The sequence below is a fragment of the Balaenoptera ricei genome, chromosome 19, assembly GCF_028023285.1.
Source record: "Balaenoptera ricei isolate mBalRic1 chromosome 19, mBalRic1.hap2, whole genome shotgun sequence".
Taxonomy (NCBI): domain Eukaryota; kingdom Metazoa; phylum Chordata; class Mammalia; order Artiodactyla; family Balaenopteridae; genus Balaenoptera; species Balaenoptera ricei.
Window position 1 is genome coordinate 17,589,723 of NC_082657.1, and position 288,358 is coordinate 17,878,080.

The window sequence follows — 288,358 nt, forward strand, 5'->3', positions numbered from 1 at the left end:
ATTCTTATGCCTCAGTTTATCTTTTAACAGTGCGTATAAAGTATAAAATGCCTGCCCACCTTAACAAATTCAAATAGGATGCAAGTGCAGGAAGTAAACACTGAAAAGCACCACTCACAAAACTGCACACCTAATCCTACTCCTCAGGGCCTTGCTGGTGTTTATATTTCCAGATCTAGATCTTTTACACAGCACTATGAAGAGTTTTACATTTAAGTGGGTTCACACTAGACTTGTTTTCTCATTATTTTGCTTCCTTAACAATATGTCACAAACATTATTTCTATGGGATCATGGGAACGCCCCTGCTAATCTGTACTCTATTTAGGTAAGACCTGATACGAACATGTATAACTAGATTGAAGAACATGTTTGGTTGGAAGCACAAGTTGTCTCCACCTAAAAGTCAGCCACATTACACCTAGCTCAGATATCTGCAAATGTCTGTATCAACAGTTTAAAGCAACAATTCTACCCCATCCTCTCATCAAAGGAGGGTACTCTCTGGCCATTTAAATAAATCCAAAGTGATATACCTGCAAATATAAGCAGTATGTTTTGTGCTCCAGTTGGAGTGAGTGGTCTGACAGTCTGAGGGACTCTCTGCCCACAACAGAAGTGCCACAGGGGAACCGGCGGTCACTTCTCCAGCACGACAGAGAGGAGGAATCAAAACCTCTCTCTGCAGGTCCACACTCAGCCTCAAAACCTCTCTTTGCAGGTCCACACTCAGCCTGGGCCCTGCAAACCCAGTGATCCTGAAATATCACTGACCAACACCTTCGCTTTCTTCTACACAGCCAGCCACTTTCTGCCAGGTGCCTCCCACCCTCCCAGGAAAGGGGGAGAGGGCAGGGCAGCATCAGGTAGGGTTCTCACCAGTCACACACTGCCCAGGAGAACCACACCTCATGATAATATGGGCCTAATGTGTTATTTACCAAAGTTTATGTTTATTAACATAAATCAATCAACTTGTTTATGTTAATACCCAGTTTCCTCATCCATGCAGGCAAACAGCAGGTCTGTACACAGCTGGTGGAGGTGTTTTCATGCTGCTGTCAAGGGGTAGCAGAATGGAAGCAGCTGATAACATAAAAACTAAATGGAGAAAGGGGAGATTGGACAGGTAGACAGCTGGATGGAAGGACAATGTCCAGAAGAGAGAAAGGGCCCCCTTCCTGTGATGCTTTAGGGGCAGGAGGTGAGGGCGGAGAGCCTGGGGTGGGGGAACACCAGGCAGGTCTAAACAGCTCATGTCACAGGGCAGGAGCCTCAAGCAGCTGGAGCAGCTCCAGTAGTTTGCTCTGTCAGCATCCAGGGACGGCAAAAGTGCCGAGGCTGCAGGGGTAGTACGTGGCTGGCTGCGCTCATGGCTCTCCAGCTGCTCTCCCTCCTAGAACCCACCGGTCTGCTAACATAGGATCACCTGCCCTCTGGGCTACAGAGGAGCCACATTCTGAGCTGCCACTGTGGACACAAGCCACTGACCCTAGAAGGGTTAACCAGCCCAAAGCTGGGAGGTTCTAGTCCTGGCTCCAGACCCATCAGGGGTGCCAAAAAGCAAAAAAGAAACAAGAAACAAGAGCTAATAAATTGTGAGTCAAAATGAGGCAAAAACACAATTTAAACATTAAAATTTGCTTTAATTTATATAAACAAAAGGAAAGGGCTTCCCAGGTGGCATAGTGGGTAAGAATCCGCCCTGGTCCAGGAAGATCCCACATGCCGCAGAGCAACTAAGCCCATGGGCCACAACTACTGAGCCTGTGCTCTAGAGCCCATGCTCCACAACAAGAGAAGCCACCGCAATGAGAAGCCCGCGCACTGCAATGAATAGTAGCCCCCACTCTCCGCAACTAGAGAAAGCCCACGTGCAGCAACAAAAACCTAACGTAGCCAAAAATAAATAAAAACAGACAAACAAAAAAACACAAAAGGAAGTGCACTACTTAAATAATAATTCATCTGGGTCCTCTTGGATAATACAAAATTCTTCCACGGGAGTCTGATGATTTTGAGGCCAGCAACTCTTCTCACATGTGTAAATTAGAATGGTTCCGAATTCCACAGAAAGACCTGAAAAATACAACATATTCAGGATTCCAGCAAAGAGAAAACTCATGAGATACACTCAATATTCAAAGTTTGCCCTGTTTAGGGAAAGCATCTTAGGAACTTGTGTAGAAATCAGCGATTTTTAGAACATGGCTGCTTTCAGCTGCCGATGCTGGCCTTCAGCTGCAACATCTCCAGCCTCCAGCCAACCCTGCTCACTTCAGACTGGTCCCCACAATCTGAATTGGCTCTGGCCAGTCCATCCTGTTACTAAAGGCAGTGGTTTTTGTATACCGACAGACTCCCTCAGTTTGTCTCACGTCTGAAGTCAAGGGGAGATTCTGTCAGCAACCAAAGACCTCTGTTCAGTCCTGAATGGCAGGTTTTTCTTCCAATTCCAGGGCTTGTTCCTGTACTTGGTGCTCCTAAGTGTATAGTCATACCACCCCTTAGATTGTCTAGTTGGTGAATATATTGTGCAGTGTTAAGTACATCACACCCTCAAAGCTGTTTGCCCATTTTGTCTTTATTTCAAAAATCTGAACAAATGGCTAGCATATACTTGAACTCTTGGTGAAATTTAAATGTTAATAAAATAGTATACCCATCAAAAAAAAAAAAAAAATTCAAAGTTTGCTTAGTGGATGGAGCCCAGACTCTGGAACAAGATTGCCTGAGTTTAAACCACAGCTCTACCACCCTGAGCAAGCAATTTCACCTCTATGTTATAATGACTATATTTATCATGATGATAAGATTGCTGTAAGGAGGAGTAAATAAGCCAATACATGTAAGGTACTTAGAACAGAGCCTGGCACATCTTAAGTGTTAACTGTTAAACAAAAAGGTTAAGCAATTAGAAGATAATACAAAGGAAGGAAAAAGATGGCTCAATATCAGGATAATTGGCGTTGCCACAGGGAGTGATTCTACCTTACACACTGAAAAAATAATTACTTAAAGCAAAAACAGTGCTCACTAGTTTTCAGTCACAATACAGTTGCAGTATTCCTATAAAAAGTGACTGCTGATTGCAAAAATAACACAGATTTATCAGTAAAATATACTATTTTTTAAAAAAATGTTTATTTATTTATGTGGCTGCATTGGGTCTTAGTTGCGGCATGTGAGATCTTTAGTTGTGGCATGCAAACTCTTAGATGCGGCATGTGGGATCTACTTCCCTGACCAGGGACCGAACTCAGGCCCCCTGCATTGGGAGCACAGAGTCCCAGCCACTGGACCACCAGGGAAGTCCCAGTAAAATATACTTTGAAAATAAACAAAAAATCTCAATTAGACTTCAATACAAATGTCTAGACTATCTGACATTGAAGACCATTTTAAAATACGTCACACTGACAGAACACTACCTCCAAGAAAGGATACAGGCAAAAAGTAGAAAATAAATCCTAAGAATTTATAGAAGTTTATTGATGGATGGAGCCACGAAGAATGTCATCAAGAGAACATGAGCAACAAGAACTCCTGCTGAAATCAGAACAGGAGAACAGGAGTCAAAAGGAGGAGCTGGGCAACTGGTTTGCAGCAGCAAAAGAAAAATACTTTTTAAAAATGCAGACAGCAATAATGGAAAGAAAATCAAAGACAGTACAAAGAAAGGCCAAAATAGAGCTGATTTTGAAAAAATAATGTGGTGAATTTGAGATAATTCCCAACTAGAATGGGCAACAGGCAGTTTTCAGAGGGCATTAGAAAGCTGAAACTCAGTACTAGTAACCACCAGGAGGGGCAAGAAGGAGGTGTAAGAAATTAGATAGAATAAAACACCAAGTAGCTGAGTATTATACATGAGTCCAGAGACCTGCCACATTTGGGGGATGAGGGAAGGGGAGGAGAAAGACACAGAATATGGAGATCAAAACAGTCCCATTACACATCCAATGAAAAACATCAGAAACCACAAGAAACAGAAAAGACAGGTGAAACTTAATTACAGGTAGAAAAGAAAGGCTTGAGAGAATCTCAATGAATGTAGAGGGAAAGGGAAAAGCATGCATTTGAGAGGAGAAAGGTGACCAAAGCAACTGGTGTTGCTTCCGTAGAAAAGCTACAAATTCAATAGAAAAGATACCCAGAAATAAAAAGGAAGAAAAACTAAATATATAGGTCGGAAGACCTATCCTGTCCCACAATAAAAGGATTACAGAACAATTGGACGGCAAGACATATGTTAGTTCAGTGCCCGGACTTCATAAATAAAGAAAATTCTACAGGCATCCTAGCATAAATGTTAGTTACAAAGGTGGCGGGTGGGGGAAATTAGTCCACCCTCAGACTTCTACAAAGCAACATTCAATGCCAAAACGTACTTCCTGGTGAGACGCAGCCATGGGAGATGACAGGAGGTACCAGATAAAAGGACTGGCGGGGCTCTCACTGTTGACAGCATGGGCGATTACAAAGTTTTGAAGAAAGAAAGTGGGGCTTTAGAACTTTATACATAAGTTGTCCTTCAAATATAAAGGCAAACCAGCACACACATTCTAAAGTAAGAACAACACCTACGAGCCCTCTTTGAGGCTATTACTTGATAGATTCCAGCTAGGAGAGAACAGTCAAAATAAAGAATTCATAGGCTAAACAGCTGTGAGAATTATGGCTATAGAATACAGACTTATAAACCTTGATAAAGCAAAAATGATACTAAAATATTTGGAGATGGAGTAGGGTATACATTTCCTTATCTATTATAGTAAAGGAGCCAAATGCATACTATTCAAAATTATAATACGGAATGAATATAATTCTCTTAATTTCAAAGGATCTTTTAGAAACTAGGGCCTCTTGAATAAAGAACCCGTTACCTAGAAACTTCCCTGGTGGCACAGTGGTTAAGAATCTGCCTGCCAATGCAGGGGACACGGGTTCGAGCCCTGCTCTGGGAAGATCCCACAGGCCACGGAGCAACTAAGCCCGTGCACCACAACTACTGAGCCCACGTGCCACAACTAGAGACCCTGTGTGCTACAACTACAGAGCCCATGCATTCTGGAGCCCACGCGCAGCAACTACTGAGCCCACGTGCCACAAGAGAGAAGCCCATGCACCGCAACAAAGATCCCGAGTGCCGCAACTAAGACCCGATGCAGCCAAAAAATAAATATTAAAAAAAAATTTTTTTTCCTCCATTAAACCTAATTGTTATAATTATCACTTTGCTGTCATAATTGTTGTTCCTGTCATCCTTATAAGGATCACCAAAGGCATTATGAGTTTGTGCAGCTGCTTACACGGTGTTTTTCTTAATTAAAATATGATTCCCATGCCATAAAATTTACCATTTTAAAGCTACAGTTCATTGGTTTTAGCATATTCACATAGTTATACAAACATCTCCACTATCAGATTCCAGAACATTTTCATCACCCCAAAAAGACACCCCAGGCCCATACCCGTTAGCAGTCACTCCCCATTCTCTCCTGCCTCCAGGTACAAGCAACCACTAATCTTCTGTTTCAATGGATTTGCCTATTATGGACATTTCATATAAATGGAATCATATAATTTTTAGCCTTTTGTGTCTGGCTTCTTTCACTTAGCATAATGTTTTCAAGGCACAACTATTTGTAGCACATTTATCATGTAGTACTTCCTTTCTTTTCATGGCAGAATAATACTCATTGGAGACACCACATTTTGTTTGTACACTGATTTGTTGATGAACATTTCAGCTACTTCCACTTTTTGGTTATTTTGAATAATGCTGATACGAGCATTTGTATACAGGTTTTGGTGTACATATGTTTTCAATTCTTTTGGGTGGAATTGCTAGGTTACAAAATGACGTTTTTAACAATAATATTTGCAAAAGTTTTCCAAAATTTTGTACCAGATTTTGCAAAAGATGCCGGGACATCAACAACCTCCTATGTGGCTGATGGCAACAGAAACTGGTAGATACCTACCATGCAACAATTTGCTAACATGACTTAAATAATACTTGTATACACAGCTATTAAAAAGAACTCAAGGGCTTCCCTGGTGGCGCAATGGTTGAGAATCTGCCTGCCAATGCAGGGGACACGGGTTCGAGCCCTGGTCTGGGAAGATCCCACATGCCGCGGAGCAACTAGGCCTGTGAGCCACAATTACTGAGCCTGCGCGTCTGGAGCCTGTGCTCCGCAACAACAGAGGCCGCGATGGTGAGAGGCCCGCGTACCGCGATGAAGAGTGGCTCCCACTTGCCGCAACTAGAGAAAGCCCTCGCATAGAAACGAAGACCCAACACAGCCATAAATAAATAAATAAATAAATAAATAAAATTAAAAAAAAAAAACAAACAAACATGGAGCTGGATCTTAAAAAAAAAAAAAAAAAAAAAAAAGAACTCAAAGGGACTTCCCTGATGGCACAGTGGTTAAGAATCTGCCTGCCAATGCAGGGTTCACGGGTTCAAGCCCTACTCTGGGAAGATCCCACATGCCACGGAGCAACTAAGCCCATGTGCCACAACTACTGAGCCTGCGCTCTACAGCCCGTAAGCCATAACTTCTGAGCCCACGTGCCACAGTTACCGAGGCCTGTGCACCTAGAGCCCATGCTCCACAACAAAAGAAGCCACCGCAATGAGAAGCCCGCACACCATAACGAAGAGTAGCCCCCGCTCGCCACAACTAGAGAAAGTCCACACACAGCAACGAAGACCCAACGTGGTCAAAATAAATAATTAAATAAATTTGTTAAAAAAAAAAAAAAAAGAACGCAAAAAAATAGGATTAGACAGGCACTTTTTCAACCTGATGAGAGCATTTACAAAAAACTTACAGTTAACAAGTTAACAAGTTACCTAACGATTAAAGACTGACTGCTTTACTCCTATGATCAGAAATATGACAAGGATGTCTGCTCTCATATTTACATTCAACATTGTACTGAGGTTCTAGTCAGTGCAGTAGGCAAAAAGAAAAAGAAGAAGAAAAGAAAAGAAAAAGAAAAGACAGCCAGCTAAGGAAAGGAAGAAGTAACCGTCTTCATCCCCAAACAATATGATTGTCTATGTTCAAAACCTGATGTAGTCAACAAAATAATCAATAGAACAGTTGCAGGGCACAAGATCAGTATACAAAAATCAACTGTGGAAATAATGTCAAGGAACATGGCAGAGTAGGAACCTCTAGGAATCTGACCTTCCACTAAAGCAGCTACTGAGCTGGAAGAACTATCTGAAACTATCTATGTTGGAACTCTGGAGTCTAGTGAAACACTTCATCATCTAGTAAGAGCTCGATTAAGACACTGGTAAGTTTTAGAGATTTCCCTTCTTTCATTTAGCAACTAGCTCCAAGACCATATCCAAGAAGCTCAACAAACTTCAAGCAGCAAAAACTCAAGAGATCCACACCAGACACACGGTAGTCAAATGTTAAATTGACAAACTGTTAAAACTCAAAGACAAAAGGGTAACTTTGAAAGCAGCAAGACAGAAGTAACTAGTTACATATAAGATAGCCTCAATAAGATTTAACAGTTGATTTCTCAGAAACCATGAAAGCCAGGAGGCAACAGGATGACACATTTCGTCCTAAAAGACTGTAAATAAAGAATTATGTATCTGTCAAAACTATCTTTCAAAATTGAAGGAGAATTAAGATATTACCAGATTTTTTTTTTTTTTTTTTTTTTTTTAAAGCTGAGGGAGTTCATAACAGTAGATTTGCCCTGTGAGAAATGCTAGGGGCTTCTCTGCTGGCACAGTGGTTAAGAATCCACCTGCCAATGCAAGGTACATGGGTTCGATCCCTGGCCTGGGAAGATCTCACATGCCGCGGAGCAACTAAGCCCATGTGCCACAACTACTGAGCCTGCGCTCTAGAGCCCGTGAACCACAACTACTGAGCCCGCGTGCCACAACTACTGAAGCCTGCACACGTAGAGTGCATGCTCTGCAATAAGAGAAGACACTGCAATGAGAAGCCCGTGCACCACAATGAAGGGTAGCCCCCACTCACTGCAACTAGAGAAGGCCCATGCGCAGCAACAAAGACCCAACACATAGCCAAAAATAAAAACAAATAAATAAATAAATAAATTTATATATATAAAAAAAATAAATGCTAAAAGGAGTTCTCCAGGTTGAAATTAAAGGATACTAGACAGTAACTCAAAAACAGGAAAAATAAAAAACTTCATAAAGGACAGCTTTATTATACTTCTGGTTTAGTTTGTAACTTCTTTCTCCTATACAATTTAACAAGCAAATGCATAAAATAGTAATTATGAATCTATGTTAAGAGACATACAAGGTATAAAGATATAATCTGTGATGTTAACAATATAAAAGGAAAAGAATAGAGGTGTATATAGAAGTAGAAGTGTTTGTATAATATTGAAAGAAAGTTGGTATTATTCAAACTAGGTTGCTAAAATTTTAAGACGTTAATTGCAAAGTAATCACTAAGTAAAATACCAAAAAATACAGTAAGTTCCCTACATATGAACCTTCAAGTTGTGAACTTTCAAAGATGCGAATATGTGTTCCATCAACATCAGGCGTGAGTGAAATTGCAGATTGCCCTCCATTTCCTATTGCTGACGATCCTTCAGCTCTACTATCTCCCACCTCCTCTCCCTCCTCCAGTCAGTATCTCCTCTTGCCTGGTCACTAAATGCCAGCCTCTATATGCCAGCTGTTGTACTGTACTACTGTACTTTTCAAGGTACTGTAAGATTTTAAATGTTTTCTTTATTTTTTGTGTTTGTTTGTTTTTTATGTATTATTTTTGTGAAAAGTATTACAAACCTATTACAGTATAGTACTATATAGCAGATTGTGTTAGTTGGGTATCTAGGCTAACTTTGTTGGACTTACGAACAAGTTGGACTTACAAACATGCTCTCAGAAAGGAGCTCATTCGTATGTAGGAGACTTACTGTATACACACAATGTAAGAAGGGAATCTAAATGGTATACTACAAAAAAATCACCTAAATACCAAAAAAAAGGCAATAATGGAAGAACTGAGGAACAAAAATATTATAAGACATACAGAAAATAGCTAAATGGCTGAAGTAAATCCTTTATCAGTAATGACATTAAATGTACATGGATTAAACTTTCCTATTTAAAAAAAAGCATTGACAGATAGGATATAACAAAATAATAAAATAAGACTAATCTATACACTATTAGAAATACTCTCTTTAGATAATAGGGACATAAAGAGGATGAAAGCAAAAGGATAGAAAAAGATATGCTAGGCAAACAGTAACTAAAAGAGAGCTAGGTTGGCTATCTTATTGTTAGACAAAACTTCAAATAAAAAAATGGTTACAAGAGACAAACAGGGACATTATGTGTTGATAAAAGGTTCAATAGGGCAAGAAAATATAATAATTATAAACATATAAGCTTCTATGTGCAGAGACCCTAAATATGTGAAGCAAAAATTGACAGATTTAAAGAGAGAAATAGACAGTGCTACAATAATACTTGACATCAATAACTCACTTATAATAATAAATAAAACAACCAGACAGAAGATCAATAAGGAAACAGAAGGTTTGACAATGCAATAGTTTGACAACTGGAACTAACAGACACATACAGAACACCCCACTTAACACCACATTCTTTTCAAGTGTACATAGAACATCTCTGGGATATACCATAAGTCTCAATTAATTGAAGAAGACTTACCTCATACTAAGTATCTTTACTGATGACAATGAAATGAAACTAGAAATCAATAACAGGACAAAAACTGGAAAATTCACAAATACGTGAAAAGTAAACAGAACACTTTTAAACAACCAATGGGTCAAAAAAGAAATCACAAAGGAAATTAGACAATACTTTGAGACAAATGAAAATGAAAGCACAACATACCAAACCTTATGAGATGCAGTGAAAGCAGTACTAAGAGGAAATTTTCAGATATAAACACACACAATAAAAACAAAGAAAGACCTCAAATCAATGACCTTAATGGTCTATACCCTAAGGAACTAGAAAAAGACCAAACTATCAAAGCCAGCAGAAGAATGGAAAAAATAAAGGCTAGAGCAGAATTTTTTTTTTAATGGAGAATATAAAAACAATAGAGAAAAACCTACAGAACCAAAAGTTTGTTCTTTGTAAAGATCAACAAAATTGACAAATCTTTAGCTAGAATGACTAAGAAAAAGAGAAGACTCAAATTACTAAAACCAGAAATGAAAGTAGAAACATTGGGACTTCCCTGATGGCCCAGTGGTTAAGAAACTGCCTGCCAATGCAAGGGACACAGGTTCGAGCCCTGGTCCGGGAAGATCCCACATGCCGTGGAGCAACTAAGCCCATGCGCCACAACTACTGAGTCTGCGCTCTAGAGCCCTCGAGCCACAACTACTGAGCCCACGTGCTACAACTACTGAAGCCCGTGCTCCACAACAAGAGAAGCCACTGCAATGAGAAGCCCGCACACCACAACGAAGAGTAGCCCCCACTCGCTGCAACTAGAGAAAGCCCGTGTGCAGCAACGAAGACCCAACACAGCCAAAAATTAAAAAAAAAAAAAGTATAAACATTAAGACAAATTTTATAGAAATAAAAGATTATAATAATCTTTTATGCCTATATATAATAAAAGATTATATATGAACAGTTGTATACCAACAAATTGAATAACCTAAAAGAAATGGATAAACTCCTAGAAACATGCAATCTACCAAAACTGACCCAAGAAGAAACAGAAAATTTGAATAGACCTATAGCAAGGAAATTGGATGAGTAATCAAAACCCTCCCAGTAAAGAAAAGCCTAGGAGCTTCCCCGGTGGCGCAGTGGTTAAGAATCCGCCTGCCAATGCAGGGGACACGGGTTCAAGCCCTGGTCCGGGAAGATCCCACGCCCGCACACCACAATGAAGAGTAGCCCCCACTCACCGCAACTAGAGAAAGCCTGTGCACAGCAACGAAAACCCAACACAGCCAAAGATAAATAAATAAAATAAATAAATTTATAAAGAAAAGCCAAGGACTAGAGGATATAACTAGTACATGTTACAAAACATTTAAAGAAGAATACACACCAATCCTTCTTTAAGTCTCCCAAAAAATTGAATAGAAGGGACTACTTACTCATTCTCTGAGGCTAGTATTATCCTAATACCAAAGCCAGACAGAGATATTAAAAGAAAACTACAAACCAATATCCCTTATACGGATGCAAAAATCCTCAACAAAATACTAGCAAACCAAATCCAGGAGCTTATAAAAAGGTTTATATGCTATGATCCAATGGGATTTATCCCAAAAATGGAAAGATGTTTAAACATACCAAAATCAATATAATATACCACATTAACAGAATCCATAGAATTACCATGATCATCTCAATTGATGCAGAAAAAAAGCATTTGACAAAATTCAATACTCTGTAGTGATAAAAATCACTCAATAAACTAGGAATAGAAGGTAAATTCCTCAGTCTGAAAAAGGCCATACATATGAAAAACTCACAGCTAACTTAATACTCAATGGTGAAAAACTAAAAGCTATTCCCCTAAGACCAGGAACAAGTAAAGGATGCCTACTTTTGCAACTTCTGTTCGATACAGAAGTTCTATATAGAGCGACTGGACAAGAAAAATAAAAGGCATACAAATCAGAAAGAAGGAAGTAAAATTATCTCTACTGGGGACTTCCCAGGCGGCCAGTGGGTAAGACTCCGTGCTCCCAATGCAGGAGGCCTGGGTTTGATCCCTGGTCAGGGAACTAGATCCCACATGCATTCCACAACTAAGAGTTCACATGCCGCAACTAAGAAGCCCACATGCTGCAACTAAGAAGCCTGCATGCCGCAACTAAAGATCCTGCATGTCGCAACAAAGATACTGTGTGCTGCAACTAAGACCCAGCCCAGCCAAAATAAACATTTTAAAAATAAAAAAATAAAAATTATCTCTCTTGCAGATGATCTGATCTTTTTTTTCCAAGAATGCTTGTTTTTTTAAATTTATTTCTTTTTAATTTACTTACTTACTTATTTATTTTTGGCTGCATTGGGTCTTTGTTGCTGTGCGTGGGCTTTCTCTATTTGCAGCGAGTAGGAGCTACTCTTTTTTTTCTTTCTTTTTTTTTAATTTTATTGTTTATTTTTTTGGCTGCATTGGGTCTTCATCGCTGCACGTGGGCTTTCTCTAGTTGCGGCAAGCGGGGGCTACTCTTCATTGCAGTGCACAGGCTTCTCATTGCGGTGGCTTCTCTTGTTGCAGAGCATGGGCTCTAGGCACACGGGCTTCAGTAGTTGAAGCGCGCGGGCTTCAGTAGTTACGGCACATGGGCTCTAGAGTGCAGGCTCAGTAGTTGTGGTGCACGGGCTTAGTTACTCCGCAGCATGTGGGATCTTCCCAGACCACGGATTGAACCCGTGTCCTCTGTGTTGACAGGCGGATTCTTAACCACTGCACCACCAGGGAAATCTGACAGGGGGCTACTCTTCGTTGCGGTGCATGGGCTTCTCATTGAGGTGGCTTTTCTTGTTGAGGAGCACGGGCTCTGGGCGCGCAGGCCTCAGTAGCTGCAGCATGTGGGCCCTACAGTGCACGGGCTTCAGTAGTTGTGGCACGCAGGCTCTAGAGTGCAGGCTCAGAAGTTGTGGCGCACGGGCTTAGTTGCTCCACAGCATGTGGGATCTTCCCGGACCAGGGCTCGAACCCGTGTCCCCTGCATTGGCAGGTGGATTCTTAACCACTGCGCCACCAGGGAAATCCCAAGAATGCTTGTTTTTATTTTGTCTTTGTCTCCATGCTTACATTTCCACACTAACAGATCAAAGTCAAATTATCTGCAACTCAAATATTCATATTAGAATAATGATAACAGAATTTCTGACCACAAAGATTCAGTGTTTCATCTTGATGTTTTCTAATCAGAATTGTTTAAAAAATACCTAGAACTCACCAGTTCCTAGGATAGTTACCAGAAAGTGACAAATTTTTTTTTTTTTTTTGGCTGCACCCCACAGCATGCAGAACTTCCCCAAGGAGGGATCAAACCCGTGCCCTTAAGCACGGAGTCTTAACCACTGGACCACCAGGGAAGCCCCCGAAACTGACAAATTTAAAGAAACAAAAATAGTAGACAATCCTGCAAGTGATTTTAGTTGTTGCTATATTTTGTCCCAGGAACAAGTTACCTCTTAGAAAAACTACTCCAAGATCAAAGCCTGAAATGATTTTCAGTATAGTAAAAATTACGTTATTATAATGTCCATACACCTAATGATGTAGGTAAAGAGAAAAAGTGATCTCTTCTTATGTGTTTAAAGCGATTCAAAAGAAATATATAAAGGACCTAAGAAATCAGGTTAGATCTGAAATACAGTAGGGAATACAAAAAGCAAACAATTTTCCTTGTTTCTGATTGTAGAAGAGAAGTAGGCCATGGTAAACAAATATGTCACATGACAAGGTATGTTCATGTTAAGAACACTTCCATAACCACAGAAGAAAGGTTTACTGATTGTTGAAATAAAAGAGGAAATGGATATGATGTACCTTAGGTAATTACTGGTAAACTGGAAAAAGATAATGCTGACATAAAAATGCCCTCATTGCAGATATTATACGAGTGACTATGGCAGTTGTGCAAAGAGACAGAAGCCATTACTTCTCAACTGTATATGATTATGCCAAACATGTGCTTTGGTCAACTCATAATCTTAAGAGACAGAATTTCTGCTTCTAAAATTAAACCATGCTAACCTTTTAGAAAATATTGTACAATGAATAAACATGTTTTGTGAATTCGATGAGTAGAGGGAATATTTTCATGTCTGTTCTAAAAGTACTTTAGATACACATAAGAATACTCAATGGTCATAAAGATCAAATGTAATCAGCCACCATCCCATGTAAAATCATTACATTTAGCAAATACTAATATGTGTGTGTGTATATATATAAAATATATATTAGTAAATACAGATAATCTGATCTTATATGTAGAAAATCCTAAAGAATCCACACCAAAAAATTTGGTTTTGAACACTTGTCTCTGTTGTTTTTATATTATCCTTTAAGATCTCTGCTCTAGCCTTTATTCTTCCCTTTCTTCTGTGAGTTTTGGTTGGTTGGTCTTCTTTTTCTAGTTCCTTAAAAGGTAAACAGGTCATTGATTTGAGATTTTTCTTTGTTTTCAATGTATGTGTTTACAGCTCTAAAAATGACCCAGCAATGCCATTCCCAGGATATACCCAAAAGAACTAAAAACAGGGAGTCAAACAGACATTTGTATACCAATGTTCACAGCAGCATTACTCATAATAGCTAAAGGATGGAAACCCCATCAAGTTAAAGAATTAAAAAAATTTGTATATACATACAATGAACTATAAAAAGGAAGGAAATTTTGATACATGCTACAACATGGACAAACCCTGAAAACACTATGCTAAGTGAAATAAGCCAGACACAAAAGGACAAATGTTGTATGATTCCACTTATATGAGGTATCTGGAATAGGTAAATTCACAGAGACAGAAAGAGATAGAATAGAGGTTACCAGCAACTAGGGGAAGAGAAAATGGGGGGTTAATTCCTTTTTGGGAGTGGGGGAGTAGTTAATTCTTAATGGGTACAGATTTTCTGTTTGGGATAACAAAGAAGTTTTGGAAATAGATAGTGGTGATGGTTACATAACATTGTGAATATACTTAATGCCACTAAACTATACACTTAAGGAAATGGCTAAAATGGTAAATTTTTTTTTTTAACATCTTTGAGTATAATTGCTTTACAATGGTGTGTTAGTTTCTGCTTTATAACAAAGTAAATCAGCTATACATATACATATATCCCCATATCTCTCCCCTCTTGTGTCTCCCTCCCTCCCACCCTCCCTATCCCACCCCTCTAGGTGGTCAGTCACAAAGCACCGAGCTGATCTCCCTGTGCTATGCGGCTGCTTCCCACTAGCTATCCATTTTACATTTGGTAGTGTATATATGTCCATGTCACTCTCTCACTTTGTCCCAGCTTACCCTTCCCCCTCCCCGTGTCCTCAAGTCCATTCTCCAGTAGGTTTGCGTCTTTATTGCTGTCTTGCCCCTAGGTTCTTCATGACCACAAAATGGTAAATTTTAAGTATGTATATTTTACAACACATCTTTTAAAAAATCAATTATATTTAAATATACTAGCAGCAAACATCAGAAATTGAAATTTTTTAAATGCCATTTACAATAGCATAAAAAAGCATTTAATACTTAGAGACAAAACTGAAAAAAGATGTGCAAGACTATACATTGAAAAGTATAAGACCCTGCTGCAAGAAATTAAAGAGAACCTAAATAAATGGAAAGACATATTATGTACATGAGTTGGAAGACTCAACATTAAGATATCAATTCTCCCCACACTGATCCAGAGAATCAATGCAATCCCAATCAAAACCCCAGAATGCCTTTTACTTTTTAAAGAAATTGACAAGCTGATTCTTAAAAACACAGAAATGCAAAGGACTTCGAAGAGTCAAAATACCTTTGAAAAGGAAGAATAAAGCTGCAAGATTGACACTACAAAATTACAAATCCTACAAAGTTACAGTAGTCAAGACAGTGTGGCAGTGGTGTCAAAACAGAAAAACAGATTAATGGAACAGAATGCAGAATAGAGTACACAAATAAATTAACACATATATGGACAACCAATTTTCAACAAAGGTAAAAGATAATCCAGAGAAAGAATAACCTTATCAATAAACGGTGCTGAAACAACTGGATATTCACATGGAAAAGAATGAACTTGATCCATACCTCACACCATATATAAAAGTTAACTCAAAATGGACATAAATCTAAATGTAAAACATAAAACTAGGAAAAAACTAGTGTCCTTGGGCTAGGCAATTATTTCTTAGACAAGACATTAAAAACACGATCCATACAAGAAAAAATTAATCAATTGTCCTTCAAAATTAAAAACTGTTTTTTGAAAGGACACTGTTTAGAGAATAAAAAGACAAGTCATTTTATTCTGACTGGGGGCAGAAAAAGGAATTGTTTTCAAGTGGAGAAACCTGAAACACCAGGTGATCAAGGCTAACATCAACAGTCAATGTATAAAGATGCACCCTTGATATCATGTGTGACATGAAGAAAAAGGCACTTTACCCCTGTGATTTTCCTCTCAATAACCCATAATCTCATTCTGATTATAAGAAAAAAAAATCAGACAAATTCCAATATAGGGGCATCTTACAAAGTAAGTGACCAGTACTCCCCAAAATTGTCAAGGTCTTCAAAAATGAGGAAGTCTGAAAATCCATCACAGGCAAGAGACACAACAACTAAATGCACTGTGGTATCCAGGACAGGCTCTTGGATATCAGGTAAAAATTAAGGAAATCTAAATAAACTATGGATTTTAGTTAATAATGTATTAATACTGGTTCATTAATTGTAACAAAAGTACCATATTAATGTAAAATGTTAATAAAGGGGAAACTGGGTATGAGGTATATGGGACCTCTATGTACTATTTCTTAATTTTTCTGTAAATTGAAAGCTTCTAAAGAATAAAGTCCATACCAAAAAAACAGAAATAAAAAAAGGCAAGCCACAGACTTGGAGAAAATATTTATAAATTATATACTAAAGGACTTGTATCCAGAATAGATACAGAACTCTCAAAATTCAACAAGAAGACAAACTATCCAATTTTTAAAGAGAGAAAATGATTAGAACAGATACTTCACCAAAGAAAACATACAGTGATAAATAAACACATGAAAAGATGCTCAAAATCATTAGTTGTTAGAGAAATGTAAATTAAAACGATGTGACATCACTACACACCTGTGAGACTGGCTAAAATGAAAAAGACAGACCATATCAAGTGTTGCCAAGGATGTGCAACTCTCATGTATTGCTGGTTGGGATATAAGTGGCACAACCTCTTTGGAAGACAGTTTGGCAATGTGTTAAAAAGTGAAACACACACCTACCATACAATTCAACCATTTTTCTCCTAGGTACTTACCGAAAAGCCTATGTCCATATAAAGACTTGTACACAAATGTTCATAGTAACTTTATTTATAATAGCCCCAAATGGAAGCAACACAAGTTTCCTTAAAATAATTCTAATTTCGTTGTGGGGCAACTAAGCCCACACACCACAACTACTGAGCTCACACGCCTCAACAAGAGAGCCCACATGCCGCAAACTACAGAGCCCACATGCTCTGGACCCCACGTTCCACAACTAGAGAGAGAAAACCCACATGCCAAACTAGAGAGAAGCCCGCACGCCTCAACGAAGATCCCACATGCCGCAACTAAGACCTGACGCAGCCAAAAAAAATAAATTTAAAAATAAAATAAATATTTAAAAAATAATAATAATTCTAATTTCCCAAGTTTTCTGTAATATGCTTATATTTTATAAGGAAACAAAAATGAAACAATAGTCTTTCATTTTTAAAATAATTTCAAATTAGTGCTAGAAACCCACAAACTCAAATAAATAAACGGTTTATTACCTAAATTAGCACTTCTGAGCATGCTGACCAGCGCTGGCATAAGCTGAAACTCAAATATCCTTCGGATTCCACAGTGACTGCAGGCTGGGAGCTCAGTGACTTCTGATGTAGGGCAGGTCAAGAAAAGTGGTTCTCCACTCCAGGAATACCTAGAGCAAGGAAATAAAGAACCGTGAATCAGGGTCACGTACAAGTCACATTCCAACATCTAAGAGCACGCTTTGCAAATTTTGTTTCTTTCTTGGAGAGTATCCGGAGCAAAACCAGAGAGCAAAGAAAATCCAAAGGCCCAGAAAACTAGCTGCAAGGTTGTATATCATAGCAAGATATCTGAATTCTTATCAATGGTTACCAAGTCTAGATGAAGGCACTAAAGTTAACGTTGAACTGAATCTAACTAAAACTGCAACAACGCCCAGACTCAGCTCAACTGCAGATTAAAAAGACTCAGCCCCCCACGGTACTGGCCTTACAGAAGAAGGGGCATACACCCCTAAGGAATAAATATTAACTTCAGTATCTACTGTTCTTCAACATACAATTTCCAGTAAACAATTTTTTTAAGTTACTAGATATTCAAAGAAGCAGAAAAAATTGACCCATAAAGAAAGTGAATACCAGGAGATCCGCAGCCAAAATGATGGAATTATCAGACAGATTTTTTTTTTTTAATTTTATCGAAGTATAGTTGATTTACAAAGTTGTGTTTAACTGCTGCTGTACAGCATAGTGACTCAGTTATACATATATATGTATATATTCTTTTTCATATTCTTTTCCATTATGGTTTATCACAGGATACAGAATATAGTTCCCTGTGCTATACAGTAAGACCTTAATCGAAAATACTTTTAAAACCACCACCAGGTTAGGTCTCTCACTTCAATCACTCTTGTACTTTAATATGTGCAGATTCAGTTCTTATTTCATTTTGGGGAAAATTTCCTATTTCATCTTTGAATGTTGTTTTTCATCCATTTGTTGAGTTCTCTATTTTGGACACCAATTATCCTTATAGTAGTTATATTTATCAACCTTCCATAGGTATCACCTTCTCTCTAATTGCTTTGTCTTTTTCTTCTGCATTCACTAGACTTTTACAACTCTTTTCACCACGTCAGTACTTCGATTTTCACCCAAGTCTATTATTTCTAAATTTATTCAATATGTACTGTGTGGCTTGGTTTCTTTAGCAATTCAATTTCCCTTGGCATCTCATAGTTACTTCATTTTCTCAACCTTGAGCTCTTGGGTTTTACTGAATGTATTTTCTTACAAAGTTCTTCTATATCTTGAAAACTCTGCTGGGAATTATGTGTTCTCAGATTATGTTTTCTTCCAGATATGGTTCTTGGCTCATTTTTGTTTGTACTATTCATTTCTTTAATTTTACTGTCGATAATATGATTACAGGAGTGGCATGCCACTTTTCATCTAGCTCATGCTTAAAGGGGGCAACTCTGTTTAGACCACCTGTTTTCTCCAAAACGGTGTGTAGGCTTTCTTACTGATTTCCTGTCTATCTCATATCAGAGGTCTGCTCTTTTCCCCTTCTCCAAGCATATTTTTCATTTCTTCTACTTTTCTGTAGGTGAAGTGGGGTGGGGATATAGTTCTGTAAGACTAGATGCAATCTACTAGAACACCTAGGTTTCACTTTTACTTCTCAGATGGTGTAAAATGTCTTACATGTTGGGAGATCCCATTTTAATGGGGAAGAAATTGCCCTTGACCTCTTTATCATTACTGTAACTAGTCAACAACTTTTGCTTCTGAGAGGCAATTCCTAATTCCCTGCATCATCACCCCACCACACCCAGTTCTCTGGCCAACAGCCCTACAGCAGAAGATACAGATTCTTTTCCTATTTGCTTCTTTCCAGATTCAAGATTATTACTGCAATTCTCAGGATTTTGTGGGCTAATCAGTATATTTTGAAGAGGTGAAAGAAGAAGGCTGTATGGTTAGAACTCACACTAAACCATTCCAGAAATTTCTCTACCTTCCTCTGTGAAAAGTAAATTAATTACAAAAATAAATATTTAAATACATGTGAGGTACCCAGAACTGTATTAGACATTTAGTGATATTATATCCTAAGCTGTCACTCTGAGTTTTATGGTATTAAGTTCCTTTCCTTATTTCAATGCTGATGGAAGGGATTTTCTTTTTTTTTTGGGATTTTCTTTTTAATACTTGTTTTTTTTCCATTTTATTTTTGGCTGACTTTTACCTTTTATATTCATCGTATCAGGTATTAGGGGAGAAAGACCATTTGATTTTACTCTGTCCACTTTATCTGGACCCATTTTTCCAAGTTTTCCCCATGTCATTATTTTTATATACTATAACCTGCTGGGTATGTCATTTCCTCTGAGGCCTCTCTGACATCCTACTTATAATAGCTGTGTTTTATTTTCCTCATTTATCACTTGTGGAAATCATACAACACGTCTATTTATTTTTAACCTCCCTCACTAGAAAGCTAAAGCTATAAAAACATGGACTTTGTGTCATTTCCTGCTGTACCTGCAGCATCTAAAATAGACTCAATAAATATTTGCTGGATGAATGAATATGTTCACTGAATCCTTCCAAACATGCTGTAAAGTAGGTATTAGGCCCATTTTACAGAAGAGAAAATAAAGGTAAAGTCATCTGCCCAAGGCCAAGTCTTCTAAGACCTAAACCAAGGTTCTTTTCAACCGTACCACATTTGAAAAGGTGTTGGCTCCACCAAATACCTACTATACATGGGCACTATGTTTTGCATGAGAGTTATATACTGTCCTTACCGCCAAAGAATTTACAGAAATTAGGTGATTCAGTAGACCCTTGTCCTAAGATGATGAAGAATACATAAATATGCCAGTGCTATTAAGAGATCCTAGGGAATTCCCTGGCGGTCCAGTGGTTAGGACTCTGCACTTTCACTGCCGAGGGCCTGGGTTCGATTCCTGGTTGGGGAATTAAGATCCCACAAGCCACGCAGCACGGCCAATTAAAAAAAAAAACAAAACAAAAAGATCCTAACAGATCTCTGCTTCCCCAAAACATAGCATAGTGGATTTCAAACAACAGCCAGTATTTACGTATATTTTACAGAGTATTTGCCTCATCACCTCATTTAATTCTCATAGGAATCCTATGAAATAGGTAGTTGTATCATCATCCTCACGTTAGAGATGAGGCACTGAGGATAAGAAAGGTTAAGTGACTTGCCCACGGACCCACAGGTAGAAATGGAAGACCTGGGCAATGAACTTCCAAGACCTATGATTTAATATCGTATGAGCACTTGTTACTTACTACAAAGTATTATGTCTTCAATATATGAAACTTATAAAGGAGAATGCACAGGGGAAATAAAATTAAAACTATTATAACTAACAAAGATTTAATTACAAAGATGGAAGTCAAACTGATAAGGACACACTCTGTAGTTCAAGAAAAATCAAGACCCCACACCCCAGATAACAGCCTCCTAAACCCCCATCTCAAGAAGAGCATCAACACTCACCCAATTTCACAAGCCAGAAGCTCAAAACCACTTCTGTTGCCTTCTTTTACTCTCATATCCAAGGGTGACCAAGAACTGCCATTATAAAAATATCCCACAGGAACTTCCCTGGTGGTCCAGTGGGTAAGACTCCGCACTCCCATTGCAGGGGGCCCGGGTTCCATCCCTAGTCAGGGAACTAAGATCCCACATGCATGCTGCAACTAAGAGTCTGCATGCCACAACTAAGAAGCCTGAAAGCTGCAACTAAGAGTCCACATGCTGCAACTAAGAAGCCCGCATGCTGCAACTAAGAAGCCCGCATGCTGCAACTAAGAAGCCCGCATACTGCAACTAAGAGCCCACATGCTGCAACTTAACATGCTGCAACAATGATCCCGTGGGCCGCAACTAAGACCCAGCACAGCCTAAATAAATAAATAAATAAATTTTTTTTTAAAGAAAGAAAAGAGAAAAATTATAAATATTCTATGACCCCAATTATTTTTTTAAAAAAATACACAAAACCTACTTACATGTGTGCATCCAAATGCATAAAAAATAAGTGAACTTAATAAACTAAAATCTTAGCTTCATGGTTTGAGGAATACTGTAGATTTTGGTTTTCTTGTTATACTTTCCTGTGTTTCCCAAACTAATATACATTACTTTTACAATCAAGAAAAACAATTTAAAAAAATGTGCCTTTACCTCAAAATCTGCTCCTGACAAGCAGCAATTCTCTTCATGAATTTGTAAAACATCTTATCTCCACTTTTAATTATGGTCTTCTCATATTTTTCATCACCATCACTAGAAAGACTAAAAAGAGAAGCAAAGAACACTTTTGCCTGTATATATCCAGAGAATTACAGTATTTAGAAAAGTAAACAATTTTTAAAAACTTTACCAAAGTAATATATGCACATAATGTAAATATCATATATTTACTACTTTATAATGAATATCAGTAACCCCCTGCCACCCTTCTCTCAAGCCCTGCTTCCTAGCCATTTTCAACTCTGGATAATTATTTGCAATTTAAAAAGTCATTATGTCCACTGACTCTCTCCATTTCTTTCTCCATTATGGATTATTTTCAAACACCAACACTTCTTCACACACTCCAACAGTATTCTGAAAAAGCTTACAAATGATACAGCTCTGGTAAAGAACCAGGTCAACTCTCCAAATATCCTATTGTAATTCTATTATAATAGCAAAATGATTATTCTTACTTCTTTAGAGGGTTTTCGTTTATAAAGCCTTTCAAGACCTATTCTCTCATTTAACTCCAAAAACCATATGAAGAGATACACCACCCAGATATCAGTATCACTCCCATTTTACAGGGGAGAATTGAGGCTCTGGGAGGGTCTCTGAGGTCCTAGGCCAGTTCTTGAGCCACAGCCAAGAGTCAATAAACAAATGGCATTTTTCTAACTTATCTGTCTCCGTTATACATTTAAAAACAGAAAAGTTAAAGAGATAGTAAACACATCTTGTGTAAATACTTGGTATCCCTAACTTCTGTTTGTTCATTTTCCTGAGGGTCCCTATAAACAGAACAAAGTGTTTTCAAGCTAACTCAAGGGTGGCTGGTAAGATCCCCTTGTCTGTCTCCCTTTCTCATCTGAGAGGCGTGAAGCAGAAAGGTCCTACACACACATGTGCTGCCTGAAAAAGTTTCCCCGGATACGAGGGTAAAACCAAAGGGTACCTACTGTGGCAGCTTCCTGACCAAATCACCTCTCACGCTCAGCAGTACACACTCTCACCTGTGGGAAAGCAACTGTTCCATATCAGTTCCCTCTCTCTGCTGATACTCCCTCAGAAGGCTCTGAGCATGATCTAGACTGACAAAGTCCCTGTAGTCATCCTCGTCAACCACACAGATGTAGTAGGGCAGGAACTGCGGCACCACGGAAGGCAAGGCCACCCCTTCCCCAGGAGGCACAGCAGGAGCAGCACCCGGCACAGCATCCTGCAGGCGGAGGTCTTGGAGCTGGGCAGTCCAGTCTCTGTCTTTGGCACTGCTGGAATCATTTCCAAAATCTGAGATAACCTGTGGTGGAGGCGCCTCCTCACTGTCACTTCCCCAGTCATCTGCACCTTCACACCAATCCTCAGCTGTGAGGCCATTTTCCTGTTTCTGGAAAAATATCCAGTGAATGTGGTTCAAGCACACTTGGGTGATCTCCCCTACTCCCTTGACTTCCTGAGCCACCCATCCCTTCAGCTTCCTGAGGGAGCCTTAACACCAGCACCCCCCGTCCTCCACTCTGGCACACTCTGATTCAACTTCCTGGACCCCGTTTACTCAAAAGCATGTTGGAGGTGACAAATATTGTGTTTTCTTTTCAGGGGCACCATGGCAAATGCAATACGGTGGTTTCTTCAACATCTCTTTCAGCTGTGCTTCATGTATTGCACATGGTAAGAAAGAACTACATTTCCCAGACTCCTAAGCACCTGGGGTCCTAGGTGTGATCAGGGGGTCTGTCTGCGTCTAGAGAGAGACACAAACTTGAGACAGAGTGAAGTGGAAAGAGGGGCCATGAAGCAAAAGGTAGCTGATCTGTAGATGGAGAAAGAGCAAGGCTCTGGAGTCAACAGTTCTGACAAGGGCAGCTTCCATTCACCGGAACACATCTCAGTTTCCTGACTGCAAGAGAGGTTAGCAGCTCCTTGACAGGCCAGTTCTGAGGTGTGGTTCCGGAGGTCATTCCTGGAGTCATCTCCTCCAGGCTATCCAAATAAGTTAGTAAAAACCAAATTTTAAGTCTGTCTCAGCTTTAAAAAGTCAAAGTGCTTTTCTATTATCTGCAATTGAACCCTGACAAATATAGGCAGACACCATCTTTTTATTCCCAGTATTGCTAGTACTGTGCTTGGCACACATTAAGAATTCAGTGTATATATAAAGCAACATTCACAGGCAAAGGGAAGCTGAATTTTGTTCTGCAGCTACCAACTTGCCTGATTTTTTTAATTTAATAAATTCGAGTTTTGTCGTATTAAATGTTTGTTATATACACATATACTTATCACAGTAAGTATATTTACTATAAACACACACATATATAATGATGTGTATGTACACACCCATACTTTTTCCCAAACAGAAAAATCAGTAAGCTGTGTGCTTCCATACCTTCAGTGCATAATTAAAACAACTAACAAGACGTTAAGGAAGTACCATTTTATGGTTCAAATAAAAAGCAAATTGTGGTGTGATGAACTGGGAGATCAGGATTGACATGTATACACTGATGTGTATAAAATGGATGACTAATAAGAAAAAGTAAATAAATAAAAAATAAACATAAAAAAAAGCAAAAACCATTCCCAACTATTTCAAAGAACATGGCTTAAAGTTTGTCTTAAACGAAATTCTGGAAAATACCCTCAAATTACAGCAGATCAGAATATGATAGTCAACAAGCGCTTTACCTGAGCGTCCTGCGTCTCTTTCTCTCGTATTTGCAGGCACTGGGAGCGGAACACCTTCCAACTTCATAGTAAAGAAAAACTGCGGTGAGGAGTCCATCGCCGACTGCCTGCGGACTGACCAGTCCCCTCCGGGTGCGCCGGGTGCTGGCCCCCCACCCCCGCTCCCGCCCACTCGGTATAAAGTCCCGTTGGCAGATCCGGGACTTCCCCGCCTACCTGCGCGCCCTGCCGCTAGCGCACCCCGGGCGGGGGCAAGCGAACACGTGCAGGAGCCGATGAAACGGGGAGCCTTCCAGCGGGCAGTACACCTGCACGACCAGGGCAAGCGGCTGCCTGCAAAGTTCACACACTGGCCTCGGCGCTGCCACGGCGGGCAGGGCGTCCTGAAGGCAAGGGAGGCACTCAGACCCTGACTCTTACCCGAGACCTCGCCCACTCCCTCACCCCGTAGCCCTCACCAGCACCCGCCGACCCCGGCTCCGGCGCCCCACCTCACCGGAACGCCGCCCAGCTTGCTCGCGGTCCAGGCGCCCAGCCCCGTGGGGCAGCCGTGCACTGCAGTATCTCGAAGCCCGAGCAGCACCGGCTTCCGAACGGCCGCCATGACAACGAGGCACCCACGTGAAGAGGCGAACTACGGCAGCCGAGATGGTGCGCCTCTCTGTGCACGCGCACCGCCTACGCCTGCGAGACGGCCCCGCCCCCTTCAGACCGTTTCCGGGGAAACAGTTTGGAGCCCTGAGGTGAAAATCCAGGAGCGGTAAGGCTTCTTGGCTCGTAGTGCGCGCTGCTAAAGGAAGTTGGCATCCTCTACTGTGAACTAGTCTTGCCAAAAAGTTTTATCTAAAGTAAGTGGGATATGGGACTTCTCTGGCGGTCCAACGGTTAAGGCTACGCGCTTCCACTGCAGGGGGCGCGGATTGGATCCCAGATGGGGGGAACTAAGATCCCGCATGCCATTCGGTGCGTGAAAAATAAATAAATAAATAAAATAAAATAAGTTGGATAATAGTACTGTCGTTAACAAGCCCCTCCCCCCAAAAAGGAAAAAACAAAGTCCTAAATTTTTATTTATTTATTTATTTATATTATTATTTTTTAAATTTTTATTGGAGTATAGTTGATTTACAATGTGGTTAGTTTCAGGTGTACAGCAAAGTGAATCAGTTATACATATACATATACATATATCCACTCTTTTTTTTTTTTTTAAGATGCTTTTCTCATATAGGCCATTACAGAGTATTGAGTAGGGTTCCCTGTGCTGTACAGTAGGTTCTTATTAGTTATCTATTTTATAAATAGCAGTGTGTATATGTCAATCCCAATCTCCCAATTTATCCGTCCCCCCCAAGAAAGCCCTAAATTTTTAGAGAAGACACATCGAAATGCCTATAGATGAAATGATATATCTGGGATTTGCTACATGATGGGCAGGACTGTAGATGAAATAAAATGGGCCCCTGGGTTGATAATTGTTCAAATTTGGTGTCAGGCACAGGGTGGTCTCTTATACTATTTGACTTTTATATGTTCGAAATTTTCGGTAATAAAGTTTTTTAAATGCCTGTGGCACACATAGGTGAATTTCAAAAACATCGTGCTAAGTGAAAGAAGCCAGACACAAAAGGCCACATTCTGGAAAAGGTGAACTTTTTGTAATCAAATGGATGGTTGCCAGGGTTTGGGTTTAGGGGTTTAGGGGGCAGAGATTGACCACAAAAGGTGCCAGGAACTTGTTGGGGTGATGAAAATGCTGTATATCTCACTTGTGCTTGTTACATGACTGTATACATTTGTCAAAACTCAGAACTGTACACCAAAGGAAGATGAATTTTACTATATGTAAATTATACCTCAATAAACCGGACTTAAAAAAGCATGTTGCAGAAACACTATTTCAGGCTTCATACCATGGTATGTAAAAAAAAAAAAAAAAAAAAGAAAAAGAAAGTGACTTCCCTTGTGGTCCAGTGGGTAAGATCCTGTGCTTCCAATGCAGGAGGCCCAGGTTCAATCCCTGGTCAGGGAACTAGATCCCACATGCATGCTGCAACTAAAGAGTTCGCATGCCACAACTAAGAAGTCCAAATGCCGCAACTAAGAAGCCCACATGCCACAATGAAGATCCCGCATGCAGCAACTAAGACCTGGCACAGCCAAAATAAATAAATAAATAAATATTTTAAAAAAAAAAAAAAAGGTGCCTCCTGATGTTTGGCTCCAGCCCCAGCGAGGACCTGGAGGTGAAACCAGTTTACTTCTGGTTTATCACTGCCAATCTGATGGCTTTAAAGGTGCTGTGAAGTCCAGTCTTGCTGTTCACTTCAGGTCTAGCCAAAGAGGCTGGATGACTTGGTAGACACTTGTTATTTTAGCTAATGTTTCCCAGGATACATTTCTAAATTATTGCAAGAAGAAACAAACTTCAAAATTCTTCTTGAGGACTTCCCTGGCAGTCCAGTGGTTAAGATGCCACGCTTCCACTGCAGGGGGCGCCAGTGTGATCCCCGGGTAGGGAACTAATAAGATCCCATATGCCCCGTGGTGCAGCCAAAAATTAAAAAAACCAAATCTTATTCTTGCTAACACAGCAAGATTTCCTCCAACAGTTACTGAGCTTTCTCCAACGTGTCATCTGTTTACATCCTAACGTAACCTATTACAGCCTCTTGATCAAAGTGTGATTGCAGCATGAAGCCTTATTACTTAAGAGGAATGTTCAAGATGTTAACTGCTGCCCCATTCTGGAATTTCAGAAGCAATTTAACAACAAATTTGACACTGACATTATCGTGGAGTCCTTGGAACAATGTAAGGAGTGCTTGCATGTGTGAGACTTGAAGTGTCTGACTTAATTCATGATTTTGTAGGCTTTGGACCTCCTGACAAACTCACACAAATCATCAAATTGTGATACAGTTTGTATTTGAGGAAGTACAGAATGAAGATGTTGAAAGCTGCTTCAGTCTCACCTGAAGGGCTGCTTGTGATGGTTAGTTTTACGTGTCGACTTAACCGGGCTAAGGGATGCCCAGATAGCTGGTAAAACATTTTTTCTAGGATTATCTGTGAGGGCGCTTCAGAAGAGAATAGCATTTGAATCAGTAGACTGAGTGAAGATCTGCCCTCAACAATGTGGGTGGGCATCATCCAATCTGATGAGAGCTTGAAGAGAACAAAAAGGTGGAGAAAGGGTGAATTCTCTCTTCTTGAGCTGGGACATCCATCTTCTCCTGTCCTTGTACATCAGAGCTCCTGGCTCCCAAGCCTTTAGACTCTGGGCCTCCCACCAGTGGCCTCTTAGTTTTCAGGCCTTCAGACTCAAACTGAATTATAGCCCTGGCTTTCCTGAGTCTCCAGCTTGCAGACAGCGTATCGTGGGATTTCTCAGCCTCCATAATCATGTGAGCCAGCTCCCATAATAAATCTCATAAATCTGTATAGAGATACATAGACATATCCTATTGGTTCTGTTCCTCTGGAGAACTCTAATATACCGCTCAAGACTTGCAACAACTGGCAGCCACAGGATAAGTGGAAGCTGTAAGTGATGACAGTGGCAGTGATGACCAGAACAAGGCAGGGCCAAGGGACACATGGCCAACTGACGTATGACAGGTGCTCCCGCCTAAGGGAAGACATGAGACTTGGCAGCTGGCCTAGAGGAACTCAGTGGGCCCACTGCTAAAAGATCATTCATGTGAAGACAAGCTAGCCTGAGAGGGTCTGCCACCTAGAATTTTCCTCTCTACAGACTTGCGTGCTTGCTCTTTTGTAATAGAGGAAGTGCCTCTGATGGGAATATAGCTCACTTTTCATCAGCTATATTAAGAAAGGAGGTGGGGGAATTCCCTGGCAGTCCAGTGGTTAGGACTCCACGCTTCCACTGCAGGGGGCACAGGTTTGATTCCTGGCCGGGGAACTGAGATCCCATATGCCGTGAGGCGCACCCCCCCCAAAAAAAATAAGAAAGGAGGTGGGTCAGCAGGGGCTTCAACAGAGCTTGACTGTTGAAAAGCATCTTTCTATCACCTCTGCAAAAGTGGGAGAGAAGTGGGCATTCACTTTTGGAATTAAAAAAAAAACAATTTCCACTTCACCAATAGGAAGATGAGAAGTGCTGACAATTTCTATTATTTATTTTAAGTGGACATTTACACCTGTACGGTCACTTTCTACAGTCAGGGTATTCCTTTCTTTGAGCATTCATGGGCGCGGTTTGTCTTCTCTTTATAGGAAGAAAAAATACAAGTCCTGACTTTTCCCTGTTTTGAGGAAGGCATGTGGCCAAGCTAGAGGACAACTCCAATGCAGGCAGCCCAGGAGAAGACGGGGTGAAGGCCGCCCTGATGACAGGGTTGGGGGCAGCAGGGCTTTGTGAAAGGGGCAGCAGTTTCCCAGTCCAGATCATTCTGTGTCATGGTCTAGGGTGTAGGTCTGGAAAGCTCAGCCTCTAGTCTGCCCATCGATTCTGCCCATCAACTTTAAATAAAATTCATTTTCTGCTAAATTGGCCAGAAATATTATTTAGTATCTTGAATAGAAGTACATTAAATAGAAGATAAAAGGATAGTTTCTTCAAAAATCATTTTTTTCAATTGTCTATCTTATAAAAGGAAAGAATTACCCGAGCATCTGGCCAGGAGTTAGTAGTCACCCTTGACCTGGGCCAGGAATTCACCCCAAACAGACAAAATCTCAATGTAGTTTTAAAAACTATCCAGTGAACAGAAGTATACAATCCCTCCAAAGCCACAGGGGTGAGAAGTGTAAGAAGATGTAGAAAAGATTCGATTACAGAGGCCAAGTTGCCCTCGTGACTTGGATTATGCCCCACTCCACCCATTCTCTTCTCAAGGGACCGTCCTCCATTCTGGATTTGCTCACCAATTACAGTCAAGCCTCAGTCAAGGCAAATACTCCTCCTGCTGGGCACCCTAACTCCTGCAGAGAGCCCCATCTCAGGACAAAGAAGAGGCTAAGCCCACAAGCTCCTTTGTGGCATCTTTATTTTCTACCTGGTATATGAACAATGAACATAGGTCGGAAAAATCAGCTGCACTGCAACAGTTCAGCCAACTGTAAGACAGAGGGGGCCTGGACATGGAGAGGGTGAGGCTGGCTGGCAATTCCAGACCAGCTTCCCCCAAAGGGCTTGTGGTCCAAGCCCGAAACCAGAGGGTGCTCTGGGCAGGACCATGCAGTGCAGACTCTGGGCAGGAGGGAAAAGACGGACCGGTCACAACAGGGACTGCTGCCGGTCACGAGTTTATTGGCTTCTGGCCTCACGCTCCTGCTTGATGAAGTTGATCAGCCCATTGGTGGAAGAATCGTGAGAAGTCACTGGGCTGCTGCCATCAAGCTCAGGTTCAATTTTCTTAGCCAGCTGCTTTCCCAGCTCCACTCTGCCAGGGCGAGGAGAAAGAATGGTATGAGGAAGCTTCCAACATTGCTAGTGAAATCCACCAGCCAACTCACAGGCATTCCCCACCCTCCCCTTTAGCCAGCAACTCACCCCCACTGGTCAAAGCTGTTGATGTCCCAGATGATGCCCTGAACGAAGATCTTGTGCTCGTACATGGCTGTGGAGGGAGCACGTTAGGGCTCTACCAGCCCAGTCCGACCTACCCGAAGCCGGGACCTTCCCCGCTCACTTACCAATCAAGGCTCCAAGAATGAATGGTGTGAGTTTAGTGAACACAATAGAGTTGGTTGGGCGATTTCCTTCAAAGACCTTCAGAAAACACCCAGAAATGTCCCCCAGTTAGTCGTGATCCCTAACTCCTCATAAGGGAAGCACATGCCGCCCCAGAGGCTGGGATGGGCAGCTCTGTGAGGACAGCCCCTCCTACTGTGCAAGACAGGCAAGGCACTCCACGAGCCCCTGCTCTGGCCACACAACTTTATCCTTCCAATTCCAGGATGCCACCCAAAGCCCACTTCAGGAGAAGTGCTGACCTTGTGGGGCAACAGCTTCTCAACGTTCTCTGGACTCTTCCCTGCAGCCTGTAGCTCCTTCCGGGCCTCCTCTGTCGACTTCCCCCGCATCAGGGCCTCAGTCTGGGCCAAGAAGTTGGCCAGGAGGATCTGACGAGAGAGACATCGAGTACCATTTTGAAGCGCTGTCTGAGCTTCAGGCAGATGGACGAGACTGCCTGGCACTGCCCAGTCGGGGTTCGTCTCAGCAGTCGGGGTCAGGCTGCTCGCCCCGGCTCTGGAGCTTACTTGGAGCAAGGGGGGCAACAGAGCACATCTGTTGACGCTGGAAAGTAGGTAACGATGATAACTACCCTTCAAGGACTACGTACTACTTGCCGAGGGCCCTGTTAAGAACTTTACCAACATCTATTTTTTAAGATCCTGAGGGGGAGAGGCGTCATCTCTTTTCTAGTTGAGCCTCAGTTTCCTCAAGTCAACAGCACTGAATCCCAGAAGGACAGAGGGGAAGAATTAGAATTCAAACCCAGGACTCCTGAGTCCAAAGCTTGTGCCCACAGTAACCCATGCTACTCTGCACACCCAAGATAAGGCAGGATCGGTCCTCTTCAAGGACTTTGTCAGGTCAGGAGTTGGGTGGGTTTCCCCTTTGTTGCTGTGGCAGGCAAGATCCTGGCTCCCTGATCTTTGCCCCCTGCTGTTAACGCCTGTGTATATTATATCGCATGGCAAAAAGGGATTTTGCAGACGGAGCTAAGGTTACAGACCTTAAGATAGGGAGATTATCCAGGTGGGCCCAATGTAATCACATAGCCCTTAAAAATAACAGAAGAGGACGGCAAGTGAGTCAGCCAGAGAGATGCAACAGAAGAAGAGGCAGGAGAGAATCGAAGCTTCAGATGGACTCAACCCAGGCTGGCTGGTTCTGAGACCAAGAGTCAAGGGGGTTTCTAGAAGCTGAGAACGACCCCCAACTGCCAGCAAAGAAACCAGGTCTTGGTGCTACAACCATATAGAAATGGATTCTGCCAACAATCTGAATGAATGAGGAAAAGGATTTCCCCCCAGAGTCTCCAGAAGGGAACACGGTCCTACCGACACCTTGACTTCAGCCTGTGAGAACCTGAGCAGAGACCCAGGAGAGCGTGATGGGCTTGGGACCCACAGAAACCACGATAATAAATGGGTGTTGTCTTTAAGCCACTAAGTTTGTGGTGGCAGGAACAGAAAACTAGTACTGCTGACTAATGCATCAGTCTTAAGAGGTCTGGGTGTAATGTGAGCCTAAGACAGCATGAAGAGGGTCGGGATGAGGGCTTTTACCTTGTGATGCAAACCCTTCCTTATCGGGTGCTGCGTCTGAGCAGGGATGAGGAAGTCACAGGGTATCATCTTGGTACCTGCGAAGGGCACTGTGGTCACCCAGGTGCCTATCCCCACCCATGGAAACCATCCATGTGGGCTACAGGAGAACGCTGACCTCATGGAGGAGTCTTTGCTGGCGTGCCCTCCCCGTCCCCAGCAGCACTCCTGCCCAGGCCAGATGGGCCCTACCTTGGTGGATGAGCTGGTAGAAGGCATGCTGGCCATTGGTCCCTGGCTCCCCCCACACAATGGGGCCCGTCTGGTGGTCCACACGGGTGCCGGACTTGGTGATGTACTTCCCGTTGGACTCCATGTCACCCTGGAATGGGGCCAGAAACCCAGTCATCGATCTGCAAGTCTTGCTCCTTCATGCACATGCCCAAAACCAGCCTGGGATGCACCAGGCACACCTGCCCTGCCCTGCCCTGCCCTGGCCCTGTGAGATATGGGCAGGCATGATTCTTTTATGTCCCCTCACCTGGGAGGGCACAGCTCACAAGCTTTATGGCTTCGACCGCGCTGAAGCACCCATGACCAGCAGAAGGTGTATATGGAGGTCCAGGGAGGACCTCCCTAAGAGCAGAAACGGGTCACAAAATCTTCAACTGATTTCTTAATGGAGAGGCAGGCTGGAATCCAGACTGTATAGCCTTTGAGGGCCGTCACCCCAACTAGACTCTGGGCCTTGGGGAGCCTCAGCCCCTCCTCCAGTCACAGGATCCACTGGGAGAGGGGCTGCTCTAGGGGGGCTGTGGAGATTCCAGGGGCAGAGGGCTGTGAGTAGCTCAAAGAGGCACCACAGACTGGGTGTAAACCTGCTTGTCTGGAGGGACAAAGGCAGTGCAAACCATGGGGGTCCCAGGCTATGGCCCCACCCTGTCGGGTGATGTCCAAGAAAGAAGTGACCTGGCTGAGGCACATGCCCTGAGCCAAGCCAGAGCCTGACTGGCCAGGGCACCATGAGAGCCAGTCAGGCCCCTCCCACGGTCGCCAAACTCAACTGACACCCATCCTGGTTACAAAGATTCTCCACGAGGTGGGGAGCACAGGTGGGCCTTGGACATGCCCAAGGGTAATGGAGGAAAAGGCCCCTGGAGGAGCAGGAACCTGGGCCCCCAGCCCAAGGCCTGGCCTGGCAGCTGGTACCTGCTGGAAGTAGGCAGCAAAGCGGTGCAGGTACTGGTCATAGGGCAGCATGGCATGCGTCTCACACCCAAAGCAGTTGATGTACCAGACGCCCAGCAGAGCCAGCAGGACGGGGGCATTCTTCTCCAGGGGCGTCGTGCGGAAGTGCTGGTCCTGAAATGAGAACAGGGTGGGTGGGGGCTGAGCAGCTTCCCAGGAGGCAAGGAGTGAGGGCGAGGGGGAGGGAGCTGGGCCAACCACAAGCTTCCAGCCAGCGCCTGGCAGAGAACACAAGCCTCAGCACTTACCATCCAGTGAGCCCCTGAGAGCAGCTGCTCGAAGTTGTCAAATCCTGCGACACAAAAGCAGCGTCAACAGAAATGGTCATGCCCTATGCCTCCTGGACGTGGACACAGCTTCTTCTGGAACCGGGGAAAGGCTGGAGGGGGAGCCAGAAGAAACAGGATCTGGGAGGACTTGGGCCTGTAGAAAGCCCCTCTAATCAGAGTCAGCCCTGAGCACTGAGGCAGCTCTAAGGCCACCTGGCGTGGAGGAGCGAGCAGGACCGCAGTGGTGAGGGGCGGGGAGAAAGGCCAACCCGCAAAGCCGCAAGGAAACTCGGCCCTTCCCACCTGACCTGAAAGAACTGTTCCAGCCAAGGGCAGAGAGGCCAGCGGCCTGTGGGAACGGGAAGGTATTCAGGGACACAAGCCCCCAGCCCGACTTCAGACTTCAACACGGTCTCCCGAGACAGAAACACAAACAGGCACACTCACCCACGTGCAGGGCAATGGAGAGTCCGATGGCTGACCACAGCGAGTAGCGGCCTCCCACCCACTAGGAGAGACAGGAAAAGGCGCTGAGGGAGGGCTGGCACACCCCGCCCCCCTCCCTCCTGCCATGGAACTTGCCCCCTGAGAACCATGCTCTGCTACAGGTAAAGCTCCGCGGCCCTGGGGCCAACCCACCTCTGGGAAGCAAGACAGCAGGCCAGGCGCCAGCAACTGTTGGGCCGACCAACAGGGCAGACTATACGAGGGACCGACCAGAGCCACGAGACTCAACAAAAGACCTTACCGTGGCTGGCCCCACCTCCTCAGACACCGACAGACCCGGCGCCTCATACCTGTGCCAGGTCCGGCCTCCCCAGGCACCAACAGACCTGGCGCCTAGCCCACCTCCTTGGACACCGACAAGTCAGAATCCCATACCTGTGTCTGGTTGTGCCTCCAAGGACACCGACAGACCCAACGACTCATACCTGCGTCCAGCCTCTTTAAACGCTAACAGACCCAGCGCCTCATACCTGTGCTCACGCATACTTCCTTGAACAATGAAAGACCCAGCACCTCCTACCCGGCCTTGGCCCCTGCTCCTCAGATACTGATAAACCCAAAGTCTCATACCTGGGCCTGGCCTTGCCACTTCTGACAATGAGAGATCCAGTGCCTCATACCTGTGCCCATTCCCGACTCCTCAGGCTGTACTGACAGACCCAGCACCTCCTACCTGTGCCTAGCCCTGCTTCCTGGGACACTGACAGGCCCAGTGGCTCACACCTAGGCTTGACTGATCTTCAGCCTCAGCCCAAGACACACTGAGGCCTACCATTCACACTGTGCCTTCTCATGCCACACTGCAGACTCCACTTTACCTTCAGAATCCTCAGATCTCCAGTCACGTCTTCCTAACAACTATTTCTGGAACACCTACCATGTTCCTAGCATAGGCAATACAAACAATCCACAGGGGAGAAAGATATAAATGAAACAATCATGCCAATAAATGTGAAAATGAGATGACGTGCTTGGGAGAAAGGAAACCAAGAATAAAAGGACTCTGAGGGTGCTTGAGCCTGGATGTGAAGGATGAGTAAGTGTTACCCAGGGAAGCACAGAGGGAGGAGAAGGATTCCAGCAGCCAGAACAGCATATGCAAAGGTCCTGCAGCAAGAGCAGCCTTTCTCAACAGTGAGAGAATTAAGCCCCACAGAAAATGCTTTGAGTGACTTAATTTCTCAATACTCCCAAGGTTGGTCCAAGGCTAGCACCCTTCTAGAGGCAAAAGAGAGATGCTAATTCATTACATCCAATGGATGCCTTGGGGCATTAAGGCATTAATTCTATCCTGAAAGCCTGATGAGACAGGCTGGGCAGGAAGAAGTGTAGCACAATCTAGAAGATGAAGGAAGGCGTGAGAACTGGAGGGTAGAAGCTGAGAGGCAAGGCTGGAGAACCAAGAAGTCTGTGGGTGAGGGGAGAATGGAAGCAGGAAACCACCTAGGAGCCCCAGTGGTTGTCCAAAGAATGATGCTACCCTGAATGGGGGTGGCAGGGATGCAGAGCACTGATTCAGGAGGTTCAATTAAAAAGGATGAATTGGAAGAATGAGAGAATCAAATGTGGCCCAGATGTTTCTGGCTTGGATAATAAGACGAATGATGGGGCTCTTTACCTAGAAAGGGTCTGGGTTTGGGGGAACCTTACCTGACTGTCACAGTCCCACAGACCACACCATGCCTGACACTGGCTCTCAGATCTCACCCAATAGACTCAAATCCAGAAACTGGCCTGAGCAGACAGCCAGCACTCAGACCAACAGATTCCAGGCTGCTGACCTTGACTGAGGTCAGGTTCTCAGACTTCACTTTTGTTCTGGGAGAGCCCAGCGAAGCTAGTGTCTGATTTGAGCCTCTGAGACCTTAAGGACCTGAGGTCCTTAGACCTCACCTTCACCTGCAGTGGGTCTCTCACACCACACCTTAGAGATGTAGCTCTGCAGTCAGTTCCACGTTCTGTGCCTCACCTGCCCCAGAGCCTCAGACCTCACCTTCTCCAACCAGGTATAATCCAATCTCTTTCCCCACTTGATTAATTCAGACCCTGCCAGCCAGACCCCAATGTGACAGACCACACCTTGGACTGGTTACAGATCCTCAAGCCTCTGCAACACCCTGAGCTCCACCCATCACACCTGACCAGGGTGCTAAGAACAGGTGGCTGACACGGCTCAGCTCATTCTACCTCTCCTACCTCAACCCAAGGGATCCGCACACCTCCCCAGGCAGACCCAGGTACACATACCTACGATGACTCTGCCTTTCCCTCGATGAGAGTCCACTCTACCCACCTGACCGTGCCTGAGCCTACCACTGAGGGTCCCACCTGTGTCTGACCCACCTTCTCAGGCCTTACCAGTCGTACCAATTACGTATTTCTAGGCTAGATCCTGCCCCATTCATTTCATCTAACAAGCCCGGGGATGCCAATTTGTACCTGAACCAGGGGGCAAAAACCCACCTAAGATCATGTTTATACCTCTGCCATGTGACCCTGATCCATGGACTCAGTGACGAAGCCAGGTCCACATAGCAGCCCTGGGTATGGATGCAATGGCTTCACCTGGGAGGTTAACTCACCTACTTGTGTTCAACTCCAGTACCTCAGACCACAGGGTTATACACCTGTCAGAGGCAGGCTCCAGACAGCTCAGCTAACGAACCGGGCTTCACATACCTGTCTGTGCCTAACCTTGACCCCTCACATCTCAACTGACAGACCCAGGCCCACCTCCCTGAGCCCAACACTCAGACTCCTCACACCTTCCCAAGGGATCCAGCTCTATCTCCATGGGCCTGATCTCGGCTCCCAGGCCTACCATGAGAGAGCCAGGTCTACCGTCTGTGTCTGACTCGGCTTTTCACATCTCACAAACAGATCCAACACTATCAACCCCTGCTTAACCTGGGCACCAACACCTCAGTAAGGAGCCTCAGACCTCATCAGATGCAAACATCTCTGCGTATCTGTGCTCAGCAGACCCCACCAAGAGATGTGGTTCTATCTACTTGTGACTAACCCCAGGCCTAACTTCTAGGACCTGGGTCAATGTACCTGAGCCGGAATCATGCTCCAAGGATTTCACCTGCAAGACCCAAGCATACATACATCTGGCCCCAAAGTCCTTGCTTGAGAGAGCCACATCCACCTACTCATGTCTAACTTAGAGGCTGCGTTATCTGCTATGAGCCCCGCAGAGTCCCGCCTATCTGCAGAAGACCCCAGTGCCGTGGGCCTGAATTGAGGCCACTCTACCAACCCAGGCTTAACCCTTGTCTTTCAGGCATCACCAAAAGACCAAGGGTACATACCTTTGCCTGAATCCAACACCTGAAAGAGCTAAGTCTACCTACCTGTGTTCAACCGTAACTCCTTAGGTCTCCTCAAGACTATACTTGGCAGCCAGGCTTTGCCTACCTGCCTCTGACCCAGGCTGCTCACACCACATTTGCTGGGCCAGCTCTGTCTACTTGTACATGACCCTGGATCCTCAGACCATACTTAGTGGACCAACTCTGCCTACCTGTACGTGACCCTGGACCCTCAGTCCATACCTGGCAGACCAGCTCTGCCTACCCGTACATGACCCTGGACCCTCAGTCCACACCTGGCAGACCAGCTCTGCCTACCTGTACTTGACCCTGGATCCTCGGACCATACTTAGTGGACCAACTCTGCCTACCTATACTTGACCCTGGATCCTCGGACCATACCTAGTCAGACAGCTCTGCCTACCGGTACTTGACCCTGGATCCTCAGACCATACCTAGTCAGACAGCTCTGCCTACCTGTACATGACCCTGGATCCTTGGACCATACCTAGTGGACCAGCTCTGCCTACCTGTACTTGACCCTGGATCCTCGGACCATACCTAGTCAGATAGCTCTGCCTACCTGTACATGACCCTGGATCCTCGTACCATACCTAGTGGACCAACTCTGCCTACCAGTGCTTGAGCCTGGATCCTTGGACCATACCTAGTCAGACAGCTCTGCCTACTTGTACTTGAGCCTGGATCCTTGGACCATACCTAGTCAGACAGCTCTGCCTACCGGTACTTGACCCTGGATCCTCAGACCATACCTAGTCAGACAGCTCTGCCTACCTGTACATGACCCTGGATCCTCAGACCTTACCTAGTGGACCAACTCTGCCTACCTGTGCTTGACCCTGGATCCTCGGACCATACCTCGTCAGACAGCTCTGCCTACCTGTACATGACCCTGGATCCTTGGACCATACCTAGTGGACCAGCTCTGCCTACCTGTGCTTGACCTTGGATCCTCAGACCATACCTGGTGGACCAGCTCTGCCTACCTGTGCTTGACCTTGGATCCTCAGACCATACCTGGTGGACCAGCTCTGCCTACCTGTGCTTGACCCTGGGTCCTCGGACTACACCTAGTGGACCAGCTCTGCCTACCTGTGCTTGACCCTGGGTCCTCGGACTACACCTAGTGGACCAGCTCTGCCTACCTGTGCTTGAACCTGGATCCTTGGACCATACCTAGTCAGACAGCTCTGCCTACCTGTATTTGACCCTAGATCCCAGACCATACCTTATGGACCAGCTCTGCCTACCTGTACTTGACCCTGGGTCCTGAGACTGTACCCGGTGGACCAGCTCTGCTTACCTGTGCATGACTCTGTCTCTCCTCTGACCATAACTAGTGGACGAGCTCTGCCTCCCTGTGCTTGACTCTGGGTCCTCAGACCATACTCAATGGAACAGTTCCGCCTAGCTGTACATGACCCTGGCTCCTCAGACCATACCTAGCAGACCAGCTCTGCCTACCTGTACATGACCCTGGCTTCTTATGCTGTACCTAACAGACCAGCTCTATCTACTGGTATATGACCCTCTGTCCTCAGACCATACCTACCCAGCCAGCTCTGCTTACCTGTACATGACGCTGGATCCTTGGATCATACCTAGTGGACCAGCTCTGCCTACCTGTACATGACCCTGGATCCTTGGATCATACCTAGTGGACCAGCTCTGCCTACCTGTACTTGACCCTGGATCCTCGGACCATACCTAGTGGACCAACTCTGCCTACCAGTGCTTGAGCCTGGATCCTTGGACCATACCTAGTCAGACAGCTCTGCCTACTTGTACTTGACCCTGGATCCTTGGACCATACCTAGTCAGACAGCTCTGCCTACCGGTACTTGACCCTGGATCCTCAGACCATACCTAGTCAGACAGCTCTGCCTACCTGTACACGACCCTGGATCCTTGGACCATACCTAGTGGACCAGCTCTGCCTACCTGTGCTTGACCTTGGATCCTCAGACCATACCTGGTGGACCAGCTCTGCCTACCTGTGCTTGACCCTGGGTCATCGGACTACACCTAGTGGACCAGCTCTGCCTACCTGTGCTTGAACCTAGATCCTTGGACCATACCTAGTCAGACAGCTCTGCCTACCTGTATTTGACCCTAGATCCCAGACCATACCTTATAGACCAGCTCTGCCTACCTGTACTTGACCCTGGGTCCTGAGACTGTACCTGGTGGACCAGCTCTGCTTACCTGTGCATGACTCTGACCATAACTAGTGGACGAGCTCTGCCTCCCTGTGCTTGACTCTGGGTCCTCAGACCATACTCAATGGAACAGTTCCGCCTAGCTGTACATGACCCTGGCTCCTCAGACCATACCTAGCAGACCAGTTCTGCCTACCTGTACATGACCCTGGCTTCTTATGCTGTACCTAACAGACCAGCTCTATCTACTGGTATATGATCCTGTGTCCTCAGACCATACCTACCCAGCCAGCTCTGCTTACCTGTACATGACCCTGAATCCTTAGAACCTAACTAGCAGAATAGCTCTGCCTACCTGTGCTTGACCCTGGGTCCTCAGTCCATACCCCGTGGACCAGCTCTGCCTACCTGTACATGACCCTGGATCCCTGGATCATACCTAGTGGACCAGCTCTGCCTACCTGTGCTTGACCCTGGATCCTCGGACCATACCTAGCCAAACAGCTCTGCCTACCTGTACATGACTCTGGATCCTTAAAACATACTTAGTAGACCCACTCTGCCTACCTGTGCTTGACCCTGGATCCTCGGACCATAGCTAGTGGACCAGCTCTTCTTACCTGTACACAACTCTGGACCTTCAGACCATACCTGAAAGGCCAGTTATGCCTACCTGTACATGACCCTGGATCCTCAGACTATACCTAGTGGGCCAGCTCTGCCTACCTGTGCTTGACCCTGGATCCTCAGACCATACCTAGTAGACCAGCTCTGCCTACCTGTACTTGACCCTGGGTCCTGAGACCATACCCAACAAACCAGTTCTGCCCACCTGTACTTGACCTTGGGTCCTTAGACTGCACTGAGGGGGCAGCTGTGCCTACCTGTACATGACCTGGCTCCTTGTGCTGTACCTAGTGGACCAGCTCTGCCTACCTGTGCTTGACCCTGGATCCTCAGACCATATCCAAAGGAACAGTTCTGCCTACCTGTACATGACCCTGGACCCTTGGTCCATACCTGGCAGACTAGCTCTGCCTACCTGTGCTTGACCTTGGATCCTCAGACCACACCTAGTGGACCAGCTCTGTATACACGTACATGACCCTGCTTCTTATGCTGTATCTAGCTGACCGGTTCAGCCTACCTGTACTTGACCCTGGATCCTGAGACTGCACCTGGTGGACCAGCTCTGCCCACCTGGCATGACCCTGGGTCCTTAGACTGCACCTAGCGGACCAGCTCTGCTTACCTGTGTGTGACTCTGTCTCCTCTGACCATAACTAGTGGACGAGCTCTGCCTACCTGTGCTTGACTCTGGGTCCTCAGACCACACCCAACAGAACAGTTCTGCCTAGCTGGACATGACCCTGGCTTCTTATGCTGTACCTAACAGACCAGCTCTGCCTACCTGTGCTTGACCCTGGGTCCTCAGACCGTACTTAGTGGACCAGCTCTGCCTACCTGTACATGACCCTGGATCCTCGGATTAAACCTAGTGGACCAACTCTACCTACCTGTGCTTGCCCCTGGATCCTCGGACCATACCTAACCAGACAGCTCTGCCTACCTGTACACAACTCTGGACCCTCAGACCATACCTGACAGACCAGCTCTGCCTACCTGTGCTTGACACCGGATCCTCAGACCATACCTAGCAGACCAGCTCTGCCTACCTGTACATGACCCTGGGTCCTGAGACTGCACCTAGTGGGCCAGCTCTACCTACCTGTACTTGACCCTGGGTCCTCAGACCATACCTAGCGGACCAGATCTGCTTACATGTGCATCACCCTGGCTCCTCAGACCATATCTAGCAGACCAGCTCTGCTTACCTGTGCTTGACCCTGGCTCCTCAGACAATACCCAGTAGACCAATTCTACCAACCTGGCACCTTACACTGTACCTAGTGGACCAGCTCTGCTTACCTCAGACCACATGTGGCAAGTCAGTTCTACCTACTTGTGATTGGCCCTGGCTTCTGAGATTGCAGCTGGACGGCCAGCTCTGCCTACCTGTGCATGACCTTGGGTCCTCAAACTGCACATGGTGAGCAACCTCTGCCTAACTATGCTTGTTCCTGGCTCCTGAGACCGCCCCGGCAGGCTAGCTCTGCTTACATGTACCTCATCTCAGCTCGCCAAAGGTCATCTAAGACATTTGGTTCTTCTTACCTGGACTTGGCTGTGACTTTTGAGATTTCACTGGACAGACCCAGGTTCCTGAACTTGCTCCACAGACTTTACCTGACAGACCCTGCTCTACCCACCTGTGCTTAACTCACCCTGACAGACCCAAGGATAAAACCTGTACCAGATGCAGACTCCACAGACCTTACCTGAGAAACTCAATTCCACATACCTGTGCCTGGCCACAACTCCTCAACTTCGTAAGACATCTCTACAAGATAGGCAGAGATGCAGTTCTACCTACCTATCCTGACCTTACCTGGGAGATGCAGATCTACTCACCTGTGCCCAGTCCCAGCTCTCAAGATCTCACCCGAGACACCTACCTCTACCCACCTGCCTTCACTTCATATTCTCAGAGATCATCTAAGAGATCCAGGTCTTTCTAGATGAACCCAACCCTGACTCCTCAGGGCTTACCTGACAGATCTGTTCTACCTACCTGTGCCTGACCTCAACTGTGGGACAGAGTTTAATGAACCTAAACATGACTTTTCAACCTACTTCTGGCTTACCTTTGGCTTTACAGATTTTACCTGAAAAACTCAGTTCTATCTAACCGTGCTGAACCTCAGCTCCTCAAATCTGGAATACAAACCAGGGACTGACCTCAGCAGCTCAGACCTTACCTGTTCAAGAACCGAAAGTACAAACCTGTATCTCACCTCAACTCCTCAAACCTTACCTGACAGACCTGCTCTGTGTACCTCAGACAGACCCAGAATTCATGAACCTTCCAGATGGATGGATGCAACGTTCCATCTCTCTGCCTGACTCCAGCTTTTCAGTCTTTTCCCAGGGGACCCAGGACCATCTCCAGGACCACCGCCCTGAGCATCACCAGAGCTGCCTGGACAACACCTGAGGACACAGTTCTGACCTGCACCAGATCGTGGATTTCCAGTCCCACCTGTCAGACTCAGCTCTGTCTCTGCCTACCTTTGGCTTCAGTGTCCTTACCTGACCAACACTCTTCTGTCCAGATGTGCCTAATCTTGGCTCCTCAGGCCTCCCCTAAGACACCTAGTTATACACACCTTGTCTGATTCCAGCTTCTGAGACCTCAAACAGACGTGGCTTTACAGACCATCCCGGCAGACCCCACTATACAAACCTAACCTGAACCGACTCTTCCCAGAGACCTGACAGATCCCTGGCTGCTCATCTCGGCCTGAGGGAAGCCTGGCGAGAGCCCACTGGTGCCAAACAGTGTCTGAGTGACTTGGGCCTCTGACACTTCTAGAGACCTTTGTCTACCGTAAGCCTCTCACACTGCACCTTAGCGACATGGCTCCTAGGTTGGTTTACCTGTCTGTTCTTCACCCGTCCTAACTCCCCAGTCCTTACCTTTTATAACCAGGTACATTCCTAACTCTTCCTCATCTGGGTACCTCATACCCCAACCCATTCAGACCCCAATGCCACTGATCACGTCTTGGGCTGGTTATGGAACCTCAGGGGCCTCTACAACACCCTGAGCTCTGCCCGTCACACCTGGTCAGGATGCTGAGACCTACGTAGGGGACTTACCTCTCTGTTTGCCTAATCCTGAGTTCTAAACGCCTCACTTGAGTGATCAGCCACCCACTACCTGATGCTTAATTCAGAGCCAGTCAGAGATCCCAATGTTACACCTATCCTGAACTCACAGATCCAGGTTTAAGAACATGTACCTGGGCTTTCCTGGTGGCGCAGTGGTTAAGAATCCGCCTGCCAATGCAGACGGACACGGGTTTGAGCCCTGGTCCGGGAAGACCCCACATGCCGCGGAGCAACTAAGCCCGTGTGCCACAACTACTGAGTCTGTGCTCTAGAGCCCGTGAGCCACAACTACTGAAGCCCGCGCACCTAGAGCCCGTGCTCTGCAACAAGAGAAGCCACCAAAATGAGAAGCCCAAGCACCACAACAAAGAGTGGCCTCCGCTCGCCACAACTACAGAAAGCCCGTGTGCAGCAACGAAGACCCAATGCAGCCAAAAATAAACAAACAAATAAATAAATAAATAAAAGAACATGTACCTAATTTTGGCTCCTCAGACTCCACTTGATAGAATAAATATCTGAATTCTTCCAGAATTCACAGACCTCACCTGTACCTTTACCTGTCCTGGTGCCTCCTCTTCAGATATCACCTGTACCTGTCCTGGCTCCTCTTCAGACATCACCGGCCAAAATTAGCTCTCCAATAATGTGTGCTGACTCTGCCTGATCCCGACATACGAGGCTGCCCCATGACTGACCACAGCTGACCAGGCCTCACCACTTACACATACCTATGCCAGATTGGACTCTTCAGATCTTACCTCAGAGCCAGAGCAATATCCTTGTATCTATTCTGACTCCTCTCTCTCACCTGAGAGACCCTGGGTCCAGAAATTTTACCTGTTCCTGTCCCTGGCTCCTCAGATGTCACCTTCTCAATTCAGCAATATACATCCTTAGTGAGCCAGGCAGGTCCTTCCAGGCATGTCTGGACTGGCCCTAGAGGCCTCCACTGTGCCCACCCTGGCCACTCGGGCCTCACTAGCCAGCCCCAGCCCCATGTTCTTGTGCCCAACTGTCATTCCTAGGCCTTACCTGGGAGACCCAGGTCTGTCTCTAAGCCACACCCCAACTCATCTCTGCAGGCTGGGAGGTTACAGGCAATGACGAGCCAGGCTGCGACACAGCCCCGCTGTGCTGGGCTCCTTGGCTAGCAGGAGCCCCCACGTGTCCCTGACCACCACCTGCTCAGGCTCCAGATCCCGGGGGGGAGGAGGATGGTGCCTCCCCTCGTTTATCAGGCATGCAACATTTGTTAGAAGCTGCACAGTCTCTCTCGACCGGCGTTCCTCATCTGAGCCACAGGACGCAGAAAAGGATTTGAGTGACTCTTCTCAATTCTTCCAAGGATGGCACATAACTAGTCCCATTCTAGAAAGAAGTTAACTCATTACACACAAAAGATGCCTTAGAGCGTGAGGGCTTAATTCTCTCCCAGACTCCAGGCCTTTGGAGCTTTCAAAGGAAGTTACATCTTCAGATGCTGCCACCAAGCAGAGAGCTTCCAGTATAAAGGCCTGGAAACAGCCCCACTGGGAAAATCCCCAACTGGACGATGCTCTCTTAGGACACCTGCCGAAGTCACGTGTTAGAGCCACACCCACTGCATTCAAGGCACCCACGCCACACCCTGCACTGCATCTCTGCCCCCCAACCCTCCCTGCATTCTGCGACCCGAGCCCTTCTCACACCACGGCTGCACTCAGGCAAGCTGCAAGGAAAGCTGCTCACTGCTTGGCACCAGCTGTGGCTCTAGCAGAGATGAGTCTATGTGACCGCCTGTCACTAGAGTGGCCCACAGCTCTGCCACTCAGCAATGTCGGCTTTGCGAGCTGCCCAGCGGGGCCCCACCCAGGCCCCAGCCTGGCACCTCCCCTCTGCCACCCTCCAGCTGCCCCTGCAGCTCCTTTCCAGGCCTGCCCAGTCACACCTCCTGCCTCACCCTGCCCTTTGGCCTTTACAGATAGCGGCTGTAGTTCAGAGAAAGGTCATCACTGAGAATAACTCACAACCTCAGCTTAGCGAGGGGGACAGGGGTGGCTCCGGTTACCCCACAGTGGGTGCTGCCGGCAGGCACCCAGGGAAATGTCACCCTGGCCTTGCAAGCCTGCCCTTGGTGGGAGTGGAGCCCTCATCCTGACTGAGCAGAGCTCTTCCTGCCCCACAAGCCTCTCTGAGGGCCTCCTGGCCTTTCCCAAAGCCAGGCATGCAGCAGGTGCTCAATAAATGTTGACCTGACCTTACGGGCCCCTCATCTGAAGCTTGACTTGGCAAAGGACACATGATTCACCCACCACGGGGAAGTGCCTTTACTTACATCCCAGAACTCGAACATGTTTTGAGGGTCAATTCCAAACTCCTTCACTTTGGCCTAAAAAGTGCAAAGGGAAAGAGAAGGAAGGAAGCGTGGGTTAGCTGCACAGGAACAGGAGCTCCAGGGCATGAGGAGTCGTGCCACCACTGGGGCTGCGCTGGAGCCACCTGCCAGTCCAGGCGGGACCAGGAGCCACCCACCCCCAGAGCCAGATGCCAGGCCAGCTCACGTCCAGCACACCAGTGGCCCAGTGCTTACAAAGCCCTCCTGCTGAGAGGGGCTGCACACCCGCTCTGAGGACCTGGCCCACATACTGTTCTGCAAGAGCCACCTCCTGGACCAGACCCCCTGGGACATCGGGGAAACTGAGCCTAGAGCTGGAAACTGAGCACGGGCAGGGGCAACCTCCCAGGCCAGGAAACATACAGCCCGGACACCTGCCCAGCCCTTCCAATAGTGGGATGGTGACCGCACCCCAGGAAGCCTTCAGGGAATGAGTGATCCTATTCTATCCCCTGGGCAGACAGGGTCAGCAACCCTTGCCTAGACCCCACAGGAGACGCCCCACTGACCAGTCTGAGCTCTACCCGCAGGAGGTGGACAGTGGCACTGTGGTTGGCCAGCCTTAGGATGTCCTCCTGTCTCCCCCCACAGGCAAGTCAGCACTGCAGGCACGGGTGGGGGTGGGGGTGGGGGGGACACGGAAGGAGCGGAGTCAGGAGGACCCGGGTGTGGTTCCAGCACAAAGCCCACCACACAGCAAGTGCTCAGCCGGGTCTGCCTTCCTCGCGACCCCTGCAGCACAGCCCCGCCCTGCCCGCTGACACGCCCCCGACCCTACCTTGCACAACCTGGGGCCAGGAGGAGCTGGCAGGTGGGTAACCATGTTCTAGTCCCGTGTTCTAATCCTGGCATCACCGACTCATGCAATCACTGGGTGACAAGTCACATCCCTTCATTGGGGCTTAACGTCCTTATGTGAGAAATGGGATGCATTCCCCATCCGTACCCAGCATATCCCATCTGGGGAGAGGCCAGTGGCAGAAGCCAGGGGAGGTCACATGTGTGGAATGTTGTGGGCATCAGCCAGGCCCGGGAGATGGGTGGGGTTAATGTGATCCCACTGACTGTGAGCCCCTTCCTGGAGCAGCAGAGGTTTGTCTGCCTTGCAGAAAAGGTAAGGATGGTTTGCAACTCACATCCCTCAAAGGCAACCAACCCTTTTACCCCAGCAGCTGAGCCAAGATCCCTGAACCTGTGAAACACACCTCAGCTCATGTATTCGGAAAGGCCATGACCCTGACCTGGCCCGGGCCCTCCCAGGGAGGTAGTACGGGAACCCTCATGGGTACTTACAGTGTTGGTAGATAGGGCGACAAAGTGCTTCGAGACTGCGGAAGGCTGCAAGAGATGAGGCAAGTTACACCACACCCATCCAGGGGGCCCCCCAGGGGCAGTGACCCTCCCGTCTCTGGAGAAACCAAGGCCCCGGGGGGGACCCACTGCTCCCAGTCCTCGGTTCTGAGGCTGTCGGAGGAGCCCCATGTCAAGATGGAGAGGACAGAGGGGTCAGAGGCCAGGCAGCCCAACCTACCTCACAGGCACACAAGGCCCAGGGTGCCTCCCCTGTAAAGCTGGAGGGGCCACGGGTAGAGAGGATTCCATAGGGCCAGTGGCCTTAAGGAAAGGGCCCTCAGCACTTAGAGCAGGGCCTGCCACATTTGGCTTGTCTGGGCTGGCAAAGCCAAATATCTTTTTTTTTTTTTTTCAATATTTATTTATTTTGGCTACACGGGGTCTTAGTTGCAACATGCAGGATCTTCGTTGCGGCACGCATGCGGGATCTAGTTCCCTGACCAGGGATCGAACCGGGGCCCCATGCATTGGGAGCACGGAGCCTTACCCACTGGACCATCAGGGGAGTCCCAAAGCCAAATATCTTAACCAGAAAGGCTGCCTCCTGCTGCCAACTTCAGGAGAAGTAGGGCTACAGGGCTAAGCGTGGCCACGCAGGCTGACGGGCAGGCCCACCCTGTCCTGCCCAGCCCGCACACTGCCCACTGCCCACCCAGCACTCACATCCTTGGCTGACAGGAGAAACCACTCCTTTGCTGTCTCTGCATTGGTGATGGTCTCCTGGGTGGTGAAGGTCTGCAGGCAGAGAGTACAGGAGTTGGTCCAACAGCCAAGGTCGGTACGGCCCAGAGCCAGAGCTCAGCAGCGGAGGCCGTGTGGGTGCCCAGTTACCACACGGAGCAGTGCATGCAGGTCAGTGAGTTACTCCCCATCACCTCCACCCACGTGTCCACAAAGCCACGATCAGTGGCTGTGTCTGGGGCAGGGGCCTGGAAGTCGCAACGTCATCCTGTGATTCCAGGACTTCACAGACAGAGAAAGGGGAAACGCTAGTAAGAGCTACACCCCCACCTGCCCAGAGCCCACCCTCCGCCCCCGCCACCCCACCACAGGTCAAAGGCCAGAGCATCCTCCAGGAGAGCAGCTGTGGACACACCTGGGGCTCCCTTCAGTCCAGACTAAGCTGTATCTCAGATCTCAGATGGAATTCTTAATATTTAATGTGCATGGATATGAGTAAACAGGGCATAAATGACAAAAAAACAAAACGCTTACATTATCTATCTGGGCATGGCTCTGGGATCAGAAAGGAGCAGACATTAGAGACAGATCTCTGAGAAAGATGGGAACGGTCCCAGGCTGAGCACACCTTCAGCGAAGTGAGTGGGTGGGCCTAAGATGAAGGCTCATACGGACCAGTTCAGGCTTTCATCAGGTAAACTGTTTTTGCCACCAGATAAGGAACAGTCTGAGGGCAGCTATGCCCACCCGATCCACAAAGCACGGCTCATGCAGAGCAGTTGGGAGGGTCCAGCGTCCAGGGCAGTGGCAAAGCATCCACCCCCCCCGCACCCCAGCACACACAGGGCTGGGGGTCAGGCCGGGTATGAGGGCCGTACCTTGGAGGCGATGATGAACAAGGAGGACTCAGGGTTCAGGGCGGCCAGTGTTTTGGCAACGTGGGTCCCATCGATGTTGGAGACAAACCAGACCCGGGGACCTTCTGAAGAGTATGGCTTGAGGGCTTCAGTCACCATGAGGGGTCCCTGTGGGAAGACGCAGCATCAGAAAACAAGATTCCAGGGCCCACGAGAGGTGAGAACAGCCAGGTCCCATCTCAGGAGAAACCAAGGCCCTGGATGGGACCCCTCCTCTCCCATCCCAAGGCAGCCCCTTCCTTACCAGGTCAGAGCCGCCGATGCCGATGTTGATGACATCCGTGATGGACTTGCCTGAGTACCCCTTCCATTCACCACTCCGGACACGCTGGCACAGAGCGGGGAGATGTAATCAGCCCAGACCCCTGAGTATAAACTGCTGCTCAAATGCATCTTTACTTCTGTATCCTTACACCTCAGTCCTGACTTCCAGGCCCTATCAGAGGCCTACTGAGACCCAGTGTCACATCCTTGCCACACTCAGCCCCAACTAGACCCTTTTTCTCATCATTAGTAAGCGGGGTGACATCCCCACCTCACAGCAACATTGTCAGAATCTGCAAAACAAGAGCGAACTTTCAGCAGAACCTAACATGACAGAGGCCAAGAGATGTGAAATGCCAACTATTGTGACTGGTCTGTGCCAGGGACAGAAATGACAGACATGCAGCCAAGCTCCACATGGACCCCAGGGATTCCTGCCTCCCAGTATTCACATCCCCACAGGGTCCCCCATGCTGTACAGGGCTCACTATGCACCCATTAGGATACTGCAAAAATGATGGAGTGTGACTTCAGAAGCTGGGTCATGAAAGACCATGCAGCTTCTGCCTCGCTCTCCTGGATAGCTCACTCTTGGGGAAGCCATCTACTATGTTATGAGAAGACTCAGTTGTACGAAGAAGCCAGTGTGGTGAGGAACAGAGGCCTTCTTTCAACAGCCAATGCTAACTCACCATCCATGAATAGGAACTGCCTTGGAAGAGAATCCTTGAGAACCCAGCAAACCTTCAGATAACTACAGCCCTGGCCGACATCTTGAGTACAACCACAAGAGAGACCCCCAAATCAAGACCAACCGGTTAAGCCTGAATTTCTGATCCATAGAAACTGTGTGAGATAGTAAATGTTTACTGCTATTTTAAGCCAAGTTTTGGTGGAATTTGTTATATAATGATAAATAACTAATGCAGACTTTGGTACCACAAGTAGAGTATTACCATAACAAAAATCTAAAAATATGGGTAGGGACTTCCCTGATCCAATGGATAAGACTCCGTGCTCCCAATGCAGGGGGCCCGGGTTCAATCCCTGGTTGGTCAACTAGATCCCACATGCATGCTGCAACTAAGAGTCCGCATGCCACAACTAAGAGTCCGCATGCCACAACTAAGAAGTCCACATGCCACAACTAAGATCCCACATGCCGCAACTAAAAAGATCCCACGTGCCGCAACTAAGACCCGGCAGAGCCAAAATAAATAAATAAATATTTTTAAAAAATAAAAAAATTAAAATATAGGTAAAAGCTAAAAGAACCTTGAGGAGAGTTAGTGAAAGCCTAAAAAACATTGGAAGAGACTGTTAGCAGAGGTTTAATAGTCCTCGAGGGGGCTGCTGGTATAGATTTAAAGGAATGGGAAGAAAACACTACTGAAAATTGTAGGAAAAAGAATCCTTGTTATGTACTGAAAGAAAATTTAATAACACTGTTGCCTGCATTAATGGGGAAAGTAAAAGATGTATCTATTATGATCTGGATGATCTAGCTACAGAGATTTTCAGGCTGTGTTATAGGAACTACCAGGCTTCTTACTGCTTATAATAAAATACAAGAGGAGAGAAATAAGCTTAATGAAGAACTTTTAAACAAAAAGAAGCCAGGAATCGTTGGATTTGAAAATTCCCAGCCTCTCCAGAAAATAACTGATGCTAAAATTAGGAGATGGATCTTCGGCAAAGTTCAAATCTAGGGCACTGTAAGAAAAGCTTCAAAAGGTAAAGCAGAGAATGCAGCTGTAAAATCCTTTGTTAAGACCTCAGAAAGAACTAAGGTGGTAATACAGAGAACATTTTGGATGAAGGTAAGGCTTCCAAAAAGCTTAAAAGTACTGTCTCTGTGGTCTTAGAAGCAATTGTAGGAAAGGACTTATCTTGAAAAAATTTGTGGGTATAGCTTTTGTCTAACGGAGTGGACCCCCCCCCACCCCCCAGTAAGCTCCACAGGAGACCCACAAAGTTTTTTTTTTTTTTTTTTTTTTATTTTTTTATTTTTTTATTTATGGTTGTGTTGGGTCTTCATTTCTGTGCGAGGGCTCTCTCTAGTTGCGGCAAGCGGGGGCCACTCTTCATCGCAGTGTGCGGGCCTCTCACTATCGCGGCCTCTCTTGCTGCGGAGCACAGGCTCCAGACGTGCAGGCTCAGTAATTATGGCTCACGGGCCCAGTTGCTCTGCAGCATGTGGGATCTTCCCAGACCAGGGCTCGAACCCGTGTACCCTGCATTGGCAGGCAGACTCTCAACCACTGCGCCACCAGGGAAGCCCCACAAAGTTTTTAAGATAACTGAATTGTCAGAAACACTATCAGCTTGGACTGAAAGTGACAGAGAATATTACAAAAGGAAAAGAGACCTTTGGGACTTCCCCGGTGGTCCAGTGGTTAAGACTCGCACTTCCAATGCAGGAGGGCGCAGGTTTGATCTCTGGTCTGGGAACTAAGATCCCACATGCCATGCGGCATGGCCAAAAAAATAATAATAATAAAAATAAAAAAGGAAAAGAGATCTTTAATAATTTTTATGTTTTAGGCCGTGGTGTGTATATGTGTGGTCTTAGTTCCCCAACCAGGGATCGAACCTGCGTGCTCCTGCATTGGAAGTGCAGAGCCTTAACCACTGAACCGCCAGGGAAGTCCCAGAAAAGAGATCTTTAAAAACCCACATTTCTATAGGCAGTAAGCAGGCTGAAAAAACTAGGCAATTACAAACACAGACTACCTTTCATGTAAAAAGGATGACTAAGGACAAAGCCAAAAGCCTTGAGGAACAATTCCTAGGCCTTGAGTCCTAACCAAGCAATTGCCAACACGTGTCCTGCTCAATTTCAGAACTGCTTTGGACCAATGTTTCCTGTGTGCCTTCCACTTTCCTTCCTTTTTGAAAAGGAATTATCCTATAACAGTTATCCTATGCCTATCTCACCATTGTATGTTGGGTGTGTAAGGGATAAATAACTTGTCTACTTAATTCACATATCTTCAGATCAAAAGGAACTGTATTTAAGTTGTATTAAAGAAAATACAGATATATCTGTACCTAATTTAGATTATGAGGTTCTTCACTTCTAGCTGATATGGTAATGGCATATGGCCTTAAGAGAAAGAGAACAGGGTATTTTGCATGTGGAAGGAACATGATGAATCACTGGGAGCCAGAAGGCAGACTATGATAACCAAATTCTAAGATGGTTCCCAGCTATCCTCACCTCCTGGCACTGCATTCATGTCCTTGTGTAGTCCCTTCCCACTTTGATCAGAGTTGACCTGTACAACCAACAGGGTATTACAGAAATGAAAGAGTAACTTCTGATGCTACCTCAAGGTATTCAAAGATATTGAGGCACTCTGCCTTGCTCTCTCTTGGATCAGTCACTCTGGGAAAAATCAGCTACCTTGTCATGAGGACATTCAACCTGTAGAGAGGTCCACAAGATGAGGAACTAAAGCCTCCCAAATGTCAGCACTAATTGCTAGTGAGCCATCTTGAGAGCAGATCCTCCATCCCCCATCAAGCCTTCAGATGAATGTAACCTTGGGCCAACATCTTGACTACAACCTTATGAGACCTGAGCCCGAACCAGTCAACAGAAATGTTGACTGCTGTTTTCAGCTGCTCAATTTTGGAGTTATTTGTTACGCATCGATAGGAAACTAGTATACATGGCTTTCCCAAAACCAGTAAGACCCAGTAACTTTACTTCTTTTAGATAATAATCACCTGCCATGAGCAATTTTCCATCAATACAGAAAGAAAATAAGTTGCTCAGTTTTTCAACAATCAATCTCACCGTGAAGGGCTTCCCTGGTGGCGCAGTGGTTAAGAATCCGCCTGCCAGTGCAGGGGACCCGGGTTTGAGCCCTGGTCCGGGAAGATCCCACATGCCGCAGAGCAACCAAGCCCGTGCGCCACAACTACTGAGCCTGCGCTCTAGACCCTGCGAGCCACAACTACTGAAGCCCGCGCGCCTAGAGCCCGTGCTCCGCAACAAGAGAAGCCACCCCAATGAGAAGCCCACGCACCGCAACGAAGAGTAGCCCCCACTCGCCGCAACTAGAGAAAGCCTGCACGCAGCAACAAAGACCCAATGCAGCCAAAAATAAATAAATAAATTAATTAATTAATTTATTAAAAAAAAAAAATCTCACCATGAGTTTTGTTATAATAAAGCATCCTAGAAGGGAAACTTTGTGTATCTTTACTATTACTACATATACTCTTTATTTAACCAGATGGGGGATCTTACGAAAACACACCAGTTCTGCAACTTCCTTTTTCAACTTCACAGTATATCCTGAACAGCACAGCAGGTCAATGCAACTGTAGCTCCCTAATTCCTAATGGTGCCCAGGACTACGGTTTATGAACATATACTGACTTTACTGGTCAGTCCTCTGATAAATGAGGTCAGGCTGTTTTTGGTTTTTGCCATGACAATCAAGGTCATGGTGAACATCCTCACCCAATCTTGGCAACCTTCTGAGAGCACAGCCATGGGGAGTGCTCCTTACCATGGAATTGCTGCTATTCAGCAGCTTTTTTGAACTATAAATACCCCATCAGTCTGAGTCAGGTATCCAGCAGCCAGCTATAAGGGAGGGCTTTCCTGGAAACAGCTTCCCAGACGACCAGTGCCACACACTCTCCACATGGCATGCCCGAGCACACAAGGGCTGACCAAACAGAGCACCATGCTTCCGAGACACATCAGTTCTGCCACTCACAGCAGATGTCTGGAAATGCCCAACCTTACATCCCACCCAAAGCCCATCACAAGCACCAACCACTCTTAAGGGACATTCTGGAATCCAGATTCTCATCAGGATCCCAAGCCTTCCTCACCCTGCGAAGTCCCACTCACTTGCCTGCCTAGCCTCTAGGATGGATGCCCACATCACCTCCTGCCGTTTCAGGTCTGAAGATGACCAGCCACACGTGGGGGACACTGCTCTCAGGGACCAGCTGACTAGAGCCTAGATTATCACTCCCAGAGCACGCATACAGACATGCGTAACCCACACGTACAGACATGCACACGGCCACACAAACCGTCCAGCCCACAGACATCACCCTTGTACTCCAGGCTTGAGGACATCCACCAACTCTTGCAGAATCACCGTGGGATAGACACTGAGGCAATGGCAGGTGATGTGGGGAAATCTCTAGCTGGTCTCTGAGGCAACCCCTACACCCCCACACAGGAAAAGGAAGCACAGTTGTGTGCATTAACGCTGACACAGGGACAAGCTGCATGTGTGTGTACACGTGTGCCTGTATGTGTTTCAAAGAAGAGACGACAGACATGCTAGTACATGCACAGGAAACTTTTGGAAGATTTAACAGTAAACATTATAAAAACTGCCTCTGGAGAGCTGGCTGGGGTGTGGTCAAGAAAACTTTCCGTTTTAAACCTCATCTAGCTCTAGACTAGGCAATAAGGGCACATGACTAAAGAGGTTAAAAAAAGCAAGTCTCTCCCCGACTATCCCATCCCTCGGGGGCCTCACTTGTTTTTTCAGAACTCTGTCCTGGCCAGATTGTCACCGTGAGCCCACAGGTGTTAGAGCTCAGGAAGGAGGCTGCTCTACTGCTGCCAGTGGTGGGTTCCCTGAGAACAGGGTCAGGGAAATTCCTGCCTTAGCAGAGCCTCCACGGCTAGCTGTCACAGAGACCACCGCCACCTCAGGCTGCATTGAGGGCTGGGGTCCTCTCCAAGGAGCGTGGAAGGGCGGCCCATCAGGATCCCCAGATTCCCAAATACAAGCACACACACGGCCAAGGGGAAGTCCAGCCCAGCAGCTGCATACCTGGCAGAAAGACTTCATCTTCTCCAGGACCCTGTTGACCTCTGGCATCACATCCTTGCCATCCACCAAAATGGGTGTGTTGGACCGGTTCCGAAGGGCCACGTGCAGCACTGCCCGATCCTGGGGGCGAGAGTCAGCGTGTGAGGGCCTCCACCCCAGGGCAGCCACACTCCCAGCTGGGCATGATGCAGTGTGGCCCCAAGAGTCAGCTCAGCCCCTTATCCACTGGACACGCAGGCCCTAAGGTCTGCTAGTACCATGGTCTCATACACAAAACCCACTGTGTGCTCATGGAAATAGGCGCCACTCCAGGTCCTAGAGGCAAGGCAAGGCATGTGCCACTCCCTTATGTGCTGCAGACAGTCGCAAGGGGAGGGAGACCGGAACAGGCCTGGGACAGGCCCCAACGACCCACAGATGTTCAGGGCGTGAATAGTCAAGGAACGCTGAACAGAGTGAGCAAAGGCAGACTGGTAACAACACAGGTCAGAGACAAGCAATGAATGGCTACAGAGGACCAAGGCTCATGAAGCCCAGTCTCATCTTCCTGGTGAAAGTACACGGTGTTTGTTGGCGCCTTTTGAAAAGTGTCCCTGGCCCTTTGGAAGTGGAGCAAAACAGGCAACTCAAGCTTCCCTGACCAAGCATACCATCACACCCACTACTGGAAACCAAACCAGACCCTAAGTCTGTGATAGGCTCCAGGCAGCTGGCCTTATCAAGTAAGAGCAACAGTCCCATCAAGCTGGAGGCAGCAGAGGAGTCCTTGGAAAGAAACAGGTCTGAGACTCCAGGGGGACAGAAAGGGATGATCTCAGGACTCCAACGCAGGGAGAGGCTCGCTAAGGTGGAGGGCTTCATGCCACACTGCCTTCACCCTGCCCAACCTCACTCCTGTGCCACATTCTGTAGACAAATGGACTATTCCAGGAAGCCCTCCTTGATTGCAGTCTCTCAGCCTAGCCCAGGAGTGAAAGACAGGGGTGTTTGAATAGTGGCTCTGCTACTTACAGAATGACACTGGATAAGTGACTTGACCTCTGAGTTACAGGTTCCTCATGTATAAAACGAGGATAATAACACCATGAGGATGACACCCTGAGTGCTCAGTGGTTCTTATGCCTACAGGGTCCCACAGCGATTCAGGCACAGGGTGGCCGAGGCCTGGCCTTGCCACAGCTTCCTGTTGACTCCTCCCACTGAGGAGGTTGATTTTGACATGAGTCTTCTTTTCACTAACAAAACTTGTAGCAAGGATCAGAGCTACTTCTCTGAGCATGCCTTGAGAAGCCCTCTCCCTGCAGCCTTGAGAGGTGCTGTCCGCAGGCAGACACCGGGAGCCATTCCACGCTCACCAGACCTAGACTGCAGCCTTGGGGAAGACACACCCCAAGGCTGTGCAACTTGCTTGAGGAAATAGGCCTTCAGGCCCCTGGTTAAGCAAAAGCATTGCCTAAGAGGAGGGGTACGGACACAGGGTGATGTTGCTAACAGTCAGACGAACCCCAAAGGGAAGGAAGAGGCTGTGGAGGGTATACGGAGTCTGCCTGCTCACCTCGGTGAAGTTGATCTTCTCACCACTGAACATGCGTTCCCGGGCAGCCTCCACACCCCTGGACTTGGCCTGAGAAGAGAATACACTGAGGCCTGGTGCCACCCACGTTGGCCACCAAGAGTCCAAGCACAAGGCTTGGTGCAGCCCCCGGTGGGGCTGACAAATGGCTGCAGACTGGTGCCCTCCCCCACTGCCTGGGAAGGGTCTGCTCAGACATCAGGCACTGAGTCCCCTGGGATGCCGGTCAGAACCTGAGCCAGGGGCAGGGGCACGGGCACAGGGGCAACTACTGAGATCCACTAAGAGGAGAAAGTAAAGATGCTCAAGGACCTGAGGACGCCAGTAGCCCAGCTCGTCCTCAACACCGTGGGTCAGGGGTCAAGCCTCCCCAAGCAGAACATTACCAGGTCCACCAGCATCTGCATCACAGCCTCTGTCACAAGGTTCTTGGAATAATCCAACAGAATATGCCCATGGTTGGTGTCGAGGTTCAAGCTGCAGAAAGATGGCAGAAGCGGCTGACCACACCCCAGCCTGCTCCCTGACCAGAGATGCTTCCAAAAAAAAAAATCCTCCCTGTGCCAAATCCAAACAAGCCTCAGGTGGCCAGCTGGCACAGTGGTGTCGTCTGTCACCCGTCCGCCCCCCAAGCTGACCTGCAGCAGCAGCACAGGGCAAGATGCAGACCCCTGGTGAGGAGCCTTTCCTCTGCTAAAACTGAGCTGGGGGATGGGAAGACAGAGCTGGGTGCGCTGCCCCTGCCTAGGCCAGGGAGTGACCATTCCCTCCCAGAGCTTCCACTCTGCGACTCAACTTACTCAGGGAAGGACCCAGATGACAGGGCTGGCCATCAGGGACTTCCAGTCTGGAGCCACAGACCTCCCCTCCCGAACCCCTGCGCCAGTGACCATTCCCGACCCCCAAGATTTTCTCCTTTTCTGGTCGTTCATGGGTCTCCGGACCTAGCCTCCTGGGCAGGAATCACGGCCCCACCTCTCCACCCTTCCATCGCGGCTCCCCGCAAATACCCCGGGCCGGTCCCACCCTGACCGCACCCCGCAGAAGGTTCCGAGCACACTCTCGGCCAGGACCGAGTGGAAGGGGGCAGCCCTTCTGGGCCTGCTGCGTCGGCGAGGGCCCTTGCTCACAACCGCAGAAGGATGGGCTGCTTCAAACGGCAGGGACTGGTGGAGGGGGAGGGGAGAGAAATGTCCCCGTGGAGGGGAAGCGGCAGAGAGGCCCAATCCTCATGACGAAGCTGCCGGGGCCCCGAGACCTCCGGCCAGCACCCGGAAACCTGCTTCAAGGAGGCGTCAAGGACGAAGCGCGGCCTTGGCCTGCGCCCAGATCCGTAGCCGGGGGCCCCCGGGGACCGCCGCCCAGCCCTCCCGACCCAGGCCCTGCACAGCCGGACCCCGCGCGCCGCATCCGGGTCCGGCACGTCCGCGCCCCGCCCCTGGCCCCGCGCGCGCACCTGAAGTGGTTAAAGCGGTCCTTGTCTCCTTCGAAAAGGCGGCGCAAGTTGAGTTTAGAGCCGTGCTCGTGGTACCATGCCTGCAGCTTCTTGAACTGCGGGTTCTGGGTGAGCGCGGCCATGGCGAGAGCGGCAGAGAACACGGACTGGGACAAGCACGGAGGAGGAAGCTGGGCGGGTAGCGCGCGGCAGGCGGAGAATAGGCGAGCGCAGCGAGCTTTATGGCGCAGGCCCCCGGTTCCGCTCCGCCCCGTCCCCGCCCCCGCCCCCGCCCCCGCCCTCCTCTCTGCGGTCCGCGCCCGAGGGGCAACCTGGTCCGCAGCCGAGGCTCGGGGGCCTCAGCTCGTCTCACCTTGCCACCGGCGGCCTCTTGGGCTGCTGCTTTGCCGACCTCTGCCTGGAAGTGACTGAGGAACAGAGGCAGAGCCCCGGCCTGCTTCATTAGTTCGTTCATTCACCCACTTAACCCAACTCCTTCCAACACTTCAATGTTACAGGTGCTGCGGCTATGTAGGTGACAAATAAAATATACGGCATATCAGATGCTGGTAAGTGCTACGGAGATAAGGAAAGCTGGAAAGGGTGCTGGGAATAGGGGTTGCAATTCTGAATAGAATGGTCAAGGCAAAACTCACTCATGAGGTGACATTTGAGCAAAAGCCTGAAGAAGGTGAGGAAGCAAGCCAATTGGCTATCTGGGGGAGAAGTGTTCAGGCAAAGGGAAGAGCAACTGCAAAATTCCCGAGGAGAGCATGCTTAGATGTTTCAGCAACAGCAAGAGGCAAGTGTGGCTGGAGGGGAGTCAATGAGGGGAGAGTGACAGAAGATGAGGTTACAGAGGGAAGGAAGGCAGTAAGTCATCGCGAGGACTTTGTTTTTTATTCCGAGAGAGATGGGAAGCCATTGAAAGGTTTAAGCAAAGGAGGGACATCATCGGACGTATTTTACAAAGGATCAGACCAACAGTTCAGTAGGCATGAAAGTAAGGACAACAGATAGGACGCTACAGCAATAATGCAGGCCAGGGATGAAGGTGTCAAGGTAGCAGGAGTTGGCTGTGGTGATCTAGATATATTGAGTGAAGAATTAAGAGAAAGAAAAATAACAGTCAATGATGACATCCAGTTTTTTACCCGAGTTCCTGGAAAAATGGAATTGCCATTGCATCTTGGAGAAATACAAGTTTTAGGGGGAAGATCGTGATCTTGTATTTTGACATATTAAGTTTTCCAAACCTATTAGACATCTAAGTGGAAGTGTTAAGTTCGGTGTTCACGTCTCTGGAGTATGAAGAGAGACGGTTCAAGCAAGAGGAAAAACTTGGGAGTCATGAGTGAATAGGTAGCACTTGAAGAGCCTAGATGAGAGTCTGGGTGAGACGGAGTAAATATAGTCAGAGAGAAGAGGTCCAAGAACTGGGCACTCAAACTGAGCTTCTCCGTCGCCCAGTTCCCCCAGAAATGCCATCCATCTAGGAGTGTGCCCTGTCCTGCTGCAGACCCAGGCCTAGGTCCTTCTCTGGCCCACCTCTCAGTTCCATGCAGTCGCTGCCACCTCTGGCCTTGCAGATGGCTTTTCTCTCTCAGCCCAGAATTATTTGAGTTCCTAAAGATAAAGAAGGAAAAAAGAGAGCGGCCAAAGACTGAAGAAATGAATGGTCACAGGACTTTGCAGGGAACAGCCCTGTCCACAAGGCCCTTATTTAGCCAGAGTTTTGGGTCAACTGTCAACTCTGAGATTTAACTCGGCTTCCCATACCCAGCACAACCCTGACAGTTGCTGAACAGCATCTGGTCTACTAGAGTTTCTGAGAAACATTCCAGAGTTTCCCACCCAAGCAGCTGACTGCACAGAACAGCACTCCCACCCCTCGATCCTGTGTTTCAGAACAGAACTTCATCCAATAGGAAGGCCAGTCTCAGTAGCCATTACCCCATCATCCACTTGCCCTGTGATTCCTCAGATGACTCTAGCCCAGCAGTAGCCACTGACTCCCTTTTTCTACTAGGCTCTTTTTGGTGATCACAGTGGACATCTGTTCATCTGTTGTCTTTGTCTGAAACCACTACCTCTCACCCTTAGGTTTCTTCCTCTGCCTCCCTGATTGCATCAGAGATGAACACATGACCTAAGCCCGCCAAACAGGGTTCTTTCCTGGGACCCAAAGCCAGCAGGAGAAACTCAGTTTTCTGTAGTGTTAAGCTGCCTTTCAAAAAGGACAGACCCGAGGTTCAGTCCCTGGTCTCAAGGAAAACAATGGAGAGTGTGACCTCCAGAGAGATGTCAGGGTGAACCTCATAGGGCCCAAGTTCCTGGGGCCAGGTCACCTCTGTCTGCAGCTGGAACACGAATCGAATCAGTGATTTCCCTTAGTGTTGATGTTGTTCTGAGCTGAGCTGTCATTTACAACTCCAAGTGTTTCCAAAAATGTTATGGGTGTTCACCTGCCCACTGCCACACCGTCCTCCCCAGTGTCCTCTCTCATCCACCCAAAACCCATAGGAGCAGCTTGGGTACTAAAGAGGCAGGAGGTGAGGCCTCCGATGATTACCTTTTTGAAGGTTTCATCTTCTTTTTAACACTCTATAATGTACACCTCCAGCAGTTTGGCCTCTCTGATTCCCAGTAGCTTCAACTATTCCAGATTTCCCAGATATTCTCAGATTTCCCCATAATATTTTAACATTGTACTTTGAAATTCCAGGGACTTGGGCTTCCCTGGTGGTGCAGTGGTTAAGAATCCGCCTGCCAATGCAGGGGACACGGGTTCGAGCCCTGGTCTGGGAAGATCCTACACGCTGCAGAGCAACTAAGCCTGTGCGCCACAACTACTGAGCCTGTGCTCTAAAGCCCGCGAGCCACAACTACTGAAGCCCGCGCTCCTAGAGCCTGTGCTCCGCAACAAGAGAAGCCACCGCAATGAGAAGCCCGTGCACCACAACAAAGAGTAGCCCCCACTCGCCGCAACTAGAGAAGGCCCGCCTGCAGCAACAAAGATCCAACGCAGCCAAAAATAAATAAGTAAATAAATTAATTAAAAACTATAGAGTTTTTCAATTAAAAAAAAAATTCCAGTTATGTGGATTTTCTATGTTAGCAGAAAACTAGGTTCCTATCTGGAGGACCATAACTCACAGTAGCTAAGGAGAGAAAATGCAAAAAAGGAGTAGCTCAAAGGCAAGCCATTCATCATCCAACTACTAACATGGATACTTTACTACTCCCACCAGTTTACTGTGTGCAGAGCTCTGTGCTAAATTCTCTCCCACATAACCTTCATAGCAGCCCCATGAGGGATATCCTGTTGTCCTCCCCATTTAAGACAGGTTAAGAAATCTGAAAATAGCCATTCTGCTACTAAGTAGAGAATTAACTCAAGGTTGCCCCATTCCTGAGCCCTGTCCTTAATCACAACCCTGTCCTGCTTGCCACTTCCTGACTCTTCAGCCTTGGGAAGAAGGTACAGGGAAAGTGGAGGAGCAGGCAATCCCTGCCCTCCCCATTATCCCAGTTCTGTTTTAACATCAAGTAGGCCTTTGTGATATTAAATCTGATTGACAGGGTAGAATTTTACAAGTGGAAATGGCCAAGAATGACATCTCCAACGGAAAGGACAGCAGCATGGGCAAAGACAGAGGTAGGAGAATACAAACACTGGTCCCCTTGGAGTGGATCTAAGGATCTGTGTAGGGCAGTAGGGAGAAACCCACCAGGAAAGGTGCAGTGTGTGGAAGGGATCAGACATTAGAGTGTTGGGTGGCCTCTCTAACCACATTTGGGGAGTGGAGTGGGGTCTGTAATTTGGAAAAATAGTAACTTAAGGTAATTTTATGTTGACAAACGTTGAACGTGTTTTCTACCACCGTCACCACAATGGGCACCACATGCTGTGCTAAGCCCTGTCTGCAAACCGCACAGTAAAGGGTTCAGAATCCAGGGGAAGTGAAGCTCTCGGAGGGTTATCTGCGCCCAGGCCAAGGGCTGACAATCACAACCGAAAGAAAACCTGGCTCAGAAAGTTCAACAGACTGCTCCAGTCAGTCAGGCACCTTCAAGTGCCCTCAGCAAAATGGTATGACCCGGGAGAGGAGTGGGTTGAAGGGTAGACTTAAGTCAGGCCTCAATTCAGGGCCGCTGGACAGGGGTCAGGCAGGACCTGGAGACCAGGGGATCACCAGGACAAGGGCAAAGGGAGGTTCGGGGACAGGGCGACGGCCGGAGTCTGAAGGAGGTCGGGTGTGGGGCGATACACGCCGATGGATTTTCGCGAGCCGCTCCGGGGAAGCGCACCCACCGAGGGTGCTGAGTCACGCTGACCAGGAAAGGGCAAGAAATTGCGGTTCGCCAGAGATACGGGGATCTCCTGTCACTGGCTCCACTCTCCGGAGGTGCGGCGCGCATGCGTCTATGCGCAGGGAAAGCGAGATCAGCTCAGGTAGTGCGGGGGCGGAGGTGCGCACGCGTCTGCGTGTGGGCTCGCACGTCCGGGGGTGCAAGTATGCGCATGTCCCCGCGCCGGGACGGGAGCGGAGGGCAGTCCGCGGAAGTAGCAGACGCCTCTGCCCGCACGTCTGGGATGGACGTGTGCGCACAAGTGCGCATACTCCGGGTTGGGGCGGACTGCGCGTGCGCAGACTAGGAGACCCGAGGACGCGGGAGTTAGCGCCCCCAGGAGGCTCGGAGCTCGTGCTGCGTGCTTCGTGCTGTTCGCCTATTCGGCCGAGTACTGTCGCTTCGGGATGTCGCCACAGACTTTTCCCTTTGAATCCACTGTTAGGTTTTTAAAAAGAATTTCCCCACCGCACGTGGGCAAGGGTTTCCAGCAGAAGAGAAAACTCTGTACTTAGTTGAGCTACAGAGCCCTACCCGCAGCTCCTAGCGTCAGTCCCTTCTTGCAGCTCTAGTACAAACACTGGTCATAGTGTATTCTTTCAGCCCGACGTGAGAACCGATTTATTTTAAGTCTAGTTCTATTTTTTGCGCTGTATTATAATTTGCCTCTGGCCTTAGCAACACCTCGTTTCGTCTGGCTTGTCTTGAGTTGCTTCGAGCTGTTCTGCACCCTGCACATGTCGCCATGAACGAGACTCGCTCCTTGCTCTACTGAAGGCTTGGTTCAGGTGAGAGAGACACATACCAACACACATTCCAGCGGAGTGCTAAGTGCTGTAGTGAAAAACAAAGCTGGGTGGAGGCTGGGCTCTGGCCCAAGAGAACTGGAGAGGCCCAGGCAGGTGGGTGGGGGTGTGAGGCTTCCGTGAGGTAGCAGGGGTGTACGGGACACCCTGGGGCCTGAGAAGGAAAGGCAGGAGCTAGGGGAGGACCAGGTTGATGGCAATGGAGATATAAGAACGTGGTGGAATTTAAATGTGCTTGCAGATGCACTTGTAGGACTTGCTGCTTAAGTGAGTGAGGAGAGTAAAGATGATCAAGAATGTCTTCTAGGATTTCTGCCTGAGCGCTGGGTGGATGAATAGTGGCACCTCTTACCAAGATTGGGAAAGAGGGGGTTGTCTTCCCTAAAACACTGAGTTTTACGGTCACAGACTGCATCTTCTATGCAGCCCTGGCTCCCATCCTAGCAAGGGCCTCGCCCCTAGGTGACAACAGTAAATGTTGAAATGAATGACACTCCTGAAGCAATCCTTCCTCCTCACCTAGGTCCACATCCCCAACTCAGTCCCAATATAAGCCACATCCAGTCCCCCTCACAGACAAGCAGAGGCCTGTGCCCAGCCGGCAGACCCCTGTGGAATCATAAGGCCAGCTGTTTGTGTTACTTCCAGGAGCCTGTCCCTGGAGGTTCCTCAGACTCCCACGCACATATGGTTGGGAGCCTGACAGTCATGTTGTCCACATACATGGCTTTTTGGTAATTGAGGAGCTGTCACCAGATCAGGAAGCAGATCACAAGAGGGGTCACACAGAGCACAGAGGAACGTCCTTTCACAGCACCATGGTTGGAATGCAGTGTTTCAGCTACGCTCCTAGAGCTGGATGCCCCACTCTCCCAGCATCCCCCAGGTGGAAAAGGAGGGGCACCGTCCTCATAAGGACCTCACCTACCTGTGTGTCATCCTCCATTTCTCGGCTGAGCCAAAGCCTCCAAGGACCTTCTTGGGGCTCCAGTGAACATCTGTCCTGCTTCCATCCCCACCCACCTGGCATGGAGCTGAGGCTACGGGACTCCTGTCTCCACCACTGTTGTGAATCAGAAGTCAGGGAGCAGCAGCAGGTACTAGTGTTCAATAGGAACACGTTTGAATAAAATGTGTTTTTCTGTCTAGCATTTTAATATGAACTTCCAGTGTCTTCCTTAGCATACCCATGCCACATGGCTGTTCCTAAGCAGCCTTGTCCTGAGGTGCACTTAGAAGGCTCTAGGACTAAGTCCTCATGCTCAGCTTTTAGGCATCTCAGCAGAAAGAAGCCTGAGTGGTACTTGTACGGGTAGGTTATATATTAACGCTCACTTACTCCATTATCCTAAGTTTATGAGAAAAGTTTCAATCAAATGCTGTCTTGCTGTAAATGAAAATGAACTGAAATTCCCCTGTAACCCACCCGCCTTTTGTGGTTCCCATTTTGCCATCTTTCCTTCTCCATTAGCAGGATGCCATCATTCAGTGAGACTAGTCCTTCTTGCCCCTGTGAGGTAGGGTCTGTCTGCCACACAGTGGGTCCCTGGCAGAACTGGGGGAGACCTCATCCCTGCATCTGCTCCTTGGAAAGGCTGGCTGGGCAGCTCACAAGCGCCCATGTTTGGTGGAATGTGTGTGTTGGCAGATCACAACCGAAGGAGAGAGCCTGCATCCTTCCAGGTGACCTCCTTCACCACGACATTGGCTCTGCCCACACAGAGGCCTCTTCCAGCTTTGGCCTTCGGGAAGCTAACAGGAGAGGTGTGGTAGGTTGTCCTGCTTTCTGCCCACCCACCCCAGCTCATCCTAATACCCCCAGTGGTATTACCCTTGCAAGGGCTCAGAATCAGAGGACAGGCCGACCTAAACCTACTCGGGTGCAGCTTTTCAAAGTAATGAACCAGACAGGGCTGCTGACATGGTATCTGCTGCAGTTCATTTTCAACAGAGATACAAAAATTATTAAATGTATATTTTAATAAAGCCGATAGTTATTTTACTTATAGGAGCTTTAAAAGTAAGATACAAAATGTAGAGTTCCAGTTTGGAAGCGTTGTAACTAGTCACACGAGAAACGCAGCCACGCCCGGCCACACAAAGGACACACACACTCACACATGCACACACATGCGCTTTGGCGAGACCCCTCTGCCGAGCGCAGCACCTGGAATTACCAGTGTTCAGAGCAAGGCGGTGCTGAGAACACAGCACCTACAAGGAGACCACACAAACAGCTTCACACAGTCTCATAGCCCATGGAGATACAATCACAAAATGTCTTCCTTACTTGAGAAAAACAGATTGGAAAGTGACAATTAGCAATGTTGACGTCACCTGCGCTGGAGCATCAAGGACTGACTTCTGTCCAGGATGAGGTCTTTGGGGAGGCACTATTAAAACAAGAGTACTTCAGTATAACAGAACTTGAAACACAGGGTACTGTAGACACATTACTGAAGGATATAGAATACCTTACAAGTAAAACAGCCACGGACAACTTCAACAGAGATTAGTGCACACACTGTGACAGCTAACACAGACAAGAGCCACGCAGGGTTGGCGCAAAGCACGTGCCTGAAAAGTCTATGTACAAAATAGTTCTCTGTAAACATGGTGAGGTGACTGTTCAGAACCCACGGTGAAAGGATCATGAGTACACGTAGCAGTGGGATCCGCACGCAGCACAAAAGACAACACCCGAGGCCTGGAAACAGCCTGGCAACACAGTACTAAAAATTCAGATGGCTGGGCTCAGACACCCTAAGGGTCCTCTATAATTAGTGTGTATACGTACATATATATATTCTTTTTGGTATTTTTAAATATAAATTTACTTATATCCATAGAAAAATGAGAACATAACTGTGTTATTACAATCTTTGCTGGAAAAGCTTATATGGAGTTAGAAAGAATAAACCATTTATTAGTAGTTAACATATATTAAAATGGTTTAATGATTTAAGAAAATATAAAAAAAATATTAATACTGTCAAACTTTCATACCAGAAAATATTATGGATTTTTCTCAATTAGACTTTTTCAAAGATGAAATATGAAAAATTTAAATAAGTTTTATATAAAGAACTTCTGTAACCTCAATTAATATACAGTGGGGTATGCCTAGTCTATATAGATATATTTATTATTTCTCAATTTAAGCACCATTCAATTCTTCTGGATCCATTCTGGCTGGAAAAATATCCCTAAATCCACAGGATGGTATCTATTTAATAGCACGTTAACTGAAAATGAGGTTTTTTTTTCAAAGAAAAAACTTTTAAATTAATTCCTATCTACATCCTAATTGGTTTGTCTTGAGCCAGCTCACAATGTTACTGCAATTTCAAGTGTCTCTCTGCAGCCCCTGACCACACCTCCACGTTCTGAGACTGTGTCGAAGCTCTGGCCACGTGTGGAAGGGCCTGAGGGCCGAAGGTGTAGCTTCATCCCGCACCGGACAGCAACCAGCTGGCTCATCTCCACGCACCATCAGGGCTGTGCCTCCAACATGTTTTATGATCCTGTTTTTGTAAATCTGGTAGAGGCTGCACCCCCTGGGTGCTGCTGTGGGGTGGCAAGGGGCTGTCCACCTACAGAAAACCCAGGTGATTGCTTCTGATCACAAATATTCTATACTTTGCCCAGTTCGTATAAGCTTAAATAAAGATAGTGTTGAACAAACCTCCAGCCACTCTATTTGTTATCTTAAAATATTCAATGCATTTTAGGCAGGAGATGTTTTAACTAAAAACCTATATGAAAAATAGCTATAAAATACAGTGATTGGTGTGTGGTCATCACTCAATGTGTTAAGGAGGGGGGAGGGGAGGGTTTCAGAAGAATGGTCAGTTTTGCTCTCAGCCTTCAGGCCTGATGCCTTCCCAACACACACAGTGGGACTACAAACTTAAGAGAGCTGTGTTTCTCAAAGTGTGGCCTGTGGCCCACCTGCATCAGAATCACCAGAGGTGCTTATTAAACTCGAAGATCCCCCAGCATCTCCCTGAGGAGGGTCAGAAAACTCCATCTTCAGCTGGCCCTCCGGGCGTCTGATGCCTCCAAACTTTTGAGAAGCCAGGCCTTAAAGGCTTGGAGTTGCCAACCATCCCCATCCCCAAGGATCCCTGCCTGGGACAGGGGTGCACTGGTCCTCTGGGGGGCTGGTGCCAGCTAGTCAGCCCTGGGGTGGGGACACTGGCCCCAACAGCTCTGAGCAGGCAGGCAGGCTGGTCCTGGGTCAGTACTGGGGCAAGTAGGCCGGCCTGCGCTCAGCCTTCCCGGGGAAGGCCTTGAAGCCCTTGGGCGCTGCCTTGTGTGCTGGTGGGGGTGCGGGCTGCGGCGGGGTCTGCACGTAGGTGAAGGAGGCGGCGCTGCAGTCGCTGGTGGCGGCCCACACTGGGGACTGCAGCATCTGCATGGTGTCATTCCACTGGCTGCCAGGGCTGGCGACTGCATAGAGTGGTGCACTTGGGCCAGGCAGGGTGCTGGGTAGCGGGGAAGGGTGTTGCCAAGGGGCTTTGGGTGGCCACGTTTTGGTTTTGTTATCCTGAGAGACAGAAGAGGGTTCTTAGTGGCATTTCTGGCAACTGATCATCTTTTCCCACCTCCCCAGATCTCTGGTCCTTATTCCCACTGAGGAAACAGGGTGAGAGCCCCAGCCCTCCCCACAGTTCTGGAGCAGCACGTCTAACAGAACTCGCAACATTTCAGACAGAAATGTTCTCTGTCTGCGCCATCCAGTACAGTAGCTGCTCACCGCACATGGCCAGTGCAACTGAAGCACTCCATCTTTCTTTATATTTCAGTAATTTAAATTTAAGTAGCCACATGTAGCTAATGGCTATCATGTTAGACAGCACAGCCCCGGAGCTTCCTCTACATGTGGCTCTGAGTCAGCTGAGATGGCTAATCATTTAGACAAAAATCACAGGAAGAAAGTTGTTCACCACAAAGAACCTCTCACTGAACCACAAAGAACCCCTCATTGCTTTGAGGCCCTCTTAAAACTTAAGCTTTGGAACCTTACTCATGGTCTGTACCCATAAAGCCAGCCCTCTGTGGAGAGAGCAGGGCCCACAATACCTGGTTCACGTCCTCCACTGTGGTAAGAAGAGGCGGTGAGGGCAGCGTGCTGGTCTCCTGCTCTCCACTGCTGTGCTTCCTGAAAGAACCAAGAGCTCAGTGCAGTGGTCACCTGGCTTCCCGTCCAGCTTCTCTCCAGGGGACACCCTAGCCACTTGGCTCGGGTGTCTTCAGGCACTGGTTCTAGGTGGGGAGGCCTTGGGGCCACTGCATGCAGGGGACTAAGGTGGGTCACCATGGAGTGGTGCACTCAGCAGCCCGTCACAGGGCTGGGCTGGGGCAGAGGTGGCGGGCATGAAGACTGGCACTGGCTGTTACAGCTGCTGAGTCCACCAGCTCCAGCCTTTTGTTAATTTATTCAACACGTACAGACTGTTTACCGTGCACTAGGGATAGGTGACAAAAACAAAAGGCTGTTAATTTTACTACTAACATGAAAACATTTCTGTTATTATGTTGAATGAAAAAGGCAGGCATAGCAGGCAGAGAGCCAAGTACATCAGTCTATCAGCGCTCCTACGTGCAGACAGCAGCCTCTGCAGAGGTGGTGCTACAAGTGCCTTTCTAGACGTCTAGTCAGTCTCTCTGATTTCCTGTGCCTAAAACAGAAGTCGTCAGATCTTTCCAAGGCTCAGTCCTGCTCTTCCTACAGTCCTCCATGTCTCAGTCCATGGCACCCCCTTTCACACAGATGCTCAGGCCAAAAACTTGCGTCTCACCCTTGATTCTTCTCTCACATACCCCACTGCCAATTTCTCACCAGTTGCTCTATCATTTTGTTCAGCTTTCTGCTCATCAGAGGCCTCCCTGACTGCCATTCAGAACACAGAAAATCCACCTTTCCCCTCATTCTCTGCCCTCATACCCTACTTTATTTTTCTTCATAGCACCTAATCCAAACTGACATATTTGGGATTTTTTTATCGGCCTTCCTTCAATAGAATATCAATTTCATGAGGAAGGGGACTTTGATTTGTTTGCTGCTGTATCACCAGTGCCTGGTACATGATGGGTGCTACTGAGTAAATGAAGGTGTCCCTCCCCCGCCCAAATTCAAATGCTAAAGCCCTAACTTCCAGTACCTCAGAATGTGACTGTATTTAGAGATAAGTTGTTTAAGCAACTAATTAAGTTAAAATGAAGTCATCAGGGTGAGCTCCAACCCAATATGATTAGGACACAGACGACACAGAGGGAAGACCATGTGAAGATACAGGGAAAAGACGGCCATCTGCAAGCAAAGGAGAGAGGCCTCAGAAGAAATCAACCCTGCTGACACCTTGATCTCAAGACTTCTAGCCTCCAGAACTACGAGAAAATAAATTCTTGTCGTTAAGTCCCCAGTCTGCGGTTCTTTGATATGGTTGCCCTGGCAAACAAATACAGTGTTTGTGAGAATTAAGTGAGAAAATGTACATGACGCTTAGCCCAGGGCCTGGCACAAAGAATGCACCCTAGCTTGTATCAGCAATCACTGTCATCACCACCGTAACTGCTCTGTGCGTCCTACTCTGTGTGACTCAGGTACCCTTCCGTCTTTATCTACCTGCTCCCCATTGCTTATCCAATGAAGCCTGACCCTGTGACACGAGGGCCATGCTACGTGGCCTCCCTGTCCCCTCCAGAGCATGACTTCTGATGCCCTGGTGACCGTGCATGCTCTCTATTCCTGCCCATGTCCTTTAGACCACCACCTCTGGGCCTCTGCTTCCTCACACCCACAACAGTCTCTGCATTTCTTTCTAAACAAATTCTTCTCTTATTTCAGGGCCCATTTTAATTTTTGTGACTACTTTTGAAAACTTCAGATCTGAATATACTATGTATCTATTTTTTTCAACTTTGAAATACCATTCGGGGGTCATTTTATCCAGTTCCACCTTTGACAAAGAAATAGAGGGTCAGAGAGGGCCAGGCCCATGTTTGGAGTTGCAAAGCCTGTTGGAGAGCCCTAGGTTAGAACTTGGTTGTCCTGGTCCTGCTCCTCCCACGGAAAGGGCTGCCTCCTGTAAGGCACAGACCAGCATCAGCAGACCTTGTTCTCCACAATACTCCCTTGCCTGTCATACTGGTATTTTGGGCTACCCCTTGCATGAGGCTGTTCTACCAGCAAAAACTCAACCCAACTTTAAGTCACCACACAAGCTTCAGCAAGACAGTACTGGAAGAGGCCCGCTGCCTCTTTCACACACGGCTGACTGGGAGCGATGGGGCTACTGAACTTTGTAGAGGAATAGCTGTGGTTCACATTTACAGACCCCTCTGTCCTTTGGTTTAAAATTTTCTTCATACCTTCTCTGCTTGACAGCAGCAACGAGGTCAGGCCCTGAAAACATGGAGAACAAGCTGTCCCCATTGGCGGAGGATGTCTCGTCACTCGAGCTGGCCGAGTCTCCCTGAGCACCCGACCAGCCGCTGTGCAGGCCATCCCTGAAAGCCAAAGAGAGAAGCTGGTCCTGGGCTTCCTGAAGCCAGCCTGGACACCGGCTGGACAGCCCAAGGCCAGCCCCCACCCCCGCCCCAGCCCTAAAACAACAGTCTTTTCCCTGCGCTCATCTCACAACCCAAGAGTGGTCTCTTGTCTCTCTCCTTCCTCTAAAAACTCCTCAGAAGCCTGTGGTTTATAGATGAAATTCATTTTAGACCAAACAAAAAGCTGAGATGGTCTTCAGCTGTGCAGAGTTATTAACCAGGTAGCAATAAGAGATGTAAAAAAAATCAGTCCTCAGATGTCTTTATCATGAAAATCCACAGTTCTCTCAATACACTGAACTGAAAACCTTTGCTTTTTGTAGGCTACAAGGATCACATTCCATAAATGATACAGGTTTCATAGCCATGCTCATTTCAGCTAAAGACCGTGTTAAACATGCAATTACTTCACAAACACCACCAAATAAGATCCTTGTCTAGAGCAGAAGAGCCTGTCTCAAAAATCACCGATTTATACCAATGGTGTGTTCACAGGGACACAACATGCCACTTGGCATCCTACAGTCAGTCACAAAACTCTGACCCCCTGAGGGTTTGACCATGTGCCACTCTCTCACATGGGGGCCTAGAAATGAACTGCCTGATAAGGGTGCACAAAGGCCCCATGGGGAACACCCAGGTCCCAAACTCAGCTTCTCTCCCACATTCAGCACTCACCCTTCTGCAAAGAACTCTGGGAAAGGCCAGGTCCGATGGGCATCATCCATGGGTGGCCAATGGCCCCGGGGGTTGCCGGGGCGGCGACCGTGTTGGACTTGCCGCTTCTGCTGCATTGCTTGGCTCACTCCTGCCACATAGCGTGCAAACTCGGGGTCTGAACCCACTGTGTTAAGACAAAGGGATAAACAAGATTTGGGGCCAAATTGGTCTCTTGTTTTCTTCCCTACCTTCTGAGGATGTCTTGGTGACACACACAGTGAAAAGTGGTGAGGGGCTACCAGGCTTGTGGCCCAGAGACGGCTGCAGGATTTGCCCTGCCCTGCTGCGGTGAGATGGGGATTTCAGTACATGGGTCTGAAGATGGGGTATGGTGTGTGCATAGGGACTGTCAGGAAGGGGTATGCCTAGGACTGGGGCAGGCTGAATGTGCACAAAGACAAAACAGAGAGAACAAAAAGGTTTGCTTTAGCCATGACTAAATTTTAAAGACAAATGTTAGTTACTTTAAAACCTCCCAGGGACTTCCCTGGCAGTCCAGTGGTTAAGACTTCGCCTTCCAAGGCAGGGGGTGCGGGTTCAATCCCTGGTCAGGGAGCTAAGATCCCACACATGCCTTGGGGCCAAAAAACCAAAACATAAAACAGAAGCAATATTGTAACAAATTCAATCAAGACTTTAAAAATGGTCCACATCAATAAAAAACAAAAAACAAAAAACTTTCCAGTGTGTGGCGCTACATACTTAACAACTAAGAAAATCAGATGATGACTTCAGCCAAGAAATAACCTGAAAGCTATAAAAGCATCAGGGTCAGATAGAGAATATCTGCCCTTCCCCCTTGGGCTCAACTCTGATCCAATATTTTCCTGGATATTGAAGGCAGCCCTGCTAATTCAGTTTGAAGATAATAAGAGCGGTAACAAATAAGATAAAATTTAAAAATGCATTAAGAGGTAGATGGAAACGTATTGGACAGAACTGAGTAAGGATGTGCAGGGCAGTACAAGTAGGAGGAAAAACAGCATAGGAGAAATTCAGAGAAAGTCAAACAAAAAGATACGGTAGGAAAACATCTATAGGTCACAAACTGAATATGACTCAGCAGTGTATACTTTTTAGTTTCAAGTTGGGAAAGACACTGGGCTCAGTCCCACTCTTAGCTTTTTCTCTCAGGGAGCTGCCCTGTGTGCACTGCACAAAGCTGCCCACACCGGGTAGAGCAGGGGCTGTGTGTGCCTGTCCAAAAGGGGCACTCTGTTCTAGCTGCCCCTGCCTGAGAGGGTGCCTTCTGTAATTCATCCATCCAGAATGCCCTTTCTTAATTTGCAAAAAGGGCTATGTAGACCTTACGCCCTTGCGGTGGCATCTGCAGGAAGCTACATTAAGGACTTGAAGATCAGAAAGGAACATCCAGAAGGAAAAGACAGTAGGATTCCTAGGCTAAAGACATAAAGGCTGTTCAGGCCGCAATAGAGATCAAAGATGATAAAATTCTGCCAAACACCATTTATACTCTGGATTTAATTATAGGACTGTCAAAAAATGTACACACTGTTCATCAGCAATTGAGAAAATGTGCCATACCCACCCAGCTGGCGGTAGGCAGGTGGGCTTGCTCTTCCATAGCCGGGTGGAACTGTTTGCCCTTCCCCACGTCCCCAGGGGTTCCCCACATCCACCCACCCAAGGAGAGCAAGAACAAGAGAGCGTGAGCAGCAGCATGCGGAATTCTGAGAAGACATACGAAATGCTGGGTTCATTTAGTAGGGAATCTCCTCTTCTGGTGGTTATTTATATAAATATGTGCTACATTTACTTACAGTATTTCACAGCCCTTGTGAATGAAATATATTTTCCACTTCCATTTACCATTTGCTAAATTAGAGAAAAAAAGTAATCGATTTCTATATATTTACCTTGCATCTACCCACCTTACCAGATTCACTTACTAATTCTGGAAATTTTTTTATTGAGGAGTCTTGTTTTTTTAAATTCTATTTCCAGCAAAGAGATGTGCCTTTTTTTTTTTTAAAGATTTATTGATTGATTGATTGATTGATTGATTGCTATGTTGGGTCTTCGTTTCTGTGCTAGGGCTTTCTCTAGTTGCAGCAAGCGGGGGCCACTCTTCATCGAAGTGCGCGGGCCTCTCACTATCGCGGCCTCTCTTGTTGCAGAGCACAGGCTCCAGACACGCAGGCTCAGTAGTTGTGGCTCACGGGCCTAGTTGCTCCGCGGCATGTGTAATTTTCCCAGACCAGGGATCGAACCTGTGTCCCCTGCATTAGCAGGCAGATTCTCAACCACTGCGCCACCAGGGAAGCCCAGAGATGTGCTTTTTAATCTATTCTTTTCTAAAGTTTATACCACTTATCTCCTTTGTTTTTGTCTTGCTACATTTGCCAGAAAGTTCAAGACAAAGTTACATGCTATTGGTAGTAGCAATTGCCACCCTGTCTGGGTCTTTTTTTTTTTTTTTCCTGTCTGGGTCTTGATTTGAACTGGAATGCTTTTGTTTCACTATACAAAGTACTACTTGCTACTGGTTTTTGGTAGATAAGTCTTTCATATTCAAGACATTTCCTTCTATTTATGTTTTACTTCGAGGGGTTTACTTAAGAATTGCTGGTATCTTTTACCAAATGTCTTTATAGCATCTATTGCTGTATGAGTTTTTCTCATATTGGTTGAAATGACAGATTACTGTACAGGAGCAGAGTTCCTTATACTGACCTACCTTACACTGCTGAAGTAAACCAGATATAACTCCTTTGATACACTGCTAGATTTTCTTGCATCTATCTACACTCATAAAAAGTTTTTATGGTAAAATCATGTTGGCTTCATAACTCCCTTTCCAATCTCTTCTCCTGGAATAGAACTGGGCAGGTTTTCCACTTCCTGGTGCAATTTTGGTAATGTATGTTTTATTAGGAAAAAATCCATTTTCCATTCAGTTTTCATATATGTTGTCATCACGTCATATGTGGTAATGTCTTAAAGTTCTTTTAATCTCTCCTATACCTGTAGTTATGTCTCCTTTCTCTTTCCTAATCTTGTTTCTCTTTGCTCTCTCTTAATCAGCATTATAATAAATTGGTTTCTCTATTTTATTGGTCTTCTAAAGACCCTTCTTTTAGATTTATTTACAATGTCTATTATATTTTTCTTTTAAATTTAATTAGCTTTGGCTTTTATCCTTTTTTTTAAATTGAAGTATAGTTGATTTACAATATTATGTTAGTTTCAGGTGTACAACAACTTTTATCCTTAATTCCTCTTCCTAGTTTATTTTTGTTTTGTTTCTAAATTCTTTTTCTAATTTCCTAAGATAACTCTGGTGAATCTTCACACTGTCTAGGCCAGGAAAAGCCATATTCTATGAAAGCAGGAGGGTGCCTTACTACCTTTCACTGGTTCTAGAGTTTAGGCAAAAAAGAATCACAGAACAGGTTATGTAATCAGGAAAAAAGCAGCCCACGAAGGGCCAGCCATTTTAGCTCCCATGAATGGGAGAGCCCAGATTGGAGCCCTCTTGAACTATGGGACTTTGAGCCATTCAAGTTCTCTTAGCCTCAATTCTGCCCTCTATAAAGTGAGAAAATTAGTTCCACTTACCTGATCAGACTCATTCTAACCACTGCTTCCTGCCTTTGCTGGAACTGCCCAGTACTTGCCATCAGACAGTGAGAAAGGGTCTTTAGACGGGGATTAAGTCACTGCCTCATATAAGTAAGGATGTGGTAGATGGGCCCTATGAAGTCTTTGGTGATAATATTTTAAGTTAAAACCCCAAGGTGGGGAGGTGGGGGCTCACATACCTGCAGGATCAAAAGGCAGAATTTCTCCCAACATCCCAAAGACTCCATCGCTTTGGTCACGGTTTGGCCAGGTGTTATTTCTAGGTCCCTGTGGCTTCTGTCCCAAAACCTCCGACATCATATTATCCATATAACTGCTCACCAGACCCAAGCTGTACAAGTCAGAACTGAGATCAGTTATGCCAGGCCACTGGCCAAGGGGAGACAGACCAGCTCCAATGGGCTGTGTTGGCTGCTGGGATGAGCTGTGTACCCATTTCCCAGGAGCCCGATGCTGGGGCAGGGGCTGCTGCGGTCCAACGGGTTGGAGCAGGTGTTGGTAGTACTGGACCTGGGGTTGCTGTTGCTTTGGGGACTGCTGCTGAGGTGCCAGGCCCGGCTGGGGTGTCAGAGGTGTGTGTGCCCTAGCCTGGGGAGGCCGCGGTGGAGGGGGCACTGGCAGTGACGGCTGCTGTGGCTGCATAGCTCCTGCCTTCTGCTCAGTCACCATGGCTGTGGCAGCAGAATTACGCCTTGTCACCAGTGGGGAGCCCTGATGTGACTGGCCCATGTTAAAACCCGAGAGAAAATCTATCACCTCCTGCATTTCCTGATCGGTTGGTAAGTTCATACCCTTCTCGTCCTTGCCATCATCCCCTTGCAGGAAGTTGTCATGCCTCTCCATGAGAAAACCATTGGCCATCTGATTACTGGAATTCTGAGCTGACTGTGAAGGGTCTGCAGTCCTAGGGAAATTACCAATGTTCAAAATGCTTTGTAATCTTGAATCAATATTACTGGGCATTTTGGCCTTCTCTTCTGAACACCCAGCTATGAAGATATTTTTGGAAGGGGTATTTGGAATGGAATAATTTGTGCTGCTGCTAGAGCTGGTACATGAAGCTTTCTTGGTGAACCGGGATGTCAGTTTGGAGAAGGTCTTCTGCAGGCCACCTGAAGATTTGTTTCCATTCCCAGAAGGCAAGTCAGCCTGATTTCCAAAATCACAGATCTCCCTTTGAAGCTGGATTTGTATGCAGGGTAAAGCTTGTTCCCTATTTAAAGAGAAATGCATTAAAAAAAAAGGACAAATATACAAATTGGACAATGAAATGGATCTCTTTGGTATTTAAGAAAGACTTTAAGACTAAAAAGACCTCTTTGTTTGGTATCAGGTTCATTTATTTTATAGATAAATAAACACCCAAGAGTTTTAAGAGTACATAATTTAAGCACTTACTATCTATATTTATTATAAAAAATCTACCATGTCTAACGCAGGGCTGTGAAAACTACATTAGATTTCTGGCCTGAGGATTTTAAGTGAAACCCTCTGACCGCAACACAGGAGAGCAAAAAACACAGCTAGAGTGGGATACGCAAATGGCAGAGGCCAGCTCTGTGCCTGGATGATGGGGACTGGGAGCCTGGCAGATCCAGCAGAGGGTCAACGGACAAATCCACACAGCAGAGAGGGGCGAGCGGGCAGGACCCAGGGACACTATGCAGCACTGTTGTCCTTGGAAGTATTCATAGACAGTGCCAAGAACAGACGGTTGTTACTTCCGAAGTCTTCCAAGTACTTTTTTTTTCCAGTACTGAAAGGAAGCCCTAGAGATAGAAAGGGCATGGGTAGGAGCTGGGCAGGTTATGGCTGGTGTGCCCCTGGATAAGTCACCTCACTGATCTGGGCTCATGAATGAAGACATGGGGAGGGCCCACGGGCTAGATGTTTAAGGTCTCCACTGGTTCTAAAGTTAATTCACGAAGAGATAATCTTGCAACTGTCAGCTACTTTCAGATATAAATAAATGTCATGCAAGATATAAGTAAATTTTCTAAATATTTTTCTGCTCTTAGTTCATAAGGAGAATGTGAGTTGGGTTAAAATCCTCTTGATGTACTTAACTCTGAAATGATAAAACAAATGAAGGCAAAAATGTTAACACTGGGGAATCTGGGTAAAGGGCAATTCTTTGTACTATTCTTGCAACTTTTCTGTAAGTTTGAAATTATTCCCAAAAAAAGTTGCCGAATAGTTTCCTTTCTTGCCTTATTTACTAACATACTATCAGTGACATACTCTCACATGACCCTGTAAGTGGTCACACTGTCCCTAGGTGTGGACCTGAACATGAACCAATTCAAGTGCTGGGTGGGGACACCAACCTCCCTGCCCTCCAGCGGGTGAGGTCCAGCACAGCCGTGTAGAGCACATCCACCAGACCCAGGGTCTTCTCGGGATCGAGGCTTCTCTGCAGCAGGGACATGGTAGCGGGGTCTTCTTTCAGGCACCTAGGCATGAATCGGGTTGCGTGAGTCTGGGCTGCACTTGTCCGCAAAGGTGTTTCAACAAGCAGGCCTTACACAAAAGGCCACAGCTTTTGGCACCAAATAAAAATTTGGTAATTGTAAGAACATTGAGAGGATGACAGGGCTAACACTTGTACTTGTTGCTCCACAAAAGGAGGAGGAAGCAATAGGGCCTGGGGTCTCCACAGATTTCTAACTGTCTAGAGTCTGTTTAGTAGGAAGAGAAGAGTTCGGTGGAGGGTTTGCCTTCCAAGGGCCCTAATACCCTCTCACTGTCCAACATCGGCTTCGGCCCTTATTTTCCTCTCTACCCTGCTGAGATTCTGTGCTCTGGCACAGTATGTACTCCTTTACAAACTTTTTCCATAACGTCCCACCCCTCCCTCCCGCTACAGCACTTCACACCTGTACCTAAGAAACCAAGGGTCAGTGGAGGGAAAAAATCTGTCTGCCAGCCTGGCAAACTTCAGATAAACAATAAACATGGTTTTCCCGTAAATTAATTTTTTCCCTTTCCAAGATGACTGTTTTACCTTCCCCCTCCTCAAAGCTCTGCAATCCCTACCATCTCCCATTCTTTGCTATCTCAACTCTCACTTAATTGAGAAAACACACATAAGCAGATGAGATCTATTTCAACCACCCTCACCACTAATCCCACCAGTTCACCAGTGTCTGTGCCCACACACCCTGCCTTGCCCTGCCGTCAGAGCACAAGACCTGCTCTTGCCACGGGCTGACCCTCCACCTGGGCACCACATGCGCCGTACAGCCTTGCTTTTTTCCCAAGGACCTCACTCAAGTAATCACCCCATTTCTCTCCTGTGATATTCCCTTTGGCAAACAAACCAGTATCGCCAACCACCTTCTCTTAGCCCCACATCCACTCCAGATACTGCCCCACTTCTCTGCTCCCCATTTTAACAAAATCACAGTCTCCTCCTCTTCCTTACCTCTTATTCTCCTTTCATCACACTCTGACCAGGTGTTCATCCCTATAACTCCACTAAAATAGCTTTTATCAGACAACTCAGATCTTGCCAAAGTCAAGGGTCAGTTACCTGTCTCCACTTTACTCAATCTCTCAGCAACATCATGCAATGTCTCCTTCCTCCTGGATCACTGTCTTCTGCAGCCTTGGTGACCCCAACCTTGCTCAATTTTCCTCCTACCTGGCTGGCAGTTCCTTCTTGGTCTCGTCCTGCTCCTCCTTCCCCTCCCTCTGCATCGTGGCACGTTCCAGGCTTCGTCCCTTCTTCTTAGAGGACTGCACGTGGTCCTGTGGTTTTATAGACCATCCCTACAATAAAGACTCTCAAGTTGTCTTCGCCAGTCTAGACCTTTCTCCTGATCGCCACCCTCACATATCTAAATGCACCTTTGACGGCTCTCCCTGCACACCTACCAGGCAGCTCAAAGGGAGCCTGGTCAGTACAACTCTTGATCCCTCTCCTCCTGCCAAAACCACTCTGAATCCTATGACTTCCTCAGTAAGTACGCAGCACAGCTGTCTACCTACGAGTCATTGCTAGTTTTCCCCACTTCTTACATCCAGTCTATCAGCAAATCCTGCCGGCTCTTCCATGACACAATCCGAATCCAGGCACTTCCACCACCTCTCTCGTTACTGCTCTACTCCAAGACACCACCAGCACCTGCGTCTCAGGACCAGCCTCCCATCTGGTCTCCTTTTCTCCAGTCCTGTCCCTCCAAGGCCCACCCTCCACATAGCAACAGAGCCTCCTGTAGCACAAATCAGAACACACCAATCCCCTGTGCAAAACCCTCCAGTGGCAACCTATCATGGCTGAAATAAAATCCAAACCCCTCACCACAGCTCTCTGTGACCTGGCCCTCCTGACTCTCTGGCCATACCTCTCTTTGCTGTCACCTCTCCTCACCTTGTCTCAGCTATGAGGCCTTCTCACCCGCCCTGAATAAGTTGGGTTTGCCCACATCTCAGGACCTTTGCTCTTGTTGACTTTGCCTGGACTGTTCCCCACTGAGAGCTGCTTCCCACCATTCAGGTCCCCACTGCCCACCCAGGGCACCTCCACCAAAAGGCCTTTTCTGAGAGGGAGAACCAGGAAGATGCCATCTGTCTGTTCCTAGGCTCTCTAGGAGTTAAATGGTGAAATCAACACTTGCAAAGCCATCCTAAGGAGGCAGCAGCACTCCCCAACATGACTTTGGCTTGAGAAGAAATATATCTGTGAGGATGTAAGCTGGCCAGCCTCAGAAACATTGGAAAAAGCGAGCAATAAGGCAAGCTCTGGACTTCCCTGGTGGCGCAGTGGTTAAGAGTCTGCCTGCCAATGCAGGAGACACGGGTTCGAGCCCTGGTCCGGGAAGATCCCACATGCCGCAGAGCAACTATAAGCCCGCGTGCCACAACTATCGAGCCTGCGCTCTAGAGCCCGTGCTCCGCAACAAGAGAAGTCACCACAATGAGAAGCCTGGGTGCACCACAAGGAAGAGTAGCCCCTGCTCACCGCAACTAGAGAAAGCCCACGCGCAGCAACGAAGGCCCAACGCAGCCAAAAATAAATAAATAAATGAATTTATTAAAAAAAAAAAATAAGGCAGGCTCTGCCGGTGCCCAGTCAGACCCTGGGCTCCTGGGAGAGAATCTTGGCCAGTGGACCTGGCCGAGGTTCATGCACCTGATTCTCTCAGCCTGGAATCGCTGATTACCAGGAAACACTTGTTCTATGTTCCCAAGCCAACTTCTACTTGTGATCTGGCTGGTCACATGTTTGCCCACTAGATGAGCATTTTTTGGTCATGCAGAAAGGAGTTCCTGGTGATAACAATAATTTCTCTTTCTAAAAATCAACAAATTGGCATTTTTATTTTATTCATCAGTCTTGAGAGTTGATCAATAAAACCCCCTGAAGAGACTAAATCCATTCTTTTGACAAATCACTCAGACTGGCTTAAAACCTTCTACCTGTTCTTAGATAAAATCCAAGTCCCTCAGGGACCCTGCAAGTCCTGGCTTCTATGAATCCCCGTCTTCAACACCACCTAGCATAATTCCAGCCGTGCCAGCTCACTCCTCAGGCCTTTGCATTTGCTGTTCCTTCTGCCTGGGATGCTTTCCCCATCTGCTCTCTGCATGGCAGGCTCCTCTCAAATCACATCCTTAAAGAGACCCTTCATGACTGACCTCCTCATCCAAAACAGCCTCCTCCTGCCATCTTTACCTGTTAATCTCTATCAGATGATGTCACTCTACTCTTATTCCTTATTCATACGCTTGCCAGTGCTTGCAGTTAACTCCTATGCTTATTAGCTGTCCCCTCCCCAACCCCATGCCATAACAAAGCCAGCTCTATTAGGGGCAGGGACCCTGTCTGTCTTGCTCATGATTAAATTCCCAGAGCCTAGAACAGTGTCTGTCACATATTAGGTACTCAGTAAATATTTGTTGAAAGAAAGAATGGGTGAATAACTTAAATATGACAAGTTAAAAAAATCTAAGTAAGGTTTTACTTTCTTTGGGAAAAAAAAATGTATCTGGCAGCTAGACACTTCATTTTATTAAAAGCAAAGCATATAATAAATTCTTGACTAGTTTTGCTAATAATTTCATTTTTTCCAAAGGTGGAATAAAGCAATCACTTCTTTTTGAGTTCTTCTCAACAAGCACACATTCTGTAACTTGAAACAAAAACATAAAACTTTGCATTTTTACCAAAAGTAGCCAGCAGAGGGAGCCTCTCCAAGTAATTGCAGTCTATGAGGTCTTTCAAGGAGGTGCAATGAATTACAACGGAAATCAATCATACAGGGAGAGTTGTGGAAGTAAACTGCAGGGTTAACCATTTTAGTACTAGCTGTTTATATTCACCCAATTATCCAAGAGTTGAAAATGTTTTCTTTAACATGAGAATCCTGGTTAAGTTTAATATTTTTCAATAAGAACCTGAATTAGAAAACAAATTAAGAATTCAGGAACACAAAAATCTTACAAAAAAGTGAGCTTTTAATCTACTGCTTGGGGAATTCCCTGGCAGTCAGTGGTTAGAACTCCACGCTCTCACTACCAAGGGCCTGGCCTGGGAACTAAGATCTCACAAGGCGCATGGTGCAGCCAAAAAAAAAAAAAAAAAAAAAAAACCCCACACAATTACTGTTTGACAGGAATGAAGATATGTATATAAATTAACATTATGCATTATGCCATATTAATAATCAAATTTAGAAATTTGGGGAAGAAACTCATAAAAGGGAGATTTGGGGACATGAAGTAAACTGCCAACCCTTACTTGATATATATCAACAAATTCTAAAACTTTCGGCAGAATCTCCACTGGACCCCTCCTCACATTTCAAGAAGAAATGATTTAAATACAATTCGAATGTATTACCCAGCTACCACTTTAGTCCACATGGGCACCAATAGTGCCACTGTTCCTCACTAACTCTATTTCTTCCTACCTAAATGCTTTACACATTTTCTATATAGTTAAATATTCATTCTGATCATAATTTTAATAGCAAAAGTCTTCCAATATAGGCTTAATTTTTCTTGTTTACTAGTAAAGCTGTGATGCCGATCCTTCAGCTGAATCTGTGTGCACATCACATAGATAAATCCCTAGAGGTGGAACTGCTGAGGTCATTGCCCTTATTTTAGGCATCTGACAAATGAAACTGCCCTCCAGAAAGGCTGTGTGATTTATTCAACAACATCTGTGCCTGTTTTTGTACAGCTTGGCCCAAATCTAGTACTGTTATTCTAAAACAATTCAACTATATGATGGGCAAAATGACACTGTATTGTTTTTCTACTTTGCCTTCCTTTCTTTGGTAGGTGAGGTTACACATGTTCTTCATCTCTTTGTTGACCATGTCTCTTCTGATTTACCTGTCCATGTGCCTTGCCCATTTCTTACTGATCTGTAGGAGTTTTTGTTTGAACAGATTAAGAAGAATACTTTATTATAAGTTTACAAATATAATCAAATAATTAAAAATAAGAACAGCTCAGTCTGCCTCCAGATTTGCAGTGACACTGGGTGTGTACTGACATGAGCTCCAGATCAGCAGGGTTGTTGCTGGAAGGAGAAGAAATGGAAGAAGAGAAGAAATTCTATGTTCTGTACTCAGCTTTCAAGAAATGCTGGGTGACTTAGAGAAAATGATATATATTCTGTTCAAAAGCTGTGGACTCAGTAACACAAAAAGATAATATTGCTCATTATGACCCATGAGTATATAACATTTTAGATGCATTACTGGTCAATGAGACTATTTTTCAGACATCTTGGCTTCCTTATCGTGTACCGATAATCATGACACAGGCATTAACATACCTCCACTGACCACAAACCCACACAAGTAGTAAGACCTGTTGTGTGAGCTAGCGTAGGGTTTGTCCAAAACAATGCAATCTTTCCAAAGATGTGCAAACATCAATCAGAGCTTAGGCTTGTGTTAATGTAAGAGTCACGTTACCATGTGGATGGGACTTGAACCACAATTCTGGAGCCTTCTAAACTGATTTGCGGGGCATAGGCTTCTTTATTTTCAATCTGCGCCGTATCAACTACCACCTAACAGAGAAACAAAAACAAAAATCAGCTTTCAGAGAGGAAAACGGATCATAAACAAATCAAATGCATGAGCCTATCAATGCTGAGTGACTCTGGTAGGAACTATTCCCCAGCAAGACAGATATGCAGAGGCCAGTCAGGAGCCCCACGGAGACAAAAGCAAGTAATAAAGATGACTGAAAACAGTAATACTTCAATAAACAGAAACACATTCGAGGTGCAGGAGGTAGCGAACTCTGCAATCATTTTCAGTACTTCTTCCAAATTGTAAATATGTTAATTAGGAATTACTTTGTTTCTTTTGTTTCATTCCTAAGTATTTTTTCACTTTATGCACTTGAAAGAAGTAAAAATGTCATTAAAAATCAAACCAATGCTTTAGAAAAGCCTATCTGTAATGACTGAATCCAAGCCAGAAGTGGATGAAGCTTTTTGTAAAGACCATTTTATCTTCAACCATCAATAAAAACAAAATTACTTTAGGAAAAATGAAGAACCAACCCTTTTCTCAATGATTTCCTCTTATTTGGAGAAGAGTCTGTATTTTTTATTTTCCATATTTTTTGGTCATGCCGTGCAGCTTGCGGGGCCTCAGTTCCCTGACTAGGGACTGAATCCAGGCCACAGCAGTGAAAGCACGGAGTCCTAACCACTAAACAACCAGGGAACTCCCTGGAGGAGTCTTTAATACTACACAGATGATACAGTATGCTTTGTAATTTAAAGAGTCTGACAAAGTGATGAATATATTTTCAAATAACTAAAAGAATTTTAAGAAAATAATCATAAAACACTTTAAAACCAAATCTGTAACATTTCAGAAAAGGCAAAGTCATGCAGAGTTGCTTATTAGGATTCCAAATTCAGCCTCTAATGGAGTTGATTTCCATGGCTGCAAAGAGAGTTCTCACAGCTGGTCTGCAATGTCCTTTGGAAAAGACTTCCTGTCCAAGTAATAGCCATTGTTGGAACAGGCAGGTGTTTCCTCTCTCCTCCCATCCCCAGAACAATAATCTAAAGGTTCTTTATCAGTCACAAACAAAGGTGCCCTGGGATCAAGGCAGAGGGAATTAGGAAGAAGTTTTTGCTCTCTGAATAACATGGGACTTTTTTTTAAACGATGTTTTCTCAAAATAGCCTTTGGGGGACTTCCCTGGTGGTCCAGTGGTTAAGACTCTGTGCTCCCAATGCAGGGGGCCTGGGTTCAATCTCTGGTCAGGGAACTAGATCCCACATGCATGCTGCAACTAAGAGTCTGCATGTCGCAACTAAGGATCCCGCATGTGGCAACTAAGATCTGGCACAGCCAAATAAATAAATATTTTAAAAACTAAGCTAAAATCTTTAAAAAAAAAAAAAAAAAAAAAAAAAGCCGGGGCTTCCCTGGTGGCGCAGTGGTTGAGAATCTGCCTGCCAATGCAGGGGACACGGATTCGAGCCCTGGTCTGGGAAGATCCCACATGCCGCGGAGCAACTAGGCCTGTGAGCCACAATTACTGAGCCTGCGTGTCTGGAGCCTGTGCTCCGCAACAAGAGAGGCCGCTATAATGAGAGGCCCGCACACCGCGATGAGGAGTGGCCCCCGCTCACCGCAACTAGAGAAAGCCCTGGCACAGAAACGAAGACCCAACACAGCTAAAAATAAATAAATAAATTTAAAAAAAAGAAAAAAAAGAAAGAGAGTCTTAGCTACAAAGAAAACAGGGTTTGAATAATTAAAAAAAAAAGCCTTTGGGTCCTCCTGCCTTATTTTACACACTCCTTTCTGGAGAGCTTATTGCCATGGTTCTCCTAGTTTCAGCTAAAATGGTCTTTGGGAATATGGATCAATCTACTAAAAAGGCAGTGGGCTCCTCCATACTTCAGCAGGGGGTCTCCAGTTTAATCTTTTTCTTAGGGGTTCCTATACTAAGGAACAGATCTTAAGGGAAACGTAACTCACCACTGTGGACAGGCCCCCACCTGGCCCTCTACAAGGCAGTACCACCCTGAGCTGGGCCACCTGAGCACGCACTCACACCAAACAAAAGGACTGCATCCTCCCAACAGCTCCTTTTATGAATAAAGTAGGAATTAAAGAAACAGTTCTTTAATTTTGTAAATCTCGAACTAGCTTCCTTTAATCTCTGAAATGCTATAACTCTTCAAAAAGCAGTCATTTAATTCTAGAAAGTGGGATAAGAACATAAGGTATACGGGTCAAAGGTACCTAACAAAAACCTAGATGTTGATTTCCTGACTCCACCCAACTTTGGCAAAAGTTATTCTTCTCACGAGAGGTGAAAAGACCAAACTTACCTGAGTTGATGTTGTTATTTTATTGCATAAACAGAGAACTGGTATACAAAGTGACTGGATGGGGGCACTACTTATACCATTGCAGGAGGTGATATTTGAGCTGACATCAGGAAAATGAGAACGAGTGAGTCACATGAAGATCTGAGAGGAGTATTCTCAGGAAAAAGGAGCATCAGGGGCAAAGGCCTGAGACAGGAAGAAGCTTTGTGTGTTTGAGCAACAGAAAGACATCCACTGTGGCTCCAGAGTAGTCAGCCCAGGTGAAGGGTCCTATCAAATTGTTACTAATGAAGTGGTTTCCTTAAAATCAGGAAAGCCTGAGACATCATTTTGCAACTAGGTCCCCTGCTAATACATATTATCAATCTATTAAAGAAAAAAAAAGACTTTTTAATGCTGTTCTTCCTTTACCTTTTCTATCTGGTCTAAAACCTGCAGCAAGCAAAGCACTTTTTAAATTCTCCAATGTTTTCGCACATGTGCCCACACCACATCCTCACGTGCCTGAAACGTCCTTCTCTATTCTCTCCCCCATCCATCACACGTGCTCACTCACCAGTCCAGCTTGGCCAAACAGCAGCTGCACGGCGGTCTTGCAGGCACCCCGCCACGTGGATGGGCACACCTGGTTCAGGACTTCAGTCACAGGAAAATCGTCCCTGGGTGTGATTCCATTATAGCAGCCTGCCTCCTTGATCAGCTGTAACATTGTATGCTACAGATTGATAAAAAGAGAGTTCGCACCTCAAAATAAAGCCATACCAGGTTCTACAGGTTCTTGTAGAAATGCATTTACAGGTACAAAATAGTCCTCAAGAGAAGACCATTTTACATACTCCCATATCATGTCATTTTAATTTCTTAAGTAATTATCGTTAATTACCTTCAAAGATTTTCTCAACCCTGTAGCGTGACCGGCTAGATATGAATATACGTGCTTTAATATACATATGTGATTTCTATTCTAGCACAAAATATAGCATCATTTAGCAATGTGCTAATGCAAACTGGTTGAGGAATTTTGAAATTCTGAATCCCTCTGAATAAGGAAACAAAATCATCTGGTAAAAGTAAATACCAATGAAAACCTCATCTTTATTTTGGATGAACAAGTGGTCAGGTATGCAGACTCTGGAAACAGACTGTATAAGCTCCAATTCCAGTCTTCAACTTTCTAGCTGTGTGGCCTTGGACCTTAGTTCCTCTATCTGTCAAATGGAGAGAAGGGCAGTACCCACTTTGTGGGTGAGCATTCACTGAGACAATGCACGGGAAGCATTTGACACAATGCCTGGCACACATGATGCTCTGCAAATGGTCCTAATTACTTCAGTATTACGACAAGATTTCTCCTCTTATTTAATTTATGAAAGTCCACTGAAACATTAATCATAAACAGCCTTTTATAGTGTACTTTCAAAACCCTGTATTTTACACATTTTAAACAAAATTATGAATAAAACTAATTTGGCAAATGTCTCATTAAAAAAGTCACCCTAGGAGCTTCTGATTTGGTGAACACATGGAGGTGCTGGGACAGCGGTGCCTGGAGAGAACATGGAACCTCCAAGCCCCTTCCCCATGCCTTGCCCTAGGCATCTCTTCCATCTGGCTGTTCCTGAGTTACGTCCTCTCATAATAAACTGGTGATCCGGAACTCTCCCAACAAGTTGGGGTTCACAGCATCAATGTACTCAGATCAAGATACTGTAAGGAGAGTATGCTGTGGCAGACGTAGCACATTACTGAAGAAGTTCATTTATGGCCGTATAACTATAAAATGGTCACAGTCACTGCCTTAAATGCCAAAGTTTCCTTGGACCCTCTCCACACACTTCCTGGATCCGCCAGCCTCTCTTCTGGCTCCAGCGACCATCTATCTGCCTCTGAGGACCCTGGCCCTGATCCCACTTCGGGGCTCCAGACCCATACATCCAACTGCCTGCTGAACAGCTCCACTTGGACATTTCAAAAGCAACCTTAAAATCACGTCCAAAAATATATTTTATGACGACTATCCCCGAGCCTCAATAAACAGCACCAAAGCAGCTGTCCAAGCCAGAAACGTGGGCCTCATCTCCTTTCCCCTCCCTCTCACAGCCAATTAATCGCTGAGTCCTGCTTGTTATAACTTCTAGATCGCTCTTGGATGCATCCACTCGCCTCCCATTATCACTGGATGGGGCTACGGCCAAAACCCTTCAGTGCTGCTCCCCTCCCAGCCCCAGGCCATCCTGAAGTCAGGGGGATCTTTCCGAAATGCAAACCTCATTACACGACCTGTCTTGGTGGGATGTCAGCCACCTGGGGATGGAGTCCAGCCTTCACACTGGGGGCTTTCTGGACTCTCCGGGCTGCTTTTCCAGCCTTGGCTCCTACCATGTCTCCCCTTGTTCTAGACGGTGGCCCTCAGGTCTGACTACATATTAGAATCCCCTGGACAACTTTTACAAAATACCAGAGCCCAAGCCTTACTTCAGGACAATTAAGTCCGAATCTCATTAGTGACTGTCCTGGACGGCCAAGGGGCCCCCAGCTACAGCTCTAAGGAAGATCTTCAGCTCTTGGGATGGGCTCTCACTTCCTGGCCATCTCACAGCCTCAGCCCCACCCCCATACTTATTATTCAGGTCTTTCTCTGCTTAAAGTCCTCTTCTCAAGAGTCACATCTCTTAATCCTCCAGGTGAGGCCCCCTCGTTCTGTGTTCCTATCACAACCTAGTGGGCTGTCAAATCTCCTAGCCTGGCACTAATGGATGCTCAATAAAGACCTACCAAATGGAGAAAAAAAAAAAAAAAAAGTCACCCTAGTCTGCTTTTAGACACCAGTTTACTGAGGAAGGTCAATGCCTCCCGTCTTCACTTAAGTTTTGCTTTTTAGTCTAGATTCTTTACAAGCCCTCAGGTTTCCTTAAGAACTCTATTTTCAAGTTCACACCCAGGTTGCTGGAACCCCAAGGAAAGCTACCGTCTTAAGTTTCAGATTGTCGGCGGCCGACTCGTTGAAGGAGACACCCTTCAGGAAGTTCGATCCTATCTGCACAGGGACGGTGGGAAGCTCACACTGCATGGGCTGCGGCGGGGTCTGCCTCCGCCCTGTCTGCTGTGCTTCTGCCTCGCTGCAGCAGCCCTGGAAAAGGGTTGGATAGGAGAGGAGAGGTGACCCACAGCTCACCTCTCAAGACATCTGCCTCATGTGGATGGCATGAATGCCATACCACAGCTCCCAGGAGCTACCAGAAAGAAAAGCGTACCTGCAAACTGGCTTCAATCGCCTTTGGATTCAGGTGGAAACCGGCTTTCATTGCATATTCACAGTGACCTAAGCTTTCCAGAGCTATTTTATATGCCTGCAAAGAAATTGTTTTCAAGAATCAAGATTACATAGATTATAAACTGACTAGGTTCAATGAAAACAGAAATTTAAAATTTCTATAGTTATTAAAAGACATGAAGCAAACTACCATCTTATTACTCTTTCCAATTGGTTCAGCATCACGACTTTAACTCCCTCCCTTGTTTTCATCCCTTAGATATTAATGTGCCAGTTCTGAAAAACGTACTTGCAGAGCACTGTCAATCTTTATGTTCAGTTCTTTTAGCTGGTGCTCAGGAATTGCTGCACTTTGAGAACAGAAGAGCTGTTGAACTTCAATTCCTGCCAGGCGGCCATCACAGCCTCTTTCTCTTAGTCTAGATGTTGCCTGCAACAGAAATGGTGACTGGTAGGTAAAAGAGGATGTTACAGATACTAGCAAAATTAAAAAACCAGAAAACAACAATAGTAAAGCAAGAAACTATCTAAGAATTAGATATAAACCAGACGTTCCGGATCGTCTGTATTACGAAGTGAGCAAGCAGTCAGAAGTTCTGAAAGACTGAATCAAGCATTGAAGAGAAAGCAAACCTGACAATAGAACTACCTTATTTAAGAAACCCCTGGGAATTCCCTGGCGGTCCAGTGGTTAGGACTCTGCACTCTCACTGCTGAGGGCCTGGATCCAATCCCTGGTCAGGGAACTAAGATCCCACAAACCACGCGGTATGCCCAAAAAAAAGAAATCCTGGAAAAAAGACTTACCTACCCGTTATTTAGTTTATATGTATATTACATATAAATTACATACACATTAAAAATATTCACATTTTAAATTTCCCTGCTTTAAAAAGACAGATACCCTAGTATATTGGCCCTTGGAGTTTCCAGAATTAAACAATATATATATGGTTGGGTGGTCCTATACACCAAAGTAAAAAACCTCACCAATAGGAAAAGAATAGGAAAAAAACATACACTGTAACATGAAAGGAAAAACAGAACTTTTGAAATCTGCACAGAAAAATGAAATACTTATTGTTTAGTCACTAAATATGTTTATGAAGAGTACATAAGAAAAACAAGAAGAAATTTATCTGTGTCTTGTGATGAAATGTTATCTATACATATGGGTCAGGACTAGAGAATACAGAAAAATATATATTTGATTTACTAGATGGAAGGAAGGATTCAGGATGAACTGTCTTTCAATTTTTCAATGTCTATTTTTATTGCAATAACATTTGTGCAACAAATAACATTTTTTTTTAATTTTTAATTTATTATTTATTTATTATTTTTTTTATTTTTGGCTGTGTTGGGTCTTCGTTTCTGTGTGAGGGCTTTCTCCAGTTGCGGCGAGTGGGGGCCACTCCTCATCGCGGTGCGCGGGGCCTCTCACTATCGCGGCCTCTCTTGTTGCGGAGCAGAGGCTCCAGACGCTCAGGCTCAGTAGTTGTGGCTCACGGGCCCAGTTGCTCCGCGGCATGTGGGATCTTCCCAGACCAGGGCTCGAACCCGTGTCCCCTGCATTGGCAGGCAGATTCTCAACCACTGCGCCACCAGGGAAGCCCCCCAAATAACATTTTTTAACAGTTAATTTTTGTTCTTCTAGGCCAAGGCAGGAGTTGTAATATTTACCAAAATTGCAGGACTAAAGGAAATTAACTAGCAGCTATAATGCCATACATTTCCAAAGCTCCACAAATTCTGTATGAATACCAACCATTCCCTGAACCCTAACAGTCTCACAGTTTAAAACCATTTGACTCTCTTTCTAGAACTCTTCCATTTAGTCAAATATGTAGCCCACAAGGTCTTATGTTAGATGTCTCTGGATAGACAGTGGAGCACAAAACCTGGTCCCTACCATCTTGGAGCTGACAGCTTCATGGGTCGAAAAGGCAAACAAATAAAACATTTAAAAAATATAAAATGGAGAAAAACATCCCAAGGGAAACAGAGAACTGTAACAGGGAGTGCCCAAGAAACTGAGAGATCATCATTTAGGCTGAGTTTGAGGCAGAGGAGGCAGTCAACAGAAGTGTGGGGTGGGGGTAGGACAGGCAGAGATGTCAGCAAAGGAACTAGAACCCAGTGAGCAGGGGAGAGTGGCCACAGATGAGGCTGTTGAGGAGGCAGGGGCCAGACTATGTGGGACTAGGCAGGTCATGGGGATGGGTCCACACTTTACCCTAAGGAAATGGAGAGACATGAAGGACGGCAAGACAGAAAGGGGAGAAGCAAGTCCAGCCACTGAAGCTGTCAGGGGAGAGTAATGATTCCCTGAACTAGGTTAGTGATAGTGGACACAGAAAGAAAGGGACAGATTTGCAGTCATATTTTGGAGGTAGGATCTGCAGGGCTTTCTTATGGATTGGATGTAGATGTGACAGAAAAACTGGAGGATAAATCTCAGGTTCCTTGCACAAAGGACCCAGCGTGGGATGGCACTACATGCTAGCACAGGGAAGATTTGAGGAGGAACAGCGTGTGCAGAAAGGCTAAGGGCTGAGCCATCTGAAGACCTGAGGAGGGCAGCAGCTGAATATAGGGGCCTGAGCCCACGGGGGAAGCGAACTGGGCACACACATTTGTGTGCTTGTGGCCCCAGCCCACAAGCAGTTTTTAAAGTTCCAAGACTAGATGAAGACCCTCTAGGGGAGAGGGCACGTAGAACTCAGCCTTGAGAAACTCATATTCATAAGTTATGTTGAAGAGAAGCTAACAAAGTGGATGGAGAGGCTAGCCCAAGAGCTAAGAGGGTACCTAAGAACACCTGGTTCTCCACAAGGAGAGAGGATTTCCAGGCCTCATGTCGCTGTGAGCTGCTGAATGGAGTCATCGGGATCCTTGCGTTTCTGCCAATTATTTTTGGCAACATGGAAGGCACCAGTGACCTTGACAAGACAAGGCACGTTCTTGTGTAGGAGTGGAAGCCAGATTTTAGTGAACTGAATGATACCGTTTATATAAAGTTTCATATTGTGCAAAACAATATATTTATGGATACATACATATAGAATAAAAATAGAAAAATATGCATAGGAATCACAAACTCCAAAATCAAAAGAGGTTATCTCTAGAGAGAAAGGAATATGAATAAGATAGTGGAGAAGTACAAAGGGAACTCAAGTGCATTTGTAATAATATTTTCCTGTTAAAAATAAAAGGTATGAGGGCTTCCCTGGTGGCGCAGTGGTTAAGAATCTGCCTGCCAATGCAGGGGACACGGGTTCGAGCCCTGGTTCGGGAAGATCCCACATGCCACGGAGCAACCAAACCCGTGCACCACAACTACTGAGCCTGCGCCCTAGAGCCTGCGAGCCACAACTACTGAGCCTGCGAGCCACTACTACTGAAGCCTGCGTGCCTAGAGCCTGTGCTCCGCAACAAGAGAAGCCACCGCAATGAGAGGCCCGTGCACCGCAACGAAGAGTAGCTCCCGCTCGCTGCAACTAGAGAAAGCCCGCACGCAGCAATGAAGACCCAACGCAGCCAAATAAATAATAAAATAAATGAATTAAAAAAAAAAAAGTTAAAAATAAATAAATAAATAAAAGGTATGAGGACTTCCCTGGTGATGCAGTGGTCAAGAATCCACCTGGCCAATGGAGGGGACACAGGTTTGAGCTCTGTTCAAGGAAGATCCCACATGCCGCGGAGCAACTAACCCCATGCGTCACAATTACTGAGCCTGCGCACCTAGAGCCTGTGCTCCACAAGAGAAGCCACCGCAATGAGAAGCCCCCGCTTGCCGCAACTAGAGAAAGCCCACGTGTAGCAACGAAGACCCAACGCAGCCATAAATAAATAAATAAATAAATCAAATAAACAAACAAATAAATAAAATTATAAAAAGATGAAAGGTATGAAGCAAATGGGCAAAAAGTCAAGATTCGTTTGACAAAGCTAAAAGGAATATAGATGGGTATGTATGACATTTTCTATATGCTTAAAATATTTCATAATAATAATAATCTTTTTTAGAGTGAATTAAAGGTGAAGTGAACAATTCTTTCAAGAAGTTGGCTATAAAAAGAGCAGAGAAACAGGGCAGGGCAGGGAGGATTTTTATTTGTAAGCATATTTGTGTACAGGTGGGAGCATGCCGAGGAGGAGAGAAAACACAGGGTCCCACCAAAGAAGCCCTGAGGTTGGGGGCAGGGTGAGGATAGGCAGACCCTGGACAGAAGGAGAGGGTACCTCCTCTGCTATAATGAAGAGGAAGGAAGAGAAGAGGGTCTGAATGGGGGGAGGGGTGTCATTTGGGCGGACATGAAAAAGAGGGGCTGCTGCCAGATAGATTCTATTTTCTCAGTGTGTGTGGAGTAGGGTCACTGGTTGGAAGCAAAGTAAGAAAGGCAGAAAGGCCTGGGCACACAGAAGTGGGTGAAGGGAAAGGTCAAGGCGAGGTAGTCAAAGGAGCACCAGGAGGCTTCACTTGGGCTGGATTCTCAGCACGAATGATGCCAACAGGTGGAGTAGAGAAGACCTTGAGTCAGGTATGAAGGGTGTGAATGTGAGCTGCATGATCAGGAGGTTGCAGCCAGGAGGGCCCATAGCGTTGTAAGATGAGAAGATAAAGGTGTGGACCCCACTGCCCGGCCACATGCAATGAAGTCAAGAGGTCCCACTCCCACATTCAACCCCCAATTAGCATTTCAGGGCTGCTCTGATAAACACCAAGAAAGCAAAGGGGAGTCTTTAACATGAAAGAGACCAAAACAAACAAGCAAACAGGAAAAAGAAATTGAAAAGAAATAACAATGCAGTTGAACAGCATAAAACTGAAGTAAGAAAATGAGAGGACGTACAATGTTAAAATGTTGAAAAATCATGTTTAAAAATTTGATTAAAGGAGATCTCTAAAACAAAATGAAATAGTTTGCCAATTTAATTGACGAATGATTCAAACTAAATTCAAACGAAATGTTATATAATATAAAGTCTCTTTTACTCTGCGAAATGGAACAGTAAGTCCTAGTTAAAGTCCCGTCTTGGAAGGCTTTTCTTCTGCCCTTGGAAACAAAGGAGTATTAAAATGCCAACAAGGGGTTTCCCTGGTGGCGCAGTGGTTAAGAATCCGCCTGCCAATGCAGGGGACACAGGTTCGAGCCCTGGTCCGGGAAGATCCCACATGCCGCAGAGCAACTAAGCCCATGCGCCACAACTACTGAGCCTGTGCTCTAGAGCCCGCGAGCCACAACTACCGAAGCCCACAAGCCACAACTACTGAAGCCCGTGCACCTAGAGCCCGTGCTCTGCAACAAGAGAAGCCCCCGCACCGCAAGGAAGAGTAGCCCCAGCTCGCTGCAACTAGAGAAAGCCCACGCGCAGCAACCAAGACCCAACGCAGCCAAAAATAATAAATAAATAAAATAAATAAATTTATTAAAAAATAAAAAATAAAATGCCAACAAGAAATGTGTCATCGCCTACTACATCCCCACCTAGCTACCAGGCTGACCCCTGACCCTCCATATACCCTCCAGCCTCTTCTCCCTAGTCCCTCTTCCCAGAAGCTTTGCTGCACTTCTTGTCGGATGCCAGGCCCTTCCCCTGGGCTCCTGCACGCCTCCATCACGGCCCCTCAAACCTGTTTTTGTAAGACTTTTCTCTTAGGAGGTTGTGAGTAGAGGCTACTACCTCAGGGCCTGCACATGCCTGGCATGAAGTGGGCATTTACAAAGACATTCACTGTTAAATGAATGAACAAGCTAATGACAGCAGTTGAAAACTCACACTTCTAAATAAAATGGCTTTTTTAAGAACCAACAGGTAAAGGCCCTCTGGAGCCTCTCCTATCTGAACAAAGGGCACCAATCTCCCCAAAGTCAGGGTTACCTCAGCAGCCCCCCGCCAGGACCGCACAGCTTCCTCCAGTTCTGGTGTGTGGCCCATGCCAGATAAGCCACCGCCACTGCTGCTGTTCTTTTTTTCTGGCACAACCACCTCGGCAAAGCAAGAGTGAGCCACTGGCTGGACCTTCTGTAACGCCTGGGTCAGAAACTGGAAATGGACCTGCACCACTGTCAAGAAGCATCGCCCCAACACCTGTGAAAACAAGAGAGGCAGGGATTTTAAGGCTGTGGGTTGCTACTGCATGACCGCAATCAATTCTCAACTATCAATTTGAGTAGAGGTAACAATTAACTGGAAATCTGAAATCATATGAAGTTAAAAAGTCACCATGCTTTAGAAGGATCTGCCTTTGTTCTCACGTTTGGACCTGGGTGGCCTGATACCTAGAAATCAAGATGTTTCAACCAAATAGCAAGCCCCAAGGTTCGAATGGGCCTTCCCACTTCCCATCTAGCCTTCCTCCACTCCTGTTCTCCACTCGCCTCATCTGGACTCTGGCTCACACCAACCCTGGTTGTCTTTGAGCTCCTGCTGAACCACAGCAACCCACAATTCCAATTCTGTCCACACAGTATTCAGAGGGCAGAGTAAAAGCCAGGTGATTAAAAATCCAAAAGGTCAGTTTGACTATAAGAAGACATTCCGTTGGAAATGGAATCCAAAGATACAGGTTATTTTGGTAACAGTGTATTAACATAGTTATTACATAGTTATTAACATAGCTGTATGTCATATTTCCAGTCTTACAAAACAAAGCTCACAGACCTGTCTTCTAGGAGTCAACAAAACATACTGTTAAGTCCATTTGTCAGAACAGTAGAAACCCACTCACCTGATACGTATTAGTAGTTGGTTGGTTGATGCAGTAGTCCGTTAAAGTAGAAAATTCATTAAAAAAACTACCATATACATGCTATGTTAATATATACTATTAACATGTAATTATAATATATGTACTAAAAATATACTACATACCATAAACATTTTAAGATACAAATGTGCCTTTATCTGCCAACCTCTGGCATTGGCTAAAGCTGTTCTCTGACATTACTTGTCGTTCCCCGTTTGCTTTCTTGTGTTAACTCCAGCTACAAGGTGTTCTCTATGATTTCCTACCTCTTTTTTCTTTAAAAGACAGCAAGAATTTGCTGCTTGCAAAGCAACTTGAGCAGACACTTTCCAGATTATTGACATGTCCCCTTAATCTTTTACAGTTGTTTTAGTCATACAAAATTCAACAACAGTAACAACAAAACATTTTTGTAACTCCTTTATCATGTTCCATAACATTCAAAACATTTTTAATGGAAGGTATTTCATATTTCATTGGCCTATACAGTGGATTACTTACTAACAAAAAATTACTTATTTTATTGAGTTTGTAATCCAACTGGAGCATAGCTGAGAGGGCCCACTAGCTGCCAGCTCTCAGGGCGCTGCCTTGGGGAGGTGGTGAAGGTTTCCATTGCCTTTTACAAGGAACTAAAATCCAACCCCACTGCCCACACTTTGGCCCAGTCCTGTTCCTTGGAGAAGCCAAAAATAAGACTCAGCCTTGGACCTATCACCTCCCAGCACACATTTCAGATGCTGCCCTTTTCCACCCCCACTGGGCAGAGCTCTTCTTCCTGGAGAAAGAGAGTCAGGCAAGCTCCCAGTGGTGACACTTACTCCCTCTGAATTATTTTCCCCTGTGGAAATCACCAGGACAAAACTAAAGCAAACACACAAAACTCACACCAAAGCATCCTCCTTCTATAGGGAACCATCAGAAATACAGGCTGAATTCCCACTCAAACAAACCTTCTGGGTCTCCACTCACATCTCCCTCAAAGCTCCACCCCATCAAAGATGGGGCAGAGTGAGCCACACAGAATAAGCAGACCTAGCAACCTAGGAACTTGTGCCACAAACAGAAAAAAGAGTATTTAATTAGCATTGTACATAATATCAGCCAGCCTGAACGAAACACTCAGCATGTACTTCACCTGTGCTAAAGATTTCACACTGATTATCTCATTTAATCCTAGGAACAACCATATGAGGTCATTTCCATTTCACAAACAATAAGAAGGCACAGAAAGGTTATGAAACTTTGTCAAGGGGACACAACTGGATGTGGCAGAGGGGTCACTTGACTCAAGTGTCTATGCCCTTAGCCATTGTGCCCCCCTGCCTTCAACAGGCTCTACACACGTGAAGACAGCTGTGGGCTGGCAGCACTGAGACCAGACACAGGACAGCAGCTCAACCTTAACTGGCTTAGGCCAGAATGATATGGTGTCCTGACGCTCCACACAGAGCAAACCCAGGAGGAGAAGTGAAGCTGGGTCCTCAGGCACACAAACTCTTCCTCCTCCTCCTTCCTTAGCCTCTTGGCAGGCTGTGGCTGAGGGAGGAGGAGGGAGAAGTGGAGATGCCATGTGCCATTTGCTCTAGGCTCACATTCTTTCAGCTTTTGACAGATACAACTGAGTCATTCAATCTTTCAACAGATGTGTAATTTGTGAATGCCTGATATGTACAAAGCACAAAAAAGCCAGAAAATACTATAAGAAAGACAGCGAACAAGTCACTGTCCTTGTTAGGGTTACCTTCTAATGGTGGGGAACAGTAAAGTAGATATGCAAAGTCAGGGGCTACTGGAGAATGAACACTAAGGAGTGAGGTGGGAAGGAAAAGGCTCTCTGAGGAAAAGACCAAGGGAACAGATGGAGTAACCCCTCTCCCTTCTAAAGGAAAATTCTGAGAAAGGCCTCTGAAGGCCTGATGCAGGGTCCTGGGCCCAGAACAGGACATTCTCTGATAATGCTGGTCGATGCTGGGCTGGGGGTTGGGGAGGGTCCTCTTGTTGTCAAGGGCAGAATGGTGGAAGGAGGATGCTTCTGTTGCAGGAGTAAATGGGGGGAGAGATGGTGGACAGTTTTAAAAGGCGGACATTCGGAATATTGTCTCCACCACTTATTACATGCTTGACCTTGGATGAGTCATTTAATATAAATTTCTTCCGTGTATAGAAGAAATGATGCAAACAAGAGCTCAGCATTTCCCTCCCCCACCCATGAGGTATGTAGCACAAATATGGGTTGTGACAAAATATCTGTGTTGTAAACAATTCATTAAAAGCCAATCAAACCAATGGTTACACCCTGGAGCTTGGAAAAGCTTATTTATTTATTTATTTTTTGACTGTGCCACGCGGCATACAGGATCTTAGTTCCCCAACTAGGGATCGAACCCGTGCCCCCTGCAGTGGATGCATGGAGTCTTAACCACTGGACCAACAAGGAAGTCCCTGGAAAAGCTATTTAAAAAATATCTATTCTACAAGTTTACCTAAACTAACAGACGTATAAACACCACCTTTTCCAGATAGAGGACAAAGCTCAATCTCCAGCCTGCCTCTGCCCCCCTTTTCTCTACAATATCTCCTGTCTTAGCCCAGCTTCCCTCCTGTAACAGACTCCACCCTCTCCATCACAGGGATGAGCCAGTCCTTGGGGTCTTCCTGAGAAACCTGGAAAGAAATAGAGACTCTAAAGTTATGAATTTGGAAGCATGTGACCCAAGGGCTGAGGACAGCTACTTTCTCTTCACAGGGAGAACGTTTCCTGGACTGCAGGATCCAGTGAAGCTGCAGAACAGATGTGGCAAGCTGGTGGACAAATGAGTGGAGTGGTCAAAGAGAGAGACATTTTAAATGTCAATGAGTTTAAACTGTCAGTGGAGCTATAGAGTTCCACGTCTATCAACCTGGAACTTCCAGAGTTCCAGCTATCATTTACTGAGTGCTTAACCCATACCAAGCACTTGACGTGCAGTGAAGTGACTCAGGGGGGTGATAGCAATTCATCCATTTTATAGATGACAACACCGAGGCTTAGAGAAAGAAAGAACCTTGCTCCAGTGTCAAGCAGGTAATAAGTGGTGCAGTACAGATCTGATGCCAAGTCTGTCTGACTCCAAAAACTGTGTTCTAACCATCAGGCTATGCTATCTTCATATGACAAGATCCAGGATGTAGTCACGACAGTGACTAAGGATACCAAGAAGGGGAGAGGAACCCTGTGCAGGAACCCTGATGTCTCCCATACAGTGTCAGGCCCCAGTGTCAGCCCAGTTCCCTGGGCTGGAAACGGAGACTGAGAGGCACGGCTCAGTCTTCTCTAACTGTGGGAAAGGGGCTGCGACAAGAGTAAAAAGTGGGGTAGCCTGTGGCACTTCAGGGTGGCATGAGTCTCAAAGTTCATGATCTGCACAGCAGACTGCTAAGACTGGCTGCAAACAGCAATGATAAACTGGGAGAGGACACACAGGGCTTGGGAAAAGAAGCAGCTTCTCTTACCTCTAGAGGAATTCCAAACCCCAAAACATCTGTTCAGGCCTTCAGCACATCAGTCCCATTCAACAGTTATGAAGAAAGCAATCAGATTTAATCTTACCCTTGGTGTTTGTATTAGTAAAAAAAAAAATCCATTCATCCAAAGGCATCCCAAGTTGATGGAATCTGGGGCAATAAGAGGCTGTTATCAGACTTGCATTAAGAGAAACATTTTGGTGTGACTTAAATTCCTCATAAAGGCCCAATTCCTGAATACAGACAATAAGCGACCTTGCCACTTCTGCCTCCAAATATCCATGGAGCATTCTGGATTACTATAAACAGCCATTGAGGATCTACTGAAATGAAACCTTGTTTTCTGGGAATCCCTGATGGCAGAGGAAAAGGGTACACGTTCACTTTCCCATTCCCCTATAAACGTACCACATGTGCTGCTAAGGGGGTTATATTCATGGATATAACCAGGAAACCTTTTCTTTTTGGTGATTTTTATATTTTATTAATTAAAGCCAATTTTAGTTTAAGGTCATCCTATTTTGAACCCTAAAAGAACACTCTTTCTACACCACCACAGTCAACTCTACCTTCCTAGAATATTTTCACAATTTTAGTTACTCCTCTTCTAGGGCCAGGGCCTGACTCAGCCCTTACTATATCTGCACGTGCTGAAATCACGAAGTGCCCAACTGCACCCCACCTGCCACACACCTTGTGATTTTCACATCAATATACACAATGTCTAAGTTCATTTTTTGCTCAACCTCACTGAACAATTCGTCTTTCTCACATCCCTGCAGAGTGAAGAACAAGTAAAAGTGTCACATATACCATACTGTCAAACATTTCCAGGGGTTCTAGCATTTACTTCTGATCAGTTTAAAAGTCAAGAATGAATGAAATGAAGTTGATCCGGACTGGCTGCTTTTATTAGAAATTCCAAACTCATTCAGTCATTTCTCTCTCTTCAAAACTTACTTGTACCTTAAACATTACAGTTAGTTCCACGTGTTCCCAATCTTTTATTCTTATGATAATTCCAGAGTTATTACATAATGACCTAACCAACAGACCAGAATGTGATACAAAGACCTAAATGTGTCTCCAGAGAAATACAGAATGCAGTAGACCATGCCTGGACTATGGAAAGTACCTTATGGAGATTAAATTATGGCATAAAAATGTAAAAAACAAGCTTACTGAAACTAACTTGTATAGTCTAACCTAAAAACTGATTAACAGTGAGTGCTTAAATATTAAAAAAAAAAAAAAAAAGCAACTAACAGCAATAAAAAAAGCAACTAACAAAACAACAATCTCTTTGCAGTCAGTATTAACCTAGAGCACAAAGAAGCTGCCATGCTATGTACAGGAGAAAGAACTAGTGAGGAGAGAAAGCTAACACATCCCCAAGGGTAGATGAGCCAACACCAAATGTTAATCATTTGGACAAGATTACATTCTGCCCCTAGACATGCTGCTTTACTGCTGGTAAAAATATCAACAGACACAGTTTCTGAACTCCTACTTCATGGCCCAAACACTGTGGTGCATAAAACCTTTTATACCAGTAATACATATTCATTGCAAATAAATTACGGGGAAAAGATCAGCTAAATAAAGAAATAAACAGTATCAAATATTACTAAATAGCTATAACCACTGATTACATGTTTCTGATACAGCCTACATTTGTACCTGTAGACTTTTTTTGTAAAACTAGATCATGTTGTATGTTATTTTATAGCCTGCTTTCCAAAATAAAATATATCAAAAATTTATTACATGCAACACACATAGGAAGTTATTTATTTATTTATTTATTTATTTATTTATTTATTTATTTATTTATCACCGCACTGCTCGGCTTGCAAGATCTTAGTTCCCCATACAGGGATCTAAACCTGTGCCCCTTCAGTGGAAGCACAGAGTCCTAACAACTGGACTGCCAGGGAATTCCCAGGAAGTTGTATATTTCAGCTACATTGCTATCAATGGTAGTAACTAACAGGATAACTATAAACTATCATCCAGGACATGAAAAAGTGAAAGGCCAGTGAGGGGAACTAAGTCTATGGTAGACAAAGGAGGAATGGTTGTTATTGTTCAATAGGTACAGAGTTTCAGTTTGGGAAGATGAAAAAGTTCTGCAGATGGCTAGTGGTTGATGGTTGCAAAAAATATGAACATACTTAATGCCACTGAACTGTACACTTAAATATAGTTAAGATGGCAAAATTTATGTTATGTATAATTTACCACACACACAAAAAAGTACAAGTGCTTCTAGTCACCCCCTCTGCTACCATTCTATTCCAAGCTACAATCATCTCTTGCTTGGATTACTGTAACAGCCTCTAAAATGACCTTCCTGCTTCCTTTCAATTAGGATTAGTTTTATCTACACATTACAACAACGACAACAACAACAACAACAAATGCAGTGGTTTAAATAAGAGCAACGTTTACTTCTTTCTAAGGTAAAAATAAATCTAGGGTAAGGCAGTCCAGAGCTGGCATGGAGGCTCCCGGGTATCACAAGGAGCCCAGTTCCCATCTTTCTGCTCTTCATCCTCACACAAGGCTTACATACTGGAACTACCTCATAGTTCTAAATGGTTAAATGACCTTTAGCCATTCTGCCTGCATTCTAGATAGTAAAAAACTGGGGGGGGAGTGGGGAAGAAGGTAGCACCCTTTTTCCCTCTAAGGAAACTTCCCAGCAGTCTCATCCAAAACCTCTAGTTACATCTTCATGAACCAAAACTTAATTCAAGTGACCACTCCTAGCTGTAAGGGAAGCTGGGAAGTATAGTCTCTTTTCCATGCAAAATATTCCTGAAAAAACAAAAACAAACAAACAAAAAACTCTCCAGAGTTTTTGTTGTTGTTTTCTGGCCGCGCCATGGCAGCTTGTGCGATCTCAGTTCCCCGACCAGGGACTGAACCCAGGGCCCCAGCAGTGAAAGCACCAAGTCCTAACCACTGGACCGCCAGGGAATTCCCCAGAGTTTTGTTATTAAGGAAGAAGGTGACACTAGATATTGGGAGGCAACTAGCAGAGTCTCCTCTCTCCCCTAGAGGCTACTTTCCACACAGGAAGTCTTATAAAACAAAAGTCAGATTATTTCACTCCCCTGCTCAAAGTCTTCCAATGGCTTTCCATTACAATCAGAAGAAAATCCAAACTCCTCATCTGTCCTACAATACCTTACATGATCTGGCCCCTGACTAGTCTCTGAACTTATTATTTCCTATCCCACCTCTCTCTACTCTTGCCACACCGACCTTCTTGCTATTCCTCAAAAACCGTGAGCACAGCTCCGGTCTCAAGTTTTTGCACCAGCCAGTTCCCACTACCTCAGGGTTTCTCAACATCACGACTACTGACACTGGGGGCCAGAGACTTCTCTGTCGTGGAGGGCGGTCCTATGCAGCGTAGGATGTTGTTAGCAGCATCCCTGCTCTCTACTCACCAGATTCCAGCAGCACTGGTTGGGAGATGCAGCCACAACCCCTCAGATCATACTGTTTTGAATAAAATGTCATATCCTTACTGGTAAACAGACAAACAAAAAACAAAAATTAAAATTAAAAAACAGTAGCGGGGCCTCCCTGGTGGCGCAGTGGTTGAGGGTCTGCCTGCCAATGCAGGGCACGCGGGTTCGCGCCCTGGTCTGGGAGGATCCCATATGCCGCGGAGCAACTGGGCCCGTGAGCCACAACTACTGAGGCTGCGCGTCTGGAGCCTGTGCCCCGCAACAAGAGAGGCCGCGACAGTGAAAGGCCCGTGCACCGCGATGAAGAGTGGCCCCGCTTGCCGCAACTAGAGAGGGCCCTCGCACAGAAGCAAGGACCCAGCACAGCCAAAAATAAATAAATAAATAAAATGCTGGCTTAACTCCTAGAGAGTTTCATTATAAAAAACAACAACAACAACAACAACAAAACCAAAAAAAAAAACAGTAGAGAAATCTCTTCCTCCTAGGGTGACTTTTGAGCTGCAAAAGAGCTGCAATAGCGCTCAAATGTGGCAGTCGACAGGAGCTTTTGAGTATTCAGGCATCTGTTTTGCTGCAGGACTAAAACATAACCTCAAGGACTACAAGGAAGAGATATATCAAGACTCTACCTTCTCTAAATCAATTTGAATTAAAAATCAGAAATCTAAGAGCTTTGTGCTCCTGCAAACTTTTGCTTTTCATGATCTGGGGTCTGAGTCTCGTCACCTAATGTTCTAGACTTCATGCAGAAACACCATCTGGCCATGGGTGTTTATGTGCGGGGTAGGGGGGATGGGATATTGGTCAGAGGCAGAAAGAGAAACTGAGATCCTAAAAGATGACAAAAATTGTCCCCTAAATACATAGTGAGTCAATGAATTTCTGATTCCCTAACATGCAAGTCCAGCATCTTTTACTCTATCGTGCCTCCTCCTTCAAATCACTGCAGGTCCTCTGGTGTAACACTCGAGTTCTTCTAAATGAGTAAGATTCCTCTCACTCTAGCCCCAGCATGAAAAAAAAAAATGCCATTTTTCTGACAATCAAAGAAACTTCCAGACATTGCCAAGTGTCCCCTGAGGGAGAGCCCACCCTGACCCCATTTGCAAATGAACCACTACCTTACCTGGAGCATCCTTTCCCCTGGAATTGTACAGCTATCGCTTGACAGGCATTGCTCAAATGTCCCATCCTCAGAGAGGCCTTTCTTCTACCTCTCTTTCTTCATCATTCTTTATTTCTCTTCACAGCACCTCTCACTACCTGACATTATGTTTGTATGTGCCATTTATTTTTTCTCTGTTTCCCTACCTAGGAGTTGAGTTGGATGTGGACAGGGTCTTTGTTTTGCTCTGTTGCATTCTCATTGCCTGGCACACAGTAGACAATCCTCCTATACATATTTGTTGAAAGAAGAAAAGAAAGCAGTTGCTACTCTCCACATAAAAGCACCAAACTAGGTCAAGAGCAGCATGGTGACTGCAGAGCTGAGGGCAGGACATCATGATGTCTGCATCTATGCGCAAATGACAACTCATTCTTCCCCCCAAACTCTTCCTGCTTTCTTTCCCTGGACAGCTCTTCTGCAGCCTGCCCACAGACACCAGCTGCAACCTTGAGCTTACTTTGAGGGTGATATCACCAACAGGCATGGGGGAGATCACGACTCTTCTGGAGAGAGAAAGTCCATAAACCACGCAAGGCTTTCCTGCAAGTGACACACTCATCCCTTGAATGAAGAATCAAGTATAACATTTGTTACGCCTTGGAACTGTATGCTTATTCTTTCAAACCGAGAACCAATGTAATAATTAACGGGTATGCTGTTGAGGGAATAAAGGGTATATATAATGGAGTAAAAAGATGTATTTTCCGGATATGTTTGCATATGCATGTCTGCTGCTATCTGCACAGATACATAAAACAATTAATAGTGGTTCTGTCTGGAACTGGGATGGAGTTGGAAGAGAGAAGCATTACCTTCGGAGAAGGGACTTATGCCATTCAGAAGTGTTAGAATTTTTTACCTAAGCATGCATCATATATAAGAAAAACTAATTTGTTAAAATTAATAATCAATAGTAATATATCCAAAGTATTCCCATTAAAATGAGGACCAAAACAAAGATGCTCATTCTTTTTTTTTTTTTTTAAAATTATTTATTTATTTATTTATGGCTGTGTTGGGTCTTCGTTTCTGCGCGAGGGCTTTCTCTAGTTGTGGCAAGCGGGGGCCACTCTTCATCGCGGTGCGCGGGCCTCTCACTGTCGCGGCCTCTCTTGTTGCGGAGCACAGGCTCCAGACGCGCAGGCTCAGCAATTGTGGCTCACGGGCCCAGTTGCTCCGCGGCATGTGGGATCTTCCCAGACCAGGGCTCGAACCCGTGTCCCCTGCGTTAGCAGGCGGATTCTCAACCACTGTGCCACCAGGGAAGCCCAAGATGCTCATTCTTAACACTGATTGTTTTATACATTAAAACCTATGATCAGGGAGTTCCCTGGTGGCCTAGTGGTTAGGATTCTGGGCTTTCACTGCCATGGCCCAGGTTCAATCCCTGTTTGGGGAAGGTCCCACAAGGTGCAGCCAAAATAAATAAATAAATAAATAAATAAATAAATAAATAAAAATTAAAAATAAGACCTATGGTCAACGCAACAAGATATATAACTACTGGAAGGGAGGAGATACATGTAGATGACATGACCATATATACAAAAATAAACCAATTGAAACATTAGAATTATTGAGTCCAGTCACATGGCAGGAGACAAGACAAAAATATAAAAATCAGTGGTGCTTCTATGTTATAGAAAAAACTTTTAAATATAATTTCATTCATGACAGCAACTAAAATAAAGATTACGTAAGAATGTTAAGAATATACACAGCCACTAGAAAGGAAATTATGGAACTTTACTAAGAGACATAACAAAAGGCCTCATAGAAGACATAATAAACTGCTAAGATCCTGAAAACAAAACAATTTAGCAGGTGTATCCAGGATCATAAATATGTTCCCCATCACATCCTTTGACACGCACCAGCTGGTATTTGCAGTGTGGCCTCCCCAACATCTAGCCCCGTGCCTTTGGAAGCAGCCCTCAGGGAACCACTCCCCCTGCACTCTCAGTCTGGTGGTACCCCAGCCCCAGGAGTGGGCGCACAAGTCAGGCCTGACCAGTCGGTGCGTTAGTTTAACCTTTCTGGCCACAAGGTCCAAGGACAGGCAAGTGACCCAAGCCAAGCCAACCAGACTGAGTTCTAGAATTTTGTCAGAACCTGGGGGAAAGCAGAGGTGCTCTTTCTGCTGAGTTGTTGGCCACTCTGGCATGGAGACAGTCTGAGTCTGTTCAGCACTGTGTGAGCCCCTGGATCCAGCCCTGCCCGAAGAGCTAACTTTCTTCGGTTTCATGGAGTCAATACATTGTTTTGTTGAGAGGCAGTACAGTGCTACGGTCAAGAATTGGTACTCTATTATAGAGTCAGACTGCCTGGGTCTAAAGTCTGGATCTGCCATGAAGCTTTTGATAAGCTGTTTAACCTCTCCACACCTGTCTCTTCGTCAATAAAATGGGAATATGAATAGTACCTAACTTACAAGGTTATTAACAGAATTCAGTGAGTTAATGTGTACAGTCTCAGAACAGCGTATAGCATAAGTACTATGTAACTACCAGCTTCTTTTTGCTTTTATTGTTGTTTAAGCTGTTCTGAGTTTGGTTTCTGTCACTTGTAGCCACAGTATTTTTTTAAAAAAAAAACAAATCAATTCATATCAGTCAAAATCCCCCTTTAGGACTTCCCTGGTGGCGCAGTGGTTAACTCTGCCTGCCAATGCAGGGGACACGGGTTCGAGCCCTGGTCCGCGAAGATCCCACATGCCGTGGAGCAACTAAGCCCATATGTGCCACAACTACTGAGCCTGTGCTCTAGAGCCCGCGCGGCACAACTACTAAGCCCACACACCGCAACTACTGAAGCCCGTGCGTCTAGAGCCCGTGCTCCGCAACAACAGAAGCCACTGCAATGAGAAGCCCGCGCACCACAACCAAGAGTAGCCCCCACTCGCCGTAAGTAGAGAAAGCCCGCGTGCAGCAACAAAGACCCAACGCAGACAAAAATAAATTTAAAAAAAAACCCCCTGAAAAAAATCCCATCTCATTCTGTATAAAATCTAAACTCTTATCAGGGCCTACCAGGTTCTCTCACAGGTTAGGTAGGCGGTTCCGGTGTGGGGGCTGGGTCCCCTCACAGTGAGCTGGGTGGGGGGACACTGAGCCCACAGGCAGGCCTGAGGCTATTTTCCATCTGCATCACAGCACTGCTCACACCTATGGTCACAGTCTACTTATTTATCTGTCTTGCCCACCAGGCCTAGAGTGCTTTTTCTTTTTTTTTTAAATTAATTTTTATTGGAGTATAGTTGATTTACAATGTTGTGTTAGTTTCTGCTGTATAGCAAAGTGAATCAGTTATACATATACATATATCCGCTCTTTCTCAGATTCTATTCCCATATAGGTCATTACAGAGTATTGAGTAGATAGAGTTCCCTGCACTATACAGAAGGTTCTTTTTATTTTTTTTAATTTGTTTTATTATTTTTGGCTGTGTTGGGTCTTCATTGCTGTGCACGGGCTTTCTCTAGTTGCAGCAAGTGGGTGCTACTCTTGGTTGTGGTGCGTGGGCTTCTCATTGCAGTGGCTTCTCTTGTCGTGGAGCACGGGCTCTAGGCACGTGGGCTTCAGTAGTTGTGGCATGTGGGCTCAGTAGTCGTGGCTCGTGGGCTCTAGAGCACAGGCTCAGTAGTTGGGGCACACGGGCTTAGTTGCTCCGTGGCATGTGGGATCTTCCCGGACCAGGGCTCGAACCCGTGTCCCCTGCATTGGCAGGCAGATTCTTAACCACTGTGCCACCAGGGAAGCCCTCTTTTTCTTTCTAATTAATTTATTTTTTATACAGCAGGTTCTTATTAGTTATCTATTTTATACATATTAGTGTATATATGTCAATCCCAATCTCCCAGTTCATCCCCCCACCATCCCCCCACCCCCTGCTTTCCCTCTGTGGTGTCCGTACATTTGTTTTCTACATCTGTCTCTATTTCTGCCTTGCAAACCGGTTCATCTGTACCATTTTTCTAGATTCCACATATATGCGTTAATATACGATATTTGTTTTTCTCTTTCTGACTTACTTCACTCTGTATGACAGACTCTAGGTCCATCCATGTCTCTGCAGATGCTTTTGATAGTCCTCATTCATCTTTGCCAGCTTGCAGCCAGCTCATCTGTATTCTACCTTGGAGGGTGGGTGGTAGCAGCTACGTGAAGAAGAAAGCAGGCCAGGTGACTGGAGCCTCCTCCAGGAGCTAGTGGGGTCTCAGAAAGGATTGGGAGTGAGCAAGGACTCACAGCGGTTCCTTTACTTTCCCATGTCTGGGCACTTCGGCATTAGCTAGGTCAGAAAGGCCAGTCTCTTGGAGGGATGGACACTGCAAACAAATCCCTTGGCACAAAGACTGCACTGGCCTGGAACAGTGGAGAGGTAAAGGACACAATCCCTGTGTATGTTGGGCCCAGAAAGATTTCAGGCAAATGTCGTCTTTACAGACACTCAGATTCCTGATCTGTAAAGATGAGGAGGCTGCCAAAACAGGCTATTATCCAATTCTGTGAAATCTCAGAAGCTGACCAGTAACCATAAAAATTTAGAATAGGGGGCTTCCCTGGTGGCGCAGTGATTGAGAATCTGCCTGCCAATGCAGGGGACATGGGTTCGAGCCCTGGTCTGGGAAGATCCCACATGCCGCGGAGCAACTAGGCCTGTGAGCCACAACTACTGAGCCTGCGCGTCTGGAGCCTGTGCTCCGCAACAAGAGAGGCCACGATAGTGAGAGGCCCGCGCACCGCGCTGAAGAGTGGCCCCCGCTTGCCGCAACTAGAGAAAGCCCTTGCACAGAAACGAAGACCCAACACAGCCATAAATAAATAAATAAATAAATAAATAAATAACTAAAATAGCTTTACCTTTAAAAAAAAAAAATTTAGAATAGGAAGTAATTCAGGAAAGGTAGTCCTATGTTAAATTACATTCCATGAACTGTTTTATTTCTGTTTCATTCTAATTTGCCCATCAAACCTCATTTTTCCTTACATTCACTCAAGACTTTTTAGTAACTATGAAATGTTAAATCACATTCTCCTAAAAGAAAGCAACATTGCCATTTTAGTCACCAAAATTACGAGCACAGCATTCTTTCCCTGACTCCTACCTGCTGCTGGGGTCCTGCCTTCAAAGGTTTCTTTTCTCTATTCTCATTTTCTTCCTTGATTCACTTTTATTTTCTTCATTTTTCTGAAAAGCACCTGCCTTTCTTCTCATCACTATACCTTACTCAGTGACACTCTCTGTGATATTGTGATTTATAATAAATATATATTTTGGTATTCTTCCAAGGTTTCTGGCACACAGCTCCTAAAAACCCTTGGAATTTTCTAAGTGATAAGAGAGAGAAAGTATCTTTTGTTATTCATAACAAGCCTCTTTCAACCATACCTGAGTTTATGTCAACAAGGTGACTTTTGGAAAGCTCCTAAGGATGCGGGCTGGTTGCCGGGGGAACCAAGTTTGAAACTTTCAGACCAACCCCTCTGAAGAGGGGAAGAGGCTGGAGACAGAATCAATCACCAATGGCCAAAGATTTAATCAACCACACCTGTTTAATGAAGGCTCGAAAAAACCCAAAGGACGGGGTTCAGAGAGCTTCTGGGTTAAAGAACAGGTGGAGGTGCTGGGAGGGCAGCACGCCTGGAGAGGGCATGGAAGCCCACACCACTTCCCACATACCTTGCTTTATGCATATCTTTCATCTGGCTGTTGCTGAGTTACATCCTTTTATAATCTAGTAAGTAAAATGTTTTTCTGAGTTCTGTGAGCTGCTCTAATAAAGTAATCAAACCTGTGGGGTGGTCATGGGGACTTCTGATTTGTAGCCAGTTGGTAAGAAACACAGGTAACACCCTGGACTTGTAACTGCTGTCTAAGGGGGCAGGGTGGGGGCGCAGTCTAGTGGGACTGAGCCCTTACCTGTGGGATCTGATGCTAACTCCAGGTAAAAAACGTCAGAACTGATCCAGAATTGCTTGGTATGGGAAAAAACCCCGCCAACAAACTTATGACCAGAATGCCAGAGGTGCAGTATTCTGTGAGCAGACAGAAAACAGAGGAGTTTTCCTAAATACTTCCCTTTCTGTTAGAAGACCACTTCACACGCACAAATCACTTATGAAATGGAATCATTTATTGGGTGTTCCTGATACATTACTTCTATCATGTGGTCGAAAGTTTCTCTCTCCCTTTTTTTAAACTTGGAAAATGTCCCAATATACACAAAAACAGAATATAACAAACCCCCATGAACCCATCAAAAAGCTTCAGTAACTATCAACATTTTGCCATGTTTTTTTCATCCTTCTCCCCAACTCCACCTTTTTCTGTGGAATGTTTTGAAGCAAATCCCAATTGACCAGGACACAGTACATGTTCAAAGTTCCCAACTTATCATTTTTTTTTAAAATTAATTTTTATTGGAGTATAGTTGCTTTACAATGTTATGTTAGTTTCTACTATATAGCAAAGTGAATCAGCTATACAACTCTTGGGAACCCTGTACCAACACTGAGGCCCCGAGGTGAAACTGGAGCCCCAGAGCTGCCACGGGGTGAAGAAAGCAAGGGGAGAAGTGTCATCACTTCATCTTGCTGCCCTCCCTTCACCTTCCCTTCAGAGGATGACCTCTTTACCTGTCTGACCTCACACCTAGTGTCTCTGTTTTGCTCACTGTTTCAGCCACAATAGGCCCTCACTGCTCTTCAAACACTCAAGTTTGCTCCTGCCTCAGGAACTTTGCACTAGCTGTCCCCTCTGCCTGGAATCCTCTTTTCCTGGTTATTATTGGGGCCTACTACTTCATCTCCTTCAGTTCTTTACTCACATATCATGTTCTCAGTGATGCCTTTTCTAACTATCTTATCTAAGATCACAGCCTTCATCTATCTATGTGAAGGGAGGAATTTCTGTCTTGCTCACCGCTGTATCCTCTGTGCCTGGAACAGTCCCTGGCACAAAGTGTGCAATAAATATCTGTGGAATGAATGCATGAACCACCAGTCAATTTGATTCTTTTATTTACATTTGCACTGAAAAAGTAATTTTATTTAAGACACATGATAGATGTTTATAAAAAGAAGTTAACATCTTTGATTTTCTAATAAATAGTAAACCTAATTATGGAGTTGTCTATACTTCTTTAATATGAACTACATGTTTTACTTGCAAATGATCCTTAGTTAGGATACCAGATTTCTAGGACAAATAAAATTGAAGTAGATAAAAACAAAGAGAACTCACAGCCACTCAATTCATGTAGCCTGGCATGTTACAGGAACATTAGAATTAACACACCAATGGAGATGCCCCTAGACTTGAAAAGAAAAGATAGAAACATCAGGTCCCGTATGGTCTACCTCTAAAAAATGTTGTGGGGTGTCAAAGCTTTGTATAATGAACAAATTCAATATGGGAAACCATATTTTTCCTGAGTTCACATTTTGGCTGGACTGGCAGTTCGAGACTTACACAAAGGAATCCCCATGAAGCACTTGATTAAGATCGTATTTCTCATTTTAGACAACATTTTAGACAACATTTACAACAATGTAAACTATACATTTTCTATAAATCCAAAGGGGGGAAAATCCCACCTAAACTATCAACTGGCTTGCTCAAAGATTCCTAGCTACAGCAAGTGGACTCCAAGACATCCCCCACTCCACTTCCTTCCCTATGTACCCCCATTCTAGGTGCAAGGGAAATAGAGCAGTGACTATTAGTACAAGAGGTCCCCTAGGGCTTTTATGCTGGAAACGTCCTGGCAGTTTCTACATCAGGCAAGGTAATACTGCTGCCACCTTACAACACGAAAAGAGAAAATAACACAGAAGGGAAAGGGAGGTGCTCACCTCAAGAACCAGGAAAGAAATGAGCAGAGCAAATGTTCTAGGAGTGGCAACTTTTTCCAACTAAAAGGGTTCCAGTGAGACTAATCTGCTGTATATTTCTCTCTTTTGTTGGCTCTGTACATAATTGTGCTCTGTACTGCAGAGAAGGACTAATAACACTTTTCAAGCCATGTTGGAAGCAATAATAATAAGTGATGATGATGACAACTAACTGGGTACAGTGTTTCACACACACTAATCGCTTCTGATCTTCACCAGAACTCTGGAAGGTGGGTGGTAATTCCATTTTGTAGATGGGCAGACTGAGGCTTAGAGATGTTAGAAGATTTGCTCAAGGCCATACAGACAATAAGAAGCAGAGTTGGGGCTCTGCTGGTGGTCCAGTGGTGGTCCAGTGGTAAAGAAGCTGGTGGTCCAGTGGTAAAGAAGCTGCCTTCCAATGCAGGGGACACGGGTTTGATCCCTGGTCGCGGAACTAAGATCCCACATGCTGCGAGGCAACTAAGTCTGCGTGCCACAACTACCGAGTTCGCGTGCCTCAACAAGAGAGCCCACATGCTGCAAACTAGAGCCCACGTGCCCTGGAGAGAGAAAACCTGCACGCCACAACTAGAGAGAAGCTCATGTGCCGCAAAGAAAGATCCCGCATGCTGCAGCTAAGACCCGTCACAGCCAAAAAAATAAATAAAATAAAAATTAAAAAATGTAGATAATTAAAAAATAAATACAACACCTTTTTTAAAAAAAAAAGCAGAGTCACTTTCTACTCACAACTTATTTCTCTAACAGAGAGATTATGAGGTTGAACCACCCGGGGTAAGGGGCAAAGTCACTGCTGAGTATAGACAGGACAGGACTCATGTACACCCTGCCTGCCCCAGAGCACACAGTTGGCAACTGCAGTTCCTAGACACAGGCACCAGGATCTGTCAATCAATGAGCATATCCGAAACCTGGCTGCAAGTAAGGGAGCATTAGAAGCACGCTTTGGCTACCTTCAGGGGTGGGACAGTGGAACTGGTATTTTGTCTTAGGTTTCAAATGGTCAAGCGTTTGAATACTGAATTCAGGGCTTTTCTCAACCGCAGTCCTGGGCTAAGCTCTTGAGCAGAGGTCCTTGTCTAGCCAGTCAAGTTCATCAGTGTTAGGCCACAGACTTCTTTCCCCAAGGATGAATGCTAAAGAGCTTCTCTGGGCCTTGCTGATAGAATCTTTAAAACACCAACAGGAAAAAAAAAAAACCCAAATGCCCAGCTATTCCATCTGAGTTGGTGAATATCCTGAGAGAGAGACCACGTCAGTACATAAATTCCAGAAACAACAAATACTGTTCTGTGGAAAGAGCAAAATGTTAAGTCTGCAGGCCTACATTTCACAATCACATTTTAGGATTTACTTATAAGTCAGCAGTTTGAAACCTAGAATACACTATATTCTAAAACCCATCAACAGCACTTAGTTTCCAGTTTAGCCTCTGAAAGCCTGTTTAGCCCATTATATACAAAAACATGGTAGTATTCCAACTATCCTAATCGCATTTCAATGGGGAAAGTCAAGCCAAAATTCCAAAACACAACAATAAGAAATATTTCCCCTTCTCAGCTCAAATGGTCCATGCTGGTCCCAGGAAAGCAGAAAGGACAAGGTAGGTGCTACTGTGCCCAGTAGCTTTACTAAACCCAACTCCTCAGGGTTGGTTCATCCTTCTCTAGCTGTTCTGACCTGGGGAACAAGGGCACTTGCCCTACAGGGTTGGAGGGCAAACAGGCCTAGCTCTGTCTCCTCCAGCACCTGGAGGCATGGACTGAAGAAGAGCCCAGTAACGTTCAGGTTAAAATAACAGGCTTTGGCCTCATTTTCAAACCATTCTTGCCTGACATTCTAAATAAAGCTAAAGGTGCTTGTGTCATTGCAGGATGGGAGCTGAAACAGCTTGGGTCTAATATTGTTCAGCACATTCTGAGAGGGCAGAGGCCCTAACTGCTCTGCTGCCACATCTCTGCACAGCAGTGACCAAGCATCCTGCGGGCTGAACATGGTTCTTCACATAAAACAAACAAAAGTCAAAGCTGTACATCTGTGCCTATACACACAGTAGTTTGGAATGGCACAAACCAACCAGTTAACAGTGGTCTCCTCTGGGAAAAGGAATGGGATGGGAGAGTAGAACAGTAGTTTTAAGTTTCACTGCTTGAATTTCTTTTGAGAAGTACGTTTTTTAAAAATACGCTTTATATGTGATTTACATGTGTAATTTAAAAACTACTTTAAACTATGACAAGCCATTTTAAAAATACTTCAAAATCATAATTTCTCTGAATATATGATGTGATCATAGAAAAAATCAGAAAATAAAAATAAACTTGGATAGGTTCAAAATAGAATGAGCCAAGGAGGATATTATACATTTATACCAGCAGATTCAGCAAACTATAACTCATGGGCCAAATACAGTCCAACAGACAGGTCTACAAGGTAAAACTGGTTTCCGCATTCTTAAAGGGTTATTAAAAAAAAACAAAGAAGAATGTGAAAGAGACACATGTGGTCCACGAAGCTTAAAATTTACTTACAATTTGCCCTCTACAGAAAAAGTTTGATGATGCCTAACGCCTGATATACACCAAGACTATTGTGTCTTTTCAAAAATAGTTTCTGGGCTTCTCTGGTGGCTCAGTGGTTAAGAATCCGCCTGTCAATTCAGGCGACACGGGTTCGAGCCCTGGTCGAGGAAGATCCCACATGCTGTGGAGCAACTAAGCCCATGCGCCACAACTACCGAGCCTGCACTCTAGAGCCCACAAGCCACAACTACTGAGCCTGCGTGCTACAACTACTGAAGCCCGCACGCCTAGAGCCTGTGCTCCACAACAAGAGAAGCCACCACAATGAAAAGCCTGCGCACCGCAATGAAAAGTAGCCCCCGTTCACCGCAACTAGAGAAAGCCTGTGCGCAGCAACAAAGACCCAAGCAGCCAAAAATAAATAAATAAAAACAAAAATAGTTTTAAATTCCTCTTATAAATGCCTTCAAAATCACAATATGCCTTTTAAACACAATAAAAAATGAGTCATAATACTTAATAGCCTAACTTTTTTTTCCCCTAAACCCACAACAGTGTAAGTTAGCTTATTCAGCTACCACAATCATCAGATTTACTTCAGAAGACTAGTGATTTCCTAAAATCAAACACAACCCCAGGATGGGGAAAGGAACATTCTCCCTCCTAGCATCCAGAAACCTAACCTCTAATGTGCTGCTAAAACGTACAAGGACACATGGAAAAATCAAACTCAGAAGAACTCTCTGAGCAGGTAAAAATAATTTAAAAAATCTAGCAGTGAAGTTAATTTAACAGATGACAGTTTAATAAATTATTTCCTAAACGAAGGAAGGAAAAACATCATCTTTATTCTGAATGAAATTTGTATTCCAATCTTACACTCTAACGTAGAGTCCTGAAAAAGGGAGAATATTTCATTTTGATTACCAAAGACCCTAAGAAATGTACTGAATAAGAATCAAATGCATCCAAATATAAACAGATGTAAATTTAGAACTGAAAAAATAACTTATCCTGTAAACATGTGTAGAACTTTCTACATTAAACCAATGGTTCTATATAATGACAATTCACAAAGAAATCTTCATAATCATATTTAGAATTCTCAGTCCCTACTATGTACTTTAACAGTAATGTTATTTGGAAATTAAGTTCCAACTTGAAAATGTAAAGAATATAAAACATAGGCTGATTTGTTTGTTTAATAATCTTCTATCTTACTTAATTTGAAATGAAAGCAGTTCAGAACCTGGCATGCAAAAATTTTTTACAAGGACAGGGTATCAATGGAAAGAGGACGAAGACCATCATTTCAGTGATTTGAGAAAAAACTAAGACAAACATTCTCACTTACCTCTGGAATACATTTTCCTACCCAAGTATGACACAGAAGATACTCTACCTCAATGTCCTGGAGACTGAATTCCTTCTGATCTGTAAAGTTTGCAGCCCCGGCACTAAGTTCCATCAGCATCTTGGCGATCTCGGGCTTTATGGCTGAAGTCAGCCGACTGGCTGCTTCCATGACGTGCTCCTGCACATCTTTGAGTTGCATGGCTGCCTTGGAATAGTGAGAGTTCCTGAACACAGTGCTGAAGAGATCTGTGAGGAAAGTACTGGCACGGCAGAAGACGTTGAGGGCGTCCAGGTATTTGGAGATGCCCTGCTGGATGTCAGCAATGGGAGTGGAGTGGGGCATGGCATGGTGGCAGCTGCCTGCAGCAGTCAGACTGCCCAGGGGGGCGGTGGTGGCCGTAGATGCCAGGGGAGCACTCAGTGCTCGGCCGAGCTCAGGCATTGGGTACTGCTGGTGCTGCTGCACCTTCTGCTTGGACCCGCCAAGCAGGAAGCGCCGCTTGTAGTCCATTTTACTGTCCTGGGCACTGCAGCAATACATGCGGGAACGGGAACTGTCCCAGTGACTGCGAGAGGGTCAGGGTCCTGATTCCTTTTTTTTCCCCCCTAAAACTGTAGCTAGGTATAAAAATAGTGGAGTTCTGCAAATCTAAGTTTTAAAAAAGGCATTTCCATGAGGCAGGTGACCATGTGATCCAATGTAGTTGTGAAAAGGACAACAGGTTTATATAATTAATATTTTCAGTGTAGGCAGGACCTCTGACAAAAAATAAAAGTGTGTCCAAAATGCTATACAAGAAATGTTAGCATTCCACTCTCTTAATAAAAAGATATGCTTGCTGAGAAAAATGTTTACCTAGAATTGCTTTGCAAGAATATTTTGATACTTGTATTTACAATGGCAGAAAAATAACTTAACTTTAAAAAAGGTAATATAATGTAATATAATGTATCTTCAATATACCAGAAAAGTTAGAACCCCAAAACCCACAAGCTGATCAACAGCAATTTAAAAAGCAGTACAGAATTACTTCACACTAAGTCCTCAGTAAGGAAGATCAAATCTCTGCAGAATTTTGACAGAGCCTGCCTGCCAAATCCATTTACCTGTAAAGTGTCTTCTCAATGCGAAAAATTTCCTTTAATATTTTCTGAAAACAAGGGTTTTTTTTAAAAAAAAAAATGGCATTTATTATAAGTCCTCTCCTTCTTTTCTTTTGTTTGCTGAGGTAGCAGTTTCCTTAGAACATTAATAAGAGGTGCTTCCAGACTGGGTTGGCCCTCAATTGTAAAGTCTGAAGCAAGAATGCACAGATGTATTTGTAAGGCTTCTAAGTCATTTCCTGTAAGGGGGAAAAATAAGACAGAGTTAGGAAAGTTACAAGACAGTGAGTAATTCTGGAACATTAACTCCTGAAATGCTATTATCCACAAAGGTGGGCTCCAAATGAATATGAACTATATAAAAACCTTATAAAAGCAGGTACAATAGTGAGAGTGCAACTATGATATGACGACTGTTAGAAAATTCCTCAAGTTGTAGTACAAAAGTAATGCAACAAAAAGTTTGATTCCCCACTAACCACTCCAAAACTCAGGCTGACAAGTGACACATCAAGCAGGGCCTGGACTCATGTTTGTGTTTCCTCCTCAAAGAGCTCACAAATCCACAAGAGGATTAGAAGAGTACACAGATTAGGTGAGGGCTGTTGACAAGTAGAGCACTCACAAAACCTTAAGGGGGATTTGGAAATGGAGCAATGAACAAAGATTGAGAGAAATCAGGAAGGTTGTTATGAAGAAAATGTTACTCGGAGCTAGGCCTTGATTGTAGGATAGGTTTTGATAAGTGCAAAAGGGATGGCTGGGGCTCACCAGATGAAAGGACCACCACAGCAAAGGCCCTGAAGCAGGATGGCTTAAAGTCTGTCCAGGATACCCATCTGGGCTGAAGTGCAGCATACAGAAAGACAGAGCCTGGAGAGGTAAGTGGCTGGCAGGTTTGTAGACAGGATGCTTCTCATCCTCACCCAGGTACCAATTTCCCCTCCAGATGTTTGAAAGGAAGCCTCGGAGGGTGTGCAGGTTCTTACACCCTGGGGAAGCTTCTATAGAACCCCTGGCTCTGGATAGGTGCAAACAGCAAGGTCTGAACACCTCTGGTTGCAGTTTCTGAACCTACAATAGTAGAGTAATGTGATTCTTCCTACACAGCTACAACTAGGTTTACACTTGCCTAAACTATCTATTCTTCCAAACATAACAACAGTTCAAATATGTTTTATTGAATGATACATGTAGTCTATATTAAACTTCAATATACACGATGTCTGTATATAGTTTGGTTTACTTATTGATAACTAGGCTTTCTTTCCATTTTCCTTTTTTGATAGATAAAAATAAATATGTCATACCTTATCACTCATCACTCCTTTACGGTTCTACAATTGCATTAGGAACACAGGAAGGCAGGCAGGTTATAAGAGCAAGAGATGAGAAAAGTGTTATGGATACAAACATATACTCTAAAAGTATAGCAATCCTAACCCAGCTAGCATATAAATCCAACTAAACCAGCCACCATTTGTAGCTCTGTGTTCAAGAGAATCTTGACTCTTAAAAACTCTCATAACTTTTTCAAGAAACAAGATATCAAACAGCTATATGTAAGAAATCTGTTCCCAAATGTTCATTTTTAAAATTCATTACAATAAGGCAATCATATCTATTCCTACCCAAGTGCTCCATTGTTATCAATGTGGCTGTACAAATTCCAACGTACAAAAGAAGCACTCAGCAGGGGTGTTGAAGGACGGAAGTCTGCTCACACAGAAACTGTGTGGTCTGTGAAGGAAAACCATCACCTTGAATTGGCCATAGTGAGTGTCTTGAGCAACCCTGAGGAGAACCTTCCTTTGTTCTGTGTTGTACACTGGTGCCCCTGGCTCTGAGAGTTCACCCTCATTCCTCTGCCAGATGATCCTAGAAGGTCAAGTAAGACCCATATACTTACTAATTTTTTAAAAGTCACCATAAACATTAAACTTTTTTCTGCCTTACATGCTTCCAAAGTTTATGTAAATGAAACTTGTAATACTTAAAAATATACTTCACCAAATTCATCTACAAATTCAATGCAATCTCTATCAAAACTTGAACTACCTTTTTTACGGTAATAGGCAAGCTGATCCTAAAAGGCATATGGAAATGCAAGGCACCCAAGACGACCAAACGAATATTGAAAAAAATATGTTGGAGGACTCACACTTCCTAATTTGAAAACGTACTGTAAAGCTATAGTAATAAAGACAGCAGAGCACTGGCGTAAGAAATGACATATATGTATCAGTGGAACACAGTTGAGAGTTTAGAATAAACCCATACCTCTCTGGTCAACTGATTTTAGACAAGGGTGCCAAAACCATTCAGTTGGGAAAGAACAGTCTTTTCAGTAAATGGTGATGGGACAACTAGATATCCACATGCAAAAAAAAAAAAAAAAAAAAAATATGAACCCCTATCTTATATCATAAACAAAAATTGACTCAAAATGGATCAAAGACCTCAATGTAAGAGCTAAAACTATAAAGCTTTTATAAGAAAATGCAGGGACTTGAAAATACAGGGACTTCCCTGGTGGCGCAGTGGTTAAGAATCCGCCTGCCAATGCAGGGGACACAGGTTCAAGCCCTGGTCCTGGAAGATCCCACATGCCATGGAGCAACTAAGCCCGTGTGCCACAACTACTGAGCCTGTGTTCTAGAGCTCGTGAGCCACAACTACTGAGACCTTGTGCCACAACTACTAAAGCCTGCGCAACCAGAACCTGTGCTCCACAACAAGAGAAGCCACTGCAATGAGAAGCATGCACACGGCAACGAAGAGCAGCCCCTGCTCGCCGCAACTAGAGAAAGCCGGCGCACAGCAACAAAGACCCAACACAGCCAAAAGTACATAAATAAAATAAATAAAGTTAAAAAAAAAAGAAAGAAAATATAGGTGTAAATCTTTGTGATCTTAGATTAGGCAATGGTTTCTTGGACACATTTTTTTTTTTGCTGCAACAGACACATATTTTTTAATGTTTCAATAATTATCTCTTCTCATCCAGTGTTTTCAAAATTGGTTGGCCAGTCAAATTTGGACCAAGCTGAAAGGTTGTCTCAGGGTCTCTATACAATTTAAGGTCTTCTGTAACTTACAGGATTTATATTTCCAGTGATACTACTTTGTTTCTAGCTACCTGAAATGAGTTTTTACTTACATTTGAGAACTTAAGAACAATAAAAAGGCTATCACCTTACATAAACACAATCTGATTAGGTAAATCCCAGTCCAGTTCTGAGGTCAGCTATAGGGTTAGGTGGGTGTGGACAGTATCTGGGCCCCACAGTTTGACCAGTATCCCTGGGGAGTTGTTACCATAGTAAATTGTTTTAAATACGTTTCTTTTTTTTTTTTTTTAAACCAAGTCCATCAAGTGACACAAACTCAAGGTGATAAGTCTTGGCCCTCAGATCCAATCTCTGTCTCCGATGGTGCAGAGGTCGGGAAATTGCACCCTGTGTCCTCAGGCTGACTCCAGACCCTCACGCCATCCTGCTCCTGCGATGGCTTCCTTTGCTGTCACTACGATCACTCCTGCTACTTCAAGGACACGGCTCCAGCAGCTTCATCACTAGGCACAATGAGATCTTCTTCACCTTTTAGTGCCCTGGACAGGGGTGTTATCCTCTGTCTTGGGGACCTCACTGCTAGTGTCCGGCTGGGCATGGCCAGTGCCAGGGTCACAGCCTGGCTTGAGGACGGCCCCCTCCATCTTGCTTTTCCTTGCCAGTCCCCTGCTCAGGACTGTGGTCGCCCTCCCCTCCTCCAGGATGGGCTGTGGGGGGGTCTCCTCCCCCACAGCTCCCTCCTCCAGCCCCTCTGTGTCTTGGCTCCTCTGTCCGGGCTCCTCCTCTTCACTGGCCACCCTCTCCTTCACCTCTGTAGGCTCTTCCGTCTGCTCTTCCGGTTTCTCCTCCGTGGGGCTCCCACACCCATCCTCTGCCTCTAGGCTGGAGGCTTGGGCTGGACGCTGGCTGGCTCCCTCCTCGGAGTTCCCCATGGCCGTTTCGTGCTGCTGGGCTACCCCCGAGGCCCTTCCCTTCTCCTCCTGCTTCTCTGTCCTGCTGGGCGTCCTCCTCAGAGGAGGGGATCCTGGAGTCTTGCTCTTGGCTGGGAACACCTCGTCCCCATTCTCTTCCTTGGCACCATCCTCCTGGGAGGACTCCACGGCCCTGAGCTCCCCCAGGTCCCCACAGTCCGACTGGGGCCTTCTGAATCGCCTGGAGGGAGGGCACCTTTTTATGGAGCCCCTCGTCTGCACCTTACTGTAAGAGGGCAGATGACTGCCTTCAGGAGGCTGGTCAAAGCTGACGGGCACCTCCTCTGGCTCGCTGGCCTGAGACCACACGCCAGGGCTGCTGGGGGTAGAAAGCTGGCTGTGAAATGGTGATACCATGGCCTTGAGTCCGGGACTCTTGGGTGAGGCCCCAGGCAGCAGGGCCGCTGGATCAAAGGCTAAACTGGCCTGGAGCTTCTCGATCAGAGGCGAGCTCTTCACCTTGACTTTAGGAGGGTGGTTTGCATTGGGCGGTGACTTCTCTTCACCATTCTGGCCCAGTTCTACCCTGGGGAGGAACAGAGAGAGGGAGCAGGGCAGTTTCCTTCTTGTTGGTTTACTGGCTGGTGTCTCCTTTGCAGCGGCTGCCTGCTCCCTGAATCGCTCGGCCAGCTGGGCCACTGAGGGGGGCGCCGAGTCGTCCACACTGGCGTTGGTTTCTGCCGGCCTTTCCTCCATGTCCTCCAGGTGCCAACTCAGCAGTGGCTGCACGCGCTCACTCTGGCCAGGGCTCGTGATCCCTGCTCTCTGCTCGGCTCCCATCAGGCTGGGTTTGGCTGCAGCAGGCACAGCGCAAGTGGGCGGCTGCATGCCCGGCTTGCTGGCTGCAGAATGCCCCGGCCGCCCGGGCCCTGTGCTAGGGGAGGAGGGAGGAGGGAGGAGGGAGGAGGGAGGGGAGGAGAGGGGGGAGGAGAGGGGGGAGGAGGAGGGAGGGGGAGGGGGAGCTGGATATGACATCTTAAAGCACAAACAACAAAAGAAGAAATAGATAAACTGGACTTCATCAAAACTAAAAACGTTTGTGCATCAAAGGTCACTATAAAGGTGAAAAGAAAACCCACAGTATGGGCAAAAATACTGGAAAATCATATATCTTGTTAAGGGTCTAGTATCCAGAATACAAAAAGAACTCTTAAAATTCAACAATAAAATGACAAATAACCTATTAAAAGATGGGCAAATGATACTAAAAGACATTTCTTGAAAGATATACAACTGGCCAATAAGCAAATGAAAGGATGCTCAACATGGATAGTCACTAGGGAAACACAAATAAACCACAGTAAGATACCACTTCATACACGCTGGCATGGCTACAGTAAAAACAAACAAAAAACAAAACAGAAAATAAGTGTGGGTGAGAATGTGGAGAAACTGGAACTCTCATAAATTGCTGGTGAGAATGTGAAATGATGCTGCTACTGTGAAAAGCAGTTTGGCAGTTCTGAAAAATGTTAAACAGAGAGTTGCCATTAAGACCAAGCAATTCCACTCTTAAGCATATACCCAAGAAAACTGAAAACATATATTTATATAAAAACTTGCACATGAATGTCCATAGCATCATTATTCATAATAGCCCCAAAGTGGAACAACCCAAGTCTATCAACTGATGAATGAATAAACAAAATGTGGTATAGCCATACAATGGCATATTATTCAGCCATAAAAAAGAATGAAGTGGGACTTCCCTGGTGGCTCAGTGGTTAAGAATCCGCCTGCCAATGCAGGGGACACGGGTTCGAGCCCTAGTCCGGGAGGATCCCACATGCCGCAGAGCAACTAAGGCCGTGTGCCACAACTACTGAAGCCCGTGCACCTAGAGCCCGTGCTCTGCAATGGGAGAGGTCACCGCAACGAGAGGCCCATGAACCGCAACAAAGAGTGGCCCCTGCTCGCCGCAACTAGAGAAAGCCCGCGCACAGCAACAAATACCCAATGCAGCCAAAAATAAATAAACAAATAAATAAATTTATTAAAAAAAAAAAAGAATGAAGTATTGATAAATGCTACAGTGTGGCTGAACCTTGAAGACATTATGGTAAGAGAAAGAAGCCAGAAACAGAAGGTCATATACTGTGAGATTCCATTGATATGAAACACCCAGATAAAGCAAATCTGTAGAGACAGATAAAAGTAGATCAGTGGTTGCCAGGAGTTGAGGAGAGGAAGGGAATGGGGAGTGACTATTAATTAATACAGAGTTTCTTTCTGAGGTGATGAAGACATTCTAGAATTAGATGGTGGTGATGGTTGCACAATTTTGTTAATGTACTAAGACTCACTGAATTTCACACTTTAAAATGGTGAATTTTATGGTATGAGAATTATATATCAATTAAAAAGGAGAGAAATAGGGAAAAATATATACTACTGGCCTCCAGAAATGTCTATTTAGAATAGATGAACATCTGCTACATCTAAAAAATGATTTACTGGGTAGATGGTCAGCTCTGTGGGTGGCTACCCACTAACCAGAGTGGTGATTATCTGGGTGTTTACTTGGAGATAATAAAATCAAGCATAGTTACTATAATTTGTGTACTTTCCTATGTGTTATTCTTCAGTGAAAGTTTAAGGAAGAAACAAAGGATTAACTAGAACAAAAAGGAGGGAAGCTTGGGTAAGGAAAGTTTCATTCCAAGTGGAACAGCATGAGGGAGGGGAAACCCAGAAGGCAGTACTGCAGAGACTACCAGATGGCTGGTTTCAATCAAATCTCCTTCCTCCTTTACAATAAGCCAGCGGGGCCAAGAATATGTGCACCGCACTACTCTGAAATGTACATGCTTACATGACTAACTGGGGTATAATAAAAAGTTCTAGATGAAAAGCCTTGGCAAACTTTAAGATTCAGATCTAATCCAAAATTATAATTTCAGTACTAAGAAGAAAGCAGCAGATTCATGAAAATAAAAACCTAAAAAGAAAGGGGAGGGAAGTAATGTCATAAAAAATGGCAGAGTAAGGACCTCCAAAAATTCTCTCCTCCATAAAAACAGTGAGAAAACTGGCCAAATTGGTCAGAATCAACTTTTTTTTTTTTAACATCTTTATTGGAGTATAATTGCTTTATAATGGTGTGTTAGTGTCTGCTTTATAACAAAGTGAATCAGCTATACATATACATACATCCCCATATCTCTTCCCTCTTGTGTCTCCCTCCCTCGCACCCTCCCTATCCCACCCCTCTAGGTGGTCACAAAGCACTGAGCTGATCTCCCTGTGCTATGCGGCTGCTTCCCACTAGCTATCGATTTTACATTTGGTAGTGTATATATGTCCATGCCACTCTCTCACTTTGTCCCAGCTTACCCTTCTCCCTCCCCGTGTCCTCAAGTCCATTCTCTAGTAGGTCTGTGTCTTTATTCCCATCCTGCCCCTAGGTTCTTCATGACCTTTTTTTTTTTTTAGATTCCATATATATGTGTTAGCATACAGTATTTGTTTTTCTCTTTCTGACTTACTTCACTCTGTATGACAGACTCTAGGTCCATCCACCTCACTACAAATAACTCAATTTCGTTTCTTTTTATGGCTGAGTAATATTCCATTGTGTATATGTGCCACATCTTCTTTATCCATTCATCTGTCGATGGACACTTAGGTTGCTTCCATGTCCTGGCTATTGTAAATAGTGCTGCAATGAACATTGTGGTACATGACTCAGAATCAACTTTTTAAAGACTCTAGAAATTAACAGGATTGAAGCAAACTGGGGAGCATTTATTCAAGAGAAATGGCTGAATCTCAGTAAGAATACAGTAGTACCCCCATCCATGGAGGATATGTTCCAAGACCCCCAGTGGATGCCTGAAACCTCGGGTAGCATATACAGCGTGGATACACTGGACAAAGGGATGATACATGTTCCAGGCGGGATGGAACAGGACAGCATGATATTTTATCATGCAACTCGGAATGGCGTGCAATTTAAAACTTATTTCTGTAATTTTCCACTTAATGTTTTCAGGCTGCACTTAACTGCAGGTAACTGAAACGGCTGAAAATGAAACTGTGGATAAGGGGGGGACTACTATAGTCAACTTTGTAGCATTTTAACTTGATCTAGTTCCATTCCCTGCTCTCTAACTCTATGGTAACCTTGAAAAATCACAGCTGCATTTGCAGTGAAAACCAGAAGGCAGGCAGCAGAACTGGAGGGAGCAGAACTAGGTTAGAGCTCCTTCAGAGTCTCATTCCTAGAAAATTATCATTATCTAACTTATCTGCAGGTTCCCTGGAAGATCCCACTTGCAAGGATCTCTATTTGATCTGACTTGGAACTCACTTGGAGAGGGAAGAGAATCTGATTTCCAGTTGCCACATTATATCATAAAAAATGTTCAGTTTTCAATTAAAACTTAACAAGACATGCAAAGAAACAAGAAAGTATGGCCCTTACACAGGAAAGCAAACAAGCAAACAAACAAGAGAAACAACTGATGAGGAAGCCCAGATGTTGGACTTACTAGACAGAGACTAAAATCAGCTATTTTCAATATGTTCAAAGAACTAAAGGAAACCATATCTAAAGAACTAAAGGAAGTCAACTATACTTCTATTTTTTTTAAAAAGTAAAATCATTAAAAAGAAAAAAAAAAAGAACTAAAGGAACATATGGGAATGATGTCTCAGCAAATCCAGAATACTACTAAAAGAGAGAAATATTTTTAAAACAGAACCAAATAGAAATTCTGGAGTTGAAAAATACAGCTAACATAAAAAAATTAACTAAAGGCTCAACAGCAGATTTGAACAGGAATCAGTGACACTGAAGATTAACCAATTGAGATTATCCAGTCTGGGGAACAGGAAGTAAAAAGAAAAGAGTCTCAGAGACCCGTGGGACACCATCAAGCATACCAGCATCATATAATGGGATTTTCAGAAGAGGAGAGGGAGAAAGGCACAGAAAAAAAATATTTGAAGAAATAAAGGCCCCAAATTTCTCAAATTTGATAAAAAGCACATGAATCTACACATCTATGAAGCTCAACAAACTCCAAGTAGGATAAACGCAAAAAAATCAACCTAGGCATATTATAATCAAATTGCCTAAAGCCAAAGCAAGAATCTTGAAAGCAACAAGAGAAAAGCAATTCATCATGTATAGTTGATTCTCATTACTTACAGGCAGTTATAAAAAGTTGCCATGTACACTGAATTAGCAAATACTGAATCAGTACTCCTAGATCCTGTGAGCCTCTAGTCAAAACATTTTCACCAATCAATATATAACCTTGTTTTATGTGTGTTTCTGTTTAAAGACACCTTAGTTAATATTTACTGTTGATTCATTAACAGTGAACTCACAGGTAATGGCACTATAACTCATGCCTGAATGACACTCATCTAACACGTCTTTTCTCTGTTAGGTACCTCACGGCCTTCTTGGGCTTAGGAACACTAGAGAGCACTTCAGCAATACACTTAGGGGCCATTTTAAACAGTGAAACTGCCAACAAAAAGTATAAAAATGCAAAAAATGTGGCACTAAATAGACTATGAAAAGAATACTTGTTTATAGTCTGAGAGCTGAAATGAGAAGGCAGAGCGTCACCCTGTTCATCCCCAGCTGGGGGTGTGCATGTTGTGCAATTCAAATTTTTTGCCACTCTGCACATGTCTACAACTGACCACAAGAGCTCTACAAGTATTGATTTTGTGTTGCAAATAAATTTTAGCCAGTAAGCTAACCTGCAAATACAGGATCCGAGAATCGTGAGGATCAACTATATATAACACTACTTGAAACACTTGTGTTCCCAACATAATGGGATACTCCTCTTTTTAAAAATATAAAAAAACATCAATCTATGAAACAAATAATCAGAGGGTTACTGACCATCTTACAAGATACAGAGGTTCCTTTAAGTACTGAACCTATGGTATATTTAATGTAACAATTCAGCAATTCCATAATGTACAACCTTTCAGGATTTCATTGTGATTTTTAAAGGCTCAAGCATATATACTTAAGGTACACTCTATGTGCCAATTTAGAAGTATATAATTTATAAAGACAAATTTATGCTTTAAGAGAACAATTACATTTGGTGAATCACATTCACTCCTTTTTTTCCCCTTCTAGAACGCATTATTTTAAAAATAAAAAATAACATTTGTAAAAGCTAAACAAGTTGAGGAGTTATTATTCATTAAACTTTTTATTTTAGTGCTAAGCTCATGGTGAAATTTTTTTATAAAAATGCCAATGGATATTACAAATGCTTAAAGAACAACTTAACAAGGTAAAATATATATTAATATCTCTTCACTGACTAGCTTGCATATAGCTGCTTCATCAAAGATGATTCCTTCAATCAAAAAGACAAACAATAACAAGTGTTGGTGAGAATGTGGAAAAATTGGAACCCTCATACATTGCTAGTAGGATTGTAAAATAGTACAGCACTTTGGAAAACAGTTTGGCAGCTCCTTAAAATAAGTATAGTGTTAGCACATGACCCAGCAATTCCACTCCAATGTATATATTCAAGAGAAATGAAAAATATAAATCCACACAAAACTCTGTACATCAACATTCACAGCAGCATTATTCAAAACAGTCAAAAAATAGAAACAACCCAAATGTCTATCAACTGATGAATGAATAAACAAAATGTGGTATTGCTATACAACGGAACATTAAATATATATATTATGTACATATAAAGGAATGAAGTACTGATACATGCTAAAACATGGATGAACTTTGAAAACACTGTGCTAAGTGTGAAAGAAGCCAGACACAAGAAGCCACATATTATATGCTCCCACTGATATGTAATACCCAGAACAGGCAGATCCATAGAAAAAGAAAGTAGATTTGTGGAATGGAGAATCACTGCTAATGGGTACAGGGTTTCTTTTTGCGGCAATGACAAGGTTCTGAAGTTAGATAATGGTGACTGTTGCACAACTCTAAATATACTAAAACACATACGGTATGTGAATTATATCTCAATAAAGCTGTTATTTTCCCTATGTAACTTCATTGCCATTTTCCTTATGTAACTTCTCATTTAACACCAAAAGGTACATAATAAAAAATAAGTTTTCGGGACTTCCCTGGTGGCGCAGTGGTTAAGAATCCGCCTGCCAATGCAGGGGACACGGGTTTGAGCTCTGGTCTGGGAAGATCCCACATGCCACGGAGCAACTAAGTCTGTGTGCCACAACTACTGAGCCTGCACTCTAGAGCCCGCGAGCCACAACTACTGAAGCCCGTGCACCTGGAGCCCATGCTCGGCAACAAGAGAAGCCACCGCAAGGAGAAGCCCGCTCATAGCAACAAAGAGTAGCCCCCACTCGCCGCAACTAGAGCAAGCCCGTGCGCAGCAATGAAGACCCAATGCAGCCAAAAATAAATAAATAAATAAAATAATTAATTTAAAAATAATTAGTTTTCCAGAGATACCTTTAATGCCAGACTTAGTTTCCTTTTCACACTTCAATTAGAAATCTGGATTTAAATGCTGCTATCCCAAATCTGGGAATGTGAGTACTGAAAAGGCCCTTAAAGATCATCTAATTTAAGCCCTTCAATTTACAGATGAGGGAAGAAAAATCTCAGGATACTAAATGTCTTGCACTAGACCGCATAGCGCCCGTATCTTGACTCTCAGAACTCTAAATGTATACATAAATATTCTGTTCAGCACTATCCAGACTGACACATTAAGCTACGCTACAGGAATAAATCCTGAAAGGAGTGGCCTAACCTAAGATTTATTTTTTGCTCACATGAAGTTCAAGGCAGCCCTTCAACTTGTAGGGACATCATTGGAACTTGTGTTTTCCACAGTCACCTTAGCACAAGAAAAGAAACTCATTATCGACTCTTTACTGCTTCCCACTCTAAGTGACACACATCACTTCCCATCACAGTCCTTTGCCAGAATTAGTCACATGTGCTAATGTAACCACAAGATAAACTGGGAAATGTAGGGGGACACATGGAATATTGGGTAAGCAATACAGTCGGTCACAGCTGCCCATCCAGCCCAGCTGTGGGTTGCACGGTTTTTACAAGACGGTGAAAGCAATTCTGATTCCACACAGGAGAGGCTGTTTTGCAACGTGGAGTCCCTACAGTTGCTTTCCAGAGGCCAGGTGATGCTTACATAGGCTGCTCCAGGACATGGTTCTTTGCTGAGTGTATGTGTGCAGGGTGGGGGAGTGGAAGGAGGTAGGGAGGGAAAGGTCACAGATTCCTTTGAGAAACTGTTGACAAAATACTCCATAGTCTTAACACATATCCAAAACACCAAAGTTTTCATTCAGTTTTGGATTTAGAGCCCCAGGTGAAGAACCACCTGCCGTCCACACTCCCCGTGCTTCCCTTCCCTACAGAGGAATGCTACACAAGAGCTGGAGGCAGCAGGTGACTGCTGACACAAAACACAAAACTGAGCCTCTCTTCCTGCACTTAGTGTTGGTCCAGCAATAACCAAATAGGGGAGGCCAAAGGCTCAAGCTAACGCAGTCAGGGGGCACCAAAGAGAAATATATATTGGACCCTCTGTGGGGTTTTTTTGCTTTTTTGCTTTATTTTTTAGTTTAATTTTTTGTTTATTTGTGTTTTGTTTGTTTGTTTTTTGGCTGCGCCACATTATTTGTGGGATCTTAGTTCCCCGACCAGGGATCGAACCCATGCCCCCTGAAGTGGAAGCACACAGTCCTAACCACTGGACTCCCAGGGAATTCCCACATTGAACCCTTTGTATCCATATCACTTATTACCTGTGCACCTGTATCCTTGAGGTGTGGTCCTCTGGCCGTGAGCATCAGAATTGAATTGCTAAACACCAAAGGTGCACCTGTATTAGGATGTCTGTCTATAGGCCATATCAGTGTACAGGGTGTGGTTATAATGCCCACTGAACATGTTATTAAGAATGGAAAAATTTTGGGCTTCCCTGGTGGCGCAGTGGTTGAGAGTCTGCCTGCCGGTGCAGGGGACACGGGTTCGAGCCCTGGTCTGGGAAGATCCCACATGCCGCGGAGCAACTGGGCCCGTGAGCCACAACTACTGAGCCTGCGCGTCTGGAGCCTGTGCCCCGCAACAAGAGAGGCCGCGATAGTGAGAGGCCCGCGCACCGCGATGAAGAGTGGCCCCCACTTGCCGCAACTAGAGAAAGCCCTCGCACAGAAACGAAGACCCAACACAGCCAATCAATCAATCAATCAATCAATCAATAGAAATGCTGTAGAATTATTAAAAAAAAAACAAAACAAAACTCGGGGGTTAGTTCTGTGAAACACTGCATAAAATTAAAAAAAAAAAAAGAATGGAAAAATTTTAAGCAATTTTTTATGAGATGTCATATTAACATTAACTTTGTTAAGACTAGGATGAAAAGAAAGAAGCCAACCAAAGCTTAAGGACTTCCTTTCCTGACATTAGAATCAGAACATCCCTTTTAATGGAATGACTATTAAAATGCTGATTCCTGGAATACAATCCAAATCTAACGAATCAATCTTTGGAGGTAGGAGCAGAGAATATGCATTTTTTACAAGATCCTCAGGTGATTCTAGATGCATGCTATAATTTGAGAATCAAACTGGTCAGCTAAAAACCTGCTAAAAGCTACAAGGATGAGGACACCTGAGCATGGACATCTGAAGTTGCTGACTATACAAACACCACTTAAGGCAACTCAGGTATTTCACCAATATTCCTATTTATCAAGAATCCAGAAAGGGACTTCCACCTCTATGTGATAAATGACTCTATTCCTTAGAACCAAGGGGCTGGTTGGAAAATTCAATGAAAACTTCTGTTTGTATCATAATTGCTTCTAACAAGACCACTCAGGTCCAACAATCAAGCCTGAGGTTCTTCTCCAGGCAGAAAGAACAAGACCCTGAAGAAAACAAAAATTGGTTTTTACTTATTCTTAACAGATCTGGTGTTCCTGTGCTGACCTTTGCTGTAATCAAAACTAGACAGTGTTGAATTCAAGGAAATATCATGGAATTGAAATACCATTCAAGTTCTATCATTTCCAAATAGGATTTTGCCAAGAAACAATATGCAAAGAAGGTGGTGACATCCGTCTAAGGAGTCATCTTCATGGCAGTGATCATAATATCCCCTGACAAAATACTGATGGAAGCTCAGTGATGGGTACACATGAGATTCATCATATTATCTGCTCTACTGTTGTATATGATCAAACAGTTCTGTAATGAAAAGTTTAAAATGCACACAAACAAGTATATAAGCACCTGGATATATCCCTTTTATTTTTTTTAATAAAATTATTCTCAATACTTGTCTTATTGTTTTTTGAAAGCTTTTCCCCCATATTTATCTCCCTGAAGGGCTAAAATATGTTCAATCCATTTAAGGACATTTCTGCTGTGTATTTTCTTAAAAAGAATTTTCACTGGGAAAATATTCACCATTTATGAATCCACTATTCATGCTACATGGAAATAAATATGCATTGTGAAAGATCTCAGAAGTTAGTTGTAGCCAAGACTTGTAAGATTTAAGTACGGTATTCATAAGTTTTAATCCTGCCTAACATTCTCAAACACATGGCAGAAAAAGACATTTTAGTAGATATCACATCTTTTCAACACTACAATAATTTGCAAAAATTCTCAATAGATTAAAATTGAACTCAGACCTGATTACATCATTTAAAGCATTCCTTTCTGCATCAAAGTCAACAGGAATTTGTATTTCAAATGATAACAAAGAACATGCTTGAAACTAGACAAAAGTTAAGTATAAAAGGGTTTTCTTATACCCGTAACAGATAAAAGTTTTAAAAAGTGGTCATCCTGAGAAAATTTGAAGAGCTTCCCTTTAGAGATGCAGTGGAAAAGAGAGTGGCCCTGGTGGCTGACTAACTGGGTGAGATCCTGGCTCTGCCACTTACCAGCTATGTGACTTGGGCAAGTTCTTTAACCTCTGTGTGCCTCAGTTTCATCGTCTGTAAAATAGGGATAATAACAGTAACTACTGTTATTGAGTTAAATGAGTTTATACATACAAGGCATGTAGAATAATGTCTGGCACATATTAAGCACTAATTGTTTGATGATCTTATTATTATTATCATTCCAGTAAGTGAAAGTAACCAGGCCTTATTATCTTGCTTGTCTGGAAAAAAGTTACTGACAAACAAGAAACATCTTGTAAAGTCACCCAATCCCTAAACTGAGTAGAAATCTATGTATTCTAGGGTGGGTGGCATCACATGTTTCAGTGATGTGATAGTTATTATTTGTGAACACAGAGAACAATTTTAAATCCATTTCAGTCATTAAGCCAATAGAGAAAAAGGAGTGAAAAGCAGTCCTGTTGTCAGAAATGGTATGGCACAAAGTAGCTTCATTTCAAGACGACAGGCTAAATAAACAGGCACATATACTTACCTCCCCACCTAAGGTTTCTTTTTGGAGTGATGAAAACGTTCTGAAATTCTGGTGGTAGTTACATAACTCTACGAATACATTAAAAATCATTGAATTATACACTTTAAATGGGTGAACTGTATGGTGTGTGGCTTACATTTTAATAAAGCTGTTATTTAAAAAAAAAAAGTGAACCACTCCATAAACAACTCCTTCTTCAGAGGAAAAAATACAGAAAATTCTCTGTCCTCTCTAGACAACAACAATGTAAATCTAAATATCCACCCTTTATAATCTGGGGACACTACAGGAAATTAGGGAGGTTAGGGAAGTTATTGCCCATGAAGTTCAAAGTCCAACCACTTCCATGGTGTTTTTTCGGTCAGTTCAGAATGACACAGCCATATTTAGAAATGCACTCCAAAAAAATGCTTTGAAGATTTTTATTCTCAACATTCACGAATTTAAAGTATCTATCCAGACAAGAGAAAATGCCTGTAAGATTCAGTTCTTAGTTCTCTCTCTCGTTAGGGCTCTACTCTTTTGGCTCCCCTTGTGTTACCACATTAAAAAGAGTGACATGAAAAGATGCTAGTTCTCCTTCCTTTCCTCCTGTCCCTCTGGCCATTCTTAGTTGTCTCTTTGAGCCACTCCCCATCTGACAGACCTGAAGTGCTGTGGCTCCTCAGAGCTCTATGCTGTGCCCTGTTTCTAAGATCAACATATTCTCACTGGGATGATCCCCAAATCCATTCCTCTAGCCCAGATCTTTCTCTTGTACTCCAGATCCCAAATATTCAACTGCCTAATGGACAGGCCCCCAAGTCAAATGTCCAAAACCAACTCTCCCCAGTCTTTCCATATTCCTTCCCTGTCTTGGTGAATGGCATCACCATTAACCTACTTGAACAAGCCAGAAACCTGGAGTTATCCTCTACTCCTTACTCTCCTTTATATCCAATTAATCATTTAGTCATATCCTTTCTGCCTCCTTAACATCTTGCAAGTCTTTTTCCTTCTATTTTCACTGCCAATCCAAAGTTCAAACCTTCTTTACCTCCTGCCTGAATTACAGAGGAGCCTCCTGAGTGATCTTCTAAATGCCTGGACTGCTCCTCTCTGGTTGCTGTGTGATTAATCACGCCACTCTCCTGCTTAAAATCGATTATGGCTCTCCATTACCTTCCCAACTTTCTCCCAACTTCCCCCCACCTCCCTCACCCCATTTCTGCCTAGTTCTTGCTTGTGCCATCTTTCCTCTCACCATCTACACATTCAGCTCCCTCTGCATGGAAAGCTCTCCCGGCTTACTCTCACTCCTCCTGGGTGTCTAACTGAGATGTCACCTCCTCTGGGAAGCCACCTTGACAAAGACTGAGGTAGAAGCTCCTCTGTGTGCAACCATAACAGCCTGTCTTTAGCCCTGTCTTAGCACTGTCTTTGCTGTATTGTAACGTACTGCATCACAACTGCCAGTTTCCCCTGTGTTTCTCTGCCACCTCCAACCACCAAGATCACCGAGCTCATTCAAGATATTAGAGAGTGCCAAGCACAGATGTCTGCTGAATGATTAGTTCATCCTCAGTATTTATTTAATGGTTATTTCTATACAGCATTCACACGGTCAGCCTTGCTATCCACAGAGGCAGTAGCTAAGTGCCAGATAAAAGGTTCTGCTTTGAAAAAAAAAAAAAAAGCTGATGACATGCGATGTTCATGCAAGTACTCCTCAACAAAACTACCATTCATTAAGTGACTACAATGTGTCAAGCATTATACCTGGAGCTTTGGATACATAATCTCATTTAATGCTCACTAGAACTGTAAAATAAAAACAACTGACATTAACTGAATGGGTACTGAGTGCCAGGCACTGTGCTATGCACCTTACATTTGTTACCTAATTTAATGCTCACAAGGACCCTGTGAGGCAGTTAAAGAGCTTGAGTGAGTTCTTCAAGTTCCTGCCACATGGGTAAGGTAGTAGTCCCCAACAGAGCTGGGTTTGGGGCCTGGGAGTCTGCCACTAGCAGCAGAGGTCTCCATCGCTGCATTATTCCACCTCCGTCAATGATCTAGACCAGGACATTCTGTTTATTACCCTTAGGAGATGGTTTCAAGCTGTAGGATTCTTGGCAGGAATTGGCAGGAAGTTGAGCTGAAGCAATGAAAAGAAAGGAAAGTGGTCTCTCTTTAGGAGATCATAGCCATATGCATTGCTAATGACCCAAATTCACCTCTCCAGTCAAGACCCCTCTCTCCAGGGACTTCAAATGTTAGTCCTCCTTCCATTCCCCGGTCTTCCTCCTGCATTTACTGCCTTGGTTAAAGGCACTACCAACCCTGCACCTAAACGTAAGGTATTATCCCAGATGGTCCCTATCTTGTTCCCTTTCCTTACAATCCCTTACATTCAGTCCTGCCAATCCTGTTCACCACAGTTCATGGTTCAATCCTGTTCACCTAGTCTCACCTGGTCTATCGCAACTGCTGCATAAATGTTGGCTATTGTTACTGTTACATCCTAAATGCCTCTCGCTCTCTCCTTTATGCCAGCACTGTTCAGCTTCCAAAGAACTAGCCTTCAGGAGCAAGCATGTAAGTCCAAGAGAGAATATCTTCTATGAGGACCAAAAGCCAAGTTTCCAGATGCTCAGGTCCCAGATCTTTCAATGAAAGCATAATAGATAGACAATAGCAAAATCTAAGTAGCACGCTAAAAATGTATGAGAATGTCAGATACTGGAATAGAAACTAATAAATAGCTCCAATCCCAAGGAACCATTCTATTTTATTCCATTTCACAAAATTAGTAAGTCAGCATTCAATCTTTTAACACAGTGGCTCTCAACAAGTGAAGATGATGCCCCCCCCCCCCACACACACACAGACACAGACTCACAGACACACACACAGACATCTGCCCAGGGGACATTTAGCAATGTCTGGAAACATTTTTTGGTTGTCACAACTGGGAGAGTGCTAGTGGGTAAGGCCAGGAATGTTGCTAAATATCCTGCAATGCACAGGACAACCCCCCTGTCCACCTAAAGACAAAGAATTATCCACCCAAAAGGTCGATAGTACCGCTATTGAGCAACTCTGCTAAACAAGTTCCTTCTATATTCAAGTACCTAATACATAAAAAAGTTACTTCTTTCTGGGAAGATGATACAAACTTTCCCCATAAGTTAAGCTACAACAGGTCCATTTGATGTATCACTGGAAAAGAGGCAGGTAAATGCTAAATACCTGGTTGAAAAAACAAATGCCGTGAGTTGGGAGGAAGGAGAGCACCATAGGGGCTGAGTCCTTGTCAAAGATCTCAGAGAGCAGATGGGCTGCTCACTTCACACGCCAAGCCTGACAGTCAAGGCCCGCCCAAATCCAGAATCACCTCTCCAGCCTTACTTGCAACAGGTCCCTTCAACCCACCTTTCGTTCCTGCCACACTGTCCATCCACAACAGCTACTTCTCCACAGCGCCACTATGTTCTATTGTTACTGCTGGAACAACCTCTCACCTACTTCACAAAAGCTCTGCCTTCCAGCTGAGAGGCACCCAATTCCCCCCAACCCCAGGCTGACAAGGACATGTCGTCATCTCAACCCAATCACCCAACCATAAGAGCATGTTCCTATGATTCCTGAAGAAGGAGGCAGTGCAAAGACAAAGGTGTAAAATGCTTTGAATGGCTTCGGCCCTAAGGCCTTGTCCTCTGCCACCTAACACCAGAGCTTAGCAGCAGCCAGCCAGGAGCCGCCTCACTTCCCGTAGTTGCTCAGTAAAAATAGGAAGTGGGGGAAGAAATTCACAAAGCAGAAACAAAAGTAATCACTGCCTAGCTTCCTGAACACAAATCACTGAGCAGGGAGGGTATCATTAAAACATCAAAACGGAAGGGAGGCATGGAGAGCCAAGGCCAGAGGAAAGGAAGTGACACTTGTGGGTCCACCAAGCCCAGACTACTTCTGTGCCCAGGAGACTGCTCCCAAAGAAAACTATGTGCAAAACTGGACACTAGTTTATATAGAAGGTTTTCAAGGAACACTAACGCATTTTAATTTAAAGAATCATGCACAATTCCTGAAACATTAAAGTTCTATCCAAGTAAAAAAATGTCAATGAAAAAGTTTTAAGGAAGTCAAGATTAAACTACATTTTTCCTAGTCAAGAAGTGGCTGCTAAAACTCCAAATAAAACAAAACAAAAGGAAAATTACTAAATAACTGACTGGTTGACAAAATCTGAAGCCCATGCTTTCCTATACTGAGGTATGAAAACTCAAGTAGATAGAAAAAACCCTACTAAATAAAAATTCTATTCATAGAATTCTAAAAAATTCTAATCATAGCTAGAATCTATCATAGTTAAAATAAAGATGCTTCTACACCTGTGCCCACAAGCATGGCTCAACCCTGTAAGTCGTGCCTGAATGCTCCAGGCACCCAGGATGTAGAGGTTAACAGTGCTGATGTCAAGGAGCTTCTGGTCTAATGGAGGAACCAAGTGCTTCCACGTGGTGACACCTGACTGCCCCTTGTACTGACACTTGCTCTAAAACAATTTATCATCACAAAATAGGACACCTCTCTATAAAAACAAAGCAAGTTGTCATCAGCAGATTTGAAGAGCTTTTATATTTGGCAATCTACAAATAACTGATAATTTCAGTTAAGCTGAAGAAATAAATTTGCTAACCACAAAGTCAACAGAGTTGAAATTTAGTTTCAAAATAACACAGGTTAAAAACAAAATAGGCCAGGGAATTCCCTGGCGGTCCAGTGGTTAGGACTCTGCGCTTTCACTGCCAAGGGTGCGGGTTCGATTCCTGGTCAGGGAACTAAGATCCTGCAAGCTGAGCAGTGTGGCCAAAAAAAAAAAAGAACAACAACAAAAACAAAACAAAAAACAACAACAAATTAAAAATTAGAACTTCTGAATTTTATTTGAGAAACACTCTAAGCCAAAAAAAATCTTTGTTAAACAGAAATCTTCAAAAGAAAAGGAAAAAGGGGGGGAGGGTGGTGGTCAGAGCCTTGCCAAGAAAAGATTTATCTACAAGCAACTACCATACACCACCAAAAGGTGAACAAAGTTGGCTCCTAAACATCTGAAAAAGTTTACTCAGGTGAAACAAAGTTTTCATCTGTAAATTGAAATGGTCTCGGACCAATAAAAATTTGCACATCGGCACCTTCCCTGGCGGTCCAGGGGTTAAGACTCTGTGCTTCCAATGCAGGGGACGTGGGTTGGATTTCTGATCAGGGAACTAAGACCCCACATGCGAGTGGCGCAGCCAAAAAAAAAATAATGATAATAAAAAAATTTGCATATCAAAATGCACCCAAGCACTATGAAAACGTTTGTGACAACAAACTGTGCTGCTGAAGGAAATTTGAGTATAAATCAAGGAGTGAGAATAACTTACTTTAAAGTAAATCATTACTTTAAAGTAAAAATCACAAAACATTGATTAATTTTTCAAATCCAATTTGTTAAAAAAAATTTTTTTTAATCTACACCTATTAAAAACGTGCAGTTTATTTTTGTTCCAGTGTGTTACAGCATGAAAAGGCCCTGATCTACTCAGCTCTGTTAAAGTCTGGTTTTAGCTCAGTTATCCAAAAAGTTTCCAAACTGGTAAAAAAAAAAAAAAAAAGCATGTTGAACTAGTTAAAACTAATGTATCCATTAGAAAGTTATTTAAGAACCCAAAGTTGTATAGTGTTACTCATTCTTAACAACTTGCACTGTGGAACCTATCCAAAACAAACCTCAAATGGGGAAAAACAAGTATTTATCAAGAAGCTTATATACAAACAGGTAAATCAAACCGTAATATGGAAGCTATTTCTCTTACTACAGAGAGGAACTATATAAACTTCAGACAAATACACTTCAGATTCAGGACCATTTCTGAAAATTTAAGGTACCCATGAAAAATTTCATCAATGGATTAATTATAGACGCTCCCTCCTCCAGGCTGGGAACATTGACTCCAATTTTGCACACCCAGCAAGCCTTTCCATCTCTCAAAAAGAACAGCAAATCAGAGTTACAGCTAGGGAGCTCATTCTTCTCCACAAACATGTCAGCAGGTCAAATATTTAGCAATGAGGATATTCAAGGAGCCTCCTGCCCATCTCACCCCCACCCCCACCGCTTCCTGAGGCAGGGAAGACAGCCCTAGAGAGCAGGCCTGCAGTGGCTCATGTTCCTACCTTGTGGGTAAGAAGAAATCTCTCAATGTTGAGAGGTTATGCAGTAGTTATGGGTATGGGTTTGGGAGACAGATTGACCCTAGATATGAAATCCTGCTCTCAGTAACCATCAGTTGAATGAATGGCACTTACTAACTCTATGACCTCAGGCAAGTAGCCTGAACTCTTGTGCCTCAGTTTCTTCAGTACTGCGGTGAGGATTAAATCCATAAAGGACAGCACTCAATAAATGGAACTACTGCTCTGAAACAGGCCAGGAACCAGTCAGAAGGTGGCATTTTATCTTTTTTTAAAATTCTTCATTCTGGCCTACTATCAGTAAAAATACAAACTCCCTCTCCCCACCCCCACCCCAAATACCACACAGTTACAACAACTTTCAAAAGTATTTCTTACCTTCTTGCAGCTCTGGCCCCAACTCCCAAAGTCCTGGCAACAAACTAAAAGGAGTGCTGCCCTGTGTTCTCCAGACGGGAAGGAGGTCATGGCTCCTCCCATTTCCCTGCCTACCACTCCCTCTTGCAGCCCCAAATTAGAAAAAGAACACGGACAGTGCTAAGGAATGAATCACCTCGCTTTACAAAGCACATTACAAAGTGGCTTAAGCACAAGGACAGGCACAGTACATCCTTTCCTACCTGGAGACCCAGAGACAAGATAGGTCCTTGTGAGCTGGTGAGAGGAACCACTTTCACCTCTCCCTGCCTAGGTTACCAGCCTACGGCACTCAAGTCTGGGAGCCAGCCTTCCTCTACCTGTTCTCAGGCACATACATCCCCCTCTGGGACCTGGGAGTGGGGTAAGGGAAGACTCAGGTGTTCCCAGGTTCCCCAGTCATATGACCATCTCACTAGCACCTAATCCCAAAATCATTTTCAATAAGAAAATTCTATTTTTTTTTTTCAGGTAATATCTAGCTCTAATTCCACACTCAAAAACTTTCACATTATGATTCTTTGCAGCTACCAATTTGGAAAAGCACGTATCTGACAGTGGCCTAGACACAAGGAATATAGTCAAAATGGCTTAAAAAAAAGAAAAAGCGATACCATCTAGGAATGAACCCTAGAAACAGACTCAGTAAATGTAGAGGCCTGCCTCCAGGATGCCCACTGGCAGCACTGACTATAAGCACCAACCTGGAAGTAACCCACATGTCCTGCATGAAGGGGTTCATTAAAAAAATTACACAGGAACATCTCACAACCACTTGAAAGTTCAAGGTAGAGCTACCACATTTCATCAAGCCTAAACTCTCGTCGCTATAAATCCCATCATTATTTTATATATGCTAAGAAAAACTCGGCCAGCTAACGATGACCTGCCGTGGCACGACATATCCCAGTTTCAGGCTCCCTCAAGGCTCTTTCCCGTCTCATTTCTCTGCCTCAGTCCATCTGGGACACACATCACACCTGGAACAAGCCTCTCTGCATCTTTTCTCTCCTTTCACTTTTTCTAGAAGTTACCCATATTTAAGATCCACTGTTTCGATGACACCATCTTAGGCCCCTTTTGTTCCTATGGAGCCTTTCCTGAGCTCCTGCAGCCTCCACTGCCATTGCTCATCATTAGTTCTGTGTGTCTTCCCTTTCCAGATGAACTGTAAGCACACAGAGAGAGAGACTGGACACATCTTCACATTCACTTTGGTGTAAAACACAGGGCCATAACACTACCACCACCAACAAAAACCCACACCTGTCAGGAACTGTTCTAAGGACTTCACAAATATTAACTCCTTTAAGCCTCACTATAACCCCAGGAGGTAGGTACTATTACTTCACCCATTTTCAGACAGGGTAAATTGAGGTAAAGAGAGCCTATATGATTTAGAGGTTAGTGACTAGTTAAGTGGTAGAGGCAGGACTTGAACCCAAGCAGTCTGGATATAGTCCTTGCCCTTAAACTCTACGCTACATTCCCTCTCTAAGTGACTGCTATGTATATAGCAGACATTTAGATTTTAATTCCTATTACTTTTTAATTGAAAATACACATACATATGGGAACATATGTATATGTATAACTGATTCACTCTGTTATAAAGCAGAATCTAACACACCATTGTAAAGCAATTATACTCCAATAAAGATGTTAAAAAATAAAAAAAAAAAGAAAATACACATACACAGTGGAAAAAATTCATAGTGTACAAAAGAGTATGCAAGAAAAACCTAGGTCAGTCTAACAGCCTAGATTTCTGGGGACTCATCCCAAAGGCAATCACTATTTCTTTTCTATCATTCGAGAATTGTTTTTCTGCACTTAGAAACCTATTTCATGTGTATCCCCCCTCTTTTTTTTTTTACACAAATGGGTGCATACACACATTGTCTTGCATCTTGCCTTTTTCACTGAAATGATATTTCTCTGAGTTTGATGCATACCTGCACCTATGCTGCTTTTATTTAATTGTAAGACACATATTTTCACACTTTAACTAAAGATGATTTCATGAAGTCAGAGAATCTTGGTGGGCTTGGACTTCATCAGGAAACAGAAGTCACAAAAGGCTTTTAAACATACAGCAGATATCAAGGGTTAGCCCTGTAGCAACGTGCAGGCTGAATCGAGGGGACATCCAACATGTCATTTCTCTTATAATAGTAAATACCTACATCAGAGGGTTATTATGAGGACCAAACAAGGTATTATACACAAAACACTTCACACCAAACCTGGCTAGCACAGTGAGTCTCAGGGATGAACATAGCACCTGACACCCTGTTATGCCCAGTAAGTTAGAGACTGTTATTAATTGTATCTTCAAAAGCTGGCCCCACTTTCCAATCTCATTTCCCTCTACTCCCCTATTCATATCTATCCACCCTTCACCCTAAATCTCCTGCAACTCACATACCTCAAACTTGCTCAGCTCTATACCTTTACAGCCATCGTGGCCCTGCCTAAAAGTCCTCTCCCCTTCCTGTGGTTCTGGACTCACTATTTCCCACAGTACTCAGCTCAAGCACAGCCTTCACCTGGCAGTCTTCCCTAACAACTGCAGCTGGATTCTCTGAACAAGCAGTTTGGAAAGAGCCTATCTGTCATGACTTCCCACCTTCTGGTTCTCAGTGCACCCAGGAGCAAGTAGGTTCAGGGGGACTGATTCAGGCTATCTAAGCTCAAAAGGTGACTGATGTATTAACCAGAAGGCCAGTCACAAAGTTTATAAATAATGATGAGAGCTAACACCTATTGAGCACTTACCGGGGGCCAGGCAGCAAAGAGGAAGGTGCTACTATTTTCCCCATTCCTCGGATGGGGAACCAGAGAGGTTAGCCAGCATCCCAAGTCCAGGATCTGACCCAGGAGTCTGGATGCAGACCACTCTCAACAGGAAATCTCCATGTGAAGCCATGTTCTAATCAAAGGGCATTAGGATCATGGAAGCAAAGCAAAGGAAAGATTCTCTCCACTAGAGGCATCAACAGAGATGCACCCATCTGTTTGGAAGAGCAAAGGCCCAGTGGAGGACTGCACAGAGCTCCTCTGGCCCGGGTACCCAGACGGTACTACAGACACATCACCCAATTCTTCTCTTGGACCCACCACCCCAATTTCCATAGACATCATCCCAACCCTCTCCTTCTAGAATCAAAATCTTTCTTCTGAGGATATAAAATTAAATTTAAGCATCTGGCCACAAACACATTCCAATCATGCCTTCCTAGGGTTATAGCTGGGTCATTTTGGTTGAACTTAAAAGTTTTCCCTGAAATTCTCAAAACTACATTTACAAAATGTCTCTTGGCTTGTATCTTTTCTACAGATAGCTGATTTAACATTTATTCTGATTTCATTCTCAGATGATCATTGATTCATTCAACAAATACTTAATTGTTCCCCAAACACTGTGTTCTAGGCCCTGGAGATAGCAGCAGTGAACAAGACAGGCAAGATCTCTAAAACCTGTCTCCTGCTTCTAAGCACTTACGATACTTGATGGCAGCTGCTTATTTGGTTTTCTTTCCTAGGCTGTGCCTTCCAGCTCTGTATTCCAATCCTCCAGTACAGTAACTGGCCTATACTGTAAATACTCCATAAATGTGAGATAACTAAATTCATGACTAAATTCATTGGGTCTCATTTTTCTAATCCAGGGTGGGATCAGATTATGTCTGAAGTCCCTCAGAGCAAAGGTATTAGTTTAAATCAAATTGTAGGAATAGAAAGCAAATGGCAATAGAACCCAAATCAAGAAGGAAGAAGAGGGAATTCCCTGGCGGTCCAATGGTTAAGACTCCTTGCTTCCACTGCAGGGGGCGGGGGTTCAATCCCTGGTTGGGGAACTAAGATCCTGTATGCCGCATGGCGCAGCCAAAAAAAAAAAAAGAAGGAAGAAGAGTTGTGGTAAGTCAGCTGGTAAGAACTTTAGAGTCATGAAGGACAGGCCACCTTGGGAAGCAATGAAGGGCTTCATCACCTGGAGAAAGTATGGCCTCAGAAACATGTCCAGGGGTCAGTTAGAGGAAGAGAAAGAAATTACTTGCAGCAAAGTCTGAGTTGGGGTCACCGACTGGAAACAGGATGAGGGGGTGAAATGGGTCTCTACCTAGAAGTCACATGCTGGACAAGTGGGAAGGAGCATGCACTGGGGGAAAGAGGTAGAGATATTAAGCTAGGCCTTAGAAAATGCTTCCAGGCAGATGTGGGAAGAAGAGAAGCAACAAAGACAAGTGAAAAAGCACAGTCACAAAGTTAAGCTAATGATCACAATAGCTTAAGTCAAGAAGGCCAACCAAGAGAAGATGCACAACAGCAAGAAAGTGTGGCTCACCATGCCAAATACTTATGGTCTAGGTCAAGGGAAATGAGAAAGCAGCAGCCACTGCATCTATCAATTAGAGGACCCTCAGGAGGACAGTTTCATTATGGATAAAGACATTTGAAGCACAACCCCTGAAACATTCAGGCTCTTGGTGAACTTATACTAAGAGAAAATGGCAATCTGCTTTTTCTGTAACTCCAAAAAAGCAATTCCTTATTCAAACCAACATTCTCTCTCCACCTTGGAAGGTCATCATTTTCCACTAAGCAGAAAGTCACAGGAGGGAAAAGGAGAGACTGGACACTCAACTCACGTGATGCCCCAGTCCACTAGCTCTCAGAAACAATCATTTTCCTATAGACTTGTTAGACCCGCCTGACAAAAAGCTTCTGGTGTATTAGGCTTCGGGTTTTCAACAGAATAAACACTTAGTAAAATTTTCAGCAGAATCATGTGCAACTTGTTTAAAAATTTTTAAAGAGGATGCTTAAAACATGTTGTCTTCCAAAAATCCAGAGATAATTTTAGATTGAAAAATCTAGGCTTGCCAAGGGAATCTGAGAACTTTTCTATCTTGGTCTCCAATGCTAACCTACGTATTCGTGTGCAAAAATAGAGGAAGATTAGAATCTCAAATGCCAGACTGAAAAGTTGCCACAACAAACCTGAACTCTTCATATGGAGTTTGTTATCTTGTCAGCAAGACAGCAAATGAAACAGCAATAACTAAACTTTTTTTTACTTCAAAAGAAAAAAGCCTCAAACATGAAATACATCCTGGACTTGCAAAGGAAAATGATTTTTAAAAAAGATACTGTGAATGGAATTATGAAACAGCATACACAAAATCTAAATATCAAATCTGTAAGTAGTCCTTTACAAACACAAACTCAGAACTTTAGATCTAAAATATGATAAAACAGCAATTATAGTTTATTCCGTAAAGTTGGGAAAATCAACCTATTTGGAAAATAACTTCATATCTTCAACCAAAACCAAATTTTAAGTAAATTAAAAACAGCTAAAAGTAAAAATAAAACCATGAAATGAGAAACAAATATGGATGGATGTTATGAATATTGGGATGGAGAATAATTTTTGAAGTGTCAACAAAGGAAAAATAATACTATGTATTTTTTAAATGAATGTTACCTATGACCTCATTTGTAAATTTAACCCAAAACAACAATCAGACAAATCCTTTTGGCAGAATTGTCTATCTTGTGACGAATTAGAAACAATCTACATGTTAACTTGGTATATGTTGGCTTGGTTAACTTATGATATACAATGGTACATTATGAAGTCCATAAAAGTGATAATATCTGTATTTATTGATATCACCAAAATGTTAGCAATGGCTGTCACTGAGCGGTAGGCTGGTGGATGACTGTTACTTTAAAAACTATTGTCACAACACTTTTTGTGCTGTCTTGAATGTGAAGAAAGGAGAACGAATTGCTTTTATAATGGGGGTGAAAGGCGGAAACAAGCTATTTTCAAATTAACTGCCCCCCCCCCAAGCTGAGTATTTATCTGGCAAAATTTGTGAGGAGAATAAACAAAATTCTTATCATGCCAACCAGGCATGCTTCTTTCCTCGCACCGCGCGGAGCAGGAAGACACACCCCTGACTCTCCGCTCGCCCCTCAGCCGTGGGTCCTTCATCCTCAGCCCCGGCCCTCCGGCGGTCCCCGCGGAACCTCCCCTGGCCTGACTGCGCCAGCGGGCTCAGCGGGGCCGGAAAATCGTGTTCCTCGGGGCCCGGCCCGGCGGGGAAGGTGCGCGCAGCCGACCGGCAGCCGCGGGGCGGCGTGAGGGCCGCGTCCCTAGACAGTCCCGGTGGACCCCGGGACCCACAGGCCGCCGTCCCTCCGATGACTGCTCCGCGGGCTTCCGGGAGCGGGTCCCGGCGCCAGCGCGACCTCCCCGGCTCCGGCGGCCCAAGGGAGCGCCCCCCGCCCTTCCTGCCCCGCGTCCGCGGGGTCCCCGCCGCGCCCCCGGTCTCAGGCACGAGCCAGGAGGCCCCTCCAGGCTTCCGTCCGGTCAGCCAGCGCTCCCAGAGCCCGGCGTCCTCCACAGCGGACGGGCAAGGGGCGGGAGCCGACGGCCCTGAGCCCTGCGGCCCCACGCGGAGCGGCGCCCCACGAGCTCGTCCAGTCGCCAGCCCCGGCCGCGGCCCACCGCCCACCCACTACCCCCTGAGCCCGCCCGCCTGCGCCAGGCAGAGCCCGCTCGCGCCCGCTCCTCACCTGCGACGCGCCCCGGCCCCCAGCTCACCGCCCGAACCGGCTGTGTACACCGGAAGTGACGTCTCCGCGCCGGCCCCGCCCCCGCCCCAGGCGGACGCCGGGTGGCTGCAGACCAAGCGGCTGGGAGCGGACCCCAACCATTCCTTGCGCGAGCGGGGCGGGGACGGCCCTGCACCCCCTTGCCTAGGGACGGAGGACCTCCAAATGGGACAGCCAGGGTGGGGGTTGAGGACCGGCGGCCAGAGCCCGCAGGGTCACCCTGGTTCTCCACTGTGACTTGGCCCCCGGGCGGGAGGGGTCAGCTGCGTCCTCACAGACTTATTATGAAAATTAATTACTGAAGAACTGAGCACTTACTAGATGCCAGGTCCTCGCAGGAGCTGTAGGAACTGGATAATGCCCTCTCCCTCATACGTTTATTCTCTAGTGGTGGAAACAATCATTGTTATAAATGCGCTTGATGATACAGTGCCAATTGCGACAAGCGGTAGGAGGGGAAAGTGGAAAAGGGAGGGAGAGTGTCCCTTGACCTAGTGAAGGAGGGTTATCAGGGAATTCTTCGCTCAGGAAAAGAGCAGGAGTTGAGGTCCTAAGAGGGAGAGGAGTGGGGAAAAGAAAAAGTTGAAGAAACAGGGAGGAAAGGACATTATGGCAGAAGTAACAGCAGGTGTCTTTGGTGGCTTTGTGTTCAAGAAACGAAGGTAGTGAGAAAGTCTTACCTGAGAGCAAGGGGTGATTTTACCATACTTGTGGGTTTAAAGGGATTACTTGGGCTCCGTTGTGGAGAAGGACTAGAGAAGCAAGAGTGGATGTAGACTTGCATGCCCATGTTCATAGCAGCATTATACATAAAAGTCAAAAAGGTGGAAGCAACCCAAGTGTCCATGGATGTATGAATGGATAAACAAAATGTGGTATATCCATACAAAGGAATATATTCAGCCTTAAAAAGGAAAGGAATTCTGACACATGCTACAAATGGATGAACCGTGAAGACATTACGCTAAGTTAAAGAAGCCAGTCACAGAAAGATATATTCTATAATTCCACTTATATGAAGTACCTAGAGTAGTCAAGTTCACAGAGACAGAAAGTAGAATGGTAGTTTCCAGGGACTGGGAGGAGGGGCGCATGGGGAGTTTGTAATTAATGGGTACAGAATTTTGGGGTGGAAAGATGGATGTGGTGATGATTGCACAACAATGTGAATGTACTTAATGCCACAAAACTGTACACTTAAAAATGGTTAAAATGGGGGACTTCCCTGGTGGTGCAGTGGTTAAGAATCTGCCTGCCAATGCAGGGAACACGGGTTTGAGCCCTGGTCTGGGAAGATCCCACATGCCGTGGAGCAACTAAGCCCGTGGGCCACGACTACTGAGACTGCGCTCTGTAGCCCGTGAGCCACAACTATTGAGCCCGTGCGCCACAACTACTGAAGCCCGTGCGCCTAGAGCCTGTGCTCCGCAACAAGAGAAGCCACTGCAATGAGAAGCCCGTGCACCGCAACGAAGAGTAGCCCCTGCTTGCCGCAACTAGAGAAAGACCCCGCGCAGCAACGAGGACCCAATGCAGCCAAAAATAGAAATTGGTTAAAATGGTAAATTTTGTGCATATTTTACCATGATAGATAGATAGATAGATAGATGGATGTAGAGATCGGTTAGTAGTCTATTTCAGTTGTCCAAGCAAAAGATGATCCCGATGTAAACCAGGACCTCCACATTTTTTTGTTCTTGAACATCTATCAGGAAAAGTGTTTGAATATCGTCCAGATTTATTTTACTTATAAATTATATTATATGCACTACACTACTAATATACTATTTACATAATGGAACATACATAAAAAGAATTTTAAAAGATAAGTCTTAAGTTCTAATATTTTCTTCCTCTACCCCAATAGATTGCCTTCTTACATTAGTGGCTGTGTGAATCTCATTTTGAAAGCCATTCACAGACTATGGTAGTGGCAGTGGGGAATAAAGTCAGTGGTTGAACTAGACATGGAGGGTTGGAAAGAGGAGGGAATCCTAAATCTCTCCTGGGTCTCTGGGATGAGCCATTGGAGTGGTGACACTCAGTGCTGGGAAGCTCCTGAAGACCACATCTGGAAGGGAGGAAGACAGGAAGAAGGCCATGAGTGCCGTTGTGAACATGACATCGAAGAGGAGGCATCAAGTAGGCAGTTGGGGCTGGAGGTCTGGAGCTTGGGAGAGAGATGGAGATGCCGCTGGGGCTTAGGGGGCTGTTGAAGCTGTGGGTAGGAGCTGAAGGTGGGTGTAGATTGGGGGAAGACTTTTTTGTGGTTGGTTTTTTAAGGTGGAAGAAACTTAAACATGTTTCAATGTCAGAGAGGAAGATCCAGTTGACAAAAAGAGACTGAATATACAGGAGAAAGATGATGTGATTCATCTTGTGAGGTTCTGAAAAGGCTGGATGGGGTCTAAAATGCTTGGCCATGGGTTTACCTGAGGCTGCAGTAAAGAGTGAGGGGAGCTTGCGGACAGAGGTGTGAGGAGAGTGAGAAAGGTCTGAATGCGGAAAGGAAAAATGTGGTAGAATTTCCAAATTGTACTGAGGATCTATTCAGGTTGATAGAGCCTTCTCTCATATTAAGTGCCTTGCCCCAGCAGCTTTCAGGTAAAAGTAAGAAGATGGAGAAAGGCTTCACCTGAGGGTTGAATAACAGAGAGAGGGGTGAGTGTTACTGACATAACAGGCTGTGGAACCCAAGCTACAGGAGAAGGGATGTGACGTGGAAGAGGACAACTGGGTTGGAGGAAGTGTCCCCGGGTACTGGTGTCATCGTACCTATGTAGGCTGGAAAAGGGATCAGAGATGATGGTACCCGGCTTCTGAGTGGGCCAAGTGTGGCTCCTGCAGTCTCAGGACAAGCCCATCTCTTTTTTTCTTTTTGGCATGCGGGATCTTGGTTCCCTGACCAGGGATCGAACCCGCCCCCCCCTGCAGTGGAAGCACCGAGTCTTAGCCACTGGACCACCAGGGAAGTCCCAGGACAAGCCTATCTTTTGTTCAGAGGTTCTCCTAGCTCCTAATACAGGCCCCTCCAAGCTTCCAGTGGCCATGCCTAGAGGTACCTGATAAACACTGGATGGGGGCTTTAAAAGGGCCCCCTGGCAGGCTCTGACCTGCACACCCAAGCACCGTTGCTCACTTCACTCCAAGCTTCATGGTCCCAGAGTAATGTGCTGGAAACCACTCGTGCCTGGCACCATCTGGGCCCTTCTCTAGACTTCAGTCCAGGGCCAGGAGGTTCCGGAGACCTATTCAGCCATGCATGCAGTTTTGTTTTGTTTTTTTTAATGTTTTTGGCCGTGCTGCGTGGCATGCGGGATCTTAGTTCCCTGACCAGGGATTGAACCCGCACCCCCTGCACTGACAGCGGGGATTCTTAACCCCTGCACTGCCAGGGAAGTCCCGTGTGCACTTCCTATTGGAACTCAGTATGGACATTGCCAATCTTGGGGCCCCTTTGGTGGCGTCTGTGGTGCTCTGAGCACCAGGCTGTCTTGGACCTCTCAGACTTACCTGAGGACATCTTGTATTGTGGATATATCAAGTCTGCTTTGTGAGCACATCTATAACTATCATACCCACCTCCTAGAGGTTTGAACTATTTTCGTTCATCAAACGCACATACATATGGAGAGGAAAGGAAAAAACATCCATGTACCCACCACACAGGTTTGAGACATTTGTCACTTCATGTCACCTCTTTATTCCAAGCTCCCTTACACCAGAGTGCCAAAAAAGAGGATGGAGCCCACAGGTCTGGAGGTGGAGGCTGGACCTTCCTGGAGCCCCCACGTTCTCAGGTACAGAAGCTTTGACCCAGCTCTGCAGAGAGGTCTACGGTTGGAGACTCAACATGCACAGGGGGATCGGATGGTGCCTCAGAGACCACCAGACAAACACCTCAACTTGCCCCTCAGGAAGCCAAGAAGGCCCAGGCCAGGAAACAAGGCCTCTCCCTGAATCCACCTGCCCTCCTGTGTATTGGTTAAAGGCAAAGTTGGAGCCAGACCCCATGGAAGGGATGGGAGTCTCGGAGGTTGTTCTCTGGCAGGAGTGAGCAGAACAGGGTTTCAGGAGCTCCTCAGTGACCCAAGAGCTCTGTGTTAGTGAGATGGGCCAGAGATGCACCTTGGCCATGACCTGAGATGCCTCCCCTTGCCGAGGAAAACAAAGCCTATTTTCTACGTCTAGCTTTTATGAGGGCTCCACATTCCTAACATCAGAAGAGCGGCAGAATAGGAGCATCCCACATAGAGGGGCTCATAAGGGATTAGAGAACTGATCTTCTTAAACAGCCAAAGTTATTACTGTTGGCTTGTGTGCTCTTTATGCAGTCAAAGCCAGGGCTTCCAGGCTGGGCTTTTACCTGTTGGCTTTAGTGGGCATGTCTGAAAGAAGGGCGTTCAGGGAAGAGGTTTTCACAGCCAGCCGAGTGTTCTTGGTGGTGATGGTTGGGGGGAGGGGGTGGGCAGGGGCAATGGGGTTGAGTTTGGAGAGTAACTTTTCTCCTTTACCTTATTGGTCTCCCTTGGGCCGAATATGAAAGCTGCAAGATGGGCTGTGAGCCCCAGGAAGGGTAGCTGCATTCCAGAATCCACAGCATTTGGGAGCCAGTCTGGAGCGGGCTGGCCAGACATTCTGGGCAGAGCAGCTGGCTGGCTGCTGAGTACGGAGAGACCTGGGGCAAGGCCAGTCTAGTCTATTGGGTGGTGTGCCCCAGGCAGGAAAGGGGGTGAGGGCAGCATGGGTCATGTGCCAAAGGGGAAACTTCTGCCCCAGTCTCCAGGTGGTCTCCCTGAGGAAGTCGCTCCGCACCCCTCCCTTTCCCCATAACCATTTGAGCATCCTGTTGTTCTTTCTCCATTTCCACCCTCCACTGGCTGGAAATGGCTGTGCTGTGGCCAAGAAGCCCTTGTCAGGCTGAGCTGTCTGCTTCTGTCTCACCCCCACCTCTCAGATCCCAGGTTGCCTTTGACCCTTCTGAGGGTCTGGGGCTGGCCAGGGCCCTGGGAGATCCCTGATGGGTGGGCTGGACCCCAGGATTCCAGGCCCCTTCCCCTGCAGCCAGGACAGGATACCTGGTACCACCTTAGGGAGCACGTAAGATACGTGCAGGCAGGGGGAGCTGCTGGGGGACTCCCTGAGGGCTCTTCAGGGTGTGGTGAAGCAGAGGGGGCTGGATGTGTGTGGGGTGGGGGAGGGGGAGCTGCTGGATGCACTAGGGACCACCCTAGAGGCTGTGCATACCACAGTTATCAGCTGTGAAGGTCTGCACAATGGAGATGGATGTTTTCCAGGACTCACAGACTGTCAGGGATCCAAGGACTTATGAGCAGGAAAGGAAGGAAAGGTGTGCTGGGGAGGGAACCAGGCAAGGTTCTGGTGCTGGCGGAGCCAGAAGGGCTGCACAGCTTGAGGTCAAGTTATCCTGAAAACCAGAGGGAGCTCCAGTCCATTCTATAGCTGACAGACAGCCAAGGTCCAGCTCTCCTCAGGTTCCAGTATGTCGACCTGCTGATGGGCACCACCCTAGCTCAGAAGGTCTACGCTGTGGTCTTGGTCCAGAAAGATGTGTCTCCCAAGAACTGCGGGAGGGTAGTTTGCGGAGTTGATTCTGTGGCCTTGTAAAGAGTTCAAACTTGAACACTTGGAGTTCTGAACAGTTAAATTTATGAGCATTCCCTCAGATTTGTAAATCTACAAGGGGGCCAAGACTGAGGGGCATGAGTCCCCCACATGGGTCCATCTGGTTGAAGAAACCAGAACTCTGTCCCCTTTCCTGAGTGTGGGTGGACTCTCCTTTTGGTTATCAAAATGTAATAACCCCAACTCACTGTCACTGAAACAAGAGTGGATTTATTAGCCCAAACAAAAAGAGTACTGTGGCCCCTAGAATGGCTGTCCTTGGCAGCAGTCCTGATGCCTGGGAGTAACTTACAGGCTGCCACCCTGCAGCTTGTCTGCTCCCGCTGGGCTCAGTGGGAAGGAGCGCCTCAGGGGCTGTGTTGTTTCTTCCGTTTCTTCAACACATCATGTCAGAGTCCTCCGACCCGACGACTTTGAACTTGTTTAGGCCTCCAGAGATTTTTACACGTGGTTGTCCCTAGTTGCAGTTCATTTAGGGCATCTCAAATGGGTCTTCAATTTGTAGCAAGCAGGGACAGTAAAGCTGCCACTGGTTGAGCTTCCGGTGTCAATGTTGACTTGACAACCTTGGGCACTGGTCAGAGCCTGGACTCCCTCCCAAGAGATCTGGGATACTCAGCTCATGTTATTTATTTATTTATTTGGTTACATCGGGTCTTAGTTGCAGCAGGCGGGCTACTTAGTTGAGGCTCGCCGGCTCCTTAGTTGTGGCATGCAAACTCTTAGTTGTGGCATGCATGTGGGATCTAGTTCCCGGACCAGGGATTGAACCCGGGCCCCCTGCATTGGGAGCGCAGAGTCTCAACCATTGCACCACCAGGGAAGTCCCCTCAGCTCATGTTTGATGTAGGTTCTGGATGGTAGGACCACACAGATCAGACTCCCGTTCTCAGACAGCTGGCTGCCTCCCATGTGGAATTCGGGGCACCCGGTGTTCCAGCCAGGTAGGAGAGCAGTGTGTGTGAGTGGTGAACAGTGAAAGGGGTTTCTCCCCACTCACTCCACAGGGAGAAATGGGCTCGGGGCCCAGACCTCTAGTTTTCTCACTGCTCAGCAATGTTGTGCCTAACCTTAACCCTAAGCCACACAGCTGCCAAATATTCATGCTTTCCATTTAGGGGCAAAACTGGGCAGAACCAAATAACATTTTAAAGCCAAGTTACTAGAAATATTTGAGAAAAGGCTGAGTTTATAAACTAAAATTTGGCTCTTAACCTACAATGATTTCATTGCCATGAAACATTGCTGTTAAAGTGCAAAATAATGAACCATGCTCGCTCTGCACTGCAACAAATGAGTCTGGGCAGCTCTATCCAGTTCTGAGACTACAATGAGGCTCTCAGAAGGAGCTGATGAAACTAAAAGCCACCTTTGACTTATAAGCCAACACTTATAAGAATCACCAAGGAGGGAATTCCCTGGTGATTCCAGTGGTTAGGACTTGGCGCTTTCACTGCTGGGGCCCGAAAAAAAAAAAAAAAAAAAAGGAGATTGGGCTTATTGAAAGGGAGCTAGGTTGCGTTAAACATATATGGAGAACCCTGAAAGTGAAACTTTATCTCACATATAGCCTATCAGATCAGTAAGAAGAAATGAGATTACTTCTCAAAAATCCTGTGATCTCATCAAATTAGCAGTTTCCACATCTGCATAGGCATAGTCACAGGCAAATCCAAGAGAACCATGAGTCCAGAAGCTGTCACAAGCTTGGTCTCCTCTCGGGACAGGTCTCTGGTTGTGGGGCTCTTTAAGTTGTTTGAAAGCATGAATCATGGACCTCCTCTTCCAGGAAGCCTTCTCTGAAATCCCCAACGCTATATTTTCCCAGACATGGTATTTATCTCACAGAACAGTTAAGTTTTGCCCCTCCTGGACTGTGAACTTCTATGATATTCATCTCATACCCAACTGTATCTCCAGCACTTGGCACCGCATATAGCAAACAGCAGGCATTCATAAAGTAACTTGCTCACTTATTCAACAAGTTTCTAAGCACCCACCACGGGGCCAGGCATGGTGCCAGGTTCTGGGAATGGAGTGGTGAATAAGACAAAAGTGATCCTTCCCCAAACAAAAATGACAAAAGGTAAAACATAGACATGCAAGCATAGTGAGGACATGTTGCAGTGAAGAAAAATAGTCAAGGAGAACTTAACACATTCTGGAAGGTCCTGAAAATGTAATGTTTAAACTGACATTTGAAGAATGAGAAGCAATTAGTTGGGGGAGAGACCTCCAGGTGAAAGGAATTGCAAAGGCCTTTGGAATTTGACTCATTTTGGAATTTGGAACTAAGGGAAAGCTAAGGGTAGTTCCCCAGGGACTAGATCATAGAAGGCAGGCTGGGAAGGATGAAACTCTTTCTTAAGAGAAACAGGAAGTCGCTGGAGAGTTTGATGCAAAAATTTGTGTTTCCATAGCGCTGGGGTGGGGAGGGCAGAGGCAGAGGGAGTTATCAAGGCACTCAGGGGTCTCTGTGTGGTCTCAGAGGGCAGAGCAATGGAGAGAATCTAAGGTCCCCTTCCATATATCTTTTATCTTGATGTTTAATTTACATAAAATACACAGATCTTAAGTGCACAGTTCAAATTTTCACTTACGTACTGTGCCCACCACCCCAATCAAGATATAAATACTTTAGCAGGCCCTGCCTCCTCCAAATATAACTACTAATCTCCATCACCAAGGTTAGTTTTGCCTGTTTTTGAGTTTTATGTAGATGTAATCATACAGTATATACTCTTCTGTGTCTGGTTTCTTTCACTTATCATGATGTCTGTGAGATTTATTTATGTCGTGTAGAGCAAGTTTGGTTTTTTTTTCACTGTATTCCATTGATAAATATACCACTATTTAGTCATTCTACTGTTGGACATTTATTTCCAGGTTTTGGCTATTATGACTTACACTATGAGCATTCTTACATGTCTTTTGGGGGACATAAGCCAATCACTTCTACTGAGTATGTACCCAACAGTGAAACTGCTGGGTCATAAATATACATATTTAGCTTTAGTAGATCCTGCCCATTAGTTTTCCAAAATGGTTATACCGATTTACACTCCTACCATTAAAGTCTGGAACGCTCAGTTCATCCATGTCCTCACCAACACTTCACATTATGGTCGTTTTTTTTTTTTTTTTTTTTTTGGCTGCGCGGCTTGTGGCCTCTTAGTTCCCCAACCAGGGATCAAACCCGTGCCCCCTGCAGTGGAAGCATGGAGTCTTAACCACTGGACAGCCAGGGAAGTCCCAACATCATGGGTCTTTTATGGCATCTCATTGTGGTTTTTTTTTTTTTTTTGGCGGCACCCCTCAGCTTGGGGATATTAGTTCCCCGACTAGGGGAACTAGGGGAACCACTGAACTGCCAGGGAATTCCCTCCTTGTGGTTTTTTTGTTTTGTTTTTTTAAAATTATTTATTTATTTATTTATGTTTGGCTGTGTTGGGTCTTCATTGCTGTGCGAGGGCTTTCTCTAATTGCGGCAAGCGGGGGCCACTCTTCATCGCGGTGCGCGGACCTCTCACTATCGCGGCCTCTCTTGTTGCGGAGCACAGGCTCCAGACGCGCAGGCTCAGTAGTTGTTGCTCATGGGCCCAGTTGCTCCCCGGCATATGGGATCTTCCCAGACCGGGGCTCGAACCCGTGTCCCCTGCATTGGTAGGCAGATTCTCAACCACTGCGCCACCAGGGAAGCCCCCTCCTTGTGGTTTTAATTTGCATTTTTTGATGACAAAAAGTATTAAAAACCTTTTCATATGTTTATTAGATATTTATTAGACAGAACTTATTGTCTGTTCAAGATTTTAAAAATTGAATTGTTGGTCCTTTAAAAAAACTGATTTGTAATTCTTTATATATATATAATATATATATTATGAGCCCTTTGATGGCTAATATTCCATAATGCAAGTATCTTCTCCCAGGCTGTGGCTCCCATTTTCACTCTCTTGATATCTTTTGATAAAACAAATTTTTAGTCTTAATGAAGTCCAATTTCTCTTTCATGGTTATCACTTTTTTTTTTTCATGGCTATCACTTTTTGTGTCTTTTTTGCCTACTCCAAGGTCTTGCATATATGCCCTTATTTTTTCTCAGAAATGTTTTGTAGTTTTGTAGTTTCCAGTGTAGAGATCTTGCACATCTTTCATTAGATTGCTAGATATTTGATTTTTTGGCGGCTACTATTATAAATGGTAATATTTTAACTTTTCATTTTCTAATGACTTGTTGCTTGTGCATAGAGACAAGCAATTTTTGTAGCTGTTGATAATTCACCTATTAATTGCAGCAGTTTGTGGATAGGTTTGGATTTTATACATACCCCACTGTGTCATGTTAAAAATGATAGTTTTCTTTTTCCCAATCTTTATACCTTTCTTTCTTTTTCGTTTCTTATTGCACTAGCTAGGACAGCCAATATAATGCTGAATATAAGTGACGCTAACTGACACCAGTCACAAGAGGAGTGTTCAACATTTCACCATTACATGTGATGCTGGTGTACATTTTTTGTAAATGTCTTTTATTAGATTAGGAAGTTCTCATCTATTCCCAATTTCCTGAGTTTTAAAATCTCTTTTTGAAAGGCTGAAGACGGTGTGCACACCCAGTTTGTTCATGGGGGGTGTAGAGAGGATCCAATGTGAAAAGATGTCAGCCTGCTCCATTAGGTACCCTGGGGCTCATGCCAGCAATTGTTGGGATACTGCCAGCCTTTCCACCAACAGTCTCTGTGGCTCATCATTGCCAGGTCATCTGTAGTTGGCTGTTACAGACATTACTTGCACCCACTAATATTGGTTCTATACTTCCCTGCCTCCTTAAGTGAGAACAAGGGAAGTTCAAGTTGGGATAATGCAAAAATGAGCATGTCTGACAGTTCCTTTCTATTCCTGGGAAAAGAAAAAGCAGCTATCTTCTGACTGTGCTAGGAATAGACACCAGGACAGTGGCCTATCTCTGTTCAATGGAAGTCTGAAGACTGCAGGATTTCCAGATTTAAACCAAGTAGCAGCTGAAAGAAAAAAGTAAGCTGGCTTAGACACTAGGTATGCTTTGAGCATAAGTCATGACCTGGGATGATGAAAGCTGCAGAGCAAATCCATTGACAGTCTGGAAACCAGACATAGAGAGGCATCTGACCCAGGAACACATCCAGGGAGAGGATATAAGAAGTATGGACAGGCTTGGCATTTCTTGCTTTGTCAAGAAGCCCTCTAGATACTTGCAGAGAATAGGCCTGAGGTTCTGATCATTCACAACTACAGATAAACCCAGTGCCAGGTTACAGGCAGCTCCAAGGCCTAGTCCCTGCGGGAGCTGAGCTGGATCTCCATGCTGTCTGGAGCAGCAGCAGTGCTGGACGCAAATTCACTGCTGTTGAACACCAGCTCACGGCCCTGCAACTTATTTTTACATCTGTGACTCAGAGGCCTAGACCAGGACTGAGGCCTTGGGGAGAGAGAGGCCCTGCTTCGGGGTTGGCTCTTGCGAGCAGCATGGGTCTGGCTGTTTGACACCATGATCACATCCATTTCAGACCATAGTTGCAGTGATACCATTGCCAGTAGGACACAGTCTCTTGAGGCCTCCATATTAGATGCCTTCTCTAAGACACGTGATATAATCTGGCAGTCAGATTTGTATTCCCAAAAATTCATTCTGGCTACTGCATGGAAAATGAATTGGAAGAGTGTAGTATGGGTGGAGGGTGACCAACGAAGAGGCTATTACAGTAGTACAGGCAAGAGTTGATGGTGCTGGACTTCTCTGGTGGCGCAGTGGTTAAGAATCCGCCTGCCAATGCAGGGGACATGGGTTCAAGCCCTGGTCTGGGAAGATCCCACAGAGTTGCCTCAGAGCAACTAAGCCCACGTGTCACAACTACTGAGCCTGCGCTCTAGAGCCCGTGTGCTACAACTACTGAAGCCCGCGCGCCTAGAGCCCATGCTCCGCAACAAGAGAAGCCACCGCAGTGAGAGGCCTGCGCACTGCAACGAAAAGTAGCCCCAGCTCGACACAACTAGAGAAAGCCCGCGCACAGCAACAAAGACCCAACGCAGCTGGGGGGGGGGAGAAAAAAAAAAAGGGTTGACGGTGCTTCACACTCAAGTAGAGGCAAACAGATTTCTCATTCAAGACAGTAAACCAACTACAAATGTTTACCTTTTCCTTTAAGACTACATTAAATTGTCAGTAAATGACTAAGATGATATTTATAATATAAATAGAATTGGGCAGGGAGGAATCTGTGAGGTATTTTTCAACAAATTTCTAGATTGATTAGAGCAGATGAAAGAAGTACGGTGACCCAGGGCAGAACAGAGGGTGCTGTCGCCTGGACCACACCCGGGGGTGCTATTGTGCAGGAGGAGCCACTTGCCTGAAACTCTGAAATGCTTCAGACTCTGAAGCAGGAGGTACGACAGAGGGCAAGCGTGAGAAGGGGGCTTGGAAACAGGAAAACTAATCTAAGGTCTGTCTGCACAGCAAGCAGTGAACAGTCTTGTTTCTCACTGCAGTTAGAATGACCTATAATTAGACAACACACTCCTAGGAAAAACAAAACAAGTACAAGGAAGATTCTTTCCTGCAGGTACGGTGTTTCTGTGGATCTGGAAACATTGGCACCTCTGAACAAGCCCTCAGAGACCTCAAAGATAAAGATCACAACTTAGAGCATTTGTCAGATGACAAATCCTGGCCACACCCAGAGCTCCAGGGCAACTCTTCTGCTTCCTTCCAATAAGAGATAAGCAAGAATTGTCAGATATTTGAATAAAGTCTACTACAGGAAGTCTACTACCAAGATTAACAACCTTGGTTAAAAAAAACTAAGAAACACAAAGGTTCGATTTGATAGTCTTTTTTTTTTTTTTTACTTTATTTATTAAAAAAAATTTTTCTGGCTGCACTGTGCGGCATGCAGAATCTTAGTTCCCTGACAAGGGATCAAACCTTTGCCCCCTGCAGTGGAAGCGCAGAGTCTTAACCACTGGACCACCAGGGAAGTCCTCCTCAATTGGACAGCTTCTACATTTGAGTAAGAGGGAGATCTAGCGAAAGAACAGGGTGGGTAACATCAAAGAAATTATCTAAGAAGTAATAAGAGAAAGAGCTAAAGGAAAGATACGAATCTTTAAGTCAAAAGGGTCTACATGGGAGTTCCCTGGTGGTCTAGTGGTTAGGATTCAGCGCTTTCACTGCTGTGGCCCAGGTTCAATTCCTGGTCAGGGAACTCCCACAAGCCATGCCGCACCCCTCCCCCCCACAAAAAAAAAAAAAGAGGAAAAAACACATCATCTATCAGCGGAAAAAAATCAAATTGGCATCAGACTTAGCACCACTGCATGTAAGATGAACAGTCAGCGATTGAGCTAAGAATGATTTTTACATTTTTAAAAGGTTGTTAAATAAAAAAAAAAGAGGAAGATGTGACAGAGAACCTACTATCTGGTCCTGTATACTTTTTAAGAAAGCTCCCTAAGTAAGAATTCTAACAAGAAAATGGAAAACATGGCATCCAGGAAACTGTGACTCTAACCCAGGAGAGCAATGAAGAGAAATCCCAGGATCCTAAGTTTCCTGAAGATCTCGAAAGCAACATGTTTGTATAACCTTTCGCAGAATGGCCAAAGTTTATAGTACAATAGTCTCTAGGAAAAAAGGAGACTTCATAGACTAAATCAAATGATAGTTAACAGTTTGGAAAAACTTTATTATATGATGAAGGCAACAAATACAAGCAAAAAAGAACATTCAGAAACTCCCGGAAAATCAAAAAGCTGTAGGGAAAATAATGGTCCAAGGAAAAAGTGGTCTAAGTGAGATTTGAAAATTGGTGAGCTCAAGAAGAATGGAGTAGATCCCAATTAATAGAGGATATGAGAGAGAGCACAAGAGAACAAATACACACGTGCAAGAGCCAATCAGAAATTCTACAGATGGGCTTCCCTGGTGGTCCAGTGGTTAAGGCTCCACGCTCCCAGTAAAGGGGCATGGGTTTAATCCCCGGTCAGGGAATTAAGATCCCGCATGCCGCCAGGTGCAGTCAAAAGAAAAAAAAATTATATGGAAAAATATTGTGAACAAAAACAAAACCAAGATAAAATACAAACTTCAGGATAGTGGTTTCCTTTTGGGTGAAGCAGAAATGGAATAAGGGAGTGGTAATACATAGATGCAGGTTGTTGGTAATGCTCTAGTTTTTGGGTTAAGTGACAGGTTCAGTTACTCATATTATGGCTCACATATCCTTTTGCATATATGAAATGTGAAAAAGGAAAAAGATAAAGGAAAAACAATCTAAAAATTGAAAAAAGGCAAGGTCCAGTCATGAAGCAAATTAAAATGTAGATGATCTTAAGAAACTGATGGAATCCAGAAAAAGACAATTTATTTAATCTTGATCATAGTAATATATATGTATTTTTGAAAGGTACAGTATTTATGGTTCTAGAACTGTAGAGAAGGCACATCACTTGGCTCTGTGAAGAAGAATTCTTATAAAATCATATCAGAATATTATTGGTCTTCAGCTTTTAAAGTCAACCAACATGTGAAAAAAAGGCAACTTTTAGTGGCGGGAAGAATAAAACGTTCTGTAAAAAGGAAATACAGACAGGGTTTGTACTACTTGGCTCATCCATAAAAAATATTTACTTAGTTGCAATGAGTATTACTAGCCGTAATTAAGTGTTATAGTAAGTATATTAAGAGGATACAGAGCAAGGATGTGTGAATTTCTGTGTGTGTGTATGGGGGGAATTAAGAGAGTAAATCTATATATCAGGAGGTCCGTAGTTGATAAATACATGAAAATAACAAAGTAAAGAACAGTTTACACAGGCTCTTCCTACTGACATATTAACAAAAGGGGGGACGTGGGTATGGTGCGCACACACACATACACGATCTGGAGAGGGTCACTTTCTGGAAGAATACGGATAAGCTGTTAATAGTATTTGCCTTTAAGGAAGAGAAGTAGACAAACTGTATACTATTTTGTTTCATTTGTAGTAACTATGCACAGGTATTATTGAATTAAAGAAAAACTTTTTTCCCTTAATAAAAAAAGAGCTCCTGTAAATAACCAAGAACACTAACATCAGAGGAGACAAATAAAGAATATTTATAAAAAGTTCACAGAACAGGAAATATTAATACCAAACTCATTTAACAATGTTCAACCTCCCTCAAAGTGAAATGCATGGGGTACTGAAATAACACTTTTCGTTCATCAGACCGGCAAACGTACTCAAAAGTTTGCTAATGCCGTACTGGTGATTGTATAGGGTAATAAGCACCCTGAAAAACCAGTTGAAGTGTAAATTGCAATAATCTCTATCGAAAGGGACACAGGAATATTTATTAGAATTATGAAGTTATGTATCCAGTTATTCAGAATCTCCAGTGATTAGTTTATCTTACAGATACATTCATCTATTTGTGAAATGACTCAGGAAGGGTCATTCCAGCACTGCTTGGACTAGCAAAAATTGGAAACAACCTGGCTCCGTGTGAAGAGGGTATCTGTGGGTCTGAGGGACAGTGAGAAAAGGGAAACAGCTTTTCATTGGAAATCCTATTAAATTATTTTTGAACTGTTTGAATGCATACATTAAAGCCTCAGCCAGAGGAACAATCCACTGAGGAGACCAAACCACAAAGGCCTCTGCAGCAGATTCAGTACTGGAAGGCTAGGCCATATGTTCTAACTATCAGGGAGCAGGGAGAACCACTCCGGGTTACTGCACTGGCTTCCTAACTGGCCTTCCTACTAATTTATTCTCAACACAGCAGCCAGAGATTCTTTTTATTTTTATTTTTTAAAATTTATTTATTTATTTTAAATCCAAAGATGTGTATTTGGAAGAGATTCACTGACAATTGTAGCAGAAGTGCCAATTTTTTTTTTGGGCTGCACCTCGAGGATTGTGGGATCTTAGTTCCCTGACCAGGGACTGAACCCAGACCCACAGCAGTGAAAGTGCTGAGTCCTAATCATTGGACAACCAGGGAATTCCCCAGAGATGATGATGATTATTTTTAAAAATATTTATTTATTTTGGCTGCACCAGATCTTAGTTGCAGCACACAGGATCTTCGTTGCGGCACGCGGACTCTTAGTTGCAGCATGCAGGCTTCTTAGTTGCGGCATGCATGCGGGATCTAGTTCCTCAACCAGAGATCAAACCTGGGCCCCCTGCATTGGAAGTGTGGAGTCTTACCCAATGGACCACGAAGGAAGTCCCAGAGATTCTTTTAAAATGTAAGTCAGATTCTCACTCTTCCATTCAAAACCCTACAATTGTTTCCCATCTCGGAACAAATGACAATCATTACAGTGTACTCCACTATTCCTTCCCTGTCCAGTCTCCACTGACACTTTAACCTCATATTCTACAAGCCTCTTCTCCCTCACTCCACTCCAGCAATACTAGGTTCACTCCTGCTTCAGGGTCTTTGCAGCTAAAATTTCTTCTGCCTGAACATCCAATCAGCTTCTTGAGTCATTTCTCAAATGTCAGCTTCCTAACCTATTTTAAATTCACGCAGCAATCCACCCTCAAGCCCACACACCCTTTCTTGTCCCCCGCTTCTTGGCTTTTTCTCCATAGATCTTAAGCATCTTTTTTTTGGCCACACTACACAGCTTGCGGGATCCTAGTTCCCCGACCAGGGACTGAACCAGGGCCCCTGCAGTGAAAGCGCCGAGTCCTAACCACTAGACCATCAGGGAATTCCCTTAAGCATCTTCTTAACATACTTTATATAAATTTTACTCATTTCTCTCCTCCCAGAATACAAGCTCCAAGGTTTATTTTGTTCACTGTTGCTTACCCTGCAAATGAACTATACCTCTTCTACATAAGGGCTCAATAAAGATTTGTTGAATAAATAATTTCCCCTTTTCCACAGAAAATCAGTAAAACTAAAAACAAAAGACTAGGGGTAGCAAGGGATGATTGATTGTTAGCATGACTGAGGGCTTTCATTATAAGCCTTTGTGAGGCATTTAGATTAAAACACATGCATACACATCTCTTACCAAAATAATTAAACGTTTTAAAAATAAAAGCGGTATTAGATATATTTAGAAAGTAGAATTTGGGACTTCCCAGGGGCTTCCAATGCAAGGGACACAGGTTTGATCCCTGGTCGGGGAACTAAGCCCATGCGCCACAACTACTGAGCCCGCACACTCTGAAGCCTGTGTGCTACAACTAGGAAGAAGCCTGCGCGCCACAATGAAAGATCCCGTGTGCCACAATTAAGACCTGACGCAGCCAAAAATAAATAAATAAAATAAAATAAAAGTTAAAAAAAAAGAATTGATAGAAGTTGGTAACAGGCATGAAGCTGGTGCAGAACTGAAGATAAATGGAGTGTCAAAGGTGACTTCCACATTTCCAGCACAGTCGGGTTAGTAGATGGTGTTGCTACCTACTGGATCAAGAACACGGAAGAAAAGCAGAGGGAAGATCATCACTTCAGTTTGGGGAACGTTACATTTGAGAGGCTACTATAAGACCTTCAAGCACAGGTATCAAGAAGTCAGATCCAGGGACTTCCCTGGCGGTCCAGTGGTTAGGACTCAGCGCTTTCACTGCTGTGGCCCCAGGTTCAATCCCTGGTCGGGGAACTAAGATTCCGCAAGCCTTGCGGCTCGGCCAAAGGAAAAGTCAGATCCAGACTCAGAAAAGATCTGTGCTAGATAAGTGAATGTGAGAATAACTCCATGTAGTTAAGGCCAGAGAGAGTATGCAGCTTAAAAAGAGGGTGGGAAAAAAAAAAGCAAACTTATCTGGCAGGAGAGATAACAAGATCACAAAGCTGGTTTTCCCAGGGTGAGGCTTTTCCAGATGTGCTGACCCCTGTGATTTCCCCAAATGTGGGAAACTCCACTGCATAATTTGTGGTAGTGTTGTGTGTGGGGAGCAGCGGGGAGAAGAGAAAAAAGCTAAAGTTGAACCCTGAGGAACACTGTTATTTCAAAATGGGGTGACTGAAGAAGCAGAATTAGGCAGACCGAGGAGCAGTAGCTAGAGAGGGTGGGAGGAAAAGCAGATGAGTATCGCAGCCAGGAGGACCAGAGTATTTTCAGAAGGGAGAGGTAGACTGTATGGAATGCTTCTGTAAAACAAGTAAGAGAGGAAAACTTTGAAAGGCTCACTGGAGATCATTAGTGACCTTACCAAGAACTGTTTTAGCGGTGTATGAAGTAGAACAAGTGGGTTAAGAAGTGAAAGGGAGATCAGGCATCTAGATAGTTCAAGAGCTAAGGAGGAACTGGTAGGATGTAGGGTTCAAGGATAATTTTCTTAAAAAAGAAGTCTGTAACATAATAAATGCTACATAGTTACAATTATAGGCATACTTCATTTTATTGTGCTTTGCAGATATTACTTTTACAAATGGGAAGTTCTGTGGCAACCCTGCATCAAGCAAGTCTATCGGCACCATTTTCCCAACAGCATTATTTTAAAATAAAGGTACAGGGCTTCCCTGGTGGCACAGTGGTTGGGAATCTGCCTGCTAATGCAGGGGACACAGGTTTGAGCCCTGGTCTGGGAAGATCCCACGTGCCGCGGAGCAACTAGGCCCGTGAGCCACAACTGCTGAGCCTGCGCGTCTGGAGCTTGTGCTCCGCAACAAGAGAGGCTGCGATAGTGAGAGGCCCGCGCACCGCGATGAAGAGTGGCCCCCACTCGCCGCAACTAGAGAAAGCCCTCGCACAGAAATGAAGACCCAACACAGCCATAAATTAATTAATTAATTAATTAATTTTAAAAAAAGGTACATACATTGTTTTTTAGGCATAATGCTATATTATTGCACATTTAATAGACAAACGTACAGTGTAAATCTAACTTTATATATACTAGGAAAGAAAAAAATTCGTGTGACTCACTTTATTGTGATATTTGCTTTACTGGGGTCTGGATCTAAACCCGCAATATCTCCAAGTTACGTCTGTATATATAAATATATGAATACTAACACATTAATATGCTATATAATATGCTAGCATTATAATTAAATGTGAATGGAAAGGATCCTTTATCAAGGAAGAAGTTGAAGACACAAAGAGGTAATTCAGTAATGGGAATGGTGGGAGTTAGGGAGCCAGAGCACAAGCAGTTTTTTGATACGTGGTCTTTTCTCTGTTTTTAAAGGACAGCCAGGAAAAGGCTGGATGCATATGTTAGAGAGTGTGGTAATTGCCTGAGGCAGTTTCCATCCAATGTCTTCTAGTTCTCTTTGAAATGGATAGCAGGGCCATTTGCTGACTACAGAGAGGTGATTACAGAAAAGTACTAAGTTTTGCTGGCAATGTTGAGGGCCAGGAGAGAGCAGTAATCAGATTTAGAGTGGTACTAATGTATTCAATTGTGATTCTCTCCTGCAGGACACAACCCTCTGAGTGAATACTGACCATGTGGATGGTTGGATGCTTTCAGGGTTGAAGTTTCTCTAGGCAAGAGCACAAAAAGCTCAAAGGAGGAGCAAGGGAGTTTAAGGTTATTTGTAAGATAATGATAGTTCAAGGAGTCTAGGCTGGTTGGAGATGGTGGTAGGGAAAGTAGAAGAAAGATGGAAGCTAACGAATCCAAAGTAGAAAGATTCCTGACCTGGAGATCTGCACCAAGCTAAAAGCAGTTACTGAGCAAAGGAGTGGTTAGGTCACTCTATGTGTGTATGTACTTATTTATTATTTCTTGAGCAAGCCAGTTGGGAGATCAAAGTGTAGGGTGTCTAGATCCATGATTCAGAGATGATGCAGTTGAGGTTGATGGACAAGGTCCAGGTGTGTCTACAGGTTTGGGCAGAAGGAGGTGAGAAGAAAAGGTCAGAGGGAAAGGAACAGGGGCCAGGGTGTAGGATGGGTCCAGGAAAGTTAACACAGCAGGCCTGACTCCTATCCTTTATAAAGACTGCTTACAAGTTTGGCCCTCGGCTGACATCTGGAAACTAGGATTTGAGGAGGGTTTCCATCATTCCCAGAACTGGTAAGAGTGGCTCACTGTGCCTAAACTGTACAGTCAACGTAGTGTATTTGTGCTTTACTTCTGGGAGTCTGGGATTTTAGTATGTGCCACGCAGAAGATGGCTAAATAACCAGACCCCGATCAAAACCCTGGGCCCGTGAGCCACAACTACTGAGCCTGCGCGTCTGGAGCCTGTGCTCCGCAACAGGAGAGGCTGCGACAGTGAGAGGCCCGCGCACCGCGATGAAGAGTGGCCCCCGCTCGCCGCAACTAGAGAAAGCCCTCGCACAGAAACGAAGACCCAACACAGCCAAAAATAAATAAATAAAATTAAAAAAAAAAGAAAAATCCTTGGGCCCTCAGTTGCTGATGAGCTTCCCTGGTAGACAACATTCCACACATATTGGAACAATTCTTTGCTGGGGGAATGAAGTACATCCTCTGTGACACCACTTTCAAAGTCCCCTCTGAAAGTCTGAGCCTGGTTTACTCCAGACTTTGCCCATACACCCTTTCCTTAGCTCAATTTTGCTTTGCATCTTTTTGCTGTAAGAATCATAGCCATGAGCATGATTATCTTGGGGACTCCCAACACAGATGGGTAAGCCACACAGATGAAGTCAGATGGAAGGATGGAGGTATAGAGGAAGAGAAAGGAAGGAATAATTTTTTTAAGAAGATGGGAGTAATCAGGTAACCAGGAGAGTGAGAGGATCACATAAGCCTGAACGGAGTTAAGTAGGGGTTTTACCAGAAAGGCAGGGAGCAAGGACACCAAGTCTACATCCTGAACGTAGGTTTGTAGGGCAAGCAATACTCCAGTGCTGCCACTGGGAAGGGTGGTAGGTGGAGCAGCATCCTTAGGGAAAAGGCTGGGCCCACAGAGGAGGATTAACCCTGCATCTGCTTTAACATACACACCTGTGTCTACATCTATAGCACATCAGAGTTTGCTAGTACTTTTTTCTTAGTTACAAATTCCTTGCTGTCGCACACTAGTGGGGAGCAGCACCATAGCTGGGTACTACCATCTTTCACAATATTCCAAGTCCTTAAGAGGTATAAGTCAGTGTTCCTCTTACCTACTCTAACTTCAGCTTCTCTTGTGGAGGAAAAAACTGTGTCAGCATTATTTTAACAGCCAAAAGCTAGAAATGACCCAAATGCGGTATCAACAGCAGAATGGATAAATCGTGGTCTGTTAACACAATGGAATATTACACTGCAACGAAAACGAACGGTCCACAGCCAAATGCAAGAATATGGATGGATCTCACAAACACAATGTTGAGCAAAGAAGCTAAGCACAAAAGCGTATATGCTGTATAATTCCATTTATGTAAAGAACAAACACAAGCAAAAGCAATCTAAGCTGTTAGAAGTCAGGATAGTGGTTACCCTTGAGGGGGTGGGGGCTACTGGAAGGGAGTTTTAAGGGGGCTTCTGGGTACTGTTTACATAGGTAATCATGATATGTGTGCTTTTCTGTGTGCATAATCATACTTTAAAACAAAACAGTGCTACTCAATACACGAAGTGAAAAAAGCAAGTTTCACAATAGTACGTATACTATGAATCTATTTTTGCTGAAAAGCACATGCCTGTACAGAACAATGCCAGGTTGAATATATAGCCAAATAGTGTTACCAATGGTTAGCCCTGAATGGTGGGATGGTAGATTTTCTTTCTTCTTTTATCTATTTTTGAAAACCATCTTCCATACTGCCCATATCCTTTTTACAGTGTATTACTTCTACAAAAATGAAACTATACCTCATTCCTTTGTAAACTGAAATCTGCAAAGCTCCAAAACCCATTCTGGGACAAAAGAAATGCTATTAAACACTGGGGAATGGAGTAAGGGATAACTGTCACCCAACAAACCCATTAAAAGAAATTTACAAAACAATTTCAGCACAAGCAAAATCCTGAACTGCAATGTTGGGATTTGCATTCTCATCAACAATCCTGTGTGAGGCCAGCACCCGAGGATTATAAGGATTAAGTGAGTACCAGGATAACAGAAGCACACTCCAGACATCTAGTAAACATGTTCCTGTTCTCTGTGCTGGGATGACTGTAAGCCATTCACTGGAATTCATTACAGCCTCGCCTTGGCCCAGGCTTCTCACACTTCCTCAAATTGGCATTCTTGGCTCTCCGCTCTTCCACTCCCAGGCTGCTCTTCAAGTTTAGAGGCAAAGGCAAGACTCTCTGGGCCATGAGCTCCTTGCTGGCCGCTCTCAGTTGTTTCTGTGCACCTAAACTATGAGTCACTCTATGAAAGCCTTATTATTAAACTGAAATGTGCTTTGGCCTCACAGAGCTGCTTTGTTTCTTTATAAACTACAACACAGACACCAGTGCATTTTAAAGCATTTCCCTAAAAATCAACATTATGAACTAGAATCAGATTCAGGTTGATTTTGATATGTTTATGAGCTAAACCTGAAAACATTTTTATCAGTCAGCCAAGTCTGTTAAAATACGAACCGAACTGGAATTTAAAGAACACCCATATAACGGGCACAGCTTGGCACCATCACTGAGAACAGAAACCACATTAGATTCATAGTCTCATCATGTGCTCTTGGAGCCAGATTTCAAACTGTCTCAAAAACCACAAGCTCGCTTTTACTAACCCTGGCTTTGAAGAACAGGATAAAAACTTCTGCGTCACTCCTCCTCAGGAGGGTGGTTTGACCCCCACAAGAGCAGGGCCTGGGACCTGCATCTTTAGCTTCCCCGTGTACACACTAGCTGACTGGCTGGCTGCTGCTGGCCTCCAAGTCTCTGCTGCTCAAAGCTACACTCTCCCTTACTTCCCTCACCTGACTAGCTCCTATGCCAAGAAGTTGTCCCAGTGTCTCTGTATTGGGAGAAGCTAAGGCAGCCTGCTCTGAGCAAATCCCCATTAAGCACACCCAGATTCAGAGATTAACGGTGCTACTTTACTTCCTTAAGTTTGATTCCGATTGTACTCATACTTGTCTTTTTTTTTTTTAATGTTTTTAATTAATTAATTATTTATTTTTTGTCTGTGTTGGATCTTCGTTTCTGTGCGAGGGCTTCCTCTAGCTGCGGCAAGCGGGGGTCACTCTTCATCGCGGTGCGCGGGCCTCTCACTATCGCGGCCTCTCTTGTTGTGGAGCACAGGCTCCAGACGCGCAGGCTCAGTAGCTGTGGCTCACGGGCCTAGTCGCTCCGCAGCATGTGGGATCTTCCCAGACCAGGGCTCGAACCCGTGTCCCCTGCATTGGCAGGCAGATTCTCAACCACTGCGCCACCAGGGAAGCCCTGTCATCTTTTAAAATCACAAAGTAGGTAAACTAAGCAAACTGGTTGACATCTGAGCTCTTCTAAGAGCTCACTCACCTTCATTACTTTATTCTGTGACACTCTCCCCACTGTCACTACTTAAACCAGCTTATAGTCTCTGAATTAATAGGGCAGGGGGATCCTGTAACAATGAATCCAGACATGATTAGATGTGAGCTATTACCACAGGGCTGTGCAGAAAGAGTAGCTTTTCTTTCAGGCAGACAACCCATGGAGACAGGGACAAAAGCCATGTAAAATTGAGACACAGAAACAACCAACACACACTCATTTCCTATGTGCTAGGAACGGAGCCTCGGTACTCAAAGCAGCCTAACCCTAGAGGAAACAAGTCTCAATTTTCCTGTTTCCCCTTAGATTCTGTCCTGCAGAAATGCTCCCCTGTTCCATTTAGTTCTTTCCCACTCTTCATGCTGGAGTCACAACTTAGATATACTGAATTTGGAAGGACAGAGAAATGATAAAATAGTTCTACATGGAAACATCACCAAGGCCCTTACAAGGAAGGGGACTAGATTAGTTGAGTCAGCTGTGATGTTTTAAAATTGGCTTTCTAAACCTGGCTGATCAGAACTACCTGTGGGACTTAGGCAGATTCCCAGGTTTCACTGCAGAACTTCAGAATCAGACTCTCCAAGTGCGGGGCATGGGAATTTGTACTTAAAAAAAATGCTCCTCAGGTGATTCTGGTATGAGATTTATGAACTACTGACAGAGAACAGGATGAAATGGTAATTCCTATGTGATAATGAGTTTCCAAAATGTTGACAGTACTCCTGCAAGTAAAGTCCTTTTCCTTTTATATACCATGTAAAGATTCTTTAGTAAAGTTTTATTAAAAATTTTGGGGGAAAAATTAATTCCCCACTCATTGTCTTTCCATGTAGAGGGACTTTAGTCAGTATTTCTCAAAGTGGAAGGGTCACTGCTGCACTTTGGGCTGGATAATCAATTATGGCACCGTCTAGCATAGCACAGAACATTTACCATCCTGGCCCTTACTCTTAAATGCCAGTGGTGGTCCCGAGTCATTGTGATAACCAAAACACCTGCTTTCTCATTCCTAAATGCTCCCCGAATGTCAGTTCACTCCTGATTAAGATCCATTGAGCTGAATTAACATTCCTGACCACTCTCCCTACCCCTCACATTAAGTCGTGCTTTTGGAAGGAGAAATGGTCTATCCAAAGACAAGTTTCAGCGGAATCAGCCCTTCCCTTTTTCGCCTTTTGCACCTGCTTGCCCACAGAGGGTGCATTCTAGCCTAAGGTTTCCAGCTTGGCCTGTGCCTGGTTGGCTTAGTCTCCTCACATCATGGATTGTAACTCAGGAGCTGTCTGTACTCTAGGAGGCGGAGAAAGGGCTTCCAGCTTTAAACACAACACTGTATAAATCCTAGGAAAACAAATTAATTTAGCTATTTTAGGGAATATAAACATGACCATAATTCCATTCTTACATGTTAAAGATGCCCTTCACTATACTTCTTTCTACTGTAAGAAAATATTAGTGTTTAAAGAGAAAGAACTTTGACGAACATTTTTTATTGAACAGTTTTATTCTGTCTTAGAATGAAAACCTTTTTAATATTGTAAGGTGCACTGCAGGTATGTCATGCTGCCGGTTATTACTGGGGTACCAAATGCCCTAGTCAATGACCCAGAGGGCTTGGAAAATGCATGAATTCATACTTTCAGAGCATGTAGAACTGGTATTTACAGTTTTTTTTTTTTTCAAACCAGCCCAGGACATCTCAAATAGTCTACACAGGCATTGCCATAGCACTTGCTTTGATGTTCAGAATGCCTCAGAAATGTGTTCAATGCCATGATTTGTGGGTCCTCCAAAAGATTTTGTTGTTAAAATGCAAGCAAACAGTATTAAACAATATTATCTAAACTATGGCTGCCAAGTACTGGACCTTAATAATGAAACCAAATTACAAAACATTTTCTTGTAGAGCTACACAAAAGATATAAAATTAAAATTAAAATAAAAAATCTCAACCACCTTTATATACTCCAATTCTCCTACAGTGCAGTTTTCCATATCTTTATCACTACTGAATATTTTAAGGAGAAAGTTAACAAAAATCAAAATAGATAAAAGTATTTAAACTTTGGATCCCTTTATTCCACGGCCTTCATAAAAACACGAAGTGGCCAGATTTGTTTTTCCACTATAGCTTAAAATATCAAAAAGATTTACTAATAATTTTAGCAATGAACTCTATACTGAGTCATTTGTGGGTCACAGGCCTAAGGACCAGTGTTATGATATCTTATAGGTTGCCAAAATAATTTCTAACACTCTGAATCCTCTTGAAATATAATGGAAAGAGTCAAGGTATCACAACAAAATTCCAGGCATATCAGGAAGAACAGGTTAATTGACACCTAGTTTTATTGTCTTAAAAAAGGGGGGGGTTACTTATTTGAAAATACAGCTAAGTACATTCTTATCTATGATTATTTACATTTGTATACTGAAAATATCTATTATGTGGATAAATCCTGTGATATGCCATTTGCTACAAAATAAAGTTCTTACAATGAGCATAAGTAATTTACCCTTTTTAGATAATGAAAGAATGTATCAAATCTTCATTTACGTTCCAAACATTTAAAAAAAAAATCAAAATCAACAATCTTAAGCCTGAAAAGCTATGAAAAAAAGACCCACCCATACCTCTGCTCCTCAGCACATCAACTTCTGCAAGGACACAGTATGTTTGCTGACTTTAAAATGTTTATTCTTTAAAAAATTAGTTGCTTTTTATACAGCTATACAAAGTTCTTAATGTTTCTTTGGCAATGGAATATAATGGAATTTTACAACTATATAAAAAAGTTACCTTTGCCTAAGAAACAGTATTTACTGTGTGTACATAGTTGACTGACAAAATTCTCTACCATCCAGCACCCTAATTGACGAAGTAAGCTACCTCAGAAGGGTTATTACAGGATTTCCAAAACAAGAAAGAAAGAAAGAAAGAAAAAGAAAGATATAGACAGACACACAGACACATAGACACACAGACCCTTCCTTCTGTGGCTCAAAACAGTATCACGGCCCTATCTGCAGGCAACTCACAGTAATTGCCAAATACAATTTAGTGATAAGAAAAATCCTTTTAGTGATGAAAAAATACTTGTAAGTTCCACTGGAGTACTGCTTTAGTTTAACTATACATAAGAAATTACTTAACCTTCTGCTATTCCAAATATATTTAATGCTCATTTATTAAGATGAGCCTTCCCTCCCACCCCCAAAATTAACTGTATTGTATCTTTGAAATTAAGCAGAAAAACAAACAAACAAACAAACAAACAAAAACCCAGTGCTGGTGACAAATATACAGCAAATTCACTTTTTCATTCTTCTCAAAGACTGAAACCAATTCTCAGGACCACGAAGAGCTAAAAATCCATCTATTTTCAAAGACTTGTTTGCAGACTATGCAGCAACTTTGTTGTCTTTCTAAAAAGGAAAAAAAAAATTAGCTCATGTTTCAAACTATTGGGGTTTATTAATAAGTATTTCTTTTAAATTTGCTTTAAGTATATTTTTCATAACCTTTAAATATATCCTCCTCTTACTTTCATGTATAAATTCGTTTCACTGATTTCCAGGAAACACTTTTTATAACTTACACACCCAGCAGTAGCTCATTATTTGTTAACTGTATTTTCCAGTTAGTAGAGGTTAAAGCAGTGGTGCTGTGGGCTTGTCCTAGCAAGAAGGCCCCCTGCTAAGATACAGGCACACCCTACTACCTTTGGTGCTGTCCTAATAATTAAAAAAAAAAATTAAGCCTTCAACATAGTAGTCAAACTCATCAAATACAACTGACAACATATTTTGGAAGAAGATAAATAAAATTCCCGAGTCTTTGATATCTTTACTAAGCAATAAAATATCCAGGCGGTAAAATAACATTTCTCTTCTCCAGTTTCATGTCAGGAGAAAGCAATGATTTGGAAATTCATTTCAAAAGGACAACATTTAAATCTGAAATAAGTTCTGAAAATCAGAGCGCTGCCTGGGAAATGTTTTTAAAGGCAACCAGGGAGAAAGCAATAAAAATCTCAAGGAGCCTCTAGCTTTCCAGTGAGATTAATCCTAAACCAAATGACTATACACAGAGCCAAGGGCTTCTTTTTTCCTCAGGACTAGTTGCTACCACGTACCTGATTTTTACTGCTGATTCTCACCCTGCCTGTTAGATATACACACTGCCTATGTTAAAAACTTAATTTTATCTGCGTATACAACACCAAACCATTTGTACAATGTTATTAAATTAGAATACAAATGGCATGGTATAAGTTGACGCAGAAAGAAATAAGCTGAAGATGATCCTGATGTCTGTCCCCCACCAATGCCAACCTTCACATGCCCTGTTTTGTTTTTTTTTTTTTTTTTACCTTTCAGAAAGCTGTATGATCAATCCAGACCTTTTAGGGTTCAAAAGCTGTGATTTTCTGAAAGGTAAAAAAAGAAAGCGAGAAAGAAAGGGAAAGAGGGAGGGAAAAGGGAGAAGGAGATAGAGAAGTAGCAGGAAGGAAAGGAGAAAATAAAAGGGGAAAGGGAGAGAGACAGTACCATGCTGAGTCATTTCAGATACCTTGTCATCTCTGAACCCTCTCTGAGGAAACACAGACTCAAATGAAAGGCAACCTGTCTCACCCACCATGGCGGCTTAACCTCCTTAGAAGCAGCATATAAAATAGGAGTGGGCCACTCTCTCATTTATCCCCAGCCTGATCTCCCAGCCCCCAAAAAAGAAAGAAAAGAAAAAGCACCATAGGACCAAACTCACCACAAGTTTATGTTTCTAACATTATCCTTAAGGAAAACTCAGAAGCCAAAGAGTAAATTTTGGCTAAGCTTATACCTAGATCAAGAGAGTTAACTCCTCTGGGTCCTTGGTTTCCTAACTATCTATTGGAGTAGGGTGGGAGAGAAGTTCTAGTTTGACTGATATTTCTAAGGAGTTCTAAAAAAATATATATGATCCTATCTTTACCCATGTTTTCATTAAACAACCAGATCTGCTTATAATGTTCATGTCAGTGGAGCATAAAGCACAAAGCTAACCCATTACATGAAGGCTGCTGCAAATGCCACTGTACTTCATCTCTGAGAAGAAGTATTAGATGCTTCAGAAGCAAGTATAATCTTTGAAGGTAAATTTCCTTTATGTAATAGTGGTCCATCACTACTTCCACCTTTAAAGGCGCCAGATGCTATGATTTAGAAGGAACAGGCTGCTGAGAAGGTCCGGGATCTAGTGGCAGACAGAAGGATCATTCAACTTTGGAATGGACAATCAATGGCTAGCCACACTGATGGACCTTCAGCCTCACTGAAGTAACTTATTCCTAATCAACATGCTAAGTACTTACTTCAAGCCCACTATGGCTCCATGCTGAGATAGGTGTTCTGGTGGAAAGAAAAGTAAAATACATATTCACTAATGCCAAGAGGCTCCCATCTAGTTGGCGATGCAGAACAAAACAAAACACATGAAATAGGGAATATAAGTATATGTAAAATGTGTGGTGATGAAAGCAGATACCACAGGAAGTCAGAAAAGGAAGAAATCAGTGGAGGAAGGAAGAGAAGTTTCTAAGGATAGAGCAAACCTTCGGCAAGATTGAAACGAAGCCCCTGTCTTTCAGCTATGTCTGTCTTCCCACTGGATTATAAATTTCAAGAAGGCTGGGACTGCATGTGTTTTGTTACCACCAATGTCCAGCATAGAGCTTGGCATATACGAAGAATTCAATATATTTGGTCAATGAATGAAGTCAGAGTTGGAATCAAGCAGTGTGTATAAAGAAATGACCATGAGTCAACTGCTTGAATCAGATAGGTTAAAGGGTAATAATAAATGAGGCTGGATATATCCAGTGGGACCCTTTCAGAGTAAAACGAGCAGGCAGTGCAATGTCACATTAGAACCTTCTAGCCATCAGCCTGAGGTCTAGTGAATCTATCACTCCTTGAAACACCCAAGCATAGGTTGAACTATCTGTCAGGGATACACTAGTGTGGATAAAGCCTCATGCAGACAACCTCTACAATGCATTCTAATTCTACAATATATATGATAGGAGTTTTAACTAAAGGCTCAAAATGGCTGAACAGTGAGACACGGCCTCAAAACGAAGGTTTGCATTAATAAGTGCATATTCTATGCACACAGTGGTTATTCAAAGGTTTACTGATGACTGCTCAGATAAAGGGAATTAATGGTCCAGTCTTAGACAACATGACAGCTAATTTTTTCAAATATATGAAAAATCATCATGAAGAAGAGTATATATATTCTGTGTATAGACAAGGGTAGAGTTAAACTAATAAGTTTAGAAGATAGAGGGAAAAAGATTTTTGTTCAAATTCTGTGTGTGTCTGTGAAATCCTAATAATTAGAGCACCCTTGGGGTGGGATGGATGCTCTTAGAAAGAGTAATAAGTTCCCAGCCTTCATAAAGGACACCAACAGAAGAGGTTTTCGGTTTGGCCAGGAGGTCACAACTCTCAGATGCTTTCCAACTCTGAGACTTTAATGGTCTTTAAAAGGTGTATCTGAAATAAAACTGTGCAAAACTGAGGGCCAGAAAGGTTTAACAACTCAACTGAGGTCATACTAGCAAAAATTACTAAAATTCTCATCAGGATCAAGGTCTAATTTAAACGTACTTTTTCTCAAACCAAGCTGACTCAATGTGGTCTTCAACAGGAGTTGCCATAGGTTCTTCAACAGGTAGCTGATATGCCTGAAGTGAGGTAAAGAGAAACTGAAGGTCTAAAGACCAATCAGTGGGTTATTATGGTAGTTGGCAGAAACGCCTCAAAGGAATGAACGTGGTGATGTGGAAATGGCCCATGATCATGGATACCTCCACAGCCTGGGAGACAAAAAGAACACCAAACTGAGATGATGGGAAAGTGAGAAGATGATGAGGACATTCTGAGGAAGGTTAAGTTGATCACAGGACACAATGCAAGTAAATATAGAAAAATATAAGTGAAAGCATACAAGGTCCAAGTTGAAAAACCGATTAGAAGCTATGAATAGACAAGCTCAGAAATGGGAGAGGGAAATTGCTGCAGGAGAGGAGAGAGGGAGAGCTCAAGCCTATGCTAGAGTGCAAACATGAACACAATGGAGCAAACTGAACATTGCAGGCAGAAGGAATGGGTAAAAAGGTCGTGAGATAGGAATAAGCTTGGCACTAAACAAGAGCAAGAAGACCCACATATCTGTAGCAGAATGAATGAAGAAAAGGGCAGTCCCACTGGCAGCAAGATCTAGAGCAAGTACTAGACCTCTCATCTGGAGAAACAGGCAGATCATGAAGCACCTTATAGGCTGTGTTGAGGAACATACGTTATTTTTATAAAGAGAAAAATAACAAAAGTGTTAAAAAAACAAAAAGCAGGAAGAAAGACTCCAAGTTGGGTGGGCAGTTATCAGTGTCAAATATTGCAGAGTAGTTAAGGGCAAATATTTGTGAAAAGGCTACTGAATTCTGTAAGCAAAGGTCACTGGCAACCTCAAGAGGAGTAACAGTGGCAAGGAAGAGGAGTTCTGTAGTTCCTAAGACACAGTCCCCTAGCTGGAATGGCCATTTTGCAAGTTAGAAGTGCTGAAGCTACATCAGGCTGCATCTACCATGGCTGGATATCCTGAGCTAATGACTTGAGGCTAATTTTCAGCAGCCTTGGCTGTGATGACACAATATCAAAGGCATCAAAATTAACAGAACAGATCCAAAAGCCACTAACAATGACCCTTCAAGAAGGATCTCAACAATGACCAGTTTTAAATATTGAATAATGAAATTCCTGCTAGTAGGTCTTTTTGTTGCTTTTCCTTTTCTTTTTATTTTTTTAATAATTTTTAAAAAAAATTTATTTTTGGCTGCTTTGGGTCTTTGTTGCTGTGCGCGGGCTTTCTCTAGTCGCAGCAAGCAGGGTCTACTCTGTTGCGGTGCGCGGGCTTCTCATTGCGGTGGCTTCTCTTGCTGCAGAGCAGGGCTCTAGGGTGTGTGGGCTTCAGTAGTTGTGGCGTGCAGGCTTAGTAGCTGTGGCTCACGGGCTTCAGCAGTTGTGGCACACAGGCTCAGTAGTTGTGGCACACGGGCTTAGTTGCTCCGCAGCATGTGGGATCTTCCCGGACCAGGGCTCGAACCCATGTCCCCTGCGCTGGCAAGTGGATTCTTAATCACTGCGCCACCAGGGAAGTCCCGGTCTTTTTGTCTCTAGCTGCCCTATGTAATTCCTAGTAGACTCCTTTATGATGGGATTTTGATCGTTTCTTTGATTATATACCTTCCTCTCCACTATCCCTAAAATTGATGACTAGGATAGTAACACTGACTTAAAGACCCCTTTAAATATGTTCTTCCTAGATTCTCTTGGTATTGAAGCATACTTTGTAATATGAAATAAAGGTGATACAATATGGCTCTTTTTTGCACTGTATAATATCTTTTAGTGATCCCCTGTGCCTCCAACAACAACAACAAAATTTTTTTAAGGAAAAGAAATTAATCCTAAGTCAGTCTCTTAATAGATTTTTGGAAGAAATTTTACCAGTCCATGAAATCTGAAACCATGGTTCTATAACAGAAAGATAAAAAAGAATATCACATTTCTATCTCTTTACTTCTTCTAACTGAAAAGAAAATAGTTAAAAAAGAATTAGATTCATTAACCAATAAGTTACTGCTCCTTAAAATTATATAAATATCCTAATCAGGTACATCCTCCACTGAAAAGTCAAATGGAAGTTATACAAATGCCCTAAAAATATTCAGCTCAAATAGATAAAAGTTTAAAACATTTTGAATTTCATACAACTGCAAGCCAACCCCAAAGCACGTAATAATACTTACCCTATATTCGAAATCTGCAAACTCCCTGCCCCCACGACCTCCTCTGAATCCACCACGAAATCCTCGAGGAGTGGCAAAGTTACCACCTCGGCCACTACCACGTCCTCGGCCACCACGGAAACCAAGACCTCCCCTGCCTCTGTACCCTCCACGGCCACGGTTTGGACGAAGTGGGATTCCAAATGTTTCTGCATTTAATCTTCTTTCTTCAGCCCAGGTTGGTCTCCGTTCTCTATTATGAGAACAAATAATCTTTAGTGTATCAAGTTTTAAAGAACATTTTCCAGCAAAACTATGCAGCACTGATTCCCAAATTAAGGCTAAGTAATTCCTAACAATCAAATAAAAATAAGCACCTTATCTAAGTCATCACAAGCTGTCCATGGCAATATGTTCCTATAATTCATGTGAAAATATGACTGGTATTAAGCTTCTTGCAAAAGCAGTTGATAATACAAAGAAACTGACAACAGCCCCAATAAATGGGATTGGCAATTGACTCTACCCTCCAATCAGCCCCAAAGGAAGAAAGGGCAAAACCAGGAAAGGAAACCCTGTCTCAGGATGTGAGGAGATGGAGGATAGATCCCTGAGTTCCTAGTATGCTCCTGGCCCAACCTCTGAACCTGACGTCTGAAGCGTCTGAATTGCTGCTGCTGGCCCACAGCCCAATCAGAGGATTCAGAAGCATCCCCATCCACGTTTAAAGTGAAGTAGAAAACTGCCACAAGGTGGCACCAAACTACAGCCAGGAGGACAATTAGGATCAGGCAGCAGAAACCCTGGAACTCCTAGGTTGTTATGTTGGATCCTTTAATTAACCAGTTTTCTGGATCCACATTTACTGCAATATAGCAGAGTGTTACTGTATCAGCAAACTTCATCTGACTACATTGTAGAGGGGTAAAGTAAAAGGTGTTTAGATGTTAGATGAATGCCTCTATTTTTAATTACTAATTTTCAAATGTGAATGCATCCCCAAACAAAAGTATATGATTATTTATTTTTCTCAAAGAGTAATATCATTTAAAATTTTAGTATAAATTATTTTATTTTAGCAAAATAAAACATTAAACAATTGTAGTCATTAGATTTTTTTTTTTTTTTTTTTTGGCCACACCATGCAGCATATGGGATCTTGGTTCCCTGACCAGGGATTGAACCCGTGCCCCCTGCATTGGAAGTGTGGATTTTTAACCACTGGACTGCCAGGGCAGTCCCTAGATATTTTTAAATATTCATTAAACTTTGTGAATTTATAAGAAATCATTTCACACTTCAACCTCCTAAGAGCATAAGAGCAGCTTAAAAGACTGTACCTATTATCATCACAAGAAATATTATCAAAGAAAGATTTAGTTTTGTCATAATAGCAGTTAGGTCCAAGTGGATCTTCTTCATCTGCATTTCCTTCACTGTTTTGGGTATCAACTCCTGAGTCTCCTTTATCTTCACCATTTACAGGCTTCTCCTGTTTCTCAAGTTTATCTTCTAATGAAAAACAAGCACATACCATAAAAGTCAAGACTTGTACTAAACATCCATAATTCACAAGTCAAATAAGAGTATTTTTTGAATAGAAAAATAAAAACTCACCTTTCAATTTAAGTTTATTATGAAACTCTCTGTCGATTTCCTCCTTGTTAAATTGTGCATTTGCACTTTCAAAGTCAAAGTCTTTCTCAAATTTCATTGGACCATCTCGTCGAATACCAAATCTTCCCCTGCCACCTCGATGACCCCCACGCCCTCTCCTTGGAGCAGAAGGAGCACCTGGAACTATGTTAATAAAGAAAGAACAAGCTGGTTTAGAGCAGAAGTTATTATTGTGGTCTTTATGGTCAACAAGAGAAATGCTTACAAGTCTCTATACACATGACTATATTTGTATTTTTTAATATGAAAAAGAGATGAAGTTTCACAAACATTTACTACATAAGACTGAGAAGAGCACATATAAAATTTATAAACATGAAATTTATAAATGGCACACATGAAATTTATATCTATGGGGTTTAGGCTCATACATGCTGCTGATACAGTATACAGCCAAACAATTTGGGAGACTTCTGTACTAAATTACTTTGTTCTGCTTATATCCCTAATACCTACAAAATGTCAAATATATATTGGGTTTTCTCATAATTTAGGGAGACTTTTATGGAAAGGATCATAGAAATCAAGATTTATAGTGAGAAAAATAGATGAACATTTATCAGCACAAACTGCAAGATAACACAAAAGACAAGAAGTACATGGTCTCGGACTTCCCTGGTGGTGCAGTGGTTAAGAATCCACCTGCCAGTGCAGGGGACACGGGTGCGATCCCTGGTCCGGGAAGATCCCACATGCCGTGGAGCAACCAAGCCCGTGCGCCACAACTACTGAGCCTGTGTCTAGAGTCCGCGTGCCACAACTACTGAAGCCCGCACGCCTAGAGCCTGTGCTCCACAACAAGAGAAGCCACTGCAATGAGAAGCCCATGAACCGCAATGAAGAGCAGCCCCCGCTCACCACAACTAGAGAAAGCCCCCGTGCAGCAACGAAGACCCAACGCAGCCAAAAATAAATAAATAAATAAATTTATATATTTTTTTAAAAAGAAAAGTACATGGTCTCAACCACTCCAACCACTTCTTGCTTCAACTTTACTGTCTCCCTCTAAATGGCTCCGTATTTTTCAAGTCTTCCTGTATCTATTTTTTCTCTACAATTTAATACAATAACAAGATTTATGAGGTATGATAAAGCAATACCAAAGTAGCATAAATTATAGTGAAAACTTGAGAACCCAAATATCCAACACAAGAGGAACAGTTAAGAAGAAAAAAAATTAATATGGAATAGTATTTGATGTCAGTTAACAGAAAAATATAGAGCACAAAGCACTATGAATTCAATGATTATAATTATGTGAAACGTTTAACATATACTGACAAAGATCAGAAGTGACTACAGAGTAATAGACAGGTTTGTGCTCACTCTTCATTAAAATTTGGCAAATTGTCTAAGTTTGAGAAAACAAACCACAAAAACCCACAGCAGTATATCCAGACACTTAAATCTAGACAAGCAGGATGTTTAAATATTCAACTCTACTACTGAAAATGTCCTGGCCATAAGCCAGAAAGTACAGCACAGTATTTCTGTCTTAAATTTTGAAGGGCAGTGAGAGATACTTTTATTTATTGCTTTACATGATTTATATTTTATTTATTTTTTAAATTGAAGTATAGTTGATTTACAATGTTGTATTAGTTTCTGGTGTACAGCGAAGTGATTCAGATAGATAGACACACACACACACACACCACACACACATATACATATATTCTTTTTATATTAAAATATGCAGTGCTTCACGAATTTGCATGTTATCCTTGTGCAGGAGCCATGCTAACCTTCTCTGTATCGTTCCAATTTTAGTATATGTGCTGCCAAAGCGAGCACTACTTCACACGATTTTTGAATGATGGAAGCATGGCAATAATTTTGTCTTGAGAAGAGAGGGGTTCTTTTTCCAAATTAAAAAAAGTGAAACATAGTAAACCAAACCAAAACCTCTGTAATTCTATGGTACACAGCACAAATAAAAATACGTATAGGGACTTCCCTGGCAGTCCAGTGGTTAAGACTTTGCCTTCCAATGTAGGGGGTTCGGGTTCAATCCCTGGTTGGGGAGCTAAGATTCCACATGCCTCACGGCCAAAAAAACCAAGACATAAAACAGAAGCAATATTGTGACAAATTCAATAAAGACTTAAAAAAAAAAAGGTCCACATCAAAAAACAACAACAAATAAAAACATAAACATATAAAAATGTACAGAATAAAGTGTTTATACATTTAAAATTGTATCTAGCTTTCTAAAATTAAATGAAAGATCATCTTCCAATTATTATGTAATTAAGGAGATCACACACTGCTTTTATTTTTTAATTTGGAAGTGTTTATAATTATAATTTATTCTCTGCTAATAAATTTGAATAAAATGGATGGATTTGGGGGAAATGTCATAGATTACAAAACAGACAAAGAAAGTATACAATCATATTAAATCAATAATAATGAAAGAAAGTTAGAGTTCTTGAATAATTACTTCAAAAAAAAAAAAAAACGGAGCCCAGAGCTTAATTTTAATGAGAAAACTTCTCAATTTTTAATGTACAGATAATTCCATTCTTTTTTAAAAAATTTATTTTATTGAAGTATAGTTGATTTACAATGCTGTGTTAACTTCTGTTGTACAGCAAAGTGATTCAGTTATATATATTCTTTTTCATATTCTTTTCCATTATGGTATATTACAGGATATTGAATATAGTTCCCGATAATTCCAATCTTTTTTTTCTTTTGGCCATGCCACGCAGCTTGCAGGATTTTAGTTCCCTGATCAGGGATTGAACCCAGGCCGTGGCAGCGAAAGCACTGAGTCCTAACCATTAGGCCACCAGGGAACTCCCAATTCCATTCTTAAAAGCACAGAAAACAATTTTATAATGCTAACATGAAACTGACACAAAAACATAAAAAAATACAAAAGATAGTACAAAAGAGAAAGCCATAAAACAATGTAAATATAAATATAGAAGTCCTACTTGCAGATAACATTCAAGAATATATCAATAGGGCTTCCCTGGTGGCGCAGTGGTTGAGAATCTGCCTGCTAATGCAGGGGACACGGGTTCGAGCCCTGGTCTGGGAAGATCCCACATGCCGCGGAGCAACTAGGCCCGTGAGCCACAACTACTGAGCCTGCGCGTCTGGAGCCTGTGCTCCGCAACAAGAGAGGCCGCGATAGTGAGAGGCCCGCGCACCGCGATGAAGAGTGGCCCCCGCTTGCTGCAATTAGAGGAAGCCCTTGCACAGAAACGAAGACCCAATACAGCCTAAATAAATAAATAAACTTATAAAAAAAAAAAAAAAAAAAAAAGAATATATCAATAGACAACTGCCTACCATCAAGTAGGGTTTATTCCAGACACGTGATGATTAAAAAAAAAAAAAAAAATCTTTTGAAATAATTAGGTTAAAAAAAAATTGAAATAAAAAGTAGAGTGGTCCTGTGTGCCTATCACCCAGCTTCCCCTCCAACAGTAACGTCTTGATTATCTATTGTACATTATCAAAAACCGGGAAAAACCAGGACACTGGCACAATATAATTAACTATACTACATCTCTCATATTCAGATTTCAACAGTTTTGGAGGTTCTCATTTTTTGGTATGTCTTTATGTACAGTTCTATGATATTTTGCTACGTATACAGATCCACAGTACCCCCACCATAAGATAAAGAACTGTTCTGTTACCACAATGAAACTCCCCTGTGCTATTCCTTTATAGTCACCAACCCTTGCTATTCATTTTTTATAGTAATTATGCATCATACATTTCAAATATTCCCTCTATTGAAAAGCATAGGATAAGGCTTTCAGATCCAAGTAACAACTTACCTATTTGTCTCTTGCTATCATTTCTGAGTTGCTCATTTTCTGGTCTTGAAACCTTGTGAACTTCAGCTATAGAACACATAGAAAGTGACAGTTAACTTAGGACACATAATCAAAAACTTCTGGAAAGTTAGAAATGGAAAAACAAACAAACCCAGAACAAAACCAAAAATCTATATATCCCCACCAACATCACTACTTTGAGTCAAATTTGAAAGACTAAACACTCTATCAAGTTCAGTTTAAACTTTCTAGGATCATTTACATAGAGTAAATGTTTTTAATGAAAGTAAGTTGAATGGAAGATGTTGACCAGTCAATTAAGAAATAGTAAATAGCTAAAGTTCTACCTCGCCTGTGCTCTTGATTCTCTATTGCTTTTTGGCTGGTTGATGGTAAAGGCCTGGTTGATGATACAGGGCTCCTTCTCCCAACAGGTGCTGGAGCAGGTAAGTGGGCCGAGGCTGTCTGCACTGCTTGTTCCATGGTTGGGCTTTTTCTCAAAGGGTCTAACTGAGGGCTTGAACGACCTGAAACGTAACCAAAAGATAAGAAACTATCCCTATCCTCTGGGGGTTTCAAAATAACCTAGACCCTAAAAAAAGGTCTAGAGTTTTACTTCTACCAATTCAAATCCTCAGCACAATTTGAATCCGTCCACTCATTAGACCAGAGTTTAAAACTGTTTATCTTTAGTGGGCTGGTCACTTGATCGGTACAAAAAATAAAATAATATAAACCCCAAAACAAACAAACAAAAAAACTCTGGTACAAAATCCCCCAGGAATATTATCAAAGATAATTTAGGCAGGTCAGATGTAGCCTTTCCCCAATAACCACAACCATCAGATTACACCGAGACTTTAGCCATTATTTCTAGAGGCTTTTTTTTTTTTTTTTAAATTGAAGTATAGCTGATTTTTTTAAAAATTTATTTATTTATTTATTTATTTTTGGCTGTGTTGGGTCTTCGTTTCTGTGCAAGGGCTTTCTCCAGTTGTGGCAAGCGGGGTCCACTCTTCATCGCGGTGCGCGGGACTCCCACCACCGCGGCCTCTCCTGTTGCAGAGCACAGGCTCCAGACGCGCAGGCTCAGCAATTGTGGCTCACGGGCCCAGTTGCTCCGCGGCATGTGGGATCCTCCCAGACCAGGGCTCGAACCCATATCCCCTGCATTGGCAGGCAGATTCCCAACCACTGCGCCACCAGGGAAGCCCAAGGCTTTAACTTTTTTTAAAATTTATTTTTGGCTGCGTTGGGTCTTCCTTGCTGCGCGTGGGCTTTCTCTAGTTGCGGAGAGCGGGGGCTACTCTTCCTTGTGGTGCACGGTCTTCTCATTGCAGTGGCTTCTCTTGCTGCGGAGCACAGGCTCTAGGTGTGCGGGCTTCAGTAGTTGTGGCTCCAGGCTCTAGAGCACAGGCTCCGTAGTCGTGGCGCACGGGCTTAGTTGCTCCGCGGCATGTGGGATCTTCCCAGACCAGGGATCGAACCCGTGTCCCCTGCATTGGCAGGCGGATTCTTAACCACTGTGCCACCAGGGAAGTCCTAACTTTTTTAGTACTTTCTGAAGATATGTCTAAAGTGATACCCTTATATCTGTAAGTATTATCTGCATTAAATTTCTATTATAAAAGAAGTAAAGAACTAGAAAGTCAGGTGAAGTTCTTCGATTCCTCAGAGGCTTGGGTAATTAAACATCAATACTAAAAGGCCAGCAACAAATAAACCCTTCAGATAATTACACAGTAGCCATACTCACCCTTTGCTGTTTGAATGATCACTTGGCAAATTTTTGCTTAATATGGGTTTTGTACTTACAAATTCCATTTTTTCTTTCATGAGGTCAGAGCCTGGTCACAGTATGAACAGAAGAATGTAACACTGGGTGCTCCCATCATGCTTTTTGTCTCTAATGTTTGCCATAAATCTCTGCTCAAGGTGCTCTCACATCCCATGATATTGCACCAAAATAGGTTTTGCTTTAAAAAATTGTCCTCATTTTATGTAAAAAAAAAAATATTCCCAAATATGCTGCAAATGTTACTACCCACCTGTGCTATCTGCACAGGCTCCAAACTGGGGAACTGGTGAGTGCTGACAGCACATTGGTTGTTGTGCACCAGGTGCTTTTCAGGGACTGTTTATTAGTAATACTCCCCAAATATATGGTTAACTAAAGTATGCAATTACAAATGTGTGTCACTATTTCCAGCATTAACGACAAAGTTTACTCTGCCATTAATAGAAACACTGTAATTTTCCCACTGATTATAATGGGAAATCATGGTGGTTTATATAAGTTTTGGTCTAAGAGAAAACATTTTGTAATCACTTATCACCTTATAAACAGATTTATCTGTCAAACAAGTGTTAAGTTTTTGGAAAAGCCTATTGTTTAGGTAATTTTATAATAGTACATTAAATGACCTTATAAACTTACAAAACTTTACTTCATTAAGGCTTTTCTTTAAGATCCTGTGACTCACAATATTACAGAACTGCAAGTGATAGCGCAATCACAGAAAGTAATAACTCACTGCTGTGTATTTTTTTTTTTTTAATATTTATTTATTTGGCCGCACTGGGCATGCACGATCTTTTAGTTGCGATATGTGGGATCTAGTTCCTTGACCAGGGATCAAACCTGGGCCCCCTGAATTGGGAGCATGGAGTCTTAGCCACAGGTAGGTCTCTGCATTTTGAAAACATTTGTAATTAAAGTCTAGTACTACATCATGATGGCAATTTTGTTATAAATAGGGAAATATACGTGATACTGGACATAGTAGGAATAAACTCATGAGCTCTTTTATAATAAACACACCCCCTCGAGTTATCTTCACATTCTTATTCTTACAGTTACAAGAAAATTCTAGGTGTTAAAATTTTATAAACTTCAAAAATTTTAGTTGGTGAAATTAAAATGCAGATTCCCAGGCCTCCTCTCCCACTGTTTTATTTAAACATACTTCTTTCTTCTAATAAATATGTAATTAAATTTTTAAAAAACATTTTAATCTATTTAAAACTTATTTTAGTCTTAAGTATGAGGGAAGGATTCTAGAGTTACTTTTCCAAATGATCAGGCAGTTGTCTGTTCACAACATCATTTATTGGATGGATCATTTAGTAGTCTTTTTCTACTAATTTAAAAATAACATCTTTATCATATACTAATTACTTATTTATACTTGGATCTATTTCTGACTTTTGCTCTATTCATCTCTAAATTTATTCCTGTACTGCTTTATTTTATGTATACTTTATTAAGGAGGTAAGCCCTATCTCATTACTTTTATTTTTAAAACAAAAATACATGTCTAGGTATACTTGCATGCTTATTTTTAGGATAGTCTGTGTATCTGTTTTATTAGGTTCTCTTACTATTCCATGTAGATTTATTGAAAGTACAGTAAATTTAATTATTATGAGAAAGTCTTCCTAATACTAAATCTTTTTATCTAGGAATCTTTTTACTAAATCTTTTTATCTAGGAATAAGATATGTTTCTTTGATTACATGTAACTTCTTTTATGTCCCTCTATTATATTTTGTATCTTTCATCATAGAGGCTGGCCATATTTCTTACTATGTATTTTATATATAATTTCGATTTCTTATCATTGTGAACATCTTCTTTTATCCCCATTAATAATCAGTGGGTTAGGTTTTAGGATATCTATTTTTTTTTTTTTTAATTTATTTACTTTTTGGCTGCATTGGGTCTTCACTGCTGTGCGCAGGCTTTCTCTAGTTGCAGTGAGCAGGGGCTACTCTTTGCTGCGGTGCACGGGCTTCTCGTTGTGGCTTCTCTTACTGCGGAGCACGGGCTCTAGGCACATGGGCTTCAATAGTTGTAGCATGCGGGCTCAGCAGTTGTGGCTCGCGGGCTCTACAGCACAGGCTCAGTAGTTGTGGCTCACGGGCTTAGCTGCTCTGCGGCAGGTGGGATCTTCCTCGACCAGGGCTCAAACCCGTGTCCCCAGCACTGGCAGGCGGATTCTTAAATCACTGAGCCATGGGGGAAGCCCTAGGACATCTACTGATTTTTATACTTATTCTCTACATTTTACCTCTATCTAATTTAAGTTTCATATTAGTTCTAGTTTTTCAGTGAATTCTCAATTCCAAGTAGGAAGTCAGAATTGGCAAATAATGCTATTCTAATATTCATACCTCTTATTTCTTTTTCATGTATTTCTGACATAGCTAAAAATTCCAGAACAATGCTAAGTAGCAATGAGAAAGGGAATCCTTACTTATGATTTTAATAAGAATCCTTCTGGTGCTTCAATATTAAGGTTAATGTTGGCTATTAATTAAGCTAGCTAACATCTACTGAGCACATTCTATGTGTCAGGCATTATGCTAAGGGCACTGCATACATTTCAAAAAAATTTAACCCTTACAATAAGTCTGTTGGTTTATCAGTAAAGTCCTGTTTTATAGTATGGAAAACTAAAGCTTAAAAAGATTAAATATCTTCTCTAAGAAGGAAATCTTAAAAAAATTAACAAACCAATACATACACACACAAATATACACTTATGTTAACCCAGATGAATGTCTGGATGTAAATATTTGTTATTTCTGGGTGGTGAGATTATAGGTATTTTTATTTTCTTCCTATGCTTAGGGTATCTCTTTTTTAAAAAATTTATTGAAGTATAGCTGATTTACAAAGTTGTGTTAATTTCTACTGTACAGCAAAGCAATTCAGTTATACATATATACATACACACATATATATTATATATATATACATTCTTTTTCATATTCTTTTCCATTATGGTTTATCACAGGGTATTGAATATAGCTTCCCGTGCTATACAGTGTGCTTAGTGTTATTTCTATTTTACCTACCAAAAATCCTTAGAATGTTAAAAAATTAAAAATTAAGTTTTTTAAAATCAATATGAATAAAAGTAACTACAACTATTTCAAAATATCTAAAGTGAGATACACAGGATTATGTTTAGCATTGGCTTGATTTTACCCTCAATTGCTTTAAAAAATACTGTCCTGATTATAATAGCATCTTTCTGAAATGACTTTACATTGTTTTAGTTAAAAGTAAACATCCACATAAAGCAATGGGCCAGTATCACCCACTTTAGCAGCAAATAAAGATAAAGAATCCTGGGACCACTGAAGGTTATGAGACTAGTTGGTGGAAAAACAGAATTAAAAAGAAATGAAACAGGATCCTTTAAGCTTATTAAAATGCAGATCTCCAAGCTCCAGTGATTCTGATGTAGCAGTTCTCAGGATCTACATTTTTAAGAAGCATTCCAGATCAGATGATTTGATTGTGGGTGGTCCACACTGAGAGCCACTGCTCTAGATTCTATGAGGATGCTAGGAAAGATGCAACAGCATAATGAATAGTTTGTTTCCTCAGCTACTATTTCAAATTCATCAAGGATAGTTCATCCTCAGTGGTGAGTCTGAGATTGACCAGTAATATTTAAGTATTATATACAAGTAATGTAATTGCTTTGTAAAAAAAAAATGTCAAACTTAGACAATGTTCACCATTTCAGTTTTATGATCTAGGAATTATAAAAAGTCTGAACAGTGGAAGTCATTCAATAATGTACTTATTGAACAACAATTTAAAAATTTTTTTAAAGAACTAAATAGAAATTATACATGTGAGTTACAAGCTGCAAAAGCTCTTACATTCAGAGGAAGACTATTATCTATAGAAATTTAGAATGGAAAATTTTGAAGGAAAAAACAGCTTACCTTGAGATAACTGTGTTTTTAGAGATCTTGTATCCTGTGTAAAGGCAGAACCAACTGCACTACTTTGGGATAGGGCACCGCTGTTCGATGCTTCTGTTCCAAAGGATGTCAAGGAGCTTCCAGCTTTAAGAAAATTTTTTTGAATGAAAAAAAATTTTTTTTAAATTTTAAACCTTTCAATTATATAAAGTAACACAGCATTTTAATAATTGTCCCTCCCTGTAGCACCTGTGTAAATTAATAATACTGGAAATTAATGAAACTGAATCAAAAAATAATTTGAGAAATTTTTGACCATATATGAAAAGCAAGCCCATATATATTCCAGCATCTTTGGATGCAAACAATTTTTTTAACATATGCAATACTTTCCTGGATAGTTATACGGATGGGACAGCAAGGATGTACATTAGATAGAGAAGTAGCAGAAATGGTACATTCAACACCAACATTAAGGTTCAATTATCTTAACACCAAATATCTGCACAAATAGCCAAATCAGCAGACAGGTCTATGAAGAGCTTTTCCAGCATTTCCAAGGCAATGGACAATTGACTCCAGTCCGTTTTAATGCCTCCCCTCAGGACAGTATTGTGGGACTGCATTCTGCCTAAAGCAACCACAAAAAGTTCTGGTAATATGAGGAACAAAATCCCTCGAAAGGACCTTTGCTATACTAGGTTATGTCAATCTTCTTTTCTACATTTCTTCAGAATTTATGGATCAATCACTTTCCATATGCTGTGCTCTCTTCTTAATATTTAATCTACATAGGTTTTCTCTAGCAGGAACTGTTTCAATAGCCCCTCTTCCCCCACCTCTAAATCCAATATAAAAGTGGTACTGAGAATAATCTTTTATGAAACAGAAAAATAATCACATCACTACAGTGCTTAGGACTCTCTGATGGCTTTCCACTGCCCTCAAGAAAAAAGTTCAAACTATTTACCTTAGTTTATAAGGTCCTCCCCCTTATCTGCCTACCTCTTTTCTCATTACTCATTTACACCTCTCTACTCCACAACAGAAGTTTAACTATCTGCTTTTAAATTACTTGAAGATTATGATCATGTTCCTCACATCTTCTCATTTCCAAGCTAAGCAACTCTAGTTCCTTCAACAATTACTCACCTTCACATGCTCTTTAAGCCTTGCCTCTTTTGATTTCTCCTAATTTAATGAATTCTAGTTGTTCATATCTCTCTTAAAACGGGGCATCAGAACTCAGCAAAGTACCTCAGACAATAAGAATGAATGGGACTCCTTTAGAGGTGTAATCCATTCAGGCTGCAGCCCCAGCCAGCTAAGGAGAGGCCTAACATAACCTCCCACAACATCCCCAGAAATGTTGAGACTACTGCTCTCAATAATTCTGTGGGATGCTGAATCTATCCCATTATCCCTAGTATTTCTGGGTAATGACCAAGACATAAACCACTCTGATGATGTGTATTCAACCTCCATCCTGCTCTGACTCAACCTCCTACTGCTTGTGCCTGTCTCCCCCCCGCACCCACCCAACCCCATGAGCAAACTCTTCTATATCCTCCGTCTCTTTTCTGAGTTCCCGGTCATACTACACCCACCTCCCTCATGCCATTGCTGCTACTGATTTATCTCAAATTATTTTTTATGTATAGTGTGAGGCAGGGGTCACTGTTAATTTTTTCCAAATAGATATCCAGCTGCTGCAAGATCATTTGTTAAAAAGATTTCCCCTTCTATCCACAGGAAAATAAAAGTGAAATTTATAATCATCATTCACAAAAAAAAAAAAAAAAAAGATTTCCCCTTCTCCATTGAACTGCACTGGCATCTTTGTCTTAAATCAGCATTTAAGTAGGTCTATTTCTGTACTCTCTATTCTTTACCCTGGTATATTTTTGTATTCTTATATCAATAATTCCCTGTTCTGAATCTTGAAATTGGGTGTATACCTCAAACTTCCTCTTTCTTCAAGAGTAGCTTGGCTATTACAGATTTTGTATTTCCATACAAATATTAGAATCAGCATGTCAATTTCTAATTTTAAAGTGTGATGGGATTTTGATCAGGATTGTGTTCAACCTGTAAACCAATTCTGGGGAAAGTGTCATCATAAAAATAATACTGAATATCCTAACCCATAAGCATGGATTAACTCTCCATTTATTTAGATTTCTAAATTCTCTCAGCAGTGTTTTGTGATTTTTATTGTAGAGCAGAGTATTCTCAACTTCAGCACTACTGACGTGTTGGGCCAGATAATTTTTTGTTGTGAGGGGTTGTCCCATGCGTTGTAGGATGTTAAGTAGCATCCCTGGCCTCTACCCATTAGATGCTAGTAGTATCCCCCAGTTGTGACAAACAAAAATATCTCCAGGCATTACCAAATGTCCCCTGAGGGAGGGGGGTAAAATGAACTCCCCTCCACTGAGAACCACATAGAGATTTTTAAATACTATCTTTTGTTATATTCATTGCTGGGTATCTGATGTTATTGGTGCTATTGTAAGCTGTGTTGCATTTTATATTTCATTTACCAATAATTTGTTCTAGATCAGCAAACTTTATCTATAAGTAGCCAGACGGTAAATAAAATATTCTAGGCTTTTCAGGCCTTATGCTCTCTGTTATAACTATACAACTCTGCCCTTGTAGTGTAAAAGTAGCCACAGACCACATGTAAATAAATGGGTATGGCTGTATTCCAGTAAAACAGGAGGCTGGTGGGATTTGGTCCACAGGCCATAGTTTGCCAAACTGTGTGTTCTGAATACAAAAATACAGTTGATTTTTGTATATTTACCATGTATTCCCTTACCATGCTAAATTCACTTATTCATTCCAGTAGCTTGAATATTCCTTTGTATTTTCTACATACACAATCATGTCACCTTCAAATAATGACATTTTTAGTTCTGCCTTTCCAATCTCTAAATCTTTTATTTATTTATTTTTTTCTTGCCTTATTGGACTGGCTAGGCCACCTCTAGAACAACACTACACGAAATAAGACAATTCTTTCGCTTTATTCCTTACCTCAAGGGAAAAGCATTCATTATCCCACCATTATGTGTGTAAGCTTTTCATTTCACTGATCAGATTAGGAAATTCCCTCCTCCTATTCCTTTGTTGTTGATAAATGGGTATTGAATTTTACCAAATGCCTGTTCTGTATCTCTTGGGATTGCAGTTTTTCTCCTTTATTCTGTTAATGTGGTAAATTACTAATGATTTTCAAATGTTAAAACATCTTTGCATTCCTGAGATGTCATTATGTAATATCCTTTTTATGAACTGCTGGCTTCCACTGCTAATACTATGTTAAGGATTTTTACATATATGTTCAGGGAAATTAGCTGTAATTTTAATTTCTTGTATTGATTTCATTTAGATACCATTTAGGTTTTGGTATCTCAGCTTGCCTTGGTTATCTGGTTAGGAAGTGTTCTTCCTTTATTCTCTCAAAGAGTTTGTGTAAGATTGGTAAAATTATTTCTTCCTTAAATGGTAGAATTTATCAGTAAAGCAAATAGTCTAGAATTTTCTTTACAGAAGATTTTAAATTAGTTTCAACTTCTTTAACAGGGTGATACTGAGATTGTACTTCCTCTTGTGTTGGTTTAGGAAAGTTGTATTTTCAAGGAATTTGTCCATTTCATCTGAGATGTCAAATCTGTTGACATAAAGTTGTTCACAATATCTTCATATTATCCTTTTAGGATCTATAGTGATGCCTACACTTTCATTCTTGATATCAATATTTGAGTCTTCTTTTTTTCCTTGTTTAGTCTTGCTAGGGGCTTATTAATTTTATGAAATTTTTCAAAGAACCAACTCCTGGCTTTGATGATATTATATATATTTTTTGACTTGTTTCTATTTCCTTGATTTCTGCTTTAAATTTTTTCTTCCTTCTAGTACTTTTGGGCTAATTTTCTTTCTTTTTTTTAGCTTCTTAATAAGCTGACAGCTTAGAGCACTGATTTTAAAATATTCTTGTTTTCTTATATATGTATTTAAAGGTATGAAATTTCCCCTAAGCAATGCTTAAGCTCCACTCACAAATTTTGATATGTTGTACTTTATGATTATATTTAAAAATATCTTATTTCCCCTATGATTTCTTCTTTAATTCATTAGTGATTTTTGTAAGTTTGCTCAATTTCTGTTTGAGCAAACAGAAATATACAACTATTTGTATATTTTTCAAGTTGTCTTTATTAATTCCAAATTTAATTTCTTTGTGGTTTGAGAAGATACCACGTATGATTTCAATCCTTCCGAATTTAATGTAACTCGTTTTATGGACCAGGATTTGATCTATCCCATTGATTGATCAATATTTACTAAAAAGAATCTATATTCTGCAATTGTTGGTGTTGGTGTACTATTTTATAAAAGTTACATACACATTTAGGATTGTTACAGCTTCCTGATGTACCGTTATAAAGAATGCTTCTTTATCTTTGGCAGTACTCCTGATCTTTAAGCTGTTTTGTCTGATGTTAATTTTCCTAACATAGTTTTCTTGTTATTAGTGTTTGTATGGTATGTCATGCCTTTTTCTGTTCTTTAACTTTCTGTCTTTTAATTCATATCTTATAAACATCACATAGCAGGGTCTTTTTAAAAAAAATTCAGTTTGATGATCTCTGCTTTTTAATTGGAATGTTTAATTCCTTTACACATTACCAAAGTAGATATATATATATTTATTTATTTATTTATTTAGGCTGTACCAAGTGGCATGAGGGAGTTTAGTTCCCTGACCAGGGATCAAACCTGTGCCCCCTGCAGTGGAGGCAGGGAGTCCTAACCAATGGACTGCCAGGGAATTGCCCCCAAGTAGATGTTTAACAATCCTTAGTCTGTCATCCTTAACGTATGAAACACCCTCCTGGTTTATGCTAACTTTATTTATTTATTTATTTATTTATTTTTGGCTGTGTCAGGTCTCAGGTGCAACACATGGGATCTTCATTGCGGCATGTGGGATCCTCCGCTGCAGCGTGTGGGCTCCAGAGCACGTGGGCTCTGTAGTTGTAGTGTGTGGGCTCTCTAGCTGTGGCCCGTGTGCTCAGTAGTTGCGGTGTGCGGGCTTAGTTGTCCCGCGGCATGTGACATCTTAGTTCCCCGACCAGAGATCGAACCCGTGTCCCCTGCATTGGAAGGCAGATTCTTAACCACTGGACAACCAGGGAAGTCCCTATGCTAACTTTAAAGTTCATAAGCATGTTAAGTATTCATTAAACTCAGTGATTAAAAATTAATGTGTACAAAACACTAGAGACCTAAGAGAATCACTGTCCAATATGGTTCTGCTATTTAAGCAGCTAAAATGTACCCACTGGCTGAACCCATGTTCAGCCACTATGCCTCCATCTTGCCCACAAGAGTAGTATGAGACTTAGCATGTCATGGCTGTTTTGATGCTTCAGTTTATTGTGAGATAATTAATTTTTCCTAATTAAAGTCAGTAATGACCTAATCTTTGCACATAAAAATTATTTGTGCATCATCTTAAAAAAAACAACAGTGCTTTAATTCTACGCAGTGCATCATTCCTTTCAAAGTATGAGAATATCTCTTTCTTCACAATCTTGCCAAAACAGAATATATTCAAACTTTTGGGTTTTTGTCAAATTGATAGTGAGAAATGGTGTCTTGGTGATGACTTAAGTTGTATATCTCTTATCATAAGCAAGATTTAAGCATCTTTCCATGTTTGAGCACCATTTGTATTTATTTTTTTCTGAAAAAGGCAAAGTCAGTTTCTAATCTTTACAAACTTTTCTGTTGGATTGTAGAGCTTTATTTTTAGAAGCTCTTTAGATATTCAGGATATTAACCCTTCATGATATAAATTGCAAATAAAACTATGAAAATTAAAATAGAAAAAATTCCCCCCAAACAGCAATAGTGTAATCTTGATTTATTTAAACTTTCTCTTTACATCAGAATACTAGGCACAGAAAATGAAAACAAAAGGCTTAAATTAAAATCTGGCTTAATTTGTACCAACACAAACTAATCTGAGTTAATTCCGTTTCTAAAAAACATCTGCCACCTTAATCAACGCTACAGTCTTCCTCCTCCTCGTTTAACTACTTCTAAATACTATATATAGTTCTCTCTCTATATAGTTCTTCTATATATAGTTCTTATTTCTGTGTGGTTATGTTATCTGATATATACGTAGTACCAGTTGTTTCTGTTTGTATTCATTCAATTTTTGGATTTACTTTTTTCCCATTGTTTTTTATTTTGTGAATAAGTAAAACATTTACATACTTGGAAAGTCACAACTATATAAAAAATATTCATAGAAAGGAATTAATTTTAACAAAACCTGTTAACATACTAATGAGTTTCAAGATAAACCTGAAACTGGATTTGTGATCAGTGAAATAAACTGATAAGTGATTATTTCAATGGAATTAAAAAAGATTAAGGGCTAGAGTTTGAGATTTAAAACTCTTCTTTACTGTGGAAATTTCAATAAAGGTGTACTTAAGAGCTAAAATGTACAACTATAAAAATAAACACAAAAAAATCTGATCTGATTATACCTGGCTTTTGCACATGATAGCCTTTGTCCTCCAATCATAAATAGGACTGTTATTAGCCTAGCCCTCCTATATTTTCTCCTTATAGTGTTATATATTGATACTGCTCCCTAATAATGGCATTATCTCTACTTCCCTTTTTGAAAACCCACAATGTTGGAAAAAATGCTTATTTTAAATGGATATATCTTATGTAAATTTAAAATAACATTCAATAAAATTTGGTAATTGGATATATCTAGATTTTAAAAAAATGTTAGCATTCTAAGAGATGGCCTTTATAGAACCACTAATCATTAAGGACATTAAAATAAAGTCTTTAAAATAATAGGCTACAAAAGGAACACCAAACAATATGTCTGAAAATTTGTGGTTTTATATATCTTTGTGGTAAAGACAAGGAAATTACAAAAAAGAAAGAAAAAAAAGGAAAAAAGCACAACATACCAACACCAACAGCCCCAAACTGCTGCCCAACTAATGAACTTGGACTGAATTGACTGTATGTTGGCATCCTGCCGAAAGGTCCATAGGAGCCCACTGACTGGAATGAAGAAGTAGATGAGCCTAGTGAAGACTGAAGAAAAGATCATGGGTTAATTTTCCAGGCTCTAAACAATATGTACATAATGGAAAGAAATTCGGATATTTACATTTTAAAGAAAACTATTAAATTACAACTACTAGACACAAAAGCAATTATAACAACTTGCAACACGCATTTAATGTTAAAACAGCTGAATAACCTGATTGCAGTATTTATGTACATGTGTCAATTGTACGCAATGTGATTTATAAATGCTTTTTTCTATAATGAACTCTTCCTCTGAGTTCAGTTTTACAACAGATTTAGGAAAGAACCGAAGAAAAGTTACCCGAACAAGTAAACTAACTTTGCTTAAAGAAAAAATATGAGAAAAATCAAATTTCGTTATAGTACTAAGTTTCAGTCTGGTGATGACATAAGTAAGACATCTGACTTTTGATTTTACTCTTATTTTCAATCACTTGAGGTATACTATTAAATTTACGGGAAAGAAATGCAGAAACAAACTATCCTGTACAAAACCACTTACTACTTACACTTATAAATATAGTTATTATTACGTTAAAGAGCACTTTATAAAAAGCTTCTTACTAAACCTAAAATATATATATATAAATATATATGTATATACATAAACTTTTATACATTAATTTATCTTAACATAAAATGTTTTATAATATAAATATGAAGTGTACTAACAGCCACCAGGATACAAGTTCACTGATGGCAGAACCCTGTCTGTATGTTTGCTGCTAGTGTCAGACACATGGCAGGTATTCAATAAATACTACTGAACGAATGAATCAAAAGATCAAAAGCCAAAATTTACAGTGGTTGGAAGAAGGTTTTAAAAATCATTTTGAATTGTGCTCTCTAGGTTATTCTCATTCCATAAAACTGATTGATTAAATAAGTTGTTCCCTGGAGAGTTATCAAAAGATATGAGAGTCCAGTAACATGGCTCTTCGGTGTAGGCAGCTATTTCTATGAGAATGTGTCTCTTCTCCCTCCATTTACGAAGTTCACATTTTCTCAGGATTCTTTCAGACTTAATTCCTCAAAAGTAAGACTTAAAAAGCAGGGGATAGATAAGAGTAGAGAATTTCTCCAGTTTATGTTGCAAGAACCAAATTTATTATTTCTTAATAAAAAGCTTATCTTATATTCAGAAAAATAGTAAGTAAATGTTAAAAGGTACTTTCTCTTTTTTTTCCCATTTTAATTTTATATAGCACTTAATATTTTCTTCAGAAGAGTTCATTAGGTATTTCCTTTTAATAGCTGGAAGGCACATTCTATGCAAGATAATATTTATTTTAATAGTCAGTTTTGTGAAAACCTAAGATTTTTATCACTCACAGCATAAAAAAGAGGAAGTTAAAAAAAACCAACAAGCATATTTTACTGCAAATGACCAAAGACTTCTGACAAGAAAAAAACTTGAGAAGAAAATGGATTCAGCAGGAAAACCATATGGGGGCCACAAAGTTTTTAACCATCTATGCCTGCAACTAAAAATACTCTTTATGTTAACCTGCTTCCTCTGCTGCGATAGTAGAAATTCAGAGTTTCTATGTGCTTCCAATTAACATATAAACAGGTACTATAATGAACATCTTCTTTAATTCATAATTTACAATCGTTTAGACATCATGTGTTTCTGTTTTAAATAAAATATACAAATTTTACAATTCCTCGGGCTTCCCTGGTGGCACAGTGGTTAAGAATCCGCCTGCCAATGCAGGGGACATGGGTTCAATCCCTCGTCCGGGAAGATCCCACATGCCATGGAGCAACTAAGCCCGTGCGCCACAACTACTGAAGCCTGTGCACCTAGAGCCCGTGCTCTGCAACAAGACAAGCCACAATAATGAGAAGCCCGTGCACCGCAACGAAGAGTAGCCCCCACTCGCCGCAACTAGAGAAAACCTGCGCACAGCAACGAAGACCCAACACAGACAAAAATAAAAACAAATAAATAAATTAACTGATTAAAAAAAAACTTCTCTTAATTGAGAATACTTAGGATCGTCTTCTTTAATACTTTATTTAGGGAATTGAACGACGTATCTGTACATGTTAAAATCCTTTTCTGTTTGTGCATTGCATGTATTCTATAACAAACATATAATATATAATGTGATTTAGCATTTTTTTCGTTAAACTCAGTCATCTTACCTAAGAGTAGCCATCACCACCCTGGTTTGTAATATGAACCACGTGTGAATAATATAGTGGCATAGATCCTGGATTCTAGAGCCAGAATTCCTGGGTCTGTTCAAATTATGGGTCTACTTCAATTTCCTCACTTATAAAAATGAGGATTATAAAAAGGAGAATAACTATAATACCAAGCTGAGAGGGTGTTGTGAGGATTGTCCTATTGTATATGCAGTGCTTTGAATAGTGCTTCTTATAAAGTTAGATCTCAATAAATGTTAGCTATTTTAACCATTGTTGAAATCAGAAAGTATCTTTTGATAAAAATTAATTCCTCAGCTATTTCTTACTCTATTTAGTCCCAACTTATTATCTAAAGAGAAAAACCTGGATGAGAACATTATTCAGTTATTTTGGGTATCCAGGTAACTAGAAAATGGTAATAAGCTATATGAACATTTAATCGAGGAAATTTAAAAAACAAAAACAAGGAGAGGCAAAATCCAAGGCTAGTTACGTGCATGAAATTTAGTTGAACTCCAAGACAAATTTACTATGTTACCTGAACGATAGCTGGGTCCTGAGGCAAAGAACATTGTGGTTTTGGTGGCTCACAAACAGTGAGATCTTTAATATCACTCCCACGGAATATAATGTATTCAAAGACTTCATCTCGAGGTGGTATTGGACGATCTGTTGGTCTGTCTTCTGTACCAAAGGACCGAACTGGTGAGAAAACAGAGGATATGAGATACATTTCTACTCACTGTATTCAGGTAGTGCCTCTTACAATGAACCGTTTCAAGTACTAAACAGCAGTTCTTAAATGCCATCCATGAGAAAGTATTCATTAATTTGTAGTTAAGTAAATTTTTTTTTTTAAGTGGAAAACAGAGTGGGTTTTGCATAGAGCTAAATGTGTTCAATTTAAAAGACTATTGGCAGGGCTTCTCTGGTGGCGCAGTGGTTAAGAATCTGCCTGCCAAGGCAGGGGACACGGGTTCGAGTCCTGGTTCGGGAAGATCCCACATGCTGCGTAGCAACTAAGCCCGTGCACCACAACTGCCGAGCCTGTGCTCTACAGCCCGTGAGCCACAACTACTGAAGCCCGCGTGCCTAGAGCCCGTGCTCCACAAGAGAAGCCACCACAATGAGAAGTCCGCGCATGGCAACGAAGAGTAGCCCCCGCTCACTGCAACTAGAGAGAGTCCGCGCGCATCGACGAAGACCCAACACAGCAAAAAAAAAAAAAAAAGTTATCTTTAAAAAAACAAACAAACAAGACTATCGGTATTATGAGGTTGTGTTCTTCCTACATTTTTATTTACTTATATCTTTGGTGGTGGTGATAAGAGGTGTTAAAAATGTCCTTCATTGTTATTTATTTTTAATGCCCTCATTCAGCAAAATAAAAAACTGGCAACCTGTGTGATATTTCGTGTGTGTGTGTGTGTGTGTGTGTGTGTGTGTGTGTGTGTGTGTAGTAAGTGAAGATGTGAAGATTTTCCCAATCTACAAAAACCCCAAAGTTTGGGAAACTGAGCTTCGGGTTTAAGAGAAGAAAATGGAAAGAATATCTATCTTGGTGAATAGTACGTCCTCTAGGAGCCAAGGAAAGCAGCTGTCAACTATTCAGCTCCATGGGATAGCCTGAAATGCCCTAGTTACCTAAAATATATATCTCATAATTAAATCTGATTATTTTAACACTTAAGATAGCATTACTCAAAGGTGAACTGTGGACCACCTGCATCAGGGTAAGCTAGAAAGATTCTCGAATCCACTGACTCAGATTTTCTGGGAAGAGGGTACAGAAATCTGCATTTTAAACCAATTCCTCAAGAGTTTCTTATGAATACTAAAGTTTCAGGTTCACTATCTTAGAAGACTTCTGATGTTGACATCCCTATAGAAACTCCAAATAAGAAAGTTTGCAATATCAGATATTATTCATTTAAAGAGTGTCCTAGAGGAAGTAAACACCTTAACATTGTGCAAAGTTTTGAATGTATGCATTTTTCTGCAGAACTGATCCATAGCTAGATAGAAAATAAAGATTTCAGTTTAAATAATGCCTTTTTTTAAATCCTAAAAATTCTTTCTAGTACTTATGAGACTTCCAGGAAAGATGATGGCATAGTTGTAGGTTTGCAGAATATGCCTCCCTAAAAACTAAAGAAAATTAAAAAGTTAAAATATCCTTAAACCAGGAAAATACCTCAAACCTATACCGTAAAGCTTTATTAAAAACTATCATTCAGATACTGAATAAGTTAGTGCAAACCGGAAGACCAACTCCAGAATCCATATGTAGCATGCTGAGAAATTTTCCCAGGCACCCTCCAACTTGGTGGATGGGGACACAGATGTGATAAAGGAAAAGATGTAGAACGTCCTAGCTGAAGCATCCCTTCCTCTGGTGGCCGAACAATACTTTATCAGGGTGGGAGCAAGTGACAAGGTCCTACATCTTGTCCTTTAACCAAAAGGAAGGCCAAAAAGTATTAGAAAAAGCAAGACTAAGAAAATTACAAGTAGGCCAATCTCACTCCTAAACTTAGCACCATCACTACTGCCACCATACAATGCTTTATAAAGTCCCAAACCTCCAAAGTAACAGATTAGCTCATCCTGAAGCTGCAGGCAGGTGGGGTGGGGTTTAAAGGTCTTCCATCTATTTACAAAACCAAAGAGAAGCTCTACTAGGCTTTCTAAGGCATAACAAAACCATTCAAACTATACCCATGTAGTCAAAAGAAAGATGAAAAATCCATTCAGGATTAATTTTTTTTTTTTTTAAAGAAATTCACGTTCTTTTATTTATTTATTTATTTATTTATGACTGTGTTGAGTCTTCGTTTCTGTGTGAGGGCTTTCTCCAGTTGCGGCAAGTGGGGACCACTCTTCATCGCGGTGCGCAGGCCTCCCACCACCGCGGCCCCCCCTGTTGCGGAGCACAGGCCCCAGACGCGCAGGCTCAGCAATTGTGGCTCACGGGCCCAGTTGCTCCGCGGCATGTGGGATCCTCCCAGACCAGGGCTCGAACCCGTGTCCGCTGCATTGGCAGGCAGACTCTCAACCACTGCGCCACCAGGGAAGCCCCCAGGATTAATATTTATCACAGGAAACAGAAGAAAATTTCAGAAAGAACTGCTTTACATTCTCAAGAAAAATAAAACTCTTATGATCAAAATGATACTGAAAAGAAAAGGTAGCATAGTTAAGGAAAGAAAAAATAGACAAGGCAAATATAACAGCAGAACTAATAAACATATCAACAATAAAGAGAACAGTCTCTGAGAAAGACAACAGAATAAGAGAAAATATAACTAAAGATATAACAAGTATCCTGACATAAAGACCTAAATTTGATCAGGTTTCATTGTACTTCCAGGAAAAAAAAATTTAGTGCACTATAAGCCATACAGACTTATCCTTTGCTACATCAAAATAAAGAACTCACAGAAACAGTGGCATCAAAAAATAAGAGATGGACAACAAATCCATTTAAGCACATAAATATATGTGACAATTTACTAAGGTGCTAGAATAGAATGTAAATTTAATAGTTCTGAAAAAGACTACAAAGTTACAAAGTGTTGCAAAAATTAGGATGGTACCTATTTCACACAGTATTCTAACAAAAATTGGGAGATGAAAATGACAAGAAGCAGAGGAAACACAAAAGGAAATTCATAAACTAATACTCATCTTTTATAGTAGGAGTCACCTGATAAAATTTTGGGGGACGTTGATAAATTAACATAGGTAGGCTTAAAAATTTGTTATTTGTAGTCCTAAAGGTAACCAACAATAGAGTTGAAAACTAAAGGCATACTTTCCAAAATATGGTATGAAGAAAACCGCTACCGGGCTTCCCTGGTGGCGCAGTGGTTAAGAATCTGCCTGCCAAGGCAGGGGACACAGGTTCGAGCCCTGGTCCAGGAGGATCCCACATGCCACGAAGCAACTAAACCCATACGCCACAACTACTGAGCCTGAGCTCTAGAGCCCGCGAGCCACAACTACCGAGCCCTCGTGCCACAACAACTGAAGCCCACGTGCCTAGAGCTCGTGCTCCACAACAAGAGAATCCACTGCTATAAGAAGCCCACGCACCGCAATGAAGAGTAGCCCCCGCTCACCGCAACTAGAGAAAGCCGGCACAGCAACAAAGATCAATGCAGCCAAAAATAAATAAATAAAAATAAAAGTTCCCTTTAAAAAAAAAAAAAAAAAAAAGCTACCATACAGCAAAAGAGGGAAAATGAAAAAGTATGAAAACAGAGACCATGAAGAATGATTTGCACACACTAAGAGTTTGAGAAACAGGCTCTAATGATGGAAACTGATTTGATCAGATTTAATGTTTTCAACAGACAGTTTTTTTTTTAAAATTTTTATTTATTTATTTATTTATTTATGGCTGTGTTGGGTCTTCGTTTCTGTGCGAGGGCTTTCTCTAGTTGCGGCAAGCGGGGGCCACTCTTCATCGCAGTCAGTGCGCGGGCCTCTCACTGTCGTGGCCTCTCTTGTTGCAGAGCACAGGCTCCAGACGCGCAGGCTCAGTAATTGTGGCTCATGGGCCTAGTTGCTCCACGGCATGTGGGATCTTCCCAGACCAAGGCTCGAACCTGTGTCCCCTGCATTGGCAGGCAGATTCTCAACCACTGCGCCACCAGGGAAGCCCAACAGACAGTTCTTGTAGCATTATAAAGAATAAGTTAATTAGAAGAGCAATCAGAAGGGAACACATGTCTGGAAGATAACAGAACAAATGAGAGGTGGTGAAGGTTGAAACCTGGACATTGAGAGTAGAAAGAGAGAAGGCCGGACAAACACAGAAAAGGTAGAAAATTACTAGTACTATTCTGCTACAAAACATTTCAATACATGAATTAGCTCACGTGCAACTGGTTAGTAAGGGAATTATGTCAGTACAGTCAAAAATCACATTGTTTCATCCCTAATTTTTTTAACCTGTTATTTTTATTTATTTATTGCACTTTAGGGGGCAGCAGCTAAACACAGAAAGCCACAGAGTAACAGTATATGATGCCCAATCACCCCAAGTTTCCTCTTGGCTCAATTTGGCTACATAATCAGTCTTATAAGTGCTTATTGCATGGTTCTCCCTGATCCTGATGCACTCTTTCATTGTCTCCAACAGCAGACTCAACTCTTTTTTATACTTTCTTCCATCAGGCTACCTTACATTTTTTTCTTTCAAGCTGGCAGATGACTTCATTGTTAGGTATACTTCACCAGCATTTTTGTTAATGCTATCATTTCGATTCATTTTCTTTTTCTTCTTTTCTTTTTTTTGGTCGCGCCACTTGGCTTGCAGGATCTTAGTTCCCTGACCAGGGACTGAACCTGGGCCCCAGTAGTGAAAGCACCAAGTCCTAACTAAGCACTGGACTGCCAGGGAATTCCCTATTTTTCTTAATCGTGGTAAGAATACATAACATGAGATCTACCCTCTTAACAAAATTTTAAGTGTACATCACAGTATTGTTAATTATAAGTAGAGCTCTACAACTTTACCACCTTGCTTAACTGAAACTTTATACCCATTGAACCACAATGTATCATTTCCTCCTACCCCTAGCCCCTGGCAACCACCATCCTCCAGTATTTTTTCTTCTGTGACTTGGAAAATAAAATGAAAAAGGAAGCAGAGGGCCAGTTTGGAAATTACTGGGCAAGTGTTGGTGAAAAGGTACCTAAAGAAAGAGGTCAAAATATAACATGGTTTATCAAATGTAATTTCTTACTTAGAATTCTACAACTCTGTCCACTCTTTTTCAAAATAGACTGCTATATTATTTGTGACATCAAATAATATATTTGATATACAATAATATATTGTATATTAGGTAAATATACAATAACATTAAACATGCTATGTATGAGGCAGATTATAAAACTATTATTTTCAAAAGATTACAACTGTCTAAAATAAAAACATATATGTGAGTGACATCATGAAAGATGGTAGAGTAGGAAGCTCCAGGAATCGGTCCCTCCACCCAAACAACTATTGGGCTGGCAAACAGTCTGAATTAACCTTTTTGGAACTATGGAATCTAGTCAAATGCCTGTAGCATCCAAGGGAGCACTTAATGAAGAAAGAGGCCAGTAACCTTTGGTGAATTTTGGCATTTTGCAGAGTGGCTGGTTATTACCATTCATCATCTCCCATCTCTGTAAAGGGCAGCTTTGGGGACAGTGGCCCATGTTTCTGGTGCAGCTTGCTGATGCCAGGTGGGCAACAGGGATCCTGTCCTCCAAAAAATTAGGGCTGTATGACATGATTTGCCTGAAAATTCACTGAGGGGCCAGCACAGAGGCTGGCCATTGTTTCAACCCTCAAGGGCAGGGCACAAGTGGCTTCCCTAGTAGTGCTGGTGAAGGCATTTAGAAGAGTTAGCATATCCTTTCCCCCTCAACAACAGCAGAATGTACATTATTCTAAATGGCACATGGAACATTTTTCAGGACAGACCAAATTTTAGGCCCAAACCAGCTCTCAATAAATTGAAAAGGATCGAATTTTATGAAGTATTCTCTCTGAACACAGTGGAATGAAGCTAGAAATTAATAATAGAAGGGAAACTGGAAAATTCACAAGTACGTGTGAATTAAACTGACTCTTAAAGAACCAATAAGTCAAAGAAGAAAGCACTAGGGAAATTAAGAAAAATCTGAAGACAAATGAAAAAGAAAATACCACCTGCCAAAATTAGGGGATGTAGAGAATGCCATACTCAAGCAGGAAATTTATAAATGCTATATTAAAAGAATCTCAAATCAACTTTATTAAGAAACTAGAAAAAGAGCAAACTAAACCCAAATCCAGCAGAAGGAAGGAAGGAAATTATACTGGATTAGGGCTGAGATGAACAACATAGAGAACAGAAAAACAGAATCATCAAAGCCAAAAATTGGTTCTTTGAAAAGATCAACAAAATAGACAAACCTTAAGCTAGACTAGACTGACTAAAGAAAAAGATGAGCAGATGTAAATAACTAAAATCAGATGAAAGCAAGGACATTACTACCAACCTTATAGAGATTAAAAGACTCAGGAGAATACTGCAGACAATGTATGCCAACAAAATAGATAATCTAGACAAAAAAGAAAAATTCCCAGAAACATACAAATTACTAAAACTGACTCAAAAAGAAACAGAAAATCTCAACAGATCTTTAACAGGTCCAACAAGAGACTGGACCAGTAATCAAAAACCTCCAAACAAAGAACCAGGTCCAGTTTCACTGGTGAATTTTACTAAACATTTTAACATCAATCCTACTCAAACTCCTCCAAAAAAACAGAAGAAAAGGGAACACTTCCTAACACATTCTATGAGGCCAGCATTACCCTGATACCAAGGTCAGACAAAGATACTGTAAGAAAACTACAGACCAATATCTCTTATGAATACAGACACAAAAACCCTCAACAAAATACTGGCAGGCTGAATCCAGCAGTACATTAAAAGGACTATAAACCATGAACAACTGGGATTTTATTCTAAGAATGCAAGGGTGGTTTAACACACAAAAAAATTCAATGTAATATGCCACATTAATAGACCAAGGTAGGGGGGAACCCCACAGGTTTACTGCAATAGATGCAGGAAAAGCAGTTGTTAAATTTAACACCCTTTCATGATAAAAACACTTAGCAAACTAGGAAAAGAAGAAAACGTACTTTATATGATAAAGGGCATATATGAAAAACCCACAGCTAACATCACATTAAATGGTGAAAGACAGAAAACATTCCCCTAAGAACAGAAACAAGACAAGGATGTCCACTTTAACTACTGCTATACAACAATGTACTAGAAGTCTTAGCCGGCACAATTAGGCAAGAAAAAGAAATAAAAGGCATCCAAATAAGAAAGAAGTAAAACTCTTTTTGCAGATGACACGATTCCATATATAGAAAAGTCCATAAAATCTATTTTTAAAAAAACTACTAGAGCTAATAAATGAAGTCAGCAAAGTTACAGGTACAACATCAGCACAAAAATCAGCCGTGTTTCTACCTACCAACAATGACCAATCCAAAAAAGAAACTAAGAAAACAATCGCACTTACAACAGCATCCAAAGGAATAAAATACCTAAGAATAAATTTAACCAAGGAGGTAAAAAACTTGTACACTAACAATGACAAAATGTTGCTGAAAGAAATTGCAGACCTAAATAAACAGAAAGTCATCCCAGGTTCATGGATTAGAAGACTTAAGATTACAATGCTCCCCAAAGTGATCTACAGATTCAGTGCAGTCTCTATCAAAATTACAATGGCCTTCCCCCTTCCCCCAGAAATGGAAAAGCTAATTCTCAAATTTATATGGAACTTCAAGGGAGCCTGAATAGACAAAAGAATTTTGAAAACACTGGAGGACTCATACGTCCTGATTTCAAAAACTACTACAAAGCTACAGTAGTCAAAAATAGTGTGGTACTGGCATAATGATAGACATATAGATTTATGGGATGGAATACAGAGTCCAGAAAGAAACCCAAACATCTATGACCAATTAATTTTAGACAAGGGTCCAAGACTGTTCAACAGGGATAACAGAACAGTCTCTTCAAAAAATGTTCTGGGACAACTGGATAACCAAATGTGAAAGAATGAGGGTGAAATCGTACCTTACTCCATATACAAAAATTATCCCTAAGTGGGTGTGATATTAAGATATGGTAAGAAATACACACACACACACACATATATATACATATATATATATACATATGTATATGTATATGTATGTATATATATATATATATTTATATATGTATATATATATATGTCTTTGTCTCTAGCTCCTGGCCAGAGTGCCTAAAACTTCTGTAATTTCCTAAGAGACAAAGGTACTAAGAGCATCTTTTGTTCTTTTGTTTGGTCTTTGACCCTGGCTTCTGACATAGAGCTCCTAAATCTCTTGGAATTTCCTGGGTGATATCAGAGCATCTTTTGTTCTAATGAGGAGACTCTTGGTGATCTCCTGCGTAGCTTCAGGAAGGGGGCTGGACATCAGAAAGACGAAGCTATGATAAGGAGCTTGAAACTTTCAGCCTCACCTCTCACCCTCTAAGGAGGGAAGAGGGACTTGAGATTGAGTTAATAATTGATCACGCCTATGTGATGAAGCCTCCATAAAAATCTGTAAACTATGGGGTTTGGAAAGCTCCCTGGTTGGTAAAGATGTGGAGGTGCTGGGTGATGTGCCTACAGAAGGCACGGAAGCTCGGCACTACTTCCCATATTTTGCCTTATACATCTCTTTCATCGAGCTGTTCCTGAGTTGTATCCTTTTATAATAAACCAGTAATCTAGTAAGTAAACTGTTTTCCTGAGTTCTGTACGCTGTTCTAGCAAATGATCAAACCAAGGAAGGGGTTGTGGAAACCCCCAATTTATAACCAGTTGGTTAAAAATACAGGTCACAAGCTGGGACTTGAGACTGGTGTGGGGAGTGGGTGGGGGGAAGTCTTATGGAACTGAGCCTTTAACCTGTGGTATCTGACACTAACTTCAGATAGACAGTGTCAGAATTGAGTTAAATTGTAGGACACCCAGTTGGTGCCCAAGGGGTTGGAGAATTGATTGATGTGGGAAACACTCCCCCCCACCACAATTTGGAAGCCAGAATGGAGGAGAAACACAGAATTTTTATTTTAGTGGGTCAATGACCTAAATATAAGAGCCAAAACTATGAAAATATTAAGAGAACATAGGAGTAATCTTTATGACCCTGAATTTGACAATGGATTCTTAGATTTGACACTAAAAGCAACAGTAACAAAAGAAAAAAACAGATGAATTGGACTTCATAAAAATTAAACCCTTCATAAAAATTAAACCCCTTCTTAAACAGTATTAAGAATATTAAAAGACAGGCTATGAAATAAGAGAAATGTTTGCAAGTCATATATAAGTGCTTAATATGTAGAATATATAAAGAACTCAACAAATTGTTAAAGACAAACAATCCAATTAAAAATGAGCAAAAACTTGGAGACACTTCTCAAAAGAAGATATACAAATAGCCAACAAGCTCATGAAAAGATGTTTAATATCCTAAGTCATTATGGAAATGCAAATCAAAACCAACATGAAATACCACTTCACAACAACTAGGATGGTTTTAATAATAAAATCAGAAAATAACAAATATTGACGAGGATGTGGAGAAATAGGAATCCTTGCACACTGCTGGTAGAAATGTGAAATGGTGCAGCTGCTGTGGAAAACAGCTTGGTGGTTCCTCAAAAAACTAAACATATAACAACCAAATGACTCAGCAATTTCACTCATATATATAAAAAACCTATGTCCACACAGAAATGAATGTTTCAAGTAGCATTATTCATAATAGTCAAAAGTTGGAAACAACCCAAATGCCCATCAACAGATGAACAGATAAACAAATTGTGTTTTTTACACACACACACACACACACACGAACGAGTATTATCCAGCCATAAAAAGGAACAAAATGCTGATACATGTTACAGCTAGAAAGAAGCTCCAAAGCATTATGCTAAGTGAAAGAAGACAGACACAAAAGTCACCTATTATACAATCCCTTTTACATAATATATCCAGAATAGGAAAAGCCAGAGAGACAGAAAGCAGATTAGTGGTTATTGAGGAAAGGCGGGGAAATGGGGAGGGAATTACTTAATGCGTAAGGGGTATTTTCCCAAGGTAGAGGTAGTGGTTACACAACACTGTGACTAGACTAAATGCCACTGAATCATACACTTTATAATGGTTAATTGTATGTTATATGAATTTCACATCAATAACATACACAGGGACTTCACTGGCAGTCCAGTGGTTAAGACTCTGCACTTCCACTGCAGGGGGCACGGGTTCAAGCCCTGGTCTTCCTGGTATGGAAACTAAGATCCCACATGCCACGCAGTGAGACAAAACAAAAACAAAACAAAAAACCACACACCCCCCCACAAATATAGCTGGTAAGAGAATACATAAAATGATAATAATAGTTGGATCAGAATGTTAAAACTAGGGGTGGTTGTCCTCTATATTCTCAACTTCATCATGTTGTTACCTTGCTTTAATAAGTATTCTAGTTTTTCTTATTCCCCAAACTAGAAAAGCCCAAATTTTAGGCCAGTGTTCAAAAGAGGGGGAAGTAGGGAAAATACTTTTTTTTTCTATTAGTCTTAAAAGAATATAATCAATTCCCCACTCTGGCTATAAATAGCAAAGATTTATTAATAAAAATGTATACCATGATACTCTTTTTTTAAAAAAGAGATAGGGTCAAAGTTCTGGCAAAATCATTTATCTAAAATATCTCTATCTCTAAATCAAGGCAAGCTCAAATATCACACTGTCAAACCTGGTTAACAGTATATTAATACCCATACCCACAGTCATAGTACATGACTACAGGGAAGAGCTATAGTGACCAAATTCCCAATACAATACCTCCATTATAAAATACCCAAGCTTTCTAAGTTTAAATGATAAATATATCCATAGTTAAGTATGGTTACCATCCTCAAAATAACATTAGTATTTTCCAAAAGCCTTAACTTTTTTTTAAAGTCTTTATTGAATTTGTTACAATATTGCTTCTGCTTTATGTTTTGGTTTTTCAGCCCCGAGGCATGTGGGATCTTAGCTCCCTGACCAGGGATTGAACCTGCACCCCCTGCAATAGAAGGCGCAGTCTTAACCACTGGACCACCAGGGAAGTCCCAAGCCTTAACTTTTGGACACAAACTAAAAATTATAAATTAGGCTCTAATACTGATTGATGAAGAAGAAAAATAAGTCTGTTGAATACTAAAATGGGAGAGCAATAAACAAAAGGTTGAATTATTCAAGAATGTCCAAAAGTTAGTTGCGAAACTAAGGCTATGTTCAAATGGAAATCTAGAATAACATTTATACTGTAGTTTTTTTAAAAATTATTTTTTAATTAATTAATTAAATTTATTTATTTTTGGCTGCGTTAGGTCTTCGTTGCTGCGCGCGGGCTTTCTCTAGTTGCGGTGAGCAGGGGCTACTCTTTGTTGCAGTGCAAGGGCTTCTCACTGCGGTGGCTTCTCCTGTTGCAGAGCACGGGCTCTAGGCACATGGGCTTCAGTAGTTGTGGCGCACGGGCTCTAGAGCCCAGGCTCATCAGCTGTGACACATGGGCTTAGTTGCTCTGCGGCATGTGGTATCTCCCCAGACCAGGGCTCGAATCCGTGTCCCCTGCATTGGCACGCGGATTCTTAACCACTGTGCCACCAGGGAAGCCCCATGATGTAGTTTTAAAGTTAAAACTCCTGTCAAGTATCAGTTGTAAGACCTGGTCCCAGACACTTACCCAAACTTAAGTTCCAACCAAGCTCATTATTCTCCATACACGGAGCAGGTTTTCTGTCCTCTACCAAAGCTCCTCCCCACATCTGACCTATCCTAAGTTTCAGCTTGGATACTACTTGTATTCATCATGGTTCTCCACAGAAACAGAACCAACAGGATGCACGTATACAAACAGACAAAGAGAGATTTATTTTAAGAAATTGGGCTCATGTGAAAATCCAAAATGTGCAGAGTAGGCCAGCAGGCTGGAGACCTGGAGAAGAGTTGTGTTTGAGTCCAAAGGTGGTCTGCTGGCAGAATTCCTTCTTGCTCAGAGGAGGTCAGTCTTTGTTCTATTAGGGCCTTCAACTTGACTGGATGAGGCCCACCCAGGTCCCACATCATGGAGAGTAAATATGCTTTACTTTAAATCCAGTAATTTAAATATTAATCTGGTTCAAAAAACACCTTCAGAAAGGTCCAGAATATCTGACCAAATATCTGGGCACTGTGGCCCAGCCAAATTGACACAACACTAGCCATCACACAACTCCACCAGTAATATTCCCAGGTGGAAGTAACACATTCTTCCTCTAAAAATCACACAGTATTCTACCATTGGATATACCTACCTCTTCTAAAAGTGAAAGATCTTCAGTACAAAGATCTGTATCTTTGCAACTACCACAGTATCTAACACAGCGCCCTACATATTGCTGACATTTGAATATTTCTTTTTTTTTTTAAACATCTTTATTGGAGTATAATTGCTTTACAATGGTGTGTTAGTTTCTGCTGCATAACAAAGTGAATTGGCTATGTGTACATATATTCCCATATCTCCTCCCTCTTGCATCTCCCTCCCACCCTCCCTATCCCACCCCTCTAGGTGGACACAAACCACCTAGCTGATCTCCCTGTGCTATGCGGCTGCTTCCCACTAGCTATCTATTTTTTTTAAATAAATTTATTTATTTATTTATTTATTTTTGGCTGTGTTGGGTCTTCGTTTCTGTGCGAGGGCTTTCTCTAGTTGTGGTGAGTGGGGGCCACTCTTCATCGCGGTGCGTGGGCCTCTCACTGTCGCGGCCTCTCTTGTTGCGGAGCACAGGCTCCAGACGCGCAGGCTCAGTAGTTGTGGCTCACGGGCCCAGTTGCTCCGCGGCATGTGGGATCTTCCCAGACCAGGGCTTGAACCCGTGTCCCCTGCATTGGTAGGCAGATTCTCAACCACTGCGCCACCAGGGAAGCCCCTAGCTATCTATTTTACATTTGGTAGTGTATATATGTCAATGCCACTCTCTCACTTCATCCCAGCTTACCCTTCCCCCTCCCTGTGTCCTCAAGTCCATTCTCTATGTGTGCGTCTTTATTCCCATCCTGCCCCTAGGTTCTTCATAACCTTTTTTTTTTTTTTTTAGATTCCATATATATGTGTTAGCATACAGTATTTGTTTTTCTCTTTCTGACTTACTCCACTCTGTATGAGAGACTCTAGGTCCATCCACCTCACTACAAATAACTCAGTTTCGTTTCTTTTTATGGCTGAGTAATATTCCATTGTATATATGTGCCACATCTTCTTTATCCATTCATCTGTCGATGGACACTTAGGTTGCTTCCATGTCCTGGGTATTGTAAACAGAGCTGCAATGAACACTGTGGTACATGACTCTTTTTGAATTATGGTTTTCTCAGGGTATATGCCCAGTACTGGGATTGCTGGTTTGTATGGTAGTTCTATTTTTAGTTTCTTAAGGAACCCCCATACTGTTCTTCATAGTGGCTGTATAAATTTACATTCCCACCAACTGTGCAGGAGGGTTCCCTGTTCTCCACACTCTCTCCAGCATTTATTGTTTGTAGATTTTTTGATGATGGCCATTCTGACTGGTGTGAGGTGATACCTCATTGTAGTTTTGATTTTGAATATTTCTTGAATAAATTCCACAGTGGAAAAAGCTACTAAGTAAGCTATTTCCAAAATTGCTGAGCATTGTTTAATACCAAAGGAATTGAATTAAGTTACACAATAAACCTACTTAGAATAAAATGGGAAAATGACTATTTACAGCAAAAAGTAATAGCTGGACATCAATAGGATGGGCAAACAGAAAAAATAGCACGTGGATTTAAAAGCTGTACTTGGTATTTTTCTTCTCCTTCTGATATTTATCCTTAAGTACAGTTCTTGGTGCAAATCCAATATCATATATAAACTTTTGCTGAAACTATTTGAGATACTATATATTTGGAATAGCTGTTATATAAGGGTTTAATACAAGGTTTAATTATTTAAATATTAAAAGATCTTCACTCATCAAGCTATCTCTTCTACAACGTACTACCCTGCACAGACCCTGACAGCGGGACAGTAGTAAGCAGGCTCTAGATTTTTTTTACTTGGGTGGGGAGCTTTAAAAAATAAGATTGCACAGGCCTGGTCTTTGAATCACACCACAGCCTGTCACCACAAACCTCCGCTTTCTGCACACCTGCACTTTCTCCTTTGGTCCATTCTTCACACTACTTTCCTTCTATTAGGGAATATTATTGTGCCGAATAAAAACATCTGTCCCGGGGCTTCCCTGGTGGCGCAGTGGTTGAGAGTCTGCCTGCCAATGCAGCGGACACGGGTTCGAGCCCTGGTCTGGGAGGATCCCACATGCCGCGGAGCAACTGGGCCCGTGAGCCAAAACTACTGAGCCTGGGCGTCTGGAGCCTGTGCTCCGCAACGGGAGAGGCCGTGATAGTGAGAGGCCCGCACACCGCGATGAAGAGTGGCCCCCACTCGCCGCAACTAGAGAAAGCCCTCACACAGAAACAAAGACCCAACACAGCCAAAAATAAATAAATAAATAATTAAAAAAAAAAAATCTGTCCCCAGCCTCCGTAATCTCTTCCTGTACCAACTACATACTTGTCATCCCTAATAGAGACGTTACTACTGACCTCTCCACAATATTCTCAATCTCCTCAGCGCTGTCACATGCCAGTCACTGGTGACCCTAAGATAACAGAGTTCACGGCCCAGATGACTTTCCTCTCACCTTTTCAAACACATTCTTAAAACCAACTCCTTATCACTTAATTCTAAAAGTGAAAGTAAACTCCTGTTTGACTAAAATGACTCCAAATGATCTTGTCTTTTTCATTAATACATTTCATTATCTTCACTCATCTTCTCCCCTCTTCCTTGCAGTCCTGGGGGAAGTAAGACCCATACATTTCTTTTAACCCAATGTCATCTTCCACGATTATAGGTTTGAGACCTTGCTCAGTCTTATTTGCAACTTCACTTGCTTCCTCCTGTTGGATTACTAATACATGCAGATTTACTCAGACATATCTTTGCTCAACCATGAGAATTTCAGACTGAGCTTAAGGGAATAACGACTAGTGAGAATAAGAATTTAGAAAGAGTGCCATGGAGAGAATTCTAAAACCAGAAAGCAATTTGAAAATTTAGATGGTGATGCAAAACAACAGTAATAATGCAAAACACATAAATAAGGACCTCTTTGAAATTGTAGATCCTGAAACATTTCTATAAAGCACAGGATAGCAAAAGAAAATTTGTTTATACTTATTATTACTAATCTGAGAGAATAAAATATTCTCAATACTGTCTTAATTTATCATACTGTCTTTTCCTATTAAATGTCAAGTTCAACCACACATTTTCTGACCAAGGAGAATTTTCAGAAATAATAATTCTTTATGTGAACAACAGTTAATTTGCTATGCACAAGGGATACAAGGGGGGGAAAGATGCTGAGGTCTAGTAATGATAAATAAGAAAAGCTTGATATGCACAAAAAGAAAATAGAAGGTAAAACATGAACACAGAAGATGCAATGAACACTCTCTGACTAGGGTAATCAAGGCAGGCTTTGCAGGGGTGGTGATACTCAAGCAGAATCTAGGAGTATAAACCTGATTCCCTCCTGATCCATTCCCAATTTTGGTCAATAGGAACCATTATAGGTACCATCATTCAATTCCTCCCTGTTCCTTGTTCAGTTCTTTAAAGGCCAACCCATTCTCCTAATTTCTCATGTACTTGCTCTTTCTTCTCTATTTTAACTAGTTTAGGTCTGTATTTCTTCTTTCCCAAACTCTTAAAATATTCCAACTGAACTCACTATTGTCCGCTCATGTTGTCCCTCACCCCCAATTTTTGCACAATGCTGTCAGCATAAACTTCCTAAAGCTGGAGTCTGACACATCACTTTATTGGCTAAAAACTTTCCGTGGCTCCTTACAATCCAACAAGAAAACTCAGACTTGTTCGCATGCCATTCATATGACAAATGGAATAAGCAAAGATAAATGTAGCAGTGGAAGCAAAATAAAAGGGGACGAAGTGCTTGAGTCTGTTATCTGACACATTTTCATTGGGACTTGAGCCTTCCAGAGCGGTCAGTCCTTCTCTTTCGTTTGTGACTTCATTCTCAATCTGTTGCTTTGTCCCATTTCTTCAACAGCCATGTAAGGAGTAAGGGAAGAACATTCCAGTCAAGAGAACCTTGTGAAAAGGCCCCAAATCTGAAGGAACTTGACTGATCTGAAGACCTAAGTGACAACTAGTGTGGTCCTACCTTAGGTGAGTTGCAAGGTGTTGTGGGTCAGGATAAGTCTTGGACTTTGTGCTGTAGTTGTCTCTGTGTTCACTTCCCTGACAGACTGCAAACTCCCTGTGACCAAGGATTGGACACTTCTTCCTAGATATCCTCTTCATGTGGCTAATTGTGACTATCTGTCAGGCCCTAACTTAGCTGCTGGGTCCTCAAGAACCTTGTCTCTGTTGCTCTCTTTTGTTTACTAGCACCTAGCATAGTGTTTAACATAGAGTCATAGTAGGCACTCAGTAATTCTCTTGAATGGATATAATAAGCACCAGGCAGATACAAGCTTCCCTTATGCCCCATGTGCTCCATGCTGTCTTTAGTGTGGTAGGTACCTCTGCTCCCATATGTGCTAAGGTTTCTCCAGAACCTCTAGTTTACCCTCACCAGAGAGCACCAGGGTTGGAAAGGAATGGCTATCCAGTTGTGTAAAATGCAAAAGGGGCTTTGGAAATCTGACCACTGTTGAAACAAATTTTAAGTTAATCTTCCAGTTTTTACCTCTATCTTACCCAATTACTATAGTCCTTGTTTCCACTGCACATAATGATGCCAATTCCTGAGACTTTTAGGAGTTTGGGTGCAAATCAGGTTTACTTCTTGGCTTTACCCACTGCCTACTTAGTCTGCAGCTTTCTAAATTCTGCTAAGAAGACATTTAAACTCATCCATTTGTTTTTCAGCCTCCAAAATTTTGTTGCTGTTGTCTCCTTTCCAAATCTACTTTGTCCTTTATGGGTTTATGTCTTTAAAAAAAGGCCTTCTCATGTAGTTTTAGTAGGACTTATAAACAGGAAGAAAAAGTAAAAGCATGTCCAATCTGCAGTCTAAATTTAATCTTGACTCTCTAAGCTTGCTTTGGGCATTCTTCCTTGTGGTTGGTTTTTCTATTTTAATCTTCCAAACATATAACCCACAGACAGAGATATAAAAATATTTCAAAGAGCAAATTAATTAATTAAAAATAAATGTATCCAATAGGAATGAAAAAACAAAACAAAACAAAAAAACCGGGGTGAAAGAGAAACTAATCTGAGAGTCAGACAGAGAGAGTAAATTTATTAGGTTACAGTAAATTTATTATGGTACAGATGAACCGGTTTGCAAGGCAGAAATAGAGACACAGATGTAGAGAGCAAATGTATGGGCACCAAGGGGGGAAAGCGGTGGTTGGAGGGGTGGGATGAATTGGGAGATTGGGATTGACATACATACACTAATATGTATAAAATAGATAATAAGAACCTGCTGTATAGCACAGGAAACTCCACTTCGCTGTACAGTAGAAACTAACACAGCATCGTAAAACAACTATACCCCAATTAAAAAAAAAAAGATTTTTTTTTTCAAGATTTACAAGATTCACAGAGAACCACTCAGGAAAAAAACATACCAGTGTGGCAACATTTCTTAACTCCAGGAGTAAAGCTTCCAGAGAGAAAAGTGACAGAATCAGACTGGCATCAGCAACACCAGCATGTGAGAACACAACATTCCAGTAACTTCAAAGTTCCATAGAAAAAAAATTCTGAATTTGTAACAATATAGCCAGCCAATCAAGTAATCAACAAAAACATAGGTTCACTAAGAAAATTTGCCACCCACACATCACCCCCTGCCCCCTGCACTTTTTTTTAATGACAAAGATGCACTTAAGCAATACTGGGGGAAAAAGAGAGTCAACTAAGAGGTCAACTTGTAAACAAGAAACAGGAATCCCTGAATGTCTCTGAATAGACTGGTGAGAGATAATGGAACAGAGTAAAGCAGTAGAGGTCGTAAGAAGTAAAATTCTGCATATATTTTGAAATTAGAGCTGACAGGGTCAGAAACACGTATGAGCTGTGAGAGGCAGAGATATTAAGGATGACTCAAAGGTTTTTGATCTTACCAACTTAAAAGAATAAGTTGTCATTCGATTAGATGGAGAAACAGGTTTGGGACATGCTGAATGGGAGATGCCTAGTAGACATCCCTCCAGGTGGAGATGTTAAGGAGGCAGATGGATATACAAGTCAGGAGTTCAGAGGAGGGGTACAGGTTGGAAATAACAGTAATCTATAGATAGTATTTGAAGTCATGAACTGGATAAAATCATCAAGAAAAGAGTGCAGATGATAAAATAAGGAAATAATTTGTAAACAACATAAAAGAAAAAAGAGAGAGGAGAGAGAACAAGAGAGTGAAGTTACGAACTAAGCCCTGGCACGCTCCAACATTTGGAGGTTTAGGAGTTGAAGAATCAACAAAGGAGACTGAGATGCAACCAGTGAGGTATTAGAGAAAACTAGGATAACATCAAGTGAAAAAACTGTTACAAGGAGAAGAGATCAATTGTGCCATATACTGCTGATCAGTCAAGTAGACTGAGAATAGGAACAAACCACTGAATTTAGCAACATGGAAGTCTTTGGTAACCTTGAGTAGACAACTCCTTCAAGGAGTTCTGGTGCAAAGGGAAGGAGAGAAATGGGGCAGTAGATAACAAAGAAGAACTGCATTAAGAGTAGTAATGCTTTTTTGTTGTTGCTGTTTTTAAGATGCGTGAAATAACAGCATATCTGTGAGTAGACAGGAAGGATCTGGTAGAGAAAGAAAAACTGAATACATAGGGGAGAGAGAGTAGAGAACTGCTAGAGCAATGTCCTTGAATCATCAAGAAGGGATGAAATCTTGCACAAGTGGAAGGGTGGCCTTAGAGAGAACAGTTTATCTATATTGACCAGAGAAAAGGAGAGGTTTGGGGCAGATGCAGGTAACTAGGTACATGTGGGATGAGGTGATAAAACTTCTTTTCTGTTTGCTATTCTCTTCTCAATTAAATAGGAAGCAAGATTCACAGGCTGAAAGTGAAGATCGGGGAAGAGGTGGTGGAAGTCTGAGGAAAACAAGGAATGGAATAGTCATGCAGAAAAATGGAACGAATGGACTATGGAAATACAGTATACGTATATGGGAAGTAGCCATGACTGCTGGGCTTAGTGAACATAAATGTACAGTGAAATTGGCCAGCATGTCTGTGTTGACACTTGTACAAGAAAGTGGGAGAGGGAAAGGGGGATTGACAGCATATGCTCTGTACTGACTGTAACAACTCCTTGTGGAATTAAAGCAGGAAGTAAAGTTATGAGGGGAGTGTGGGGCAGTGAAAGGTAGTAAGATCAACAGACTATAGACTACAATAGATCTGAATGACTGATGGAGTTGGGGTACCTAGACAAAGATGGAGACAGTGGTTGGAAATAACACTGAAATAGCTACTCTCTATTAAGCACCTACAATAAAACAGTTAACTTTTGATATTACCTCATTTAATTCTGAGAATGACTCTGAAAGATGGACGTTATTATCCTTATTTAAAAGATGAAGTTAAAGCTAAGGTTAAATTACTTGTCCAAGGTCAAAGAGCTACTAAGTATTCCAACTGGCTTTTTGGGTCACATTTTCTTTCAGAAACGAACACCCCACAAAACTAGAATAAAATCCTTGTGAATAAAATATTTTACAGACTAACTCACACTTTATCCATTAAAAAAACTTACTTCAATGATATCCAGTTTTTAAAATGGCTAACTGAAGTATTACTTTAAAGCATCATAGAGAAAATAAAAGGTAAATTGTTTCTATAGAAAGCACCTTCTATCATGGAGTAATAAATTCAAGCTAAACTATCTACAGTTACTGCTATTATTACTTTGGCACTGAGTTAAATATAAAATTCTTGGTATGTGTCATGCACAGGTAAGATCTCTTTACTCTTAATATTTCCTTCCTTCTCCTATTATTTTCTTCAGGCTTTATGTGGTTTTCTTTACTTCTGATTCAGAAAGTCATGGCTTATTTTACTCCACTGGAAAATGTACAGTTAGTTTTTGGCACTTGACCCGAGACTCCCAGGATTACCAAGAATTTCTGCGGACTATGTATGCAACAACAACAAACTGTTTCCAAGGCTCCAAGTTCTGGCAACCTCACTAAATAGGGCGACCAAAAGAAATTGCAGCATTAAGTTTCACTAGATCTTTGCTGTTCTAGGTAGTGATTTTGTGAATTGCTAGATTTGGATCCCCAACTCATGCGAGAATGCAAGAAATCAATAAAGCACTTCACAGGCATTCATCCATCATACAAAACTCTCCCACTCTCTGAAGTTTATGACTATGTGACTAATCAACAGTCAAGAAGTAGGTAAGCTATGCCAATGGGCAAGACTTAGCAGATGAGTAAGGAAGTAATCCATTACCAATTTACCCGCTTTTATATTCCTCCACCAATCACTTGATTTTAAAAACAAATCATTTTAAAAGCAGCTGGCTTAATAATCATTCTTCTTCACAGATTCTCTTTTCCTAATTCAGTGGCAACCTGGTTTTCATTTGAGGGGTATATTATCCAGGTACAGCTAACTAAATATATGTTAGATAAGAATTTCATTTAATTTTATTTAAATACTTTTAAAATCTACATATATAATGCTTATAGGAAATGTAAACTTCCTCCAACTTTGAGATTCCCATAATTAGAAACCTTCAATAACTACAAGTATACTTTTCATTTATTCAAATATTTACCAAGGGTCTGCTATGTGCCAGGCACTGTTCCAGGTACTGAGGATAGAGCAATGAATGAGACAAAACTCTCTGCCTTCACAAAGCTTCCATTCTGTGGGAAATCTCTTGGTATCCAGTATCTAGTATGTGTCTGGGCATCATATTCACAAACACAGGTGCAAATACAATTGGAAGTATCCCACAAACTATTGATGCATGTCATCACTTTGCAATTCCCTCAAACGTCCTGAACTGATTCTTCTCCTAAATTTTAAATGAAAATTATAATTGAGCTTGAGTCATAAGGTGAAACTCTGTCTCCCCAACAATGTCATTTAAATCATGTCATAAGATTTTATCCTCTTATATCCCTATTCTCCAAAATTTCTTACTGTTCGGGGAGGGAACATACCTATGTATTTTAATTTTAAAGAGAGATACAATTGTGAACATGGAATTTGGAGATATCCCCAAGAGACTTCTATAAGATTAATAAACTAAAATGCTAATTAACTTCCATTTATTCATTCATTTAATAAATATTTGTTCATCCCAGAAGCTCAGACTCTACGTGGGGAGCGAAGGTGGAGACAATAAACACATGCAAATACACAAAGATGATTATGTGTAGGTCATGATCAGTACTAGGAAGAAAAAAACGCAGAGCTGTGACAAAGACTATAAGAAACAAACTACAGCCCAGGTTATCTACTAACATACTTAGACCTACATTAAAGTCTTTCTAGGTTGCCTTTAAAACTTCCTGACATTGATTTAGAAGACTGAGTATTAAAGTTCATCAAACTTACCTCAATTTCACTTTATAGAACTAGAGCTAGTCTGTGAAATCTCTAGCAGAAAATAAAAGACATCACCCATTCAGCAGTACCTCTGGGATCGGGCTTTTGATTATATACAGTGTGACCATACAATTTATTATCCAAACTGCAACATTTTCAAGAGAGAAAAGGGATGTTTTAACCATTATGCCAGAATAACAGGCACAAACAAGAACTTTCCACCAGGGCAAACCAGGCCATTTGGTCACCCTAATTACATACTACATCAAACAGACCTAGTCCAAAATTTCAGGAGTATTTTATAGTTCCAGATGGATTTAAATTGTAAGTAGTATCCAAGTAAAGAATCTAAATTATAATCTGGACCACATAAGCCAAGTGATTCCCTTGCTAAATTTAAAGATTTAAATACCTCACAACATATACAAAATTAATTACAGGCGTATTATAGACCTAAATGCGAAAAGGCAAAATAAAAAAGTTTTGAAAAGATAATCAAAGTAACTCCATGACTTGGGATAGGGAAAAACTCCTTAAAAAAAAAGGAAAAGAAACACTAGCCATAATGGAAAAGAGTGATAAACATGTCTACATTAAAAGAACTTCCATTCACCAAAAGAAACCATTAAATGGGAAAAGATACTTGTAACAGATACATCCAGCAAAGGATTCATAGTCTAAACACTGAACTCTAGAAAAAAACATGCAATTCAATAGGAAAATGGGCAAAAGATTTCAAAGGCACTTCACGAAAAGATGAAATCCAAATGACCAAGATATGAAACGGTGTTCACCTCATTAGTAATCAGGGAGATTAAAACCAGGTACAAATACATACCCACCAGATTGGATAGAACTAAAACATAAAATACCTTATACTAAATATTATTGTTGAAGGATGTGGAACAACTATAACTTTCATATACCGTACTAATAATTGAAATAAAAACTAGTAAACAACTACTTTGGAAAACTGTTTGTCACACACAATCCCCATGATCCTGCAATTCAAAGTATACACCATAAAGAAAATTACATAAACATGCATCAGTAAACTCAAACACAAATGTTCACAAAGGCATTGTTCATAATTGCCAAAAACTGTAAACAATTTAAACAACTGTAGAATATCCAAAACCACTGCAGAAATAGATAAACATATAATATGCATGATGGAATACTATCTCCCAACAAAAGCCAAAATAAATATATACAAGATGATTCCATTTATATAAAGTTCAAACACGGACAAAACTCTACCATTCAGAGATGTAAACTTAAGTGATAAAACCATGAATGTCAGAATAACATTTATATCTAGCTTAAGAGAGTAGTAGTTGATGGGAAGATGCAGGGGTGGAAGGCTTGTGGGATGTTGGCAATGCCTGCCTTACCCTGGATGGTAGTTACAAGGATCTTTGTTTAAAAATATTTCATTTTTATCTACTTATCTTTTCAACAATAAGAAAAAAAAAAAAAAAAAACAGCTCCCTAGAGGGAAAAAAATTAACATCTTAAAAAGAATTCTAAGAATGTTAAAGAGATTAACTCACTCCATAGTTTAAAAAGAGTTAACAAGGATCTCTAAATCCAAATACACACTGTATTCTAAACATACTGTATTCTAAAATCCATGAATAAACTTTTGGCTTCAATCTGTTATACTGCCACTCTTCAGACAAATTTTGAAAAAGGTGGAATTTCAGATATCAAATTACTCAACAAGTCATGTAAATTCTAAAATTTTAAGACCAAACACCCCACTTCTAATTTTGAAATTTGAAATAAGTGCCCGGTTGTTGACTGGACCGTTATAAAGTAGTTTTAGATTAGATACTGCTAGGTAGAATAATATCAAGATTTGATAACTCCAATTTTTTGCAAACACAAATTCCCAAACCTCTGTTACACATTAAATAACTTATATTTCTTAAGAAAAAAGAATATATTATGTATGTGGGTTTAAATATCAAAGCCATAAGTACAGACATAAATTCAATGATTAAAAAAAATCTTTTCATTGCTGTACTTATATAACATATTTATCAAGTCATGATAAAAAGGACAAATTATGTTTTGCATATGATTTTAACTATTAAAGACTAACAAAATGTTCACTGACCCTAGAAGCTGTTGAAAGGATAATCTGTAAAAATGTGGATCGTTATTAAAATACAGACTTTTTAGGTTCTTGCATAAAAGAGTGTACACATTTTTTTAAAAGACTGAAATGAATACATTAGAAATCTTCACAATGTACAGATTTTTTTCCTTGTGAGGAGTGAAGGAACTGGCAAGACACCTTAAAATTCAGATTAGGTAAAACAATGCCTTTTTAAAAAGTTATTAAACCACTTTAATGAGAAAAACTGTTTTCAGCTTGTATGTGACTCTCACCAAGAACTTCAGAGGACCTTTTTCACAATTTCACAAAGTCATAAAAATTAAAACATTATACAGCTAAATATGCACACGGGGGGGGTGGTCAGTGGGAGGGGAGAGGAAAGAAAATTAAGATAAAATAATTTAAGGCTCCCTACCCAGGTATAAGATTTGTCCCAACACGAGTGCTATTAAAAAGGATGTACCAGAGAATCAAAAAAAATGTCATTAAATACTTGCGTGATACCGCCAAATGACTCTCCTGGGTCAAAGATTAATCTTTTTAAAAAAAAAATAGATTTAGAAAATTTTTTTCCTATCGCCGGACCTCTCTCCTTACCATGCTATTCATTCTATAACTCTACCATGTGATGCGAAAATTATCAATACCTTAGTTATCTTGCTTCCCTCTCCTAAGTGTTCCAAAAACTTGTGAGGTTTCTTTTAAGATCAGGAGCTAAAGTTTATTTTCTTCCTGGTTTCCTGGCGGAGCTAAAGCCCAGACGTGTGAACGGAAACAAAACCCACAAGGCTGTGGCGATGCTAAATATTTGGGGGAGGACACCTTCCTCCCCGACCCCAGAACTCTCTGTCCCAGGGAGCCTCCACGGGGGTCGGTCAGCGCCCACTGACCACTCAGATCTGCCTTGTGAACAAGGGTCCCGGAATAAGCTTGAACACTTCTTCCCCTCGGGCTTCCAGAAACAAGGCCGAAACGAGAGCAGCAAACATTTTTAAAGAGATGGTTGCACAACAGGTTTGGAAAAGGATTCCGGTCTAACAGGTAAATACCACACAGGAGACAAGTGGGATGTGATCTGCTCCATGGTACCAATGGCATTTCGAGACCGTCTGCGTCGCAGAGGAAATCCAAAGTTTGGGCACATCACTTACAGTTCACCTGAGGGATATGCAGCGAACTGAAATTAAGAACGCGAGAAAATGGGTGCCGGAGAATCAACAAATCAGCACTTTAAACTAAGACTAGGCGGAAAAATTCTTTGAATACTCAGGCTTTGTTTGATGCTAAGACGACAGAACCACCGAATTTAGGAGTTGGAAGACGCGTATCTCCGTGTTCTTCGGCCCGTTCTCGGACTTCAGGGCCGCCGTACCCGCCCCGCTCCCGGTCCTTAGTGCCCGGATTGACGGCGCGGACTTTGGGGCAGAAGCCTGGGAGCCCAGGGAAGGCCGCGGCCCGGCCCAGCCCGCAACGCCGGGGCCCGGAGGGAGGGAAGGGGGCGGCCCCCCTCAGGAGGACGGCGGAGGGAGTATGGAGGGAGCGAGGAGGTCGGCAACCCCGAGCTCGGCAACCCCAAGCGCCCGGCCCGGCTCCACACCCGAGGCCCGCCCCGGCGTACCTTTGGCGAGAGCTACGGTAGAGTTCTCGGTGTCGATAGTGTAGAGGATGCCCTCGTAGCGGATCTCCGCCTTGGAGATAAGGCTGATCTTGCTGCCGATGTAAGGGGTGCCCCCGCTCATGGCGCCGGCGCCGCCGCCGCTCCCGGCCGCTAGCAGAGAGGCAGATCCCGCGCCGCTGTGGCCGCTCCGCACGCCCGCTTGCTCCGTAGGCGCCTACAGCAGCCGCCTCAGACCCAACATGGCGGCGGCGCCGGCTCCGCTACCCTCCCCCAGCCTCCCGCCCTCAAGCCGCGGCGCGGAGGCTGCGGCGGCGGCGGCGGCAGCACCAGCGGCGGCGGCGCGGTGCATGCTGGGCCGGGGAGGCCGCGCTCTCGCGAGACTCGGCCGGCTGTGGGCGGCTCCGGACTCCTTGGCAGCCTCGGTAATTCTAGCTACGCGGTTTGGTCTGGTCTGTCGCTACCGTGCCCGGGTGGCCTGAGAGGAGATTCACGGAGAGGCCGAGTGCCTCGAGACGCCAGGTCACTGTGGGCTGGAGTGGCGGTGCGCGCGACCCTCTTGACCTCAGCTGCGGCCTCCGCCATTTCCAGACCCCTTGTATCTTGTCCTGAGTCCGGTGTCATTGCAAAAGCGGGTCCCTCTACCTGGAAGGTTTCCAACCCGCCTCCAAGCTCCTGGTGAGCCCCTTTAAGACCCAGGCACTTCGCCTTTGAGGCAACTGCACCCCTCATGGAACCCTCATGGCCCCATTACAGCATCTGTTACCCAGCGAGTCTCCCCTCTTCTCCACTTCGCTGCTCCTGGAGGTGGGATTCTGTCCAGCACTTTCAGATTGCCTCATCCAGGCTCACTGCTTTCAATGCCATTGCACACAGACCAATCCCAAGTGTTTGTCTGCAGTTTTGTTCAGTTCTGTGGACTCTGGATTCATATAAGCCATAGCCTTGTTAACTAAAAAAAAAGAAAGCACAACCTAAAGGTTGAGAATTGTCTTTTATTCCGGGATTTTGCTGAGGATTTAAGCCTGGAGACAGCCTCTGAGATAGCTCTGAGGGCCTACTGGGAAGAGGTAAGGGAGGAGCCAGGATATATAGGAGTTTTTGAAAAAACGAAAACAAAAGAACAACCCAGGTAGCCTAACATCAGAAGATTACTCTTAACTGAAGAAAAACCAGACATCTCAAGTTAATGAATTCACCACTTTTCTATGTACAGGAAGATGTAAGAGTCTGGGCTCATTGAAATCATTCTTTTGATATGCACCTTAACTATCTAGGGTTAGTAAACTGTTTTTCTCCGTCCTGAACTCCCTCAGGGTGCACAGTTGGGGGTGGCTACTGTGGCTGACGGCTTGATAGCTGTAAAATCCTTATGTTTACTTATATGGCAGGCGACGTCCACAGCCTCTTCAGCATCAGCATCTCCAGTTGAATGTCTAATTGGCAACTTTGTGTGTCCGAAGCCATAATCCGATTTCCCCTGTAAACCCAACCTTTCCACTCAACTGTTCACGCCATCTGTTCTGACTGCAAAATCCTGTCCATTTCACATATAGAATATATCTTGAATCTGAGCACTTCTCACCGTCTTCACCCCTACCCTACAATAAGCCACCCTTACTCTGGCCAGAATTATTGCAGTAGCCTCCTAAAAGGTCCTTCTACCTTTGCCCGTGTCCCCAGTAGTTTATTCTCAACACAGCAGCCAGAGGGATCTTGTTAAAAAATCTAAGTCAGATCATATCCCTCCTCTATTCAATACTCCTCTCCCCAGTGATCTCATATCACACAAAATGAAAGCCAGACTCCTTACTTTGGCCTATAAGGATGTACATGATTTAGTCCCTTGTTACCTCACTTCACCATTCTGTTCTAGCCACCCCTTTTTCACCCAGAACTTTCCCACTTCATTCAGATCTCTACTCAAGTGTCACCTCTAGAGATGACTTTCCTTACTGTTTTGTTTAAAATAATACCACCTAGGACTTCCGTGGCGGTCCAGTGGTTAAGACTCTGCGCTTCCACTGCAGGGGGCACGGGTTTGATCCCTGGTTGGGGAATTAAGATCCTGCCTGATCCCATATGCCACGTGGTGTGGCCAAAAAAAAAAAAAGATAAAATTATACCACTGTCATCACTTTACATACCCTTACTCTGCTTGCTTTTTCTTCATATCTCCCTCCAATATCTCTACTTATTTGTGTCTGTCTCCTTCACTAGAATGTAAATGTTTTGAGACAGGGATGTGACTTTGGTCACTGCTATATGGTCAGAACCTAGTACAGAGCCTGGAACAGAGGAGCTTTTCAGTAAATTGGATGAAGTTGGATAAAGGCAGAGCACAGGCAGGATGTCTGGTGAGCTGAGTGAACAAATGGTGAGAAGCCTGGCAATAAAGAGTGGGAAGCAGGAGAGAAGACTAGAGGCTGTGTTGGGTCTGGTGCACAATAGCTTCAAAGGAAGGCTATGAAATACCTGCTTCAGTACAAAGTCCCTGCCAGGGAGTTGAACTCTTATTTCTGTTCTTTCCTCCCCCTTCCAGGGCTGGAACCCAGCTTATCTTCTCATGCTTCCTGAGTGAGCTCATGCTGTTCCATATATAAGCTGATTCCCAGATTTACATCTTCATGCCAGATCTCCTGATTTCCAGGGTCGCACTAACTATGTACTTACTAGATGCAGTTGCTTGGGTGTCCCTCAGGCACTTCCAACTCAACATGTTCAAAATTATCTGCATCTATTCCCCTCCATCCCCAAAATAAACCTGCCCTTTATCCATGCTCCCTGTCCCTATCACTGGCCCCAGGACTCACTCAGGTGTCCAGTCTTGAAACCAGAGTCCTTATCTGGCTACACGCAATCAATCACCAATCTTGGTGATTCTACTTTATGTTTTTCAATTCATAGCTTCCTGCACCCTAGGGCACCAGGAACTGTGCATAAATGCAGCTGATCAGTGTGGTAGTCCGTAGTGTATTATGCATGTGAATCTCTAACTTAGGTGCTAGAAAAAGGTTGAGAAGGTGACAACTTTTACTACCATTGCTTCTGAAAACCGAAATCTCACGTTGCTCCCCTGCTTAAGACCATCAATGATTTCTGGTAGCCTACAGAAACAAACAAACAAACAAAACTACTTCTCCATTGAATGTCTTCAGCAATAGAAACTCTAGGATTTCTACATTGGAGGGCTTAAGGAAAGGCAATCAAGTTGAAAGAGGAGATGAAAAGGATGGGAGGCTTGTCCAAAGCTATGTTTCTAGCTGGTACACTGTTTTTTTTTTTACATTTGTGTTTGCTTGGTGAGGCTGGCGAGTGGCTGATGGAGAATATGGGGGAAATAGACTCCTGCCACTCACCGTCTTTTGGTGTGGCCACAGTTATTCATTGTAACTCCCAACATACTCTCTGTGTGCCTTAGGCTCTGGCCACACTGAATTCATTGCTTCTCAGAACATATGTATCACTCTCCCACTTCTAACCATTCTTTCATCTCCTGTTTGATATGAAAGGCTCTCTATTCCTTCTCCTCTTGACAGGCAAGATTCAAAGTCACCCTCACAGTATAGATAAAAATTAGCTCAGAATAGATCAAAGACGTAAATGTAAGAGCTAAAATTATAAAGCTCTTAGAAGAAAACATTGGAGTAAATCTTCTTGACCTGGATTAGGCAGTGGTTTCTTGGCTATGCCACAAAAAGCTCAAACAACCAAAGAAAAAATAGTTAAATTAGATTTCATAAAAATTAAAAACTTCTGTGCTTCAAAGGACATTATCAAGAAAGTGAAGAGACAACTCACAGAATGGGAGAGACTATTTGCAAATCATAGATCTGATAAGAGATTCAGAATATATAAAGAATATATTGATACAAAGAATTCTTACAACTAACAGAAATTAGAACATTAAATTAAAAAACACAAATTAAGTTGCCCAATTAAAAAATGTGTAAACCATAATGGAAAAGAACATAAAAAAGAATGTATATATATGTATAGCTGAACCACTTTGCTGTACAGCAGAAATTAACACAACATTGTAAATCTGCTATACTTCAATTAAAAAAATAAATTAAAAAAAATGTGTGAAGGATTTGTATAGACTTTTCTCCAAAGAAGATACACAAATGGCCAAAGAAGCACCGAAAAAGATGCTTAACATCATTAATCATTAGGGAAATGTAAATCAAAACCACAGTGAGATGCCACTTCATACCTACTAGGATGGCTAGTAATGAAAAAGATGGTCAAGAACCCGTGTTAGTAAGGATGTGGAAAAATTGGAACCCTCATATATTGCTGATGGGAATGTAAAATGTAAAATAGTGTAGCCTGTTTGGAAAATAGTTTGACACTTCCTCAAAAAGTCGAATATAGAGTTACCATGTTACACAACTGTTCCATTCCTAGGTATATACCCACAATAATTGAAAATAATGTCCCCACAAAAAACTTGTGCATAAATGTTTATAGCAGCATTATTTATAGTAGAGTGGAAACAACCCAAATATCCATTAACTGATGAATGGATAAACAAAATATATCCATGGAATGGGATATTATTTAGCCATAAAAAGAAATGAAGTACTGGTACATGCTACAACATGGATGAACCTTAAAAATGTTATGCTAAGTGAAAGAAATCAGCACAAAAGACACATATTGTATGATTCCATTGATATGAAATGTTCAGAATAGATTAGGAGATTAGTGGTTGCCAGGGACTGAGGAGTATGGCTGGGGAGTAGGAATGGGGAGTGACTGCTAATGGGTGCAGGATTTCTCTTTCAGGTGATGAAAATGTCTGGAATTAGATAGTGGTGATTGTTACACTACATTACGAAGATTCTAAAAACCACTAAATTGGGCTTCCCTGGTGGCGCAGTGGTTAAGAATCTGCCTGCCAATGCAGGAAACACGGGTTCGAGCCCTGGTCTGGCAAGATACTACATGCCAGAGAGCAGCTAAACCGGTGTGCCACAACTACTGAGCCTGCACTCTAGAGCCTGTGAGCCACAACTACTGAGCCTGTGCACCGCAACTACTGAAGCCTGCACGCCTAGAGCCCGTGCTCTGCAATAAGGGAAGCCTGCGCACCGCAACGAAGAGTAGCCCCCACTCGCCGCAACCAGAGAAAGCCCGCACGCAGAAACAAAGACCCAACGCAGCCAAAATAAATAAATAAATAAATTTATTTTTTTAAAAAACCCCACTAAATTATACACTTTAAAAAGTGTATTTTATGGTATGTGAATTGCATCACAATAAAAAATATGTCTCCTCATATTATGACTCTATTACACTAAGGTTACATAGCCAAATGGACACATGCTTATAAGAGAATAATTTTTTTTATTGCAGTAGAGTTGATTTACAATACTGTGTTAGTTTTAGGTGTACAGTAAAGTGAATCAGTTATACATAAGAGAATATTTAAGTTAAAAAGCTAAATACAAAATTGTATGAGTATAAAGACTTTTTTAAAGGAAAAAAACAGGCAGCATATGAAAATAAAGCAGAAAAGTAATAACTTCAAAATGCTATTGTATCAAGGTATTAGATATAAGATTTTATGTTAATTTTTTCTTTCTGTATTAGGAGATGTGCTCTGGTTATCTATCGCTGTATAACAAACCACCCTAAAATTCAATTATTTATTTATTTATTTATTATTATCTTTATTTATTTTATTTATTTATTTTGGTTGTGCCGGGTCTTAGTTGTAGCAGGCGGGCTCCTTAGTTGTGGCTCGCTGGCTCCTTTAGTTGCAGCATGTGTGCTCCTTAGTTGTGGCCGGTGGGCTCCTTAGTTGTGGCATGTGAACACTTAGTTGTGATGTGCATGTGGGATCTAGTTCCCTGACAAGGGATTGAACCTGCGTCCCCTGCATTGGAAGGTGGGCTCTCAACCACTGCGCTACCAGGGAAGTCCCTAAAATTCAATAATTTAAAACAATTACCATTTTGTTATATTTCATAATATTTAGAGCAAGGCATGACTAAGTAATTCTATTTCATGTAGCATCATCTAGGATCATTGTGTGGCCACTTGCCTGGTCTAGCGGGTCCAAGATGGCTTCATTCACATGACTGGCAGGATAGAAGGCTGGGACTTTTATGACACTGTGAAGCCACCTTACCAGCTTGGACTGTCAACTACCTTACTTGTGTCAGTGTTTTGGCCACACAGCATGCAGCATCTTAGTTCCCAGCCAGGGGTTGAACCCATGCCCCCTGCAGTGGAAGCAGAGTCTTAACCACTGGACCGCCTGGGAAGTCCCATGTCAGTGTTATTTTGTCTCTCTTAACTAGCAGTCAAATACATTTCCTAAGTGATGCAAAAAGAAAGGCAAATGATTGGGTCAGTCATTTTATATACATTGGAGGAGCCACATTTAAACAGGGTTGAGTTCTAAACTCAGCATGTTTGTCAGCTGGTTCTCCTCAGAAGTAGATTCTGAGACATAAGTGAAAGAGGTTTATTGAGATAATGCCTATGAAAGATAAAAAGGAGAGGAAGCAGGATTCAGCAGGTAGAGTTTGCAGATCTGACAAAGTCTCAGGCAACCTAACAGGGGGTCATTGAGCAAAGATTGCTCTTTAGAATAGACCCACATCAGGCAGAAACTGTCAGGCCCTAGGACCCTTGCTGTGCTCTGTCATTGGCCTGGGCTACTCAGGAAGAGCAAGGACTTGGACTGAAAGCTGTCCACTAACTGCACTCCTTGCAGCAGCATTGCAAGTAAAAATTAGGTAAAGTCAAGTAAAAATTAGGTAGAGTCAACAATTCCCTAAAGTGATCACATCTCACTTTAGCAAGTGTTAGTGAATTTGATCCCCGATTTAATAAGTTTCTCTTCTATAAAACTTTACATTCATAGAGTAGAGTAGAACCTTTGAGATTTTCTATTTCTTCTTATGTCGACTTCACTAAGTTTTTTTTTTAGGAATTTGATCTGAGTTGTGAAATTGTATTGGTATAAACTTATTCATAATACCCTGTTAATGTGTATTTAACGTTTATAGGCTCTGTAGTGATGTTTCCCCTATAATTTGAGTCTTCTTTCTTTTTTCCCTTGATCAGTCTTGCTAGGGTTTATCAGTTTTAGTAATCTTTTGAAAGAACTAGATTTGGTTTTGTTAATTTTATCTATTGTTTGTTTTCCATTTCATTGACTTCTACTGCTATCTTCACTATTTCTTCCACTTATTTTGGGTTTAATTTGCTCTTCTTTTCTCAGCTTCTTAAGGTAGAAGCTTAAATTATAGATGTTAAACTATTCTTCTTTTTTGTATAAGCATTTAAACCTGTAAATTTCCCTCTAACAACTATTTTAGCTGCATCCCACACAATTTAATATGTATTGTTTTTATTATTATTCTGTTAGAAACATTTTCTAATTCCTGTTGTGATTTCTTCTTTGACCCATAAATTATTTCCAAGTGTGTGGCATAATTTCTAGACTTTGGAGAATATTCTAGATGTCTTTCATTAATAATTTTTCATTTATTTCCATCATGGTCAGAGATTATGCTCTGCATGCAATGCTTTGAATTTCCTGAGACTTGTTTTACAGCCCGACATCTTGATGAATGTTCCATATGCAATTGAAAAGAATGTGTATTCTGCAGTTACTGGGTTTAGTGTTCTATAAATGCTAAGTCAAGTTGGTTGATAGTGTTCTTCAAATATTTTGATTTTTTTGGTCTGTTTTATCTGTCAGTTACTGAGAGGGGTATGTTAAAAGTCTCTATGATTATAGATTAATCTATTTTTCTTTTTATATCTATCAGTTTTTGCTTCATTTATGTTATGAAGTGCATGTAGTTTGGATTGTTAATCTCTCCTGATGAAGCAACCCTTTTATCACTATGAAATGTCTTTCTGTCAGGTGCTTTACCGGATACTAATAAAGCTATAACTACTTTCTCATGACTAGTGTTGCTTGGCATATATTTTTAGTCCTTTTACTTTCACCTATCTGTATCCTTTTATTTATAATGTGTACTTTGTAATAGCATATAACAATGTTCTGTTTACATTCAGTTTGACAAGTCCTAACTTTTACTTGGAACATTTAGTCCATTTATAATTAATATAATTATTGATATGATTATGTTTAAGTTTACCATTTTGCTATTTGTTTTCCTTTGTTCTACTTTTTGTTTGTTTTTTCTTTTCTGCTTTCTTTTGTATTAATCAAATAATTTTTATTATTCCATTTTTTCCTCCTCTATTGGAAATTTAGCTCTACCTTTTTGCATTTATACTAGTGGTTGCCCTAGAAATTATAAAATACATCCATAACTTACTGTAGCCTAGACTGAATTAGCTTTTTACTACATGTCTCTCATGCTCTGTTCTATTTGCTTTTTCTTTTTTTCCTCTTTGCTTCATTTTGGGTAATTTCGATTGGCCTGTTTTCTGGCTCACAGATCCTTTCTTCTGCTGGTTCCAATCAAGTATTCATCCCATCCAGTATTGTATTTCTTCAGTTCTAGAATGTCCATTTGGATCTTCTTAAGAAAGTGTATTTTTCTGGGCTTCCTTGGTGTTGCAGTGGTTAAGAATCCACCTGCCAATGCAGGGGACACGGGTTCAAGCCCTGGTCCGGGAAGATCCCACATGCTGTGGAGCAACTAAGCCCGTGCGCCACAACTACTGAGCCTGTGCACTAGAGCCCGCAAGCCACAACTACTGAACCCCACACACTGCAACTACTGAAGCCCATGTGCCTAGAGCCCATGCTCTGCAACAAGAAAAGCCACCACAGTGAGAAGCCTGTGCACCGCAACGAAGAGTAGCCCCTGCTCGCCACAACTAGAGAAAGCCCACATGCAGCAATGAAGAACCAATGCAGCCAAAAAAAATAAATTAAAAAAAAAAGAAAGTGTATTTTTCTGTTGAAAATTTGCATCTTCTTATCCACTCTGTCCAACTTATGCTCTGATTACTTTAACATAATTGTGATAGTTATTTTAAAGTTCTTTCCTGCTTATTCCAGCATCTGGGTCATATGAGGATCTGTATGTATTGATTTTTCTTTCTCTTGACTATGGATCATATTTCTCTGCTTCTTTGCATCTCATAATTTTTTTTAAAAATAAATTTATTCATTTTATTTATTTATTTTTGGCTGCATTGGGTCTTCGTTGCTGCGTGCAGGCTTTCTCTAGTTGCAGAGAGTGGTGGCTACTCTTTACATTACATTTAGGACTCTAGGCACGGACTCTAGGCACGTGGGCTTCAGTAGTTTTGGCATGTGGGCTCAGTAGTTGTGGCTCGCGGGCTCTAGAGCACAGGCTCAGTAGTTGGGGTGCACGGGTTTAGTTGTTCTGTGGCATGTGGGATCTTCCCGGACCAGGGCTTGAACCCGTGTCCCCTGCATTGGCAGGTGGATTCTTAACCACTGCAACACCAGGGAAGCCCACATCTCATAGTTTTTTATTGTATGTTTGGACATTGTATTTAAAAGAAGCAGAGTGACTGGAACAAAAGATTTTTTTCCCAGCAAGGACAAGCCTTTTCCTCTGCCAGACAACTAGGATGAAGGGCTGATCACTCAGACTCAATCAAGAGTTGAGCTGAATTTGGGCTGGATTGCAGTTTTAGTTAGTTTCAGTTCACCTGGGCTTCAAATGTCTTAAGGGCAAGATATGATCTGTGTGTATTTCAGGCCCCTCCTTCTAGTGGGACTTGGATCCAGGTGTTGGGAGTTGATGGAGATCTGTCTCCTTCAGTCCAGGCCCCAGCCTCCTGTACTGCTACCCATTTAACCAAAGAGGAGGACTAGCTTGGTGTTTTAAGTTCTTATATAAATTCTCATCTGTTGCTCTAGCCCATGGAGATGTTTAATCTATCAGTGGTGCCTTCTTAGCCAAGCAGAGACCTCTGACTATGGCAGGTCCCATCATCTGCCTGCCCATGCCCAGACTTGGCCAATGCCCCCAGTAGCCACTAATCTCTTCTCATCTATGAAGTTTTGTCCCCCTTCTCTAGAATTTAGTTCCTTTAGACTAATTTGTGATATCTGTAAATATAAATATGATATTGTATTTTATCCATTTTCCCCCTATCTTTACAGTAGAAGTGGTGGTCTGTTGTGACTTTTTAAAAAAATTTATTTATTTTATTTATTTTGGCTGTGCCGGGTCTTAGTTGTGGCACGCAGGATCTTTTTTTAAGTTGCGGCGTGAGAACTCTTAGCTGTGGCATGCGGGATCTAGTTCCCCAACCAAGGGTCGAACCCGGGCCCCCTGCATTGGGAGCACAGAGTCTTACCTACTGGACCACCCCGGAAGTCCCTGTTGTGACTTTTTATAGCCTAATTGGAAGGGGAATTTGGAAGATTTGAGGGCCATATATATCCATTAGGAATATGTCCATTATACCCTCACAGCCAGTTTTTCCTCCAGCATTGAGGTGGACTGCCGGTCCTTCAGTTAAATAACATATGACATATTTGACTGGCCTTTAAGGGCTGTGGGGTTTTTTTGTTGTTGTTGTTGTTTTTTGTTTTTTTTTTAAAGTATGTCCCTTCAAATACCAGAGCCACTCTCAGTACAGTGAGATGCTTATTCTATGAGAGATGCACTGAAACTGAGACTAATTACTGGTGCTATGGAGGATGCCTTCCATCCCATATTTGCTTTGGGTGTGTGCACATTGAGTGGAATTGTTACTGATTTCTGTCTCTCTCTCTCTTTTCAGAGCATGGTTGTTGAATTTACATAGTTAAATGCACAGAAGACGTAATTTCATTGTTTTAATTTGCAGTAGCCCTCTGAGTTATGTATCTTCCATGACACAAGGTCGAAGAGTGGTGAAATCAGGGCCAAATCTCTTTCTATAACCATCTGCCTCCTAAGTGTATGCAGTGAGAGTACATATGGTAAAGCACTTTATAAACTTAATAGCACTCTATAGTTAGTTATATATTCTTACCACTACTCAAATATTTGTCCAATGACCTTAACAACAAACAATAGAAATGGGTAAGAAGTGGGTCTGATTGGAAAGTATTATCTTTCCAAAATAACAGAAATTAATCTATAATGAGTTTATCTGAGAGAAATCTTTCAAAAATGCAAATCTGATGATGCCAGACCTGGCCTGCAAGCCCCTGCCCCAAAACTTTCAATGGCTTCTCATTGCTCTATATTTTTAGAATAACCCAGCGTATGTTGTTTACAAAACCCTGTATGAATTGGCTCCAGCTTAACTCTCCCATCTCACTGTCCCCCATTGTCTCCACTTCTCAGACTTTGCCCTCCATTCCAGAAGCTATGTTAAATTTCTATCAGATTCTCCCCCTTGAGCCTTCCCACTGCAGCTCTCAGCCTAGGTATCACGTCAATCCAGAAGCTTTCTCACTGCTGTCCTGAGATAGTTGCTCCTCCTACACGATCCTATTCAACCTGTACTAAGTCCTTTGTGCTGTCACATTGTGGTAAAATTGCCTATTTACATATGCACATTTTACCCTAGTCTGTAAGTTGTGCTGAGAGCAGGGAATATATGTGCCTTTCCACCACTGCGTTCTTAGCACCAACTCAGGACCTTGCACAGAGCAGACGTGCAAAACCTCTCTGTTAGATGAACTAATAGATTTTTTCTTTTTTTTTATTTTGTGAATTTACAACACAGATACAGTAGGAGGTGACTTTTTAAAAAACAAGCTATAGAAGGAACTACTTGTAGTTTTGAAGATTCTATTTTAATACATGAAGGCTTAAAATGAGTTGTGTAGGACATCAATTAACTGCACCTATGTTCTATGTTTGTTTGTCTGTTTTTATAAATTTAATTTATTTATTATTTATAAATTTATTTATTTAATTTATTTATTATTTTTGGTTGCGTTGGGTCTTCGTTGCTGCGTGCGGGCTTTCTCTAGTTGCGGCGAGTGGGGGCTACTCTTTGTTATGGTGCGCAGGCTTCTCATTGCAGTGGCTTCTCTTGTTGCGGATCATGGGCTCTAGGCGCGAGGGCTTCAGAAGTTGTGGCGCGCGGGCTTCAGAAGTGTGGCTCACGGGCTTCAGAAGTGTGGCTCACGGGCTCTAGAGCACAGGCTCAGTAGTTGTGGCACACGGGCTTAGTTGCTCCATGGCATGTGAGATCTTCCCAGACCAGGGCTCGAACCCGTGGCCCCTGCATTGGCAGGCGGATTCCTAAGCACTGAGCCACCAGGGAAGCCCCTATGTTTGGTTTTTAAAGTAAAATGTTTTGCCCCAAATCTAAGCATATTTATTCATTTCTTATTGTGTACTAAGTTAACATGCAAACTTCAGTTGCCAGTTGAGTAGTTCTATACGGCAGACACCCATGGCTTTCTCATTCACCCCATCTGGGCCTCCAGTGTGGTCTAATTATCCTGAAAGGCCAAGATGTGTTAGAGCCGAGCTTGGTTACTCTAATGGCACACAATGTTTTTACAAATCTCCCAATTTCCTGAATAATTATCATTATTATGTATATGTGTTTAGCCAAAAGCTTAATTGGAAAATTCCAGAATGAAACAATGCTACATGAGAAAAAACCTTCCAGTCATTTTCTTTGAAAAAAAAAGTTTTTTTAAAATCAAAGTACCACTAATATGTGCATAAGTTTAAACCATCAAATCATACAGAAGAGCTTATGATGCATAACAATTATTCCTAGCCTACCTCTCCCCAGCCGTGGACCTATGGAGGCCTCCACTTCTAACTCTTTTTAGCTGTTTCTCCTGGTGGTTATCTTTGTCTCTAAATAATATGCTTACATCATCAACCTTGATTCATCCGTTGTAGACATTATCTATTAATTTCCAGCTATGATAAATGAAGATTTATCTCACAGGGCAAGTACTTAGAGATATTTTAAAGTTCTTTTCCTGAGTTGTTTTTATTTCCTCCATGCAGGATGGAGGTCCAGGATGGGACCTCCAGGGAGGTCCCTGTTGTGACTTTTACAGGCCTACCATTGAAAGGTAGGCCTGCTATGTCCTGGTGGTGCCTATTTTGACTATGTATAGCCCTTGCTGTACGGTCAGTTCCATAGTATGAAGATGCCCCTTGCCTCTTGGCTATGATTTTGTTTGCTTATCTTAGAGTGAGTCTTTCATGTTGGAGGCTTTCATCAGAGTATGGTGACCATTGGAACATATGTAAGAACGAGATCATAAATCATCTCTGTGATGGGGCCTTTGTGTTTATAGTGGACTCGCTGACTGAAGGACTTCCCTTATGGTGATCAGGTGGGAAGCCACTCATTTATTTATTTAAAACATTTGTATTTTTTGGTACAATTTTTAAAGCTTACTTTCCATTTACAGTTATTATAAAATATTGGCTATATTGCCCATGTGGTACACTGTATCCTCGAGCCTACCTTACACCCAGTAGTTTCTGCCTCCCACTCCCCATCCCCACTGGTAACCAGTAGTTTGTCCTCTGTAACTGTGAGTCTGCTTGTTTTTGGTTTTACTTGCTAGTTTGTTGTATTTTTTAGAGTCCACATGTAAGTGATATCATACATTATTTGTCTCAGAAGCCACTATTTAGATGTTTAATGGGTACACCTCTAAATGACAGGTTATGGAAGTTTTGAGGCATTCAATTCCTTTTTAGAGAACTCCTGTAGTTTTTCTGGGAGTTGCATGTCAGGCCATCACAAGGCAGCTAGGTGAGAGTGGTGGGGAGAGGAGTGGCATTCAGCCCCATGTCTTGCTCCTACCCTTTGCTGTACTGCGCACAGCACACAAGCCACTTGGGCGTCTGAGGGATGATTTGCTCCCAGTGGGCTGCTGTTCTCCTTCCTACTGTCCACCACATGCATTCAGTCCTTGGCCTCCTGTACTTGGCTTCATCAGTGACCTCTACTCTCTATTTTTGTGTATCTGTGGTGAAATATACATAACATAAAATTTACCAATTTCACCATTTTTTTCCCTTTTTTTGGTGTGTTTGCTTTTTGATTTACTTTTTTAAAAAAATTGAAGGATAATCTATACTCATGCTTCCCTTCATAATCGAGTGAATCTTTTGCCTTTTACTGAGGATTCACGTGGGGAGGGAGAAGCACGACTGTTGTTTCAATTTTTTGAGGCCTTGTTGAAGTAAAAAAAAAAATTGAAGTATAGTTGATTTACAGTGTTTTAGGTGTACAACAAAGTGATTCAGTTTTATATATCTATATGTATCTAGATATCGCTATCTATCTATTTATCTATCTACCTACCTCTATATATTTATCCCACACTGTGCGGCATGCGGGATCTTAGTTCCCCCACGAGGGATCAAACCCATGCCCCCTGAATTGGGAGCACGGAGTCTTAACCACTGGACCACCAGGGAAGTCCATATATATATATATTATATATAATATATATATATAATATATATATATATTCTTTTTCAGATTCTTTTCCATTACGGGTTATTACAAGATATTGAATATAGTTCCCTGAGCTATACAGTCGGTCTTTGTTGTTTACCTATTTTATATATAGTAGTGTGTATATGTTAATCCCAAATTCCTAATTTATTCCTCCCCCCCGCTTTCTCCTTTGGTAACCATAAGTTTGTTTTCTGTCTGTGAGTCTATTTCTGTTTTGTAATAAGTTCATTTGTATCATTTTTTTACAGTTTACATATAAGTGATATCATATTTGTCTTTCTCTGTCTGACTTACTTCCATTTTCACCATTTTTAAGTACAATTCAGTGGCATTAACTACGCTCACATTGTTTGTAACCATCACTATTATCTACCTGCAGAACTTTTTCAGTTCTTTAAACTGAAACTCTGTACCTATTAAACAATACCTTCTCATTCCCCTTTCCCCACAGCCCCTGGCAACTACCATTCTACTTTCTATCTCTATGAATTTGACTTCTCTAGATATCTCACGTGAGTGGAATCATACAATATCTGTTCTTTGTGTTCACCCTCTACTTTACATCCTCAATAAATGTGTTGAAATTTCTTATCTCTTGGTGGTTTCCCATCTCTTGTTGCACCTTTTACCTCCTTTACTATTATTTTAGTGGGGTATTGGGAAGGCATGGAGATAAAAATGTGGGTTAAACAGCCATCTTTAACCAGTAGTTCACTCATTTTGAAAAGGGAGTGTTCTAACAAAAGGACAAATACTGTATGATTCCATTTACATGAGGTACCTAGAATAGTCAAATTCATAGAGACAGAAAGTTGAATGGTGGTTACCAGGGGTGGGGGCAGGCAAGGAGTAGGGGGAGTTTTGTTTCATGGGTATGGAATTTCAATTTGGGATGATGAAAAAGTGCTGGAGTTGGATGATGGTGATGGTTGTACAACAATGTGAATATACTTGGGACTTCCCTGGTGGCATAGTGGTTAAGAATCCACCTGCCAATGCATGGGACATGGGTTCGAGCCCTGGTCCGGGAAGATCCCACATGCCGCAGAGCAACTAAACCCGTGAGCCACAACTACCCAAGCCCGCGCGCCTAGAGCCCGAGCTCTGCAACAAGAGAAGCCACTGCAATGAGAAGCCCCACGCACCGCAACGAAGAGTAGCCCCCGCTCGCTGCAACTAGAGAAAGCCTGCATGCAGCAACGAAGACCCAACGCAGCCAAAAATAAATAAATAAAAACAAACAAACAAAAAACCCAATGTGAATATACTTAATGCCACTTAAAAATGGTGAAAACGGTAAATTTTCAGTTACATATATTTTACCAGAAGAAAAACTAGAAAGAGTTTATCTTCACTGTATATGATTTTGCTACAATTAAGTGTCTAAGGAAAAGTAGTTCCTTTATTAATTTTTTAAATCTTTATTAAAATTATAGAAGCACATAGATTTAAGAAGCAAATAATTCTACAAAGTTTCTACCAAGAATTCTACCAAACAAAAAACCTAGATGGACATCATACTCAGAGGCACTTCTTTTAGCCTTCTTCTTTTTTCTTTCTTTCTTTTTTTTATTTCCCCACAATTACCCCGTGACTTTAAGTGACATGCTGTTCGTGAATTTTCAGTTTTAGTGTTGTCCATTGTCTGTCCACTATGGAGAATGCGGATTCAGCTTTCTTTCTTAACATGTCTTGATTGGACACTGGTAGTCAGCCTGCTTCCCATCTTTTCCAAGGGGCCTCCCTAAAGGAGTCTTTAAGGGCTCTCAGGCAGCATGCCAGGGCAAGCTTCCCAGCATCTCACGTGTTGTGACACTCCACGCCGAAGCAGCCCCTTTAAAATGCTATGGAGGGCTTCCCTGGTGGCACAGTGTTTAAGAATCCGCCTGCCAGTGCAGGGGACACGGGTTCAAGCCCTGGTCTGGGAAGATCCCACATGCCGCAGAGCAACTAAGCCTTTGCACCACAGCTACTGAGCCTGTGCTCTAGAGCCCACGAACCACAACTACTGAGCCCAGGTGCCACAACTACTGAAGCACGCACGCCTAGAGCCCGTGCTCCACAACAAGAGAAGCCACCACAATGAGAAGCCTGTGCACCACAACGAAGAGTAGCCCCTGCTTGCCGCAACTAGAGAAAGCCCATGCGCAGCAACGAAGACCCAACACGGCCACACACACACACAAAAATGTTATGTAAGGTGAGGTTTTAATTTTGGAAATGACAGTCTCTTGTATTGAACTGACTTATCTATTGATAATAATTATTAACCCTGGATCAAAAAATTCTTTTAAATGCTATTGCTTGAAGGCACTGGTGAGCAATCTAAAGCAGGCAGGAATTGAAGAGAACATGGGTCTTATAAGAAGGGAAGGAAACTGGGTTATTGCCAGTTTATCAGACTTTTCCTCCAAGGGCACTTCCATTTTTCAGCAGCACATGACACATGGTAGAATAGAGCTAAAATACTAAGTGGTGGGGAACTATACTCAATATCTTGTAATAACCTATAATGGAAAAGAACCTAAAAAAAGAATAACTGAATCACTTTGTTGTACACCTGAAACTAACACAACATTGTAAATCAACTATATTTCAATAATTTTTTTTTTTTAAGGTGGTGGTCTTACTAGCTGAAGAGACTGAGGTTAGATTTTAGGGCTGCCAAAATAGCTGGAAATTGATAGAGGACATCCCAGAAAGGAGAGAGTCATAGAGAGAAACTACAAAATCTGCATATAAATTCCCATCAAATCCCTGGCTGACTTCTAACAGAAACATGTGCAGGGCAAGACCTCAGCGAACCCAGCTGAAAGTTTTAGCTAGAATTTTAGGCAGAAATTTCTGTACTAGTTTGAAGTTCAAGTCTTGACAAATAAGAGGGGCTCACTGAACTCCTAAAGCTTTTTATTGAAATCCAAAAGGGCCATGTCTTACAAGTAAGCCCAGGATTAAGGATTATCAAAAACATCCATGGGATAGACTTAATAGCAGAAGGGAACTGCAGAACACAGGAGAGTCAACTTGAAGACAGGTTGGTAGAAATTATTCAAATATAGGGAGAAAATTATTGAAAAAGATGAACAGTCTCGGTGACTTGTGGAACAATATCAAGTCGTCTAATACATGTGTAGCTGGAATTCCAAAAATAGAGGAAAAAAATATATCAAAGACCAATGGTCCAGAACTCCCCAAATTTGGTGAGATACATGAACCCACAGGTCCAAATTCAAAAGAGAATCTATAGCAGAGCTTCATAGTCGCTCTTGCACTTTTTTTCCTGAAGTGTATGTGCAGATGTAAAGCAGACTTAGACAAGATGGGACACGAAGTTAAAATCCAATGACTTCTAGGCCCACTGTGAGCCCAATGCAGAGGAATGCAGAGGGTCAATCCCTCTACAATGGAACTTCAGTACCAGAGCACAATAGACCAGGAAACGATTACATTGGCTTATTTCTGCATCTGCAGGCTTTGTAAGTGTCTCCCTCCAAGGTATCTGGGCCAGGGATAGGGTGAGACAAGGTAGGCACCTAGTGTGCAAAATTTAAGGAGGTAATCATTGTCAGTGTACACTTCCAATAAGAGAGAGGACTGCTCCAGCACACTGCCACACCACTGCAGCATTAGGAATCATGATCTAATGAACAGATTTTGCATGCTGTGGGATGATCACAAATAGCGCATTAATGTACTGTTAACAGAGCATTTTTATCAGTTGATCTTCATACGACTTCATGTGTAGTAGAGCAGAGGATCAGTGTTACCATGCTCCTCTCTTTACACTAGGAAAACCAAGGGCCAGAGAAGGTGATGGTTTTGACCTCAGGTGGACAATGGTTGAGGCAAGACTTGTACTCAAGTCTTTTCAGCTCAAACCTCAGCACCCAGCTAGAAGAGAAAGCAGTCTACTCAATAACTGATTCAGCTTTACTGCTTTGTGTGCAAAATTTCTGTTTTGCTCTACTGCATATCTTGACTGATTTTGTATTCTGATAGTTGACCAGAGCTATTGAAGATATAAATAAGTTATGATAAGTAATAGGCATAATTTTTGGCAAATAAAAATGATGGAGTAACTAATCAATGCGTTATTGCAAAACACTTTCATAAAAATTGCCTTTTTCTGGAGATTCAAAGCATCATAAAAAGAAACAAATTACAATGGAACAACTTTTAAAGTTTACATATATATATATATATGCCACACTGTCACAGCTTGTGGGATCTTAGTTCCCCGACCAGGGATTGAACCTGGGGCCCCGGCAGTGAAAGCACCAAGTCCTAACCACTGGACTGCCAGGGAATTCCCTAGAGTTTATATTTATAGAAAGTAAGTTTAGGACAAAAGTAAAAAAAATTGAGCAAAATTATGAAAAGAACAGTAAATTATATAACAATAAATTATATGTTACTATATTATAGTAATTATGTAAATCATGTAGCAGTAATTCTTAAATTTGGATGTTATTGGCTGCCTTACCGACAGTATTATATTATTGAAAGTGATATTTACATAATTTATCTCTAAAAAATATTAAAAGTTAGAGGTACTTACTGGTGTAACATTTAAAATAGTTGCTCATTTTTCCAGCTATACCTCGCTTCTAAGATCTGGGCACCATATTGGTGTTACTTACTTAGTTGGAATTCCAAGGTGTCTTGGACATGAGTGTACACTAGTGTTGGTAAGATGCAACCCCCTACAATATCTTTTGGCTTTGGAGAGTTCTGGGTAAGGGAAATGTGCCTTAAGGCCCTGTGCTGACTAGAGGCAGTGGTGGCAGTGTGGGTGGCTGTAGCCATGGTGGTGGGGTGGTAGCGGTGGTAGTAGTGTGTTAAATGAATGAGAGGGAGACACAGAAACCTCCAGAGGTCTTAAGTCCGTCATAGGGGATTTTGTTGGTCAAATATCAAGTGGTTCAAAGAAATTAGACAAACTAGAAAGAAAAGACATTCCAGAGGTAGAGGGTAGGAAGAATGAGGAAATGGCCAGTTTGGGATCTGCCCTGAATTTTTTTTTAAATATTTATTTATTTTTATTTATTTATTTTGGCTGTCCCAGTTGCAGCATGAGGACTCTTACTTGTGGCATGCTAACTCCCAGCGGTGGCACGCATGTGGGATCTAGTTCCCCGACCAGGGACTGAACCTGGGCCCCCTCATTGGGAGCATGGAGTCTTATCCACTGGATCACCAGGGAAGTCCCTGCTCTGTATTGTTGAAAGGCTGAGCACTAAGCCTGGGGCTTGTTGCCAAGCTGAGTGGCTGCAGGCAAGGGAGGCTGGGAGGCATTGCCACAGACTGCTCCTGATTCTCCCAGGGACAATAGGAGCCAGCTTGCAGATTCCCTTCGCAGGTGAATACCTGTGGGGACCAGTTCACCCTGAGACTGTTCTGAGAAGTGTTTGTGGTTTTTACCCAGGCTGCCACTTGCATTATGCAGCAGGGGCAAATTACAAATGAAGACCACGTACCATACGTCTAAATGTTTAACAATTATAATTCAAGGACTTCCTTGGTGGTCCAGCGGTTGAGGCTCCACACTTCCACTTCAGGAGGCACGGGTTCGATCCCTGGTTGGGCAAGTTCCGCATACTGTGCAGTATGGCCAAAAAAAAAAAAATTATAATTCAAGCAATAAACAGTTACATAAGATATGTTATTTCCTTTTTCTCTGGATAAACTGTACCTTCAAACCGACCAGGAAGGCCAGGTCAAATGCAGACTTCTCAGACTCCTTGGAGTTCCATGTCAGAACATGGTGAATGGGGAGACCCAGCCCCAACTGTGGCCTGGTCCCCCTTCTCTTCCCACTCTCAGTTCTTTCCAACAGTATAAAGGCCCCATCTGTGTGGTTAAATCTGTCTACATTCCTCCAAACAGCCACCTGAGGTCACACTCAAGCCTAGGGAAATGCACACCCTAAGTGGCAATGTGCCATGCCTCAGGATGGTGGACATGGGAAGAGAGGCCCATGGAGGCCAACCTAGAAATGGGCTCGAGGCTGTTTGGGCATGGAATTCTGGAGTCCTGGGCCAGTGGGACCTATGGAAATTTTCATAGGTCTATTAGGTAATAGTGTTGTATTGATGCTAATTCCCAATTTGAGAATTATACTGTAATTATGTACATAGATGTTTTATTTTTAGGAAGTACACAATAAAGTATTTAAGGGATATGATGGCTGTAACTTACACTCAAATAATAATAATGATAATAAAAATACATATATATGTAGAGAGAGAAAAAAATAACATAAAGCAAATGTGGCAAAATGTTAACAACTGGTCAATCTTCTGTGAAGTCTTTCTAGGAGTTCTTTATATTCTTTTTGCAACTTTTATATATGTTCAAAATTATTTCATAATAAAAAGTGAAACAATAAAATGTGGGGACAGGGCATTCCCTCTCCCCTTTTCACCCCTGCACCCCCTCCCTCCCTTCACCATTATGCTCACTGTAATTCAATGAATTATAACAAATAACAAATGAAAAGGAAATGAGTATAGTTACGGAAAACAAAAGTCATTTTTGGCAGCTGATATAATTACCTATGCAAGGCCCACTAGTGGTCTCTTAGGCTTATTCAGACTCACAAGATGACCATAGGTCACACTCAGTCTCTTTAGAAGGAGATAGGGCAGGGGAGCTTCAGACTCTCCCTGCAGCTACAGACAGTGTCTTTGCTATAGTTCACTCGGTAGGTGCAAAGATGCTAGATACACATTGGGCCTTAATGAGAGCTGCTTTGATTTAAAAGTCCCATGCCTCACAAGAGACAATCTCACAATTCCATAGGCATAGCTTCCAGGGTTTCTGCAAGGAATGTGCCTAGTTATGAGTTCTACACTCATGAAGCCCAAAACAATGGTTTCCCCATCAGGTAGTTACAGGTCTGTCAGTCCAGATGCAAGTTACCAATGATCATTTTTAAAAATTAAAAATAAATTTTTGGCCTCACCACACAGCATGTGAGATCTTAGTTCCCCAAACAGGGATTGAACCCATACCCCCTGTGTTGGAAGTGCAGAGTCTTAACCACTGGACCATCAGGGAAGTCCCACCAATGATCATTTTTACCATAATGTAGCCTAGCAACATACTCAACATACATTCAGGGAAATAAACCTAAGGTTAGATTGTCATGCAGAAGTGTTTTGTTAAATCTTTGCCTATAGTCCATCCCCATGGCTTTGGCCATCTGTCTTTTTTCTTGGCTGCGTTGGGTCTTCGTTGCTGCACGCGGGCTTTCTCTAGTTGCAGAGAGCAGGGGCTATTCTTCATTGCAGTGCACAGACTTCTCCTTGCGGTGGCTTCTCTTGTTGTGGAGCATGGGCTCTGGGCGAGCGGGCTTCAGCAGTTGCAGTGGCATGCAGGCTCAGTAGTTGTGGCGCACGGGCTTAGTTGCTCTGCGGCATGTGGGATCTTCCCAGACCAGGGCTCGAACCCGTGTCCCCTGCATTGGCAGGCGGATTCTTAACCACTGCGCCACCAGGGAAGTCCCAAGGCCATCTGTCTTTACAGTGCCTACAATACCTCCTTTATTCTGGGATTTCTAGGCATTTTACATCTAACAATATTACATGATAGTTTTTAGCAAATGGAACCTACTACACTGAAATTTATTTAACTTTTTTAGAAGAAGAATCTGTTCCCCCTATATACCATTTGTAAATCAAAGTTTTTATCCAGTCTGAAAGTACAGCTTAGGCCTTTAAAACAACCAATTATTGCCTTAACAATCTCTTGTCACTTTAGAAAATGTTTGCATTCCCATCAAGTTTTCACTAGATGGCAGCAGAGGACACTGGTCAGGCTCCCGTGTAACCTTAAATGACTTAAAGCATTCTCAGTCCACAGCTTTTACCAGACCCATGGATGATGTTTAGGTTGACCTGGGATTATCCCTTACCACTTTCCTTAACCTTTCATTGATGACCCCAAATGCTATTACACTGTTGTTTCATGTAGCCCTGCTCGGACCTGATGGCGACCACACAGCCAGCTGTCTGCTTTTGCCCTCTACTGTCTTGGGTACTCTCAAACATCGCTCTGTAGATTAAAGTTTGCATGGAGTCAGTCTACTTGGCAGTTCCACCTGCTTTATCAGGTGGCAGCCCCATCACAAGCATGGTGTCTTCTGGTTCATTCTCTTGTCTTTGCCACCCCTGTCCAACGCCCACCCAGCCAATGTCTATTAATCAGTTCCTGTAGCCCAGCTGCAGTGAGTCCCTTTAAGGACAGGAACAATTTCTTCTCTCAGTGTGAATTTGGTTTTACCCTAGCCCACATCTGCCCCCCCCAAGGGGATGACTTATCCCCTGTTATATACGGCAGAGTTTTCAACATCAGAGAATAGGTAGATGGCTTCTCCCACACAGGCATTTAGCACCTTGTCAGAATTTCCTTCTTCCTTCCTTTATCTCATAGCCCACTGGTCAAATTGAATTGACGGTCTGAAAGTCTAGCCTACTGCTGCCGCCACTCTGCAATGCCCATGGGGGGGGGGGTCTTCTTAGATTTGACTAAATATTGAGACTCACAAGACTATTGCAGGCCACACATGACATTGGCCTATTCAGGGACATAGGACAGGAACCACACGTGCCAGCAAACACGGTCAGATATTCCTAGCAGTGGGAATCTTTGCAGCAGTTCACTCAGCAAGATGGCTCTGGGTCCCCACCAGGGACCTTCAGATTAAAAAAGGAACCCAAGGCTAGGTGATTCCCAGTCCAGATAAAAGTTACAAACTAGAGGTCATTGTAATTATAAACAATGTTGCCTAGTTGACACATGCCATCTTCATCTGTTTCCAGGAAAACATTGTTAGAAAATTAATCAAAAGTCAGATTCTCATACAAAGGAAAGTTTTAACACTTTACCACAACCTAGAAATGAAAAGAGTCAAACGAAAAACCAGAAAAATGAATGAAGGAGTTCAATAAGGTGGCCAGATATTTAAAAAAGAAAAAGCCTTTTTATATATACCAACAATAGAGAATATAATGGGATAAATATTTCCTTTATAATAGCAACAGAAGCCATAATTGTGCAATTACATCATATACATAATATATCAAAAAAATGTTCAAGCCCTACATAAGAACACTTGATTGAAAATTCCTCAATAAATGAACCATGCTAATTGAATGGAAAGACTCAATATTGTAGTTGCTTTACAAATAAACTAAATATATGGCATAATCCCAATAAAAATCACGATAGAAATTTTCTAAGGAATTTAAAAAATTGATCCTAAAATTCACCTGGAAGCACACATGTACAAGAAATTTTTGAAAGAAAAGAGGTGGTTTTATTTTGTAGATTTCAAACCTACTAGAAAGTTATAGTGATCAAAAGAGTACAGTTTTGGCCCAGAAATAGGCATATGTATCAGTGGAACTGAATAATTATGTTCATAAACAGACAATTTAGTTTTATGTTGATATAACTTACATACATGAAATGCATATGTTTTTACATGTAGAGAATAGTGAATTTTTACATATATATGTATATATATACATATATATATATCTCAGCTTAGCCACCACTCAGATCAAGATGTAGAGCATTTCTGGTACCCCAATAGGTTTGCTTGTACTCTCTCCCAGTCATTATCACTCCCTCCACCAAAAGTAACTGTGGGTTAGTTTTGCCTGTTTCTGAACTTCATATAGATAGAATCATACAGATGTAATCTTTTGTACCCTGCTTCTTTTGGTCAACTTTATATTTGTGATATTCATTTGTGTGCTTGCATGTAGCAGTGATTTGTTCTTTTTCACTGTTGTAGTATTCCATTCCATACAATAGCATTCCATGATATGAATATAACACAATATAGTTAGTTACCCATTCTATTGTTGATGGATATTTGGGTTGTTTCCAGGTTTTGGTCATTATGAATAAAACTGCTATGAACATTCTTGTACATGTCTTTTGGTGGACATAAGCATTGACTCGTCAGGTATACCCAGAAATGGAACTGCTGGGTCACAGGATGGAATATGTATGTTTAGCTTTTGTAGATACTGCCAGTTTTCCAAAGTGGTTGCTCCATGGTAGGGGTTGGGATGTTGGTTTGTAGTGATATCTCAAGTGGGACTTTAATTTGCATTTTCTTCGATGACTAATGATGCTGAATGCTTTTTTCATCTGCTTATTGGCCATTTGGATATCCTCTTTTGTGAAGGTCATGGCAAGTCTTCTGCCCCTTTGCTCCCCTAAAGTTGATTCAGATGTTTTCTTAGAAATTTATAGGAGTCCTCTGTCAGATATATGTTTTGCAAATCTCTTCTCCTGGGCCGTCACTTACCTTTCCACTTTCTTCATGGCATCTTTTGAGGATTAGAAATTTTAGTAATTAAACTAATATGTAAATTAAACTTATTTAATTCATACATTAAGTTGGATTAATTTATTAATCATTTATGGTTACTGCTACTTGTGTCCCATTTAAGAAATTTTTGCCTGCTCTTACCCATTAACATAGTTTCTTATGTTTTCTTTAATAGTATTATTGTCTTGTCTTTCACATTTAGGTCTATAATACTTCTCAAATTAATTTTTGTGTATGGTATGAGGTAGGGGTCAAGGTTCATGTTTTCTTATATGAATATCCAGTTGACCCAGTCTCACCTATTGAAAAGACCATCCATTCCTTACTGAATTGTACTGGAGGTTATAGCTAGTGCAATAGGTAAGAATAAGAAATAAAAGTCATCTAGATTAAAAAGGAAGAAGAAATTCACCTTTATTTACTGATGACTGATAACATGATTGTATCTACAGAAAATCCTATACAATTTATAAAAAGCTACTCAAACTCAAGCGAGTTTAGCAAGTTTTCAGGATATAAGATCTATATACAAAAAACCAGTTGTATTTCTATATATTAGCAATAAGCTATTAAAAATTTAGAAACAATACTATTTACAATAGCATAAAAAGTATGAAATATTTCAGCATAAATCTGACAAAAGATGTGTAAGGCCTGTACACTGAAAACTACAAAACAATTCTGAAAGAAATTATAGAATACCTACATAACTGGAGATATATAACATATTCATAGATCAGAAGACTTATTATTTTTAAGGTGTCAGTGTGCCATAGATTGATCTACAGATTTACTGAAATACTAATCAAAATCCCAGCAGGCTCTTTTTCTGTTGTTGAAATTGATAAACTGATTCTAACATTCATTTGGAAATGCAAAGGATATAGAATAGCCAAGAGAACTTTGAGACCAAAGAACAAAGTTGGAAGATTTAAATCACCTGACCTTGGGACTTCCCTGGTGGCACAGTGGATAAGACTCTGAGCTCCCAATGCAGGGGGCCTGGGTTCGATCCTTGGTCAGGGAACTAGATCCCACATGCATGCCACAACTAAGAGTTCACATGCCACAACTAAGCAGCCTGCAAGCCGCAACTAAGGAGCCCGTGAGCAGCAACTAAGGAGCTGGCGAGCTGCAACTAAGGGAGACCACGTGCTGCAACAAAGACCCAGTGCAACCAAATAAAAAAAATAAATAAATGACCTGATCTCAAGATTTATTATAAAGTTTTGGTAATCAAGACCATGTAGTATCAATGTCAAGGCAGAAAAACAATTCAATGAACAGATAGATTCCATAAATAAACCCACATTTATACAATCAACTGATTCTCAACAAAGTGGCAAAGACAATTCAGTGCAGAAAGGATAATCTTTTCAACAAATGGTTGAAACAATTGGATTTCTATATGCAAAAAAATTAACTTCAATCCATATCTTGCACTGTATATAAAAATTAATATAGCATAGATTATGGTCATAAATTTAAAATTTAGGACTATAAAACTTCTAGAGAAAAAAATAGACAAAATCTTTGGGGCCCTGGGTTAGGCAAAGTCTTCTTAGATATGACATCAAAAAAAAAATCTATAAATAAAAATTGATAAGTTAAACTTTATCAAAATTTAAAATGTCTGGTTCTGAAAACATGCTTTTAAGAGAATGAAAGGACAAGCCAGAAGATTGGGAGAAAATATTCACAAATCACATTATCTGAAAAGATATATCCAGATTATGTAAAGAACTTTCAAAACTGAATAGTAAGAGAATGAAGAACCTAATTTTAAAAAATGGGGGAAAGATCTGAATTGCCACTTCATAAAAAAAGATATATTGATGGCAAATAAGCTCATGAAAGGATGCTCAACATCACTAGTCATTAGATAAATGCAAATTAAACCTACAATGAGATATCACTATGCACGTTTTAGAATGTCTAACAAGCGTTGGTGAGAATATGGAAGATCTAGAACTCTCATCCATTGCTGGTGGGAATATAAAATGGAACAATCACTTGGAAAAATAATTTGGCAGTTTCTTAAAAAGTCAAATGTAAACCTACCATATGATAGCCATTTCACTTCTAGGTTTTAATCCAAATAAAAGCACACTTGCATACAAAGACTTGTACATCAACGCTGATAGCTTTGTTTGTAATAGCCAGAAACTGGAAACAGCATAAAAGTCCAACAATGTGTGAATGGATAAACAATTTGTGGTATATCCATATAATGGACTATTACTCAGTAATAAAAAAGACTGAACTGTTGATATACTCAGCAACATAGATTAATCTCAAAATAATTAAGCCTGACTCACCCCAACCTCCCCCAAAGCACATAGTATGTGATTCCATTTATATTCAATTCTATAAAATGCAAACTAATCTATAGTGATCAAAAGCAGATCTATGGTTCTCTGAGGGCTAAGTATAGTAGGTTGTGACTGGGAGGAGGGATTACAAACGGGCAGAAGGAAACTTTTGGGAGTGATGGGTATGTTCACTCTCTTGGCTGTGATGGTTTCAGAGGCGTAACATACATACGTAAAAATCAAATTGTACAATTCAAATATGTGCAGATTTTGAGTATATCACCTCAAAAAAGCCGTTTAAAAAAGTGTGGAGAAACACGGAGGCCACGTGTGACCCAGGTATTGCCACCAAAGTTGGGTTGGTGTCCTTCGGCAAGTCACTGAAGAATCCTCAGCTGTGGAGATAATACTGCCCTCGCAGGACTTAAGAGACAGCGAAAACTTATGTATAGCATATGACACTTGGCTAGGCGTTCTGTTGTTCCGCCATGTGAGGTGGAAGTGTGGTAGGCAGCCTGCAATAAACAAGCTCCAGCACATTTTTGGGTACGTGACTTTAAGCAAGTTCTTTACCTTCTCTGTTTCACTGTCAGCTGCAGAGAGTATTAAAGTGACACAATACATGGAACTAGCGTAGTGCCAGGTACACAGGAGGAGAGGAGGCGTCAGTAGCGTTAGACTGGTTGCTAACTGGCTGGTTGCTGGAATCCGGCGGAGGGCCGCGGCAGGAAAGTTCTGGGTTGGGGGCCGGTAATGCTGGGAGGCTCAAGACGGGTGGAACAGGAGCTGTGGCAAAAGCGACATCCAGAAGCCGCGGCGAACACCTGAGCAGCGTAACAAGTAACCCAACCTCCGATGCAACCAAGAAACCACCGACACCTCCCAACCTGCCCCGCGGCTTCGGGCGCAGGCGCAGTGAAGTGGGCGGGGGGGGAGGGCGCAGTGAGGTTCGGCCCCGAGGGTAGGTAGGCGTGGCCTGAGTCATCTTCCCGCCTCCGCCGCAGGAGGCGCCGGTGCTGGGTTCTGAGCGACAGTCCGCCCGCGGGTGAGTGTGGGGGGGCTGTTGCGGGCGCCCGGGGTTGTTCACACCAACTGGTTTGCTGAAGGGAAGGCAGGGTGTTGCCGGTGCTGAGTGGAATGATCTTCTCCGGTTCCCTCAACTCAGTTAGGACCGAGCCCCTGAGTCCCGCCGCGAGTGGGACTACTACGCGGGAGGTGCTCTCCGCGTCCTCTCGCCGGCTTCAGGAGCGCTGTTGAAAAAGAAGTGCAGCACTTGGGTGGTTTGCTTCTTCCTGGGTGGGGAGTTTTCGGTTTAAATACAGTTGTTCCTTCCCGACCTAATATAGTATATGAGTGCGTGAGGAAACTGAGGCACAGAGAAGAAAGGTTGCCTCCCAAAGATTTCACACCTGTTAAGTGGCAGAGTCAGTCAAGGTAGGAATCTCCACAGCCTGGCTTCAGAGCTTCTGCTCTTCTTGACTATTCAGTATTGCCTCTAGGCTAGTTCCTTGTCAAACTGTAGTTAGACATTTACTTCAATTGCTTAAAAAAAAAAAAGGAATAAAATGTCTGGATCCTGGATACTAATTTGCTTCACTCATAGATGAAGCAAAGGTTACTCAGGGCAACCTGATGTGTTCATTCGTACTTGAATTAAAAAAGACATGGATTACAGGGAGATCAGCTCGGTGCTTTGTGACCACCTAGAGGGGTGGGATAGGGACGGTGGGAGGGAGACGCAAGAGGGAGGGGATATGGGCATATATGTATACATATTCCTGATTCACTTTGTTATACAGCAGGAACTAACACAACATTGTAAGGCAATTATACTCCAATAAAGATGTTAAAAAAAATCAATAGGTTTCTATTTCCAAAGAAAGGGAGAAAAAATCATATTCACAATAATATAAAAAACCATAAACTTCTCAGCAATATACTTAATGAAAAATGTGAAAGACTCTTACATGTAAATCTATAAATGTTATTGACTGAATAGAAGAAGACCTGAATAAATGGAACATCAAACTTTTAATGACAAAAAAAAAAAAAGACATGGATTAGGAAATTGCTATTTTATTTGCCATCAAGCTATGAAAAACTTAGTGGTCCAAAACACTCCTCATTTCATTTTTGTCTTAAAGGAGTCAAATCTGTATGTGAGAATACCTGCAATTTTATGGTAATTTTTATCCATTCCTTAGAGTTACAGCACCTCCCCTTAAAGAGGAGACCCATCTTCACTTCCGGCCAGCCCCATGGTCCTCTCCAGGGCTGCACTGTAGCTGCTGGCCTGCTGAGTAGACTCATAAGTAGCCATGACCATCAGACATCTCCTGATGCTCGGCAGGCTGCTGAGTTTTGTTTCTCCACTGTAGTACTTGTTGAACACTTTAGGAACAAGAATAAAAACTCTCAATAAATGACAAACCAAAGCATAACCTTCCATTACAAAATAACATACTACTACTTTTCTTCTACATAGGCCAAGCATTGTAGATGGACTTTGGAGGTTCTGGTTATGTTCAGTTTCAGTGGTATATGTTTTGTATGTTGTCAGGAGTAGATACACAGCTTTATGGATGTGTTTTCTATTTCCTTCCTGCCTAGTGGTTTTATGGACGTATAGTTGCCATCACATGTTGTTCCCTGCCCACCCCCAGCCCAGAACCAGATCTTCTTATGATATTTTGCTGTTCTTGTTTTCTGATCATATTGGGAATCTCGGATCCAGCTTGTCTTGGATTCTCTGTTCCTCACCTCCCCAGGCCCATGGCTACCTGTGACATCAGGACACCTAGCCCCAGTTGGCAGCTGTCTTTTTCAGCTTCTTTTTAAGAGGAAGGGCCTCAGGCCTCGAGTTTGGCATGGGACTCTATTCTTGCAGCGAGCATGACTTCTTTCCCCCAGTGGAATTGAGTGCCTGGCTGCCAGTGCTGGGCTCCATCCCTAGGCCCCAGTAGCCCTGGGGCTGCCCTTCTGCCACCACTGTGTACCTATATCTGTACCTTGTCTACTGAGATACTTTTCTTATTCTTGAGCCCAAATGTGGCTTATTGATTTTCTCTTTTTATATTTTATCACTCATTGTAAGCTCCCAGAAGACAGGAACCGTCAGTTTTGTTCATCACTTTATCTCTAGCATTCAGAATGGAACCTGACACATAGTAGGTATCCAATAAATATTCATTGGATAAATAAATGAATGAAATGCTTTGTTTTGAAAAAGCGTGAGCTTAGGAGTCATCCAGAAGTGGAATTTGACATGTTCTCCCAGATGTGCATTCTGAAGAGCAAAATAATGGTAGAATTCCAATATTAACCTCTAATTCTCTCTTTTTTAAAACAAGCTTCCCACTTTTATCTTTGTTTCATATCTAATAGATTTACTCTATGATTTCATAAAGATATCTGAAAAGTATAATCAGATTCTTTTCACTAGCAGTATATTTCTGTAGAATGGAGAATTCTGTTTAAAACTTACAATGCTATCAGGTTTTTATTGTACCAGCTATCAATTTCTGGATAACAAACTGCCCCCCACAAGTGAGTTAAAACAACAGTCATTTTGTAATTGTTTTTGCAGTTTTGTGGGCCAGGAATTCAGACAGAACGCAGTGAGGAAGATTCCTTTATATGTACTCCATGATGTCTCAGACCTCAGCTGGGAGCTGGCTGGGCATCTCTCTCTACTGATGTAGTCTCACAGCCTCTTTACATGTGTCTCTAGCACAGTGACCTTAGGATAGTTGGAATTTTTACATGGTGACTGAGGACTCCAAGAGCCACTGTTTCAAGACACAAGAAATGGAAATGGAAGCTGCTTGTCCTTAAGGGCTGGGCCCAGAAACTTGCATGGCATCACTCCTGCAGTATTCTATTGGTCAAAGCAGTTATAGAACTTGCCCAAATTTAAGGAGAGGTAACAAACATCCCACCTTTAATGGGAGGAATGTCAATTTATGACCATCTTTTAAAAAATAAATAATTAATTAATTAATTAATTAATTTTTGGCTGTGTTGGGTCTTCATTGCTGTGCGCAGGCTTTCTTTTTAGTTGCGGCTAGTGGGGGGCTACTCTTTGTTGTGGTGCGCAGGCCTCTCATTAAGGTGGCTTCTCTTGTTGTGGAGCATGGGCTCTAGATGCACGGGCTTCAGTAGTTGTGGCACATGGGCTCAGTAGTTGTGGCTCGTGGGCTCTAAAGTGCAGGCTCAGTGGTTGTGGCGCATGGGCTTAGTTGCTCCACGGTGTGCGGGATCTTCCCAGACCAGGGCTCGAACCCGTGTCCCCTGCGTTGGCAGGTGGATTCTTTTTTTTTTTGAGAGGTGGGCATTTTTATTTCTGTTTTACTGATGAAGCCAAGTGAGACGCAAGCATTGATCAACTTACCCAAAGTCACTCAGCTAAGAAACACTCAGATCCAGTCTGCCAAACACCCATGCCTCTGCTCACTGGCCCCTCCAGGTTTGCAGCTGCCATGTCTTCTTTCAGGACCACTCTCATCCCGGCAGGTGGATTCTTAACCACTGCTCCACCAGGGAAGCCCTATGACCATCTTTAATCCGCCACATTGAATATTAGAAAAATATTTTAGGAAGAAGGCATCCCAGAGGTAATATCTTCTAATCTGCCATGCTCTGGACATTTCTTTTATAAATAGCATCCCCCCAAAAAACAGTTCAATTTATGCTTGAACATTTTCAATGAGGTGAAAGTAAGCCTTTGTTTTGGTGTTAGATCAGCCTCTGATGTTAACTTTGAGATAAAGGGAATACTAAAAAAAAAGGACAGTTAATTTAATTACTAAGAGTCCTCATTTTTTAGCTAATCTTTTTGAAGTTTGTAATACAAAACTCCAAATAAAGCAACAGGTATATGGTGATATCCAGGGAAAGTGGGAATCTCTGAGATGCTGAAAATCTGAAACATGCAGGGTGTTAATGTGTTGGATGTGAGTCCTCTAAGTTGCATTTAAAGTGGAGAAAACCTGTTAAGAGGCAACAGCTGTAATCTTAAAGGGAGGTGACACAGTCCTGACAGTCGAAGAAGGCAGCCAGTGTGGACCTTGTCACCTCTCTTTAAGATTACAGCTATTGAGGCTGAATGGGCAGAACTTTTGTGCCTGGGTGTGAGAGAGGAGGGGAAGGAAGAGCTGGTACTTCCAGGCTCTGAGTCCTGGTGGCTGGAGATGGAGACTCCTTTCAATGAGGCAGATAGGGAAGAGGATGAGCATTTGTTACTGGACTGAGGTGATTTTGAAATCCAGGTTATCACAGGTGAAGTTGAGACATGAACACATAGTTCACCAGATAGAAAACGAGGACTGCCAGGCCTCTAACTGGGGATTAGATGACTTTGGACATCAAATCCCTTGGGCATATTCATAGACTAGACCGGGTAGCTCTTGGCTTGTTGTTCTCCCAGGGGTTTAGATATTCTTTTACAGGTAGTGTAAATCTGTTGAAGAAGTTTTAGTGAGGGAGTGACATAATAAACTAAGAATTTTAGGAAGATCACTCTGTTGGCACTGTAGAGAGTTAATGAGGAAAGGCTAAGTCCAGTTGTAGGTCTACTTCATTAGTCCAGAAGTATGAACTAAGCCTGGGTCTTTAGTGATGGAAATGAGGGGACAAATTTGAGAGTTATTTACAAGATGGACTCTGAAGAGTTTGGATATAGAGTAGATGAAGCTGGCAGGAACAGGGAGAGAGAAATCTAGGATGAGTTGGGCTTGAAGAATACTAAATAGATGGTGATGTGTTAACTAAGATAAAAAGTAGGAGGAAAAAGTTTGGAAAGAAGAATGATGAGTTTGACTCTTTAACTTAATCAGGGTATAATTTATGTATAGTGAAATGCATAGATCTTAAGAGTACAGTTCAATCAAATTTTTTTTTTTTTGTCTGTACCACATGGCTTGTGGGATCTTAGTTCCCTGACCAGGGATTGAACCCAGGCCTGCGGCAGTGAAAGCGCTGAGTCCTAACCACTGGATCGCCAGTTTTGACAAATGCATATACCCATGTAACTCACAGCCCTATCAAGATACAGAGCATTTCCATCACTCTCAGAGAGTTCTCTTGTGCCCCTTTTCAGTCAATCCCACCTCCAGAAACAACCATTACTGGTTTCTATCACCATAGATTAGTTTTGCCTGGGTTAGACTTTCTGTGGAAATATGTGCTATATACTATTCTGTGTCTGGTTTTTCTTACTCAGCATAGCGTTGTTGAGATTAATCTATGCTGTTATGTGTATCAATTCATTCCATTTTACTCCGAGTAGTTTTCTACTACTGCCTAACAGTTTTTCAAGGTGTTTGTACCATTATACACCCTACCAGCAAAATATGAGCGTTCCAGGTGTTCCTTATCTTTACCAACACTTGATGTTGTCAGTCTTTTTCATTTTAACTATTCTAATGGGTGTGCAGAGATATTTCATTGTGGTTAATCTGCATTTTTCTGATGATTTATGAAGTTGAGACCTTTTTCACGTGCTCACTGGCCATTTGTTAACTATCTACTAAAGCCCTTTTGAAAAAATTAGATTGTTTATCATTGAGTCGTAGAAGTTCTTTATATATTCTAGATACAGATCTTTGTCAGATACATACATGTATTGAGAATATTTCCCCCAATCTGTAGCTTGCCTATTTGTATTCGTAATGAAGTGAGTGTTAAGTCCTGTATCCTGGGAAAGTGCTAGCAAATGGATAAACTCTCCCTCCTTCAACTTTTGTTCCAGTCCTCTTGATTAAGCACTCTAGAATCCAATCTCACACGTGCTTTCCTGGTCTTTGCTGGTACATGCTGGGTAGGTTTTATGGCTCCTTTGGGGTATAGTTTCTTTCCTCCCTTATCAGCTTCGGTGGGTTCTAATGTGACTTAATCTTAATTTTAAGATTAAATCACAGGCTTGGGATTAAAATCCTGGTAGCCAGGAAGGGCAGATCCTGAGGATCCACACCCCCACTGAGATGGGCTTGGCTGGGTGACCATTGTCTTGTTGGGGAGCAGCTTCTGCATCATCTCCAAGCAAGCAGGGGGACAAGAGGTTAGCTCTTTTTAAAAAAATTATTACTTTATTAATTTTCTTTATTTTTTTGGCTGCATCGTGTCTTAGTTGCAGCATGCGGGATCTTTGTTGAGGCGCGTGGGACCTTTCGTTGTGGTGCGCAGGCTTCTCTCTAGTTGTGGCGTGGGCTTCTGTCTGGTTGTGGCATGTGGGTTTTCTCTCTCTAGCTGTAGCACGCAGGCTCCAGAGCGCATGGGCTCTGTAGTTTGCAGCTTGCGGGCTCTCTAGTTGAGGTGCATGAGCTCAGCAGTTGTGACGTGAGGGCTTAGTTGCCCTGCGGCATGTGGGATCTTAGTTCCCTGACCAGGGATCGAACCCGCGTTCCCTGCATGGGAAGGTGGATTCTTTACCGCTGGACCACCAGGGAAGTCCCAAGAGGTTAGCTCTTAATGGGTTCAGAGGGTTCATGGAAATCTAGGAATTCAAGATTTTCAGGGACTTCAATCCAGATAACTCCATCTAATTTTTTCCAACTGGGCCCTGACTTTGGTGCAGCAGACCTACCTTCACTGGGAATTTATCCTTCTTTAGAGTTTGGCTGTTTTGACGGTTAAGTCTTGAGCCTGGTCCCCCATTTCTCTGCCTTCCCACGGAGGAGATGAGAGCCTATTTGTATACTACCAAGGAGGCTGTGGTGGTTTTAAGATATGTCCACAAATCCTTTGATACTCCTCCCTTCAAGAGATGGAGCCTAATTCCTCTCTTGTGGAGTGTGGGCAAGGCTTGGCTACTTCTAACAAATAAGATAAAGTGGAAGTAATGTTGTACATTTCAGAAACTAGGTCATAAAAGGCACAGAGCTTCTTCCTTGCTGGTTTTCTCGATTTGCTTGCTCTGGAGGAAGTCAGCCAACAAGCCATGAGGAAACTCAGGTGACTGATGGAGAAATCCTTGAGTTGAGGAACTGAGGCCTCATACCAACAGCCACATGAGTGAGTTGGAAGCAAATCCTTCAGCCCCAATCAAGTCTTTAGATGACTGTAGCCCCATCTGATATCTTTTATTGTTGTTGTTGTTGTGTGTGTGTGTGTTTTGGTTGTGAGATATTGGGTTGGAAGTATGCTCATTTTACTAATACAGGCAACTCTAACTTTAATGCAAATTGTTTTGATGTACAGATAAAAGGAGGGCATGTTGGAAGAGTAAGAAAAAAATAGTAAATTAAAGATAAATTTTGAAATACTGGGCACCAAAGATGTTCTAGAATGAGAAACTCAAAGATAATGGTAAAACAGGGGTCAGTAAACCATGGTCTGTGGGTTGACAGCCTGTTTTTTTTTTCTTTAAGTAAACTTCAGATATTATGATATTATTACAGTGGTACAGTTTTCAATTTATAACTTTTTTGAGATATATTTCACATACCATACAATTCACCCATTAAAAGTATAAAGTCCATGATTTTTTAGTATACCTACAGAGTTGTACAACCATTACCACAATCTAATTTTTAGAATATTTCCAACACCCCAAAATGAAACCCCATACATGTTAGCAGTCACTCTCAATTCCTGCTCAACCACTTGACCAGTTTCTAAGGGTTTACCTATTCCAGATCTCTGCTCATTGAGTTCTGCAGATCTTCCAAATGTTAACATGTTTCATTATACAAAAACAAAACAAAAAAGCCCTACAATGATTACTCCTACCACTGACCTATCAGAAGAGTCTTAAGTAGTGGGAAACTGTCAAGCTCTTTGTGTCAGGTATAAGTTTTCCAGAATAATTTTTGTTGAAAGCTTGAATTTTTTATTGCCATTGAATACTGTCAGTTGTTTTCCTTGAAGTAATAGGCTCACTTAGTTCATTTTTGAGGAAATGTGTGCCAGATACCCAAGACTGAATAACCACATCTTGTCAATCATTCTTTTAAGTAAAAATGACATTCTATCAAAAGAGTGGCTACATCGGCTTACAACTCAGATTTTCACACAAGTACTTTTCCTCAAGCCTCAAGACAACCATTGTACTTCAGTGTGTAATAGAAATGCCTCATGCATACTTCCTATTTCATCACACATTACATATTATATTAAAATATTAAAAAGATGTATGTTCAAGGGCAAGATTTAATAAAGTTAATAATAGGGAATTCCCTGGGGGTCCAGTGGTTAGGACTCTGCACTTTCACTGCTAAGGGCGTGGGTTCGATCCCTGGTTGGGGAGCTAAGATCCCACAAGGTCTGCCACGTGGCAAAAAAAAAAATTTAATATTTACTGTTCATCAAGAACATTCTTTAGTGAAGCTGTTTTTGTTTTTTTTCTTTGTAATCTTTTATTTATTTATTTATTTTTTAAAATATTTTTTATTTTTGGCTGTGTTGGGTCTTTGTTTCTGTGCGAGAGCTTTCTTTAGTTGCGGCAAGCGGGGGCCACTCTTCATCGCAGTGCGCGGGCCTCTCACTGTCGCGGCCTCTCCTGTTGCGGAGCACAGGCTCCAGACGCGCAGGCTCAGTAGTTGTGGCTCACGGGCCCAGTTGCTCCGCGGCATGTGGGATCTTCCCAGGCCAGGGCTTGAACCCGTGTGCATTAGCAGGCAGATTCTCAACCATTGCGCCACCAGGGAAGCCCCGTGAAGCTGTTTTTTTTGGTTTGGTTTTTGTTTTTGTTTTTTTCAATGTGAGGGCGTGGCTGTGAAGAATACAATGACTCTAATAGTTTGGTGCCACTGCCTTGATTTGTGCTAAGGTGTCAACTCCCTTCCAGTCATATCTGCTCCCCCTCACCTGGGGGTAGATAGCCTCTATCCTAATTTCTAATATGATAGATAAGTTTTGCCTGTTTTTGAACTTTATATAAATGGAATCAGAGTCTGTACTTTTTTCTGTCTAGCTTCTTCACTCAACATTATGTTTGTGAGATTCACATGTATGTTGTTGTTGCAGTTTGTTTATTCTCATTACAATTTTATATTTTCCTCGTATAAATATTTACCCCTTCTGTTGTAGATAGACATTTGAGTTATGACTTTTCTGGCAGGGGGTTTTTGGCTAATATATGAGTATTGTACCTGTCTTTTGATGAACATTTGCACGTTTCTGTTGGCATTTACCTAGGAGTAGAATTTCTAGGTTGTGTTGATCTTTAAAATAAAACAGCCAGTATTTTACCAGCAAAATGGGTTTATTTGGGAATAGTAGAAGACTTGCCATTCAGGATGTGCTAGCTATGGCAAAACCATAGGCAAGTCTGGCAAAGGAGAGGAATGTTACTTTCTGGAGGAAAAAGGAGGAAGTTGGGAGGAGCTGCTTTGAAAGAAAGTCCATTGGAGGAAAGAGAGAATTCAGGGTGGTGATGGTTTCTTTTAGTTGAGTGGTGGTAGTTTCTCACCCTGGGGCTGTTATTGGGCAAGGAGAAGATCTTCTTTCCTCTTTTGGAGTAGCAAAGTAGTAATCTTCCTGTTGGAGATCTAAGTTACCTCTCTTCCTGTTTGGGGTCGGCAGACAGCAGTGAGGGCTAGTGCTCGAGAGCTCCCCCTTCAGGGCTTCGGGCTTCATTTTAAATGGGGGTTTCCCCTTAGTAATTTTCACGGTTGTAAAGTATGTGTATATTCAACTTTAGCAACTACTGCTTATTGATTTGCTATGATTTTTTTGAAATAATGAAAGTAGAGTGGAGAAACAACTTTGATTTATAGTCATCCCCCAGTATCCATGGGGGATTGGTTCCAGGACCCCCTACTGATACCCAAATCCGTGGACACTCAAGTCCCTTATATAAAATGGTGTAGTATTTGCATATTATCTATGTACATCCTCCTGTGTACTTTAAATCATCTCTAGATTACTTAAAATACCTAATGCAGTGTAAATACTATGTAAATAGTTGTAAATACAATGTAAATACTATGTAAATATTACCAGCATGCAGCAAATTCAAGTTTTGCTTTTTGGAACTTCTGGAATTTTTTTTATTTGTTTGTTTCTGAATATTTTCAATCTGCAGTTGGTTGAATCTGTGGATGTGGAACCCATGGATATGGAGAGCTGACTGTATATATAGCAAAATAAAAGATGTAAAAATTTGTACTAGATTGGAGAGGCAGTTTGGGGCTATACTGTTCAGAGCCTGAATGCCATGTGAAGGCAAGGTGGGCTGGGTAGTACAGTGAAGATGGGGCTAGGTTGACTCTTGTGTCCACTACTTACATTCTTTGTTACCTTTGCCAAGTCTCTTCAAATTCTTTAACCTTAGTTTCCTCATGTATAAAATGGGGATAGTACTTATCTAGAAGGGTTCATCAATTATTTATTTTGAAGATTAAATAAATAATGGGTGAAAACTGCTTAGAAGACAACCTGTTACCTAAGACACTCCCCCCAATATGAATTTCTTTCAAAGGATTTTATATGGAGATTTTAGGAGATACTGATAATATTTGAGCAGGAAAATATATCATTAACTGTTATGTCCTTTAAAATGTTTAATAAAATAAAGGCAAGTCTGAGAATGAAGAATTAGAATTGTAATCTCCTCCTTTTCTGCTGGTGGGTTTATTTTATGCCAAGCACAGAGTGGGAGTGGGCTTCTTTCTCAAGATGCTGTTTTGCAGAATGCACAGACTCGCTCCCGTATTTACAGTGCTTTGAAGAGTAAAAACAACTTATTCTCATCACATAGTAATGGCATTTCAGCATTCTTCTTTTTGTAGCATCTGCCTCAGAGGAGGAGGGCCTAAAAGGTAAAGAGTAGAGACCAAGATGCAAATAGTTGTTCTTTGTCTCAGCTGTAAAGAGCTGACCATTGCTGTCACAGCCTAAGAAAGGCAAAGCAGAAGAATCTGAAGCCCCAAAGTCCTAGGACCTAATAGCATGAGCACTGACGTCAGGTGTAAGGAGAGGGTAAGGAACAGTGTCAGGATCTTTACATTATACTCACAGATCTCATTAAAAAAAAATTAACAAGCGTACCTGACTAGAACAAAATGAGGTAGCCTAGAGATGCTGGTGTGTTGTCTGGATGTTGGGGAGGAGGGAACAGAATGGAGGGAGCAGAGCCTGCTTGCCCACTGGATACAGGCTGAGTGAAGACTTGTCTTCTTTAGCCTCATTGTGAAGCAGAGCTTGAAGGTGTCAGCCTGTGATTTGGTTGTCTGTGGTCTCTTCCAATTAAACAAGGTTTGTGCAACAGTGAGCATCCTGGAAATGTTCATCCAGAAACTGTTGTTGGGGGATAACTCTGTTCTCAAAGCTTGTGTAAAGAAAAAAGGAAAGCTCCCTACAAGGAGGCCAAGTGGATTAGTGAGAGCTTCCTCTCATCCTCAGTCTCACACCATGCCAGAATAATCTCCCTAAAATACCACATTGATCATGGGAAAGCCCTGCATTAAACCTTTAAGTGGCTCTCATTGCCTATAAAATAAATTTCAGGCTTCTCATCCTGGCGTTAATGGTCTTTACTTGAATTGGCCTCATTCTGTTGATGGCCTTCTTTCTGATTACCCACTAAACCATACTCTCCTCTTTAGCAAAACGAGTTTACTTGAGCTTTCGTGACATTTTCACTCTTTGTGCTTTTATAGATCCTATTCATTCTTCAAGGGCTATTTCGAATTCATTTTCTGTCTTTCCTGAAGTTTTTTCTTTGCAGTCCAACTTCAGGTATCCTTCCTGTAAATTTCCAGAGCAAATAATTTGTTCATATTTAATTTGGCAACTAATCTTGTGCCACTGTATCATGATATTTTATGTTACTGTTATTTATATCTTTTTCTTTTTGCTTACCTCTTCATTTTTTTTTCTCCAACCAATTTGTGAACTCCTTAAACCAGAGTCCCTGCTATCAAGTCACTATTTTTAAAAAGTCAGGTTACTTTTTCTGTCTCACTATATCAAGCTAATGATTTGCAAGTAATAGACCCTTAATAAGGGTGTGTGTGTATGTGTGTGTGTGTGTGTGTGTGTGTGTTAATTTAATAGTAAAAATGAAGATAAGTAAAACTATATGCCAGAAAACGTGAGGAATATCTTACAAAACCAGATTTTCCTAAGAAAATGAGAACTGAATTTTCCTGGAGCCAGATGTGATGTGATGATGCATAGAATTGAGGATGCCAGGTCTTCTGGAAGACAAGTCTTATTGGAAGACCACAACATTGGGTGGATTTCTTGATCCAGCCAGGAGTCTCAGAGTATATTACGTCTAACGCCCCACATGACTGTAAGTGCTAGGCATGCTGTAGGTTTTAAGACCATTGGACAAGTCTTGTGCCCCAGAAATTTTTCTTTCATTCATTTATTTATTTCATTTTTATTGCATGCCTGCTATGTTTCGGACACTGCTGTAGGTGTTGGTGATTCAGCAGTGGACAAGATGGACAAAGTCCCTACCCTGGTGGAACACATGTTCTAGAAGATATGTTCAAAATAAGGGAGGATGAAGGAGACAGACAATACATAAAATAATTTTGGAAGTGTTACTGAACCAAACTTGGGTCTGATCACTTGTGCGCAGTAAAGCCAATTTACTGACACTGGGTTGTGGTGAAAGAAAGTGCAACGTTTATTGTCAAGGTGCCAATACAAGGAGAATGGGTGTCTCATGCTCTAAAACCTCAAGCTGCCCAAAGGGATTCCGCAAAGCATTTTTAAAGGCCAGGTGAGGGAGGGGGGGGTCCCAGGGTATGTGATCAGCTCATGCACAGTTCTCTGATTGGTTAATGGTGAGGTAACAGGGTGGTGTCACAGGGATTAACATGATCAATCCTTAGGTGCCAGTAGGTCTGGGGGCTCATGATCATCAAGTAGTTAATTTCTTCCAATTGGTGGTGGTCTTAGCATCTGTAAAACAACTCAGGAAGTGTGCATCAGATTCTATTATCTCGGTACTTCAGAGAGGAGCTACAGCAGAGGATATGGGGGAGGGGTCTGTCCCGGGAAGGCCCCATAGGGTCCTGCTCGGTTACGGAAGCAAAAAATAGGGTGACAGAATAGTAACTGGGTCGGGTGGAATAGGGATAGTGGCTGTGGGTCTCCTTTAGGGATAGGGTGATCAACTACTTTTGTTAAATATTGTGAAGTGAAGAGCCCCCTGAATTCAGGGCCAAGAAGACTTGGGCTCTGTTCAGCTCTGCCAGTGTGACTTCAGGTAAGATGCCCAGTATCTTTGAACTTTAGTACCTCATTTGTAACATGAAGATATTGATAATTGCCTTACAGTGTTGTGAGAATTAAGTGAGATGATGCATATGAAAGGAAATGTTTGGTAACTATAAAGAGGTATAGAAATACAATGTTACTTTATTTCTCACTTGACTTCTTGGATTTCATGCAGAAATGATGATTGTGGACCAACCCTTTGGTGGGACTTAGAAACAGAGACCCGGGCCTTATGAGCTTCTGGACCACTGGTTTTCTCAGGAGAGCATGGGGTGTCTGCTCCTGAGAAGGCGGGTGCCTGCGTGGCTGCAGGAAAACAGAGGTCAGGCTAGGGGGGACTTCCAGGGTGCGAGCAGAGTAGCCACAAGCTCTTCATTTAGGGTCTGCATCCTGCCCTGGGTCCTTATGGGATCCATAATGGTTTTAATAAAAATCCTTTTGACCTTGTGGATCTTTTCCTTTTCTCATATCTAAACAAGTATAGCTGTTAAGAGCTCATGAACTCATACTTAACTTAGGCAAATTCAGTAGTAAGAAAAAAGTATGTACGGATGTTTGCCCTGTTTGGAATTTGTAAACAAAATTAAATTTGTATAAATTCATACGAATTCATACAATTTTCTTTTGATTCCTAATTATTTTTGATGTTTGAAAGATGACAGCAGTGTGCCTGCCATTTGTGGCCTAAAAAGGCAGGCAAGTGCTGCCATCTAGTTTTATATGTTTGACTATTGTCTTTGCTGACATTTGGAATGAAGTTGCTGGAGAAACTCTGAAACATTAAACAGAGTTTCACATATAGGACCAAGCTAATTTTTCATTTGCAGCTGTTGGAGTTGACTTAACATTATCTTAACTATGTGACACATTTAATATCTTTAGTATAACCTTTTTACTAGAACTATCCTAGAACACAGGAAGGACTATTTTAGGAGGAAAGGTACTATAAGCAGGCTGAAGGTTAGAGTTGTCTTCGAAGTGCATTGCTTTGGCCATGGAGGTGTGCAGACAACTCTGAAAATTGTTAATTTTTCAGTATTTAAAAATTATTTTTAGTTGTGGGCTGAGGGTAGAAAGTGAAGTTTGTGGAGTAGATTAAATTTTGATCAGGGGCAAGCTTTTATATGACATTCCAGGTCTCCACTGTGGCTTGCAAGCTCTGCTGGTGGTTTTCCCACTCCTCTGCCTCATCTTGTATGACTTTCTTTTCTACACTGTCCTGTTCTTAGTTCTTGGATGATACCAATCTCCTTCTTCTACTAGGTTCATGCCATTTCTTTTGGCAGGAACATTTTTCCCTCTGCTTCTATTTATTTGTTAATTTTTAGAAATTAAAAATGCACAGCAAAGAAGGAAACAATCATCCACATTCCTTCCACTTAGGACTACACCACTGCTAACATCTTTGCATATTTGCTTTAAATCTTTTTTTTTTTTTTAAGAAAAATCACCATCAGTTTGTGTGATATTGTGATTTATAAGAAATATATATTTTGTCATTCAGATGGTCAGATATGTGGTCTTTGTGGTTCCTGGCTCATAGCTCCCAAAACCCTTGGAATTTCCTAGGTGGTGAGAGCTTAAAGGTGTTGCTTATGTTATGTTAGTAAACTGACTTTTGGAAGTCACCTAAGGATGGGAATTGGTTGCTAGGAGAACCAACCAGGTGATTAGAGAGTTGGAACATTTAGTCCCACCCCCCTGTCCTCCTGGGAGTGGAGAGGGGCTGGAGGTTGAATCAGTAGCTAATGGCCAATGATCTAACCAATCATGCTTACGTAATGAAACCTTCGTAAAAACCCAGAAGGATGGGGTTCAGAGAGCTTCCAGGTTGGTGAAAATATGGAGATTTGGAGAGAGTGGTGCTCCTGGAGAGAGTGTGGAAGTTCTGTGCCCTTTCTCCATATCTTTTTTTTTTTAATTGCTTCTTTTTCTTTTCTTTCTCCATGTCTTATCCTATGCATCTCTTCCATCTGGCTCTTCCTGAGTTATATCTTTTTATGATAGACTGGTAATCTAGTAGGTAAAATATTTCTCTAAGTTCTGTGAGCTGCTCTAGCACATTGATCCAACCCAATGCAGGGGTCATTGGAACCTCCAATGTATAGCTAGTTGTTCAGAAGCCAGGTGATAGCCTGGGCTTGTGACTGGCATTTGAAGTAGGGCAGGGAGACAAAGTCTTGTAGGACTGAGCCCTTAACCTGTGGATATGGTGCTGTCTCCAGGTAGAGAGTGTTAGAGTTTAGTTGATTTGTAGGCCACTTCGCTGGTATCCTGAGAATTGTTGCTGTCGAGAACCTCCCCCCAACCCTGTCATCGGTATCACAATGGAAATTGGGATCCAGAACCCTTTTAGTTTGATAACAGTGATATTTGTTCATTCTAAAGAGTTCAGATAATGCAGAAAACTGCATGATCAAATGTTAAAAAAAAATACATAACCCTCCCTAAATCCCACCACCCAGAAGTAACCACCATTAACATTAAATGACCATCCTAGCAGACACAAATGCACCTGTTACACATTCTCTGCTTCAGCACACATTTTTGTGTGGTCTTCTGGCTTTGACTGCTGCTGTGGGGAAGTCTGAGGCCATCCAGATTCTTCTACCTGGTACCTGAGGAAGTCCTTATGATTGAAGTTCAGTAGCTGTGGTAGGAAATTGAGCTTTTTGTATCCAATTTCTTGTTGTGTGGTGTGGACAAATTATTGTTGCTTGCCATTCCAGTAAACAACAAATGTTGCCCATCATGAGGCACTGCAGCGGCCCTGATAGTGCATCCTGAGGGGAATTCAGGATGGAGAAAAAACAGGATACTGGCCCTAGATAGTTAAGATGCATATCAAAGGAATAATTTTTTTAAAATAAATTAATTTATATATTTATGGCTGCTTTGGGTCTTCATTGCCTTGTGCGGGCTTTCTCTAGTTGCAGCGAGTGGGGGCTACTCTTTGTTGCGGTGCGCAGGCTTCTCATTGCAGTGGCTTCTCTTGTTGCGGAGCACGGGCTCTAGGCGTGCAGGCTTCAGTAGTTGTGGCTCGCGGGCTCTAGAGCACAGGCTCAGTAGTTGTGGCGCATGAGCTTAGTTGCTCTGAGGCATGTGGGATCTTCCCGGACCAGGGCTCTAACCCGTGTCCCCTGCATTGGCAGGCAGATTCTTAACCACTGTGCCACCAGGGAAGTCCCCAAAGGAATAATTTTAATGAGCCCAGACTCTTGCATCTTCTCCAACATAGAAAAGCACTAAAATCATTAGCTTAAGAAGTCTGTTTTTTGTGCTTAGCAATAATCTTTTGAAGTTCTTTTGATTTTCTTTTTCAGCAAAAACTCTTTTACATCCGGGCTCCTCCCTTCCTCTTTGGAACAGTTTCTCGGAGCTATCTGAGAGGCTGATTCCTGAGCTATAGTCCTCAGTAATGTTCCTGAATAAAATATAATTCTCAACTTTTAGGTTGTATGTTTTTTTCAGTTGACAGTGATATGCCCTTTCAATATCCAGACTTTTTTTTTCGAATTCAGGGAAATTATCTTGTGTTTCATCTTTGAAAATTTCTGTTCCATTTGTTGGGTTTTTCACTGCACAAACACCAGTCATTCTAATACAGGATCATCTCCACCTGACCTCCATAGCCATGTTTCCCTCCAATTGCTTTAATTTTTTTTTTTTTTGACTTTTGAATCTTCGTTCTTTGCCATTTCTGCAAGCCCATTTTCCCCATATGTCTTTAATTTGATCATCAGCTGTGGTGGAGCCTGTTTCTCGCCATTTCTAACGTGTTGATTTGTTCTGTAATGTTTTGGCCCTCAGTTTCACTGTCTGTACTCTTCCTTTTCATACCATTTTGTTGTTTTCTGTCTTGTCCTTTTGCTTTATTGAATTCATGTTCTCTTTGACTTGCTATCATGAGAAGTCATTGTAGGGAAGTGTTCCTGTGTTCTTTGAGTTAATCGTCTTCAGGGTTAGTTTTGTGTACTAAGTTCCTGGGAGGTGTTTGCATAGTGCATTCTGTTTCCTGTGAACCTGCTCATGCTTGGGCAGCTCTGCATGTGTGTAGGCCTCCCTCTCTGCTCAGTGAGGTGACTCCGTGGGGTGACTTCTTGACAGTCTTTCTACAGTACCCGGGCAATTTGTTTTCCTTCAGGAGCCACAGAGTGAGGGCTGGATATTTCCTGTGCTATCCATTTTTCTGTGCCCTGAAGTGGTGGCAGATGAGGGTAGCGTGGAGGTGTGAGTTGGAGGGATTACTCAGTTGAGGGTTTGACCTGTAAACAAGGTTAACTACATAATTTCTGGGGCCCAGTGCAAAATGAAGATGTGACACATAGGTCAATGGAACAGAATAGATAACCCAGAAATAGAACCCCACACATATACGCAACTTATTTTTGACAAAAGTGCAAAAGCAATTCAATGGAGGAAGTATAGCTTTGCAACAAACAGTGTTGGAGCAATTGGACAGACATAGGCAAAAAATAAATCTTGACCTATAACTCAAAATGTAAAATACAAAAGTATAAATTTTTTAGGAAAAAACCAAAGGAGGAAATCTTTAGGATCTAGAACTATGCAAGGAGTTCTTATCCTTGATATCAAAAGCATGATCCCTAGAAGGAAAAATTGATAAACTGGACTTTATTAGAATTAAAAACATTTGCTCTCCTAAAGCCCATGTGAAGAGGATGAAAAGACAAATTATAGACTTGGAAAAAATATTTGCAAACTACATATCCAACAAAAAACTAGTATTTATAATATATAAAGAACCCTCTAAACTGAATGTTAAAAGGGAGATCTTTATTATTTTTTATAACTGCATGTAAATCTACAATAATTTCAAAATAAAAAGTTAAAATAACATCTTCAGAGCATCCTTTTTTCTGGCCCTCCAGACTAACATTCTTGTTGAACTCTGAGCTTTTCCTTTGGAACATTTGTCAGATTTAAATCCATGCCTCCCCCACTTTCTTCTTTTTGAAAAAATGAACACCTTATCCTCTTCCCAGGATGCTCCTCATCCTTTGATCCTCTTGGCTGGGCCTTGAATCATAATCAGCCTCTGTACAACATCTGCCGTTTCTCCAGACTCTCCCAGTTGGACAGCTGCCGAGAATATCTGCCCCCTTGGCCTCCTCAGGGCTGAGTTTACCCAGTAATTAGTCTCATTACTCTGTGTTGGAATTTTAGAAAGACAGCATGATGTTGTTATTATTCAATGAATAACAACATCTAAATTGATCCAATGCTCAGTGAAAATGACATATCTAGGTCTGTTTATAACAACCTAGTCGGACATTTTGACTTATTGCTAAAAACCATTCAAGTGCCTTCGACTTCTCAAACGACAAGTTCTTTTCAGAAAATATATTGAGGGGAATCTCTCTGATGGGTCAGACCTTGTAACAAGTGACTTATTTGACAGGAAAAGTTAGCTTTAGAATTCTGTTTGAATTCTGAGCAGTGTTTGCCTGAGAAAGAAGGGACTGTTTGGGAGGTCACAGGAGGGCAGCATTCCTGTTTGCTGTTTTGAACCAGTCTGATTGTCGAAGAAGTCAGCAGGATTTTCTTATGCAGTCTGACTTTGCACAGCATTATTGTAGCATGTCTATATTCTCAAGACAACAGAGATATCCTGCTTTATGACTGAAGAAATACATTATCAATGCAGGAGACTTAGAAAATAGTAAAAAACCAAATCTCCCCCCCCCACCACCAAAATATCAACACCAAGAGATAATCACTCTTTTAAATTTAAAATGTTGAACTAATTTTAGTCTTTGAGAACAGTTGCAAATACAGTTGTGGTAGGAAAATTGTCCCCCAAAGATATCCATGCCCTAATCTCAGAAGCCTCTGAATATATTATGTTAGATGGCAAAGGAGACTTTGCGGATGTACTTAAGTTTATAAACCTTAAAATAGGGAGACTGGCCTGGAATATCCAAGTGGGTTCAGTTTAATCACACGAGCCCTTAAGAGCAGAAAACTTTTTCTGGCTGAAGTCAGAGAGATTCAAAGCATGAGGACTCAACACACTTTTGCTAGCTGAGAGATGGAGGAGGCCATGGGCAGGGACCAGAAAGAAGTCTCTAGGAGACAAGGGTGGCCCCTGGCTGACAGCCAGCTAGGAAGTGGAACACTCTTCCTATAACTTCGAGGAACTAAATCTTGCCAACGACCTGAGTGAGCTTGCAAGAGGACCCTGAGTCCCAGATGGGAACTACAGCCTCCGTGGATACCTTGATTTTAACCCGGTGAGACCCTGAGCAGAGAATCTAGCCATGCACGCCAGGCTTCTGACCTATGGAACTGTGAGATAATAATTGGGTGTTGTTTTAAGCTGCTAAATTTGTGGTAATTTGTTATGCAGCAATAGAAAACTAATACAACAGTACAAAGAATTCCTGTATATTCTTCACGCAGTTTCCCCTAATGTTAACATTTTACATGCCATAGTACAGTGATCAAAACCAGGGCATTTCATTGACAGATGAATGGATAAAGAAGATGTGGTACATATATACAATGGAATACTACTCAGCCATAAAAAAGAATGAAATAGTGCCATTTGCAGCAACATGGATGGAGCTATAGATTATCATACTAAGTGAAGTAAGTCAGAAAGAGAAAGACAGATACCATATGATATCACTTATATGTGGAATCTAAAATAGGACACAAATGAACTTATCTGTGAAACAGAAACAGACTCACAGACATAGAGAAGAGACTTGTGGTTGCCAAGGGGGAGGGATGGAGTGGGGGAGGGATGGAGTGGGAGTTTGGGGTTAGCAGATGCAAACTATTATATATGGGATGGATAAACAACAAGGTCCTACTGTGTAGCACAGGGAACTATATTCAATATCCTGTGATAAACCATAATGGAAAAGAATATGAAAAAGAATATATATGTGTGTGTATAACTGAATCACTTTGCTGTACAGCAGAAATTAACACAACATTGTAAATCAACTGTACTTTAATAAAAATACTATAAAACTCAACATATAAGAAAGTAAGCATGAAGTTAAAGTAAAAACAAACAAAAAACAAAAACAACCACCTCCCCACCCCTAGGACATTGACGTTGGTACAATACTACTAACTAAACTACAGGCTTTATTTGAATTTTACCAGTGTTTCCACTAATGTTCTTTTGCTGTTCCAGGGTCCAATCTAGAATTAAACAGTACATTTAATCAGCATGTCTCCTTAATCACTTCCAATCTGTGACAGTTCTCTAGTCTTTCATGACCTTGACACTTCTAAAGAGTACTGACTAGTTATTTTGTAGAATATAATTTGATTTGAGTTTGTTAGATATTGCTACTTGATTGGAATGAAGTTAGGTACTGTTGGCAGCAGTACCTCAGAAGTGTGCTTTTCTCATATCCAAGGGTTCATGGTCTCGATATATCTTATTAATGGCTTTATTAACCTTGATCACTTGGTTATGGTGGTATCTGCTGGGTTTCTGCACTATGAAGTTACTATCTTTCCTTTTGTATTAATAAATATCTTTGAATCTATGCAAATCTTGTTCCTCTTTAAACATTTGCTCACTAGTTTTAGAATCCATTGATGGATTTTGTCAGTAATAAGAGGGGGAATGGGAGGACAATTAATAGTTTAATCAGTATCCTTCCATCTCCCTCCTGTGTTTGGTGAATATGTGTTTGTATAATTTATATTAGTATGCATATATATATATAAAATAAATAGGATATGCTGGAGAGGGTGTGGAGAAAAAGGATTCCTCCTACAGTGTTGGTGGAATGTGAATTGGTTCAGCCACTAGGGAGAACAGTATGGAGGTTCCTTAAAAAACTAAAAGTAGAGTTACCATATGATCCTACAATCCCACTCCTGGGCATATATCCAGAGAAAACTCTAATTCGAAGAGATACATGCACCCCAATGATTACTCAGCCATAAAAAAGAATGAAATAATGCCATTTTCAGCAACATGGATGGACCTAGAGATTATCATATTAAGTGAAGTCAGAGAAAGACAAATATCATATGATATCACTTATACAAATGAACTTATTTACAAAACAGAAATACACTCACAGACAAAAAACCCCCCAAACTTATGGTTACCAAAGGAGATAGAGGGAGTGGGGAGTAGGGAGAGATAAATTAGGAGTTTGGGATTAACATATACACACTACTATATATAAAATAGGTAAACAACAAGGACCTACTGTATAGCACAGGGAACTGTACTCAATATATTGTAATAACTTATAATGGAAAAGAATCTGAAAAAGAATATATATATTCTCTTTGCTGTACACTTGAAACTAACAACATTGTAAATTAACTATACTTCAATAAATAAATAGGATATATTTGTTACATATAATAATAATGCTATTTTGTAACTAGCTATTTACCTAGCAATGTATCATGAACATTTTCCTTATCATTAAATATTTTTTAGAACACCAGTTCTAAAAGTAGTTAATAGTAGTAGTTAATAACATTTTATTTTATGGTTCCATTATTTTTCTAGCCAGTTTACAATTTTTGGATGATTGGTTTAAATTATTTTCTGTTATATATAGGGTGCAGTGAATATCTCTATACACACATCTTTGCACTTGTTGTCTCTGTATTTCCTAAGGATAGTTTTCTTGAAGTCAAATTGCTGGCTCAAAAGGTTTGTACATTTTAAAAACATTTGATACACACTGTAAACTTCCCTCTCTCTGACCAAAAATGCAGCTGCATGGCAGATTCTCCCATTCATCCTACTTTTAGCAGTGTTTTATGTCAGGATTTTCAGCATTCTTGCTCATGGTGTAATTATATTCCCACAAAGCCAGCTCTCCATTTTCAGAACCAATGACTGTGGGTGGAGACACAGGCCACTGCAGACACCAGCCTATGGAGTGCTGTGGGTGAGCTGGGGGGGCTCAGCTCACTCTGAAGTTAGTATTAGGAGTCTTCCCTGAGTAAGCCCGAGCTTACAGTCAGTGGGCTGCCCATTGGGACAGCCTGCTTTGGTGTATCAGAATCACCTGGGAGGCTTATTAAAATGTAGATTTCTGGGTTCAAATCCAGATCTAAATATCAGAATTCTCTGGGGGAGTGCCCCAGGCATCTGTATTTTAAACAGTCTCATCAAGGATGTCAAAAGAAGGGGGTGCTTGGGGCCATACTTTGAGAAACACCACTTTTGGCTGTAAGCAACCTCAAGATTATTCTTTGGAGACTCTTACGAAAAATAAACTGGACATGTGAATTTATGCCTTCATTTTCACCACGTGCTAGGGCAGGCTTTCTGTAGCCTTCCTCTCATAAATATCCACTTTTCAGTTAGTCCTCCTTTTTTTTTTGGTCCAGGCTCTTTTTGGAGAGGGTGTACTTTTCCCAAATAGAAACCTTTTCTTTCTTTCAGATAAATAATCATATCACTCCCACCATTTCACTTCTCCTTTGGCCTCTCCTGCTTTGATGCTCATGTTTCTTATATATGATTCCATGGGATGCTCACAGCAAGCCCTTCAGGGTAAGGGGAGCTGGTATTAGTAGCCATTGCATTTGCAAAGATTAGGAAACAGGCTTAGGCGGATGAAGGAGTAATAATAATTACATTCCCCGAGTCTCTGTTGTATCCCAGCACTCCTGCAGAGTGGAAATTAATATCCTCAGGCACCAACAGGTCATGAGACGGACCTAAGTGGGCTGGTTAGAAACAGAGCTGAAGTTCATGTCATAGCCTGGTCCAGACCAGATTCTCCTTGTCGTTTACCAAGCCCACTGCTCCTTGATGGCAGAACTGGGATGAGAGCTCAAGGGTGCTGCTCCTGGTCCAGGATAGTTGGCCCTGAACCACAACATCTTCAGGTATATCTAACACAACCCTAGGCTGTGAGTGTGTGTTGTGGGGGTGGGGGTCAGGATCCTCGGAGCTCTGGGTTCTGGGTCTAGTGTAGTCTCTGTCTGCTGTATATACTTACAATCTTAGTGTACCTATATGGTAGGGGAGGGGGAGCAGGATACATTTAGTTCCTTGGCTTTTAGAATGCCTTGGTTCCCTAACCCCAGCACCAAACAGGGTGGAGAAAATCCACTCAGAAGCATCATATTTATGGAAGCTGTTCATACATCATACATAAGTGGGCTCTAGAGACCGGGCTGGTGTGGAGGAAATGAACCTTCATGATTGATGATCAAAGATGCATTACCTGCTCCTGAATCTCCAGGCTGTTATATAGTTTTTTTATGTGAACGTGAAGCATTTAAAGGTATAATATCTAAAACGTACTTGGCGTTAAATCATAGTTCTGCTCTGAAAATACTTTATAGAGAACAGGGGACATGCTTTCATTCATACAGATTAGGCTCAATTCCTTAAAAGAGACGGGCTTCGTAAAGTAATGGGTTTGATGTGTACAAGGATAATTTTAGTGTAAGTACCTCCTAACTTATGCGGTTGAGAGCAGAGAGAGTGGGGAGTACAGTGTAATTATGTAAAGCGTGTTCATCACTTCTTTTATCTCAAGGTAAAGATTAGGTATCTACATTAAGTGTAATGTATAAACACATAAGAACCCTTTTCATTAGATAGTGTACTGAGAGCAGCTGGTCCTTAAAATGGCTCAATTTCTCGGAATACAGAGTTGAGGAAAGAAAGCAAGTGATTTCTCCTAGATGACTCTTGAACAATTTCTCCCTTTTCCTGAAACTTCATATACTTTCTCATTCTCACTTTCAACAATCAAAGAGAACCTGTGTACTTCCCATCATCACATCCTATAAAATGACCATGTCCCTCTGTGTTTACTTTGCCTTCCCTCCTGTTACTTTGGGTACCACCTTCCTTTGCCTTCTCAAGCACTTTGCTCCAGCAGTTTTTCCCTTTGCTGTATCATCAAGTTTTTCCCTATTTACTGGATCGTTCCCATCAGCATATACATTTGCTATAAAATCACCCATTTTAAGGTTAAAAAAAAAAAAAGAAGCTTCTTTACTCCTTCCCTAGTGATGACTTATTTCTCTCCTCCCTTTTAGCAAAACTCCTTGAGAAAGTTGTTATATTTTTTGTTGACTAGAAACCAAATCAGGTCACTCCTGTATTCAGAACTCACCAGTGATTTCCTGTCTTTGAGTAAAGCCAAGTCTTTACAGTGGTCTACAAGACCCTACGTGATTAGGCTCCCTCCTATCTCTCTCAGCCTCATCCTCTTCTCCCTTTTTCTTACATCAGAGCTGATCATGGACTTAATAAAATGAACATGGTCCTACTGTGCACTGCCACAGCGGGGGGCTGGGAGGTGGGGGAGTGGGGTGGGGCTGAAGGTCTCTAACCAGATTGCTAATGAGCTTGCTTCATCACTGCTTATCCCTGTCAGTGCCAGCATTGCATGGTGTGCAGCGTTAAAAGAACAACATTGTTTGTTTTTCCCCTCAATATAATTTCTAGGCATTATCTTGTAGAAAGCTAGGGTCCCACAAATCCCTAGTTGAGAAACCTGATTTACTCCTCCTTTCTTGCCCTCTTTGGATTAATCAATTTCTTAATTATTCTCTCCTTTATTATCTTTATAGATAAACATTCTTTCATGGTTACTCTAGAAACTACTGTATACATGCTTATCATAGTTACTGTAGGTTTCTTTAAATTAGTGCTTTTACCACTTTCCAAATACTATAAGAAACTTACCTCAATTTTGAATACCCTCTTGCCTTTTTTTTGCTATTGTTGTCATATGTTTTACTTCTGCATGTATTATGTATTTTATAAAACATTATCATTTTTGTTTTTAAAGTAAGAAATGTTCCTTTATACTTATCCCATATTTATTCTGTCTGGTGCTCTTCATTCTTTCCTGCAGTGTTGCTTCCATCTGAGGCCATTTTCCTTTAGCCTGAGGAACTCCCTTTATTTCAGTTCTGTTTTTGAAGGATCTCTTTACTGGATGAATAATGTGTTTCGGTTGTTTTTTTCCCAGCACTTTAAAGATGTTATCCATTGTCTCTGGCTTCCTTAGTTTCTGTTGAAAAACAAGCAGTCATCCCATGGACTTCTGTGATCATTGGCCTGACCTGTGTCAAATGGTCACCCTTGGCTTCAAGGCTGGGAATTCTAGGGATTCCCTGGTGGTCCAGTGGTTAGGACTCCGTGCTTCTACTGCAAGGGGCATGGATTTGATCCCGGGTCAGGGAACTAAGATCCCACAAGCTGTGCAGTGTGGCCAAAAAAAAAAAAAAAAAAAAAAGCTGGAATTCTAGGATGTCCGTATATCCAGCCTGTACTATAGAGCAAGATAAGGGAGAAGGGAGTTGGACTTGGTGTTGTTGGCATAAATGACAATATGTGAGTGTTGTACTAGGTGGTAGCAGAAGGGATGTGGTCAAGAGGCATTGTCTGGGAATAATCCATAAAATACAGTGGCTGTTTGGATCTGGAAGGAAAATTACAGGATAACTCTAAGGTGTGTGGACTGAGTAACTAAGAGAGTAATGATCAAATTCACAGAAATAAGAATATCTAGAATACTGCCTTCTTTTGGGAGAAAGATGAGTTTGGTTAAAACCTAATGAGTTTGTGAGATCAGCAGGTATAAAATAGGTACTGATTTTTTATTGTATCCAGACAGCTTACTAGTTCTGATGGTTAGTTTTTCAGTTAATTGTCATGGATTTTTTAGGTAAGAAGATCATAGTATCTGCAAATAATGATCATTTTTTTGCTTTCATGTCAATATTTTTGTATTAAAATTTTTAAAAGGCATTGCTTTTTCTACTTTACAGTATTGTGGTAAGAAGTCATTTTGATCCTTAATCCTTTTGTATGTTATTTTTGCCTCTCTGCAACCTATTATGATTTTCTCTTTATCCTTGGAGTTCTAAAATTTCACGACAGTGTGAATTTTAAATTATTCATTGAGGTGAGGACTCAGATGGGTCATTTCAATTTAGAGATTTGTGTTTCCTGAACTAGTTATTTCCTTCCTCAGCTTTCTCTGAATTCACTTTCTGGAACTCTTCTTATTTGAATGTTAAACCCCATGAACTGATTTTTCAACCTTTCTCTGATTCTCAATGTCTGTCTGTCTGTCTTCCTGTCTGTTTCTCTTCTCTTCTTGACTTACCTTTTTAAAAATCTCTTCTATTGAATTTGAAGTGTTGATTTTCAGAAGCTTTTCTTATTTTTTTTTTGAGTGTCTTTTCTCTATAATTCCTAATCTTTATTTTAAAAGATTTATTATTTATTTATTTACTTATTTAATTTATTTTTGGCTGCATTGGGTCTTAGTTGCAGCAAGCAGGATCTTTGTTGAGGCATGCGAGATCTTTCGTTGCAGCGTGTGGGCTCTTTGTTGCGGTGCGTGGGCTTCTCTCTAGTTGTGGTGTGTGGGTTTTCTCTTCCCTAGTTATGGCGTACGGGCTCCAGGGCGCGTGGGCTCTATAGTTGTGTCATGCAGCTTCCAGAGTGCATGGGCTCTGTAGTTTGCGGCACGCAGGCTCTCTAGTTGAGGCGTGCAAGCTCAGTAGTTGCAGCATGTGGGCTTAGTTGCCCCACAGCATGTGGGATCTTAGTTCCCTGACCAGGGATTGAACCCACGTCCCCTGCATTGTAAGGCGGATTCTTTACCATTGGACCACCAGGGAAGTCCCTGTAATTCCTAGTCTTGTTTCATGGATTAAATATATTTTCTCTCTGAGGACATTTATTCCAATAAAAATTTTTTTTCTGTTCCATGGGTTATCTCTTTTTTTCTGGGTTCCTTTCTTTCCTGGGTTTCAGTTTTTACAATTTTCATTCAAAGTTAATAATTCCTACCTAAATGTAAGACCAGATACTATAAAACTCTTAGAGGAAAAAATAGCCAGAACACTCTCTGACATAAATTGCAGCAATATCTTTTTTGATCCACCTCCTAGAGTAATGAAAATAAAAACAAAAATAAACAAATGGGACCTAATTAAACTTAAAAGCTTTTGCACAACAAAGGAAACCATAAACAAGATGAAAAGACAACCCACAGAATGGGAGAAAATATTTGCAAATGAAGCGACTGACAAGAGATTAATCTCCAAAATATATACCTCATGCAGCTCAATATCAAAAAAACAAACAAGCCAATCAAAAAAATGGGCGGAAGATCTAAACAGACATTTCTCCAGGGAAGGCATACAGATGGCCAACAAACACATGAAAAGATGCTCAACATCACTAATTATTAAAGAAATGCAAATCAAAACTATAATGAGGTATCACCTCACACCTGTCAGAATGGCCATCATCAAAAAAATCTACAAATGGGACTTTCCTGGTGGTCCAGTGGCTACGACTCTGCGCTCCCAATGCAGGGGGCCCGGGTTCGATCCCTGGTCAGGGAACTAGATCCCACATGCCACAACTAAGAGTTCATATGCCACAACTAAAGATCCCGCATGCCGCAACTAAAGATTTCACATGCTGCAACAAAGATCCTGCGTGCTGCAACTAAGTCCGGCACAGCCAAATAAATAAATATTAAAAAAATCTACAAACAATAAATGCTGGAAAGGGCGTGGAGAAAAAGGAACCCTCCTACACTGTTGGTGGGAATGTAAATTGGTATAGCCGCTATGGAGAACAGTATGGAGGTTCCTTAAAAAACTAAAAATAGAGCTACCATATGATCCAGCAATCCTACTCCTGGGCATATATCTGAGAAAACCATAATTCAAAAAGATACATGCACCCCAATGTTCATTGCGGCACTATTTATAATAGCCAGGACATGGAAGTAACCTAAATGTTCATTGACGGAGGAATGGATAAAGAAGGTGTGGTACATATATACAATGGAATGTTACTCAGCCATAAAAAAGGTGTGTAATAATGCCATTTGCAATGACATGGTTGGACCCAGAGATTGTCATACTGAGTGAAGTAAGTCAGAAAGAGAAAGACAAATATCATGATATCACTTGTATGTGGAATCTAAAAAAATGGTACAAATGAACTTATTTGCAAAACAGAAATAGTGTCACAGATGTAGAAAACAAATTTATGGTTACCAAGGGGGAAAGGAAGGGAAGGGATAAATTGGCAGATTTGGATTGACATATACACACTACTATGTATAAAATAGATAGGGGCTTCCCTGGTGGCACAGTGGATAGGAGTCTGCCTGCCAGTGCAGGGGACATGGGTGCGATCCCTGGTCCAGGAAGATCCCATATGCCATGGAACAACTAAGCCTGTGCGCCATGACTACTGAGCCTGTGCTCTAGAGCCCACGAGCCACAACTACTGAAGCCTGTGTGCCTAGAGCCGTGCTCTGCAGGAAGAGAGGCCGCCGCAATGAGAAGCCCGTGCACCGCAACGAGGAGTAGCCCCTGCTCACTGCAATTAGAGAAAGCCCGCATGCAGCAACAAAGACCCAATGCAGCCATAAATAAATAAATAAATAAATAAATAAATAAATAAATAAATAAATAAAATTTAAAAAAAAATAGATAACTAATAAGAACCTACTGTATAGCACAGGGAACTCTACTCAATACTCTGTAATGACCTATATGAGAAAAGAACCTAAAAAAGAGTAGCTGTATGTATTAATATATGTAAAACTGATTCACTTTGTTGTACACCTGAGACTAACACAACATTGTCAATCAACTATACTCCAAAAAAATCATTTAAAAAGAAATACCGAAGTTAATAATTCCTCAGTGTTCATTGTAGACAACAGCAGCATCTGACACTTTTCTCTTTGTCTCTGTCTCATTTCTCTTCTTCCCCTATCCCAGGCACTTTCAATTCTTTTAGTTGATATTTCTAAATACCATACTTGCATCACTACTTCTTGGTTTTTCAGTGTTAGGCACTATCATTGTTTTACTGAAAAATGAGAATTCAACCCTCCTTCCTTTCTCCGCTGCCATACACATCCTCTCTTGTCATTCCTCTATACTTCCAATGTTGCTAGGCTGTTATTGAGTGTGGACATCATTACTCTTTGCCGATTGCAAACTGGGTTCTTTGTCTTTTCTTATTGATGTGTTAAGAGTTCTTTATATAGCTGGGATATTTTTCCTTTTTAGTTGTATGTGTTACAGAAAGCTCCCATTCTGAACCTCTCTTTTCACTTTGTTTATGGTGCCTCTGTTATAGAGAGGTTTAAATTCTAATGTAATGACGCTCAGCAGTCTTTTCCTTTATCGTATGTAGTTTCCCCCCATCTTATTAAAGAAATTTACCTTGAGGTCATGAAACTATTTTCCCATATTTCCTTCTTAAAGTTCAAAGTCATGTTTTTCTCATTTAGAACTATGATTCACCTGCAAAATTAATTTTCTGTGTGATGTGAGGTAGGGATTCATTTTTTTAAACTGTTACATCACTTTTATTTTTTATTTTAAAAAATTTTTATTGGAGTATAGTTGATTGACAATGTTGTGTTAGTTTCAGGTGTACAGCAAGGTGAATCAGTTATACATATACACATATCCACTTTTTTTTAGATTCTTTTCCCATATAGGTCATTACAGGGTATTGAGTAGAGTTCCCTGTGCTATACAGTGGGTCCTTATTAGTTATCTATTTTATATATATAATAGTGTATATGTCAATCCCAATCTCCCAAGTTATCCCTCCCCACCTTACCCCTAGTAACCATCAGTTTGCTTTCTACATCTGTAACTCTATTTCTGTTTTGTAGATAAGTTCACTTGTACCCTTTTTCTAGGTTCCACAGGGTTCATTTTTTATTGTTTTCCACCTGCTCATCCGTAGTCCCAATGCCATTTATTAGATATTGCATATTTTCTCCACTGATTTTTTTAAAACCATTTAAAAATATTTATTTATTTATTTATTCTTTGGTTGTATCAGGTCTTAATTGCGGCATGCAGGATCTCCATGGAAGCATGCGGGCTTCTCTCTAGTTATGGCGCGCGGGCTCTAGTTGCCTCGCGGCATGTGGGATCTTAGTTCCCTGACCAGGGATTGAACCTGCGTCCCCTGCATTGGAAGGCAGATTCTTAACCACTGGACCACCAGGGAAGTCCTGTCTCCACTGATTTTTAATGCCCTCTCTATCATTTGTCAAGTTCACAATGTGTTTAAGTCGTGCTCTTTTTATCGTATTCCATTGGTCTACTGCTTCATTAGCACAATGTCTTAATTATTATAGTTTAATGATATCTGGGTATTCTTGTTCTTCTTCAGTAATTTCTTGGCTATTCTTGCCCTTTGCTGTTACATATGAATTTTCGGATCAGCTTATCAAGTTCCATGAAGATTTCTTTTGGGATTTTGATTTAGGATTTTATTGCATTTATATATTAGAATGGGGACTTGTCTTATTTTGGTTATGGCATTAAGTATTCCCATCCATGAATGTGGCATATATTTTCCACTTATTCAGGTTTTCTTGCAATAACATCTTATATTTTTCTCCATAGAAGCCTTGCACATATTTTGTTAGATTTATTTATTTATATTTTAATTGCTATTATAAAATGATATTTTTAAGTGAAAATTTCTGATTGTTATAGGCACATGGGGATGAAATTGATTTTTGTATACTGATTTTATATATAACACAACTTTGCTGAATTATTATTCTGATAATGTATCAGTAGATATTTTGGATTTACTGTCTAGACAATTTTACCATGTATGATTAATGACATTTCTGATTCTTCTTTTTCAGTCTTTATTTCTCTTATTTATCTTCCATGTTTTACTCTGATGACTACCCTTTTCAGTACAGTGTTGAACTGAAATGAGGATGCATGTATCTTTGCTGCTGATTATTAAGGGAATTCTAATATTTCAATATAGTATTTCGTTTGCTGTGGGATGTTGACAAATTTCTTTTGTGTTCCCAGCTTGCTAAAGAGTTTATAAGAAGGTCTTGAATTTTACCAAGTGCTTTTGTGTGTGTGTGTGTGTGTGTGTTGCACACACCCATAGAATCTTTGAATCATGCTTTTTATCCTTCAATCTGTTATGTGGTAAAATACTTGACTTTAATTAGTTTTTATCTTTAAAACGATAGTCCTGGATTTGGTTTGCTAGTATTTTATGAGGTTGACCTATAATTTTCCTTTCTCTTATTGCCTTCTCTTGTGTTGAAATTATTCTAGTTTCATAAAAATGGAGTAAGTAGTGATTCCTTTTTTTTTTTTTTTTTTTTAACAGAAGAGGTTTATAAAGTTGAAATAATTAATTTCTTGACTGGCAGAATTTACCTTCAAAACTGTTTTGGACATTTTTTTTTTCTTTTTTCTATGTGGGTTTGAGTTTTTAAAAAATACATTTATTTATTTATATTTGGCTGAATTGGGTCTTCATTGCTGTGCACGGGCTTTCTCTAGTTGTGGTGAGTGGGGGTTACCCTTTGTTGCGGTGCATGGGCTTCTCATTGTGGTAGCTTGTCTTTGTTGAGGAGCACGGGCTCTAGGTGCACGGGCTTCAGTAGTTGTAGCACGCAGGGTCAGTAGTTGTGGCTCGCGGGCTCTAGAGCACAGGCTCAGTAGTTGTGGCGCACGGGCTTAGTTGCTCTGCGGCATGTGGGATCTTCTGGGACCAGGGCTTGAACCCATGTCCCATGCATTGGCAGGCGGATTCTTAACCACTGCACCACCAGGGAAGTCCTGTGGGTTTGATTTGATTTGATTTTATTTTTGTAATGTATATTTTTTAACATCTTTATTGGAGTATAATTGCTTTACAATGGTGTGTTAGCTTCTGCTGTATAACAAGGTGAATCAGCTATACATATACATATATCCCCATATCTACTCCCTCTTGCGTCTCCCTCCAGTCCTCCCTATTCCACCCCTCTAGGTGGACACAAAGCACTGACCTGATCTCCCTGTGCTATGCAGCTGCTTCCCACTAGCTATCTACTTTACATTTGGTAGTGTATATATGTCCATGCCACTCTCTCACTTCGTCCCAATTTACTGTGGGTTTGATTTTAATGACTGATTAAATTTCTGCAATAGTTATAGGACTATATAAATTTTCTTTTTCTTTCTGGGTAAGTTATATTTCCCTGTGAAATTATCTATTTTGTATAATTTCCAGATATATTGGTATTAAATTGTAGATAATAGTCTCTTTGAATTTTTTGAATCTCTACTTTTTTCCCAATATTATTTGTGCCCTTTTTTTTTTTTTTTTTTCCTTTGGTTAGTTGTCAGAGTTTTACCCATTTTATCAGTACATGACAGGACCCAGTTAAGGCCTCCATATAAACTTTTAAGATCCTGACGGATGGGTGTGGAGATCTAATCAAGACAAGCCTCATATGTTAAGTTCCCTTGCTTGTTAAACCTGCCACCTACCAATCTGGAGTGGCCTACCTTTTTCCAGCCTCTCCTTGCCCTCCGTGTACAGGGGCCAGTTTGCAAACCAACACTGTTTAAGTCTTCCCATTTTTAATAATTGGGTTTTGCCTTTTTATTATTGATTTGTAGTTCTTTCATATGTTTTCTGGATATGAGTCCTTTGTCAGATATTATGTGCTACGAATTTTTTCTTCCAGTCTGTGCTTGCTTTTTCTTTCTTTTAATGGTAACTTTTGAAGAGCAGAAGTTATTCATTTTAATGATATCCAGTTTATCAATTTTTTTATGTTTAGTGTTTTCTGTGTCCTTTTAAGAAATCTTTACCTACCCCAAGTTTGCCAAGATATTCTCCTGTTTCTCCTAGAAGCTATATAGTTATAACTTAAATTTTGTTCTATAGTCAATGCATTTTACCTGAAAATATCTTTATTTCAACTTTATTCTTTAAGGATATTTTCTCTGGATATTAAATTCTGGGTTGGCAGGGTTTTTTCCCTTTCTTTTAGCACTTTAAAGATGTTATCTCTCTGTCTTCTGACCTCTGTAGTTTCTGATGAGAAGTGAATGGTAATTTGAATTATTGTTCCACTCTTTCTGGCTGCTTTCAAGATTCTTCTTTATTACTGGTTTCACCAGTTTGACCATGATATGTGTAGGAGTGTTTTTTGTTTTGTTTTGTATTTATTCTACTTGTGAACTTCTTGAATATGTGAATTTATCTCTTTTACCAAATTTGGGAAATTTTCAACCATTATTTCTTTTTTTTTTTTTTTAAACATCTTTATTGAAGTATAATTGCTTCACAATGGTGTGTTAGTTTCTGCTTTATAACAAAGTGAATCAGCTACACATATACACATGTTCCCATATCTCCTCCCTCCCGCATCTCCCTCCCTCCCACCCTCCCCATCCCACCCCCCCAGGCGGTCACAAAGCACCGAGCTGATCTCCCTGTGCTATGCGGCTGCTTCCCACTAGCTATCTATTTTACATTTCAACCATTATTTCTTCAAATATTTATTTTGACTCTTTTTCTTTCTCTTTGCCTCAGGTACTCCAATTACACATATACTAGACATTTAAAAAATTTTTCCATAGGCCCTGAGGCCCCACACATATGCCTCAGAGAGTATGTCTGGCAATTCTCCTGTCCTGTCTCCAATTTTTCTCACATATACTTAGTAAATGCCCAAGGAGCAAAGGTGGCCATAGGTACAGACTCTGCGCGTGGTTGCTGTTAGGGATTCTAAACCATCATGCTGACTTTTGTTTAATCTCTAGAAATTCATTAAAAGTTCAGTGCTTTTCTTATCCATCTGTGGCAGCCTCCTCTGCCTTCCTCTGCTGTACCAAAGATGAAGACAGCCATGCTTGTCTGTTTTGGATTTTATTTCATTAGGTTTCATTGCATCCTCAGCTCTCTGATGTACCTGAAAAGACTATGAGTTTGTGGCGAACCACCTTTCTCTCGCTTTTAGGGTGGGAGAGGCATTCTCTTGCAACTTTCTACATCCTAAGTGGAAGTAGAAGTATCCTACTGGTTTTGACATGCTATATTTAAATTAAAAAAATTATCTTTCCATTCTGAACATGTTCTAATTTCCATGATGGGTTTTTTCTCTGACTTCTGTGTATTTCTGGTATCTTTAAATTTGTAAATATACAGTTATAAAAAATTGTTATTTTTATTATTGATTCCTAACTCAGTTATATTTGATGAGATTAAGCCAGGTATGCTTTGGAGTGTTTAATATTTATTATGATTTGCCTTATATCTTTGAGTGGTCAGTTTTTATAAATGTTGCATGTGAATGAAAAGAGTATGTATTCTTTAGTTATTGGTTCATTAGACCAAGCTGTTGTTCAAATGTTCTTTCTAAACTTTATTAATTTTTGTCCTCTTGATTATATTTATTTATTTACTTATTTATTTTTGGCTGTGTTGGGTCTTCGTTTCTGTGCGAGGGCTTTCTCTAGTTGCGGCAAGCGGGGGCCACTCTTCATCGCGGTGCGTGGGCCTCTCACTATCGCGACCTCTCTTGTTGCGGAGCACAGGCTCCAGACGCGCAGGCTCAGTAGTTGTGGCTCACGGGCCTAGTTGCTCCGTGGCATGTGGGATCTTCCCAGACCAGGGCTCGACCCCGTGTCCCCTGCATTGGCAGGCAGATTCTCAACCACTGCGCCACCAGGGAAGCCCTGTCCTCTTGATTATAAATTGCTGAGAAAGGCATGTTAAAAATCTCCTACTATGACTGTGGATTCACCATTTGCCCCTTGTAATTCTTTAATTTTTGCCTTAGATATTGTCAGCCACATGATTAGGTGTGTATAAGTTTAACCTTTTATTGTTGCGTGGTGACCCACTTTAATCTCATAAAGTGTTTTTTGCCTTCAAGGTTATTCACCTTTAGTTTATGCTCCTCATTCTGGTTTCCTCTGTCTCTGGAATGCAGGAATTTCCCTTTTTTTTTCTGTTGAACTCGATTATATGTTAAATTTCCCCCCTCCCATTTTGTCTAGCATGTCAGTGTGTGTTTGTGTGTGCGTGTGTGGTTGCAGTTGCTACACTAAGTCTGTTTACTCTCTAGCCCTGCTGTCCATCAGGGCCTCTCTCTTCATCATGACCTTTAACCTTCTTGTGTCATCACGAACTGCTTTTTTTCATGTCCCCATTCACATTCCCCAGCAACAGACTCTGATTGGCCTAGCTTATCCTTTTCCTCCAGATCCACCGTAGGAGACCTGGCCCACTTATAAGTTAGCTGCCCTTGGGACACATGCCCATCCCAATTCAACTGGGTCTGTGAGCTGGACAGCTTCACGTACAGAGGACTGTGGAATGGCATACTGGCCAGTTTGGCCCTTCTGTCTGTGGGCTCTTAGTGAACTGGGCTTCGTTTGGTTGTCAGCCTCGGTTTCTTTTTTTTCTTTTAAATTTTATTTATTTATTTATCTATTTATTTTTGGCCTCACTGCATGGCATGCAGGATCTTAGTTCCCTGACCAGGGATCGAACCCATGCCACCTGCAGTGGAAGCGCAGGGTCCTTACCACTGGAGTGCCGGGGAATTCCCCCAGCCTCAGCTTCTGTAGCAAGGAGTGTTCTGTCCAGGATCTGCTGCCACCCAGCAGTGCTGCATGGTGCCTCATTGAATTGCACAGCCCCGTCTGGAAGCCAGGGCCTTTTGCAAGGCTCTGAGGAAGGCTGGAGATTCACATCTAGGGATATGATCAGTGTCCTTGCCTCTCAAGCCAGCTCAATGTTCATTATCAGGCCTTCTCCCCCATCACTCCAGTCATCTGCCCCAAAGTCCCTTTTATCAGAGATAAAGGTCATGTTGGGAAAATGGTTCTGAAATTGGCTGCTGGGCAAAGTCTTATAAAGCAGAGCATGGAAAACAGGCTCTTATGATTTTTTTATGGAAGAGTAGTCTAGCCTCTCTGGGATCGGTGAGGTCTTTAGTCAGAGCTATTCTGATCTTGAGGACCTGTACAAGTGTGGGAAATTTTCCCCATTGAAGTAATAGAATCTAGTATTTACTTCAACTCTAAGACCCTCTGGGAGCAAGTCTTGGATATTCATCTTCTTGACCTGTTCATCAGCATCTTTGGTGAGTGATATGGGAGATTCACTAACCTCAACTGACAGCGTGATAGGTTATCAGAGCTGGAAGGAATCTCAGGAATCTCCTCCAACCCTCTCACTTCACCATGACATAACTGAGCTCCAGAGAGAAGAGGGGGCCAGTCCAAATTCTCACATCAGATGGTGGTAGAGATGGGACAAGGACCCTTGTACCTTGATCTTCCCAATCCAAGGCCTTCTTCCTCTTATCTCACTCTCCTCAAAGGCAGAGCACTAAATCATGCTTGAAGTTTTAATATTGTTTTGACAGAGTTGACTTAGAATCTGCAGTGACAGGAATGTCTAGAAATTAAAACATAGGAAGACCTGTGGTCCCTTGATGTGTAATTGTGGACAGGGGTAAATGACTTGAGTGGGTAGTCGGGGGTGGGATCTGCGCACAGGGCCTTTGAGGTGTGCGGAAAATTATAAATGCTGCTGTAAGCCTTGTGTTGTGTCACCCTGCTCAGAGGAGGGACAGTGGTACTTCCATCTTGTTTTCAGTGTTCTGTGTTTCCCTTTTTCCTTCTTTTTTCAGTCCATTCCTGCCTTCCTCTCTTCTCCCACTGCTTTCTTATATACCATTAACCCCTCGTTTCTGCAATCTTTGTTTCTTTCCCTACTAACCTCTGACATAAAGTATTAATTTTTGGCATTTTTTTGCCTTTCTTTGAAGTGCTCCTGCTGGCTACAAAAACTTCCAATTAAGTTTTTTAAATAAAAGATAGAAGTTAAAAGCAACTGCTGCCTGGGGTTAGCAGGATAGAAACTTGTAGTTGCTTGAAGCTGTACTTCAAAAAGAGAAAACTCAATTTTAAAAGTGTAGAATTTTATTCATATAATACATTGTGTTCAAAAAATGACTCTGTGGATACTGTAGGCTGTAGAGGAGTCAGACGACAGGTCACTTGTTCTGTTGTATTTATTTACAGAATATTCTTTTTCTGTGTAATGTTTTCCATCTAAATAAAAGTAAAAGGAGGGCTTCCCTGGTGGCGCAGTGGTTAAGAATCTGCCTGCCAATGCAGGGTACACTGGTTCGAGCCTTGGTCTGGGAAGATCCCACATGCTGCGGAGCAACTAAGCCCATGTGCCGCAACTACTGAGCCCACGAGCCACAACTACCGAAGCCCACATGCCTAGAGCCCATGCTCTGCAACAAGAGAAGCTACCACAATGAGAAGCCCGCGCACCGCAACGAAGAGGA

At 42.4% G+C, this 288,358-nt stretch overlaps 6 protein-coding genes, 1 non-coding gene and 1 pseudogene across 18 annotated transcripts; 2 read left to right on the plus strand and 6 right to left on the minus strand.

The window, feature by feature from the left end:
- Window positions 1-1,625: 1,625 nt before the first annotated feature.
- PDCD2L (programmed cell death 2 like) lies at window positions 1,626-25,114 on the minus strand. Its single transcript, XM_059904195.1, has 7 exons — window positions 24,992-25,114; window positions 24,712-24,878; window positions 24,496-24,556; window positions 22,821-23,194; window positions 21,754-21,864; window positions 17,544-17,692; window positions 1,626-2,079 (listed from the first exon to the last, which is right to left on the minus strand). The coding sequence occupies exons 1-7, from the start codon at window positions 25,097-25,099 to the stop codon at window positions 1,949-1,951; spliced, it is 1,101 nt and encodes a 366-aa protein (XP_059760178.1). The 5' UTR covers window positions 25,100-25,114; the 3' UTR covers window positions 1,626-1,948.
- A 4,376-nt stretch (window positions 25,115-29,490) lies between these two features.
- GPI (glucose-6-phosphate isomerase) lies at window positions 29,491-57,639 on the minus strand. The gene is made up of 18 exons (XM_059905527.1): window positions 57,428-57,639; window positions 56,358-56,448; window positions 55,954-56,022; window positions 54,399-54,518; window positions 48,560-48,643; window positions 48,277-48,423; window positions 47,381-47,452; window positions 46,658-46,702; window positions 45,305-45,358; window positions 33,702-33,762; window positions 33,234-33,277; window positions 32,947-33,099; window positions 31,990-32,119; window positions 31,759-31,835; window positions 30,457-30,585; window positions 30,157-30,232; window positions 30,014-30,080; window positions 29,491-29,903 (listed from the first exon to the last, which is right to left on the minus strand). Exons 1-18 carry the CDS (start codon window positions 57,547-57,549, stop codon window positions 29,768-29,770), a joined length of 1,677 nt encoding a protein of 558 aa, XP_059761510.1. The 5' UTR covers window positions 57,550-57,639; the 3' UTR covers window positions 29,491-29,767.
- A 6,888-nt stretch (window positions 57,640-64,527) lies between these two features.
- GARRE1 (granule associated Rac and RHOG effector 1) lies at window positions 64,528-144,586 on the minus strand. 6 transcript variants are annotated; one of them, XM_059903653.1, is made up of 16 exons: window positions 144,537-144,584; window positions 131,307-131,374; window positions 130,808-130,861; window positions 114,789-116,085; window positions 93,939-94,148; window positions 88,339-88,479; window positions 88,030-88,125; window positions 87,744-87,905; window positions 85,332-85,490; window positions 82,380-82,477; window positions 76,773-76,898; window positions 74,625-75,658; window positions 70,801-70,966; window positions 69,943-70,080; window positions 67,651-67,729; window positions 64,528-67,114 (listed from the first exon to the last, which is right to left on the minus strand). In XM_059903653.1, exons 4-16 carry the CDS (start codon window positions 115,281-115,283, stop codon window positions 66,806-66,808), a joined length of 3,213 nt encoding a protein of 1,070 aa, XP_059759636.1. In that variant the 5' UTR covers window positions 115,284-116,085; window positions 130,808-130,861; window positions 131,307-131,374; window positions 144,537-144,584; the 3' UTR covers window positions 64,528-66,805. The 6 variants fall into 6 exon arrangements, with proteins under 6 accessions (XP_059759636.1, XP_059759637.1, XP_059759639.1 ...); XM_059903654.1 differs by lacking the exon at window positions 144,537-144,584 and adding an exon at window positions 137,907-137,924; XM_059903656.1 differs by lacking the exon at window positions 131,307-131,374 and having other exon boundaries at window positions 144,537-144,558.
- Window positions 119,336-120,611, minus strand: LOC132353535 (capZ-interacting protein-like). The gene is given in 3 exon segments (XM_059904784.1): window positions 119,336-119,561; window positions 119,563-119,619; window positions 119,622-120,611. Coding segments are annotated over 3 exon segments (1,140 nt in total). The 5' UTR covers window positions 120,585-120,611; the 3' UTR covers window positions 119,336-119,441.
- On the plus strand, window positions 140,775-144,812 carry LOC132352942 (proline-rich protein 2-like). Its single transcript, XM_059903745.1, has 2 exons — window positions 140,775-140,790; window positions 143,959-144,812. Exons 1-2 carry the CDS (start codon window positions 140,775-140,777, stop codon window positions 144,810-144,812), a joined length of 870 nt encoding a protein of 289 aa, XP_059759728.1.
- A 17,214-nt stretch (window positions 144,813-162,026) lies between these two features.
- Window positions 162,027-162,173, plus strand: LOC132354450 (U1 spliceosomal RNA; annotated as a pseudogene).
- Window positions 162,174-169,937: 7,764 nt separating this feature from the next.
- Window positions 169,938-223,332, minus strand: LSM14A (LSM14A mRNA processing body assembly factor). Of its 7 annotated transcripts, XM_059903527.1 has the most exons (13): window positions 223,005-223,332; window positions 197,489-197,652; window positions 194,667-194,796; window positions 187,669-187,791; window positions 182,271-182,450; window positions 181,924-181,989; window positions 178,064-178,246; window positions 177,787-177,958; window positions 176,468-176,699; window positions 174,267-174,343; window positions 172,967-173,003; window positions 171,986-172,042; window positions 169,938-171,038 (listed from the first exon to the last, which is right to left on the minus strand). In XM_059903527.1, exons 1-12 carry the CDS (start codon window positions 223,123-223,125, stop codon window positions 172,019-172,021), a joined length of 1,509 nt encoding a protein of 502 aa, XP_059759510.1. In that variant the 5' UTR covers window positions 223,126-223,332; the 3' UTR covers window positions 169,938-171,038; window positions 171,986-172,018. The 7 variants fall into 7 exon arrangements, with proteins under 7 accessions (XP_059759510.1, XP_059759515.1, XP_059759511.1 ...); XM_059903532.1 differs by lacking the exon at window positions 182,271-182,450; XM_059903528.1 differs by lacking the exon at window positions 171,986-172,042.
- On the minus strand, window positions 179,811-179,917 carry LOC132354429 (U6 spliceosomal RNA). The gene has a single exon (XR_009499295.1). It is a non-coding gene; the product is annotated as a U6 spliceosomal RNA (small nuclear RNA).
- Window positions 223,333-288,358: the final 65,026 nt, after the last annotated feature.

Bases quoted from the DNA above. Each gene is read 5' to 3' on its own strand.
- GPI (XM_059905527.1), bottom strand. From the start codon at position 57,549: ATGGCCGCGCTCACCCAGAACCCGCAGTTCAAGAAGCTGCAGGCATGG. The intron at 47,453-48,276 runs GTACGGCCCTCA...CTCTGCCTGCAG, and splicing joins TGTTCATCATCGCCTCCAAG to ACCTTCACCACCCAGGAGAC. The intron at 31,836-31,989 runs GTAGGGCCCATC...TGCCCTTCGCAG, and splicing joins CTACCAGCTCATCCACCAAG to GTACCAAGATGATACCCTGT.
- GARRE1 (XM_059903655.1), bottom strand. From the start codon at position 115,283: ATGTATTGCTGCAGTGCCCAGGACAGTAAAATGGACTACAAGCGGCGC. The intron at 94,149-114,788 runs GTAGAGTATCTT...TTGTTTTCACAG, and splicing joins TCAGTCTCCAGGACATTGAG to GTGTTGGGGCGATGCTTCTT. The intron at 85,491-87,743 runs GTAGCTTTCCTT...ATCAATCTGTAG, and splicing joins ACAATCTGAAACTTAAGACG to CATACAATGTTACAGCTGAT.
- PDCD2L (XM_059904195.1), bottom strand. From the start codon at position 25,099: ATGGCGGCCGTTCGGAAGCCGGTGCTGCTCGGGCTTCGAGATACTGCA. The intron at 24,879-24,991 runs GTGAGGTGGGGC...CCTTGCCTTCAG, and splicing joins GCAAGCTGGGCGGCGTTCCG to GACGCCCTGCCCGCCGTGGC. The intron at 24,557-24,711 runs GTAGGCGGGGAA...TTTACTATGAAG, and splicing joins GCTAGCGGCAGGGCGCGCAG to TTGGAAGGTGTTCCGCTCCC.
- LSM14A (XM_059903528.1), bottom strand. From the start codon at position 223,125: ATGAGCGGGGGCACCCCTTACATCGGCAGCAAGATCAGCCTTATCTCC. The intron at 182,451-187,668 runs GTAAGCTGTTTT...GTTACGTTTCAG, and splicing joins AAAAACACAGTTATCTCAAG to GTCGTTCAAGCCCTCAGTTA. The intron at 171,039-172,966 runs GTAAGTACTTAG...TTTCCTTTTTAG, and splicing joins GGAGCCATAGTGGGCTTGAA to AAAGACAACAAAGTTGCTGC.